Below are 288,358 nucleotides of genomic sequence, written 5' to 3' on the forward strand. Positions count from 1 at the left end.
AAATACCTATCGAGATCTCTGTTCAAAATTTTTATAGAGGTCAATGGGCGACCTCTGGCGATTTTTCTTTGCAAATGTAAGTTTTTCCATAGTAAATCCCATACAAACTTTGAACGGCTGGCGCTAAAGTATAGTTTCTCTGATCGAACTGAAATTTTGTACAGTTGTTATGGGACCTAAATGCAATCCAAAAAGTGGACTGGAGTGAGAATCTAAATTTTTCATATAACCGTGTCCCAGGCTACTGTACATGTCAACAGTTGGTACTCCGTGATTGATCGCATACTTCTTCTTCTTCTTTCTGGCATTACGTCCCAACTGGGACAAAGCCTGCTTCTCAGATTAGTGTTCTTATGAGCACTTCCACAGTTATTAACTGAGAGCTTTCTCTGCCGATTGACCATTTTTGCATGTGTATATCGTGTGGCAGGTACGAAGATACTCTATGCCCTGGGAATCGAGAAAATTTCCTTTACGATCTTCCTCGACCAGCGGGATTCGAACCCACGACCCTCAGCATGGTCATGCTGAACAGCTGCGCGTTTAACGCTACGGCTATCTGGGCCCCTTGGTTCAAAGTTTTGCGCAATATTAAGGAATTTTTTTACAGAACCATACACTGGATTATCGTAGCATCCATGGCTTCAATTTTATAATATTATCTTCAATTTTATAAAATTAATCAGGGTTTTCAAAAAATACTAGATGAGATTCTGACAGAATCTTACGAAAATTTCTAATAGATTTCAGAGAACTATTTTTATAAATTCCTGGACAACGATCTCCCAGAACTGTGCTGAATTTTTAAAGCAGGACATCACATTTCTCACAGAATTATCGAGATTATCACATAAGCAAGTATGTATTAAAGTTTCTCATAGATTCATTGCCAAGTGAAATTTTGTGAAAGCTGTTGTTCGACTACTCGTACACCAAAAATGCAGTAAAATTACTGTATTTTGATGAATAAATTCAATTCAATTAGGTATTCATTTTACATTGACGAAGACGTACCGAGACGTATGAACGCATCGAACGAAATCTGATTACCGATCCGTTACAATTTTCCCGCCCCCTGTGTGACTTGCTTCACCGGTACTTGTTTTCTGTATGGAAGACCTTTGTACATCTTCACTTCATTTCAATCGAGAGCCGTAAAAAAACGAAATTTTAATGAATTCACTAAGCGATAGCATACAATTGAGAACGTAAACAAAGTTTTTCATCGTCCGGACTAAATTAAAAAAAACTTGTGCGCATGTTCATGCGTGGTGTTCTCCATAGAAAACGGTTCCTTTGATTGTGGTGTGAAAGATGGTTTTCGCTTCACTGCGAGTAGCTGTCCAGTTGTTCAGTCAACAGTAGAGTGTCCATCCCGGGATATCCCGGGATAAAATATCCCGGGATTTGACAAATTTCGGGATTTCCCGTTTCCCGGGATTTTATTTCTGATATCCCGGGAATCCCGGGATTCCCGAAATGTACGTAGAATTTGATGAAAACCATCAAATTTCAATGAAAAACAATGTCATTTTTCCTCACTATCAACCTTATTTGATAAGTAAGAAACACATCTTTTTATTTGTCTTGTTATAAATTTTTAATGCTTATCTTTTCAACATTAGCCATTTTTATAAGCCTATGCTGAGATAACAAATTTGAAAGTACACCTAAACTGCCGCAAATCGCAAATCGGTACCATCTGTTAAAAGTAGGCATTGAGAAAATGGACTGAGAAGTTTTCAATCCCGTTTTCCATGCAAATATTCAAAAAATTACAGGAGATTGGAACATGTTTCGATTTCAATGAAACTTTCATAATTTGCTTTTCACCTCGTTACCTTTCCAAGAAAAATATAAAGATGACCAAATAACGATTCATTTTTGTGTGACACGATGCGAAAATCTGCTGTGGAACTGACATGCGTAAACTTTTCATTATGGGACAATTCGACTTGGTGTTCTTTCCTAATTTTACTGAACAAAAAGTGATTTCTCGTTAGTGCAGCTGAAAGATCATTAGAAGATATAATGAAAACTGATATCAACTCAATTTTGACCAAAATGTAGATACCACTGACTTGCGATTCGCGGCTGTAAACTTCGCCCATTGATTTTTAGTAATTAACTTTTAGCATGATCCTTGATCGTTTCTTTTGTTCTTAAGGTTTTTATGGCTTCTCAAATGTTTGAAGCAAATTGCTTTAATATTAGGACTTATGTTTTTATCATACTTCCATTCATAAGTGTTATAGAGAATTTGAAAAAAAAAATCCATACCAAACCCGTAATTAGTCAAACTAGGTTTTGATTTTTGTTAGGTTTCTTCACCAGAATATCTGAAATGTGATTTTTTATAATTAACATATTATTTTACATTATCTGTTTATTTCATTGAAAAAACATTGTGTTTTTAAATTTGAACTTACATTTTCAACCAACCAAACCAAACCATTCAACCAAAATGCTAGTTTTATTGAAAAATTGATAAATCCCGGGATCCCGGGATCCCGGGATTTCCCGGGACAAGCATAGATTTTTGTCCCGAATCCCGGGACGAGCAAAATGGCCGGGAAATGGACACTCTAGTCAACAGGATTTTTTTTATACACGGAGAAATCAAACTTCCTAAATATAAGCTCTTTAAACACAAATTTGAGTAAACTTCATTTTGTTGTTACGCTCAGTTTGGGTGCTTTGCTTCTCGCAACAGCAATGTTATCAAAAATAAAGAGAGATGCACCGACTCAGTACTGAATGTCTGTGAAATAAGCCTAAATTGGGTTCTTTAGAGTTTAAGTAAATTTAAGCTGTTTTATCCCACTACGGAGACTTTGAAAGATAAAGCTGGATAGTTTTTTTTTTGTACTGAGTTGTTTTTTCGCTATTGTCTATTTTAAAAAACACATATATGGGAGGCAAAGTGATAAGGCTTCGGTTAAATAAAATTTACGAATTGAATCTGTTCTTTGAAAATCAATCAGAGCATATGCGTTTTTGGCCCAATTTTACTCCAACCACAGTAATTCATAATAATTATTGACATGACATTTATTTTATGGATTTATTTGGTATTCGATTGGTATTCGTTTATTTTTTTTTTTTTTTTGATAAAAACAAATAATAAACATCTTAAGTTACTTTCCTCAAATCTGTAGTTGTCTAGAAACCTGTAGGGGTCTAGAAGCTGTAAAAGTTTGTAACCGCAACGCATGTAGATCACCTTTTCTAGGTGTGTTACGGGGTAAGATCTATCGTATTGTACTCTTGTTGTAACTGTTCTAGTCAAGAATTATAAGTTACGGTCGGAAGAGTTTAAGAAAGTAACAAGCCAGTAAGACCCACTTATTTGTCCTAGATGATGAGGAGGTCGAAATGATGAAAAATACTTTCAAAATAATAAAAAAAAGTAAAAAAAAAATAGTTATTTGTTTTAAAGTCTATAGCAATTGAAAAGCCTTCAAACATGGTTTATAGGATTATAAACCCTGTCATACACCAATTAAAACTGTTTGATAGTCACTGGAGTAGTGGAATAGGTCGAGGATGCTCGGGAAGAATAGCCCTTGGGCGTTGGGTTCGTCACGGGCACACCTGCACACATTCTACTGGTTGACTGCGGAATGGTGGAACCAATCCGATCGAGCTGTTGTGGGGTTGTAACTATTTGGTACAAGTAGTATTGTTTACGTGTGTTAGGGTTGTGGACTCAAATTATGACTTATAACGAGTTTCTGAAGTATTCACACTGTTCGAGCCTACTTTACAGGATGCTCTTAAAATTATCACATTGGATTTTCCTAATCAAACCCTATTGATTCGAAACGCTCAAAACATATTGGGCTTATAAAAAAGTCCCATAAGTTATACTCGTTTCACTCTGAATCATATTGATTCTCGAATTAATCTCGATTTACCCTTAGTGAGGTGCTTTCAATTCGCTCTGAACGATCTGGAAACTTAACTAATTGTATTCTCTCTATCGATCCATTCTAGATTCACTCGGGATACATGTTTGGTCTATTCTCAACTCATACTCCTGACTCAATCCTTGAAAGCATTATCTAACTTTCGATACACTATCGTGTTACTCTCTACTTATTTTCCACTCACTCGAATTACACAATGCAATACATTAAATTCTTACCACAAGAAACAAAATTCAAACTTTAGTGATTGAAAATCCAAATATGGAAAATAACATTTTCATTCTGAAAACTCAGTACGGTTCTTTTTGTTTATGCCATTTTCAAACAATTTGCTAGATTTATTAAGTTTTTGCTTATCTCTGATTCAGTGAGCTGCTCAATTTTAATCCAAAGTTTTCCTTCTAGGGCTGTGGAAAAATCCCAAGGATTCCATGAAGTAGTGTGGCACAAACAAGGCAACAGTGCGACGCTAAAAATAAAATCTCTCACTGTTGTTCGTAGGCACGCTTAGGAGAGTCGAATTGGGCATCTCAGAGAGCCGAAGGAGATGTAGGGTAGTGAAGGAGAAAATGGGGTCGTGACGGTCTTTGGTTTCAGGTTGACCGATTGCGCTGCAGAATCGTTACCCGTTCTGTGGCGTAGTTGGTTAACGCGCCCAGTCTAGCGTATTGGGAGTCGTGGGATCGAAGCCCACCAGAACGATTCTATTATTTTTCACAATTTTACATCTCAATTTGTCCAAATTGACTTTTGTGTCTACGACCTTCAGGTATTTTCAAAACACCGTCGGCTGGTTAAGCCGTAATAGACATGATAACCCTAGTTGAGTAAACTATGGATGGTTCAAGTGTCGGCATAAACCCTCGTTCTGTTAAAAAAAAATAAAAATATACCTTCCCATTTCCGTCATTACTAAGAATAACCTTAGAATAGTTCAACATTATGTATATCGGCGTACTATAGGGTTACGTTTTTAATAAACTCAAATCTCTTTTTCCGTCATTACTGAAAATAACCTTTGATTAGTTCGGTATTATGAATGTCAACGTACTGCAGGGTTACATTTTCTTAAAGATATCCTGTTGGTTTTGTTTTTCATTAAATTTGCATGACCATTTTACTTATTTACATCGAACTACATTAAATTAAGAAGATTCAGTAGTGTTTGGACCTTTTTTAATATTCTATCATTTCATAAGTATCGGCATAAACCCTTGTTTTTATTTAATATAATTTCATTACACATAGCTGTCTTCTCATTACTAAAAATAAGCTTTGAATAGTTCGACATTTTGAATATCGACGTATTTTCTCAATCTTCAATCTTAAAATTTCTTTTCCCCTCGCGACAAAATGCACAAATAGTTTTAAGTAAAAGTCGTATTCTCCTCCTTATCCATGGATCGCATCACCGACCAAAGGTGACTCCCAGATCTTTTTCCTTCCTCACTAATAAACACCCTACACGTGATGATTGTGGAGATGCAGAGATATTATCGGTCTCTAGAAGCAACAATCATTGCACCCTTACATTCCTTCCTCATCCCAACTGACTGTAAGGACTTGGCCAGCGCCGTTTTTGATCAACAATATGAGATCTGCTAAAATTGCACTTCAAGAATATGTGGAAAGTCCTAACCCTTATTCATATGGATCGAATTGCAATTCTTACCAGTTCAGATCAATCACGGAGCAGCAACCATTGACATGTACAGTCAGTCTATGCTATGCTTTGCTAGAAGCTGTAAAAGTTTGAAAGGAATCCATGAAGTCTAAGCGGTGGTTCAACAAGCTTGAATTTGTATGGCGAAAATTGATCAATTGTATGAGAAAGACTGCTCATGCATATTCGGCCATACGTGGCGCTGTAGTTGATGAAGAAACTACAGTAAGTTCAAAGTTTTGACGTTTAAAAATAAAAAAGTTGTAACTTAAGCTTGAGAGCTTCATTGGTCGCCCGTGGTTGCTACTCCAGTATCGCCTGCACTTACACAAGGAACCAACCAGATGACTGCTTGGGACTAATAGACACCCTCAGTGTATAAGCGCTGATGATATTCTTATTTTTGACGACAATGTAATTTTATGGCAGCCTCTCTACCTGTGCCTCTGTTTGTGGTTATCAGACTGCCTATGTATCAGGAGTAAGGAAAGACGTGCTATAATGATGAAAAAATGGAAGCATAGGGAAACCGTTTCATGTCCATCTCTAGTTCTAGCGTTTGCTATGAACGAATAGTTCGAGTGTGATAGATGAACAGTAGAAGATAGAAGCAAGCAAAAGATACAACTACAAAGTACGAGAGAAGGGACGGGCCTGGGATTAAACTCATGAACTTCTGCTTTTGAAGCAGAAGCGGTAGTTTTTAGATCACCAATGCCGTTTTTAGGAACAAAAAAGTTATAGTTAGCACAACTAAAATCCTGATTGCTCTGGGGTAAAACAGGCAATTACCACGGAAAAAATATCAATTGATTGGAGAATCTTCAATCCGCTAACTATTACATACAAGCAACAGCGTACATAAAGATATCAAGTTCACCCACGAGGAAGAGAGGGATGGAAAACTACCGTTTTTGAATCTGCTTGTCACTAGGGAAGAAAGTTCATCTTACAACTTAGAAATCTATAGGAAGCCTACAAACACCCAGCGAGTCATCCCCTACACATCGAATCTTTCGTTCCAGCGTAAGATGGCAGCATTTCACCACATGATCCACAGGATGCAAACTCTACCCCTCAGCGAAGACGGAAAGACCAAGGAACTGGAATACATCTACGGGACGGCAAGAATAAACGGAAACAAGAAAAGGACGATAAAAGCCATCATTGACAAAAAGGAAAGACAGCAAATTCGGAGTGCTTTGACGACACTAACCCCTATCACCGAACCCATGAAGAGAGTCTTCATCCCATACGACATACACATCAGCAAACAGCTCCGCTCAAAGCTAAGGAATTTTGGAATCGATTTGGTGTTTTCCAGCAGAGACAACCAACTTAAGACTTCGTTAGGTTCTAACAAGGATCTGAGAAACAAGGCTGGTGTTTACAAAATAAGTTGTTCTCACTGCAGCAAGGACTACGTTGGTCAAACAAAGCGGTCTCTCGAGGTTAGATTCAAGGAACACTTAGCGGAAACAGGAAAAGCTCAGAAGACGATAGACAAGGGGATGACATACGATTTCAAATCTAACGTGGCAGAACATGACTTAGCTTAGCTTAGGGAACTCTGACTATACCTAGTTCAAATATATAATGTGTGCTTACGATGGTTTTCTTCAAGTCGAGTCTCGTACACGACACTGAAGACGGTCTTACAGTTGAGGTCGACATACGTGTATTTGTCAAAAGATACAAACTATAGTGGAGTTAAATGGTATAGCACTAAATTTGGTTTTTCATCTACCGTTTTGATTTATATTACGGACAGCTTCAAATTCCGGACACTCTACTATGTATGGGAAACTTTTCACACGAAATGTTTCAATTTTTGCCGTTCAAAGGTTCTCACTTTCAAGGCTCGTTTTAACTAGCATTTTCCATAGATATCTATGAATATTTATAATGCCCAACTTCCTTAAGCGTCTCTCTAGTGGTTTAACGATTTCATTTGATGATTTAATTTTTCTATTTATGATTTGTTTGATCTGTCCGGAATTCGAATCGAAGTGTCCGGAATATGGGGCAAAAGTAAGGAAGCGTCCGGAATAAGAATCATGTAAAGTCCACGCATTTCTATTTATTAAAACTTATTCATGTTTCGGAATCAAAATCTTCACTCATCATTCGAAAGTTAAGGGGTTTGAAGGTTCGATAACGCGGAGGAATCATACGGAGTGATTTATTTTACATGCTTTTTTATTAGTTATACTTCACTGAGGCATTAAATGTCCGTAATATGAATCAAAACGGTACTTAGAAATCTATTGATTACAACGACTAAAAATTTATTATTTAATATATTATCTCGATTTTTCTTACCAACTTCTAGTTCGTTGAGCACCTATTTGACTTCATTGATTCCATTCAAATTTTAACAGATTCTGAATTGTTGTGACTTTTGCGATTTATCATTGGGCATCTTTGAATCTTAAACTTATTTTTTGCAATTTCTCATCGTAATAGGCTGTTTTTCCTCACGCCAATCTGTCATGAAACGGCCTACTTTCCTGCACTGAAGTATGCAGTGCGGGAATAGTCATTACGCAACTGAAACCAGTGCTGTAATGATTCATTACGCAACCCTTTCTCATTACGCAACTATTTTGTGTTGCGTAATGAATCATAACAAAACAATTTTTCAGAAATTGTAAAATAATGGCGAATGGATTCCGATATAATTTCTGATACCCTCAAGTGGTCTTCTACGAAATTGCAAAAAATGTTGTACGTAACTCGTTGCAGAACTCAATTTTTACAGCACTCGTCGTAATTATCCTACTCGGCAAGCCTCGTAGGACAAATTTACGACTCGTGCTGTAAAAATCATCATTCTGCAACTTGTTCCGTAAACTACTATTTACACACTACAACTATAATGAAAAAAAAAATCAACGTGCAGTTTAATTTGACCCAATTAATTACTCACCCTCCTTCACCCATCGCACACTTAGACAAGGCATAACGATGCGCTCATAGTCAACAATACCTACCATCACCGACCAACGCGGTAGGAAACCTTCTCTTTTGAATGGTACAGAAGTGACGCAGACAGAAGTGGCGGCGGTTGAAACTCTTCTTGGCATCATCATTCTCTATTATGCTATTTTCTCGCATTTTTATATTTATTGGCGTTTTTCATTGTGACCCACAAGATGCTCCTAATGCTGTCCATCTCTAAAATCAACAAGCATTCTCTCTAGCAACGGCGATCGTCATTCTTTAAGCCGCGTGCAGAAGATTCATATTAAAGTAGGTATGGTGCGTCGCCGTTTCCGTTGAGGTCTCAAGTTGGCTTCATGTCGATCACTTTCCGCTCATCGCCGTCTTCGTAGCTGTCGTTGGTATCATCGTCGTTATTAATACCACCCATACCTGGTAGCATCAGCATCAGCACATTAACCCTTTGTTTCCCACCGTTTTATTCGACAATTTTACTGTAGAAATGGCTTTTCTACTCGAAGAGCGTTGCTGCAGGCATGATCAACTATTCGAAACAATTTTAAAATTGAAAATCAATAGTTTTTAGACTTCAACACAAATTATGTTACACTCAAAGGGGTGGGAGTAGGAGTCATACGTAATGACTCCAAAAAATATAAATGAAAATATTTGTACAAAAAACTTTACGGACGTGGAGCAGGGAGTGAAAAATTAGCGTTACGTAATAAATGGATGTTGCCTTAGATTGTTTTTCAATAGTTTGACCATTAGGTAAAAAAGTGACTCTCCTTTTTATCCTCTTCTACCTTTTGACCTTATATTCTTCCGACGTTTTGTTTTCGACTTTCTGCCTTTTCGACCTTTTGTCATAGATTCAAATTCATCGTATCACAATTAGATTTAGCTAGCAGTCGTCAAAAATCGGTGGATCATCCATGCCATCATGGGAAAAAGAGGGTTAACTTTAACGCCGCGCAAGCTGAGCATGGACTGAACCTTACTCTCACCTGCAGCATTACCGAAGGTTTTGCTCTCCGACACACGTGAGCCATATTTCGCAATATGCACAGCCCGCTCTCCCTTGTGCTCGTTCGGTGAGAGCTGCCACCGATGGACAACTGCAGTCTGCAGAGCAATTGGAACTGCGTCAAGTCAAACATGAACATGGAAGAAAATTCCTCAAGAAAATAAATTTCCACACGTTGCCCAAGAAACGAGTGGGAACGGATCGAGACTTTTCACGGTTGATGTCAAGTCTTAGGGTGACGTAAGGTGGGTGATAACTTAGTCACCCACTTTTTATGGACACATGGATGACTTTCATATATCACGTGATCATTTTGGGATTATAAAACAAATCCCCCGTTTCTATTTTCCAGACAAACCAGCACTCTCAACAGACAATGGAAACATAATTTGTTCTTCTCAGGGGTTGAAATCTGAGAATATTGAGAGTATCTTTCACTTAACACTCTCTGTAACAATCATGATCCGCGACAAATCCTGATAATCTCTATATCGGAAGGATAACAGTGAATAAAACCCCTCTGAACTAGCTTTCAACCTGGCCCACCACAAATTCTCGTTCTTCGCAACAAGATCTCGATTTCTATCATCAATAAAATTCTATAGAAATCGAGACCTTGTTGCAAAGAACGAGAATTTATTTATTTAGTAATGAAAAGTTAAACTTTGATTTTACAGATGGTTGTGTACCACATCAAATCACAACAGATGTTTTGGAAAATACAATATCATTTATTTTTACAATTGCATGAATTGTGTTATTGGCAGGTAAAACGAAGAGTAATTATTTTAAATAATTGCTGCATAGTAAACAATGTTTCACAGTATTAATAAAATATCCCTCCTGCACTATTGGTCATCAAAATCCCATTTAATTTAGCTTGATCTGTTTGGAGATCACTAAATCCAAACACTGTGAGATCAACGCACCCCTATCTGGAAAATGTTTCATGCCAAGACCCTGACCAAAACATGTTGGAACAGGGCAGCAGCACCTGAGAGATACAAAGCGTACGGGCTTGGAGTCTTAATGAGTCCGCGTGCGCAGCGTGGTCCGTTGAGGTCCATCACGCCTGAGACCCTCGGCGAGCTGAGAAGCATGCAACCAACATCAGTCGGGCTCAGAGTACAGCCTAAACCGATCTCGGTCGGCATGTTTTTCGAGCCCCCTTTCATCATCATCATCGCTCGTCGGTTTAGGAGGCAATACCGCGCGCGGTTGCTCTCACCATTCAACAGCAACCACGAATGACTGACTGCCCCACTCACTCGGGTGATGTTCGTCCATCGGATTATCATCGGAACGGTGGCGCGGTGTGTCTGTGAAATCGTTATCAACTGAAAAATAAATGAACATCAATTTTGCGCTCGCCACCTAAAAGATAAAGCTTCCTCTCCGTGAATATACATTTTGTTATCGAGGTAAATGAAAGTTATAGCGATATAAGGATTTCATGTGTAAAAAAATGGCTCTCTGCAACGTTTACCATTTCAAAACAAATTAAATATCTATCAGGATCACCTTCAATTCAATTGATATCTTAGCACCTTTCTTGTGATTTTGAAGACATTTCGTTGACGTTATCACAAGTTACAGTGGTCGGGGGCTCAGATAGCCATAGTGGTAAACGCGCAGCTGTTACGCAAGACCAAGCTGAGGGCCATGGGTTCGAATCTTACCGATCGAGAAACTTTTCGGGTTAAAAAATCTCCTGACTTCCCAGAGCATAAAGTATCTTCGTACCACCACGTGATATACACATTAGACTGATGCAAGTTTTGAAGTTTTTGCTCCCCTATGCTTAAACGATGTCAATTATGATGAAAATGATCCTCCCAACATTTGAAGTGATTCGGAAGAAATTTTGTTTTGCACACGCTATTTGAAGTTTATATGGAAATTACTATGGAAAAGGCAAACCTTTTGTGTTGAGCCCTTCAACTGCTCGTCACAATAATCTATGGAAAAGTGAACACACTCATCTCATGTGAAAACTTCCCAGCTACAACTTTGCCGATCGATCGTGGGCGACTGATGAACACTTGTTTGGCGTACGATGTGATAATCGAATTATTTCGCGATACCGATTAGGCATGATTATATCATGGATCGCATCACCAATCACTGGTGACTCCCAGATCTTTACCTTATACCACTAGCGGTCTCTAGTAACAACGGTTCTCTAACTTATATTCCTTTCCATCCCCGATGATCGTAAGGACGTGGCCAGCGCCGTTGTTGACTTTTAATATTTGAGCTCTCGATTTGTGCACATTGAAGAATGGTAAGCTAATTCATTAATGCTCTGTGCAACTTCGATTGTTCTGGTCAATTACGGAGTTGCAACTACGAATTGTACGGTCATCTATGCTCATGCTCATGGTCAAATAGAGCTGTGAATCATTGGTACTTAGATAAATAGCTCTTAACCACATAACATAAGTGAAACTCGAGCTCAAAAAGTGGCACCCACTTTAATATTTGCATGCTGGTATAAGGACATCGGAATGTCAAAAGTGTTATACCACCAATACATAAATCGAAATTGCACATTGGGCCAGACCGCAAAATTAGGAGAAAAAAATATTGATTATGAAGATGATTTTTTAGAACAAAACTGTCTTCGGCAAAAATGTTACTTATGATGAGGACTACATTTTGACATTCAGTGACATAAGGGTGGTCCAACAAAACACGGAAATATTTTTTCCAACTTTTATGCTTTTCAAGCTAGCGCTTTTAACTGTTCTATAAAGTTGTTCTCTGTTAAATTTTGAAAAACTTTGCCCAAGACGCCAACCTTGTAAGTCAACTATGGCCCCTTGGAAAAATTGATATTTTTCCCATTACTTATTTACTTCAAATTCTATCAAAATTACGTCTTCTACAAAGTTTTAGAACTAGTTGAAACGCGCATTTTGGTGAAAGAGTTAAGTGATTCTATTTATTATCTGTTTCACGGACAACAAAACGCGCCGCCAACTTTCAAACAGACCGACAAAATCGTCGCCAGCAAACAAATCAAAGGAGGTGGTTTGCCGTTATGTTGGTAAGACTGTTCAAACGTCAAATTTGCAGCGATTGGTAGGCTGGCAACGATTTTGGCGACGGTTTCACCGGCGACGATTATAAATCGTCGCGTCCGATAAGGTGCGAAATTTACAATATTTGTTTATGAAATATGATCAGTTTTATTAAAAAAAAAATCATATTTTTCAAACGTCAATATCGACAACAACGGGGATCCAATTTGCACAGGATCTGAAAGGTATAACATAGAGGTTCAAATGGTATATTGTATTACTGGAGAATATTGGAGGATTTGCCGTATAATTTTGATGAGAAAATGAACATATAATTCGATAAACGCATTGTACGCCGACCAAGTGTTCATCACTCGCCCACGCAAGAGCAAGCGATACGATCAATAGATCAAACACTTTTAACAATCCGCGACGCTTATTCATTTTACTACTCGACCGACGCGCGATATGCTTGATCCTGCCTTCATCGCCCGCCCCCGCAGGGACAAGCGTCAAGATCGAAGGATCAAATAGATCTCGACACTTTTGACCTTTTTTTAAGCGCGACATGTTTGATCCTGTCCCCATCGCCCCCCGCAGGGACAAGCGCCAAGGACGAAGGATCAAACAGAATTCAATTTTGATGAGAAAACGAACAAATTTTACAGAAAGTTCATGATTTTAGCTGAAATATTGTTGAGTGCTGACAAAAACAAGGTCAAAACCGTCGGAAATCTTCTCAATCGAATATATATGTTTATAATTTTCTTTTATAAATACAAACCTTTTGTAATAGATCGAATGCACCTTTGTATTTACGACAATTGTTTAAATGAATCAGTAATAATATGTATGAAATGTATTGAATGGAATAAGCGAAATAATCAGAGTACATATCTATGACATAACGACATACTATGAAATGGCATTTACAAGCATTTACATATGTTGTTCAATGAAGCTGAACGTTTGTTCTCTGCAATGTAAACTGATCCAAGCTCAAGCACATGCTTATTAATTGCAAAGTATTTTTTTATAAAAAACCCAAAAGCATTGCAATTTTACAGTCTATTTTTTTTTTTATTAAATTTGATCACTTTCAACCATACACAGCCTATTCATTGGAAATACACAACGAACCAAAACGTTTTCATTGCTGATTAAAAAAGATGGATTATATTCCGAACACGCGGATTTTGTATGGCGTGGTGGTTGAAATATTTCACTGATATATGTCATCCAATTCCCAGAAAGTGGAAGTCAATTGCAACTCAAATTCATTGTGTTTGAACCTATTTTATACCCTGGGAGTAATAATGACTTTCTAGCTCGATCTCAGATAAACCAGCTCAGATTAATTTGTATGCTAAATTATTTATATGAATAGGATTTATTAGTGCTGTTCGGAATATGCGGCAGAATAATCACAGTGATTGACAATGGAAACAAAATATTATTCAATACTTTTAAGAAACACTTACAATAAAAGGTGATATATTAATATTTTTTATCGCCAATTCAGGCTGATTTTTGCCTATTAGTTGCATTTCAAGTCAGCCTAAGCCGCAAGTGTTCGGAATAGGAATCTAAACATTATATAAATATATATAGTATGCTAAAAATATTCAGTTTAAAAGTTTTCAACCAAATCATGTTTAGAACTTTACAGTAATGTTCAACACGCAGAGAATTGACAGATATTCAAAATAATAAATATTTTTGTTGTTTTCAATAAGTGTTTTCGATTTGTTGTAATAAAAAAAATTGTTGAAACAACAATGAATTTTATCAGAACAATCCAGCTTTTTACGCTAGCTATAAAACAACGGGGGGTGATTTGACTTTGACATTTCTTGGCTATCAATTTTATAGTTTAGTCTTAGTAGGCGATAATTGAAGATTGTTGATTGAAATGTCGATAGTTTTCACTGGATTTGTTTTGCTGCTGCGGTTATTACAATGCCTACTCCATTTCACACAAAACTTTATTGAATAAAAATGGTCATTACTCATAAACGAATGAATATAATCGCTTAATTATTTCACCAAAATACGCGTTTCAACTAGTTCTAAATCTTTGTAGAGAATGTAATTTTGATAGAATTCAAAATAAAAAAGATATGGGCAAAATATCAATTTTTCTAATTGAACTACCCTACCCTGCATCATTGAAAACTCTATAGGAAGCTTTCAGTAGAGAGGCTACAGTAGACTTACAAAATTAGCGTCTTGGGTAAAGTTGTTCAAAATTAAACAAAGATCAACTTTATAGAAGCGTTAAATTGCAAAACATAAAAGTTGCAAAAATATTTCCGATTTTTGTTGGACCACCCTAATGTCACTTAATGTCAAAATGTAGTCCTCATCATATGTAACATTTTTGCCTAAGTGTTCTAAAAAATCACCTTCATAATCAAAATATTTTTTTCATCTAATTTTGCGGTCTGGCCCAATGTGGCATTGTATTGAAATGAACCAAAGATAACATATATCCAGAGTGGCAACGAAGGGAATGAAAATAACTATTTATGGTACAACTTTAGAATGAGATTTACACCACTCGTATTCGAGATAATTTAGTCAATGTATTATATATCTTTGTTGTTATGTTAGAATTATATTCTTTAGGTGAATGAATGGAAGGATTTTCGAAAGCAAAAGCTTTTTCACGTTATGAAACAGGAAGTTTTTTGATAGGAAATAATATTTTCGAAACGATCACATTCTGTGGTTATGAAACATGAATATTAAATAGTATGGCAGAACGTTGTCGACCGTCCCCCGATCTTAATGTCTGTAATCTTCGCAGCAACTGGTCTACTGATCGAATCATATGTTTTTTGTTTACTCTTGGTAATGACAGTTCGATGTCTTCTATACTAGATATACCACTTTCCAGCAGCTGGAAGTGGGTACAACTTTTCAACTCGCTTTCCCTTCGGAGTTCCACATATGTTATGTGTCTTAACGTTCATGTTAAAAATATTTTGCAACGATTTATAGCAAAATGATCGTCAAAATCCACTGATACGACTATAGGGGACTGTCTACTAAGGGAACACCATAATTGTTTAAAGTGGAATATTTGTCAAAGAACGTTATATTTTAAGTTTCGATCGAGATTTTATGTGAAATGTTACAGAAAGTATAAAAAATTTCATGTACCTTTTCGGCATATGTGACATATATCTAGTTACCGTAATTCGAGATGTAGTTGATCAGTGTGGAGAAGTTGATCATTCAAGGGAGCTTAAATTCGATTACAATTATCAACATATCTGTTTTGCTGCATTGTCTAGTAGCTGTACTTTATTTCCCTCAATTGGGATTAACATTGAAAATAATTACACCATTGTAAAACAGGGTTTTAAAGAAAAGTGTTCTTCAAACAACCGATTATTACTAAGGCCTTATAAAGACATCATTTTAATAAACTGTCTCATACATTCCTCATTTCTTTTTTTAACCCAGTTATAAATTCAAGGGAATCTATTGAGGTAGAATATCTTGGAATCCAAAGATGGGCGTCACAATTACGAATTGTGTCCCTACTCTTGATTACCAAGGCACCGATCTTATACTTGATTTTTTAGTTTTCCTTAAATCATTAAGCCAAAAAAAGAGACGAACTGTTGTATGTCGCTTCCTTCGTGAGATAAGTGTTTTTTTTTTATTTTGATACAATATTAAAATTGGATTCCAAACTGTGTTATCTCAAGAGAATAAGGAAACCATCATAACTCCAAATATTTTCAAATACTGAGAAGTTCCATTTGCTCCAATTCATCATACCTTATTTGATAGGCGATTTTTATGATTTGTGTTATTCTTTTTCATCAAATATGTATGTTTCGTCCAAGGTGGAGCCCTACGTTGTGTGGTGGAATGACGGGGACGGCAACGAAGAAACAACACGATGGATTTCAACTTCTAACTAATTGAAACTTTATTGCCACCGAGGGGCAACGTGCCTACACTGAGGAAACGAAACGTATGATGTACATAAGATTTTCTTATGGAATAAAGACATAAGAAGTATTTTGTTTTTCATTCGAGAATCTTATAAAATTCCATTGCAGACTTATGAAACAATACTCACTACATAGACAGATATAATTTCATAAGAAACTCGTTTTGGTTATCATACGCATTGATCATTGGCTTTCATAAGACAATCTAATGGAGTACGATTTTCTTAACAATTTCATACGAAAATCTTATGAATTACGTGGAGCGATGGTAACCCCTTATTACATACAAACTACTGTCGCCTTTTATAGGCCACAGTACGGAGACGAACCAATGTAGCCCGTGCGCACAGCAGTGCACTGGATGGTGCCTATCGTTGCGTTGGGCTGACGATGCGATGAGCAAAAGAACCAAACAATGGGCAAAAATTGAATGGTTCAATTTGCGCTTGGCTTGGGTGCTGCTATGATGATGCCGTTGTCGGTGTGAGATCGAACAATAATAAAAATAATTCAATTCGTTCTTTCGATCCTTATCTGTAATGTTTCGTTTTATAGCCTAAATTTGAAAACATGGTTTTTCGATCTTTATCAGGCGGTTCGTTTCTAATTAAATCACAAATCAATTACACGTTCAATCAAATTTCGGTATCGTGATATTCGTTTATTGCTTAGGGCCTGCGTTGCGGCAAAGTGAAGCTATTCAGAAAAAACAAGCTGAGGTTGGTAGAATTGAACACCGCCAGTTCAAAATTATTTCTGATTGTTAAATTTGCGACCTCCCAGATCTAGAGTACTTACTTAATGGTCAGTTGGAATAGGCTCTCAGCTTAGAATTATAGAAATGCTCCTAGAGCTGCTGAGAAGCAGGCTTTGTTCAAGGTGAGTCGTAACGCCGTCAAGAAGAACTATATATTTGGTCCGTATCAGTTTTGATATGTCTTTTGGAGAAGTGTTTATGAAAGGGATTCGAGAATGTCCATGGTTATCGTGCTGTAGCCTTAGGTGCAGGAGCCTCATTGCTTGCAAGCGCACGGGCGCGCTGTACATTGTGAGACCCTTCTCGGTGCGCCTCATTTTTCTTGAGATGTGTCTCACTGCGGTCTCATGCGCTCCGTCACATGTGCTGTTTAAAAGTCAGCGCAATAATTGAAGTGATTACAAAAGTTTTCAACGAGGATCGAAATTGTAGCTCTTGGATCGCGAGTCTTTGACCATTTCATGTAGGCCATCTAGACACCTGCATATTGAGGCGAAAATAGTTGTAGAGGCTCTTCGTTACTAAGCAGTTGTTTCACAACTTGGATACCGATGGCGAGCCGTGGCGCCGAGCAGCGCATGAGACGAGTCTCCCCGGGAGCACACCGCCTTGCGCGCGCTTTTAGAATTTTCGTGAGCCTCCGGCTAGCGCAGCACACTAGGATTCCGATGAGCTGAGAGACGGTTTGGTTGGAGGCTCGTCAGTACATTTATGTGCTCCTAAGAAATATGTAACTCTAATCGTGACCTAATTTGAGCTAAGCACCATTAAAGGAGAATAAAAATTGTATACAAATATACTGATTAAAGTCGTCGAAAATGGTTTTCCGGATAAATTACATTCCGGGTAATGGTATAGAATCATTATGAGTCAAATCATTACACTGCGAAACACGTTTCTGTCTCAAGCACCAAAATACCGCTATTTACTTAATAAAGGGTTGCTAAATTCATTGCCGGTTTCAAAAATATCATTGCACGTATAGTTTTTGAGATGTTTTGTGTTGAAAATGCAAAAATTGACTATTTCAGTCAACTTGCATGCAAGTTTTTCAGCTTTTATGGCATTTTATTTGTTTAATTTGCCACAGAATATAAGCTTCATGTATATAACAATACTTATCAACAAAGTTCATAATGCTTTCGATGCTCAAAAGCTTTTTTTGATGGTTTCGAAAAGTATTGTATTTTGCCATATAAGAGAACCGAGGAATTTTGTATGGAGAATGCAAGCATGTTGAAAAAATTGATTTTATCTACATTTAATCGTAAATTTCAACCAAATTATGTCTGAAATGAAAGTTAAAGTCATATTTTGCATGCTAGGTGGATTAGATTACAAAAAAGTATGATCAATCATATATAAAATTTCGTGTAAACATCAATTGAAACAGCGATCTATAAAACTTCGGCGATCTCTAGCTAAAAATTGTGACGGGCTAGAACATTTCTGATATCGGCATAAAGCAACTCAAAATCTGCTAGATACACATAATTTGATGCTTGAGACACGCAAAAATGTAATTTTTGTTACGCTGTGTTATTCATAAATATTGGACCAGTATTATTCATATTCTCAAATTTTCATAGTAGCTTCTGGGGGGCAAATGAACAAATTCGGGCGCTTGAAACATTTTAGAAATTGGATCATTAAGGGCCACCCTAGTATGCAGTCTGTTCGAAAATCTCTCCGAATTCATTCATTTTTGGCCTATGTGGTAGTTCTCGAATTGTCGACGAATAAATGAAAATCAACTAATGTTCAAATCGACTACACAGCCTACAACAAGTGATTGAATAATGGTTTAAATATTCTTGAAAAGAGGTCCCAAATTTCAAGGAAATTGGATTGTTTGGTTTCCTGTGATAAATTATTGTCAAATTTTCAAATACCATAATTTTTGAATGCCGAGTGACCATCTCAAATGAGCATTTGTTGGTAGAATTCAGGTTCAGGGGGAGATGCTATGATACCATATCTTCCGGGTGGTGGGTTGCAAAACTGATGACATTTGTTTTTTTCGTTATAATGTTTCCAGACACACCGTGCTGTGGTTCGCTCATTCTCCGTTCGGAGAGAAGCTGAGTAACCGACCCGCACGTTGAGACCCCCGATACAAGGGGAGAGAAATAAAGTATAATTCTGCTTTTCCTTTGCGCTTCCTCCTTCCTTCGTTTCGAAAGATATTTGTATATAAAATTGCTCCGGTAACTTAAGTTTAAATCAACTACTTAAGTCAGTCGTACTTAATATTCGAACAGATACGGTCGGTTTTAATGAAAACAAAATATAAATTAGCATTACGAGACATTCTGGGGTTCGAACTCCGGTAGAAAACAGAACTTCGGCCAAGATTCGCGACTTGACGGTACTGTGCGGTGTGGTGATTGCTTCTTCAGAGTGGGATAGCTCTGTTGTTGGTGCAGCTGATTTTTTTTTGTGTTTCGTGAAGATCGACCTTTTAGAAGAGTGCACACTTCATTTCGGATCGTGTTCGTTGTCGATTGGCACTGTGCGCGCGCGCATAAGTAAAGGTCTGTCCCCGCGAGTAAGGCTCGATTTGCACAGTTTGTCATAGCTTGCACTGTCGTTGAAGTCCCACTGGCCCCATCATAGTCTGCGGTGGGAGCATAAACTCCTAGCTCCAAACTGTGAGCGCTTTGCTCGCGTTCTATTTCGTATGCGCGAACGTGAGAAATTGATACTGCCGGAAATGTAGATTTATATGAATAGCAGAATAAAGAAGATAGTTTCTGCTCGTTTTTCTTGTGGCTAGCCGCTTCAAGCTGTTAAGGTGGATGATACAGTCTTTTGTAGGTTCGGTGCTCGTACGTGTGCGGTGGTAAATGGAAAATCATTTTTCGTTGTGAATGAAATTCTTCGTTTTGTTTCAGTGAGATATTGAATTGAGCAAATAAGTTCACCCCTTGCACTGTGATTGGGAAAGAATTCAAGTGTCAGTTTTGTATGCCCTGTGGCAAATTAAAAGTGTGAAAGTGTGTTCGAGGGAATTCCTCCGAAATTTCCAAACGCGAAACGTTGAAAGAAATTAAAGTGCAACAAGCGTGCAGCGACAATTTGCATCCAATCAGTGGGGCAACAGTTTTTTTTTCATAAACCGAACACAACAATCATAATTCAGAGGACCTTCAGCCAGAGCCCGGCAACATTGTGCAGTAGTGTGAGCCCACGAAAGGGAATTTGGTCCCCATCTGCAGCAAGGAATCAGCACCGGTCTCGGAAAAGAAAGTAAGCCAAACACAACCGACTGAGCGAGTGACAAATGTGATTTTTAAATTTACTGTTACAGTTTGCATTATTAAAAATGTTTCGTACCCTCTCCGGTGTCTGCGCGATTGCACAAACGAAGGCAGTACAGTAGTTTTTCGGTTTTAGCATTCCTCATTTTAGTCTACTGCCCGAAGTAACGTACGGTTTTATCACGATTATTTGAAGTACGAACTCCAATTGATGTCAGACTGTTGAACATTTATTTGATTTGTTCTACTTAAAACTTCCTCTCAGAGTTGCATTTCAAAAAGGGCGAAAAGGGTTCAGTGGAAAACAAAGTCTGGAAACAGTAAAAAAAAGTTTCAACTTGTGGTTTAAAATTTGAATTTTTTTATCCGGTATTACTACTGAACTAATCTCAAAAGAATGTTGATAAATCAAAAGCTGGTGTTGAATCTGGTATTTGACGATTGGCGTAGGGTAGGCGATTAATTATGGATGCAATAAGTCAACAGCATGGATGAACTTCAGATTTAAAACGCGTTTCTAGATAGCAAAAATGTTCAGTGGTCAGCTTGTTTATGCTATATCTTTTTGATTTATCAGTGAAATGTTAATTGGTTTTCTGTGCGTCGTTCAACTTCAATTTCTAATTCTACGAGGTTATGAAAATATAAGATCTACGAAATATTTTTGGTTGAAGAGCTAAATAGGTTTTCCAAAAATTCGTAAGAAAAGCTGATTAACATAATTTTTCGCATAACAAAAAACCTCATTTTATGAACAAATCGTTTGTTGGTATTTTTTATTATTCTACTGAAGATAGAGTTTCAAAATTACTAATAATATTCCACAAATCTCTGACACTAGGTCGCTCGAGTAATTTTTCTATTTATCGCCAAATTTGCTTACTCTCAGCAATAAAAAAAACTAGATAATGGGTTCAAAACTCGTTAAGATTACTAAAAAACTATATTTGTACAATAGATAGCAAAGTCGTGAGTTAAAATCGCATTATCAAGTATACATTTTACTCTTCACGGTGATCGAATTGTCTCATACTTTCAAAAACATGCACGCATGTTTTTTTTCAACATGGTTGAATGTTCCGCTGAAATATGTAATCAAATTACAAAGAAATGACAGTCAATTGCAATTGAATTTTAAGGCTCAAGAATGCATCATTCAGTCATCAGTAATCATCAAAAATGAAAAACCAGTTTTTTCGTTCAAATTTAAAAATATTCTTATGAAAATCTATCACTGCATTACAGATAGCAAGTGCAATGCAGTGATAGATTTTCATTACCATTACTTCGGTTTTGAGCAAAACAAAACTGGTTTTGAAAATTTATAAAATGATGATGGTTATTTTCCTTTTAACGTCTTCCAATTTTTTTTATACCTCTGGAGTAGTAAAGATTCTCTAGCTCAGATTCTAAAACTAGCTCAGATGGCAAATTTATGTGCGAAATTATTCATTTGAACACGATTAATTCGTGCTGTTCGGATTTTGAATCAAGGTGTTCAGAATATGAGCCAGAACAGTGACACAATCAAGAGGGGATTTGGGGTTCAAAATACCCCCTAGAGCAAAAAAAAAAAAGAACTACAAAATGTATTTTTGAAAATCAACACTACGATCTATAAATACCAGAACAGAACGTTGTTTTAACAGTTCTATTTTTCGAAGTTGTGGCTTTCTTATTTTGAAAACTCTGAGAAGTATAATAAATCAGAATTTTTTTTGCTTCTTCTGATAAACATACAGCAGGTTTTGGACAGGAAGTTTGACAAACATACATGCAGGTATGTTTGTATATTAAAACCGTTAAGGTGAAGATAAATCGAAGCCAAAACTCAAAATTTCAAGAGCACGGATCTGGAGAACCGAACACCCGTTTGAGCTGAAAACTTAATCGATTGGTCACCACCAGCTAGTGACCAATCGATTAAGTTTTCAGCTTAAACGGATGTTTGGTTCTCCAGATCCGTGCTCTTGAAATTTTGAGTTTTGGCTTCGATTTATCTTCACCTTAAAACAGTTGATTGATGAAAAATGCGATGCTTCATACATCTTTTAGTTGGCTCAGCATTTTGCCGGAGCAGCATTTTTTTAATTTTTAATGGCTATGCAAAAAAATTCGATCCCAGTTTAGGTAACAGATCAAATATATGAAGCATGACTCAAGAAAAGAAAATACTAGGCTACTAGAAGTTGTATAAAAGTTGTGTAAAAACTTCATACCAAACTCCAAGCTTCTATGCAATTAGGAATTTTATCTAATAGCCTTGCATTACAGTCGGCTCTCAACATCTCGATATCGAAGGGACCATCGAGATAGGGAGAGATCAAGACATAAAACACATTTGTAATGAATACTAGATTGAAAATCACTCCGTTACCAGGAAAATTGAAAACAAACAGACGTCATTTCATCTAAGTAAATTGTTTTGAATCCCTAAAATCTAGTCTAGTACCCTTTGATAATGGACATATCGACATACGGAGAGAAAATTGGGATTGAAAATCACATCGAGATAGAGAGATATATGTATGCAGAATGAAGCAAAGAAATCATCGACATAGGGAGAGATATCGAGATGTAGAACATCGAGATGTGGAGAGTCATTATGATGCCGGTATTTTTTTTTTTTTTTTCATTTTAAAAGTCAAATGGTCAAAATTTAAGCGAAAATGATCATTTTAATCAAGAACTGGGTTTAGTTTTCATGTATTTACTCTATTAAGTTATTATGAAATACAATTTTTAGCGTACTTGTTAAAATTCAGATAGTTGACTATAAGTAGCATTATATGTTGTAAGCTTGGTTGTAAGTTATCCCATATTCTGGGTGGCTTAAAATTTTCTCGTCTTTCATTCCTCCTAGCTCAAGAAAATACAATGTTGGAAAAATATACTCCATATCGTATTCAACACGTGATGATTAGAACACCCAATAGCATTCAATTTATTTGAATCTTTTGAACTGTCGTCTATAGAGCTTTGAAGTTGAAAAGAGTTGCAAGTTACCCTGTTTGACGGTATGTATATAAAAGCTAATTAAGTTTTAATTGAAGTGAAGTGTTAAAATTCAATAAGGATAGAAGCACCGGTTTCGGCCATACGTCAGTTGTCGCCATAGTGGACACCGTTTCTCATAGCCAATCAGCATGATACCTTGCGTGTTCAGTAGATCACATTCACATGATAGAGCTACATTCATTTCCTCGTTCGAAATGATTCAGAACATAAGAAAAACAATTCATTTTCCTTATAATTGTAGCTCATATAGGGTGCAGAGCTACAGTGAGAGGCAAAATAAAGTGCCCACCTTACCAGTTTTCGAATTTCTCTCATTGATTTGGTTCAAATTAAAGTTAACACACCTAAATCTTTTGTGATATTTTATTTTTGATGTTCTTTTAAAGTTGCACTTACGAAATTTTGATAAAAAAAAGAATTTTACTTAAAGAAAAAGAAAATCAATTTGTATTGAAAAAAAAGTAGTGACAAAAATAAGTGCCCACTTCCTTCTTGGCCCCAGAAAAGATGATTTAAGAAAAATAAAAAGCAATTTAATAGTTAATGTGTCCTCCTTTGGCCTTAAGGACTTGCTGGAGGCTCTTCGGCATGCTTTTCACCAGGTTTTGTAGGTGTTGTGGATCTAGTTCTTCCCAGGCGCGCTCCAAGGCTTCAAAATAATTATTTTTGTTGGTAACACCAGTTTTTTCAACCCTGGCATCGAGAATCGCCCACAAATTCTCGATGGGGTTGAGGTCTGGGCTTTGTGGAGGCCATTCCAGCGGTTTAATCCGACAAGACCGGAAAAAAGACTTGGTCTTCTTTCCAGTATGCTTCGGGTCGTTGTTCTAGAGAAATATGAATTTCTCTTCAAGGCCCGTCTGGATCAGCGAAACCTCCAGATTTTCCAGCAAGATGTTAATGTAGGAATCTGCCATCATTATTCCGTCGATTTTCACGAGGTTTTCTACTCCACTCCATGAAAAACACCCCCAGACCATCACATTTCCTCCTCCATGCTTCACCGTTCCTTGGATGTGGTGCTCTGCATCACACACGAGCCCGCCGCTCTCGGTTAGACAGCTCGAGCTTCAGGAGCGCCACATCCAAGGAACGGTGACGCATGGAAGTGTGATGTGATGAAATGTGATGGTCTGGGGGTGTTTTTCATGGAGTGGAGTAGGAAGCGTCGTGAAAATCGACGGAATAATGACGGCAGATTCCTACATTAACATCTTGCTGGAAAATCTGGAGGTTTCGCTGATCCAGACGGGCCTTGAAGAGAAATTCATATTTCTCTAGAACAACGACCCGAAGCATACTGGAAAGAAGACCAAGTCTTTCTTCCGGTCTTGTCGGATTAAACCGCTGGAATGGCCTCCACAAAGCCCAGACCTCAACCCCATCGAGAATTTGTGGGCGATTCTCGATGCTAGGGTTGAAAAAACTGGTGTTACCAACAAAAATAATTATTTTGAAGCCTTGGAGCGCGCCTGGGAAGAACTAGATCCACAACACCTACAAAACCTGGTGAAAAGCATGCCGAAGAGCCTCCAGCAAGTCCTTAAGGCCAAAGGAGGACACATTAACTATTAAATTGCTTTTTATTTTTCTTAAATCATCTTTTCTGGGGCCAAGAAGGAAGTGGGCACTTATTTTTGTCACTACTTTTTTTTCAATACAAATTGATTTTCTTTTTCTTTAAGTAAAATTCTTTTTTTAATCAAAATTTCGTAAGTGCAACTTTAAAAGAACATCAAAAATAAAATATCACAAAAGATTTAGGTGTGTTAACTTTAATTTGAACCAAATCAATGAGAGAAATTCGAAAACTGGTAAGGTGGGCACTTTATTTTGCCTCTCACTGTACTTGGGCACTTTCATGATTCACTCGGCCAAATTGTATGGAACTTTGCAATAAGAAGCACTTCAACACGACGCATATTGTGGCCAAAAATGAGCTCAGTAGCTTTCAAATAACCCCACTGCCGAAGTGAATCAAAAGTGTCAAGAATAGGATCTGGCTCCCTACACCAAATTTGACCAGGGTACTCCTAATTTGACCACTTTCATAAAAAATCAATGTGATCGGCCAACTTAAACCGAAGTTAAATCTCTGACCGAAACTGGTTCTTGTAGTCTATATTGACCAACGTTATTTTCAAAATGAAATAATGGCTCTAGCTCAGTTTCGATATTTTACATACATAATATGGATTAAAAGCTTGCATTTGACATATCTGTAGTACAAATACGGCTTCCCATATAATTTTTATTGACATTTACTCTTAGGCTGGCCGAAACCAGTATTTTATCCTAGTATTTTTTTTATATTCTTAAAATATACAAAGCAGCATGATATAGTGATGCTCTGTTTGTTCCATTGGGGATACCATAAAAATCTTCCAAACATACTGACAAGAGCTTATGTCATGTTTGGAATGATTAGAAGGCTTGGACGTTGGAATGATAAAAAGGAAACGGTTGACAGTTTGTTCCTAAAGGATGTAATAGATGGTAGATATAATTCTAAATATCTAACAGGGCAGATCTCATTATATGAGAGTAGAACAGGTTTGAGATTGTCAAGACCGTTTCAATTTCCAAACCGAGTTCAAAACTATGATAGAAATGAACCTATATATGTCATTGTATTATGCAAACCGTAATTATTTAAATGTTGAAATGTCCAAAGAACAAATCAAATATGTTTAGATTTAACTTTTGTTTGTGTTGACTGAAGAACATTGTAATTAGTTTAAGGGTGGTAGGTCGTTTGGCAGAAAGTCGTTTGGTATAATGGTCGCTTGGCATAATGGTCGTTTGGCATAATGAGTCTGAAACCAAGAATTTCTCAATTTTTCATTTTAACGTTTCTATTGAATCTTTCTGATGACGTCAGGTTTGTTTTGGAGTCAATACAAAATATACAAAATGGCACTTTATTCAACAATCATTCGCTCTTGAATTAAAGCATATTAAGAAAGTTATTGACAATAGTTTTTTTTATTATTTATCCTGAAATAACCCTTCTTTCAAATATTAATTCTAATTTTGAGTTTCGCTATTGGAACAATTTTTTTCACTGAAGATTTTTATATATTAAGCACAAATTTACCCTTCTTCTAATTGTTTTTTTTTTTTATATGATGTAACCATAATTATCGGTATGAAAACTGTTGATGTAAAATTTCAATTAATGTCTCCTTCTTTTATGTATAAGCTGTTCTTTGGAGCTTTATTTTTAAGTATTTTTTTTTGTTTCCAACTGACAAAAGGGCGGCAATCGATAACATTGATCTGCTCAAATGATCAGCGAAAAGAGAAATCGATTACTGCAGTTACTTCGAAGGGTTGTGCTACTTTTCCCCGAACGTAGGTTCCCCGAATGTCATTTCCCCGAACGCCAGTTCCCCGAATGCTAGTTCCCCGAAAATATCGTTTTCCCCGACTAGCCCACTTCCCCAAAAAGTTTTTAGCACTCTTAATTGTCGTAACTTTATACATTTCAGGGTGGTGAACGAACTGACAATCTAAAATGCACCCTTCTTTATTTAATTTGCAGTTCTTAGAGTTTTACCGTCCTCAGCATTTTTGGCAACATATGTATAGCCGAGAATGACAGAATACTTCCTTGTTTTGACTGTTTATCGTTCTTTCTCGTCACCACTTTTCGGGGAAACCAGTCATTCGAGGAAAAGTAGTATAATCACTTCGATGATTCTGAACGCACTTTTTTATGTTTTTTTCGTTTTATTATGCTGCAATAATTTTTGGCGTCCATTCTTCTATTGATCTCATTATAAATTTTGCATTCTTTTTAAAATAAGCTGTTCTTTATATTTATACTGTTTTAAATTAGTAAAGCAAAATGTCAACCATTTTTATATTTTGCTGTTTTATCAATTCTTGCCAGAAGTGTTGTTAGAATGATAATAACTTTAGAACCTGTCAATATTCAAACGCGTGATCTCCTTCCGAGATATGCTGGAAAAAGTATTAATATAATCACAAATTTTCCCTACTCTCGATAATAGACGGTGTTTTTGATGTATACTTCCAAAATTAGGATTTATATTGAACCGTTGAAAAGTTTTGCTGCAATTTTCTTTTATGGTGTGTTGTTCATTTAAGCTATGTTGTGGAAAGATTTTTTACGTTAGAGCCTTAAACATTTGAAACGAAAAATAATCTGCTATATAGGCTATTTTTGCATTTAGTAGCATTGATTGATCTTTGGATAAGAGCTTTTAATGTTTAGCAAAAAAAATCCATTCTTTTATCATGTCATTTTCATCGAGTGTTACGTCCAAACTGGGACAGAGCTTGATCTGCAGCGAAATATTCTATGAGCGTTCCCTTGATGAATAACTGTGAACTTTCTTTGCCAATTTACTGTTTTCAAAGCTCAAAGATACTCTATGTTCTGAGATGTAGAGACCTGTCACGAGTTTTATTTAATAATGCTCTCTAATTTCACAACAAGTTTTGAAATTCTTAGCTTGGAAAATCTCTGAATGAACACCACGCTTGTTTAGAACCTACCAAAAGTTTTGCTATGGGCTCGGTGGTGTTGATCTCGGTAAAAGCTTAAAAATGCCGATATTTATTTTGAGTCAATCATTATGCTAAACGGCCATTATGCCAAAAGACCATTATGCCAAACGGCCATTATGCCAAACGGCTTTATGCCAAACGGGGTACAATCAGTTTAAGACAATGTAGTTCGAGTTCTTGGAATCTTCTCAGCTGACAGTATTTTGCTGGATTTTGGCTAAATCTTTTTCAGAAGTTACTTAGGCGGCATCCATTTATTACGTAACGCTAAAATTGGAAATTTTCGACCCCCCCCCTCCGTAACGCTTTTTGTATGGACATTTTAAAATTTTTGTATGAGTCGTAACGCTTGAGCCTACCCCCTCCCCCCCTTCGAGCGTTACGTAATTAGTGGATGCCGCCCTATCAAATTTTTGGAAAGATATTCTGCCCATACTCGCAATACAGTCCCATTAGGAAAATCGTCATGTCGAGAAAAACGCTTCTAAACATATTTGGAAATGTGTTCGTTCCAAGGCTGCTGATAGCAATAAATCGTGGTAGCATTACTCTACACACTATCATTACAATATCATAAAATCGTCAACAACTGTAACACGGTTAAAATGGTTGTTTTTGAAGTCCAAATCTGGGACACAAGCCAATGGGACTCGATATCCGAGTACTTCACTAGCCAACCGCAAATATACCCGCATACCAGTCCCATTCCTTGGGACTCGCTTACTTTGTTATCACGCACGTTGACACATTAATATTGAAGTTTACAATTGATCACAAGGCATTTTTCTGAAACTTTTAGTACTCGCATGTTTTAATTGCAAATTTACTTCGAAAAATATTTCGGTGGTAGGTACTATACATTATACAATGATAGTGTTGAAAATTTGATTTGTCTTTTTCTGTCGTCCTCTTGGTTGAATCCACCCACAGCACAGGAACGTTGGACTTGAACCGTACTGAGGAATATAATTAATAGAGCATGTTTTGGATCTTTATGACGACAATCGCATCAAACATGCGATTTCCCATGCGTGGATAATACTGTTAGTGCCCAGAACCATCCTTTTTCGGCATTAGATGTTATATATACTCCGTACGACTATGAAAATCCTGTCGATGATACCAATGGCGATGTGCGCGATAAGCCTCTCTTTTCATACCGTTGAAAGTTGAGCCTGTAGGAGATTTCGTTGACAATTATTCAAATAAGTTGCCAATTGACCAAACCTTGTTTCAAAGAGAATCTTTTTTTATTGTTTTTTAGCCTCGCAAGGATATATACTTTTATTTGTGGTTCTACCACTTATCGCAACAGAAGTCATTCTAGAAAACTTTCATGTCAAGCTAGAATAAGTATTTTTCGTGAATAAACATGGTTTTAATCAGTATAGTTTGTATTATTCCTTCTTTTAATGAAATGAAAACCACGATGCAAGATTACAAAAATTATTATCAAAATGGGTTTGTTTCAATTTCGTTATGATCAACTAATGGGACTGTAATGCGGGTATTTTCAATATGGGACGCACATGGTTTGGTATTTTTTCCTAATTTCGTCCATACAAAGATTCAATTTTAAGCATGGTTTTGGAAAGTACACTGAAAATAAACACCATTCACGGAGCTAACTCAAAAATTGATAAAATTAGTATGGGACTGTTATGCGAGTATGGGCAGTATTGGTTGACACCAAATGACTTTAGCAGAGTTCTTTAATTATGTTCGGTGGATCATAGATGTGAAAGTTGGATGTGCCTGCGAAGGATACCTGTTACTCATAAAGGATTCATAAACTTTCATTTCGGAAACATACATTTTTGGTGGTCGCGGGAAGATTGTAGAACTTTAAAGGGGGTCGGAGCCTTAAAAAGGAATCACTGTCATTACAAGGTAATCGGCATTTTAATTGCTCAAAAATAATTTATAAACCGAGATTTGAACTAGGGAAACAAAACAAAACATATGAATTGAATTAACCTGTTTAGGACTGAGTGAATGAAAAATACCAAAACTCTCACCGCTCAGCGAATAGTGAACGGATTTCAATTATTTTTTATCAGTCTCCTCTTATCTACTTTTTAAAGGAGGCCAAAAGATCTCGGGAATGTTTCTGCGGCTGGGTGCCCCTGGAGGTAGGCAAATGTCAAGACACAGATAGTTTTCGGAATCGGTTATGATGTAGCCCATAGCTTCCCAAACTTTTTGGTTGCGCGACCCACCTATCCAACAAGCGTATTCTTTGCGACCCACCAGTGAAAAATTGTACAGAAACAAGTTTTGTACTGAAGCTTCTGAGGTCACTTATTACTATGATGGGAATGAGATTTGATCACAATATCACAATACCACACGTAATTGACATTGACATGCACTATGTTTGATTAAAAAAACAGTGAATAAAATCATTTATTTTACTTTTGTACTTGCAACTGCTCGTTACAAGATTTCTGTCTCAATATAGAAAATTCTTTTAACAACACTAAGGATTGATTGAATGTCTCGACATCAATCAAATTTCCATATAGAACTGATTATATTCTAGCATTTTTTTTTTTTTCAATTAAGTCACACCTCCATGAGTCGATGTTCCATTGCTCAATATTGACTCACGGAACCACACGGAATCAATATTTCGATTATAATCGAAGTTGCATGCACCACCAATAACTATTCGACCTTGAAAGTTTGCTTCACATACTGAAAGTTTGAAAATATTTTGTTGGAGAAAATGGAATACTTTCAAGTTTAAGGATTGTTTTACAAACTCAATCCAAAAAAAGACAATTTCGCAGCTAAAATTGTAGGTATGTGAATGTTTTTTCGACAGAATATTTTTTATCCTTCTAACCACAAAATCTTAGACCGAATGCTGAACGTTTTCGTAGAAATATCGGAGAAGCATGCAGGTTTGATGATAATAGAGATTTTGAAACCGTGAACCATATTGAAAATTAAAAAAAAAACCTGAGTACTATAATGTTCATCACAGTCGATATTTCCATGGGAAAATATTCTCTTCGACTCATGGAAGTTCGAGTATGGCTTATTAAGAAAGAACGATTAAAGAAGGCTGTATTGGCGACGTTCTTCTCAGCCTTAGACCTTAACCTTAGAATAATATAGATAGTGCCAACTGACTGAATTCCTGATCATTTGAAAAAAACTTGTTTTGTCATAAAGTAAGAATTTAAGTTTAAGGAAACATAGAAAAAAACTTTGGAAATAAATTCGTACTTTGTAATTTTTTCGCGACCCACCAAAGACTAGCTCACGACCCCCCTGGGGGTCGCGACCCACAGTTTGGGAAACTATGATGTAGCCACTAATCAAGGAATTTTAAGAAAAATGCATCGATGTGAACATTTTGAGAATCGATTGAACTGTATAACCATGTTTCCAACATTGGATTGATCCTTTCGGATCCCCAGGATGCCTTGCTATAAAGTGGCCAGTGTGTATCTTAACATCTGTGCCATGGAAACGCCTTTTTGTGAACTATTATGTTGTCTACCAGAAAACCACAGTTGAAGATGTTATTACCTATTAAGTTGATTATTTGATTAAAGTTACTCACGATATTTCCAGAGAAATGTAACACATGCAAATGTAATTTACTCATAAATTCAAATTATACTTCAATTGAACATCTAAAAGAGTACTGAAAATTTAGAAAGATTGGTTGAGCTGCATTTTAAAATGACAACACTGATCAAATTCTCTGAAATTTCTTTATTCTTAAATTTACAAATGCGGAAAATAGCAATTTTTGACACCCCAACACACCCTTCTGGAACGGTTTGTGTATGCAGACTTTTTATAATCTGTAACATATCAAGGAGACCCACTAACCACCTGAAGCGTTATACAATTTGTCAATGGAACCTAAATATTTTCCGATCAAAAAGATGTGAAATGCATACACAAATTATGTTATGCCTAACGTCCATTATGCCTAACATCCTTATGCCAAACGTTTTTATACCCAATGTTTACGAGTATATTGACAAAAAAAAAAAAAAATTTAATCCGTTAAGTACTCGCTGAGCGGGGAGGGTTATAGCTTTTTTGCTTTCAATCAGGCCTATACTCGTTAAACTCATTGTCTTCTCATTCTTCATGTAAGGGAATCTTAACATTTCACGAATACTCTCTGATTATAGAAATTAATTGAGATATCTAACGCATGTCACACTAATTATTGTGATAGGAATTGAGAAATTTTGAAAATACACAGCTGAACAAGTCAAAACAAACAAACAAACAAGACAAAATATTGCTTTTTACTTAGTTTGAGGTCACTGAATCCATATGTAAACTTATTAAACTGTATCTTATACAAAAGTCAATTTTAGCATGCTTGGTGGATTGAGTTGTTAATAATCCTTGTTAATTTTTTTAACATTAATAAAACCAGTATTTTATACAACTTTGAAGACCTGTAGCCCAAAATGGTGACGTGGTGGAATCAAAATTAATACATTTAGTTTTCGTTTCACTAAATTAACAGATTCGTTAAATTCAAGACATTTTTTTTTTCGGGGCGTGAAATCGAAACACTACTGTAATCGGTGGTGGTGGCTCGGCGGTTGCCCTAAGGGATTTGTGATTCGTGCTAACTGACCGTTCATACGGTCTCACCGGCGTTGTCGTTGGGGTCTCGGACTCCGGAATCGAGGGTGCGTGTGGGCTCAACTGCTCAAAGATGCCTCTTTTTTATCGGTTTGCTTTGTATGTTTTATGGGAAAGGATATTGATCGCGGAGTGCAATTTGTGGTTCACTAGGGCACTTGGGAATATTCTTTTGCATGTTGCTGGTTTTGATCCAGTGCTGCAGCTGGAGATGAATGGTGCTTTCAGCTGTGGCCCACTTTCCGTGATTATAAGTTGAATGTGTCCTTGTCATGGATTGCCGGAGTTTTCGGTTTATCTTGTTAATTCAAAGAAGCGATAATGCGTCCCAAGGGCCCCTACAATATACCTATATAAAGGTGGAATTAAAACATGTGTAATCAACAATGTATAATGCAGTATATAAAGCTGTTACCTGGGTAGTTTATCTCTCATGTCATGGTTCATCATATATGTGTCATCAGTCTGTTAATGGGTTCGAAATCAAAAATTTTTTTTTACTTAAAAATCTAGAGTTTATATTGGGATTGTTCAACTTTCTCAGATTTCTTGAAAATATCGTGAAATATGTGACGTAAAGTGGGCAAAAGTTTCTTTTTTAGGATTTCTGGATCAATTGAAAACAAATATTTCTGAATGTCATAGTGGTTCGAATGCTATTCAAGTATGGACCTATGCACGTGTTCACTAATTTGACGTTTGAGCGGTGCCGAATTCACTGGTTGCCATGGTCACATAAATAACACGGCACCGCTAAAACGTCAAATAGTGAACCCGTGCAAAGGTCCATTGCTGCGGTAACACGAACTAATCAAAGGACACTTAGCAACCATGATCAATATCACCGCCAACCTAACAAAGAAAATCAATCTTTGACTTCGCCTTCCTTGTGAAAAAATCTTATCGCGTTTGGTGTTCTCGCATTTGATATTTGCGTTTCAAATGCACACAGCAATAATATTACAAAAATGTGTACATTTAAGGGGCATCCAAAATTGTTAGCACTAAAGTGCTTGTCCAAATTCCAAGATTGTGCAATCACTTTTAGAGTTTTCCCCTTCATATACAGAAGTAATGGGAATAAAAATTTAACACAAACATATTAATACATCTAAACTGAATCATGAATAACCTGATTTTCGAACCAATCACAACCTGTTCGTCCGTTCAAACCTAGCCCCAACATGTTCCGCCAGCTCATTTTGGTCACTCTACTAATGCGCTCAGCTCAACCCGGAAAATCGCTATCATACCGCCCGTAATAACCGAGAGCGGCTTCACTTCCGATTTCCATCGCTCGTGCATTAGACAGATGTGTTTACGATTGAAAAGTGTAGTTAAACCATTGGCGATTTCCATTATTTGCACTATCTATCTCGGAAATTCGACCGACCGACCGACGGTGCTTATTTTGCTGTACGTTTTCGGGTCGAAACACAGCGCTTTTTCACAGACAAACGGACGTAACACGATCATTTCAAATTCACTATGTTCCAAACCTTACAACCAGAGGCGCGCACATAATTTTCCTTCGTCTTTGACGTTGCACACTAGTACCATCTGCGGCTCTTATCGCACCAAACAGTATTTCGCGCAACATGCCCACGACATGATGACATTGGAAATTGTGCGAACGATTTTGAAGGAATTTATTCTAATCGTTACGTCAGTTTGTCTGTGATGTTATGTTGAGCTCGATTTGAGATCAGAGATCATCAGAAGTGCCCGTGAGGAGAGCCCGATGGCTTAAATTGCGTCTGCAATTAGAGCCATCATATTGAAATTGCGCACATGTATAAGCGTTTCATAGTTGGCTGTATGGTCGAACTCCAGCTCTCCAATTGTTTCACTTTTAATGAACGATAATGAGTGCCGAAATCTGTTTTATTTGGCTCTGCTGCCACTCTCACTGACGATCGGTTTGTCCATTTTTTCTGTGAATCTCGCGACGAGTGTAGTAGTTTTTCCGCTTATTAAATATTCAGTTTTGTTTCGGGGCAATCCCTCAGTGAAATCGAAAACATTTGTAAGTTCATGTGCTGAATTCAAAACGATGGAAATCATTTAGTTTGACATTTTCAGGCACAAGTGCAGATGTAGACAAATGTCAGACTTAATATTGTCCGATGAAAAAAGAGGCAGGCCTGCAACTGCCAGCGAAGTCGTTAATGGATTTTCTCCTCTCCATTAAGGAAAATTTATTCACGCTATGTTCAGTGTCAGGTTTGGCCCTTGGAGGGCCCAGGTCAAATTGCTTGATGGGAGGTTTTGGTACAAAATGAGCCAAAAACGCTTAGCATAGGAAAAAATATGAAAATAAAATCTCTGACAAACTCCAGCAAATTGTAATGTTGCTAAAATTGGACATTGCATATGATGCTAAAGTTTTTGCAAAGGGCGGAAATCCTACAAAGAAATGAAAATGATAGAATCATACTATTACTTATTATATAAAATAATCTCATTTTATAATATCTCTATTTGAAATCGTATCGGATTTGGATTCGGAATTTAAAATCTAATTAATTTAATTGTGTTAAATATTTTTCAATCTTCGGGGCCCCCTTGATCGGAAGGCCTTGGGAATTTTTTCCTTTGGTACCCCCTTAATCCGGGTCTGACTGAGTTATAAATGGTCAGCGTTAAGTCAGAGTGAACCCAGTGACATTTTTCATATTTCGAGAAATATTAGTTATAAGTTCAGTAGTTCCAATTTTGAACCCGACATTATTCAAGATTGATGTTGAAATTTCAAATAGATGCATCTACACAAAGCAGAAGGCACTTTCCGATTAGGGGAGATTAGAAACTGAATATGTAATTTGTATCTGCGCAATAAGATTTAAAATAACAAAAATTATAACCTTGTTAAGATGGCAGTAAAGCTCAAGAATAATTTATTTTTTAGATGCAATGCCAAACCAATGATGAAAATATAGACAAAAGTAAATAACAAAATAAATTGAATATTGAGATATTGAATACAAAATAATAACTAATGAATTTTTCTAGTGAAGATAGAAAATTAGAATAAATCAAGCTGTTGAAATTCTCATTCTGCAATTTACTTTTGCCTTTTTTTTATAAGTTTTATACGACAAAGTCGAAAAAAGATATGTTTTGGTTTTTATTAATAAGGTTATTATTTTCTGTTACTTCAATCCTTCTTTAAATAATTTAAAAACATTTTTTTCAAATTCCATCATTCATCTTTTGTGGTAAAATTCGTTAATTAATTAGAATTTTGCTTTATCCGGATAATGGTTCATAGTACTTCTAATTATATAGATATAATATCAAAACTAGTTTTGCCTAATTATATTTTATGTTATTTAGCATATTTGCTGAAATAACAAATTTTAAAGTGATATGATATATTTGATAGGGTAAAGAACTACTTCCCAGGCAACCAGCAGCTGCATAATATATTAAAAATTTAGTTTACGTGATAAGTCGTTTTTATACCATTTGATTCACACCCGTACTACCGTTTTGATTCAAAGCCCGGACAGCATCAAATTCCGGACGTTCTACTTTGTATGAGAAAGATTTCACTCGAAATATTTCACAATTTTCCGCTTAAAAGTTTCCAGTTTGAAGAACGATTTGAATAGACATTTTCTATTGAAATCCAAGGAAATTTACAATGCTCAACCAGTTTTGACGTCTTGCTAACGGCTTAGTGCGTTTAATTGATGATTTGACTATTCTAATTGTATTTTTCCAGAGCTGTCCGAATTTCGAATCATGTTGTCTGGAATATGAAGCAAAAGTGTGGTTGTGTGCGGAATAAAAATCATGAAGAGGCCGAACATTTATATTCATTAAAGTGAATTCAAGATGTGGAATCGGAATCATCACCCACCATTCAAAATTTAAGTGTCTGCAAGGCCTGATTAAGTGTCTTAAGTGTCGCATTTCTCGCATTAAACGTTTTTTCATGAGTTCATATGTACATTTCGTTCCGTCACAGGAGATGAATGATTAAAATTCTATTTTTCCAAATAGTTGCTTCACATTTACCTACCATCAACTTGAAACAGTAGGGAAACTTGCAGATTGTGCTAGTTTTCCCCGAAAGCCATTTCACCGGACGCCAGTTCCGCGAATGACCCTTTTCCACGAATGCCATTTCTCCGAATGACCCTTTTCCCCGAAAAGTGACGCAGTTCAAATTGTGCAAGAAATGTGCAAGTGAGAAAGGAATGAACTAGACAGAACGATAAGCAATCAAAAGAAGGAGATATTTGATCATTGCCTAAGATGCTGAAGACGGTAAACGTCGAAAGAACCGTCAATCAAAATAAGAAGTGTGCATATCAGATGACCGGTTCATTCACCACACTGAAACGTGTGATGTTATGACAGTTGTGAGCGTCAAAAACTTTTCGGGGAAATGGGCTCTTCGGGGAAACGAGGTTTTCGGGGAACTGGGGTTCGGGGAAACGACATTCGGGGAACCGAAATTCGGCAAAAAGTAGCATAACCAAACTTGCAACACATAGAAACGAAATCAATCTATGATGTCAGTTCCTAGTACAGATAGGGGTATTGTTTCTTGTTTTGTGCTCTTGCTGGAAGATAAGCACAAGTTTCTCGTTTTATCGTATGGACACAGGCCTACAAAACGTTCTCTGTTCCACCTCAACAGTAAACATATGTAAACATTTTAAGAACTCAAAAAACAAAGATTGAAAAAAATCAAACCATTTTAAACATCCCGTGTGGGGTCATTTGTAATAGCCTTAAATTTTCATTTCCAGCAATCTCAAACTATTTAAAAGTTTAATAATTAAATAGATTGATTTCTAAATTAATTAAAAGCGCAACAAGCGCAGAATTCGTTACTCATTATAAAGCTCTACTAACTCAATAGCCTTTTTCAGTGGTACTCATGTGAGTGATTTACTTAAAAAAAAGAATGGAGTTGTTCTAGAACCCCCAACACTTCCCTTTCTTGGGTTGGATTTCGGAAATGATATTTATCTCTATCTCCAGTAAATCGAACATTTTCGAAATATAAATAAACTTTTGTTAGTCAGTGTGAAAAAAGCTCTGTATTTCTTTTTTCTCATGTTTGCTCTTCACTGAAATGAAATTGTCCAAATATGTTATTCAGGATTCTGTGACAATTTTGCCCAGGTTAAGATTTTTAATATTCTGTCCAGCTGTAATGAAGCAAACAAAATAAATTCTCTCGAAATTCACCTTGCATCATGCGAAAGGCGTGTTCAGGAGTTTCTGTGATAATTAATCCACCGAAGTCTGACGACCCTGTGAAAGATTTTGAGATATTGTAAGAATTCAACCTGTTTTGAACCTGTGTTTGAAACAAAAAAATGTTGCGCAATAACTTTCGTTCGAGCTTAAAAAAATTTATGATGTATTTTCAAAAAGCATTTAAGTTAAATAGAATATTCACTTACTTTTTTCTCAATATTAATCTCCTCTTGAACACCACAAACTGGATTTATATTAACCTCCAATTGAACACCAAAAACTGGGTTTATGCTTAAACCAGTTTTAACTGCTATTGAAAATACAAGGAAGATCACTTAGAAATTTTGCAAGTAAGTATACAAACGCAAATGTTAAATTTTGAAATGTGTGTGAGAATCATTCCACATATCAAAAATAACCTTTGAAAGCGATTGAGGATTGGTTGAAATTCCTAATTATTACGTAAAGATATTTCTTTTGAAATTGTGACTTAAGTGGCGCCCTAACTCAATAAATCGCTTTAAAATTACCAAATGTATTACGCATTTTGGCTTCCCCTAAAGGCTGGCGCTCTTGGCGGGTGCCAAGCTGGCCAACCGCATGCTACGGCACTGATTACGAGTGGCATAAAAACGCATAATTTCTGTCCCTTGCAACTCAAGGAACTGCATTTTGGTTATTCGAAACTTTTATATGAATATAAATATAAATATAAATATAAATATAAAGCTTTTAAGTTGAAAAGTGTTGAAAGTTACCGTACTGCAAATTATTTTCTCATTTTCATAGTATGATTGCATAGCGTAACAAAAATAACATTGTTGCGTGTCTCAAGGACCAAATTATGTGTCTTTAGTAAATTTGGGGTTGCTAAATCAAATGCCGTTTTCAGAAATGTTCCAGCACGTCACAATTTTTAGCTACAGATCACAAAAATTGTATCAAACACTGGTTTTAAATTTAAATTTAATTTCAAATTAATGATATATTAAATTCTGTTGAGATCTAATCCTCCAAGAATGCAAAATAGGACTTTAACTTTCATTCTACATATAATTTGGTTGAATTTGCACGATAAAATTTCGATTAAATCGATTTTTTTAACATGCTTGCAGTCTCCGTACAAAACTCTTCGTTTCTCTTACCATTTTGTCTCAAATTCTGAACGACTCATATTCCGAACACTCGTTTTTTTTATGACGTTTTGGTTGAAATGTTTCGCTGAAATAAGTCATCAAATTACTAGCAAATGGCAGTCAATTGCAATTCAATTTCAGCGTTCTCCAATCTATTTTAAACCACGGGAGCAGTGTCGAAGAAATTCAACTGAATGATACCCGATCAGTGCGAATACGAACAAAAACAAACTCCGCTAGCACGAAGCCAATCTTACTATGAGAGCGAATGCGACGAGAAAGAGAGAATGTGCACACATTCAGTTTCACCCACCTTTAGTGTCATTTCAAAATTGAATTTCACTTAGAGGCACTGAAATTGAAAATTGAATATAAAAAATTACAAATTATTTTTTTATTACTGGTGTGCTTGAGCTTGAGCTTGATTGGCCGCCCGTGGTTGCTACTCCAGTATCGCCAGATCAGCTGCACTTACATAAGGAATCAAGTGTATAAATGCTGGTGATCTTCTATTTTTTTAGGCAACAATGGCGCCTGCCACGTCAGAATGAAGACCAATGAGAAGAATGGGGAGGAATTGATTATGCATTGAACTGGCTCCCACAGTAGACCACCCTTGCATCTTCGCCAGTTCATGCGGGAAGGTGTAGGACTGGTATAATTTATGGCAGAGAGGCTTGCTGTTTGGTTAGCAGACTGCCTATGTATCAGGCGTAGAATGTAAGCGTAGGGAAACGTTTTTTTTTTGTCCGTCTCGGGTTCTAGCAAATGCTATGAACTCTGATAGATCAATAGTGATATATTAAGAGTGGAAGATAGAAGCAAGTGAAAGATTCAACTACAAAGTACGAGGAAAGGGACGGACCTGGGATTGAACCCATGACCTTCTGCTTATGAAGCAGAAGCGGTAGCCATTGGACCACCAACCCCGTCTTACAAATTATTTTTTTATTACTGTTGTAAGAAAACGGCAATGTGATGCCACCAGTTGATGAGTCATGTTTGTCTTACAATAAATAAATACAACTTTGGCAATTTTCAGATATGTTTGTGGGATATTCTGATGGAAATGATTTATTCACAAGCGAAATTAAATTTGCTGCCACCGAATGTCAGTAGGTGGATGAGAATCAGTGTAGATAAAGTAATTGAAAAACTGAATGCACGTTCAACCAGGTTCGTGCATGTATTGTCAAAAAAACATTCACACAAAGAAGAATTTAACGATGACGGATCCAACTGAGGGTCGGTGTTTTTGACTGTATATTGAAATAGGCAGACACTGCACGGAAGTATTGCTGATTTTCTAGTTCGAGTCCAGTAGTACTTGCTCAGATAAATTTATTTGCGAAATTATTCATTTGGATATGATTTATTCGTACTGTTCGGAATTTGAATCAAGGTGTTCGGAATATGAAACAGAATGAACACTGTGTTGGGCATTTGAATTAAAATGTTGTTCCATTCGTTTCCTAAAAAATAATCCTAAAGAAGTTTAAATAAACAATTTTATCAGCATACACAACAGTTAACTGTTAGGCTTTGTGAAAAAATTAACATTTTCACAAATATTAGCTATTTTATGCCTATCAGATGCATTTTAAGTCACGGTTGGCCTTAAGTGTTCGGAATATGAGTCAAAACGGTATATGGCAAAATACAATAGTTTTCTAAACCATCAAAAATTAACTTTTCAGCATCGAAATTATTATGATCATTGCTGATAACTATTGTTATACACATGAAGTTTTAATTATGTGGCAAATTTAGCGAATAAATTGTCATACAATCTGACAAACTTGCATGCAAGTTGGCTGAAAAAATCAACGCAAAAATCGTTTTCGAAGCCAATATCTAAAAAACTAGACATTTTTGAAAACGGCAATGGATTCAGCAACCCTTAATCGAGTAAATAACAGTATTTTGGTGTTTGAGAAAAAAACGTGTTCCGCAGTGTTATTTTTTCAAATTCCAGAATATTTTTTAATTAGTTCAGATAGGTAAAGAGATACGTCGATATCAAACAGGTTTCCAAGCATTCATAATTTCCCAATATGCATGCATATCACAATACCACAATTTTCGATAATTGCTGGTATTGGGTCTTTCCGGGCGCTTGGGAATTTCTCTCTAGAGTAGATTCAAACAAAACACATGAACTCAGCTTCATCGAATATAGAGCTGATTTGTTACGGTGGGTGAAAAATACATGACATGTTTCCTCGATCAAATTACAATCGGTTGCCATTGTGTTTTATAGTTCGTTATTTTGGATTTCAAAACTATCATAACTGTTTTAATTCTCAGAGTAGCTTTGCCAAAGACATGGACCTTGTAGGCAGTGTTAGTAGACTTACACTCAAATCTCTTGCGAGAGTAAACTCATTTGAGATCTGTTTCGCAAAACTCTCGTATAAGATTTTCAATCATAAAACTTGGAAATCTATTAAAACCAAATGTTATTGTTTACATTAGAATACAAACCTTTCTAGCAGAAAACGAGGAATAGGTGCTTTGCGAGAAAAAACGTTGGAAATACAAGCCAATGAATCAAACGGCTTAGCCATTATGTATTGGCTATTACATTGCCTGAGTTACAACTCGAGCATGAAAAATTTCAAGCAAGAGAAATTAGAATTCAAGATTTTCACGGCGTCATCAGAGTATCATAATATTTCACGTAGAGATATCTAGATTTATTTAAATGCACTTAAAATTTCACATCACTGTAAAACGTTGATTAAGGTGAAAAATTGTCTGAATTACTTCTCTGAACACCTTTTAATATCTGAACTGAACGAGTTCACCAGCTGACCGATCAGCTGACAATCCGGTTCACCTACCTGCATAATACAGACGATTTTGCTAAATAATGGAAAGCACAGAATTCCATTCCCCCATAGTGTTGAATCATCGTTCTCCAAAGCACGTCCACAACGAAACTGGCAGCTTCCTCACCAACATCTGAGAATGTCTAGGTAGGACCGACCGGAGCATACATAAACTGTAGACTTGCCCGGCACCTTTGCCGTGTCACATCAGCGCCGGTCGCAATTGTGCTGCGATTTGCGCAAACAAAAAGCAATCACACCACTCACTACTGATGAAGTCACTTTTTCCCACTTTAAAATACGATTTATCGTTGATAGCCGCTGTTTTGCTCTCCTCCACAGTCCTATGCCTATTCGTAGCCCTTGGGCATTGCCAGTTACTGCTGGCTGGCTGCATAGTTGCAGAGATCGTCTCAGGTATTGTCGTTTTCTGCAGGGCTTCCCTCTGCCCAGCAATACCGACCGACCAAGAACTACCCAGAAATCGGCGGGATGTAATGATCCGGCGGAGGGAAACGCGCAGTAAGGTTTGGGGCGGTCCATTAATTACGTAAGACATTTTCGGGGGATTTTCAACCCCCCCTCCCCCCATGGTAAGATTTTTTGTATGAAAACTAAAAATAATTTGTATGGCGCGTAAGAAATCTCAAACCACCCCTCCCCCCATAATCCCTTACGTAATTAATGGATGGCCCCTTTATAGATGCGTGGCCTGCTTCCCGTACCCCGTGCGCAATCCTATATGTAGCTGGAAAGCATCTTCCAGTCGTCGGCTAGCTGCGGGAGGTGTCCACAGTGGAAACAAAAACCACCGCAAAGTTCATTTCTATGCTTTATAGCCCGTTGTAGCCGGATGATTACAGTGGCTCGATTTGTTCTACGAAGCGGTCATGAATCATATTATACATTATTTAATAAAACTGTTATCAAAAATTGCAGGATTGATTAAGTTTTGAAAATCAAAAACACTTTCCAGGTTGTTGTCGTTGATACCACTTTAATAAATCGGATTGATGAGTTTTTCATGTACAAGTAGCAAAGTTTCTTTCCGACTAAAACACTTAATATGACAAATAGTCCTATCTCCGTGTATAAAACGAATTACCGTTTTGATTCATATTACGGACAGTTTCAAATTCCGGACACTCTCGTTTGTATGGGAAACATTTCACACCGAATGTTTCAATTTTCGCCGTCCAAAAGTTCTAATTTTCGAGTCTCGTTTTATTAGGTTTCTTCCATGAATATCATTGCAAATTTATAATGCCCAACTACCTTAGACGTCTCTTAAGTGGTTAAACGATTTCAATTGATGATTTGACTGTTCCATTAATGATTATCATGAGCTGTCCGTAATTCGAATCAAAGCGTCCGGAATATGAGGCAAAAGTGAGGGAGCGTCCGGAATAAGAATCATGAAAAGGCCACACGTTTTGATTTATTTAAACTTATTCAAGTTGCGGACGCGTATTCTTTACCCACCATCCGAAAGTTAAGGGCTTCCGACGCTCGATAACGCTAAAAAACAAACAGAATGATTTATTTTGTATGGTCCAAGCTGGGTTATACTTCACTAAGGCCTTAAGTGTCCGTAATATGAATCAAAACGGTACCTTAGTACAATTAGTAGTACCTCCTCACTGGATCTATACGTTGAAATCAACTTGCAGGATGATTCATTCCTGTACAGGCAATTTTTTCACATATATTCAAAAACAAGAAAATCTATCAGTCATTCACAGCCTGTTTGTTAATATCCAATAAGGACGTGTACTTATAAAATTTATGTTTCAACATTCTTGAGATGACGGTTGATCCATGAAAAGCTAAAGAAATGAAAGCTATGGCAACTCATTTTTTAGATTTTTGACCTATGGACGGTACGACTGTGCGACGAAACGAGGTATGTAGTGGCGGATGACTGCCCTCTGGCAGAACAGTAACCAAGGGGCCACAGCCGTGGACGGGTGCCACCGATTGTTGGCGCTGGGACTGCCGCAAACTCGTCGCTGGTAGACCAGTTGATGCAGATGTATTGTTTCTTTTATTGTTGTTACCTTTCGTTTTGTTTTGCAGAGCTTATTTTACCCTCTTTCTGCAGTTTGTTTGCTTTGTATCTGTTATTTTTATTATGAGATCATTCCGGGGATGGGGAACTTGGCCGTGCGCACATAACAGCACTTGAAATTCAATTATCGAGAAACGGTGTCCTAGTTGTTCGAAATTGCCGCCTGTCGGATCTGGTATTGGTATCGGTGATTTATGATGATTGCTGGCAGAGTGATGAACGCGAAATCGATAGTTGTAGCTCAGCTCAGGTGTGTGCTCTATGGATATAGGGTTCGGTTACATTCACGATTCGTTTAGGTGATACTGGCTGGATTAATGAATATTAGCAGCGATTTCTACCTTAGTTGACTAATCCACCTAGCGATGCACAGTAATTCGAGGCGTTTTCGAATTCTTTATGTGCAGTTTGTAGACGAACACGCATATAGAACGGTATTTGGATGCATCATTCGTGACATTCACACACAACGCTAATAACCAAAACCGTACACGGAAGTTACTTCGAAAATGTAGTATTGGCTATAAGTTATTTAGCATTATGTCATCACTAGGGCGGAGCCTGCTTCTCATCTTAGTGTCCTTATGAGCACTTCCACAGCTATTGACTGAAGGCTTTCTTTGCCAATTTTGAAATTTTCGCATTCGTATATCGTATGACAATTACGAGGATACTACACCCAGAGAAGTCGAGTCAATTTCCATTACGAAAAAATCTTGGATCGATCGGTAATCGAACACAGAAACGTTCAACATGACTTTGCTCTGTTGCCGGGGACTCTAACCACTCAGCTAAGGAAGGCCTTTATCGCGATCAATGACCAGCCCACTGAAGTCTGCTATACAATCACCCCACAGTTATGGATCAACTAAGGGTCATTTTTCAGAACAAAATGTGATTAAAAAACATGGTGACGCTGTACAAAACAAAATTACCTCCCTGGCACTGCAGAATATAGTTGTTTTTGAGAATACACCTCAAATGATGTCTATCCCACAGATGTGGATCAGCGAGAGAGGAGGATCCTTATTATGGATCTAATCGGCTCATATTATGGATCAATCATCAATGGATCACAGTTATGAATCAACGCCTCTGGGAATGCGGTTGACATTTTATTTCCTACGGACGGCAAAAATATGCTTAAGCATATTATAGTTGATTTCGATGCTGTACATATTTATGGTTCACATATAGAAAATGTGTTCTGCATAATTGCAACTCTATTTGATGAGATATTCCCGTTTGAATCCAACTCTGATCCATATCTGTGTGCTATCCATAACTGTGGGGTGACTGTAGTTTACACGCCGAATGGACCAATGCACGAGTTCATGAATTTGACGTTTGAGCGGTGCCGAATTCACTAGTTGCCATGGTCACGTAAATGACACGGCACCGCTCAAATGTCAATTAGTGAACTCGTGCATTGGTCGCTTGACATAACTTGTGATTATGTGTCAGAAACACACTCTATTCTCTAGATTTCCTCCAAGCATTATACACAGCAGGTTAATTTCGACAACACCGAAAGTTTTCCGCTCTGCCTCTGTTAACGTCCACGCTTCGTGACCTTAGTAAGCCACAGAATGTATCAACGTTTCTTATAGGGCGAATTTCGTTTCCGTTTTCAAGTTGCGAGACCTAAGTCGATTTATTTATCCATAAAAGTAGGGACAATGAAAATTCGTGATTTTGCAGAAGCCGTGAAATCCACGAAATTTGGCCATCGACGCGAAATTTCAAAAACTCTGCGAAATGCCGCGATATTTGTTAAATTTGGAGAATTTATATGACAATCGCTGTAAATTTCATATTTACGCCTATGAAAATGGTTTATTCATTTTTCATTCTCTCTTTCCCATGGTAACTTCAGAGCTCCATTGATTTTCGACGATCTGGAGATAAATCGAATCAGATGAATACTTTGCAGTAGTTACTGGATTATTATTCCGTACTCGTCAGATAAATCCAATAGTCAACTAACAGTTTCAGTAGTGAAACTATTGATAATTAATCAATTAAAATTAAAAAACAACCAACATATTTAAACTGATTTAAAAAAAATAGTTCATTTACAACATTGTACTTTATATAAAAACATTTTTTTATTAAGAAATAGTCGATCGAAGTCGTGGGATAGAAAGGGTGAAATTTTAGATTGCTAATAAGATATTAAACTTATCGTCTCAATTTGTAAATTAAAAATTATTTTATGAAATTCCGAGAATTTTGCAAACATGCATTTTAATGTAAAAAATGTTCAAAATTATGGGACCGCAACAAAGCCGCAAAATTTCTGTTTTATCACCTTGGTCGCCCGCGTAATTTCCAAAATTTTGCCACGAATTTCCATTGTCCCTACATAAAAGGTTCCATTCGCAGCCGCAATACGCCTTTTCACTTCAAGGGGACCGTCATTGACACATGTCACAAGTGTTCAAAAAAAAAAACAGACTCTTCAACCTACCTCAGTTTCAATGTCACTAGGTCTACATCTATAGCTACCTATAACAATGTACTTGTTTTAAGTAGAATAGAGTGGCAATCAAAACTGAAATGGAAAAGTAAACGATATCTTTTCGATAAGTTTACTAAGTTTACTTAAGTTTAAATAACGCAATTTGTCTTGTGAAAATTCGCACCAAAGGGAACCTGGTTGATATTTATAGATTTGCCTTATAATAAGAAAACAAAAATTGTTTACGCAGCAACCTAGAGTTGAAAAAAGAACCTTGCGATCGATCGTACACCCCGCGCCTATCAACGCCTGATGCTAAAACAATACATAAAGCATTTGTATTGCACTACAGGTTGGACTCAATTATCCGGAGCATCGATTTTTTTTCTCACTCCGTATAATCGAATCCGCTGGATAATCGAATCACCAGAAGAAAAAATAAAATCAGCGATTAAAACCTAAATATTATCTTTTTTTGCTGTTTTATTTTGTTATACAGTGGCCAGTAGCCAGAAATTAATTCTAGGAGCTGGGAAGAAAAAATAACATTTTGACCAGAATACACAAAAAAAACCTTTTTCAAAGCCCACTTTTCTTACCTACGTCTAAAACTGCTAAACCTTTCATACTGTAAATTGCAATACTGAATTGTCGAATTATGTAAACTAATTTTTTACGAAATCCAATCTTAATAATAAATTGAATTTTTGATTCCGGGGTGAAGTTGATCAATTATTGCGATAGGTTTTCAAAAATAAAGAGGTATGCTTCTCACTAAATTTAGCGTCACTGAATCTTAATCAAGTCTCAAAAGCTTACAACTTGTTGATAAATTGGTCAATTTAAGAATTGAATGTTGTGAATTACAGAATAGACCAAACGCCTAAATGTAGACGATTTTCTTTGAAATTGTCAACCCGCTCAAAACAAAAACAGTTTTTTTTTTTTTCTAAAATGAATGTTTACCCTCAATGCAAACTCAAAACTGTGTTCACAGAACAAATCTGGAATGTACGAAACATTTGACAACAGTGTCTTAAATTATGTGTCTCCAGTAGATTTGAGGTTGCTGAATCTGATGCTGTTCTCAGAAATGTTGTTCGTTACAATCTTTAGCTACACTGCCCATAACTGCATAATTGTAACATTCGACAAAAGTAGGCATTGACTAAATCTAATACAAAAACAGTGGAAGTATGGGAAGAAACTTAAATTTCTAAAAACTACCAAGAATTCAAAAGTGCTGTTAGAGGCTGAAATTTTGTACAACTCTTATCGCATACTGGGTGAATAGTCAAAAATTAATTCTGATACAAATGTCATTGCTACTATATTATGAGGCTTAGGTATAATCTCAATGACAGTCATAAATATTTAGCAATGTGACAAAACAACTAGTATTAATTTCGAATTTTCTAGAACAAACTCACAGATTTGAGAAAGATGATCGAAAGTATTTATTACACTAAGGTTTTTTTTACACGGTCCCCCGTGCCGTGCAAAAAAATTCCGTGCAAAAAAAACCGTGCGTATTCTGGAATTTGTGTTAAAATAAACCGTGGTAATTCTAGAATCCTTGGAAAAAGTACCGTGTTAATTCTGAAATCCGTGTGAATTGGGAAAAATGCCGTGTTAATTCCGAAATCCGTGTAAATAAGTAAAAAAAAACGTGTTATATCCGAATTTTGTGCAAAAAAAGTACCGTGTTAATTCCGAAAGGCGTGTAAAAATAAAGCGTGCAAAAAAAAAAAACGTGTAAAAAAGACTTTAGTGTATATGATAACTCTCCCCGGTATTAACTCGAAATTGTCTAGATTGTCGAATGTGACAAAGATGCAGTTATGGGCAGTACAGGTCGCCAAAGTTGTATAAAATTCTGGTTACAATGATGTTCACATGATATTTAGAATATGATTCATTCATTTATTTTTGGATCTAATGCAAAATAGGACTTTAATTTAATGTTCATATCAGATATGTGGTTTAAAATGCACTATTAAATTTAGATTATTTTTTTTTTCATCATTCTTGCAGTCTTCATAAAACATTCTCGTTTTTCTTCTATGGACATATACAATACTTTTATAAACCATCTTAGAATAACTTTTAGAGTGTCGAAAATATGCTGAACTTTTTGGATAAATATGGTTTAAGACATGAAGTTTGAGTTCTGTGGCAAATTAAGCAAGTAAATTGCTATACAAGTTGCTAAACTTGCAAGCGAGTTGGCTGAAATAGTTAAATTTTGCATTTTCTACAGACAAAATCTCGAAAACAAGACGTGCTATGGTATTTTTCAAAATGGAAATGGATTCATCAACCCTAAATTAAGCAAATAGTGGTATTTTGGCGTTTGAGACAAAAACGTGTTTCGCAATGTTCCAAATTACGGTACTGATTAAGTCAAAATTAGTTCGACGATATCTGGAGTTTTAAGAATAATATAACAGAAAGTTTTTTCATACTGATCAATTTGCCCCATGTTTACTGTATCATCCTTTGTTCATCCCTATCGTTCCAGAAATTAATTGATTTGCAGTTTTTAATCCTTTTATCGGTAACTGTTTTTGAATTCAACGTCAACAACTTAACATTGTCTTGTAGATTGATAAAAGCATTGGAATACACGCAAGGCTAAACTTGGCACACATGATAAAAATGGATTAGCTATTTCTGAACGTACTAGTTCTTCAAAGATTGGCACATGCGTGAATCTTTATTACTGATCGAATCCCCTTGCTTGAAATGCTTTTGTTAATGAAAAGCACAGGGTTTTTCGCAGTCTCCTGTGACAATTCAATTCAACAGCAGGGCGAGGATGGGACTAGGGTTTCGATGCATGGTAAAATTTCAGTACTAATATTTTTTCCTTACATTCATTATTGATCAATTGGCAAAACAAGCTCTCAGTTGACAACTGTGGAAGTGCCCATAAGAAACGCTGAAAAGCAGGATTTGTCTCATTTAGTTTGGGAAGAGACGAACCAGCCAAGGGCTGAAAGTCTCTCTAATAAAGAAAATTCATTCATTCATTTAGTTTGGAACGCCAGAAAGAAGAAGAAGGTTATTTTGTTCCCATAGTATATTAACATTATGATATGAGAGTATTATTAAAATACTCCTATTACCATACTTCTTGTGCATGTGCACTCCAATATTTCGCCATTGTTTTTTGTATCCGAAGAAATATTTCAACATGCTAGAAACTTGAATTCGTATGTTGCACTTAAGCAACATATGGTGAATCAAGATGCATTATCATTTTATAATCAACACGAAGCGGCTTCAGCAAATCAGCCTCTACAGTTGTCTTCGACTAGGTACTAATTTCCACAAATGTATTATCCTAACGAAGCACAGTGGATTATATCGATTAATTCTCCTGCTTCTCCCGCCACATCACCCATAAACTGAAATAGACGTGATTTATGGGCATGTCCGAGTTCCGGACTCCGGGGGAGAGGCGCACGAAAAGCATCGAATGAAACGAAATAATTATGCAACATTTGTCTCTCATGACTTTTACGATTAATTAAGATTAAATAAAGAGATAGGATTAAAGGTGTATTTTCTGCGCTCCTTCTTCTGCATGATTTAGTTCTTTTCGGTTGCCATCCCCGCTGAGTGTGGGCTGGCTGGTTGTATGGCGCATGCTGGCTGGCGAGTTTGTATAGGTTTTCCATGTTTGAGGTCGTTTTTGTTACAGTCTCCATGTGCTGCTTAGTTAGTTTGAACTTTGCGCAGCATGCTGAGTGCCTGATGGTTGTGTTCCTCGTTTCTCGAAGCACCTATCTACTTCCACCACCATCCATTCCATCTGTAGCATCTTCTGAGCATCTGGGGTTTGAATATGGACACACTGCGTACACTCTTTTGCAAAAGTTTGGGGTTACTTCCTAGAATCATACAAAAGTGATGTGTCCATATCTCTTATTATATGTCTATTTGAAATTCCTAAGAACTTAATCGAAAAGCAATGAGTTCATCTTTACTTACATTTATCAGTGTATTTTTTTTTTTTGCAAAATGTTACGATTTGAAATTAAAAATTAGTATGCAAAATTTAAAAAAAATATATTATTGTTAAAAAAACACCGAGATGAACTCAGAACCTTCCGAATGAGCCATAAAAAGTTTCAGTGAGACGCATAGAAATATAGACAAGTAACATCTATATGTTTTCAGGGGGATGACCCCAAACTTTTGCACGAGAGTGTACCTAGCGGGGTCACTGCCAGTGGGAAAGCTGGGCCGTGGATGTAATTGATTGATCATTGGATGAAGAGGATTTGGCTAATTTCCAGGTGTGTAGTGTGGTAATCATAGCCATGAAAATCAAGCTGGCCGCTTTGAGCAGACCGAGCTATCGCCGCTTTTTTAGTGGAGTAGGTTGTTTAACGTTTTCCGCTTCCGAATCGAAGATTGCTGTAGTGGAAGATAAAAAACTCACTTGTACTGAAAAACCTCGCTGCGCCAAGTCTTAAGGAATATAATTTAAAACATGCTTAATTTTGCATATTTCCAATGTTAGTTGACCAGTAATTGGAGAAAATTTAATAATGTAGTAACTTTTTTCTTATCAGAAGGCTGGCTCCAGAGGCACGTGCACCGCTAAATTGGAGATTTGTACCATCACCATATTTGAGTCTATGTCAATATTAATACCGTTTGGAAATGAAAAGGAAGGAGATGGGGAAAAATATGTATGGGGTCTTTTGAAAAGGGAAAATTGCATAAGCGAAATTATAGCATGTAGTTTCATACCACAATAGGTTCAACAGTTTCTTAAAAAGGTGTGGCAAAAAGCATAAGCGTAAAGAGAGCCTGTTGCTCTATGTATCAGCTAGTTCAGGATAATACAATATAGCATATTAAAATTATTGTGAGAGTAATTACTAGATACATTGTCAAAAATTACTAAATTTAGAAAATACTCCACATGAATTAGTAAGGGCATGAAGCCACTCCAAAAGAATATTTCAGAATAGTCCTGCTTTCATTAGGCTATTGCTCATAAATTGTACGAACCTGATGGAAAACGTTTCAAACGAATCGAGAACCGTATTTCAATCAAAACCAACATTATCGTCATCATCACTCTGACAGGAAGCTCCACACACGTATCAACGAGTCTCCACTTGAATCCATAATTCAATCAACAAACTTGTGGCGTCACAGAAAATTTGTTCTCCGTCGGCCAAGGTGCAGCCGATGAATAAATTAGCAGTATGAAGTGAAACCCAGTCTGTCTAGGGCAACTAAACCAACATGCCATTGATGTTCCAGCCGGCGAAGTTGACAAACAGAGCCAGAATCGGCAGAGCAGACCTGTCCATCATTGTGTACCTTCAATTGTCTAATAACATATTCATACTGTCTTTCCACGTGGACAATAATCTATCAATCAAAGATAGACCTATTCCTAATACCGTCCACCCACGATTGTTGGCTTGGCTGACGATAATCTATTCGCTTAGGAGCGACTGTGTACATACTAGGTTCGATTGAGTGCGATCTGTTGACTCAGTTGAAACATGTTTTCATAAAAAAAAGTGAAAGATAGGAAGAATTGAAGATGAAAATATGTTACTGAGCTTAAGAGCGGAATAAAAGCTTACGTTAAAAGTTTCAAAATTATTATTTTTACAACACGATTGATTTTTGTAAGTCGAGATGGACGAGAGATGCTAAACTTGCAAAAATCAAGTACTGTATAGTTTCAAATAGTTTCATTTCCATTGTTTGAATACTATTGCAGTTTGATAATATGCTTTAGATTTATTTTAGGTATCATGAGTGAATGTTCTTCGCACTTACTATTCCAGATTGATTTAACAGAGTACAAACCTGTAGCTTGAAGTTCTCAACATAATTTTCAAACAAAAAAAAATTAAATAAAATTTGTTTTTCGAAGTATTTTCCAGCATTTTTGTGATATCACTTTGAGCAATTTATACGAGTCTGCAATTTATGAAATTTTTACCAATGTGAAGCTAGTGCATTCTTGTGTACTAATGGATCATTGAGGGTCACCGCATCAAAACAGCGGCGCCACCGTAAATGCGGTTGAACATTGTGACAGCATTGCTGTTCTAACAAACATACAAAACTAAAGGGTGTACGGAATGAAATTGTGAGGCACACAAATATTTGGAAAAAAAATCGCACGTTCAACCAATCATCTTCAAACTTCCAGGAAGTGAAATAAAACATGTTATGAATATTTTTCCTCGTTTGATTTTTTTTTTCAATTCCAATTCCATATCCAAATGCATGAACTTTTTTGTTCACACTACTCATAAGGACCTCAATACTTGGATCAACTTTCAATTTGCACGAGGCCAAATCCGGACAGCTAATCGTAGGATCAGCATGTGACCTCAGAAGACGAAGTAGACGCTTTTGGAGGCATTCCTTTAGGTACAGCTGCCCATTGACCGTTCCAATTGTCACGAACGGGGTGCTCCGCTTTCCACACGAGCAAATTTCTTGCCAAATCATTTTTTTTTTTGCAAAATTTGACATTTTCCGCTTTCTAACGTCCTCAGGAACATCAAATTCATGATGAGCAGTGAAAAACTGGAGCCCCGGAAGCTGCCAGAAGTTTGCTTTCTCATAGTCTCATCATCCATAACGAGACAATGTGGTTTTGTCAACATTTGGGTGTAGAGCTTCCGTGCACGTGTTTTACATACCGTATTCTGCCGTTCATCGCGATTAGGCACCTTTTGGACTTTGTATGTATGTAGTCCTTCACGTTTTTTTTTCGAATATTGCACGAAAGTTTTGGATAGATTTAGTTACTTCGCCACATCGCGAACTGAACTTTTGGGAATGCTCTTGAAAGCTGGAACTACCCGTTTGTGTTCCTTAACACTATACGGAGATCCATTTTGCCACTTTTTTCTTTCCGATCGATAATCAATCGTTCGTGGTACCGATTTAAAATACGAGAAACCGTAGAATGTACCAGCTTTCTGCTGATGGCACGATGAGATAGATCCGAATATTTAAAGTACGTGTGCAAAATTTCTTTGTGCCGCTGCAGTTTTTCCGACTCCATCTTCACAACGATTGCACATCTGCTTGAGAAACTTACTCAGTGTAAACAAATACACATTGAACAAATTACACTCAAAGTTTCAATAGAAAATATACAACGGGTAAAAAGTTACAGCCATTTTAAAGTGGTGAAATTTGATCCCGTACACCATTTACGGTGGCGCCATCTATACTTTTCATAGCGACCGTTTTGGTTATTTTAATGATACATTGATATTTCACTAATTCCATTCCAAACCTAGCGGATTGCAGATCATTTTTTTACCTGTCTATGCACTAATTTTGAACTAATAATATTTATCTCTTGCAAATTACCTTTCATGTCTGAAACTCGTAAATTTCCTGTTGCCTTAGCTCAGTAACGTTCATCATCCATCCCTTGTAGCAACCGTAATCTTGAGCTAATTATGTACTACTCAAGAGTTTTCTTTACTGATTGCAGCAATCTCATTTGCATTGACCAATCGGGAGGAAACCCTTCAAGGTGTGGAACTCTGCAAACCACAATCATCGTTCACTTCCTTCGACGACAGTGAACCATTCGGCTTGGGGGCAACTGTGGAGCACATTCACACCGTACACCAGATGTCTGAAGGTGACAATCAATGCCCAAACGGAAACATAATCCATTTTGAAGCGACCCGTTTGTCGAATGAGTCTGGCTACTGCCAGTCTAGCTGAGCGACATGAGATCATTTGTTTTACAGCTCAGCTATCCCGAGCAGAAAAATATGACATACAAACCCCATACCATGGTATTAAAGTTTAATACTAGCATAATAAATATGCTCTTGATAAGGTGGCAATATGACCAATGCAATGAAGCTATATTTATTAGTCTGAGTGCAGAATAATACGTTGAGAACGTTTTCAAAAGCTTAATAAGTTATTGAGTAGGTAATTTATAACAAATTAATAGAAAACCAAAGAATTGAGATCGTGTTCAATAAAAAACAACGTTTTTTGATTTTCAAATGATCTTTACTTCTTAGCATGTTTTATAGCAAAAAAACTTTCCAACAGCTAATTTTGATATAATAGTAAAATACGGTCTCCATTGTCACTATAATAACAAGTCAAAAATAGGTCGAGGTGTTATAGCTCATTCTGATAAGTTGCTGTTATAGGCATGCTATATTCATCTGATTGGGATGTAGTGGCGACACTTGCGTTCTCGTTGTCTATTTGGTACACATACCAGCATGCATGCGCTATAATTTTCCATTTAAAATCGCATTTATCAAGTTCCTTCAACTCCATACCAAGGCGGAAGGGGGAGACACCGAAGCACGCACTAGTGCGAGAATGTAATAATGATATCCAGACGCAACAACGGCGGTGTCTAGCTGTCAGGTCCACTTAATCAAAACTGGAGTGAAGAGCGGACAGTTACATGCCCCATCAGGCTAGTGCGCGGGTCTGTGACTCAATAATGTCAGTTCCAATTTTTCAGAAGGTGTAAATTTGTCTCACGCTGCCGTGCGACTGAATTGTGGGAGAATTTGATTGGATGAATAGCAGGTCCCGATTAAGGCTAGAATGATTTATGGGTGGTTAATTTTTTATTATGGCCAATTCTAACACAAATGAAATAGCTAAATAGTTCTTTGCCAACATGGTACATGTGAAAGTAGGTCAATTCATTGAGGATTCTACTCGAGGTATTTGTGTATATTTTCTACTCGAAAATTTGGAATGAATAATTCATAATAGTAGTAGTAGCGGAGACGAAAGAGCGATACTTTTTCTCATCACAGATCGCAGATCGTATAACGAAATCGCCTTATGCGTATTACGATACTTATATATACAAATCGATGTGGGGTATTAAGAGGTGTGGTCGAACATCCAATTAGTATTTGTGATAACTTGAGTTTAGAAGTGGTTGTTGTGCAATGTCAACTTCGGCAAGCCAAAAATTCACAAAATTGCCGAAGATGACGTCATGTTTGGCAAGCTTCGAACGAAATTTTTGGCAGGCTTGTCGTCACCATTAGCTGATCGATTTGTTTACATCGTTTTCGTGACTAATACTAGTAAACACATACTATAACCGGACCTGTTCTATAGGTCATTGTCTACAAATATTCTTTGAGCTTGAACTTGATTGGTCGCCCGTGGTTGCTACTCCAGTATCGCCAAATCAGCTGCATTTACACAAGGAACCAACCGGATGGATATTGGGATTAACCTGGATTAACAAACACCCTCAGTGTATAAGTGCTGGTGATCTTCTATTTTTAGGCAAGAATGGCACCTGCCATGTCAGATTACTGACCAATGAGGAGAACAGGGAGGAATTGATGATGCATTAGAAATGGCTCCCACAGTAGACTATATATACCACTGCGTCTTCGCCAGTTCATGTGGGAAGGTGTTGGGTGGTCAATTGATGGCAGAGAGGCTTGATGTTTGGTTAGCAGACTCACACTATGTCCAAACCAGCCGATTATGAAAATCAAATGTACCTCGGATTTTTTCCGCTAGGATTCAGTATTTGGGTTATGTTTTCATAATCGGTAGTTTTCAAAATATCCCATCGGTGAAATATTGATTTTTTCCACCTTTTAGCTATTTTTTCATATACAGCCCATGAAAATCACGATTCCCTACGCATTTCAGCCCATACAAAATGTATGGAAAAAAATCCGAGATACATTCGATCTTCATATTCTGATCTTTTAGACATAGCTTGAGACAGCCTATGTATCAGGCGTGAGAAAAGACGTGCTAAAATGATGGAAGAATGGAAGCGTATAGAAACGGTTGTTTTTGTCCGTCTCTGTTTCTAGCAAATGCCATGAACTGTGATAGATTATGAGTGAAACTTAGGAGCAAGTGAAAGATACAACTACGAAGTACGAGGAAAGGGACGGGCCTGGGATTGAACCCATGACCTTCTGCTTATGAAGCAGAAGCGGTATCTATTAGACTATTAACTCCACCAGCATCTAGACCAATGTGTCCCAAACTTTTTTGATTTTCGCCCCCCTGAGATCAAGAAATTTTTGAATCGCCCCCCTGATGTGTGAATCTATATTTTTGTATTATATAACCGCTATTCTGTGTTGAGATTCTGAATATCATAAGTGTACCGAAAATTATATGATGAAAGTGTGCTTATTTTTTTATTTGAAATAAAATTTGGTCGATTTTCAGACAAACTGCTCTACGGAATATTTTGGCGTTGTAAAGATAAGTCAAGGATTATATCAATTTTGATCTTTTTGATGATAATTTCAAATAGATGTGTAAATAGGTAAGGCAAAATACCTGAGGAAATAATGCAAGTTTCTTGTTGTTATGAATGTTTGGAGTACGTTCCCTGAAATCCCTAAGAATCACTTCCTTATTAGTTTGTGAATCAGTTTTCATTAAACTGCGTCTATCGATACAGTATTGATCCACTTATTGTTTTTTTTTTCAATCTTATATAGATTTGTTAATGTTTTGTACTGAACCACGTGTTATTTTGAGATGGTTGAAATAAATTTAAAAAATTTTGGATTAATTTCTGACAATCTCGAAAACATGTTTTCATCGATTTCAAAACTTTAAAGAAATATTTGAAAAACCAGATTTTTTTCTACCATTTTGACTCATATTCCGAACACTTAAGGCCAACAGGGACTACAAATGCAAATGGTGGGCATAAACTAGTTGATAATTATGAAAATTTTAGTTTTTTCGCAATGCCTTTCTGTTAGCTGTTAGGTGTACTGAATTTTTTTTAAAACTTGTTTTGTATTGCTTTTACGTAAAAGTATGGAGCCACATTTTGACTCAAATGCCGAACACGGTGTTCATTTTGTCTCATATTCCGAACACCTTGATGCAAATTCCGAACAGCACGAATAAATCGTATTCAAATGAATAATTTCGCAAATAAATTTATCAGAGCTAGTTTTACTGGTCTCGAACTAGAAAATCATCACAACACCCAAGTTTTAAAATAGATTGGAAGATGATTAAATTGAATTGTAATTGACTGCCATTTCCTAGTCATTTGATGATATATTTCAGCGAAACATTTCAACCTCATCGTTATACAAAAACAGAGTTTTCGGAATATAAATCTGTTCGGAATTTGAGACAAAACGGTACTTCCATTTCACTGCAAAATAATGTAAAAAGGTTATATTTTCTTTAAAATTTAGGAAAGCTCAGATTTTTCCACCCTTTTTTTTTTGAATTTCAAAATGAGTAATATCAATAAAATTGTGCAGGATGAACCCGATACCAACGATAGAAGCATCTGCTGCCAAATTCTTCAATTTTTCCAAAATTATTTATTTACGGTTTCCTAATATTTGTCTTTGATGAAATTCTCAGTTGCTTATTAATATTTAATAATTCATAGAAGGTACAAAAAACTACAGTATCGGACATATAAAATGCACCAAAGCCATTCTCACATACAAAATGGTCAATTTCAGATAGCTATATCTTCGCCGTTTCTCAACCGATTCTTTTCATTTATTCTGTGACGAACTACAAATTTCCTTAATATTTGAAAACTATTGTAAAAGTTGAAAACTATTGATTCAAAAGTTAGAATTGTGACATAAAAATGCTCCAAGACACAAAGTGATGTAGCAGAAAAACTACGCGTTGTAGCATCTTGGTATCCTCTGCTCATTTTTTCATTGCGTGATAAGGACCAAATGCGCTGAAAACACCGAAAGGATACGATGCATAGTTTGTCTGTTACATTACTTTTCGTCTTGGTGCATTTTTAATGTCAAAATTCAACCTATCTGTAACATTGAAACCAACAGTTTTCACACAACTTATTCAATAGTTATCAAAATTTGAGGTAATTTGTAGTTCGTCACAGAAAAAATGAGAAAAATCGGTTTAGAAACGGTGGAGATATAGGTCTCTGAAGTTGACCATTTAGTATGGGAAAACGGCTTTGGTGCATTTTATGTGTCTGATACTGTAAATGCGTTACACAAACATTTTGATTTTGACAATCTACAAGTTTTGACTAACATGATTTGAAAACGAGCATGCTCAGTTGTACCTCTAAGACAGATGTGGAATCAATAATTCTTCAAGAGTACAATCTTTTATTAAAAAGAATGTCTTCTACACATGTTTTAAGATGTTGTTTTCAATTTCTTAAACTTTTTCTGCACCTAGCACTTTCGCCCTCTTCCTGGACTTTTCGCCCACCAAATTCAGTTTTAGAAATTTTCGCCCCCTGAGCTTGAAAATCGCCCCCAGGGGGGCAAAATCGCCCACTTAGGGAATCACTGATCTAGACTACCGTTTTGATTCATATTACGGACAGCTTCATATTCCGGACACTCTACTTTGTATGGGAAACATTTCACACGAAATGCTTCAATTTTTGCCGTTCAAAAGTTCTCAATTTCGAGGCTCTTTTTAGTAAGCTTTTTCCATGAATATCTTCGAAATTTTATAATGCCCAACTACCTTGGATGTCTATTTAGTGGTTTGACGATTTCAATTGATGATTTGACTGTTCCAGTAATGATTATCATGAGCTGTCCGGAATTCGATTCAAAGTGTCCAGAATATGAGGCAAAAGTGAGGAAGCGTCCGGAATAAGAATCATGCAAAGGCCACACATTTTGATTTATTTAAAATTATTCAAGTTGCCGAAGCGTATTTTCTACCCACCATTCGAAAGATTAGGGCTTCCTACGCTCGATAACGCTAAGGTATCATACATAATGATTTATTTTGTATGCTCTATGCTGGGTTATACTTCACTGAGTCCTTAAGTGTCCGTAATATAAATCAACGGTACATGTGCAAATATTCCACATCCAAGTCGTCAAAAGGCCCAATACGTTCAGAAGTGGAGGCGATATATGTGTATTTTTTTTAATGGCATGCAATGCGAGAAAGAGATTTTATTGCAAATTAATTTGTAATCTTATGCGATTAAATTTATGCTAACAAAGTTGATTTGAACGTTGCTTTGGTTTACTTTGTTCGTCTATACGGAACGAAACAAAATGCACTGATGAACTCAGAAAATAGCGTTTAGGAAACTCATCAATCAAACGATTTCATTCACTGTGATATACGGGTGTGGTGTAATTCGTACAGATAAACGATTAATAACGTGAATTCTTATGCGACTTATTTTGTTGCCTGGGTGGCTCCCATCCTTTTGAAGCTGCGACCCCTTTCAAAATTCTGCAAGTATCCAACGGACCCATGTAACAGTATGTCTTCAAAATACATGTTTTTGGAAACGTATGATTTGTCCATATTTTAAACATTACATCAGATTTACCATGGGCTTCGTAGCCGTGCGGTTAGTGTGTGGGTGAGGGTTCGATTCTCGCGACAGACCGAAAAATTTTTCGAGAGGGATGTTTTTGGATTGTACCACTGGGTGTTGCATGTTAGCCAGTTGTCTAGCGTGGTGCTTCCTTCAAAGGATAAAATAGCTCACTGGAAGCATTATCTCTTAAAAAAAAAACTTCGTGATTTTCTACACCCAAAACACCCTCTTGGTTGCGGTGCTGATCGGGATGTGTTTGTAGTTATTGAAGAATTTGTTTATCTAAGAACGGTTGTAACGATTGCAACGATGATGTTTACCAAGTTAATATTATGCTAGCTGAGAATAATGATTTTTTTTCAAATTATGTGGACAGTACAAGCTGAAAAATAATACAATTTGTTTGTGGAATAGACGTATAAACTATGAAATATATCATGTGTGTGCCATTCCTTCCCTTCTCCGATGACCGTATTGGGCGTGTGCGGTGCCGTTATTGACTTTCAAACTTTGAGTTCTCGATTTGTGCACTTTGAGAATGGATAACTAATCCCAAGCCCTCAGTGCAACTTCGATTGTTCTGGTCACTCACAGCAACTAGCGGTCATCAGTGCTTAAGATAAAGACTTCAAATCAATATTTTTAGAAATTTCTTCTATGCATTAATGTTTTGTAATTTTCCCGGAGGTGTAAAATAGCATAAGGAATCGAGCCCAGTACTTAGTTTTGATTTCTTTTTTTATACTAACGGCATCGTGAGATCATAAACTAATATTTATGTGCGGCTTCTCCAATGCGTACCACCAACCGAGAGCCTTTACGGTATCTCAGTACACACTGTAGTAAGCTAGATGAGCCACAGCAGTTCTCTTCAAGAGCTTTTTATTCCCACAATTCAGCGATCTAGATCGCTTGCCGTCATTGAGTAGCCCAGGCCTGCGCCATGGGTGAAAATGAAATCAGAGCTAAATAGGTCAGTTTTTTTTTAGCAATGAGTGGCTTGAGTTCACTGGCCGATTGCCAGCAGCTGCAGCAATCTACGCAGGCACAGAATATTCTACGTTTTCGGCGATTGGTGTCTGTTTGGGAACAAAAATCCCCTCCCGCTGCTGGTGCTGATGGACCCGTTCACCGGAAAAGTTCATTTCTTCCCTCGCTCGCTTGCGCCAACATTTACCGTAAGAATAATCGTTGAAATGTGATTACCCTTGGTATCCATTGTGCTCTTTGGCTTCCCGTATCCAGCAGTTTACGTGGTTGGATTATTACTGTGAGTGTGCCGACCTGAAACTAACAAAGATCCATCAGCCCAGCATCTTTGCCGACTGACTGGATCAGTGGTTTTCAACCGGGGGAGAATTCCTGCTATTGGGAAGTTTGGTAGTCCTAAGGGGGGAATTGCGTTTGCCCGAAAAATTGTCGACACTATATATGTTTTTCATACACAGAAAAAAATATTTAATTTTCAATGTGATGTAAACTGAAGTCTACCGTAAAAATAAATCAAATTCGTGTGTTTTTACAGCATCATGTAAATTTAAATGAATATACATTCAATTTTCAACTAGAAATTGTTGAATATTACATGATCGTGTAAATTTAAAGTGAATTCTATTGAAAAATAATGGATTGGTCGTTGAAATTTAGGTTTATTTTGATGCTCCAAATATGTGCATGAAAATAAACTTAAATTTACAACATATTTTTAGCTGTGTAGTACTCAAAATATATATTTCAGTATTTTTTTAACCTATTGAAAACCTATTGAATACTGTGCCGAAGACATGGAATCAAAAACGGTCGACAACCACTGGACTGGATGGTGTTCGTGTGTATGGAATTGTTTTTTTTCCTCGGTTTGTTCAGTAGGGGATTTCAGTTTTGCAACGGTGGTGCATAAATGCAACCACTTAATGCATTTAAATCCATCACTGACGGGAAGTTGATTTATTTATAGACAACCCAATTGGCGCACCGAAGCTTGGATGACGAGTGTCTACAGACACGGGACGCTCAGGCCAGCCACTACGACGGAAGCCTCTGTGATATAAGGATATGCGATATGCATTTTCTCATCTCGTTATGACACGAAAGGATACAAGGAATTTCTTACACTGATTATAACGAAATGAAGTACAGTCGAAGCTTGTTATAACGACAACACAAGGGACCGCCGTAATAGAGAAAAGTCGTTATAGAGAACAGTTATAACATTAAAATATGTTTCAACGGACCGAAAAAATGTCGTTATAGAGAGCTCTTGTCACTATAAAAGTTGTCGCCATAACGAGCTTCTACTGTATAGACAATTTTCGTTAAGCTCGGTATGATGCCATATGGAACGGAAGGTATTGAAAAGAAACGGAATATAGAATCTATTCCGAGGAACATAATTTCTTCCTTTGAACTGAAGAACAAGTTTTTGTATCAAACACCAAAATACTGCTCAGTATCTACTTAAATACTTACTTTACTTACTTTTAATGGCACTACGTCCTTCAGGATATAACCGGCGAAACAATGTTATGCCAACAAACTCAGTCCATGGCTGCTAGCCTCCAGTTTCTCGATCGCCCCACACTTACAAAATACTGCTCCATTTGGTCAAACCAACTCGTCTTGTACCAGCCGGATTCGAGGTGAACACCATTTTTCCGGGATTGTTGTCGAACATTCTCACAATGTGCCCCGCCCATCGTATCCTTCCAGCTTTGGCGACTTTCTGGATACTGGGGTCACCGTAAAGTTGCGCAAGCTCGTGGTTCATTCTTCTCCTTCATACGCCGTTCTCACATACCTCGCCAAAGATCGTCCTAAGCACACATTGTTCAAAAACTTCTAGCACCTGCAGGTCCTTTTCGAGCATTGTCCACGTCTCATGCCCGTAGAGGACCACCGCTCTTATCAGCGTCTTGTACATGGTACACTTAGTACTTTACTTAAATCTATCTATCTATATAAATAAAAATGGAATGGTGTTTGTATGTCACGAAATGGCTTGAAAACGGGCAATCAGAATTTACAAATTCTTCCAAAGCTATTATCTAAAGTGTTCCGAAGTTTTTGTGTACATAAAAAAAGTACAGAATATAGAACGGGAAAGTCAGAAAAATTGGATGAACGAAATTGTCAGCTTGTACGGGACGTTTCATTGTGTTTTCCAACAGCCTACTTGATGGCAAGACAAAGTTTGACGGGACCACTACTGCCCATACTCGCATAACCGTCCCATTTAAATTTTCACCACTTTTGAGATAACTTCATCAATAGTGTTTATTTTAAGTGTACTTTTCGAAATCATTTTTAAAATTTTACTTTTGTATGGGCCAAATGCGAAAAAAATACCAAACCATGTGCGTCCCATATTGAAAGTACTCGCATAACAGTCCATTAGTTGATAACGAAGAAAATGAGCCAATGTATTCCTTCAATTATTGTTGAAATCTAGCATTATGGTTTTCATTTTAAAAAATATTCAATTATACAAGCTAAGGTGGTACAGTGCATCTATATTTAAAAATATTCTTATACAAAAAAGTTTATTGTTTCTTGATAGGCAATTTTTTCCAGAGAGTGCTTGGAAGAGCCAAAGCAAGACAGTTTGTTTTCAGGACGCCAGGAGTTTGTTTTTGTTTTTAGTTTCGCGCGTTTGCGGGACGCCGGGAGTTTGTGTTTCGTTCTCGTGTGCCATTACTAAAAACATCTTTTGAATGGTTCGACATAACGGATGTTGACGTATTTTTTTAATCTTCTACCAAAAACATCTCGAGACAAAATGCAAAACTAGCTTTAAGTTTAAGTCGTATTTTCCCTCCTTATCCATGGATCGCATCACTGACCAATGGTGACTCCCAGATCTTTTCCTCCCTCACTAATAAACACCCTTCCCGTGGTGATTGTGGATATGCAGAGGTATTCTCGGTCTCTAGAAGCAACAATCATTACATCCCAACATTCCTTTCCCATCCCAACTGACTGTAAGGACTTGGCCGGCGCCGTTATTGATCAATAATATTAGATCTGCTAAAATTGTACTTCGAGAATAAGCGGAAACTCCCATTCCTTATTCATTTGGATCGTAGTGCAATTCTTACCAGGTCCGATCAATCACGGAGTAGCAACCATTGACATGTACAGTCAGTCTATGCTATGCTATGCTATGCTTGATAGGCATTTTTTTCCAGAATGCTTTTATCTCTTCTGCAACCAATGGAAGAATCACACTGACAAGTGAATCCTTGTGAACAGCGTCAATACACACGGGGTTTCCTTGCATTTTCAACGAATTTCCCAAATTGAATCCTTCAGCGTTGATCTGTTTCATTTGGGATTTAGAAATCAACGTACAACTATGTGTTGCTTCTCCGTCGATTACAGACTCACTGTATTTTAACTCGAAACATCCTTTTGCACAATAATCTTCTTAATCTTGTCAATATATGGTCGCATTGTACATTTATTGAGTGTGTACTGACTGACGTTAAATGGCGTTTGGAAGAAATCAGACACTTGCATATCAAATACATCGACCCTCTTTTTTTGCTTTTGTTACAACATCAACGAAATCAGGGTATGTAATCGTCGAATTTTGGCGCATTGCTTTTTCTACAGCAGCGTGGAAAGAATCTGCAGCCATAAACGTATGCCCAGACTCAAAAAAATTGAGAACTATTTCCTTCTGAGTCGATATTATCGCTATGGCTGTTATTGTCATCCGGCGAAACAGCCACGGTAGGTTCATCTTCTAATGGCGGTGAGTTGTTCGCTTGTTGGGCTACCGCAGGATCGCGCCCATTTCCATTGGACTCGACATCTGATGCGGAGAAACGAGGAGGTTTTGAACTCACCATAGCAAATTTCACATTTGGGTGGGCGCCAATAGGATTACCGTCATCACGCTGACCAAACCTGGATCGGTTTCCTAACTGGTTTCAATCCAACATCCACGCGTTACGGGTGGATTCACCAAACTTTTCGTATCGGCTGGCCGGTGCGGACAAATCGAATCCAGCAAAATCTTCATCACTGCTACCTTCACTCTCACTACCACCACCATATAATTTAATGTATTCGAGGGACATTATAACAATTCAAACAACGGTTGGAAATGCAAAAGTGTCTTGGAATCGATTGTAAACTTGGGACAATGTGTCAATGTTCGCGATAACAAAGTAAGCGAGTCCCAACTAATGGGACTGGTATGCGGGTATAAACGCATTTGGCGTGAGAAATACTCGGATAAGAAGTCCCATTTACCAGTATTCTAATTTAAATATGAAAATACAACGATTTCAAATGTATCTTAACTGCCAGCGACTCTTTCATATTGTTATTATAATATGCTGAACAATGCTATCTATATTTATTATAACCAGTAGCGTATTTTTTTGTGGAATTGTAAAGATGCGTTTTTCTCAACATGATGATTTCCCGAATGGGACTGTATTGCGAGTATAGGCAGACTAGTACTTATATAAATTGGAGATCGTTGAATCTGTTGCCGAATAAAAAAAATGGCAATGCAACAGATTTTTGAAATATTGATTGTTGAAAATTATGTATAGTTAACTTGCATGCAAGTTTTTCAGCTTATTTGTCAATTTACTTGCTTAATCAACTCCAACTTTATTACAGACACATAATTTGATCTATGAAACACGCCAAGATTTTGTGATATAATTTTCTACTTTTAGTGTAAAGTTTTAAAATCGTTATCTACAGCTACTACTGAATGGTTTGTCACTGTGAGTGTCGGCATAAACTTGTCTTCATAAATTAATTATGCGTTACATCTTTTACACCTTTATTTCTATTAAAAAATTGTTGTTTCGACAGTACAAGTGTAGATTTGCAAAAGGTTCATTTTATTCAACAAAAAAACAAAAAATGGTTCACCACTGTAAAAGTGGGTATAAGAGTGTTCTATTATGGGCCAGCCAATCGGGATTTTTTTTCTCGGCATATAAGTAAAATATAATATCTAGTTTTTGTCCTGACAGCTGCAGGAATGTTGCAATGACCTATTTGTTCAACAAACTGTGAATTCGTTACTTAAAGTGTCGACATTATTTTCTTCTACATAGACATTGTTCATATCAATTAAAAATATTATATTTACATATAAGCATGTTTATATCTCACAAGTAATTGTATAAATCATGGTTTAATTGCATGTCAAAGTGAATCCTGTGACCCAACGATCCTCCCCATTAACATCCCTCCCAGTAACTTTTGTGGAGATGCAGAGGTAAAAAAAATCTCCATACAGTAAAGGTTACACACTAACATTCCTTCCACCAATCCCACCTGATTGCAAGGACAAGGTCGGCGCCTTTATTGATCCTGTATAAATAGAGGTAATGAATCATGCACACTGAAGAAGATTATGGCCAATCCTAGTCGAACTTTTAGTTGATTATGTGTGCATTTTCACTGACTTCTGTCAATCACCAAGCATTAACCATTGGTATTTGTAGTCAACTTAAGCTATGCTAAGCTGAAACGAAATGAAATTTAATTTGAAAAAATATAATAAAATAGCTTTATGGATTTCGTTTCCACGGAATCATTCGAAATATCGCATACCCTTACTGTAAGGTCTCAGCAGTAGAAGCATTAACCTAAGAATGCTAATGTCGCTGCTGTTCGTGTTACCAACATCTAGTTTGCCACGAACTGACAGCCTGAGTACCGGGCATCAAAGTGTCAAATTAGTTATAAAAACATAAACAACGACAAGGCATTGAACAAACAATGAAAAACCATAATTAAAGGTAAGAATAATTAAAATCAGTTTTGTGACAACAGCGCTACTAGCGTTCTACTACTAATATTTCTATTGTCTCAGCTCAGGTGAGAAGAGCCACTCGACAACGATTGGGTCTCGTCACGATGCAACAATGTTGTGCAATCAGAGTAAGTTTCACGTGAACGAGAAGACCGTTTGATATTTTTGCGCACCGCTGAGATCGGATTTTGTGCTGTTGTCTAACGTTACGTGGTAGCGGTTTTTGATTCTTGTTGCCCACTGAGAGATTTGCGTACTTACGTAAAGTTGAAGTTTGGTTAATATCATATGGTAGCTCAAGGTGCTAAAGTCTTCTTCTTTCTGGCATTACGTCCTCACTGGGACAGAGCCTGCTTCTCAGCTTAGTGTTCATATGAGCACTTCCACAGTTATTAACTGAGAGCTTACTGTGCCGATGACCATTTTTGCATGTGTATATCGTGTGGCAGGTACGAAGATACTCTATGCCCAGGGAAGTCGAGAAAATTTCCAACCCGAAAAGAGCCTCGACCGGTGGGATTCGAACCCACGACCCTCAGCTTGGTATTGCTGAATAGCTACGCGTTTACCGCTACGGCTATCTGGGTCCCTTAGGTGCTAAAGTCTAGTTTAGTAAACAGATCAATACTAGCTAATATAATAAATAGTATTGTGCTAAGCCTTTTTTTTGGGAAATGATTACTTTTTGGAGGTTGTTTAGTTATTAGTGGGAATACGTATTTTTGTCAATTATTTCTTAAAATATCAAAATATGGAATGCTGTTTGACTAAAAATTGCACCTTCAAGAACGATTACGCGATCCAAGTGTTATAGGTAAGAAAAAATTAGCAAAATTTATGAATCACTATGAAGAATGCAAAATTTCAAAAGGGAATTGCCAACCTTTAGGTGCATTCCACGATTTATGGTGTTCCCAAATTTAAAATGATTCAGAAGAAAATGATTTGCTGAATTTTAGATTTCATTAAGCTTGATTGGCCATGATTTTAGATTCTAACCCATTGCTAATGCTAAAACATTCAATGCACCGTAATGCGGGTTAACTTTGATCATTTTTTTTAATATTTATTCAAAATTTTCCACCTATCGCAGTGACGATTTAGGCGATTGAAAGTTTAAAGAAGATTTTAACAAAAGTTAAGAAAGATTTTTTTTATTTAGCTGATAAGGAGTAACACTGTAAATAATAATCGGTAAAATTTAAAATATCGCTACTTACTAAAATCATGATTCTACCCTATTACCCCGATTCCCATTATCCCGAATACCATTAACCAGAAAGCCATCATCTCGAATTCCAAAACCCCGAACGACCCATCCCCCGAATGCCATCACCCCGAATTCCATTACCCCGAATTCCATCACCCCGAATGCTATTCCCCCGAATTTATAATTATCTTGACATGATTATATTCATGACGTTTCCCCATAATATTGTTTCAAATGCATATTTGTCCATTCAAATAAAGTGATTGTCAGTGTTTCAAATGCGTAACATAAGGAGAATATGAGTAAGTTTTTGCAGGCATTATAAATGAGAATTGGTTTAAGAAACCCATACAAAAACACACTATTTTTGCCATAAATTATTCAAATACAACCATAAATGAACAATCTGTTTACTTTTCAGTTTTAATTGCCCTTCTATTGAAGTCGATTCTTGAATCTGAAACATTTTCTCTCTGAGCCTTGTGATGCAACCCACTCCTCTGTTGACAAAAATTTGCGAAAGCGGAGCATCCCATCTTCGTGGCACGACAGAAGGCCATACATCCAAAAAAATATAATATCAATTTTAAAATACTTTTACTCTACCCTCTTTGCGCTTCTTTGTTCTTACATCTTTCGCAAATTGGAGACCTCCGTTGTCTACCTTTGTGATAACCCCTACTTGGCCGGAACGTCACTCTCCAGTGCGCTCCCACCGAAATTTTCATGGGAAACCGTGTCGGCATTGTGAGCGGAGGACAACCCAAGCCATATCCAGCCGCGCTAAAGTTCAAGAACCTCCGGGCCAAGAAAATTTTTGATTTGCGACAAAGTACGGAGTGCATATTTTCCCGTCCATCGCGGTCGTCTTAACGTTTTAGGTTCCACGGATGAGAAACGACGGTGCAAGAACTGCCGTTATACGCATAATTGTCCTATGGTCCAAAATATGCAACCGATGAGAGCGCGTTCAGGGATTTTAACACATTTATGTTTCGTATTGGCTAGGATTGTGATAAATTTGAATAAAATCGTTTTAATAGCACAAATAATAGGGTGTTTATTAAAATCAAGAGTTGATACTATCTGAGAACATGAATTTTGCATGAATGAACACTCGCATTGTATGTGTATGAGAAAATGTGCAAGTTGAGGATCAAAGGCCGGTTCTTCAACTTCAGCATAATAAACGTGCACAGCCCTGGTGATGATAAAGTTGCTATTTACGCGCAGCTCAAATGCGAGTACGACAGCTGCCCGAGCCACGACGTCAAAATCATCATAGGAGATTCAAACGCTCAGATTGGCCTGAACTCCTCACAGTCTGACTATTGGAAAGTTCAGCGTTCAGCGGCTGACGTACGAAAACGGATTACGACTAATTGATTTCGCCGCCTCCAAGAGTATAGCCATTCGTATGTGTGCTATCCATAACTGTGGGGTGACTGTACGTCAGGACCTATCGTAACGCTAACATCGACTCTGACCACTATCTGGTCATGGTTGAACTGCGCCCAAAACTCTTTGTCGTTAAAAACATACGGCACTGACGGCCACCCCGTTATGATCTAGAACGGCTTAAGCAGCCGGATGTCGCAACAGCATACGCACAGCACCTCGAGGCTGCATTACCGGAAGAGGTTGAGCTGAATGAAGCCCCTCTTGAGGAGAACAGTGAAAGCAGCCATCAACGATGCAGCTGAGAGCAACGTCGGGTACGTGGGACGGAGTCAACGGAGCGATTCTTCGAGGAATGTAGGCAGATTTAGATGGAGAAGAATGCAGCGCGGGCGGTCAAGCTGCAGCGGGAAATAGAACATTTTTCTACAGTTGTGTGGGGTTGCTCATAGCAACGAGTGTTATGCTATTTTAAAGGCATTTTGCCTACAGCAGCGATAGGCGTGAGTTTCACTGGCTTTGCTGACTGTGATTTGCTACGCTTGCCTACTCTAATATGAACTTCAGAACTTTTCTCAACTCTGGATGGGAGCATCTCAACGTACGAGCGTGAGGTGATCGAAAGGTGGAAGCAGCACTTCGACGAACACCTGAATGGCGCTGAGAGCATAGCCAAAGAAGGTCGAGACAATGGACCAAATGTCTTCGTCAGTACTGCGAGCGATGGAAACCAACCAGCCCCCACTTTGAGGGAGGTTGGGGATGCCATTCATTAGCTCAAGAACAATAAAGCCACTGGTAAAGATGGTATCGGAGCTGAACTCATGCAGATGGGTCCGGATAGGCTGACCGTTTGCCTACACCGGCTGATAGGTACGATCTGGAAAACAGAACAGCTACCGGAGGAGTGGAGGGAAGGGGTAATATGCCCTATCTACAGGGCGACAAGTTAGATTGTGAGAACTTTTGAGCGATCACCATTCTAAATGTGAACGAATTCGTGGGAAGTTATCAAGCCGCCTTCGTTTACAGCTGATCAATAACGGGCCAGAACGGGCAAATTCTTCAAAAATGTCGTGAACACTAGGTCGCGAACGGGTCATCTATTCATCGATTTCGATGCGGCATACGATAGTATCGACCTCGTAGAGATATGTAAAATCATGGATGAGAACAGATATCCCGGGATGCTCACGAGACTGATAAAAGCAACGATGGAAGGTGCGCAAAATTGTGTGAAGGTTTCAGGTTAACGTTCCAGTTCATTTGAGTCTTGCCGGGGACTACGACAACGGACATAACAGCCGTGGTACGATTTTCACGAGATCCAGTCAATTTGTTTGCTTCGCGGATGATATGGTCATTGTCGGCCATTTGGAGACCTGTACACCCCTTGAAATGCGAAGCAACGAAAGTTGGACTGGTGGTGAGTGCATCCAAGACAAAGTACATGCTAGTTGGTGGGGCCGAGTGCGTCAGGGCTCGCCTAGGTAGCAGTGTTACGATAGACGAGGAAACGTTCGAGGTGATCGACAACCAAAGATGGTGTTCTCGGATCCGGTTGGTACAAAAAGGCGTGGATCTCAGCGAGCTATGTGGGTGGATCAAGTGCGCATCAATTTAGGGGGCGTGAGGAAGAACTGACGATGCAGAAATGTGGCCACGAGCCGAGTATTTTGGCTTGAAATTGTTGATTTAGTGTTATCTGCAGTGATGCATTTTGAACTAAACGCGAGCCAAAACTGAACGAAGCGCGTTCAAATTTTGCACGTGAACTCAGTAGACATTGAACTCTCGAGCCAGAGCCTGTCGCTGCTCTCGAACGGCCCGTTCAGATTGCAATGCATTACAATGGTAATCAAAGCATGAATTAAGGTTTATACCTGGGAAATATTTCTTGAATTGACGATAAGTTCAATTGAACTGTAATGAAATAAAAAAGCATTTCTTGCTTTGAGCACCTTCAAAGCAACTTTGGCACGTTCAGATGTCGTAAAATCTGTCAAAACCATCTGCGTTCAATAGGGTAACGACTGTTCATTTTGATCTTAATCTCTAACAGTTGGCGCCAGTGGCAAAAAGTACAGACAACAACCCTTCGAATATTCAGTTTATCTGTGCTGGCCGCCTAGCGGCGACACTGATGTGTGTATTCCTTTCACTGATCGCGCTACGCTGGATTCTCAAATTTCTCAAATTTCAAACACAAGCGCATGAAAGAATGGTAGTCGGTGAACTGTCAAAATGTATGGAAAATAATGAAAAACGTAAATTACTTGGATCGAAAAAGTAGTGATTAGAAATCATGCGTAATATGAATACATAACTTTTTGTGTTTAATTCATCTTCCATTGTGCTTTCTTTGCTTCAGGATTTCGTTTTACAACCACTGAAAAAGAGTCATCTATTGCCTTTTCAGTTTTGAATATCGCCCTATTTACTGCTCTCTAGCGTTCAAATTTTTGAACTGAACAATGAGCAAGTCTACTTGATCACTCCGTTCTATAAATTGAACTGAATCACGAACTGAGTGCGTTCAAATGCATAACTGGTTATCTGTTTAGATGTTAACTTAATAAATTAATCGTTAAAAGTTGTATCAGAAATAAAATTTTGAAACTGAAAATTTTAACCAAATATGATTTTAGTTATGTAGGTGTAGCCCATATGATACAAATAATTTGAGCAGGTTGTGTTCAAATCTGTTCAAAATAAGATTCGCGCTTACAAATTTAATAATGTGACAGTTATGCATTGAAGTTTAACGTTTGGACAAATTGACTTTACATGGAGTGTTCGAGCAAAGTTAATTTCTTGTAGGTGTTTTCTAAAACTATAGGGTGCCGGTGCCATTAGTGGCCTACCTAAGCTATAAAAAATCATAACAAAATAACGAAAAGCCTTAACAGAGATCTTTTGGCATCAACAGAAGGATTTCAACCTCTACTATATGGGAAAAATATAAAAAGAGAGATAAGACTTATTTTTTGAATAAAATCGCTTGAGCCACTATTGATGCACGTGTTTCAGTAGTTGCGCTAATTTTCCAGTAGTAGACGTTCGGGAATGATACAAAGAATTTTAAACAAAATGGTGAATTTTTACATAGGTTTAACATTTTTCCCTCGGAACAGCAACTAATATCTTTCGAATGAAACATAAAGATCATCTCTGGGACTTTTCTTCATTTTTATAAATCCATTTTAAATACTGCTTCCATCCGTTGATCCACTATTGGAACACGACGGCAACTATTGGTGCAAGGGAGCAAATTTTAGCGTTAGCGTTAGCGTTAGCGTAGTTACGGTATACTTCGTAGATTGGATACTAGCAACATTTATGTTTCTTTTTGATAATCTCATTCGGACTGCTTTCAAGAACAAGGATGGGGAATATTCCTTGATCCAATCCAAACAAGAAGACCAAAACCATAAATATCGCTATTCCTGGCCACGCCCATCTTTACCGTAACTTGGGATAGGGGAAGGAAATGTTGATGCAGCACTTACTTAATGAGAGGCCACCGACTCAGCGACACCCTCATAAGTGCTACGGAGGTGGGGGTTGGGAGAGGAAAAAAAAAATCAGGATTCGCTTTGAAAGCTAGCGATAGACCCATGGCATTTATTGTTTAAACGTTTTGAATTTAATCTTTTGAATACCGGCAATCAAAGAGAAGATGTTTGTCGTATTTAAAATATATGATTAATTAGATTCCGCAGAGTACTTTCCGTTTTAAATGATTATGTTTGCGACGAATCAAGTGTGTGTATCTGCTTATTAATGATTTAAAAGCAGAACCGATCCCTCAAGGGTCATCGGAGAAAAAGACTAGAAGACAAAAAAAACAGAAAACCGCTACGTGTAAGATCTACAAACCTAGTATTGTTTTTAAACTATTCGGAAAATAAACATTAGAAACAAAAAAAAAAACGTATCCAACTTATTTTGAAGAAATGGCGACAACTCTAAAAAAAATAATATGAAGAACGCGTCACTTTATGTTTAAATTAAAAAAGCTCAAAAACGGAGAAAATGTGGAAATAGTGGCAAATACAAAACATATTCCCACCCACACGCGAATCATTCGATTATCCGTGATCCCGAACCGACGATGCATATCACAAAAAAAAACATATCGTTCCCGCGGCACTTACCTATCAAAATTCAACTATTGCGAACAATATTCTGATAATAATTTGAAACAAACTCACCGGATCTCCCAATTGGTAAGATGACCAATCCATTTCCAACAGTGGTTCGTATTACCACGTACGCCAACCGTTAGGCTCAGGTTGCATTATTTCCCTAGCAAGAAACCGAACGTCCCCACGGCACACCACAACACATTGCTTCTCCGGAAACCGATCTACTCGTCCTTCAAAGCTTAAATTGCACCGATAACACCATTCACTACAAATCACACTCATGTAGAGAGCACTGGCCAAATAATTTCTTTTTAAAACTTTTACTACACAAAAAAAATCTATTGGTGCAAGGGAGCAAATTTTTTGCGTAAACTTAATTATTTATATGGCTTTTTGATAAAATAAAAAGCTGAAATTTGGCAAAACGACTAAACTAGAGGCGATCTATCCACCAAAAATAGCACATGTCGTTTTTATCGAAAAATGTACGTTTTATTCCATAGTCCAATCTACTGGTACGTTACAACCATTGGTACCGGCACCCTACGTAAAAATAATCAAAATGAAAAAAAAACTACATGGGACAATTATGCGTACAACAGCAGCAGAACGAGACAAGATTGTTTATTCTTTACCACGATCTTGCTCTCGTAGAAGAAACCAGGAGGCTGCTACAGCCACAAACTTGATTGAAACAGTGGCGACAATAGGGTTGAACTGCCAACCGAAACTGACTCCAAATACAAAAGTGCAGTCCAGCAGTAAATTCAGGTGGGTAACCTACCCCATTACCGTAGCGGAACTTGGAGGATTTTGGGACCTTTTTTTTGGGGCAACGATCAGCATCAAAGAGAAAATGATTCACTGTTGGTAGTTACGATGGAGCTGCTATGCGTCGTTCTTGATGGGATCCCACGAATGACGAACGATCAGCGCAAGCCATGTTGTTCAGCTGCAACAGCATGTTTTGCTCTCTTTGCTTCTGTTTTTTTTTTGCTTTTTCATGGCGTGCTGTTGAAGGAGAATAAAAAATTGGCGACACTCTAATCGTTGCATGAAAAATGTGACATCGGGTTACAGAAAAGCAATCAAATAAATTCTACACTCGCCGGAGAGAAACTTGAACTGAAGGAAAGGTTTCTCTTCATTTAAAAGTATTTCCTAGAAAATTTCTTATAACAAATAAATTGTATACATTGAAAATCGGCTAGAACAGTAAGTGTTCTCAAGTTTTTTTTAATCGTTAATTGTTAGAATTCATCACTTCAAGCCTACTTCACTGTTTTCTATGAATGTCTGTGTACCCTTTCTCCATCTAGAAAAGATCTCAAAATCATTTTAGGACACAATTGAATATGTACTGAATCTACTCAACGGAAACAGATTCTTTCCCATGTCTTAGTGTTGTATGAGCACTTCTACAGTTATAAAATGACAGCTTTCTTTGCCAATTGACCATTTCTGCAATTGTATATTGTGGAGCAGAAACGAAAATAATCTATGCCCAGGAAAGTCGAGAATATTTCTAAAACGAAAAAATCCTCGCCTGGCGAGATTTTAACTCATGACCCTCAACTTAGTTTTGCCAAATAGCAACGCGTTTGCAGCTACGGCTATGTAGAACCCTTTATAAAACAAAATTTAATACATTTGGGAATGATAGATTGAGATTGATTCTAGCTTTGATAACTTTTTTTTTAGGTTTTTTTGAATTATTATAGATAGCCCCTAGAGAGCCTTGGGTGTCATATTTCAGCCACGTTCATAGATAAAAACCAACAATCACCGGGTTGGTCTACTTAAAAACGACAAACCGCATCAAGACAAGGGAAAACCGGACATCAGAGCACTGGACAGACGTGCAGCGAACCGTAACGGATAGCAGCACTGGGGCGTCAAGTGGTATTTAGTTCAAAGTCATGAAAATCCTCGCAGTTCAACGTTCTCGGTTTGAACAAATGTCTGCTCGCTGGCGATTGATTCCCAGCAGTTGACGGAGAGGGGTGATCGGATTTGCGTTTGCCACTGTGTGCGGCTGAAGTATAAAACTGCGTTGGTGATTATCAGTTTGGAAGGCTGTGGAGGAGGAGGGAGAGAACCTTCCGCTAAGTTTCTTACTTCAATCCTGTCAAACCCCTTCAAACCAGCGCGCTTGCGTGCAGACAAACCATCATGTCCGATCAACGCGCAGTTGGGACCTCCGGTTTCAGCAGGTACCCTGAGGAGGGTCAGATCATCTTCTTCAGTTGCGGTTTTGCAGTCAGGGCCCCGTCAGCAGCTCATCGTATTTGCCCACACCTCGTTGCCCTGTTTGCGCCGTTTGTCATGTGTGCATGGATGTTAGGCACACAACCTGTTCCACCCCCTTTCGTTCTCTCAGGCAGTTGCGGCCTTGTCCGTCAGCGCCACCACTGCCCAGGAATCGACATCCCATCAACCTAATGAAGTCTTAATGAGACAATCTCGATCATATTTTTAATGAGCAAAAAGAGGCAATGAATGTAAGTTGCTCTACCTATAGTTTTCTCGAAAAAAAAAGTGTCGGTGTGTGCCATCATCGGCATTGGCGTAAATAAGAGAGGGCAGGGGGCCTAGAGCTAGCCTTCCTAGACAATTTTTCAAAAGAAATGAAGAGATGTGTATACTGGTTGTATATTTTCAAAATTTATGGATTTCTGCAATTTGTCATTTTAAAATTTCCCATACTGCCAAACTCTTCACGCTATTTCAAAACCAGCAGATTATGAAAATCAAATATACCTCGGATTTGTTTCCGCTAGACTTCAGTAATTGCGTTATTTTTTCATAATCGGAAAGTTTCAAAATATTCCATCGGTGAAATTTTGATTTTTTTTTTCCACTTTTTAGCTATTTTTCCATGTACATATGAAAATCACATTTTCCTACACATTTCAGCCGATACAAAATGTATGGGATTTCACCGATAGAATATTTTGTAACCTTCCGATTATGAAATTATAGACCAAATACTGATATATAGTGTGAAAAAATCCGAGGTACATTCGATCTTTATAATCTGCTGGTTTAGAAATAGCGTGTTCTTGTCTGTCTTTAAACATCGAGAACATGTCGATATTCGTTGAAGCACGTTCCAGAAGTTCCAGCATTTGATCCATAACCTCGCTATTCATTAAAAACAAAAGTTTTTAGTTATTTATTTAGTTACTAAGATTTAAGAATAATGAGCCAGATTTTTTTAGTTCGAATCAATGAATTAATCAATCATGGTTGGCACTGAAAAATATTTGTGTGTTATAATCATAGATTAATATTTTTAAATTTAGATAACTCTGGATTCATGTAAAATGTTTTTAATTAGAAGACGTAACGTTACTTGAATTGATAAAAGGTATAGGGGAAGTGGTGGCAAAATGAACAGGGGTGGTAAATTGAACACCGTGCCTTTTATCGAGAAAAATCTAATTTGATTGAATTTTTATAACCTACGGACGATTTAGAGCATAAATCGGAGTGTTCGGGTTGATACGGAGGTCAATTGAAGTGAAAATATCAACAAAAACTAAAATTTTAGAAAACCACGTTTGAAAATTAGAACTGACCTTGTGGGGTTTTCAGTTAGGTGAATATCGTTATGATATGATATAAAATCTGATACCATGACATTCCTTTTTGGATGGGTTACAATCATTAATGGATATAATTTTGGGAATGCAATTAAAATTTTCAATTTTTATTTTGTTTTACCCACGTTTTTTGCATGATGTCCATTTTACCACCAACAGCTGTTCATTTTACCCACATAGTGCAGGCAAAATGAACATTTGCATCGTTTTTTGTAAGCGATAAAAATACAGTCGCCTCTCCACATCTCGATATCTCTCCCTATGTCGATGATTGCTTCAGTCCCTTCATTCTGCATACGATTTCTCTCTCCACATCTCGATATCCTCCTTATATCGATATCTTCATATCTCGATGTGTTCCTATTGATTTTTCGTTCCCAATTTTCTCTCCATATGTCGATATGAAAAAAATGAAAACTGGAAATGAAGTTTGTTTGTTTACTATTTTCCTAGTAACGGAGTGATTTTCAATCTAGTGTTCATTGAATTAATGTTCTTTGTCTCGATCTCTCCCTATCTCGATGGTCCCTTCAATATCGAGATGTGGAGAGGCGGCTGTATGTGAAAATTTAGCTATTTCAATCTGAATTCGTTTCGCTTCTATAGTTAACATATATTTTGATGTTGTGCGATAGAACTATACAAATTTCTCGTTTTTCTATCAGAAACAAGACGATACCCTTAAGGTGTTCATTTAACCACCTCTTCCCCTGCTTCTAATCACTTCAAAACGGTGATATGATATCGGTTTTTTTTTTCTGAAAGTCACAGTATCAGATGTATATACATTAGGGTGGTTCGAAAATTGTTTTTGCTCCACACCGTTCATTCGATTCTAGATCAAAGTCTTGGTGTCCAATAACTAATTACTGAGGTGACCAATTTGAAAACGGTCTGTGGTAAAGTTGTAGCTGAAAAATGTATTTAAAAGTTTCAGAGTTGCTCTAACCTTCAAGATCACGTGGGCAAACACTATGATCGATTAAATGAATTGTATGCTTGTCTCATAAAAAACTTTGAAGGGCTTATGCAGTATCAGTTTTAATCCAAATTAGTTTAAATTTTGGGAGGACATCCATAATTTGATCAAGAATCGAATTAGTGGCGTGAAGTAAAACGATTTTGTGAACCTCCTCAATATGCATGCTTCATAATCATCTTCAATTTTCGGTGGTATCCCAAATGTGGACATATCATCGAAATGGGATATTATTAAATTCATGAACATGGTACCCGCTTTGCTTACTGAAAACAGATGTATAATAAGACAAGATTCTGATAATTCTAAGCAAGATTTTGTGGATTCCTAGCGAACTACTTCAGAGATCTAGCGGGTTTCTGTAGATTATTAACGGACACCTGGAGCTTCTTGACGGGCTGTTGGGTTTCATAACGGGATTTTTCGAATTACTTGTACCTTTTAATTCCGCCCGGACTTAAAAGGTACAAGGTACTCCAATCTAGTTTTTTGTATCTCTATTGAGATTTCGCTCAGAGGATTCGAATACATTAAAAAGAGTTACGAATTCCTGTTAAATTCATTTCCAAGTTCGAGTTCTAAAACACAATTAAAACTCATTTTAAATTAAAGTAATGAGAAGCTTATTTTTGTATTCTCCGAAATTATGGGCGACAGTTATAAGTCGCTAGAACAGTGATGCTCGACATGCGGCCCACAAGCTTGTAATAATTTCTAGAATCTAGAGGAATTTTTCATCCATAATTATATGGTAAACCGTATTGAAGGCTTAGTCAATATTATGTTCCGAAAAATATCATAGTTTTTGTGTACCGCCATTGATTTCAGCTGTTTCTGTGTGCTCTTTAAATGTAGTCAATTATAAGATGCCTTTCTGGTGAAGATGAATCGAAGCCAAAGTTCAAATTTTCAAGAGCACGGATCTGGAGAACCAAATTTCCGTGTAAGCTGAAAACTTAATCGATTGGTCACTAGCTGGTGGTGACCAATCGATTAGGTTTTCAGCTCAAACGGATGTTTGGTTCTCCAGATCCGGGCTCTTGAAAACTTGAACTTTGGCTTAGATTCATCTTCACCTTCTATGCAATAAATATAATTTAAAAGAGTTTATTTTCAAATAACCGAATATTGTCAAATTTGATGCTTGGAATGTTTTCTAAAGTTCATCGAACTATAATCATTTAGTTTTATAACGCTTTAAACTTTTTTGTAAATACGTTTCTAATAAATTTTCTGTTCTTACACTATTTTGAGGAATTGTCCAGTTATTGAATAAAGATCAATGTGATTATTTTTACATGGCCTATGTATACAAAAAGTATACATTAAGCTTATAAAGCATCATTGAAGATATATCAGCATTTAAAAGTGTGTGGAACTCCACAATTGATATGACAAGACTCTAGATTTATAACATATCGTAAAACGGGGTAGCTTTGATAATTCGGGTAACTTTAATGGCGCGGGCCCCACAACATTATAAATGAAATAATATAATTTCAGTAAATCAGTTAAGCAAAGCGAATACAAAAAGGAGACGGGGTTGGTGGTCTGATGGCTACCGCTTCTGCTTCATAAGCAGAAGGTCATGGGTTCAATCCCAGGCCCGTCCCTTTCCTCGTACTTTGTAGTTGTATACTATTCGTTCATAGCAAACGCTAGAACCAGAGACGGACAAGAAACCGTTTCCCCTAACGCTTCCATTCTTCCACGCCCATGCCTTTCCTTACGCCTGATTCATAAGCAGTCTGCTTAACCACAAAAGCAAACCTCTCTGCCATGCCTTTCCTCCAATCCATACACTGCCGCATGAACTGGCGTAGATGAGTCGGATTCCACGGTCTACAGTGGGTCAGTATAAGTGCAACATAATTTCCTCTCCCTTCTGGTCTGCATTCTGACGTGGCAGGCACCATTGTCGCCTAAAAAATAGAAGATCACCAGCACATATACACTGAGGATGCCTGTTAGTCCCAAGCAGTCATTCGGTTGGTTCCTTGTGAAAGTGCAGCTGATCTGGCGATACTGAAGTAGCATCCACGGGCGGCCAATCAAGCTCAAGCTCAAGCTAAGAAAAACGAATACAAAAAGGAAGAGTATTCGTATGAAACTTTATGTCAGAGCTATTTTCGTTGGAATAGAGAAAATTGGGGCTTTTAATCCGAATATTGATGAGATTTTAGCATATCTGCAACGCTTACAAACAATCTGTTCTACGAACGTTATTTGATAAATTTTTAAATAGTAAATCACATATCCTTATCAGCATAGTTATAGCAGAATTTAATTTCGTTCTCAAATTAACGCAAAGTTTTTTTTTACAAATTGGAGCCATTTTTGGAATTAAAGTCAGAAACTCCTATATAATGTTAAACGCCTAGAGGTATGCAACGTCCGATTAACTTCACATAGTTCATTCAATATTGTTCAAAGTAAAATTATCTGAATTTCTATAACCATTAATTTATGTGGAATTCAACGTCGAAACATGAGAATGAATCGATATAAGGTAAAAAGGTGTAATACGCCCCCCCTTAAGGAAAAACTGCTCTATCGCAGTAGCAAATGCATCACTTCTAAAGTTCCCAACTAACAATTCAGAGCCACAAACAAGCATGCATGTTTAATTATTGTTCAATAATGGTAATGGCAGCTGAATAATAAATTTGCTCTATACAGAGCTGAGAAGGTGCTTTTTTAACACAAACTTAGATCAATGTTCAACGTTATGCATTAGAATGAACAAAAGTTGAATCGCCACTTATTAAACGTTTCCAAAGATTCTCATTCGACCAGTCAAGATTGTTCTACAAATGAGCTGAAGAAGACATGTTTCCCCCAATTAAAAAGCCAATATTCCACTAAACAAATGTATATGTATAGAAGGATATTCAGAAGACGAACTAACGTTTTACTTGCGTCGCACTTCAGCTATTCCCACATGTTTAACATAAGCATGAATAAGAGCTGAATAAGTATCTTATAAAATCCTAATTCAGCTTCAGTATATTATAAGAACAGTTGATCCAATAGAGGCCAAAATGACGATTAACAAACACATTGTTCAGCAATAAATAAGCCTTGTAAAAGCGATCACACTATAGCTAAATTTCATAAAATGGACAAAATATCCGAAATTCGTGTTGAGTTCCGAATGCATTTCAAAACTCATAAATTATGCTTTCTTAAAACTTTTGAAATAGCTGTTCCGAAAATAAACATGGTCAGTCTCTAGAAATGCAGAATTATTGTGATAAACAAAAATAAACATTTAAGCTAAGTATTCCGAGTAGGAGCAAAGTACTGACAAACAAAGCGTGATATTGACTTGATTGACATAAGAGATAAAATATCTGAAGACAATATCAAAATTTTGTTCCTGGAACTTCTAAACCTATGAAAAATTTGATGTACGCAGATCTAATGAATAGCTCACAGCTATTGGTAAAATCTTGCAGAATCTAAATTTGACATGCCAATTTTGTTCTAGTAGTTTATTTTAGATATCATTTCCAGATATTTTATATCATATATCTATCAAGTTAATATCACTTTTAGCTATCCATATTATATTTTCTATTGCTAAGCTTTTTTCGCCTGCTCGGGATGTTTTTCCGTACAAGAAAAATGGATATTTCTTTGACAGAATTGATTAAATAAATTTCTATAGCCAGCTACATTTGAAATGACATTTCTTCACAACTGAATAAACACTGCGCTCTAAGAAAAATGATTTACTTGGCCATTTCCGAAAATAAAATTCGCATCAAAATATTCGAATATTTATCTATTCAGGTGGGTTCTGAGGACTAACCCTTTAAATGATTCAAATATATTCATACAGAGAACTTTTACTTCAATGCATACGTAATAGGTTTATGAAAAATACAAATAAAAAATTAATCAAACTATAATTTATAAAATTATTTAAGTTAATATATCAGTTTTGAACAAACTAAAACTTATTATGAAATTAGATTAATCATTTCAGACTGTTTTTACTTTGTGTAAATAAACATTATTTTGACCAACATCGACATAAATTTTCTCACTGTGCGCTAAAAATAGCCGACTGAACTCAGCTTGGGTCAGCACTAAACAGCAGCTGAATAATATGCTTGTTCAGTTGTAGATTAGCGTACCATGTGTTGATTAGACGTTGTCGAATAGAAGCTCGAACATGGTCAATATTCAGCTATGAGAAGTTTATATTTTGCACTGGACGGTATAATCATCAATTCTTGGATGGCGCAGATGGCAAGGCATACCGCTGACGATTGGAAGGTCTCGAGTTCGAATCCAGTATACAGGCGATTTTTAAATAAGATTGTTATACTATCATAATAATAGTGCACACTACATTTATAAAGTGCCTAGAAAAGTATTTTTTTGTTTTTATTAGTCTTTAATTATTTTTAGACCAGCCGTATAAAAGCTGAACTAAATGCTTGTAAAACGTGTTTAATGCTGAAAAATAAAGTTGGTATTCAACGACATGCTTTAAAGTTTCTCCAAATTTGTGTGAACAATGCTTTAACAAAGGTTGGCCATGGAAATTATTAAAATGTTATAAAACATGATGCTGGATAAAACTGCCATAATGGTGTTTGTTAAATGAGTGAATGTTATTTGGGTTTTGTATGTCAATGTGTTGCTTATTAAGTTGGCCATGCTCTGCACGCAAGTTTCTCTTTCCAGATTTCTTCAAAAAAGTGTACAAGATGTTTTTTGTAAACGGTCCCAATGTTTACGTTTCAAAAGCAACCCGTGCAATATGCCCCTCTCATAGAAAAAAGGTCCACAGCGTTGTATAAATGTTTCCAAGGAGAACTCCACCACCTGCCAATCTTAAAAGGGTCCATTAGCAGTCGTCTTCCAGTAAAAGTTTTTTGTGTTAAGTACAATAGTAAAGAATGGGCTTCATTCACCCTGAGGCTTGCTTATCAAAAGCTAAATTTTAAACCAAAAACCTGATTTTCGATATTTTTACAATTTCTATTGATTGTTTATACTTTTCAAAGAACATATATGCGCAACATCATTTTTTCGCGAATATTTAAGATATGTAATCATATTTACGTGTGAAAGAAGCCTCAATCCCGTGAAAATGAAAAGGGGCGTATTGCCCCGTTGGGGCGTATTACACCGAGCTACCCTATGCTCAAATGTATTAGTTTATACAAATTCTTATTGGCTTATAATACTGCTTGTCATGTTTGTTACAACTTAAAACACATGAGCATGTGATTTGTTTTCTTTAAAATCTGTATTCAAATGCACAAAATGGATGATAAGTTCTCTATTAACATTCTCCAATCCAGTTCTAACTGCAGTGATGTCAAACAGTAGTTCGGTTGAGGATTCCCATTTGTTTACATATCCATTATCAAAGTTACTCCAAAACCGAAAATGGACTTTTGATAGTACAAAAAATTCTAATCGTATTAAAAATGAATCGTTATGCAATATTTCAACTGCAATCGACAGCTAAGATACCAGTTCTTGTTTTATACAACAAAACCTTTGAATCAAAATCTAGAAATAATGAGATTTAGCTTCGAAAAACTAGTTAAAAAAGTTACCCCGTTTACGGTAGTCCTATCCTACGGCAATCTACTTCAAAGTGAACCATTAATTTGTTTCCATAATGATGATGGAACAACGTCCAAATGATATTCTTGAAATTTAAAATGTGGGTTCCGATTTTAACATGGTTCCGTTTTTGGCAACTTTTGGATACCACTGTATACCCAAAAAAAAATGTTTTTCGTAAAATGAAGGTGAAACCTAAAATTTTTGTGACTTTTTTCGCACGATATTTTGCTTAATTTGAAGATAATATGTAGATTTGTGGCAATTTACAAATTTCTCCGAGAGATAATATATGGCTCGAGCTTTTACCCCACCAATGACAAAATGATTTCCAAACAATGATGCAAGAACTAAACATCTAAAAGCATCCATATGATAGGTCCAGCAACAGCCTCACATGTTTTTATTTTTTTGTTTCATGCGAATTTCCATTGCACCGAAACGTACAATTTTTATGTTCAACACCAACAAAAAGCCATAGCTTTTCCAAATCCGAGTGCTAGTCTTTGACTTTAACACCGTTCGAATCACCATGACATTTATACTGTTTGTTTTTAATCGAGCAAGAATTCTAGAGAAGAAACTTTTGCCTAACTAGAACTTATGCCTCACTTGACACTCTATATATACACTATGTATATATACATACTTGACACTATGTATATACACATATATATTCATATAAATAGATTACCAATAACATTCAACATCGGAGTTTGTGGGAATGTCCCCCCGTTCGGAATTATTCCTATTTTTCCTCAAACTATATATTCCAAGGTGGCCAATACCCTTGAAATGGTCTCGTTCGAGTAAGACTGAGGTAGTTTTTATTTAATTATGAAAATTAAAACTTAAATTTGCTACATTAGAAGACAAATTATATTGACCTTTTTGGTGCCGGTTCTACGGAGGACCGATAGAGAACCGAAGAACGGAGGATCGATAGAGAACCGAATAAATACCCTAGACCAAATCTAATCCCATGATCTAACTTAGTTTTCACTTGACATCTGTATTCGAAACCAAGAAAAAAATGAATTGGAGTCAGATTTATACCAATTAGTAGGGTATACGTTGTTTTAAATGGAAGATGGAATTATTTTCACCCGATCTGGCCCAATGACCTACCGGAATAACTCCGAGCCAGTGGGCATTTCCAAAAATACCTATGACATTGGATAGTAACATTACATAAGTAACTGAACAATGGTTTATTAAAGTAAAATGAGCTTAAGAGTGATTTATTCAACTCTTATTCAGCGAAATTGCCGAAATGGCATCAATTTGAACATTTTTTTCTTTGCTGATAGGATACGAGCTAATCGATATGTACATTTTTCAGGTTTCTACCTACCTTGCTGTGAAGGTGCGGTAATATAATCGGTAATCAAAAATTTTCGAATCAAGCTTTAGAAAATTATGCAAATTCCTCATGATCTACCACCTCCAATGCAAAAGTGCCGTGCACCTCCTGAGGTCTGATAGCAAGTTACGCCTATGATAATCTGCCTTCATACAGTCACCGGCTGGGGAACACGCCAGCTCACTTTGCTCCACTTTGCACGGAACATATTATCGTAGTCGTCGTCGTCGTTCCGATGATCCAGTAGGCACGTAGGTACGTAGGCAGCAGTACCCACATGGGTCACAGTGGCTTTAGAACTGAAATGTGGTGTGTTACAAGATATTAGCCGCACCCGAGTGTCGGGAGAGAATAAATCTAGATTAGCGGCAGATTACCCAAGCCGAACCTGAGAAGAAAGTCACGATCCTGAAGCCATCCAACAGTTCGGGATTATGGCATTGATGATTGGCTGTACGGCGAACCACTCACCGATCGTCGCAGCCGACATTGAGTCCACCGATTGGCTCGCCGAGGATTGCGAAGAAGCTCTTAATTGAAATAATTGTAATATCATCATCTGTTTCGCCTTTTGCTGGACCGGAGAAGTCAAAGTCGAAGAAAATCACGGTTTGGTTCGGCCACGACTGACTGGCGCTTTTGCTTAATCTCCGTAGCAATTTTAAGTGGCCGACTACCACGATACACTTGCGAGTGATGTGGATATGTGTGGTGAATGTAATTTGTCAGATATTATTAGGAGGGAATTTATTGGGCTGCTTTCACAGTTTTGTTCTATGTTTCTTTATTTAGGAATGCGAGATATTTATTTATGCTCCTGCTTAAACATATAAATCCATCCAGTACTGCACCCTCTTTATTTTGATGCAGTCGAATTCAAAATCGATCAAAAACTTCAATATTGTGCTATCGACACTTCCTTCAAAGATACGAAGTCTCTATTTTTATAAAAACATAGGGACAAGTAAATGCTCCCAGTGAATGATTTTAACTTTGAATGAAGGACCACACTAGACAATGGCCTAGCATGCAACGTCCAGTGCCATAGTAGAAATACGTTCCTGACTAAATGTTTTCCAGTCTAAGGCGGAAATTGAACCTACGCTCTATGCATCGATGTGGCTAAATGCATGGTAACAGTAATCGCATGACCACGAAGCCCACAAAAAGAAGAGGAGGTTTTATGTGTTTTATAGAAGATGTTCAATACTTTTCCTTGCTCCAAATAAAATCATAATAATAAGACTTTTTTCCTGCAAAACCATTTGAAACATAGAATTTGTAAGCGTGTTACCGATTTACGGACTGAACAAGCATTTTCATATAACTGCGATAACTTAAATTATAAAAATCTCTGAAGCGGGTCATAGACCCCATGCACAACTTAGAACATTGCTGATACTTCGGTGTTCTGTTCCTTATCATCAGCACATTCCGATCAGTCATTTGTCAAACACTGACGTAGCTTTACAATTCCTCTCGAACAATTTATTTTATTAATACACAATTTAGGTAGAGTTGAATTACAAACGTTAAAATTATTGAACTTGTAAACCGTCTCATTTTATTAAATAAGGAAAATAATTGTAACGTAATCAGTTGTATGTTAATCCCGATCATACACAATGAATTAAAGATTCTACATCACCAAATAACAAGCAAATGGCGTGCTACAACCAAGAAATCCGGATACGTTTCAACTCAAACAAATGTATTTTTAAGTCGAAAGTGCATCTACGGCGCTCTCCATGCCGTTATTATCAGAAAAAAAAACTACATCAAATTTATGCTTACTATTCAATTGCTATGGCTAAACTTTATGTATGTGTAAAATTTTGAAGAAAATCGTAAGGTCTTTTATAAAGATACATGATACATGCATGCATAAGATACATGCCTTTTGATGGATAAATCCACGAGTTCTGAAGTAAATAGATTTGTTTATATGGGTTTATATTAACATACCATCAAAACTTAATTACAAGTGAGTTCATTATGGTTTTTCTTTGCGCTCAGCGTATTTTTGAAATAATAGTCATTAATGTATTGAGTTATGTCCTTTTTGAGGCAAAAATATCGTTTTGTTCATATTGTAGACACTTGAGGCTCAAGAATCCATCATTCAATAATTAAAAGTCATGGTTTTAAACAGTTTTTTTTTTGTATGAATTCAAAGACATAATTTCACTAAACTTCAGATAGCAAGTGCAATGCCATGAAAGATAATTATGAGCATTTCGTCGATTTTGAGCTAAAGTATAGCCGTTGGTCCTGAGATAAACTTTTCAAGTGCTAAAATTTCCGTAAAAAAGATAGAAAAAAAAATGAAAAACGATTGCAATCATATTTTTCTTGAGGATTCAGAAAAGTACCACTCATCAAAGAGTTTATAAAATTGAATGATTCTGTATGATTACTCAGCTTAATTAAGCTTTGAAAGCAATTAAATTTTGAACGGTGGGTAAAGGTTTCGCTTCCACCACTACTGGTAAAAAATGCTATTGAGTTGGCTATGGTACAGAATGAAAAAAAATGGATGAGCATAATTGTAAATGTAATTAGGATGCAAGATCAATGAATTTAACAAATTTAAACTACGTTTATTTGGCTTTCGCATGAAAAAAAAACAAAACGGTATGTTTTGCTTTGGGCAAACCAAAACATACCGTTTTGATTTTTTCCCCTGACTAAGAAAGCCAAATAATCGTAGTTTAAATCTCAAACATCCCAGTCGAATTTATCTACAAATGAATTTAACAAATATTTTCAAATTTGGTTTCTAAAATTTCAGAATGGACGAACGAAGGCGACACCGATGAGCAACTAAATCTGTGATAATGATACGACCGTGCTACCTTCTAGCAATTAGTGTTTAAGTGTACCTGAATATAGTGTGATAGCAACTAACAGCCGGCCCCAAAAATGGATCTGTAGAGTTTTCTTATGACAGCCAACTAGGCAATCAAAACTCAAACAATAATGGTCAGATCTAACAACATATGGTGGACGGCCCAGGATCTCATGCATAATAAGAAGACGCACACCAGTTGGTATCCGCTGCCAGACCCTGTGCATCGTGTTATGCAGCAAACGAGTCAGCTCCAAGGACCCCCACAACAAGAATGAACCAGGTTCAGAGTGATCTAGTAAAGTCAGCAGTAACCGCAAAAACATTAACCGCAATCAAACAATCCCAGACCGCAACGGCCAACAACCTTCACAGCAATCAATTCAACGCTTCAGCAATCACCACAATCAACAACAATAATATCGACAGCAAGAACAAAAATCCGACCCCTTCGAGTCAGGTGACCAGCAGCCCGATCAGTGTTATTCATATGACAAACGTCAGTGTACCACAGAAGCTTCTGGTCCCGAATGGGAAATCGCAGGCACCGGCAGTGCCCTCTGCACCGGATGCACGGGCAAAGCAGGTCCTAAAGGAGGCGGTCGATGCCGTTGTAAATAGTTTCGCCAAACATACCCAAGGATATGGTAGAGGTGAGTGCCGTTTTTTTTTTCTGTTACTATTTTACGAGCAAACAGTTGCGTGCATACATTATTGCTAAACCTAAACCTAATAATGATGCATGAATAAGTACACTACATTTTAAATTAATCACAAAACAAATTTCTATTGCGATAGAAGTTCCTTACATAGCATAGTAACAAGGGGATTTTGATGCAATACAGCAATCTTCACTGGATCATGTTTGTCCATCTTGGTATTCTAGGTGTAATTTGTGAATCAATTTCCTATATTATTTGTCAAAAATCATTTATAAAAATATATCAATCATTCAAAGGGAATTTCGACAAATATTCTAACCTTAATTTTATCAGATAATAAGACCGAATATTTTCCTGACTTTGCAAAAAAAAAGTACACAAAATGTTTGTCAAATTTTTCTCTTTTTTGCCAAATTACCTCATGGTTTCCTAAGAAAAAAAAGAAGTTATTCCATTCAATATTACTTTACACAACCGATGCTGGTTTTCATTTTCGCCTACGCCTAATTCCGGGGCTCAAGTTTGCAACTGGATCCCCTGTGTGGATTGAGGTTGCAGAAAAAAAAACTAGGAAATCAAATAATTGGAAATATTTATTGGAATTCCGTAAGATTACTTGGATTCTGGAAAAAAATATGTTTCCAGAATATCAAATAATTCCTTTCTGAATCTCAAAGACTAGCTACAGAATACAAAAGTTTCAAAGATTATAGGGATCCCAAACATTTGGAAAAAAACTCACAGAAATCTCACAAAAATCTCTAAATATCCATCAAGACCCTAATGAGTATGATCTGCATTTTTAAGATTTCTAAAGGATTAATAAAAATCATAACCAGAGAACTCGAGGATTCCCACTTAAAATTATCAAAATCCTACATTTTTAACCGAAATTTTAGAAACACATCATAATCGCTAATTTGCACATCGTTCAGATTAAATATAGTTCAAACGTCATTTAGCTCATTGAACAAAGTAAAGTGAAACGGAACGTTGTGGAACGGAACGCAGAACCAAAACAAAAAAGCCCAATTTTCTGCTGCTCGTAGAGTGACTAGAAGTTTAAATTCATGATGGTTTGCATGAGGTACTGTTGAAATTGGGGGTGCACGGTACCAACAATCAGAAGGATTCAGAACTAGAACTAGAATTCAGTTGCAATATGATGAACAATAACATCGGTTAAACGGATAAAATCTACCAGCGACTGCTGAAAATCAGGGTCCATAGAACCAGATTGAGAAGATAACAAAAAATATGCAAAAAAAAACTCAAATCGGGGATTGAACCCTGATTTTGCAAGTGAGAGTTACGCATGATTCCCCTCGTCCATCTCACCACAATGAAGAAGGCGAGTTCATTTTGCTACAAGTTTTGTGTTGCTACTTGAAATGAGATTCTTGGAATTTTCATCGATCGAATCCGATTACGTTTTAGTGCAGTATTGTAGTAAAATGAATGTAATCGAGTTCACTTATGTCCGTTTATTGATACATAGCCTAAAATTACGTCGACCAATATTATTTTGGTTTTTGCTGTGCACCGAAAATATTGTAATAGTTAATGTAATGACAGAATTCTCACAAAAACAACTACTTCCAACGGAAATCCCTATGTTCTCGCTAGAATCATACGGTTTTCTGAATCTAACAATAAATTTCGAAATCTCGATTTCATATCTTAATCCCAGACGGTAGCTAGTAGTTTATAGTAGAGGCTCCTTTTATCAAGGTTTTTTTTTGTCAAAAAGTGTAGTGTAGTGAAGTTATTAAATCATATACCATATCTAGTATTTTCTACCAAGAATGTTGTAAACTCAGCTATAAAGAATAATAATTCTTTTTATCTATACCATCCTATAGAATGCGTTTCAAATCATATATCGATTTGATTTAAATCAATTTAAGCAGTAACTGTCACATAGTTTCAGTATATTCCACTTTCTTTTTGAAATCTTTCAAATAATTTTCACCACTTCCGCTTAGTTTTTTTGTCAAAAAGTTTTAAAAACCAAAACTTTAAAAGTTGGACCAAGAATTTTTCAAGAAATTTTTCTTACAAATTTCTGAAAAAGGTTCGTCAGAAATTTTTTCAAAAAAATCTACTCAAACTATCAGACACCTGATATTCAAGATCCAAAATTCTTTTTGATTTTCCCTTAGAAGTTTGCTCTAGACATGTATAACAAATTTCGACACCAAAGCATAAAAGCATTCACCTAATCAATTTTAAATTGTTGTGCTAGTTTTCCCCGAATGTCGTTTTCCCGAACGCCAGTTCCTCGAATGCCAGTTATAATTTCATACATTTCAGGGCGGTGAACGTACTAGTCATCTGATATGCACTCTTCTTCATTTGATTGGCGGATCTTACGAGTTTTGCCGTCTTCGGAATTTTAGACAACAATTGTATGGTCAAAAATGACCAAATACCTCCTTCTTTTGATTGCTTATCGTTCTTTCTAATTCACCATCCTGTCACTGAAAACGATTATAACATCTGTTTGAACTGCTCCACTTTTTGAAGAAACGGGTCATTCGAGGAACTGGCGTTCGGGGAACCGACATTCTGGGAAAAGTACCCGACTAGCTAAAGCTATCAAAATTATAACTTGATGTGTTATTTAGTTACGATCTTATTTTGTAACCCCTAACGTTGAGGCTGTTGATACACTTGAAGTGAAGCGTGATGGCAGCTCAACTGGCTCTACGTCTTCTCAGCTCGTATGCATGGACTTGGTGTTTTTCAAATTTCTCCTACGTCTGAGCTGAAGAACATGACGTCACAGTTAATAACGTATATAAACGACAAACTTACTCGTTCTAGGTAAATGTTCTTCATACAATAAAACACAATTATTTCATATCCTGATATCATAACAACCTATGATATAATTTTGTTATAATGATGAATGTAGCTAAAATTGTGTTTCAGTTATAACAAGATTGTAATTAGATTTGTTATAACTTTTTGTAACATGATGTGTTGTAAAATGAATTGTTACAAGTTTTCATATCATTCAATATCATAACAGGCCTGTGTTGGTAGCAAAGCTCAAAGCTTTGAGCCAACCCTTTTCCAGTAGAGAAGCTAGGCAAAATACAGGACGCTTCGATGCTTACTGACTTTAAAATGGCTTGCTCAATTTTCACCACCTAATTAAATTTCAATCTTGTCGCTCCCTTGCGACGCCTATGCACCTATTCGTTTCCATCATTTGCTTCTATAGACTCCCTTTACCTTTGAGTCACATGACAGATACAGCCATACAACAAAAATAATTTAAAACAATCACGGTCGAAACCTTCTCCTAGATAATAGTTCTAGCTGGTAAGTCAAACACATATGTTCTTTCAGAGCAAATTGTTTCAAACGATAGACTTTCTGTACGAGTCATTCGTGTCATTTTTCGTGGGTTTCCCAATGTCGGGGGTAATCTCATAGAGGGGGTCTGATGGGCTTGAATGAAAATTTGATCATAGATCATTAGTCGATTACACGTTTGTACTTTTTTGTGAATAATTCGTATGAAATTTTCTTGAACATCATATTGGTGTCTTCCATGTATTTCACTGCAAGCTTTGGCCTGATTCGTATATTTTCTCTAAAATTGTAAAATTTTCATTTTCAACACAACAGTTACTCCAAACTCTCATCTCAAACAAAAATTGAACAAATTGAATCGAAAATTCTAGGCTAACATTTAAAAACAACGTATGTCATAAAAGGGGCTTCAATCTTAACAAAAATCCAAATGTTTTCAAACGTTTCGGTGATAATTCCTTCAAATATGAAAAATGTCATAATTCGTCAGAGATTGGCTTGTTTATTTTGTCTCCCATACAATATTTATAGGTTGCCAAATTTCTAAAAACTTCAAAGCCATTTTTTCCGAAATGGGTTCTTGTTACACCCTTTCGCTTCTTACTATCTCTAGTGTAAACAAAACGCGTTTATCGTGAATATTGAATTTCCTTATTAACAGCTTGTTAAACTAATAGATGGGTTTATTTGCGGTAAAACATGCACTCATTTTTTACGATTTCTGTATAAATTTGAACTTCAATATTCTCTGTTTACATGCACAACAATTTTGTCGAGTTGAATCAACAAAACAGTTTTTTGAATCTTAACATATAGGATAGTTAAATCAACAAAAGAGATTTCATTAAGCTTACAAAGATGTTGATCGATTTAACAAACTGTTTTGTTAATATTATGCATGTCTATTCAGTGTGTAAAAAAAATCAGAGTATAGTGTTTCAACAGCTCAAAATGAGTAAAAGTATTTTTTTGTGAAATAATTTTCATGTCAATTTAAATGCAAGTAAACGTAAATGTAAACCATTGAATAGAAAGGATTCATCAAAGCAAAATAAGGACATAAAAAACTCCAAAGACATACATAGATACATAGGGATAGACAAAATAGTTGAGTTTGGAAAATTTTGCCCAAGAATGCTTACAATTTTTTGAAAAATTGATAAAACTAGATGCATCCAGCAGCATTCGACGGAAAATTTCTTCTAGTTTCAGTAATTTGCTTGGTCATGCGTATTGGTCGCCGGACACCGGAGAGGTTCTGGGTTATATTTTCGGAAGCATTTTTAGAATCACCTGCTGCTATGTCCACTATAAAGTATGTTGCCGATTTCGAACGTGTCCAGAATCATATAATTATGGAAATCAAATTTCAAGATTTTTTGGACGTATTTCGAATTGGGCAAATTCTCCTAGGTACCTAGAATCTACTTTAAAGTATGCATAGCATCCTATGATTCTGAAAATGCTTCCGAAAGCATCATCTTCGAAAAACTTGAATTTGGATACCCATATTGATGACACCTGAACACGTTCGAAATTGGTTACAACCCTCGGGACACCTCTAAACTACTATAGCGTGACCATAAAAGCCAGTAGTTCTGAAAATGCTTCCAAAAAAACATCTTACAAACTCGAATTTTGTTACCCATGATATGGTTCCGGACATATGCGAAATTGGTCACTTCTCTGGGGTATCTTCTATAGAGTGAGCATTGCTGCCAATGGTTCAGAAATGCTTTCGAAAACATAACCTCGAAAAATCTTGAAATTTGATACCCACATTGATATGATTCCGGACATATTCCATATTGGCCACTTTCCGTGTGGCACCTGGAACCTACTATAGAGTGGTCAGTGCATCTAATGGTTCTGAATATTTTCCCGGAAACATCATCTTAAAGTTTGAAGTCCCTTTAGTGTACAGTTCCGTATTAAATATTTATGACTGGAAATACAAACGTGACTTACCATGTTTTCCGGAACCAATTTTACGAGAATGGCCATATTTTCAACGAATTTTGATGCTTCCACCGGCATACAATTCTCAATTAGTTTTAGTTTCATGAAAAAATATAAACATCTATACAACTTCACTCCGAATAAAAATACAAGCGGCAGAGAAAATGTGATTCGAACATGACCTTAGAAAAACCGGAACATCTTCGGTGTCTCGTGACAAATATGCTCAATAGTGTGGGACCAAATTTAGATTCTCGCACCAGTCCACTTTTTGGATTGCACTTAGATCCCATACCAACTGTGCAAAATTTCAGCTCGATCGGAGAAACTATATTTCAGCGCCAGCCGTTTAAAGTTTGTATGGGATTTACTACGGGAAAACTTACTTTTGCAAAAAAAAAAATAATCGCCAGAGGTCGTCCATTGACATCTATAAAAATTCTGAACACAGACCTCGATAGGTATTTTTACAATGAAGAATATTGCCGAAGACCGCGAAACAATCTGACACTTGTGAAAAAAGTTATTCAATGAAAACCTATTGGCAAGGCGACGTTAATTAACACGTAAAGGAATAACAATAATAACAAAATCGGACAAAATTTCCGAATAGACAATGCTTATTACCTTTTTTCACATGCATCGGATTGCTTTGCGGTCTTCGGCAATATTGTTCATCGTAGAAATACCTATCGAGATCTGTGTTCAGATTTTTTATAGATGTCAATGGGCGACTTCTGGTGATTTTCCTTTGCAAAAGTAAGATTTCCCATAGTAAATCCCACACAAACTTTAAACGGCTGGCGCTAAAATATAATTTCTTCGATCGAGCTGAAATTTTGCACAGTTGTTATGGGAGCTAAATGCAATCCAAAAAATGGACTGGAGCGAGAATCTAAATTTTTCATATAACCGTGTCCCATGCTATTGCCCAACCTGGTTACTGAAACTACACCAAATTTGCCATCGAACGCATCCAGATGCCTCCATTTTCATCAATTTTTCAAAAAGTTATAAGTATTTGAATGTGGGAAATTTTTTACCTATATTAATTATTTTGCCTATCCCCTGTATTTGAAGAACTACATAAGGTACATAAGACCTGGATGTTTGATATTTAGGACAAAAAAAATCATGATATGGTGGCTCCACATGGCAGGATCAAAAGAGACTTTTCCCTGACATGACGCGATGCATTGTTCCCAAAAAGTTTTCTCCGAAGAAGCCAATCTCCATCGCGTTGACATGCTGTCGATGTTGGCCGGTCAGTGCCTTCTACCTACCATCTCCAACAAGAAGTGGCACACGTCTTTCCGCGGCTATTTGGCCTGAAGCGCAGGAGATTGCACTCGGCTGGCTGGTTGCAGCTTCCTTCCTTCACTCTTACGACCGTCTTTGGCGTCTCACTTCGCACACTGTTAATAATCGCGCGCGGTCATGTAAGATGATTCAGCTACAATCATTTTTTAGGTTTTTTAGCCAGAAAATGATGTATTGTGTGATTTGAAAAGATTTATTTTCAATGTAATTTCTTTTTTCGGGGGGCCGTGTGTTTGCTTGATGTGGTTGTCGGTCATGGATGCAAGTGACCGATGGATGCAGCAGGAAACCACACAAGAGAGTTGCCTGCCCCGAATCCGAGTGAAAAAAAATGCACATATTTCTCCGGAGCTCCACCATGCATCACTCTCCATCACAACCATCCGAGATAAAAGCAGGTGAAGTGTATTCATTTGTTCCGAGATAATGGATTTTGGAGAAAATTAAATGGAATTGAATCCCGAAGTGCACTGCCCCAAATTTCCATGTCAAAATGAGTGATGATCGACAGAAATGATTCGCCGTTTTCCAAAGATGCGAGCTATGCTCATTGACGAGAAAAAAAAGGGACGAAACTGATGGGCCAATCCCCTCGAATGGGGTTGGTGGTTCTTTATCCTTGTTGGCTGCTGATGTGACGGCACAAAAGCGTTCCCCGGTCGATGGCCGTAATTAACCCAAAAATCAAGATGATTGTGCGAAATATTCCAGGTAGCGTGGAACTGCGCTGGACATGGAGGAACATTTCAAGATTTCACCATTTTAGCTAAATTGGAAAAGTTTTGAAACGCGTAAAAAATGTCATATGTTCAGAATAGTGCCAATTCAGTTATCGCAAAGTCACGTGTTTGAAATATACAGAATCCTTTTGTTTTTACTCTCATGAAAATGTCTATAAGAAATTCATAATTTCTACATAAAGAAGCAGATTACAGTTGAGGACGTAATACGCGTATCTGTCGAAGGATCAAAACTCTAGTGGAATTAATGGTATAATCAAAATATTCAATAATCATACTATTCAATTTCAAGATTTTTTATATGTGAAATATTGACTATAGAGAGAAAAACATGCATAGAAATCCAAAACAGATGCAAGCTATGTCTGAACCAGCAGATTAAAAAAAGTGAATGTACAAAGGATTGTTTCTTGCTAGAGATCAGTATTTGGGCAATATTTTTATATTCGTTTTGGTTTTTAAACATTTTAGCCACGATTTTTCCCATACAAAGAGCCGTAGCGTGCGAATGGCAAGATTGGCCCCGCCATTCCAAAAGAGGTTGAAGGATTCGGCAATCGATTTTTCTTTGAATTCTTAGAATGATCAATAAAATGAATTGGAGTTTTGTTTGAAAATAGGTCTTGATAGCGATGATTTGTAAATCAGTGTTCCCACGGTGATAACAATTTTAAACATAAAGCATTGTCTAAGAAATAGCTAGCAGAGCAGGGAATTTCATAATTGTTGAGAAATGTAATGAAATTGATTATTATCTATAAAAATACAACAATATTTTTATGTTTCTTTAGAAGAATGTTCCACACACAATGTGTCATTTTTTTTTGCATTTACAGTGTGATGAATTCAAAGATTTACAACAATATAATTACCGGACCGTTTTTTTATGAATCTATGACAAAGGTCGAAAGACAAAAGGCCGAAAGGACAGAAGGTCGAAAGACAAAAGGTCGAAAGGACAAAAGGTCGAAGAACAAAAAAGAAGGGACAAAAGGTCGAAAATCTTTTTTCAAAGAAGGAAAAATTTCCCACCAAGCAAATCATTTTCGACCTTTTGTCCTTTCGACGTTTTGTCTTTCGACCTTTTGTCCATAAACCTGCCCCGAATGTCTATTCCCCGAATGTCTATTCCCCGAACGTCAGTACCTCGAATGACCCTTTTCCCCGAATGCCATTTCTCCGAAAAAGCCCGATCTTATTACCCCGAACGCCACTACCCCTAATGGATCACTACTCGAAAACTATTACCCCGAATGGATCATCACCCCGAACGTAACTATCCCGAATGAGCCAGTACTCTGAATAGTACGAGGTGCAATATCTTGTTTTGTGGGCAAAAATATTGACCATACTGTTAGAAACGATTGACCATTCATGTTAACTTGTAAAATTAATGGTGTGTGAAATTCGTCGATAAAATGTTTTTTTTTTTTCCTTTATTATAGTGTTTTTTAACTTACAGCTAGTTCAACACTCTTCAGAAGAAGGGGGTGCCCCTTTCGAGCCCAACCAAGGAGTCTCGCCAAACATAGAGTAAGCTATTTTAGTTGACTCACTAGACAGTCGTCCCGTCGTTTCTATACATGCAACATCACCGGTGACTATTAATGTGAAATATCCTAATTGAAAATTCGCACCGCATAATGCGAAAACTCCCTTTTTGAGAAAATTTGATAACCTAATGGAGTGTAGTCACCGAGATTGGCTGTGGACATCTGCTTAGTTATATTCACATTCGGAAGCTCGATAGAGCTGCAAAAGCAATACGAAGTTGTTCTTGGCTATTGGCTTGAAGTGTTAGATCAGATTTGTTTGTACAGGTTGATAGCTTTTAAAGATCTTATTACAGTTGACACTGTGTCGTTTCCAAGGACGCTGCGGATACTTCCCAAAATTCCGAACGATCTTCGGGCTGATTCATATTGCGGACATGCACATAAAAAGTGTTCGACCGCGTTCTGAATGCCACAAATAGAGCACATCTATACGAGCCGACTGGAATACATATGAAACGTATGTTGACTCTAATCTTGATGTTAACATTTCTTTACAAACTAAACTTGATATTGACAATGCTCTTGAAACTTTAACAAATTCCATTGTTGAAGCCAGAAGCATTGCAATTCCAAAATGTGAAGTAAAATTTGAATCCGTGATTATAGACGATGATCTCAAACTCTTGATCCGTCTTAAAAACGTGAGGAGAAGGCAATTTCAACGCACTCGTGATCCTGCTATGAAAATTATATGGCAGGATTTGCAGAAAGAAATCAAGAAACGTTTTGCAGATTTAAGAAACAAAAATTTTGAAAATAAAATTTCTCAATTGGACCCTGGCTCTAAGCCCTTTTGGAAATTATCTAAAATCTTGAAAAAACCTCAGAAGCCAATACCGGCATTGAAAGAGGAAAACAAATTATTACTAACTAATTGCGGAAAAGCTCAAAAACTTGCTATGCAGTTTAAAAATGCGCACAATTTCAATTTAGGACTTACTAGTCCAATTGAAAATCAAGTTACTCAGGACTACGAAAATATTCTCACTCAAGAGAATGTTTTCGAAAATGCCTGGAAGACTGATTTGGAAGAAGTGAGAACTATTATTAAAAAAATTCAAAAATATGAAAGCTCCTGGCGATGATGGAATTTTCTACATCCTCATCAAGAAACTTCCAGAAAGTAGCTTATCATTTTTAGTTGATATATTCAACAAATGTTTTCAATTAGCATATTTTCCTGGCAAATGGAAAAATGCTAAGGTTGTTCCAATTTTAAAACCAGACAAAAATCCTGCAGAAGCTTCTAGCTATCGTCCAATCAGTTTGCTTTCCTCCATCAGTAAACTTTTTGAAAAGGTTATTTTGAACAGAATGATGGCCCACATCAACGAAAATTCAATTTTTGCCAATGAACAGTTCGGATTCCGCCATGGACATTCGACCACTCATCAACTTTTACGTGTAACAAATTTGATCCGTTCCAACAAATCTGAAGGCTACTCTACTGGTCTTGCTCTTCTAGACATAGAAAAAGCATTCGACAGTGTTTGGCATGAAGGTTTGATCGTAAAATTGAAAAACTTTAATTTTCCAACATACATTGTTAGACTAATTCAAAGTTATTTGTCAAATCGTACACTTCAGGTTAATTATCAGAACTCCAGATCTGAAAGACTTCCTGTAAGAGCTGGTGTTCCTCAAGGCAGCATTTTGGGACCAATATTATACAATATTTTCACATCTGACTTACCTGAGTTACTTCAGGGATGTCAAAAATCTTTGTTTACGGATGACACAGGCCTCTCCGCCAAAGGAAGAAGCCTGCGTGTAATCTGTAGTCGATTGCAAAAAAGTTTGGATATTTTTTCTTCATGCTTGCAAAAATGGAAGATTTCTCCTAATGCTTTCAAAACTCAACTAATAATATTCCCACATAAACCAAAAGCTCTTTATTTGAAACCTTCAAGTAGACATGTTGTCACGATGAGAGGGGTTCCAATAAATTGGTCAGATGAAGTTAAGTATCTAGGGCTCATGCTAGATAAGAATTTAACTTTCAAAAATCACATTGAGGGCATTCAAGCCAAATGTAACAAATATGTAAAATGCTGTACCAATATGGACTAGCTGTTGTAATACCAGGAAGAAAGCTCTGCAGAGAATTCAAAATAAAATTTTGAAAATGATTCTGAGGCTTCCTCCCTGGTATAGTACCAATGAGTTACCTAGAATATCCAATGTTGAAACATTGGAACAAATGTCAAATAAAATAATCAATAATTTCTGGCAAAATTCGTTACAATCTTCTATTGCCACGATTAATGCGTTACATGTTTAGGTTAAGTTAGGTTAAGTATATTAAAAACTTTTTTTTTTCTCTTATAAGCAGGTGAAATCAACTCACCTGTAAAAAAACTGAACTGCTACGGCAAATGAAATGTAATATGTTGTTAACAAAATGTTAATAAAATCTTAGATTTGTTTTACCAAATTAGGATGATAGTGTTGCCTAATAACACAGAACACCTAGATATAAGAAATAATGAATGTAATGTTTGGAATGATACTAATAAAGAAATTAAAAAAAAGAGCACATCCGTCTGAAGGGGCCACGTCCATCCATGTTATGTGAAACCCTCGTATGCTCAGTTCTCAAACGTGGAGAAGAGGGCAGTCGGCCCATTTTTCGGTTGAAATCTTGATTTTCCGTAGATGCAGTGAGTAAGACTGAGCCCATTCTGCACCCCATACGGTTTTCGAGATAAATCTTTTGACGTCATCGAAAGGAACCGTTTCTTCCAAACGAGGAGAAGAGTGACCAGAACCAGCAAGGTTATCGGCAGCTACATTTCCGGGTTTCCCACAATGTCCGGGAATCCGGTTGTATTCGACAAAGCATTTTCCAGTGTCCCTTGAATCCATGGATGCGTGGGCCTTTTAGATTGCAAGGCAGAAACAACGCTTGCTGAATCTGTGAGGATTAATACTGGTCGGTCGGATGATATGGTGGCTGCTGTGAAAATAGCAGCGGCTTCCGCAGAGAAAACGGAGCATATAGGTGGTAGACTGAGGCTTAGTGCAATGACGGGGGCCGAAACTCCCAGAAACTCCCAGACCGACGCTAAGGTTGGAGAGTGACCCATCGGTGTAGCGTTTTTCGTGTCTAGGATACTTGGTATGTAGCCAGTCGAGGACAGTAGCCCTAAGAATTGCCGAATTGTTGCCTGTGCGAAACTGATTTGCAATCGTATTGTCTATGTTTGGTTTCGATCAGTGCCAACAAATGTCTCCGTACCAATGAACCTTGGCTACTGGGGGGAGATCCACGTTGGCGGCCGTCCGGAGGATCCTGCACCCTTCAGAGGGGATTAAAATCCTGTCGTCGCCGGATGTTTTTTCTGTAATAGCGGAGGCTTTTCTGCAGACAGTCGTGTATATGAAAAAACGGAAGGGGAGAAGACCTGCTTCGACGCAACTTGAATCAGCCGGAGTTGATGGGAGCAACCCTGATATTATACGTATGTATCCGTGGTATACGGGAGCCAGAGTGGTAACGAGTCGGTCTAACGCTATGCAAGTGAGTTCTAACCCGTATGTCAGCCTGCTATCAATTATTGCTTGCGCAACCCGGAAGCGCACTGCCGGATTGTTCGTTCGGTGGGGGCGTGACATCGTCCAGATTATATTAGGGCGGGTTTGACAATTCTGCTTCACCGAGTCAAAGTGATGCCGGAAGGAGAGCCCATGGTCAACAGTGACTCCAAGCACCTTGACGGTTTTATTTTTTTGTTAGAAAAAACTGCCCAGTTGACCACTACTGGCACGGGGTCTCGATGGTTAGATGGACACACGTGACATCTAACGCTTTTCGATGCGGATAACTCGAAGCCGACTGCACAAGCCTACTTGTATACCGCGTTGACAGCTGCTTAGGCTTTGATTCTGACCTGAACTGGTGTTTTCCCACAAACGACAAGCGGGATGTCGTCTGCGTATACAAATACATAAATGTCACCGGGAAGGTAGTTAAATACTCCATTCATTAACACCAGAAATAAGGTGACGGCTATCAAGGAAACCTATGGAACGCCGGTCTCTTCTCGATATGAGTCAGATAGGAAGTCGCCAACAAGAACTCGAAAGGAACGCTTTTGTAGAAAATTCTGAATGAAACGCATGAATTTTATATGTCAGCTATTCGTCCGAAATATCTTATTCGTAATTATCTTCTTCTTCTTTCTAGAAAAGTGCCTGCTTCTCAGCTCAGTGAACACTTTCGCAGTTCAAGGGTTAATTCACAAATTTCATAACACTAAAATTGCTATTTTTGACACTTTGTAACACTTCTTTATGGAAATTCTACAAATTTTGTATGAGTTGTTACATCTTTTTGCCATCATCTCTTTTGCCTTCTTCAGCGTTTTGAAATTAGTGAAGCTTTCCTTGTCAAAGAAATTTTTAATGCATTAAGATCTGCCACCGGAGGAATTTAAACTAAAAGTCCTCAATAAAATCTTGCAGAATAGCTGCGTGCTTACCGGTAGTTGGACGATTGTCTATCAGGTTGGTCGTTAAGCGGGTTCCATAGAACAACACTTGCAGCGATAATATCAGGTTGATCTTCCATTTCCATTGTTTACGAAACAAAATATTTTAGGAGATCTAAATGCTAGTGGACCGATATCTAAATCAAATACTAGTGAAGGAAGTGGGTATTAGCGTCCAAAAGAAGACTTTACTACATCCTAAGATTGTACATATTATAGCAACCTATTCATAAAAAAATCACCCTTCTTTTCGAAATAGGCTGTTCTTCAGAGCATTGCAGTGTGGCTATGTGGATGTCACCACTCACTCGTAAGAACCGCCAATCAAATAATCGCCCTGAAATGTATAAGACAATTATGATTCGTGGAAATGGGCTATTAGGGGAAAACGGATTTTCGTGAAACTGGCGTTCGAGGAAACGACATTCGGTCACAACCATGTTAGAGAATCCATACACCTAAGATCCTTCCATTTCATACAGTTGTTATTTAGCGTATGTTTTTTTTTTATTTTAAGATTTTCATGAATAAAACTGCTTTTTTAGTTTTCTCACTATGTTAACAATATTGCTGCGGTTGAACATTATTTTAATTAAATTTAAAGTTATTAGTTATTTTAAAGTTCAAACACATTTAAGTGATCTTATACAATTATAACTTACCATTGCTGTAGTCATACTCAATCATTAGGTTGCCCCAATTATGAAACTAAATATTCAATATTTGAGGAACTGAATATAATAGTACATTATATTGGGTCGATTTAAACTTAGTTGATCAATATTAATAACGCCAACATAAGAATGTATCGATAGTTTATCTCCATATAAAGATAGGTCACCGTGAAAACTATGCTGCATGCTTCAAAATAAAGTAAGACTAACCTCAGGAATATCGATTCATTTAAACAAAAAGTAAAAAGTAGCTATAACTTATCATTTCACACTCTCTTTTATTTCGGTCAATAACTCTCCACCTAAACAACCTGAAATTTCATAAGAATTTACATACAGAATCGTTTACTTGTACCAATCACATCACATCCGCACAATACTGTGAATCAAATCGTTTGATTGACGAGTTTCCTCGTACAAAATACTGTTTTCTGAGTTCATTTTTGTTTGTATGAGGCCTTTTGACGACATCTTATACGGAAAGGTTGTATTATGATTAATACAAGGGGGGGACAGCTTTGCTCTGAGGAGGCTTTGCGCATCAAGCAAACTCTGCATTACTCTTATCTGCTCAGAAATTTACAAATCCCTTTTTTCTGGTACCAGATCTTGCAACTTATTTCAACAATTTTCGGGTGGATGCTTGGGGTTTAATGAATGTCTTTACGATATAAGGGATTCATTGTTAAAATGTTCAAAAATGGAAGATGCAATTCAAATGATGGGAATAGTCCTAGTGATTCCGTCGATATTGTTAGTTTATACATTTCCCGTTGATATTGAGATTTTACAAAGAGTTGGAATATATTAGTAATGAAGGATATTGCTGCCTAATTTCTACCCAAGTTTTGGAACATGTTGCGTTCGTATAAAAAACTAACTACAATGCATGTCAATACTATATTAAACGTAACACTTTCCAATGAATATATTGAAGTTTCCCCCATGCCGACGAATTCACCTTGCACTTCTATGTCATTGTGAACCAAATTCACTGCATGCACTTTTCTACCAGTACCTTTACATCAACGTGCTTTTGCTTCAAGCGCATGTTATATTTGGGAAAAGCTGAAAGAACATATTTTCAATCAACAAAATACCTTTGATGGGGGTTGTCAGTTGCATACGACACGATACGAAAACTTTTCACTTCAAAACAATCAATTAGCACTTACGGTTGCTATGAGCACAAAACGATGAACGAGTCGAGTTACTCTGAGCTTCTCAAAAGCAACTCATGATCTAGCTCGAAATCAGTAGGCTGTCCCGCCCCTTGGATTGATATATAAAATATTTTTTCCTTAGAATTAATAATTTATTATTTTCGAAATTTATTTTAATCGTGGAATTCCTGAGCGCTTGTCGCTGTATTAAAGATTTCAGCTTTCACTGATAGAGTCCAGTCTCGAAAAGTTATAACTTAAAAAGAAGCCACGACGAAGAAGTAAAACAAAAACAATACTCAAATTTAAATTCCTCACGTGGTCTGTAATATATTCACTTCTGACCAAATCTGCGATTAAAACTCGACTACACTGTAAGAAAATACGTCTGATTCTGACTCATTACTAATCCCGTTCGGGATTAATCCAATATACATTTAATAAGAAAAGTGCGATGGCATAAATGGAACGCCATCAAAACTCAAATTCAATCAACTTGGCTTCAATCTTTTGCAATAGGTACCTACCTTTTCAAATGCCAAACATTGAGCGTATCTTTTACAACAGGAGTGTCTCAGAGTACCCTTTTGCATCGTTAATTGAGCAGCATTAGAAATTTCCTAAGCAAATGAGAAAACAATCGTTGAAAGGGATATGCACTTCAAATGTGAAATTTCTTTCTCCATTACCTTCATTGTTTTACCAATGGCAAAATGAGTTCAAACCTTCCGTCCGATATCTGGTGCAAAACGTTGGCAGATGGAAGTGCAGTTTTCTCAGCTTCGTAACTTTGAATGACAGGTTGATGATTGATTGCTAACCTTCTGCGTTTAATGACCTGCCGAACGATGGTACTTTCACAAATTATGTGGGAAATTGTTATTTTCAAGTTCCTTGCATCGATTTGCCACACACATTGACCCTGTGTTCACTATGTGTGCAAATTTGGGAGAAAAATACACAACATTTACTTTTACTCACACAGTTCGAACGAAACGTGCAAATTTCTGAGACATATAATGCACATAATTGGAGCGTGGAATATCATGGATATTTACATGATATGTCATGTAAACTTCAATTATATGTCATGTAATCCAGCAAGATTCTGTGTGGTTACATGACATATAACACATTTTACATGATTTCAGGCATAAATTTACATGACGTCATGTTTACATCGCATAAATGAAGTTTACATGACGTGTAATCTTCATTATTTTTAACTGTGCACGTTTTACTTGAGAGATTTTTTCTAATAATTGATCGATTGTTAGAAGCTGTCTATAAATAACTAAATGATCATTTTTTTAATTTTCAAACACCCCTACCCCACTTCATGATCTTTCATCAATTTTAATATTTGTATAGACCGTGGTCATTGGCTAGATGCACCTCCCTCCACTCCCTTAGGGATCACGTGGCTTATGGACGATTCATGAACTATGTTATTTCTTATCATATATTAGCCTTTAGTTTTATTTTATATTTAGTGATTTTTTTTTTATTTTGTGATATGTTTGCAATTTTATACCAATATTCTCTCAGTTATTTGTTTAATGAGTTCGTTCAGGACTTTCAACTATTACTCCATAAAATCTATCAATTTTTTCGTCGAACTTTCTACCAAGATGGATCTACATTACACATCTACGTACTAAGGTATGTGAAAACATGTAAGTCTGCATTTTTGTTTGTGCAAGTGTTCATGCTATGCTATCCCGTATAACCTCTCTATGATTGCCTTTAGTTATTTCAATAAAGATTATACCAGAGATTTACAATGATATGATTTCTGTGAAATAATTTATGGATAAACAGCTTTCGTTAAAACAATCTGTATTACAATTCTTATTTGTGGTATAATTTTAGAGGTGCAGGTCGTTAGGCCGGATGCCGTTAAGCCGAATGCCGTTAGGCCGAAGGTCATTAGGCCAAATGCCGTTACGCCGAAATAACATATGATCATTTACTACTTTTTCAAACGGCTAACACATTAATTAGTGTTTTTCAAAGGCTGTTCTTTCTAGTTATACATCACAGCGGATGTTGTAGGCTTCTAGGTAATGCTAATAATCCTTTTCTAACAACTGACAATTCATTCGACCTGACCATTCATTCCGCGACTTCTAGGTAATTCAAATTGTACTGACCTATCCCTGTTAGTTACCCAATCGACCTTACGGTTCATTAGAGCTATCAGCCAATTTCGGCCTTATGACCCATTCGGCCTAACGGCATTCGGCCTAATGGCCTTCAGCCTAACGACATTCAGCCTAACGGCATTCGGCCTAACGGGATAGCACCATAATTTTAGCAATTCAAAACTAGGGAGTCATAAGCAAAGGCGTGTATACTAGCAAATTTGAGATTTCTTAGTTCGGTCACACGTAATCTAGTTTGGCCTCTTAGTCTCAATCCCAGTATGATCCAATAAATTTTATTTTATTGGACATGTTACGATTAAGAAAAAAATACCATCGAAAGAAACCAGTGCGGGAAGTTCGTAAATTTTCAAACCTGCCTTCTGCGTAGCCCCAGTTCGCTTTACTGTAGAGGTAGCCATGTCGATCTGCGCAAATTGAATATGCTTGTCGGGGGTCGGGTCCTGCCATGTCTCTCCCCAAACAGTTGACGCTGTTGAAGTGGTAGGTTGATAATTATTTGTAATTGCTGCTGCCGGGCTGTGACCATTGCTGCGGGAGATAGAAAAGTTTGACAAGTCATGCAATGATTATGCAAAATGAGCCACACTTGCTAACAAGTGTGTACCGATCGGTCTGCACCTACTGGTTTTTGGCAGATTGCGGGATGTGGAGGACTGCAATGGGTGGAGTCGGACGTTAGATTATCGCCATTTTAGGAAGGGTGTTGAAATCCAGCCTCGGTTTTACGATTTTCAAGTGTTTAAATGTTTTCCTCTTCGCTGAGGATGACATGAATAGTTGCTCGTTAGGCAATCAGTCTAATCGACAACAAATCGACACTGCTGGATATTTTTATGTTTTAAGAATATTTGGACATACTGGATGACGGTAGAATGGAAGATGAAACAAATATTGGATCAAAGTTAATGCATGAGGTTCGTGATTCGATCAATCTTTTTAGTTCTTTGACCACGAAAGCGGTCAGATTAATAAATGTGGAAACGTGATAATATCAATGTTATGACAGCACAACATATTTGCGCCGAATGTGGTAAAGCGAAAATATGGGACATTGCACTTAGTTGTAAAAAGATTCAGGGATAGGTGAACATATGTAAAGGACCATCCATAAATACGTTATGATAGGGCTTATATTCCTTTGATCTGCAACTTTATTCTTGAAAAGTCAGTCATTGAAATCTTGTCAAATGTGTCTGCGTTCATCCCTCTCCATGGTATGAGGAGTAACATGAAATCAACCGTTTTTATCAATTCAGAAATATCTCACAATCATTCAAAAGTTCAAAGTTTCTCAAATTTTGAAATTATCTTGAATTCACAAAGGAAGTTCTTGTAAGCTAAGACCTACAAAACAAATTAAAATCCCTTTAAATCTCTCTGCTGAACATATTTAAGTTTATAAAATTAAAGCAGGATCTCAGTCTTGTAGATGTGTCCGAAGAAAGCTGATTATTTGAAACATTTGAATATGGATAGCTTTTTGAATGGTTGAGGAGCCATTCGCAGCTTTTCGATTTTCCGTACAAAATGATCAATTTTTGTAGGCTAGATCTTAGTTATTTATAGTCCGATTTGAAAAATAAACTTCTCAGTTTTTCGCACATATCTTAAATTTCAACACATATTTTTAAGTGGTTTTCCCATTAAAAAGTGATAACGATTCCCCAGCGAACCACGTATCGTATAATAATGTGCGGTAAAAATCACATATTCGTACATCTAAAATCAAAATCGCACAATATGTTGACAACAAACCATGTCATAAATAGTATTTACTTATACACTAATCTAAAATCGCACCAAGTTACGTATATCAATCTAGATTACAATGGAATGGAATCGCTGTATCTTAGCCATAACTTGCCATTGAAGCTTGGTATTTTTGACGATAAGTCGAATTCGTTTTTGAACCTAGGTTGGACCTGGCTAAGCCCGTTCTGAATCATAGTTTCAACCTCAACCTGATTCAGATTCGACGGAACTACAATTTGCTTGACGTTGGTTTGTTTATGTGTTGATCACCGACTCAATTCCTAAAAACGAAAACGACATTAGAATGACAAAGCAAGAATCGCTGTATAGGAAACATGCATTCATGATGGCAAATAATCGCTATCATGTATCATTTCATGGTTTAGTGTTAAAGTATTGGATTCTGAATCCGAAGGTCGTGTGCTCGAGACTGGGTGGCGACTTTTTTTATTTTCCCCTAATTTTTGTGGTATCGTTTTGCTGACCTCGGAAAGTCTGAAAAAGTCGTGCCTTTCCATGCATTTTATACGAGTGAATTGATTCTTATAGAATGATGTATTGCAAAAATTATACCAACCAAAATATTGACTGGGAGAGCACTTGCATCAGATCTTACAAGGTGCTACATCCAATAATGGACCGAAATTTCCTGTAAATGTCCTCCGGTAAGATGTGTCTTTTATGTAAAAATATACCTACATCAACCGAATAGTACCGATGTGAATTACATGTACAAAATGATAACTTTATTTTCAGATGTTGTAGGTTTCGATATGATATAAGTGTATCTGTTCATAGTCCACACATGAATGCCTATTCAACAATACGTGGATTGTTAGAATTGCCCGATTGGATATGAAATAATAGATCGTCAAATTTAACCCACATGAAGCAGGTTAAAAAAAATACAATTAGCAGAATATTTCAAATTGTCGGGATATTCCAATCAAAAGATACAATCATTTTAATTTGGGAATCGGTCGAAAAAGACCAAAAAAAGAAGGAAATTTTTCAATAAATCGGATATGCTATGTGCTACATCATGATTATTCTTCGTAATCTACAATATAGACGTGGCGTCAATAAAAGATGTCAAGCCTTTCTATATCTGATTTGCGATTGAATAGCTGTCCCTTTCCAAATTATTTGCCATATGTGATTGATACAAGAGTTTTGGGCAAATAACATGACAAACTCCTGTACGTAATTAACAAAATCACCTTCTTCTACGGATTGCGTGATAACATGAGCTTACCATGTGTAGAACTTCATAACACACAAGCCGTGGCATCTTCGCAGCAAACGTATAATAAGGCTCCAACAGGCGTGCGAACGATTGCGGCAAACTCGAAGATAAGAACCACCACTAACTGACTGCTGCAAGGTCAAAATCGTTTTCGCGTTATTATCTTGTTCCCGGGCAACCTGAACCGTGGAACCTGAACTACCGCGACCGTTGATGGCGTCCAAATTGACTGTAAATTGCCTAATTTATCCTCCTAAACGGCCAATAAGCGCAAACACACCTATCATCCCTTCGCGTGTCATGGCCGGCGGGACTTCTTCGAGCTCTGACTCTGACTGCGGTGGCGGTGTTCAAACAAGCCGAGGAACGCAAATTCCCCGGTGGAGAAAAGCTGCATGCTTGCATTCGTGCAATCCAATTACGCCGCCCTCGGACCTCTGCTCTGGCAAACGTTTGGGTCCTTATGGTTGGACAACGATGCGGGAGGGGGAGTCTTCATCGCGCGATTCATTTCCCAATAAGCTCACGCGCATCGCACGGACCGACCTACAATCACGTTTGCCTTGCAGTTACAGGATCCACCCGGGATCAGCCGTTCGGAAGATTTTTTCGAATGATCGTGCAGGGATGGTAGCGACTTACCATTTTTTACTTCAACGAGTAAATGCTTTTTTTTCTTTTGCAGTTTACAATGTACAATCTATTTATTTTTTTACTTGTTTTGTTTTTCAAATTTGTTATGACAACAATGAAATATCAGAGGTTTTTAAAATTTTGGCTGTTTTTAAAAGCATGGTCTAAGGTAAATTATTAATACAGTCGACTCTACACATCTCGATGTTCTACATCTCGATATCTCGGTCCCTTTATTCTGCATACATTTTCTCTCTTCATATCTCGATATGCTCCTTATCGCGATATCTCCCTATCTCGATGTGATTTTCGTTCCCGATTTTTTCTCGGTATGTCGATATGCTCATTATGAAGGTTACTAGACTAGATTTTAGGGATTCACAACAACTTGCGAAGACGAAATGACGTCTGTTTGTTATTGATATTTCTAGTAGCAGAGTGCTTTTCAATCTAGTATTCATGAAAAATTTGTTCTATTTCTCGATCTCTCCCTATCTCGATGGTCCCTTCGATATCGAGATGTGGAGAGTCGACTGTATAGTATTTTTTAAATACAGTGATTAGTGCAACTGTTCAAATGTGTAAATTTGAAATTCTTATTGGTTGAAATCTGCACTTCATAGGGTCGTAGCGCCAGAAAGAAGAAGACGTGTCCACGAGATGTGTGTTTGAAGAGGGTCACAGATTCAAAAAGGTTTGGAACCACTGCTCTAGTCAACACAAAGACGTGACCATGTTTCGAAAAGGTGACCTGCTACCAGCCCTGATTCGTGGAAAGTAGGAAGAAGGCCTTACACTGGCAGAACGTTGCCACTGACCGCTTGAGCTCTTAGTAAAGCACGTGCGCGGGAGTTAATAGCCGGACGCCCCTCAGAAATGAGCATCGGTAGGAGAAAAAAAGTAAACCACCATGAGCCGCCTTCGCCTTCCCATTTTGAGACCCATGACGGGGCGCGCGTTGGGCCATAAAAACACACGATGGACGGCGCTTCACGCTGCTGGAAGGCATATTGCAAAGTCCAGTCAGTCGTCGTCCTACATGAAGTTCTTCAGTTTGGACGACGCTGAAATTGTTACTTCAGGAGATTTCCGTTTGTTTGCTTTGCACTGCAGCTGGCTGGTGGTGGTGCAAGATAAACGTTTTAATATCTGGCTGATTGGAAGATGAAGATGTAATTAAGGGGCATTCTCCTGTCATTAGGAGGTGGACGTCGGAAATGTATTATTCAATTAGAGCTTTTTACTGAGTAGTCACAGTCGGAAGGTGCAGCATCGTTTGATGAGACCCAAATGAAATGGGGGGTTTCATTGGTGGGTGAAGCTGTTCGTGTTGATTTTAATAATATAAAATAAGCCCATCCTTAACCGGCAATGCTAGTTCTTTGCAAGTTTTCAATAGTCTTGCTGTTTCCCGCTTTCGTCATCTTAGGGCCAGCTCGGCCACCGAATGGAATGCTAGTTATCCGAAAAACATTCACTCGAATTTGAAACAATATAAATAAATATATACACATTTTGAATAATTATATATTATATAAATCATTGTAGTAATCCAATGAAAAATACCGAATTGATTAAGTGGAAAGGATTTTAAATAATCCACTTCCTAATCAAATAGATAATGTAATATTCATCAGAGCTGCTAAAAGAACTTTCAATGCAACAGTTTAATCCACAAACCGGTGGTGTAACCTTTCTCGCACAAGTAGTCACCATAAATACTCATTACCCGTCATATTACTTTCCGTAAATTTCTCAATTTGGACGGAAATTTCCAAGCGATTTGTGTCCATTTCATGTCGTCGGCCCATTCCATTGCTGGAAACTTCTACTCCACCAAAGCGCGTTAGTCGGGTTCCCACATAAACTCAAAGAGTAGCGCAAACTCACGGGAGATATAAAAAAACTGAATCACTTCATGATTGAGCCCCTTTTGCGGCCTATATGGTCATCATGCATGCTATTGAAACATTTACCTACATCGTGTGTTTCGTTTTCATCGCAATTTATATACACTACTGAGACATATGTATACATTTTCAATTACTATATGTAACATAAGGACGTTTCCACATGTATATTTATGGATTTTTATCGTCCTCTTCGTCGACCTGCCTGACTTTTTGCGCTAACGGCTCACTAAGGGACAGAAACCTGTCTTGGTTGACCAAAACGTTTGGCGCTCTGGGGATGCTATCTTGAGGTTTGATGTTTTCGACAAATTATCTTGGGTGGATCAGAGCTTAATTTTAACGGTATTGAATTTGATCTAATAACTAACAACTTATCAAGATCTCCCCTATCTTTTGGAAGAAATAGTCAAGAAATAGCCAAGAATTTTCCTCTGCAAAGCTGGAATGTTTCTGACAAATGATCCAAAGAAAACTAACTCTAAAGTTTTTGTGAATGTCGTTATTTAACATTTAAAAATATATCATAAAAACGATATACATATGCAAAAATGGTCAATCGACAAAGAAAGCTCTCAGTTAATAACTGTGGAAGTGCTCATAAGAACACTTATCTGAGAAGCAGGCTTTGTCCCAGTTGGGACGTACCGGCAGAAAGAAGAAGAAGATCCACTGTACCGCAAATTCGGGTGAAATTGATCATTTCTCTTGGATTTTTTTCTGGTCTGTTTTCTATAATGTTGACAATGTCAAACAAATGAATGTATGAGAACAAGTACGACGGTGAACCTCAATGGCTCATGTATCGAAAGTTTCTAAAAAATGTGATTTCAGTACTTAAAATCAGCTCTAAAAAATCGGGACGTACAATTTTGGGGTAAATCTGATTACTTTTCAATCCAATTATTCTTAGTTTTTGAGACAACTCTACATACTCAATTCGGGTTCCCAGAATCCGACTATGCTCGCTGAATTCTTAACAATACAATATGTACGTAATAATTTAATTTCCAGAACTATGTGGAAAGCGCCTTAAAGAACGCCAACAAAATTCCTATTGTCCAACAGAAATTCAACTATTTCAAACGAATGATCAAACTGGTATGAGTTTTGATGATTGAATCTGGTTCAGGATATATATAAAGCATATCCATAAATTTTCAGGTTGGTGGCATGTTCGAATTAGAGTTTTCAATTTTCCCGGGATTTGACTTCCCGGGAAACGGGAAATAAAATTGTCATTTCCCGGGAATTCCCGGGATCCCGGGAAATCCTTAAAAACCTGTAAATTAAGCTAATTTGATGAAGTTCATAAAAAATTTTCATATTTAATGGATATTATATTTTAGAACAGTTAATTGGCACGATTATTTCTCTTATTTGTGAGTAATTTATAAACCTGTAAATTAAGCTAATTTGATGAAGTTCATAAAAAATTTTCATATTTAATGGATATTATATTTTAGAACAGTTAATTGGCACGATTATTTCTCTTATTTGTGAGTAATTTAATTATGTTTCTACAAAAATATCTGTTGGCTTCAATTCAAGGAAATTTCCATTACCAAAAGATCCTGGAACGACCGGGAATCGAACCCAGACACCTTCAGCATGGCTTTGCTTTGTAGCCGTGGACTCTAACCACTCGGCTAAGGAAGGTCCCCCTAGACAAATCATCTTAAATTCAAATACCATCAGTGCACCAGTTTCCGCTCATGTTCAAGTAGCCCGCTCACACTGAAAAAAGATAAGTTTACACAACGAAAATTTGAAAACTTTAGCCGCTATACAATTCAAATCGACGAATAGAATCATACTGTGGAAATTTTTTTGTGAATTTACTCAAATTACCTTACTTTTTGAACTCGTGAGCGGGCTACTGGAACATGAGCGGATACTGGTACGTTGACGGTAATACTTGTCAACAATTAGGAGTCTATTTTGTAAATCGACCCATTTTATGTGACTCGTCTGCAGTCACTGTCGAACACAGTAGGCATGCATATTTCAGAAGTCACCATTCGACTACCATATCAATCATGTCACATACAGTGGACAACTGTCGAATAATTCGAGTGACAGAGTCGTGTCGAGCGAAATTTTTGGTCGACGGTGACTCCAGTCGAGTCGTTTTTGATCGATCGACTTATAAAATAGATCCCTTAATCAATCATTTCGAACACTATAATAAAAACCATCTAGAGTCTTTCGTTAAAAATTGTGAGTGTTACATTTAATAGAAACCGTAAGCGAGATGGATCAACTAGGTCCGAGCTCGAATAGAAAGCAACAAAAATATAGAAATCATAAAAAGTGGATAAACCTACTCAAATCATGGAATAAATCCTTCGAATGTTCCTTAATATTGTATTGCATATGAACTTTCTTGGAAAAACATATCGTCAAGAATATATGCATTTAGTAATAACTATTCGATTACGAAAAAACACCAATAAACATCAATATATAATAAGTAATCTAGTGAGGACATTTGTTGGTATGTTATGAAAAGTAAATTGTGCGATAGTTCACTTGAATATAGATGCTCAATTCTTCATTGAGACAGATCTTCCCAGGAAATACGGGAATCCCGGGAAACAGAAAATCATTTCCCGGGAAATGGGAATCCCGAGAAATCTCATTTCCCGGGAAATGTTCCCGGGATTGAAAACTCTAGTTCGAATCCTTGTTTAGATCTAGAAGTTTATGGATGTTTGTCAATATACATACACGATTTCATATTATTTTCATACAAAAAAACATTTTTTAATGCTCAAACTTCACAACGAAGAATGGAACATAAGGTAACGACCAAGGTATCTAAAATGGAGGTCATTCAATATGTCAGATTTATCATTCCGCCATGTTGAATACCTACTATAAGAATTTCGGCAGAGTTCATTTAGCAGTCAAATAGATTCACAATTTTGTTCTAATTTGACCAATTCGCTTACTATTAACGTATGTTAGGGTTTTGCAAAATATTAAAAAATCTTTTTTTGAACTCATACGCACTAGTGCAGCGGTTTTCAGATCGAGCTCCGCGGAGCACTTGGTGCTCCGCGACCATTTTGAAAATTTGTTACAATGCTTTGAAATATGCTCTTAATTATATCACCCCAAACCATACAAAGAATTCTGGTTGACATTTTGTAATTGCGTTGACGAATATCTGATCATACATTTTGTATGGGATAGTTTTGAATGCAAAATTGGGTTTTCCTTGATTTAGATCTATTTAATTCTGAAAGAATAATTTGAAACTTTCATGGTGTTTAGGTATTGTTGGGATACTTATCCTCGGCAAAAAAAAAACGGTTGAAGTAACTCCTATGAATCTTGAAATTTTAAACCCGTTCGGAATATCTCACGGGTTTTATCAATATATCCTTAAGAATTGAACTTGTGGTTAACTCATCAATGAAGACTAAAATAAGAGAGAAATTTCGCCACAGAAGCTCGCTCAATTGTTCGAATTTAAAATGGTCGGCATTAAGTCAGAGGGGACCAAGTACAAAATTTGGGAAAATTGGATTATCCTCTCATTAGATGCGAAATTACCTTACCTCCGTTTCACTTTGATCAGATTTGGTGAATGCTGTAAATTGCGAGAGATATGTAACAAATTTAATTTGGATGATCAATAAAAATCGATAATAGTGTGCAGTCAGAGTGGACCAAGTGCTTATTACTAAATACTAATGCACCAAACTGATTGATTATTGCATTTTTTCTTGTCAATTTCAGAGTCCGATAGAAGTTCATGGTAGTTCTATGGTGTATGTATGGAATGTGCTAGAAACCGCTTATTGGACCAGTATATTTTGGTCTGTACTCAACATTTTCACTTAGTCCACTCTGACTGAACACATATTTGAATATTTCTGGCCTTCAATACCCTGATCCTGCAAAACCTTAATTTTCAAGCTATCGTAATACCATTGATTTCGGCATTGACGGTATGGATTTTTGAAGAATTTACGATACTGGTGTCGAAGGGTCTTGATAATCTGCTTATCTTAGAGATATGCACCCAGTTTAACCATGCAAGCATTGAATGATTGTTTTTTCATAGAAATTGTTCAGTCAGAGTGAACCAACTCACTGAATGGTGGTCTTTAGTTCAGTCAGAGAGAACCAAGCACACAAAGTCCATCAGGAAAACGTTCTTACAGAGGTTTAGATTATGATTTTATATGATTATCACTTCACATTATATTGTTTGAAAGTGACACAAAGATGTGTAGAAATATTGAATCATAATTTAAACGAGTCCAAAAATTACAGAGCGTTAGACTTTAAACCCATTTTTCTCAAAGTATGAAAAATTTCACTTGGTCCACTTGGTGACTTAACGCCGACCAAATATAAGTCGGAAAATTTCCTAACCATAGCAGTTCTGCCACAAGCCACAAATTTTGTAATATTTGTCAAAAAGCAAATAGGTATAGTTCCATTGAGGGATAGTACACAACTTTTTTAACCGCTCTCCCCAAGTCACACTTTTTGTATGCGATCTCCACAATTTTTGTAAGCCTTGTAACGTAGTACCTGACTTTCTGGTGACATCATTTATGTACCCCTTGAATGTCTAATTGTCACAACTTAATTTCGAAATTAAAAAAATATTAGGATATTGATATAAAATAAAAATTAATGAAAGATTGACCAATATAAGTCAGTGACAATACCTAGTAACCATTTTTCTCGTACTAAGCGCTTTAGTTTGGGGCTCTGTATCTCAGCTTCTGGTATTTCAAATTGGCTGAAATTTGAATGACAAACTACAAATAAACTGAAATTTTGTCTGCGGTGAAATCATTACAATGCAGTCATTTTTTAATGAGTTTTAAAGAGTTGTTCGAAGACGACATTAATAATCGAGCGATATTTTTTACATTCAATTCAAAAAAGAGTAAGCTGTGAGCGATAGGTTTGCTCAGTGAAGTCATTCACATTTCTCTGAAACTCATCAAGAAATGTAGTCATATAATGAATTAATAAAATTTCAGGTTTTTTTATAGTTCGTCATCCAAATTTCAGTCAATTCGGACTACTAGAAGCTGAGACACAGAGTCCTTAATTTGGGCATTTTGTATAAAAAAAGCATTTGATTACTAAGTTTTGTCACTGAATGTAAATCTCACTTCACGGTCTTAGTAGGAATTACTGGTTCGATTTAAGCGTGTAAAAAATCGGATTTCACACAAACGGAGATGAAGAACAGGTGCTCCACGCGACAAATTTAATTTGAAAAAGTGCTCTGCGAGCCAAAATGGCTGAAAACCCCTGAACTAGTGGATACGAGTAACTGACACTAAAGAAGGCTACAAGTGGTAGTCGAAATACCAGTTTAGCACTATACGATTTAATTCCACTAGAGTTTGTATCATTTGACAGATACGCGTATTTCGACCTCAACTGTAAGGCCGTCTTCAGTGTCGTGTACTAGAGTCTAGTACACGACACTGAAGACGGCCTTACAGTTGAGGTCGAAATACACGTATCTTTCAAAGGATACAAACTTAAGTGGAATTAATGGTCTAGTACTAAATTCGGGTTTTTCACCTACTTATAGGTATTCTACTAAACAGCTCATAGATTTATTATCTTTTGAAATTGTTCATGAAATCTTTTTATTTCAAATCTATTTTTATTTGATGATACTTCGCCTGACAGGTTCCTAAAATTTTCAAATGAATGAGGAATCTCAATTGAAATTGTATTTATTTTCTGAAAAAAAATGATAGTTTAAAATATAAATCTGATTTTTAAAATAACTTGCATCCCAATGAACTAATTAAATGATACGTTCTCATAGATCACCAAATAATGAGCCTCGTACTCTAAATTTGTTCATTAAATGTTTCTAGTAAATGAATTGGTAATACTGGATTCTACATCACCAGGGTAATCGGGAGAAAAACAACACGGCAGTTGTAGCTGAGCTGTCACGTCCTGTCGAGTAATAAAGCATCGACTCATGGAGGTTCGTCTGTAGCGACATTGGCAAAAATATTAAGCGTCTTCGGAACAATTGTCATAATTTCAATGAACAACCGATTTAGATAAGTAAGTATATCGAATTCAATTGCATAAAATTAAAGCTCTAAGTCACCCAAGATAATCAACCGAAGACATCAAACCTTCAGGGAGCATATCCAAAGCGGTAGAAGTTTTGGCCAACCCAAGTAGATTTCTGCCCCACAGTGCGGCGGAGGCTGTGCCACCAAGAGAAGGCTGATGGACCCGGGCATTAAAGCCAACAGCCTTCAACAAACTGCCGGAGCTCGCCTTCAGCCTGGGAAGCCTCGCGTCGTCGTTTTCGTTGTCGTCGTCGCTGGTTCTGGTATTATGTTTTCGCGATGCAGAGATGCAATAAAAATTTGTAGTGACATAAAAGATGATCAAAGGTAAGAAACTGATAATTTATCTGGCGCAGTAGTTTATACCATTACGGTACGCGACGTGTAACCGAGTGCTTCTTAACGGAGTGTAGTCGAGAACTTTTTTTGCATCTGGGCAGGGACAGACCTTGAGCTTTAGGACTGTGCGATATCCTGTGAGGTGTAGACAATGTATCATTTGATTGTTACAATGTTGTGACAAACTAGAAATATTGATAAAAAGATGTTTTATTGCTGTAGAAGTGCTAGGGAGATAGAGTAGACTTGATCATATCCTGTTTTCTCGGAATCTGAAACAGCTTTATTCTAAAGTGATTTTAACTCGTATACTAAAACCCTCACCGCTCAGCAAATACTGAACGAATTCAAATATTGTTTATATTGACATAATTCGTACACATATCTAGTTTCTGAAAGTGGCCAGAGAAACTCGGGAATGTTTCATTTCATTCCACTGGATCAATTCGGGTAAAAAAATCTATTTTTGAGACATTTTATTTTTATTTATTTTCAATGACAACCATTTTAATTTGCATGAATAGATATTCTACATTTAAAATTTTAAACGGCCCAACCGTTTAGAATGCACTGGATGTTGCCACTCGGACTAACTGCCCTGAAGAACCAGATTTGATTGAAACTCAACCGTTTCAATTTTCGAAAAGTAGAGATCCATTATCCAATTTAATCGTTCAGGTTCGCACTGAAGCGTTTTTTTTAATCTTTGCTACCGTGCACCCCCGCTAATTTGAATGTGGGCAGTTCAGATTGAACGTGGTCAAACCAATGGGGGTACTCGGTATAAAGGCAACATTATGACCAATTCCAAAAACTATCTGTGCTCAGCACCCTCTTACCCGATCTGATCCAGTCACCGGAATAACTCCAGCTACAGGAACATTCCCTAAATTCTTCGGCAACTTCTAGAAACTGGATATGTGTGCGAGCACACTGAAAAAAAAATTGGAATCTGTTAAGTATTCGCTGAGCGATGAGAGTTTAAGTACTTTTTCTTTCACTCACTCTTCCTATATGGGCTAAGCAACGTCAATACGAAAAAAATAATTAAATTCATGAGATGGTATAACGAGGTTGAAATAATATGAAGCCAAAGTATACAATCTATTGCAGTGTAATGAGCTGGGAAACATGTATCACAGTTTTCTAGTAATCATTATTTTATCTCCATTATCGAGACTTCCAGCGGGTGGCGAATGCGTTGAAAAAGTCATTTTTTTCCCTCTCGGGTTGCGCGTTATTTTTGCCGGGAAATGCGTTGAGAATGCCGAGCAAGTGTCATTTTTTTCCCTTTCGGGTTGCGCGATCTTTTTGCCAGGCAGTGCGTCGAGAAAACCCGAGCAAGCACATTTTTTCCCTCTCGGGTTGCGCGATCTTTTGCCGTGCAGCGTCGAGAAAATCCGAGCATGCGTCAGTTTATTCCTTCTATAGTAGCGCGATCGTTTTGCCGAGCAGTGCGTCGAGAAAGCCCTAGCAAGTGTCAGTTTTTTCCTCTCGAGTTGCGCGATATTTTTGCCGAGCAATGCGTTAGGAAAACCGAGCAAGTGTCATTTTTTCCCTCTCGGGTTGCGCGTTTATTGTCGGAAAGTTCTTTGATATGGCCTGAGTAAGCCGTGCCTCGTCGTTGTTGTTTTTATTCGCTCTTTCGGCTTGCACGGTTTTTGCTGGGCAGTGCTTTGTGGAAGCCCAAGTGTTCGTGTTTCTGTTTTGTGTCATCAGAGTGATCTTTTGCATGAAAAGCAAAAGTATTATTTTTCTCGCGTCACCCGAGTGATTTCTTTCTCAGTTAGTCTGTACGCGTTAAGTGAAGCTGAAAGTGGATTGTGGCTGCTCGAGGACGAAGAATCATGCTCGTTTCATGCTTTTATTTCAAATCTGCAAAATTTGTATGAATGCTTAAATGTGCATTCCAACGATGGGACACAAATACGACTTTTCAACAAACTATGAATGGTTCGTCACTGAGAGTGTCGGCTTATTCTCTATTAATAATAAATTATTTATGTTTTACATATTTTCATCAAAACACCCTTTTTCTTTTACCTTTATTTATGTTATTAGGATACAATGGTTCTAACCTATGAGTGTAGATTTGCAAAAGGTTCACTTTATTCAACAAACTTTGAATTGTTCGCCACTGTGAGTGCCGGCATAAGAGTGTTCTGTGATGGTCCAGCCAATCGAGTTTTGTTTTCTCTTTTCTTATGAGTAATACATGATAACACATGCCTTCGTCCTGACAGCTATACAAATGTTGCGTTTAGCTATTTGTTCAACAAACCTTGAACGGTTCGTCACTTCAAGTGTCTACATAATTTTCTTCTACATGGAAATTTCTCATATCAATTGAATACATTATATTTATAAGCGTGTTTATATCTCACAAGTAATCGTTTATTATGGTCTAATCGCTTATCAAAGTGAATCCTGTGACCAGGGCTGTTAAGTACCATGGCAGGCGTGCGAGACTGATGAAACGAGTCTTCTCACTGTCGCAAGTCGAAACTATATTTCATGTGCTTACTTCGTCAAGTCGCAATGACAGAGCTCTCACGAGAGCAATTTTAATGTTGTTTTGCTATTAAAATTTGTATATCATTTTGGAGAATGTCGGGAAGTAAATGTGTTTGAAACGTTAAGTGGATATCCTTCCGTAATTCCAACGATATGAGCTACAATTATACCAGATAATTTAAAAAAAAAGGCCGTAGTGACGGAAAAATAAAAGAGAATTCAGAGATAATCTCTGTTATTGTCTCGCCGTCCGATGACAGTGAGGTAAGCAACTATGTAAAAGTCGCGCGGCACCCTGTATTTGCATTGACGCTTTCCAGCCCTGCCTGCGACCCATCGATCCCCCCCACTAACAAACAACCCTCCCAGTAACCTTTGTGGACATGCAGAGGAAAACACGGTCTCCAAATAACAAAGGTTACACACTGTATTCCTTCCCTTAATCCCACCTGACAGCAAGGACGTGGCCGGCGCCGTTATTGACCCTGTACAAATAAATGCACTGAATTATGCATACTAAAGAAGATTATGGCCAATCCCAGTCGAACTTCTATTTGATTCTTTGTGCATCTTCACTGACTTCGGTCAATCACGGAATAGCACCCATTGATATGTGTAGTCAGTCTAAGCTAAGCTATTATCGAAACTATCAGCGGGTGGCTGTTTCGGCTCCATTCTAGTAATGAAGGAAATTTGTTTTGGTAAATGTAACTAAATGCCGACCAAACGCTCCTTCAAGTGGAATAATTATTTCTTGACCTATTAAAACTGGATTACCATTGATCACCGGCGTGTGAATAAAACGTCAAACTCCATCAGTCAGCTTCTAGCGTTTTGCAGATAAAAATGTTAATATAAAATTTATATTTTACGATGGATTGTGGCTTGTCATTAATAAACGCTGAATGAAGATATTATTTCATCTTCTTTTCAGCTCCAATTTCTTGAGTGCTGTCATCACCTCTACCGCCACCAGTCATCAACCTCTCACTAGCACACCGTAGGTGAATTCTTCACTCAAAATCCCAGGCCTTAAAATGCAAGAAGCCGCAACAGGCGAATGACGAGAGGTGGACGATGATGCGTTCTTCTAGTTGCCATGACCATTCCTTCCAAATCGCATGCATTCCAGTTGTTACCGGCTCGGATATCTGCAGGGGGCAGTAGGTTAAAATGTCTCTTTGGTTAGTTTACAAGAGTTTTTATTTAGTCTAGAATGTTCGCAAGACTTGTCCTATTCCTGGCTATTTTTATTGTTTGGCACTGTCTTTCGACCTATAGTGAAAACTTCCTAAAAGCTTCAGCGTTGCATTGTTATAATCAAAAGAGATCCAGAGATGAGAGGATCTCTCATTGTTACATAGGTCTCTTAGTTTAGTTCAGCGAGAATTTTAATGATGTTTTACTGCGCATTGACTCAGGAGAGCATTTTACACCCCGCCCTCCTATTTTGCAGGTCTCCTTCCTGTTTCAACCCGTACCGAGCGAAAATTGTTCGACCGTGTGCCCGGCTGAGCTTACTCTCTTTCATTCCTTGAGAGCCAATTCCATATGGCCATTTCGCATAAAAATGCAAATCCGAACCCGTTGATGATTCAGACATCCGTGTGCAAAGAACATTTCATTTATTAATGATCACATGAACACGCACACAAACCCGGCCAGATCAACTGGGATCAACGGTGCCGTGTGGTGTTGAAGCCTTGCAGCTGGTTTGGGGTTGTCCATAAGCCACGTTAGTGATTCATTAAGAAATTCATAGCCATATCTATATTTTTAGATATCTAAAAATGTCCCAAATATCAATTGTGTGTAATGCAATTTGGTTTTAGTTATTTTCTGAATTATTTTATTTCAGCAATATATAAAACTTTGAAGTTAAAAAAGGCCTTATGACGGTTGTATTATAAACTACAAATGGAAGGTATTTAAGCACATTTGCAGTTATCGTAATCCATTTCTTCCAAACTATCGTAATCGGGTTGAGAATGGGTCACAAACGCATACATTCATGTTGAATGTTGGAAATATTCTTTTCATTGTGGGGATACGTGATGGATTTGCAAAAATGTTAAAAAAAAAATATTCAAAACTCGTTTATATTTCACTGATTTATGAGAGTATGATAATTGAACCATGCTCACACCATCTTGGGGGTGACATTGGGTCACAGAAATCGAGATTGATCCGCATTTGGAGCAAAATATGCCCTATTCAAGTTCGATAGTACTTACCAATAACAATGAATATGATGGACATTAAATTGAAATTTTTAAAGTTTGATTTTTTATGACACCCAAAAATGAGCAATTTAAAATGACGATATTTTCAAGCTTCCTTCGATGATTTATTAGGCATCAAAAACTTTCAACATCTAGAAAAAATACATAATTAAAATTGCACATCAATGTTTCAAATATCTGCAGAGATTAGAGTGTCCATTTCCCGGCCATTTTGCTCGTCCCGGGATTCGGGACAAAAATCTATGCTTGTCCCGGGAAATCCCGGGATCCCGGGATTTATCAAATTTTCAATAAAACAATACATTTTTTTCAATGAAATAAACAGATAACACTGCGGAACACGTTTTAGTCTCAAGCATCAAAATACTGTTATTTACTTAATTAAGGGTTGTTGAATCCATTGCCGTTTTCAAAAATATCACAGCACGTCTAGTTTTTGAGATATTTTCAGTTGAAAATGCACAATTTGACTATTTCAGCCAACTTGCATGCAAGTTTGCCAGCTTGTTAGGAAATTTATTCGCTTAATTTGCCACAGAATTCAAACTTTATGTGTATAACAATACTTATCAGCAAAGTTCATAATACTATCGATGCTCAAAAGTTGTTTTTTGGTGTTTTAGAAGTATTGCATTTTGCCATATAAGAGAAACAAAGAGTTTTGTATGGAGACTGCAAGCATGTTGAAAAAATCGATTTAGACTAAATTTTATCGTGTAATTTCAACCAAATTATATCTAAAATTAATGTTGAAGTCCTATTCTGCATGTTCACTGTATTGGATCACATAAAAGTTTGAGTAATCATACTTTAAATTTCATGTAAACATCACTCAAGCCAGTGTTTTATACTACTTTGGTGACCTGTAGCTAAAAATTGTGACGTGCTGGGACATTTTGAGAACGGCATCAGATTCAGCGGCCCCAAATCTACTAGAGACTCATAATTTGGTTCTTGAGACAAGCAAAAATGTCATTTTTGTTACGCTGTGTAATGTAACTTTTCAAAATAATGTGTTAATTATAGCAAATCGCATTTCAGATAAGACTTTTTTATTCTGATGAAGTAATCTTACAAAAATCAAAAGTTAGCTGGACTAATTACGGGTTTGCTATGGATTTTTTCAAATTCTCTATAACACTTATGAATAATTTTAAAGCAATTTGCTTCAAACATTTGAATAGTCATTAAAACTTTAGAACACAAGAAACTATTAAAGATCATTGAAGGTATTGTAGATCATGTATATCAAAAGTTAATTAATGAAAATTATTGACTAAAATGTCGTGAATCGCAAGTCAGTCCCATCTGCATTTTGGTCAAAGTTGAGTTGATATCAGTTTTTAATATATCTTCTAATGGTCCTTGAGCTGCACTAACGAGAAATCACTTTTTGTTCAGTAAGATAATAGAAAACACCAAGTCGAATTGTCTCATAATGAAAAGTAAACGCATGTCAGTCCCACTGCATATTTTCACATCGTGTCACACAAAAATGAATCGTTATTTGGTCATCTTTATATTTTTCTTGGAAAGGTAACGCAGTGAAAAGCAAATTATTAAAGTTTCATTGAGATTGAAACTTGTTACAAACCAGGGTGGGTGTACGGCTGTCAACTACAATTAAAGCTCGCCTAACAATCATCTCTCACGCGGGCTGAGCCAAATAGCACAGGTCAAACACGCGGGCCATGCCAGGCAGCAAATGCTGATGCTTTTCAACACTCAAACAGCGGGATGTCTAGCAGCGTTGTGAGCCACACGAACACACCCACAAATCATGAACGGTAGGCGCACTTTGTTGTGTATACCCCCCCTGTTCCAAACTTCTGGAATTTTTTGAATATTTGTATGCAAAACGAGATTGAAAATTTCTCATTCAATTTTCTCAATGCCTACTTTTTACAGATAGAACTGACTTGCGATTTGCGGTAGCTTGAATCTATGACAAAAGACGAAAGCGGTAGTTTGAATCTAGGTCGAAAAACGAAAGGTCAAAAGGACAAAAGGTCGAGGACAAAAGGTCGATTTATTTTTGTTTAAAGAAGGAAAAATTTCCCACCAAGTAAATCATTTTCGACCTTTTGTCCGTTCGACCTTTTGTCTTTCGACATTTTGTCCTTTCTACCTTTTGTCTTTCGACCTTTTGTCCATAAACCGCGGCAGTTTAAGTGTACTTTCAAATTAGTTATCTCAGCATAGGCTTATAAAAACAGCTAATGTATAAATGAAAAGCATTAAAACTATGCAACTGGACAAAAAAAATTCGTTTCTTACTTCATGAAAATAATAACTCGTTAATTCTCTTTTCCATTATGCTTTTCTACTTTATCAAATAAGGTTGATAGTGAGGAAAAATGTAATTGAAATTTAGTGGTTTTCATCAAATTCTATGTACATTTCGGGAATCTCGGGATTCCCGGGATGTCAGAAACAAAATCCCGGGAAACGGAAAATCCCGAAATATGTCAAATCCCGGGATTTTTTGTCCCGGGATGTCCCGGGATGGACACTCTAGCAGAGATATTTCAAATTATGATTCGAACCATTTTCACCCCTCTGACCCACTCCCACACAACCAGAAGTTCCATAACAGTTTACGAACAAAGTCGTTTGTTGTGACGCACTACATGTTGGACGAAGTTTTTGGAGTTTCCTCGCATAAAATGCTATTTTGTGAGGTCATATGTACATGTACAACTAAGTTCGCAATTGTACATATAAGCATTGCACAACGTGAAAATTAATTTTGTCATACTTACATTTTGGTTGCCTGGTTTGCAATGATAATGGATTTGTAAACCTGTTTGCTTTATGAAAGTTTTCAATATTGCAGTCAACCAATTTTTGTAACCATTATAAAATTCGTAACTTAGTCCGAGCAGGAGGAAAAAGCTCAGTAATAGCTAATTTTGATATGGACATTTTTTTAAAGACAATTTACACCGTCTTCAGCTCAATCCTGCACAGACTGAACGATCACAAACATTTGGCAACGGACAACACGAGACACCCAGTAGCCCAATGGTGAATTTTTCGATTAACGAAAAGTTTCCACCGACTGGAGAGGGAATCGATCCCACACTTCATGGCACAATAGGCCTAAATGATTGACACCGCTAACCGCACGGCCACGAAGCCTACAAAAAGTTAAAAAGTGACATTAACTTGATAGACATAAAAGATCTGAAATTGTAACCTGGAATACAATTAGCATATCATATTTTGCTTTTGTAAGATCTAATCAATATCAGTGAGCTTTTCTGTAGATATACAAACTCCAATTTTTGTTATGGCTCAGAAGTTCCAGGACTGAAATTTTGATATTAGCCTTAGATCTTTTTGCTCTTATGTCAATCAAAACAATATCTTGATTTGATGGTCAGAACTTCGCTTCTGCTCAGGAATGTCGTACGTTAGTACATAGAATAAGTGTTTAATGAGACAATTTACATCGTCTCCAGCCAAAGGCTGCATCTAGACTGCTCCATCTTTGTCAGCATATTTAGTCAATTCGGTCTTGTAGATGTCAATTGACCTTTATTTTTTAATGTCAAACATTTAGCTATGTATTTCCAATTAGTGCAGTGAGAGGCTCTGGTGATCACCAGAGTAGGTGCGGCATGTAAAGCCAAAGTTCTTGATAATTGATTGAACGATTGTATAAAAATCGCTGATATTTTAAACATTCCAAATATTACAATTGTTATTTTTTCTCTATTTGCTTAATGAATTTGAATTTGAGGAATAATGACGAAGATCCATTCCAAATTAATGTATTTTATTGATCATGTTCGCTGAAATTTATTTCTTAACCACGAATAATTTAAAAACATCCTATTATATAACAAAATTTATGTTTAATATATTATACAATATTTTGAACTCTTACACTGTTAGGCTATTAGGTTTATCAATCCGAACAAAACATTTACCTTTTTTTCTACATTCCCAGCTGTAAATTAGTATTAGGTTTTAACAACAGCAAAAGTACTTAAAATTAAATTTTACCTATATGAACTTGGAATCTAAATTATGTAACTTAAACAGCAAATAAGTTTGTTTAAACAGTTTTCCAAATGATTTTTGAGCGCTACGGTATATCGAACATTTCAGTCAGTAATAAATATCAATTAATGTCTAACTTTGTGTTGAATTTCTGGATTTTAATGTTCCGTTTTAACCCAACCACTGTGGAAAACAACTAAAAATTTAGGGGGAAGGATGTGCTTGATATGCTACGTATTTTCCAATGAGGTGTATCAGCATTTGTGACTAAATGCTACGAGGGGGGGTGTACAAAATCAGTGAAAAAATGCTACGTCATTTATGGACGACCCCCAAGGTATGTTACTCATGTGTTGTTAAACCGACGCCAAAATATTTTGATTTTTTTTTTTTAATTTTTAACTTTTAGTTCCGTTAAAAATCTTTTGCAACTAAAGATACCATCCAAACAGTCTTCTAGAAGCACAGGGCATTTCATGCATTTTTGCAAGATTAAATAAAAAAGAACAAATCTTGTAGTAGGTTGAAACGTAAAATTCCTATATCTGAAATCGTTATCCGTCACCGAAAAATACCAATAAATTGGAAACGAAAAAAAAAACAAAATACATTGAAAACCTCATTGAGTTTCAAAGCAAGTTTAACCTTTCAGTCGTCGCGTGGTTGACCACCGTCAGAACCACCACGCTGCTGTTGTAATCGAAAAGCGAGGTTTTTTCACCAGTGTTGTGCAAAATACAACAGCGCGACAACTTAACACTTCAGTAATGCAATATAACGTGCGAATATGTATTGTGATTTTCATTATGACAAATGTGCATTTATTTCACTTTCCAAAAAAATATTTATGACCATATTGAATCAAACGAATATCTTCAATGGCCACCATGATATGATGAATATTTGTAATTTTCATTGATTTATCATTATATCGACTATCGCTTCTTTATAGACTAGTTTTCATAAAGCTACAAAAAAAAAATTGATCAGTGTTCATATAGACGTATGATAAAACTATACATGATAGATGTATGTTAAACTATTACATAAAACATGGCTTTCGCAACTATAACTATAACTATCGTTTTGTCTCAAATTCCTCGCAGTCTCACTCATCCGAACTCTCGGTTTTTGTATGGTGATTTGATTGAAATGTATCGCTGAAATATATCATCAAATTTCTGGAAATGGAAGTCAATTGTAATTCAATTTCAATGTCTTTTAATTAATATTCTAGTAGTTGTACTAATTCTCTAGTTCAAGAACAGTAAAACTAGCCCAGATAAATTTATTTATGAAATTATTTGTTTGATTACGTTTTATTCGTGCTGTTCAGAATTTGAATCAAGGTATTCGTAATATGAGACAGAACGATGTTGCTTCAGACTTTTACGATGAAACAATACTAAACAGAATTAAATTAACATTATTATAACCATCAGCTAACAGTTAAGTTTTGCAAAAAAAATGTTCATGAGTATCAGCTAATTTATGCTCATCAGATGAATATGAAGTCACTATTACTGCTAGAATGTAAGTACAAACTCATCATTCCGTAGTAAAAACTAATTTTTTAAACCATAATAAAGAAATTTGCTGAAGAGTGCAATTCAATCTGACGGTTAGAGGGAATCATGAGTTTGTTTGTTATTATTTAACTTCATATGGGATTATAGCTCAGCAAACATCTACAAAAAATCCAAAATAAAATTTGCTCAGAAGGGATTTTGCATTTTTCAAAATTTCTCCATAGTAATTTCCATATAAACCTACATTGTCGTTGGGCCACCTTTAACCCCTCTACCGGCAGCTTCATTCTTTACCGCTAAAAAAAATATTCAAATCGCGATAACTTTTGTGTTTCTCGATATTTTTGCACCATTCTTTTATAAGCTCTCGAAAAACGGCTAAAATATTAACGTCCCATAAAAAAATATAAAATTTCTATAAAAAATGCAAAATTTGCTAGTAAAGAAACAAGGGTAAAATCAACAGAAAAGTTAAAAATTTCCATAAAAAAATAAAGAAGTGCATAGAAAAAACAAAATTTTCCATAAATAAAAAAAAAAATGAGCAATAAATAGATTCAAAAGTGCGGTAGAATCGACAATAATCTCACTAAAAAATATCGAATTTTCCATTCAAAAACCTCAAAATGTCCCTATTTTCTTCACAAAAAGCAAGAAATAATTATAAATTTTCCACAAAAAAGCCAGTAGAATCGACAATAATCTCACTAAAAAATATCGAATTTTCCATTTAAAAACCTCAAAATGTCCCTATTTTCTTCACAAAAAGCAAGTAATAATTATAAATTATCCACAAAAAAAGCCAAAATTTGCAATAAATAAATAATAATTCGCCCACAATAAATCAAAAATTTCCATTCAAAAAATCAAAGATAGCAATAGCAGTAAATGCAAAGTTGCAATAAACAAACCCAACTGAGCAATTCAAAATGACAATCAATACATGAAAATGTTGTAGAAAATTCCAATATTTAAGTAAAACTTTCCATAAAAATAACGTAATTTTCCAATAATGAGTAATAATGTGTGTAATGGATTTCATAAATTTTCAGTCAAACTGAAGCATTGTTTTCACAATTGGAGCTAATCGGTCGTCGTATGTAGAAGTAGTTATTGCATTTTAGAGTTCGATAATTAATTACGTAAGAATTTAGGGGAGGGGAGAGTGGGGAGATTGGCCGGGTTTAAAAAAAAAAAATTCTTGCCATATAGAAAAAAATATGTTTCATACAAAAAATCATATATGGAGGGGAGGCGTGGTTTCGAAAAATCACAAAAAAATGTTTTTTAATACACCCCATCGTTAGGCGCTACAATTTTAATTATTTCGGCAAAGTTGAAATGAAACATGAAGTGGGTGATGAGGTACAAAAGTAGCGTTACAGCATGCTTAACCATATTTGTAGTACTGAGACAACCCACTAGATCTAAAAATGAACCTATTGGAAGATACTTTAAAAAGCGTTATGTTCGTATGCAAATAAAAAAAAAATATTTAGGAAAAAACTCATCAATCGAAGTATACATATTTCTGCAACTGCTGTGGGCAGTTACTTTACTGATGCTTAGTTTGTAAACACCAGTTCCCTGGCTGGTGGGGCATGAGACCATAAGCTTCTACCAATGTAGTTGGACATAACCCAAGCAGTGACATAAGTGTTTCTAATATTGGAAAATTTGATATCCCATGTTCCATGTTTCATTTCAACTTTGCCGAAATAAGTAAAATTGTAGCGCCTAACGATGGGGTGTATTAAAAAACATTTTTTTGTGATTTTTCGAAACCTCGCCACCCCTCCATGTATGATTTTTTGTATGATACATTATTTTTTTCTATATGACAAGAAATATTTTTTCAAACCCGGCCAAACTCCCCGCTCTCCCCTCCCCTAAATTCTTACGTAATTAATTATCAAACTCTAAAATGCAATTTCTACATCTACATACAGTATTAGACAAAACATTTGCAACTTTTTCGATTTTCCATACAAAATGACCAACTTTGGTAAGCTAGATCTCAGTTATTTATGGACCGATTAGAATGAAACTTTTACAGAACATCAGATGTAACTTGAATTTTAACATATATTTTTGAATAATTTTTCCAATCACGAGTTTATAAGTAATAACGATTTGACTAAAGTGTAATTTTCGACGAAAAATTCAAAACTTTTTATCTCAAAATCTGATAGCCTTACACAAAAACTGTCTTCAGCAAACTTATTCATCTCGTCAAAATCTACAACTTTGCTGAACATACGATGAAGCTATTCCTTCAATATGTTAAGTTATGTCAATTATGAAAATTCGTCAAAAAATTCACTTTAGTATAACCGTTACTGCTTTTCAACTTGTGATTGGAAAACTCACTCAAAAATATATGTTAAAGTTCAAGTTATGTCTGATATTCTGTGAAAATTTCATTCAAATCGGACCATAAATAACTGAGATATAGTTTATCAAAGTTGGTCATTTTGTATGGAAAATCGAAAAAGTTGCAAATGTTTTGTCCAATACTGTATGTACGACGACTAACTAGCACCAATTTTGAAAACAATGCTTCAGTTTGACTGAAAATTTATGAAATCCATTATACACATTATGACTTATTATTGGAAAATTACGTTATTTTTATGGAAAGTTTTACTTAAATATTGGAATTTTCTACAACATTTTCATGTATTGATTGTCATTTTGAATTGCTCAGTTGGGTTTGTTTATTGCAACTTTGCATTTACTGCTATTGCTATCTTTGATTTTTTGAATGGAAATTTTTGATTTAATGTGGGCGAATTATTATTTATTTATTGCAAAATTTTGGCTTTTTTTGTGGATAATTTATAATTATTACTTGCTTTTTGTGAAGAAAATAGGGACATTTTGAGGTTTTTAAATGGAAAATTCGATATTTTTTAGTGAGATTATTGTCGATTCTACTGCACTTTTGAATCTATTTATTGCTCAAAATTTTTTTATTTATGGAAAATTTTGTTTTTTCTATGCACTTCTTTATTTTTTTATGGAAATTTTAAACTTTTCTGTTGATTTTACCCTTGTTTCTTTACTGGCAAATTTTGCATTTTTTATGGAAATTTTATATTTTTTTATGGAACGATTAATTGTCTGCCCTCGAAAAACTCTTCTAAAAAACATAGGAGATTGAATTCTCAAACATTTTTAAATTTTGCGTCGCTTCAATGCCCTAATGCACTTATAGAGACTTCGATGCGACGGTGCTCAGACATCCAACATCCAACCATCGAGTGAATCCCCACTGTGCAGAAAGGACTGAGGCGGGTCTGAAGCTAGTGTCCGGAGTTTGAAGCTGTCTGGAATTTGAATAACAACGGTATGCCTCCGCTTCTAAGACCTTAAAAATCACGACAAAATTTTGAAGTTCAAACAAACAGCATTAAAAAAAATATAAAATTACTGAGAAGACGTGTAACTTTTTCGCAAATCTTCACATCAATTTGTCCATCTAATTCAATTGCAAATTATATGTAATGTTTAGCTTCTCGGTAGTTGTTAAACTTCCACTCGGCTGGTTAGCCGTAAACCACGATTCATAATTAAAAACAAGTATAAAATTACATGTTAATTCCACTAGAATTTTATTACCTTTGACAGATACGCGTATTTCGAACTAAACTGTTGGGCCGTCTTCAGTGTAATGTACTGAAGACTGCCTTGCAGTTGAGATCTAAATACGCTAATTTGTCGAAGGATACAAATGCTAGTGGGATTAAATGGTATAATACTAAATTTGGTTACAATTTATTCATTTATTAATAGCTTGACGATTTTTTATGTCTACAAGAGATTATCCAGAGATTTTGATGGGACTATAGGTTTTATCATAAATTTATTAATTGATTGTAAAATCCTCCATTAGAGCGTAGTACAACTTAAAATGTCTAAATAAGCTTGTACACTCCTTAAAAGTCGTTCTCTGAGCACTCTCGTATGTTTATACAACATTTTTGAAGTTGGAGACAAGCACAACGAATACTCTGAAGTCAGAGTTCAATATTTTTACAAGCTAAGGTAATGCTTTCCAAACATATCAACAACCAAAATGTGAGTTGAAAAATTAAATTTGCTGTCAACGCAGTATGGTTCAGGCTGCAAGCAAACAAGATCAATGTCCAATAAATCAATACTTCCTTCGTTCCCACTCCAAAATCAACACCATGACAGTCCTAGAAGCAACAAGCCAAATGAATCGTAATTATGAAGGAGCAGACCATGGCGACTAGAGGCGGTTGTGGGTGTAATATCGATACCTACACCTACAGCGGTCAATACACCGCACACCGGCGAGAATCGCCTTCTAGAAGATCTTTAACTGTTGCTCACGTAGATCCAGCAGCTTATGGAATCTACGAGACAGCGAACGAGTGACGTGGTTGTAGAACGGCGAAAGCTGATTATCGAGGCAGTAACAAAGGCAGCTGATTTGTTGTTTTATAACGGGTTTCAGTGGGCGATGGTTGGACGGACTTATTGAAAACAGACCAATACTTCTGATTCTGTATTATTCTTGAACAAAGAGTTTTTATTTTGACAATAAAGTAGCTTCAAATATGGAACTGAGAACGTGTCATACAAAATTTAACTCTGCCTAGCTGGATTTAGGCAAGCGATCAGGTACTCCTCTGGAGGATTTAAGTTTTTTTTTTTTTTTGATTTGACAAATTTGATTCGTTTCGACAAATCTGAAAGCTATTCTACTGGTCTTACTCTTCTAGACATAGAAAAAGCATTTCCCAGTCAACATTTTGGTCGGTATAACTTTTGTTATACATCATTCTATATGAATCAATTCAATCGTATATAATGCACGAAAAGGCTATATATCTACCAAAGTGGAGGCTATATGCGTACTTGGCACGACTTTTTCGGATTTTCTGCGATCAGATATACGATGCCAAAAAAATTTGGATGAAAATAAAAAAAAAAAGTTTCCAGCGAGTCTCGAATACGGGACCTCTGGATCAGGAATCGGGCACCTTACCAGTATACCACCGAGGGTTACTTAAATAATGAGTGATTATTTGCCAATGTTAATACATGTGTCATGTACAGCGACACATACTTTGTTGTTCTTTGAGGCCCATCGTCAGCAGATAGACAAAGTTTGGGTGGCAATTTTTGCTAAGTTATTGCGATATCATACGATGCTTACTGGATAGATATACGATCCGTCAGTTTATATAACATAACGTGATTCTATGTTGCACTATTTACGACATGTTTTATTGTCAACACAGATTCTCGTTTATGAATCGTATTAGGGATTTATATACAACTTGTGTTGACATTGATAACGCTTAATATGGCATCTTGTGCAATTCTGATTTTGGACGCATGAATATGTGATTTTGGATGCACATTCTTATACGATACGTGGTTCACTGGGTTGTCAGCGTTTGGTATGAAGTCTTGATTGTAAAATTAAAAAATAAACTTAAATTTTCCAACATACATTGTTAGAGTAATCCAAAGTAAAGTTATCTGTCAAATCTTACACTGGTTAATTATCATTAGAACTAGATATGTTATCACAATGAGAGGGGAACACCTAGATGTAGGAAATGAATGTAATGCTTGGAACAATAGCTTACTTCTTCAACCTTTAGTAGACAGTTGATCAAGTAAATGGCATAGTTTTATTTCTTAAAATTAAGTACATGTTTTCTGGTGATACTCTCTTGTTGTCAAAAGCGATATATCCGCAAAGATCGATCAACCGGAACTAGTATCCATTCAACAATAAACCGTCAAATATTTTGTGCAACCTTACGGCACCATAAACAATTTTCACTTTCCAGATGCGGCAAAGATTTTTTTTGGCAAGCCACTATCTCTTTTCATTTCTGTCTTGTTGCGTTGTTGGGACCTCATGTGGCCTCAGGGCCATAACGCGACAGATGACAGAAGTGATTTTATTCACTACACGTCGAAATACTTTACGTAATCATATTCATTTATTCTTATTATGCAGATGCGTTACTTTCTTGCTCAATCGGTTTCTTATTATTGCTTGCTACTATCTGGTTTCGGTGGTTTTTTACTCGTACTGATGCGCGCATCTTCCGTCTCTCGTTGTTGCCATTCACTGTGCAATTATTTCATTCCGCAGTGCTGTGCTTGCCCTAGACTGGCTGCGAAAGCAATCCGAAACGGCAAATGCGAGGCCTTTTTGGATGTAACTACGCCACCATGCCAAACTTACAATAGAATGTCATCAATTTCACACACAATTTTACAACTTGGGTTCATATAGATCGCTGAGAACCCGGTAGTTTTCAATACCGGATCTCGGTACATATTTTACTGAGATTTTGGCAATCTAAATTTTTTACCGAGATTTTGGCGAACGTTACTGAGATTTGGTAAATGCTTACCGAGATCTCGATAATTCTTTAATCGAGATTTCTCAAATTATTATCATTGTAAAGATCCAATCTCAGGTAAACATCCAACTTTAATCGTGAGATAATAAAAGGCTCAAACTATTGCAACGCTGATTCGAACATTTTCCCCATTATGAATCAAAAAACGGACACGGAACAGATACGCGAAAACTGATACACTTCAAAACATTACGTTAGGTCTAATCATAATAAGCTTTTACTAAGCTAAAAATAATATTTTACTTTTATTTTGTTCCATGCGATATGATTAATATTATTAATTGCAATTTCCACGTTAAACATCAATACAAAATAAATAATATAAACATTTTGTTCGATTTCTAGAATTATTGGAGTAAAAATCTTTCCATTGAATTCTCAAGAACAAACTTTTATCATATTCGATCATGTACCCCACTTTACCTTGCAGATTTCCGGGGAAAAAACGGATTTCAGTCAAATATTTGTGTAAGTTGTCCAAATGAATAGAATAAAGTTTTACACATGTTCACATTGCCATGCACCAGTCTAACGCGCAGAGGTTTTATCTCTACCGCTCGTCATTTCATTTTTTTTCGTAAGGTAAAGCGCGCGCGAGGCCACTGATCAGGAATTGACTTTCGCATATTCATAAGATCATAAGAGCTTGTAATAAATAATATTTCCCCGTATGTTTATATTATGTGCACGTCGAAATTATTACACTTTTTCAGCTCTTACCCACATTTGGATGACCCAATCTCTCCTCTCCGGCTGCCGCGTAGCGTCTTTTTCGGGTAGAGTGGTCACTCGCTACCAAAAATGTGTCCACTCCAGCTCGTCGCAGTAAATACCCAACAACGCGTTGTAACTGCGACGGATGGCAACGGAGACAACGACGAAAATAAAACATATTCTTACGTACTGAGTTGATAAAACGTTTAGCTGGCTTCGCGAATCGAAGTGATTTTTAGGAAGGTAGAGGAAGAAAAAATAGTGAGTTATCTGTACATGTACCGTTATTCATTCCAATCATGATTTTGCAGAAGCAACGCTGCATTTATATACGTTCCTACATATTTTTATTAGTAGGGCAAGACTAAGGGTAAAAAATTTTATCTTTTAGAATATTATCACCAGAAAGAACTTTTAAGACAACAACAGGACGTAGTCAGTCTCCTATCTTCACGGTTTGAAGAGAAACCTTGATTTTCTCAAAGGAATTCAAGATCTCCTGCATATATCCATCAAATTCAGAAGTACTGATTACAATTGGTGGTATCTTTTGCTTCGTCGATTGAATCGAGAGACCTGTTGAAGAGTTGGTTGGAAAATTATTCTAATGAAGCGAATTAGTTGCTAATTTTGGTAGAATTTTCAATATTATAAATTTACTTTTATTGTGAAGCATGTGAAAGTGTATTTCATTCGTGACTGTCCTTACTTACTTTACTTTTTATGGCGCTACGTCTTTTGACATGACCTGCGCCACAATGTTACGCCACCTACACTCCAAGATCCTGCTGCACTTGGTCAAACCACCTAACTCGTTTCGCTCCTCTTCGTCTTTTACCGGCTGGATTCCGATGAACACCATTTTTGCAGGATTGTTGTCCGGCATTCTCACAACGGGGATTCGTACGCCCATCGTACCCTTATAACTTCGGCGACTTTCTGGATACTGTGTTCACCGTAGAGTTGTGCAAGCACGTGGTTCATTCTTCTCCTCCATACGCCGTTCTAACATACTCCAAAGATTGTCCTAAGCACACGTCGTTCAAACACTTCCGGAAATGATACGTCTTCGAATTTCTCTGCTGCAGTTGTTTTCCGACGTTACCAATGATCCGCGCTAGACAAATTCGTCCACAACCTCGAACTTATCTCCGTCGTTCATCACGCGCCTGCCAATGCTAGCTCTATCACGCTCGGTTCCTCCAGCCACCATATTCCGTTTTCGACGACAGTTTCATAACACCTTCTAGCGCAGTATTGAACAGGAGGCAGAAAAGATTATCGCCTTGTCAAAGTTCTTTACGTATGTGAAACGGGTCCGATAACGCACCCGATATCTTCACACAGCACTGTACACTACCCATTATTGCCTTGATCAGTCTAGTCAGTTTCGCAGGAAAACCATTCTCGTACATAATTTTCCATAGCTCTTCGTGGTCGATGGAATCATAGGCCGCTTTGAAATCAAGGATTGGTGGTGCGTTGGGACTTGATATTCGTTAAATGCGTTAAAAATGGTTATCGCTCGAAAGTTCTCACATTCTAACTTGTCACCGTTTTTGTATATTGGGTATATTATTGCCTCCTCCCACTCTTCTGGTAGCTGTTCTATATCCTGGCTATCAATCGGTGCAGACAAGTAGCCTGTCCGGCCTAAATAATAAATTCCGCTACATTACCATCCTTTTCAGCTGCTTTGTTGTTCTTGAGCTGTTTGATGGCATCCTTAACATCACCTATTGTGGGAGTCTTTCTCATCCGCCGTGCTGATCAAGCCATTTCTTTGCTTCCTTGGTTTTCTTCCTCTGCGCTATTCAGGTGTTCATTGTAGTGCTAATTCCACCTTTCAATCACTTCACGTTCGTCCGTCAAGATACCGTTTTGATTCATATTACGGACACTTAAGGCCTCAGTGAAGTATAACCCAGCTTGGACCATACAAAATAAATCATTCTGTATGATTTTTTAGCGTTATCGAGCGTCGGAAGCCCTTAACTTTCGGATGGTGGGTAAAGAATACACGTCCGCAACTTGAATAATTTTAAATAAATCAAAACGTGTGGCCTTTTCGTGATTCTTATTCCGGACGCTCCCTCACTTTTGCCTCATATTCCGGACGCTTTGATTCGAATTACGGACAGCTCATGATAATCATTAATGGAACAGTCAAATCATCAATTGAAATCGTTCAACCACTTAAGAGACGTCTAAGGTAGTTGGGCATTATAAATTTGGGATGATATTTATGGAAAAAACCTAATGAAACGAGCCTCGAAAATGAGAACTTTTGGACGGCGAAAATTGAAACATTTCGTGTGAAATGCTTCCCATACAAACGAGAGTGTCCGGAATTTGAAGCTGTCCGTAATATGAATCAAAACGGTACCTCCATCCTTATACCGGCACATTTTAGCTTGCGGCATGCATTGAAATTCTTGTAGAACTTACACGTTTTTTGAGAACGATACAAGGGCTTCGGAGAGCTCTCCCTCGTCCAGTAACGCTGCTTCAAGACTTTGCGTGTAATCAGTTATGACTTCGGGTAGCTTGAATCGGTCCACATTGTACCGTGGAGGGCGTCGATACCGAATGTTGTTCACAACGAAAAGGCTTTGGCGAACTTCAACCATCACAAGGTAGTGGTTCGAATCGATGTTTGCGATAATGTTCGAGGAGTATCTTATATCAATCAAAATGTGGTCGATTTGCGATTCAGTCTATAGGGGTGATCTCCAGGTGTACCGACACTGAAAATATATATTGTTTTATATTACGAAATCGTTCGTTTGAATTACGAAATTATTCGTTGTTTTCTGCAACGTAACAGTTTTGTAAAATGTATGCAACCAGCTTCGTAATATGAATCAAGCTCGAAATCAAAATAAACAATGATTGTTATAATGTACTAAACATTTCGTAATCTAAATTCGTTTGTTTCGTATTCAGAACGAACATTTATAGGCGCTTCTTCTTACTTTCTTCGGCTGCGTGTCATGTTGTATTTTACGAAATGTGTCTACGAAACCTTTCGTTGCAGAAAACAACGAATGATTTCGTAGATTAAACCATCAGTTTCGTAATACTAAACAATTCGTAATACGAACAACACGATAACGCACATTTACGAATTGTATATCGTACATCTTACGATTATTTCGTAAAGTCACTTAATGGCGAAATTTTGACAAGTACAAATAATTCGTACAATGAATAAAAAAGCGTTATATGTACGACATTTTGTTTTACGAAATGGATTTTGGATAAAATACGAAGAGATGTTTTCAGTGAATACGGGAGACTGTGCTGGAGGTAGATACTACGTATGGCCATATTCTTGGAGGCGCCCAATCAATCAGTCCAAAGCCGTTTTCGTTCGCAAGCTGGCGAGTGGTGAGCGCTGAACTTCCCTATAATCTGTATGAATTAATCCACCTGGCCACCCTGAGCGTTGAGATCACCGATAACGATTTTCCAGCTCCGAGCTTCCAATCGTCAATCCGTTTTCAATGCCTGGGTCTTTGCCGATTGTTCAGGTGCAAATTTACATTGTATGCTTCCTGTACTGATGGTTTTTACGGCTGGCTTGTAAGGCCTGCGCCAACCCCCTGTCTCGCCGGAGGACCATCGCGCACAGCACTGTTTAGAGTCCCACGCTGGCACTAGGACGATAATCAGCCGCTTCTAACATGAAGAACGCTGTTTTGAGCCGCCCCTAACATCCCTAACTGATGAGTCTGATGAGCTACACCCTTAAAACCCAGACAACCAAAATGTACGTATAGCGAAATCACCTGGAGGCTTTGTATGTGCAAAATTTCACTCATAAGATGTCGCGAAAAGGATTTCTACGTACAAAAGTGGAGGCGATATGCGTGCATATATTATGTGATGAATAATAGCATACAATGCGAGTGTTTAAATATCCTACCGAACTAACCTGTGATATTATGCGATTTATCTTATGAAAACAAATGTTGATTTGACAGCTGCTACGAATTGATTCGACTTACTTTGTACGAGTGTACGGGACGAAACAAAATGTACAAATGAACTCAGAAGAAAAGCGTTTTATGCGAGGAAACTCATCAATCTGACAATTTCATCCACCGTGTTTTGCGGGTTTGATGTAATTTGAATGAATAAACGAGTTATAACGTGAACTTTGATGCGATTTCTGGTTGTCTGGGAAGAGAGGAGCCGCCTTCCCTGTCAGCATACGGCCAAGGTCCCACCGCGTCGAAGCCAAACCCTAAATTTTCAAATCTAGAGAACTAGACAACCGGCGATCATCTGAAAAGCGCAAAGGGCAAGGGAACAGGGGTACAACCCGACAATAACAAGGCAGCTGGAATGGATTGTATCGTTGCGGAATTCATCAAGATAGGCGCGGAGAAGCTAATAGTTAGAGATAATTCTGGCAGACAGAACAGCTACCATAGGAAGCATGCCCTGTAGCAGGCCCGGTTGTCCAACCTTCTTGAACTGCGGGCCAAATTGGTGAGCAAGTATGGAAAGGTGGGCCAAATTTTTCAGTTCGCAAGAAATTTTTACATTTTTGCAATTTAAACCGTTTTTCTTGCAGAATTAAGTTTATTAAGATTAAGTTAATTGCTACCGCTCAAGATTATGTAAAATTCAGTCATGGAATCTGTGTCAATCTTTTCTAAGAATTCATGAGAATCCACGAGAATCATCATCAGCCACGGCAAGCAGATTCAATGAGGTGTTTTATGCTGCAATAAAGCTGGTTTTGAAGCCACAACATTCTGACTTTATATATTGTCTCTAAAAGGTTTTGAAAACAACTAAGAGCTGACTTGGGCTGCAAAATGATGAGTCGACAATCAGGAAGGAGCGACAAATACAGCTCTGGACCTCACAAGTTCCTACCTCGCGCTTCCACGGGTCAAATGATGATAAAGACCGCCAGCTAAGGGTTGCGTACTTAGCTAGTAGTGCAACCTGGGCACTGTTGTCCTTCTGACATCAGCTAGAGTGAGGAGGTACGTTCCGAGCGTCTGTACACCAGGAGGTGCGGCTCAAACAGCGTCTGTTCTGGCATCCAGCGGCTGAGTTTGAAATACTGTATCACGTCAGCTACACCTAATATGGCAGTCTCATCAACGTGATGTAGGTAGCGCGACCCCGGTAAGGTAGCATACCGAATTCATTATCCACCACGAAAAATGGAGAAAGAAGAAGAAACGAACGTTATTTTCGGCAACCGATCTGGCAACGAAATAAGGACTATGATTGGAAACTCGGTACCTGGAACGTCAGGACGTTAAATGAACCTGGACGAGTGAGCCTTTTGGCTCGTGAATTGCGAAAAGTTGGCGTGTGCGTAGCTACTATTCAGGAAGTGCGTTGACTAAGATCTGGAGAACGTGAAGTCAGAGCGGTAGACCCAGTCACTAACACCGCATTCAAATACAATATCTACCACAGCGGTGGCGATAAAGCTTAACACAGAGTCGGCTTCATAGTGATCGGGAAGCAGTCGAAGCGCGTTATTAGGTAAAAGCCGATCAACGAGCGGATCTGCGTATTGAGGATTCGGGGCAAGTTCTTCAACTACAGCCTATGCACCACGTTTATGCACCGACTAACGACAAACCCGATGACGTGAAGGACGCGTTTTATAAATGTCTCGACAAGACCTATGGAAAATCCCCAAAACACGACGTGAAAATTGTCATCGGTGACGCTAATGCGCAGGTCGGAAGAGAGGACTTTTTCCGCCCTATCATTGGTACAGAGAGCCTTCGAGCAAAATTCGAGCGCGATTATCAACCGTTTCGAGATCTAAAAATCGAATATCGTTGCGTTTCAATATCCAAAACAGCGGACTACCATCAAAAGCTCGACGAGCAGATTAACGAAATCAACGAAAGCATCAACCTCAACGATCTGTGGGATTCAGTCCACGGAGCGGTGAGCACAATAGCGCGAAAAGTGGTAGGTACTGCTCAACGAAGGCCAAGGAACGGTTGATTCAACGAGGAGTGCCAGAAAATGACGAACGAGAAGAACTAGGCTAGAAGGATGCTGGTGTCTGGTACCCGTCAGAGCAGAGAGCGGTACAAGGAAGCAAGGGCAGCCGGAAAACGGATCCATCGCAGAAAGAAAAAGGAGCATGAAGAGGCAGCTCTGGCGCAAGAAGCTATGGAACAGAAAGACATGCGACGGTTCTACGATTCCGACAATGGTGTGTGGAGAAAAACAGCGCCGTCTCCCGCCATGTGCAACGACCGCGAAGGAAACATGCTGGCAGATAAAACAATGCATTGCAATGGTGGCCGCCAGGTGGAATGAGTACTTCGAGTCATTGCTGAACGGAGATTACGGAAGTGGATCTGGTAACAGATTCCAAATCGATGACGATGGACAGGCTGTGAAACCTCCATCGCTAGATGAGGTAAAGAAAGCTATCAATGGGCAGAAGAACAACAAGGCTGCTGGAAAGGACGAGCTCCCGGCTGAACTTCTCAAACACGGAAGTGAGCAGCTGCACGAACTCCTTCACCGTATCATTTTGAGGATATGGGAGGAAGAACGAATGCCTACTGATTGGTTGGAAGGTCTCATTTACCCTTTGTACAAGAAAGGGCATCGACTGGAGTGCGCCAATTACCGAGAGATAACATTCGGCGTACAAAATCATGCCTGGAATTCTGTTCAACAGGCTGAGACCGTATGAGAAGTCCTTTGTCGGCGAATACCAAGCTGGTTTTCGAGAGGGCCGATCAACGACGGATCAAATGTTTACCCTGCGTTAAATCCTAGATAAATTCCGGGAGTACAACTTGCAGACTCAGATTGTAGATTTCAAAGCAGCGTACGATTCAGTGAAGAGAAACGAGTTGTGGCCAATTATGTCCGAACATGATTTTCCAGCGAACTGATTAGACTGATTCGTGCAACGCTTGATGGATCGAAATAAAGTGTGCGGGTGGTGAACGAGATTTCGTCATCGTTCGTAACCTTAGATGGTCTGAAACAGGGTGACGCTTTTTGTAACTTACTGTTAAACATAGCGCTCGAAGGTGCTATCAGAAGAGCCGGTGTGCAGAGAAGCGGTACCATTATCACACGTTCTCATATGCTCCATGGCTTTGCAGACGATATCGACATCATCGGGATTGACCGTCGAGCAGTGGAAGAGGCGTTCGTGCCTTTCAAGAGGGAGACAGCGAGGACCAGGCTCACAAAAACGAAGTTCATGATTGCTGGTGGTCAACGTGGGTACGGATGTGTTAGTGGTAGCGAAATAGTGCTAGGTGGTGATAAGTTTGAAATGGTGGAAGAATTTGTGTATCTTGGAACACTAGTGACATGCGATAATGATGTTACCCGCGATGTGAAAAGACGTAGCTATTGCAGCTGCGAGTCGGGCTTTCTGCGGGCTCCGTAACAAGCTGAAGTCCCGTAGCCTGCAAACGCCCTGCAAAGCCAGCAAAACAAAACTCGCGTTATACAAGACACTGATCGTTCCGGCTGTCCTATATGGCCATGAATCATGGATATTGAAGGAAGTCGACCGGAGAACTCTCGGGGTGTTTGAACGCAAAGTGCTGCGAACAGTACTCGGCGGTAAACTAGAAAACTGCATCTGGCGGCGTCGCATGAATCACGAGTTGTAAGAAGTGTATAAATAGGTGGATATTGTCAAGCACATAAAACACGGCAGGCTGCGTTGGGCTGGTCACACTGCTCGTATGCCGGAAGAAAGACAAGCAAAGATAATACTCAACATAAAACCCGGACGAGGCCGCCAACTTCGTGGTAGTCCGCGCACACGTTGGCTTTTTGCAGTTGAGGAGGACTTAAGGGCACTTAACGTTCAGGGCCACTAGAAGCGATTGGCCCAGGACCGAGCCCAGTGGAGAAGACTCATCCATTCGGCACAGATTCATCATAGCGAATTGTAGCCCATCAAGTATCAAGTAAATAAAGGCTGACTTACAAAATATCATCTTTTAGAAACGTTAAATGTCGCCTCTAGCTATTACAGCATTCACGTAACTGTCAGAAAATATCAATAAATCCACACGAATGCCAAATTGCTGTGGAATTGTTACTTGGGTAGTTTGTGGGTGTTGGGAGATACTATCGTATGATATCAAAAACCCGTCTTTTTACAATTTGATCGTTTGCCCTTTAGAATTGTTACGCGAGAAATGGCGCATAAATGCATAGTATAAAATCGATAGAAATATTATATAAATATTATGTTCATACAGGAAAAATCACACCAAGTTCTTGTTTTTGTATTGAGCATTTGTAGCTTCAAAGTCTAAGGCTTCAACCAGATACAATCCATTCAACCGAGTCAGCTGGATTTTTTTCATATCCTCGTTTTTTCTTCAGACCCATAACGAGTTCCTTCACGAATCGAAAATCAAATAGCGAATCACTTTCTTCAAATAATCTTCAAACGTCCAATAAACATCACAAATCGTGTGCTTTTCACGCTTTCGAGAGTCTTTACCGTGATCTACCTAAATTAATATCATCCAATTCTGTTTTCGCCGGCTGGATTGAAAAAATAACACGGAATCAAAAAAATGAACGTAACAAAAAAATAAACAAGGGTATATACGCCCTATCTACAAAATAGATATCAAGCTGGTAGGAAGTGCAGTTGTGTTTAGGATAATAGTAGTAAAAGCCAATTTTCATACAAAATGCTCAACTTTGGCATGCTCCAACTTTGTTTACCTAGCAATCGTTATGAAATAAACAAACGTGCAACAAAAATGCTCAATTTTATTATTAAAAATTAATTTTTGAAAAGAATCGATCAAACAATTGAGAGGTGGTATCGCTGAAAATAATAGTAATCGTATGATTATTTTTTTTTTGTATTTTCAGTTAATATTTTATCCTTACTTATGAGTTATTTTTTTACAAAATTGTTGCTGAGCAAAATTTACAAAAGAATAAGTATTATTGTTTTGAGGAATTTCACCTAGTATTTAACAGTTTTTAACCAGCGATTTGAAAAAACTCTTATTTTGTGTTATTTATTGAAATTGAGTTTTTTTGTCGTTCTCTGACAAAATTTCATGTTAACTGATTATAGGCAAATCAAAAGTTGCCAAAGTTGAGCATTTTGTATAAAATTCGGCTTTCACTACTATTATTTTGAACTTAACTGTAAGAACTATAGAACGACCACTATTCTTAATACCGTCTACAAAGTGTTCTCCTAGATCATTCTATGACGTATGTCATAAATAGAAAATAATTTCGTGGGAAGTTATCAAACCGGCTTTGTGGTTGGCTGGATGGCTTATTAAAGCTGGATTTAACAGCAATGTTACGATAATCACAAGGTGCCGTCAGTTTATTTGCTTCGCTGATGACTAGAATACATGAATCGGAAGAACACTTGAATCCGCTTGAAGCACATAAGCACAAAATTAGAACTAGTGTGGAATGCATCGAAAGCAAAGTATATTCAGCCGGGACCAAAAGCGATAGGACTCGCCTAGGAACCAGAACCACTCTGTAATATACTGGGAAACCTTCGTAGTGGTTGATGATTTCGTATCCCTCAGATCCTTATTGCTGGCGAACAACAACTCTAGCCGAACAATAACTCTATGGGATGCATGAGAACATGCGGTCAAAAAGATTCGCACCAAATTCTCGCACCAAATGTAATATGTACAAAACGGGCATAAGTCCGGTAGTCCTCTACAGACAGAAAAAAAGGGAATACACAAGTAACTATCGAGTTGAAGTTGTATACATAGAATATTTGTATGCACATGCATTACTCTACACCAACCATTGGGGTTGAATTTGAATTGAAAGTGAAGCTACTATAAATGACATGCGAATTTGAATAGCTGGCAAGTTTTAACTACCATTTTATATTCGCATCAAACAAATCAAAATATTTCAACGTAATAGCCCAGCAGCTAAGATGCAACATTCGAAGCGCTATTTGGTTTCAGATGAAAGAAATCTTCAGACTTCAATCCCCCACTCAGTCAGATTTTGACAACATTCCTTCCGAAAAAAAATGTATTTACATTCATCCTGTAGGGTCTTCCCTGGGCGGCAGCTCAAAAATGTTAGACACGATCTCACGCCGGTGAGCAAACAGAAACGGCTCCACCATCTTAACGCGGTTTCTCCACTCTGTACGGACCTCTTTTCTAGGAGAGAAACTAAACCTACTGGAGACGGTGCATAATTCACAATCTGTTTATAATTAACCCAACAAATTTGAACCAACCTGTTTCATGGAAACTCCGAAGGCTTTTGAATCTACACCCAAATCGAAATCGAACGGACCCAGATGAACAAACAAAAAGCGGCCGAGTTGTTCAAACAATGCAGCAAATCAATTTACATGAGATGCTCGGGTGCGGCGCAGGTTCGCCGGGCAGTGCCAGAACACACAGATTGTCGCACTATCACCCTAGGTGTTTCGGATTCCGAGAAATCGGACCACACGATTTGTTTGCTCCTCTTGGTTTCCCCGCTTTCCATGCCGTAGATGTCTTAGAAATTTTAAACATGTGAAGAAAAATCATATTTGAAGAGATTTCTTACAGACTGAAATAGATGCAGCTTTTCAAAGATGTTTAAACAGATAAACCTAGTGTATTTCTAAGAGCACTTCCACAGTTATTAACTAAGAGCTTTCTTTTGTGAATGTTACCATTTTTGCATTCGCATATTGTGTGGCAGGCACGCTTATGCTCTATGCCCAGGGAAGTCAAGGAGATTCTCATTACGAAAACATCCTGAACCGACCGAGGAAATCGAACCCAGATACATACCTTCAGCATGGCTTTGCTTTGTAGCCGCGAACTTTACTACTAGGCTAAGAAAGAGTGTTTGAATTCGATTACATCCACTTGCTTAGGAATAGAGTATCAAAGTATATGCCACACGATAATCAATTAATAATAATTTCGAACTTCCTGTTAGGACAGAGCCTCAAAGTGGACTTCCCAGTAGGACATAATGCCAACAACTTTCTTCAGACATAAGTAGTAATGCAAGAAATCGATAATTATATGAATTGTATTGATTGACCACGTTGTCAGGCCAAATATATTCGGTCAGTCGTAATAAGCAAATCATCAAACTCTGTGCGTTCACATTTATTACGCTTAAGCGGCATACAATCAGTCAATGAAATGCCATATAATGAATTTTCCCCCAGGGTCAGAGTCGAATCTTGTTGGCTTGTTCGATTTTTGTTTTGATTACCGATTCCAATGGCAAGCGAGACACTTCAGTTGTATTCGAAAACAAACCAACCGAACAACCGGGAGTCCTTCCCTTTTTACGCCAACGAATGCTCCGACGTATGTCCTTGTGACGTAAAATTCCGCAGTTTAAAGTGGGTATTCCCGCCAGACAGTCTGGATTTTAATGAGTGCGTTGACCCATAAAATTGTGGAGAGTAATGAATTCCTACGCTATTGTAAATAATTTTACTACGTGTTTTGGTTATATCGGTCATGCGACTCATAAATAAAGGGTGTATGTACAAAAGTTAAAGCAAATAGGGTAGAATCACCGGCTTCGGCCATATCACCAGTCGTAGACATAATGGATTATATACCGTTTTACATAGCTGATTTGCTTTTGATTTGATTTTAAAACATTTGTTCATCTTTTTGGCATTATACTCACTGGGTCCTCACTGGGACAGAGCCTGCTTCTCAGCTTAGTGTTCTAATGAGCACTTCCCCGCATTCGTATATCGTGTGGCTGGAACGATGATACCCAGGGAAGTCAAGGAAATTTACATTAAAACATTCAATACTTGCGAAAAATAAAACTCAAACATTTGCTCTGCAAATTAAAGCGCGCAAAGTTTCAATTTAGGACTCACTATTCCAATTAAAAATCAAGTAGTGGGATTTCGATAGCATACAAGGAGATTATTGAGCGAAGCCACATCTTAATTTTTCAAGAGCACAAGACTTGAGAATCAAACAGCGCTCCGCGTTGAAAATTTATCCCCTTGGTCACCACCAGCAAGCAAGTGATTTGATTGATTTTCAACGCGAACTGTTGTCAGGTTCTTCAGTCTTGTGCACTTGAAAATTCAAAGTTTGACTTCGGTAACCAATGGCTTTTAGGACGAGATCTCAAGTTATGCGAGAATCATTGAAAAAAAATATGAAAGCTAATAGCGATGGTGGAGTTTTTACATTGGGCGGTATGAATGAAAAGCGTTGAAGTTTACTACGTGTAGCATCTACTCAAAAACAAAATCCACAAAGTTTACTACACTTTTGATATGAATAAAAAACCTTTCGAACATGTAGTACCTACTACTTTCGAACATGAGCAGTGACAGCTGCTGCACATTAAGAAGATTCCATTCAGAGTGCAGAGTGATGCTGCACGTTAAAAAAAAAATCCATTCAGAGTGACACATAAAATCAATAAAATCATGCATATATGCAAAATTTGTCGCTTATTCACATGACAATGTGGAAATATGAATATAACTACATTCCCGCTATGCATCGCGTAATCGATCATGAACACAAATTCATGTAGGTTATATAACTTTACACGATTTGAAGTGTAAATTTGCGAGCACCATTCCCTTTATGTGCATGTGAGTTTTATAATGATTTGACAACAAGGATTTTTCTGAGAATTTCGAAATTTTAGCTAGAAATCTGTATCCCATGAAGGAATCTAGAGATTACAGCAATTGTGAAATTATAAAGTTCCTAACATTTTCAAGATCCCAGTACTGAGAATTTGATGAAATAGCGGTAGAATTTTGAGCTTCCTCTGTGAATTTAATAAAAAAAAAACGCTTGTTGAACTTCGATGGTGGATATGGGTTTCTTAGTATTTCTGTGGAATTGTCGTTATTCCGGTAGGTTTCCTGGTAGTATCCCTGGAATTATTCGAAATAAAAATAAATTCTCACTATAGTGGTTAAACTAAGGATTTTCTTTTACATTTTTACATTCAGATATTCAAAGGTTTATACTATAATTGAAGATTTTCTCTGAAATCTGAAATCCAACGAAACTGGAAATCAAAGGGATCTAAAGTTTACAAGATTCGGACCAGAGTTTGCGGGAATCTCACAAATTTCAGAGATTCTTACAGAAATACCGTCTTGAAGATACCCAAATAATTACAAGGCCAGATCAAATACTGGTCTTACAATATTCCCAAAAGAATCCCAGAATGGCTTCCAGAATCCCAGAATTGTTATAACAGTTCTAGAATGCCTAACGGAAACCCATAATTACTATAGGGATTCCAGAATTCCAAAGAAAATCAGGGAATCTGGGATGTCAGAATTCTTACATAAAATTATGAATTACTTTATAATAAGCTAATGAGTAATGAGTATATTCGTACCTGCCACACGATATTCATATGCAAATGGTCAATTGACATTGAAAGCTCTCAGTTAATAACTGTGTACTCATAACAACACTAAGCTGAGAATTTGGCTCTGTCCCAGTTGGGACGTAACGCCAGAAAGACAACAGATCTCTCAAATAAATTCAAAAATCATTATAGGAATCTCAAAATTCTTTTTGGAATATCAAAATATCTACGGAAATCTCAAAATACCTTTCGAAATATCAAAGCTGACAACGTTTCCCCATGATATTGACTCAAATTTGAATTATTCCATTCATTTCAACAATCTCAAAGCATGAGTAGCAACCTCTGAAGCTAACTACCAGTAGCTTAGTAGTAAATGCTACCTTTATTCATAGCAACGCGTTGTTTGTAGTAAGTTCGAAAGGTGTAGAAAGAGAAATGACACAACCATGTTCCACATAAATCGTTTACTAACCATAATGTAGTAAACTCAACTTTACTACACTTTATTCATTCCGCCCATTATCATCGAGACACTTCCAGAGCGTAGCTTGGTTGAAATATTTAAAAAATGTTTCCAGTTGGCATATTTTCGTGTCAAATGGAAAAAATGCCAAAATTGTACCAATTTTGAAACCATACAAAAAAATCTTGCCAAAACTTCTAGCAATCGTCCAATAAGCTCGCTTTTCTTTATCAGTAAACTTCTTTATATGTAATTTTCAACAGAATGATGGTTCACATCATCCAAAAATTCAATTTTTGCCAATGAACAGTTCGGATTCCGCCATTCGACATTCGACTTCTCATTAGATCTTACATGTAACGAAATTGATTCGTTCCAACAAATCTAAAGGCTATTCTACTGATCCTGCTCTTCTAGACAAAGAAAAGGTATTTGACAGTGTTTGGCATGAAGGCTTGATTGTAAAATAAAAAAAAAACTTTAATTCTCCAATACTTATATTGTTACAATAGTCCAAAGTTACCTGTCAAATCGTACACTTCCGGTTAATTATCAGAACTTCTAATTTAAAATCTTCCTGTTAGACATGGTTCACATCTGACTTACCAGAGTTAACACAAAGATGTCAAAAATCTCACAACTATGGCATCTGAAGCCTGAATTTTTACAAACCTTTTCGTTTTAGATTTTTATAAATGAAAAACATCTTCATGAAATGTTCGGTTAATAAGAGGCTGTTTACTAAGAAAATGTTGAATGATTTGAAATAATTTGCTTATTTTGCGTAATCAAACATTTTCAAACATTTTGACAATGCTATCGTTTTCGACGAATCCACTTTGAATTGAAATAATAATTTTCTTGCTTATTTCATTTTTTCGGACTTATGTGAGTCATGTATTTTTAGCAAACTTCATCATATTCATGCAAATTATTGTTTGAAAAAGTTGTTTTTGTTTTCGTACAAACCTTTGTGTGACTTGATATACATGCATTTTATTATTTTCAACGAAACATAAACGGTTTTGATTAGTTTTGAGTTTTGAACGATTATTAAACAACATTAAAAGTTTAATCAAAGCTAGATGACAATAAAATCAGTATTATGTTAGACTTATACTGTAAAATGGAATACTTTGTTAATTTTTTGGACGAAAATCTGATTATTTCTGCATCTTGGTTTTGGAATTTTTTATTTTATATTTTAGAAACAAATACTGATATCTGAGTTGTCGATTGCAGTTAAAAGAATGCATTACGATTTATCTTGAATGCACCTATTATTTCTAATATAATTGAAAGTCGATTTTCGATATATACTCAGTTGATTCATTTTTAATTTCTTATTGATCTCACGACGGAAGAATAATTGACAGCTGTTCAGATTGATCATGCGATGGTTTTCATTGTGTCCAAGACGTTTAATAAGGTGCCTGAAATAGTCGGCATAGCATCTAACGGCGAAATTCGTTCTCTTTTGCTCTTCAACAAAACTTGAATACAATGGTCAACTTTGAATAGAACAATAGAAGGAGCGAATGAAATAGGGAGAGAAAAATAACTCAAAAATAAGTTAAAAAAATACTCAAATATAGGTTTTTTCATTTTCTCCGTTTAAGGAAGAAGCAAAATATGCTTTGGCATTAGACATTTCACGGCAAAATTATCTCTCTTTCGCTCTTCGACAAAACTTGAAAACAATGTCAAATGACAGGTACTGGCACCGTTGTTTTCATATTTCCCGAAGGAGGAAAAGAGAGCGATTTTCTGATGACATCACCGTGCAATGGGCAATTCAAGTGTGCGGTTTGTCTCTCTATCTATCATCTGCCTGTATGCAAGTGGGTAGGGCAAATTTGTCTGTCTATATGCTGAGAGCGGTGAGAGCAGCAGAAAATAGGGCTTGCATGTGTGGCGTGGCGCGCAATGCAAACCACGTGACAAGCATTATATTATAGTCGAGAAACGAGCGAAGGGGAAGGAATCGGTCCTTTTTTTTTTGGGCACTGCTTATCTGATCCGTGCAGACCGAATGAAGCCACGGATCATTTGTTCTTTTGAGTGATCCGGATCTTTTGAAGAACTCTGATTCTTTTTGCCTACTTCTAGTGAAAACGTTCTATAGAATGGACCACTTCAAACATATCAATTTTATGTGTAGTTTTATCGGTATACACTATATGAATGCGTTACAGCTAAGATATTTCGAACATTTTGAAGAACGAAACCGATATAGAAGCCAGAAACCTGTATCTGTGCTTGATTGATTATGAAAAAACGAGAACGAAAATGCGCAGGGTATATCGATATGTACCAAGGTCTGAACTTTTAAAATTCATATATTAGAACAAACAGTTTGAGACTTTGTTCTACCTCAATTTGCCGAAAATTAAAAAATACGCGAAATTTCCTATTCTGTTACACGTTTATCATCAGAACTTAGGAATAATACTCATTTTACGTCATCAAACTTAAAGAATATCGGTGAAGTTATAAACAATATACAACGAGAATATTTTGAGTGCTTTATGTTGAAGTAAGGGTATGTGAACTAGTATTCCCATCATAAAAAAAGATAATATAAAAAAACAATCAATAGACCGCTGATTATCACTTGTAGTACGTTAAACAAAAGCTTCCAATCTAGTCTATAAGAATTGATCACAAACTTTTTTTTGTACTGAAAACTGAAGTGGCAAATACTGGATCACCTGCACCATTATTCGCCATGTTTTTAATGTTTGTTCCTTAATTCGCCACCTACATTTCCCAATCAATGTGGTGGCGAATCAAAGGTGGCGAATTTAGAAACATTGTGTCGAAATAAGGTTCAAAAGGGCAAAACTATAATGATTTTTATCCTATTATTAATGCAGCAAATTTTTGAGTTTTCTGGGAATATTACCACATTATTTCAATATGATTTAATAAACACTGAACGATTCATAGATATTGCTGTTTGCATTTGAGATGCAAATCTTAACTAAACGTCCTCCAAATGCGGTAACACAAAACAATCAAAGGACCCCTAGCAACGATTGTGCAAATCACCGCCGCCCTAGCAAGAAAAATCTATCTTTGACATCGCATTTCTTGTGAAAAATCTTACCGCGTTTGGGGTTCCCGCATTTGATATTTGCATTTCAAACGCACACAGCAATACGTGTGTAGTAAAGTGTCGTAAAACAGTATAAAATAAAGTATATAATGACGAATATCGGTGCATCCACCTTTTGATATATTACCTGAATTCATCCATACCCCATAGTTTTCGGTTTGTATATATCAGACAACTACTGTTGATTGTTTTTAAATTCGCCTCACATTAAACTTACATATACTTCCTATAGCTGAAGTACTGAATAGATCCTCATGACAAACCTGGTGGCTTCTTAGACCTATTCCCAAGCTTGGAAGCTATTTTGAACCCGTTCCAACGCAAGGAGTAATAACCCAGTCGTTGGGGCAAGAGTGTGGTGATGCAGGAAGATCCGTGGCCAGATTGAGCGACTGGATGCCGGGGCTCTCACGATTCGGTTGCCGATAGCTGCTCTGCTCGGAAGGCTATTGAGCTGCCGTATGAAGCACAAGAGCAGGCTCCACTACCCTTACACGGGTTGCATCTACATGTTGTGGCGCAGAACGAGGCGACGGGAGGATGAAGAGTGCACTTAATTTCAGGTCTTCTTGCACTTGCTGACACTGTGCGTCAGTTTATTATCTCCCGTATAAGTATGCATGTTATCATTATTATATATGAGTATCGGTAACAAGCGATTTTTATACATTTTCCCGCAGTCTTCATTCCCGTAATAATTTTATAAAATAATATTCTGGCTCCTTCTCGCTTACTGGTTGGACGAAGACCCGGCCCAAGTCAAGTGCAAGAGGAAAATTGTTTCTGAGGTGATTGAGGAGGAAAAATATAACCTGAAATGATCATAATAATTGCGCTGTTGTCTCCTTTTCGTTTTTTGGCAATTTTCAAGAACGATCGACAATGGACTACGATGGATGGATGAATATGGATGTATCGATGAAGGTGGCATACGAGGACCGGGATCGGGGTCTGGGAATTGTAACGTAACGGTGCGAGGAACCGAACAACAACAACAACAATAACCATCAGGTTGCACCCAGCAGGTATTAAGAAGGCCCGGAAGGCTGCTATATTGTTGGACTTTGCCGTGCAAGTTTCCCTGCTCGCTTTACAAGCATACCTACTAGGTTGAGCAAGCAGGCATGTAAAGTTTTTAATACACGTGTGTTGCAGCAATCAAGTCAAGTGACGAAAAGCTGACGATCTGGATCGCAAGTGGAACTCGGTGAGGCAAACAGGAGTTGATTTGTGATAAAATAGTGATAAAATAGTTTTTCAACAAATAGATATAACTAGAATATCAACATCAGAGATAGAATATATTATATATTGCTATTCTGAACTTCAAAAGTGAATGCATGAAATATTATTAATTAAAAAAAAATAAAAGCAAAAAGAGTTCAAGAATCCAGACGTTAACCATGGATTTCGAGACCACACTACCCACTACACTATCAACTCTTCTGGAAGGACATATGGCAAATGCATGATAAAATAAGCTCTAGTTACTAGTTATTTCATTACACCTTTTTAGTCATAAGCAAGAGATGTGCAAAAAATAGGGCGTCACCCAAAAGAACAAAAGTTTTTGAAGCACATTTAAACTCAATCGAAACAGCTTCTGTTTTGGAGCGTCTTGCTGGGTAGTGCTTCGTGAAGCCCAAGCAGGACCGTTTTTACATTCAGAAATGGAATAGTGAAAAGTGAAAAATGAAAAAGTGATTTGTTTGATTTGTGTCCTCAGTACTGTTGGTTTTTGGCCGCCCGAAGTTCACCGAACCATCCGGAAGTGACATGCAGCACATAAATTTAGAGAATCAATCCGGTGAGTTTGTTCCAGTATGATACTTTTTCTTTTGTGAGCCTTCCGGATCGTTTTTGTTCGCGTCGTGGAACTTCTGATCGTTTCTTGAACGGAAAATGTTATTTTCGGAGTTTGATAATTATGTTCAGATTGCGCATTCTGTCCGGGCGGGTGTAACGCAACTAACAATCGGTTGTGGATGCTTTTTAACTGTTCGATGACCCTGGAGGGATCGATCCTGCTTTTCGTATAATTTTGAGCAGAAAAACCGACTGTGTCCTAGGGTGTTTAGTTCGAACGCGCTTCCTTTCGTTTTTCGATTATCTAAAAATACAGTATCACCCAGTACAGTTTTTCAATGAGCACAGTACAGTTTTTCAATAGGCGTGATTTTTTTTTTTCCGCGTATCGTTACACAATCCGATGATCCTGGAGGGATCGGTTTTGCTTTTTACTGGTTGTTGAGCAAAAATATTACTGCACAATCGACAAGCATTTCGCGAAATACTATTTATACTATAAATAAGCTATTGTTTTCTCTTTTGATTGCCGGCATTCAAAAGATTAATTTGAAAACGCTTAAACAACAAATATTTATGGTCTATCGCCAGCTTTCTAGGCGAATCCTGACAATATACCTTCCCCAACCTCCAACTCCGTAGCACTTATGAGGGTGTCGCTGAGTCGGTGGCCTCTCATTAAGTAAGTGCTACATCAACATTTCCTTCCCCTATCCCAAGTTACGGTAAAGATGGGCGTGGCCGGGAATAGCGATATTCATGCTTTTAGTATTCTTGTTTATGATTTGAACAAGGTATACTCCCCTGCCTTGTTCTTGAAAGTAGTCAGGATGAGATTATTAAAAAGAAACATGAATGTTGCTAGTATCCAATCTACGAAGTATACCGTAACTACGCTAACGCTAACGCTAACGCTAACATTTAAACTCAATCGAAACAGACAAACCCAAACTGAACATAGCACTCATGTTACATGCAACATTGAACCGATGCAAATTTTAAAGTTTTGGCTTCTCTATTCTTAAGCGGTGTCAATTATGGTAAATATCATCCTTAAAAAGATTGAAGTGATTTGAAAGAAATGTGGCGCCATTTAAAGTTTATATGTAAATTACTATGGAAAAGACCAACCTTTTGTGGCATTTCTATTCATAATTAAAAAGTGGTTTTGCATTCACTATGCTTCAACAATTGCTCGGCAAGTAGGGAAATTTGGCCATTATTGCGGTATAAGAATTAAACCCTCAGTATTATTCGAAAACTATATTTTCTATGATTATTATTGATGATACTTAAAGCTTATAGTATTCTCAAGTTGTACCAGATGGAAGAATAATTTTTGATGATGTATCAAGAAAAGCCTATATTTTTAATCAGTCCCTCTATCTACGGAACCCTTTTCATAAACGCAAATTTTAACGTTTAGAACCAAAACAATTATATGCAGCGGTTATATCAGTTCAGGGTGGATGTAGTTACATGGTAGATATTGAATTTTGAATAAAAATTCTATATTTTTGAGAAAAAGCATGTACCACAATAAAAGGACAACGAAAAAAGCTTTTTGCCTATTGTTGCAGTATATGTAAATCACATTCAAAAATCCAAAATTTCAACAGTCATTTTAAATGTAATTGCTATAAATCTTTATTATATTATTGAGATACTTTTTTGTGGCATTATTTTGTGTCATTTATACCATGACCCCACAGTTATGGATCAAATAGTGTGGAATCAAACCAATAAAATTCGATAAAACGACATGGAAAACGTAAAATTGTAATTTAAAAGCACGAATTGAATCTTTTCAGATTGGAACTTCGGTTAGTAAACTGTTTTGAGTGTAATATTTACATAGGATTGCATAAAAATTAAAATTTGTGTCGGTTTCTGAAAACCATATTATGGATCAAATTGTAACATACATATTACGGATCAGTGCGCAAAATCAAGTGATTTTTAACTGAATGCATCTGTATTACATGATTTGGCGAAAGTTAACAATGTGTCACATATTACTGCAAAAAAAAAAACACTGTCATGGCTGGAACCAAAGGTTAAAATGCCCTTTTTTGTGATACTGCATTGTAGTAACTGAGACATGAAATGTTTTCGCTCCACACCAAGTTTTCCACTCATTTTTATCTGCTAAAAATAAAATTTACAAACCTTGATGTTTTATTAGTTTTATCCTTAGTGCTATTGTTTGAAAATGTCGAATCCAATGCTTAAAACGGCAGAAATCCACATTATTTGGAAGTGATCCAAACCGTGGTACAATCATTTCCTGGTCCATATTATGGATCACTAGTTAGAAGTGCTAATATTCGGTATTTAGAATCAACAATCAAGAAAAATGTTTTCCAACGATGAATTCATACTAAATCGAAGCAAATAAGCATGTTTTATGCTATAACTTTTGAATTTTACCACCTGTGGGAGCTTATGAATGCTGACGGCACTTCTTACAGAAAACGACCATATAATGATAGCTGTACCAACTAAACATTTGTCAAACACACCGTTATTTAGCGGTTGAATGTTGTGCTTAACATTACAAATGGTAGAAGATAAATAGTATAACATGGGAAAAATACGTTCTACGTCAACGTTCATGTTTTGAGCGAGTTATCCGATGTTGAACGCCAAAGTGATCCGTCACTGTGGGTGATCCGTAAATGTGTTGGCATGGTACATTAAATTATTCAAACAAAAGATTTCTTTTTATTTTTACCCAAGTTCAAAGCAAGTACACTATTATTTTCGAGTATATTACAAATAAACACAATGTTTTACCAAAAAATCACGAAAACTGATTGAAAATCGGTACACATACTTAAAATGCGTTGAAAAACAAAGATACAAGATGATCGATTTAAAAGACACCGAATTTGTAAGGTCTACTTAAGTCAACAATTTAATTTCTTATTTAACGATAAGTGGTCTCAAATGGAAGAACCTTGTCTATTTACATTAACATTGTTCAACTACTATGGAAGAGGAGACTAAACCGGTAGAAAATCTTTCAATTCTGTTGATTTGTTTCTGAATCGTAACATAAAGTAATGAATTTATTTTCTTTATAAATATGTCCAAAGTCACACTTCTGCTACAGCTCAGATTGAATCGGGGGGATAACAGTGCATGATAAAACCCATCAAAAGAAGCTCCAAACCTGGGCGACAGCATTACCATCGTATGTTAGAGGATTGTATTGCATTTCAGTAAAATAAAACGCCACTCTTAGAGGTAAACAAGCGAGAGAAATGAGTTGTATCGTCGCTCTCTTTTTGGTGCTCTCGTTCGCTGCTGTTGTTTATCAAGCTTGTTACAACTTGCGAAAAGTTTGCGATACACATGTGATGCTTGGGGCCCAGATAGCCATAGCGGTAAAGGCGCAGCTATTCAGCATGACCATGCTGAGGGTCGTGGGTTCGAATCCCGCCGGTCGAGGATCTTTTCGTAAAGGAAATTTTCTCGATTCCCAGGGCATAGAGTATCTTCGAACTTGCCACACGATATAAGTATGCAAAAATTGTCAATCGGCAAAGAAAGCTCTCAGTTAATAACTGTGGAAGTGCTCATAAGAACACTAAGCTGAGTAGCAGGCTTTGTCTCAGTTGGGATGTAACGCCAAAAAGTAGTAGTAGAAGAAGAAGAAGAAGATGTGATGCTCTTCTTCGCTTGCTTTGATCGTGCTTCAAAATAAAATGAGAGCGAATTCGGCAATGCCTGGCCCTTTTCACTAAATTCTACAGCACGTCTGGTTTCTGAAATATCGATACAATCGACACCCATATATTAATGTTTACATCTCGATATCTCTTCCTATGTCGATGATTTCTTCAGTCCCTTCATTCTGCATACAATTTCACTCTCCGTATCTCAATATCCTCCTTATCTCGATATCTCCACATCACCATGTTTCGATGTGTCACATGTCGATATGCCCATTATCAAAGAATACTAGATCAGATTTTCATGATTCTGAATAATATAGGAACACGAAATGACGTCAGATTGTGTATTATTTTTCTATTTTCCTGACAACAAACAGTTGTACAGTTTTAAAAAACCATGGCAAAAATTGTGCATTGTCAATACATATTTCACTATTTTTAGCCATTACAAGTGTTTCTGAACATGAATCATTCAACCCTGAAACCAAAGCCTAACCTCAAATTTTCAAGAGCACAAATCTGGAGAACCGAACATTAAACTTTAAACTTATTCTTGGTCTCTAGAAGCAACAATTATTACACCCTAACATCCTTCTCCATCCCAACTGACTGTAAGGACTTGGCCGGCGCCATTATTGATCAATAATATTAGATCTGTTAAAATTTCACTTCGAGAGTAAGCGGAAATTCATTTGGACCGTAGGGCACTTCTTACCAGTTCCGATCAATCACGGAGTAGCAACCATTGACATGTACAGTCAGTCTATGCTATGCTATGCTATGCTATACACTACCAGTATCGGTGATATATTGATATCACAACTTTAATGGGTCAACCCAAAAAGTTGTTGGCACCGCTATCGTATTAGATTAAAAATTTAATAATTTATTTCAACAGCTTTCAACATATAAACAATATTTTTCGAACGTCTGAAAAAAATTCTCGTAAATCCTCCTGTCAACGCATCGTGGCTATGCAATTTATGCATGCGCTGCCAGCATTATCAGGTGGAGAAAATACAACCGGTACTTCTAGTGTTGGTCGCATATCGGCCATCGACTGCTGTCCCTCCCTCCGTCCTGTTACTTTTTGATTCAAAATTTGTAATCGAATATGGCCACCGGGCTACATCTTGCCGGGCTACCTCGTTGCCAAACAAATTATTCCTCCATCGTTTCCCCCCTCACCGACAAGATAAAAAAAAATATACTCGACAAGCTCCACGCCGCCAAAGGAGACCGTTGACCTATGGGAGCGTAGTTTACGATACCAAATTAGAACACATTTCCATATTAGCACCCGCCACGGTAGGCGGTCTCCTACCGTGTGTGTCACATGCTTAGTCACACACGGTTCCAAATCTCCGACCCTAGCTTATCTAGAAACAACTTGACTTATGCATTTATGGTGTGGCAATAAAATCTAAAAATTCGCGAATGCAAAATAACCACTAAGCACCGCTAGAGCGCACAGGGAAAACCAGTCAACGACAGTGCACGCTTAAAAACAATAACGCAGTATGGAGTACGACTTACTTGTGAACCAACACATAATTTAAGCAATTTTCCCACATCATGTTAAAACGCTCCAATGATAATTGCTTGTTATTTTCTTACATTTTATAGCACACAGAGATGATTGACAATATAGAGCAACCTTTTGTGCCATATAACTTTAGAAAAAGAAGAAGAATTTTACTTCTTCTTCTTTCTGGTATTACATCCCAACTGGGTCACGGCCAGCTTAGTGTTCTTATGAACACTTCCACAGTTATTAACTGAGTGCTTTCTATGTCAATTGACCATTTTTACATACGTATATCGTGTGGCAAGTACGAAGATACTATATGCCCAGGGAAGTCTATAAAATTTCCTTAACGTAAAAATCCTCGACCGGCGGGATTTGAACCCTCGACACTCATCTTGGTCTTGCTGAATAGATGCACGTTTTCTGCTACGGTTATCTAAGAATTCTGCACAGTTACAATATTAAGGGACGGTTAAAACTTACCCAAATCATGTACTTGTCTAGAATTGCCCGATTGCGTGTGAGTCGTTCTAAATTCTGTGTTATTTTTTAACCGTGTGGTGATGTACGAATTGGCAAAGGCAAGCCCCCGTGAAACGATTCGCTCAGAAAGTCGCAGGTAAACGTAAAACAGCGAGAACCAACCGTCCACTGGACGGAACAAAAAGAAACTCTTTTTTTTTGCTTCAAATCTTAAAGAGAATGAGAGGAAAATCTCTTCTTCATCTGTGTGCCTCTTCCTATCACTCAGCGGCTGGACCCCGCTCACATCCGCTGTGTTTTACGGGTTCCCGATCGAGCAGTGGGTCTTTGAAAGAAACGGACACTCAGTGTACCAACACAGGAATGGCGATCACTGGCACAATGATCTTTGAGAAGATCATTGCCGTCGTTGTGGTCGCTGTTGTCTTGAGGTGGATGCTACGGGCGATTTGCTGCACGCTTTTTCCCTTGCAATCGAATGAAAAACAAATATACTAGGAACATTAGCTAAGCATTAGGATCACTTGCTCCATATTTGCTGTAATGCTATTTACCGACATGGTTGGAGGGCATTTCAGAACATTTCATAAAAATTCAGTAAAATATATCAATTTTTGGCTACTACAATAGGAGCCTTCTTTATCCTAGAGATAAGGTCCGCAACAACAAAGCAAAGCCATGCTGAAAATGTCTGGGTTCGACTCCTGGTCGGTTCAGGATCTTTTCGTGACATAAATTAAATTTCCTTGACTTCCCTGGGCATAAAGTATGATTGTGCCTGCCACACGATATAAGAACGTGAAAATGGGAACTTTGATAAAGAAAGCTTTCAGACAGTTAATAAATGTGGAAGTACTCTTTGAACACAGCTGAGAGGCAGGCTCTGTCCCAGTAAAGACGTAATGCCAAGAATAATATGAAAACCCTGAAATAATTGAATTTGAACTAAGATTTTCTATTAAGTTAGCTCCTGAAGTTGTTACCTATTAATAAAATTGTCTCGCGGATCGACATATTTTATTCTCATTTCCTTTTCTGTTTCACATATAGTCAATCATGAGCCTATCAAAATTTGTCGACAGCTAACTTTTTTGCACCAAAATCAAAATCAATAAATGTTGAATGACGATCAATGACGGGTTGGTGGTCTAGTTACTACCGCTTCTGCTTCAATCCCAGGCCCGTCCCTTTCCTCGTAGTTTGTAGTTGTTCTTCCACTTGCTTCTATCTACAACTCTAATATACTATCACAGTTGATCTATCATAGTTCATAGCATTTGTTAGAACCCAAGACGGACAGAAATAAACCGTTTCCCTACGCTTCCATTCTTTCATCATTATGGCACGCCTTTCCTTACGCCTGATACAGTCTGCTAACCAAACCAGCAAGCTTCTCTGCCATAAAAATAAACCCCACCTCTTCACCCTTACCGCATGAACTGGCGTAGACACAGTGGTATATACGGTCTATCGTAGGAGCCAGTTGATTGCATCATCAACTCCTTCCCCTTCCCCTCATTGGTCAACATTCTGACGTGGCAGGCACCATTATTGCCTAAAAATAGAATATCACCAGCACTTATACACTGAGGATGTCTGTTAATCCCAAGCGGTCATCTGGTTGGTTCCTTGTGTAAGTGCAGCTGATCTGGCGATACTGGATTAGCAACCACGAGCGGCCAATCAAAAAAAAAAAAGATCAAAATCAATAAATGTTGAACGTGAATCGGAGAGATAACAGCTTTAATGCTTGCTTCAATATATTATATACATTGTTATGTTATGAACGTTATTTATACCAAGCTATTATTTTTCATTTCAGGTAAGCGTTGTTTCATTAATGATACAAACTCGGTGTTCAAAGGTAAGCACAAAACATGCAAGTACATATATAAGCATTTGTCAAGTGCCTAAAGGTGTTGTTAAATTTGCTTCTCAAATATTTGAGAATTCAAACCATGCTAAATTAAAATTAAAAAGGGCTTCAAAAACCTTGTAAACGTATGTGTTTCTTAGCTACTACAAATATAAGTCGTGAATTTTTACAAACTTACCCATAAACAGGTGAAGGGGTGCCCTACCTGTTAATGATAAGAATTTCCAGAAATTTGTTGAAATACCGTCGATGGGGGTGACAATGGGTCTAGGGGGTGAGATTGGGTCAAAACGGAAAAATATGTTTCATGAAATATTTCAGCTAATAATGCTGATATCACTAAAATTAAATATTTATATGTTAAAGAACATATTATTACACAAAACTAATCACAACATAAATTTTTAGAAATAGTAGTTTTTGTTTAATATATCAACAAACTTGTATGTTGATACTGGAGAAAATTTACAATATTTAATTTCTCCTCTGCAAAGTATCACGCATGTACTTTAACCTCTATTGTTGTAATAGTAGAACTTTGCAAATGTTTTCAATACACTTCACTCGTATTATCTGGAATCTTTTCGATTTTTCCACTAAAATTTCATTTTTTTCGGTACAGTGTCTAAAACATTAAAAATGGGGGTGAGATTGAGTCATGCAAGATCGATTGTGAATGGAATCAAAACTCAACATTTTTATCGTTTGACGGTGCCATGTGCACTCATTCATCATTAGGATGTGTGTATTATTTCTTAATACAGCATCGCTGAAGTCTATTTGAGGATTCCGTGCATTGAATAACAATGCAACGCATTTTGACATCTTCTGAAACCAGCAAATGTTTTTCAAGCGCAGCAACATCGTAAAATTTTATCATTTTTTTTTATATTTTATTATTTATTAGTATTTTAATATTAACATCTCACGAAAGTACACATGAGTTGGATCGCTGAAATACCGGGATTATGACGTTAACAACTGCCTGAAATCTTTTGATCCAACATTCCAGCACCGAAATTTAACTATTTGCGAAGGTTTAAAATAATCACTGTTTCAGTACACTCTTAGCGAAACTGGAAAGGCTTCATGACAATGGGGATGAGACTTTGAAAACAATTTGAAGGAAAAAAAAACAAGAAAATGTATGTAAACTTGACGATAAAAGCTGGGTTTACATATTTTTTCCTCATAGTTCTTTAATTTATTGGTATAATCGTACTTTTAAGTGGGTTTATCATACTTTTGAAACATCTTAGATGTCTTTTTGTCTTGTTTGCATCATATTTCATCAATATTTTTCAGCTGTGAATGGTTTTGCAATCATATTCTCAAAAACAAGTTTTTTCAATTACAGTGACCCAATCTATGGGGTGAGATTGGGTCATTTTTCATTCACTTGTAGCGGCGTAGTGAATAAATATGTTTCTTTATTTTTTTTGGACAGTTGTTAATGTACCATCATAGTACATACACACCAAATTTGAAGTTAATTGGAGTTAAATTGCGATAGTTATTCAATAAATAATTCGTACATATCCTTTTTTGACCCATTGTCACCCCCAACGACGGTACACTTGTAGTGGACGGGACAAGCTTCAGGTTGCAATGTTGATTCGCCTTTTGAACATGTAATTCTAACAATAACTACATACAGCTATACACTTTGAATCACTGTTGAAATCATATAACATGATGTAGCAGTTTTTTTTTCTACCATTAGTCTGAAGGCTATATACTACATTAGAGTGGTTCAAAAAATCGTTTTTGCTCCACACCGCTCATTCGATTCTAGATCAAATTCTGGGTGTCCTCCCAAAATTTGAGCTCATTCGGACGAAAACTGAGACTGCACAAGCCCTTCAAAGTTTATATGGGAATCACTATGGGAAAAGCAAGAAATTCATTCAATCGGTCATAGTGTTTGCCCATGTGCTTTTGGGGATTAGAGTTACGTTGATACTGTGAGATACATTCATCAGCAACAACTTTTCCGAAGACCGTTTTCAAATCGGACGCCTCAGTAATTAGTTATTGATTTATATCCAGTCACAAATTCTTCAGCAGTGCTCATTTAACTTCTTAACAGGCAACATTGCTGCACCTGGCGCGAAAGATAGCACGCACAAATCATGGCTACTATGTTTTACTGCATATATACAGTGATGCCTGCAGAACAGCCCAATAATTGCAGCCAAAGTTTTACAACTCATTCAATTTAAAAACGGTCTTCGGCAAAGTTGTAGCTGATGAATGTATCTCACAGTATCAACGTAGTTCTCATCTCCAAGAGCACATGGACAAACACTATGACCGATTGAATGAATTGCTTGGTTTTCCCATAGTTATTCCCATATAAACTATAAACGGCTTGTGCAGTCTCAGTTTTCATCCGAATGAGCTCAAATTTTGGGAGGACACTCAGAATTTAATCTAGAATCGAATGAGCGGTGTTTAGCAAAAACGATTTTTTGAACCACTCTAATACTACATGTTAGCTTAGATCAACATCCTACCACTTGGAGGCGCTAGTGAGCTACAAATATATCAAACTTACATATCTCACATTGTAGAATAGCTAGAAAGTCGGTGTTTTCAGCAAAGTTGTTCGTTAGGTTTAGGACTGTGTGTTGCATGCTTGTTTAGTAAAGTATTCTATAACTAGGAGGCGCTAGTGATCTTTTAAATTACAAAAATAAATATTGGCCAATATAGCTTTGATAGAAGGTTGTGTGTTGAGTAAAGTTGTACATAAGATAAACGACTATAAATTGAATGTATAACATGATAAAGATTCCACCGCTAGGAGGCGCTAGCGAGTATAAAATATTTTCAAATCATATCTCACGTTGCAAAACTAATAGCCGTTTGCAAACCATTGAATTTTGTGTTTTAAGAAACCTGTGATATTTATTCACTACACCATATTTTCGTTATGGCAGATTATAGAGAAACCTCATATGAACTCGATTTGATTCGATAATGGCGAACGGAAGCACAACTTTTCCGAAAGCACCAGTCTTCAAGATTGAGTCAAGAATCTTGAGGCATATGGGTTTGACATATTTGATGCTCATACGTGTCACCTAGTGACACCATTCCTTATTAATCAGGTATGCTAATCATTGCTCTTAGCTTAACTAGCAACTTAACTGCAAACACCAGCCTGTTATTTGATTTGTATTATGAAGCATATAAGTTTTTAATTCCAGTGCTCACTAGCTTCTCCTACTGGCACAATATGGAACCAACTAAACAAGCTATTTGTAGCCTTTTAACAAATGAACAGCTTTGCCAAAGTCACTAGTCTTCTAACATAACTCAAACATTAGATTAAGTTTGAAATATTTGATGCTTACCAGTGCCTTCAAGTGTCAGTTTGCTGAATTAAATAGACATGCAGCGTAAATCCTCAGTATCCCTGAGATATTGCCCGTCAGAACTAATATATGGGATCCATATAGTATTATTTTCTAAGATAACGCCATCATACGGTGAAATTCTCAACTAACCAATATGTAATATAGTAACTTTTTATATAACTGTTTCTGAGATATAAGCGTTATAAGTTATAATTATAAGTATAAGTTTCAAAAAATCGCTGTTTTTTAGCCTTTTTCACCATAATTCCTCCCGCGATAAACCAGTCCCCTTTTGAATTTTCTTATAGTTTTTAGTGAATATTCAATTAAATTTGCTTCCCAGAATTGCAGAAAAATCGAAAATCAGTTTAAATTTCGCGAAGTTATCACGACAACGTACTATTTCATGAAAATTACTCTAGAAAACTATTTTTTCAAGAGAATTGAAAAAAAAATTCGGACACGCACCAACGTGTGTAAAAAATCACATTTTAGCTCAATAACAAAACAGTAACAACCCTTTAAAAGTGATCTGGGGTCATATTGACCCCAAACACAGACACAGGGTTAATGAACGTATGTACACAATATTTTACTAGAGCTGCAAATATCGAAGCAACATGATAACTTGTATAAAAAATTACAAACAATCATTCGCATATTACTTATTCTTGTTTGAATGTTTTAGGATCACTATTTTTATTCGTATTTGACACAAATGTTGCCAATCTGTGACTGAAAGCTAATAACTTCAAAAAATTCTTTTAAAAATTGGAAAGGGCTGAAAAGGATCGTGGATTCAGTCCAGCACTTCAGGAAGTATTTTAAAATCACTTATAGAAACAAATAACATAAAGCCAGAAACATCTTTATTGAAATACAAAAAAAATATAATCCGCAAAAATTGAAAATCTTCACAAACCTTTGCTGACCTTCGCAATCCTTCACGGACGTTGCAGACCCTACCAGACTTTAGAAAGCCTTCGACCTTCAAAGGCAATGCGATGTATAAGAGGTGAGGAGGAAGTCGGTGTTTAATTGTGTTGGTGTAGAACAAAATCAAAACAAACATTGCAATGCATGGGGTGACGTCATAAGGGTTCATGTTTCGTATGGACTTGAAACGCTCTCCTATTGCAGAACTAAATTAGAGCAATAAGAGAGACTCCTACGGCAGCAATCTAGAGGTGACAGATGTATAACAAGTTCGGAACCATTGTCTTGTTTATCCACTCTTCAAAGGCCCTTAAACGTATTTCAATCATGAATTATTTTTTCCATTTTATCACTACGATAATAAACTGTTGTAAATCTTGAACAATTAATCGAAAATATGCTAGAACAACAATCCAAATCACGGACATTTTGAATGAACCTTAGATCTCTAATTTAGTTCAATCATCTCACATACCTCTCGGATCTTTGCGGGGCTTATCTTCGCGGATTTTCAATGTAATATTTCGTTTACCATTTCTAATTATAACAAAACTACTTTTTTGGAGGAAATTGTTCTATGTGTTACGTCTGTTTGTCTGTGGTTTTCGTATCATAACAATACTATCGAGAAAGAAACAATCTATTGCGCCTGTGTATTTTATCCTACCTTCCTCTAATCTACAACTTAGGCACAAACACTCACCCAACACTAAACATTGCGTCCATCCACTGAATGGACGCTTCGATCGGATCCACCCAGTGCTTGTGTGTTGGTTGAGGTACCTCAGTTGAGAGACCCCCGTTTCTGGTTCAGCATGTGCTGCAGCGTTCGGCCTCGGTCGGAGAGCGCGAGTGGCTGGCCCCCTAAAATAACACCGTCGAACCTTTCGTCGCTGTTCGCAGTACTACCCATAAAAGCATTATAGTCGCATATGGATTTTTGAATCAAACATGTTTTCATCCCATTTATACACACAAATTTCTTTTTACCGGGCTCGATTATCCCCATCATTGTTCCTGACCCACAGGCAAACATAACATGGAAACTTTGGATTACCCCTTTTCAATCCCATGAGAATATTGATCAGCTTAAAATCTGCAATAAGTAGAGTCTAGTACACGACACTGAAGACGGCCTTACAGTTGAGGTTGAAATACGCGTATCTGTCAAAGGATACGTACTCTAGTGGAATTATATGGTTTTTCATCTACTTAATTATTTTTCATTTAAAATCAGGGTAATTAATCAAATACAACCACGATAGTTCTGGAGAAATAGCTGGTGGATTGTAGTATCACTAAACTCGCTTATTTCAACCATTTATATCAAATATTCCATCATTTTGTAATTCAGAACGACTTTTTGTCGATTGTATTATTTGTACAGCTACCTTAAAGGACTGGAGGAGTAATTTCTGCATGAAATGCAGGAAACATTATTAGAGTAACATCTAGAGTAACTTCACGAGGAATTGCTGGTTATAACTTATTAGGGACATCCTGAACAAATGTTAATAGATTTAAAATCCACAAAATTATTGAGTGTCGAAACAGTGTCAAAAGAAGCCCCATCTGCTCATGATCATGGAAGACAGAAATGTATCAGAAAATTATGAACTTTTGTTTGAGAAGACAAGCGGCAATCCATATGGGCCAGTTATGCTTTTATGGACAGAGCACCAGGCGCAGAATCCTAACGAACGGGTTGTTTGGTTGGTTCATCCAACCGCGGACGGCGCTCTCTGGGCACTTTTGGACCTGAATGACTGTGTGTGCGCCTAGGGAACATGTTGTTTTAGTCTCTCCTGTTGGGTTCTTTAGTCTTTTAAATGTATCGCTGGGGTATTGACGTGTAAGGCCATTTCGTGTTTTTGTGCAGACGGTTTTAGTTTTTTTATGTGCCTTTCCGCACACCGTGTAGAAGAGGAGGGGGGCTCTTGTCGGTGGCTATCGAAATTAGTGAATCAATAATAAGAAAAAGTGATTTTATTGATCGTGGTCCTAAGGTGACCACGCTGATTTATGTGCAAATTAACATCAACTGATATCGTTCATTCCGTGCGTTCGGTTTTGTGCATGCGTTAAGCTGCTCCCCGTCCAAGAAGCGAAGAAGACAAAACGGCGAGCCGAAGAAAACAGCGAGCAATCCGCGATAGACTTTCTTTTTTCCCTTTGCGCCCCGAGAACAAGTTCTTTTGCATTGCTTATTTCTCGTTTCGTTGTTTCCTGTATTTGTGTTGTGTTTTTTTTTTTTTCGCCAACTTAGAAAGTAAAATAATTGGTTGCATCGTTTTCGATTTCGGTCCCCGCAAAGACGCGACGACGAAACATAGTTCCGGAGAAGTCGAAAGTAGTCCATTGCGACGGAATGAGTGAAACAAAGACGACACCAGCAGCAACATCCAGAGAGGAGGAAACTAAATTAATTAGTGAAGAGTGGCAGAGAACACACATCATCGGTTTGCGGTCATCTCTCAATATCCAATCATACGAACACCCTCTCTCGCGCCTCTACAGCCTCTACGTGTGGGGTCCTTGAAAACAAAGGAACTTTCCAGCATTCGTATTACATAGTATGCACAGTATGATGCTATTCTGAATGCAAATTCACCTTTTTGGATCGGGAAAATAGCTCATTTAGATCTATGGGGGAATTATTGAGATACTATTGCAAATAACACTCTATGACGTATTGGTTTTTTTTTCTTGGTGCGCCACAGTCCTTCACTTCCTTTGGCTCGAAGAGGGCCTTCAACTTATTCTCACACATTTTGCATAGGGAAGAACTGTACTGAATGAACCTCCAATAATTTTGCATAGTCTACAATTGCTTGCCAAAAATGGATTTATTAGATTTGTCTGTGATGTTTGCAAGAACATTTGGTAAAATGTAAAACCAATCATGAGCTTTTAATATAATTGAGAAATACAAGTATTGTATAATATCGTGAAATATAAAGAAATCGAAAGATTTTAATACAGAGTCTGTGAGATTTTAATGCCAATATTGCATGAGCCAATCATTCAATATTTGGCATGTAATTATATACTATTTAGTTTGGAAACTTGCAGCCGCTGATTGCGTAAACACGTGTACAAATTTGGGCTGATAAGCCTCATCAAAAAATTCGATCAGCAAGCGACCCCTTCATTTCTAATGAAATCCACGGAGACGCATGGTTTTTCAGGTGCATTTTCCTGGAGTACATTGCTTTGTTCCATTATTCATTAAATTGTGCGAAGATACAAAGTAAGCACCGTTTCCAAAAGGCCAAGGGCAACACACTTATATTCCATCCCTGATTCTCATCTATCTGCAAACATAGGAGTTTGTGGTCATGCTAGGTTGAGCTAGGCTTTTTATTAATCTTAAAAATGTACAAAAAAGAAGCGATTCCCGTAGTACACTAATCGCTTGTTTTCTAAAGTGTAAATATGAGAGCACAGTCGACCACTTATGCCTTTCGTTCACCAAAAAAATGTTTTTAACGTACTTACGAAGTTCACATATGTTCAATACAACTACAACAACCATAAAATTTGATAACATATTTCACCATTCTATTTGGTAAATTATTACTCAAGTAGGACGAGATTTGTCGGAAAAGCTAAATCTGGCGCATTCTGTTTCATTGTCCTCTACTTCACAACTCATTTGAGCCTTCATGTACATACTAAAACACTGGCGTAGCAAGGAATTTTCGATGGAATCGTTTTTTTAGTTTCACATAACATTAACCTATAAATATTCTAATTTTCCTAGCATTCCATGATATTGTTTAGATATTCACGTTGTTCTTTGGAATGCCATTTATTCATGTAAGGCTTTAAATTGTGGCTTCGTAATCGCTCAGTTACGCTCTCCTTTAAACGACCATACTGGAACAAGAAAGGGACTGGAAATCGGAAGTTTTTATCGCTTCATTTTTTAGCACGTGGTATTTTTATTTATTTATTTATTTATTTATTTTTTTCAAGGGGTAAATCTGCAATCAGACCCCTGAAAAGGTAACTCAGGGAGTGTGAGGATGCCGCACCATAGACGACCTGCTAAAATCAGCCCATGCATTATAGGTGAGCAATTCTCGCTGAGCTCTTCGTCGCCATGCCATAGGAACTGCAATTCTAGCATAATGTGGGTGACAGCCGTAGTTACTGAATTCCAGCTCTCGGCATCCTCATACATTCTCTGGATTAAGGGAACATGGTCCAATACGCACTGATGGGGTAGAATGGCTCACCTCATCAAATCATTCCTAGAACGTTTCAATTTGCATTCTTTGCCAAACCTAAACCTTTGGCATCCTAAGAGTTGCCGCTACAACCCTTGGATATAAACTCATAGATTTTTCATTAACTTCTCTGTAAAATTAAACATTTTTCACTTTTTTCCTGATTATTGAGGCTTTCCGATAATTTTATTAACGAATAAGCGTTTCCATGCTACAGAGCAAACTCATGGAGAAACTTGGTTGCTGACTCTTGGTTCTCCATACTAAATGGCATTTTACCCCATCCATCCAACGACCCCCATTTTCAACCAACTTTTCTACACGATTTAAAACCGTAAAAATCTCAAATTTGGGAAATGTTTTCATGATGGTAGCTAGAAAATATTGTTAAGACTTCGAATGGCGTTAAAATGAGGATCTAATTAAGAGAAAACGACACAAATCCTTTAAGTGGCATTTTGGACCATTTTACCCTAGAAGGTCCGGCGACGTGTCCTCTTCGCATTCGATCTCTCGCAACAATGAAACGCGGGCAATCGAACTTGTTATTCTCCGTTGTTTCCTCCACACCAGTTCAATTGGGGCATGTAAGAGATTCTGAGTGCCCGAACCTACGCATGTAGGCAGTATAGCAACCATGTTCTTACAGAAACTGCGTCAGGTGGATGTTCACTTCTCCATGGTCTCTTTTATACCAATCTGACACATTTGATATAGCCGATGGGTCCATCTACCTTTAGTGAAGTTATCCCATTCCTGCTGCCAATCTCTAAGCATTTCCTCTTAACATGCGTTGTGGACTCCTCTGATACCTCTTTGGATGAGGCATTGAACATCTTCCTTGATGATGAGCCCATCAACATCATCCCGCTATGATACACACGGCCTCTTTAGAAACCGTTCGCTTGCTACTCTTGAGCATATGATCCATGCGTGCTATCCAACCACTGTAGGTTTCTGCTCGTTCTAAGCGTAGATTGGTCCTTCATACCTCAATATAAATAGCGCCACACCTGCCAGGAGCTTACGTTTGCTGGCAATTACAGCAGAGCTGTTAGACATCATCCTCGAATGTGCCACCATAGCCGTAGATGCCCTTTCACAGCCCTATTCAACGTGGCTACCGAAGCGGGGCTTCATCGATCATTACTCCAAGATGCCTAAGGGATCGCTAGGACTCTATGGTGCAATCACCTACCGAGGTAAGCACCCGTTGCTCGGACTTACGGTTGTTGACCACCACCACCTCAGTCTTTTGACGGGTCAGTCCTAGTTTCCTAGACTTCATCCATTTCTCAGCAATGGAGATAGAGTGCGCTGCTGTCTACTCTACTTCCTCCATCGATTCGCCCTAGACCACTAGGGTGATGTAGTCGGTGAAGCCAACAACATCGTACATCGCATTCCAAAACTATGGGCCATGAACCGTGAGGTACTGTTAGTCAGCAGTTTCAGGCAAAATATTTGGCCTAAGTTGCATAAATACAGAAATTTGAGCAGTTTTGTAATTGAAACCACGCAAGAGGGTCCATAATAGGCATTTCCAGGTGGGTCCATAATAGGCACGTCGGCAGCGAGCCGGATTACATGGGAATCAAATGAACGGTCCATAATAGGAAACGTTAAATTTGTAAACTTTCCTATTATGGACCCAGGGAGTTTTCCAAATGAGTATTTCACGGGCTATATCGAATGTTTTGTGTGTTTGAAAAGCGCATTATGAAGTAAAGACATGGAATTTGTTGAAAGGCTGCACAAAACGTATATCCATTTAAGATATCATTGCAAAAAAACGTCGAAATGAATCTCAGCTACTAAGAGGTCCATTACTAGTACTGACACCCTACATCGCTGATATACAGCCTAAATTCAAAAATTCTCGAAATTCTAGAAACATTCACTATTCTTATTAATATTCGAATCCTATGAGTAGAATCTCAATAGATATGGATAAGAGTAACTGACACTGAAGAAGACTGCAAGTGGTATTCGAAATACGCGTATCTGTCAAAGATAAGCATTTAGAAGCGGAATTAAAAGGTACACGGTACTCCATCTACTTTTAAGATTTGCAATTGATTCGCACCACTAGTACACCGGCCTGTTTTCTCTGGGAGGGGCTTTCATCGGCATCGAAGCATCACACGCTAGTGAAAACACATCATCTAGCACTTCATCGTTTAAGTCCAGAGTGTTCGTTTTGTGCCCCAGGGCTTCGCCGACGAAGCACGCTGTTTTCCAACCTCGGACTTGGGTCGAGTTACATCGCACTAGCTCACCACTATGTGGGAAAACTCCTCAATCGACCACTTTGGGGGGCGTAACAGCTGCAGTAAAACATGCCGTTAATTTTTGCTATCGCAAAACCGTCATTTGAGATAACGACTACTTCTTCAATTGGGTATCATCTTGTCGTAACTTTAGCTGCTAGCTGTTGTGACCTATCCGCCATTCAGTTCCCGTTGTTGGCTGGTAAGCAGGTCCAATAGTAACACCACGTCGGTCTTCGTTTCCGAGACTGACTGCTAAAGCAGCTGCTGCGTGCTCCGTTACTTTTGTTGCCTTGAACTTCAGGACGGTGTAAAAACCTGCCACCGTAACACATGTTCATCCGTTTATATCCGTATCATAAGCGAAGCAAACTAATTGACCGGACCTCGTGAAAATTGTACCTCTGTTATAAAACCTACTCTCCACATAACACCCTCTAGCACAATGTTGAACAACATGCATGAAAGTCTATTACCTTGTTTTGAATTCCAGCGGGATTTAAACGAACTAGAGTGTTCGCTAGGCCGTCTCTTATTCTTCGAAAATGCGAAATGTTATAAGTTCGTCATTGTAAAGTGCTCGTTTTGGAAAGAAAAAAATCAAGTAAAAAATTGAAATCCGTACGTGGACGCTAAGTGGTCCCCCAACGGCCCTGAAGGTATTAGGCGTAGATGACCCCAAGCGCAAAATCGAGCTCGTTGCTCTAGTGCACGCAGCATGAGTACGAAAAGCCACCAGTAACAAATTGCCCTGCGCGCGTTGATAATCAGCATAGAAGTTTGTTTTCTTTGGGATGATTCAAATATTACGTAACACAAAATTTGCCAATTTTATACCCCCTCCCTCCCCCACGTAACAGCTTTTGTATGAATAATTTAAAATTTTTATATGTACCGTAATACTACGGAAAACCCCCTCCCTCCCCCCGTTGCGTTACGTAATATTTGAACGATCCCTTTATAGTTATGATTCTAATATTAGCGTGCAGTGTAATGAAGATATCCTCAGCATAACATATAATTAAGCTTAAAATTATATGCTGATTCAGTTCGTGTTGAGCAACCGAAGTGTACGGTCGTTCTTCAATAAATCGGAGCTAAGACCCCTGTTGGTTCGTACCTCGTTAATATCTCGGAGCGCTAGCGCTACGCCTTCCGACGAAAGGATTTCGTGAGTTTAGTGTTATTGGTCAACCTAACCGCGAAGTTTTGCCACCTCTAACCGCGATTTTATTCGCGAGCGGGGTTACCTGTCGTACCAGGCGATCATACGCGTGAAAAGTGTCGGGGTATTGTAAACCACCTGTTTGGGCGACAAAGCGTCCCCACCTTGTGCATGCCGTGTATGTGAACTACGAAGGACCAAGCTACTCCTTAATGCTATAGTGGTTGTGAAGTGCAAGAAGTAGAGTGCAAGAAGACATCTGTAGGCGATAAGCGACGAACTTGATCGCTACTGAGTCACCAGAAGAGGATCGTTATAAAAGGTAGGGTCAGATTTTCCAATTCCTAATTTCCAATTCCCTCCGCGCTGGGGTAGGTAGTGGGTGACCACTATCACTTTATGCGGTATTTGATCTCGCTGAAGCTGTTGGTATCAAGTTAAGTGTTGAATGGCCTCCACCAGTGGGGGCGACCCAGGAGGGTCAAATAGAAGAACTCTGCCGTTGTATATGGACCCCCACAACGAGTTCGGTGCTGTGACAACCTTGCTAATGACCGGTAAAGATGGGACAAATCTCCCAATTGAACCGTTCATCATTGGGAAAAGCCTTGAAGACTGGGCAGGACCGATAGAAGACTCCAGAAGTGTAAGCAGATGTACTAAGTATGTTATACGGACCCGGAAGCCTGCGCAAGTTGAAAAACTCTTGAAGATGACGCATCTCTGTGACGGAACTGAAGTCTCAGTAGTGTTGCATCCAACGCTCAACATTAGCCGCTGTGTGATTTCCTATGACGTGATAGAAAAGGACGAACAAGAGATTGTGGAGAACCTAAGCAGCCAAGGAGTGATCAAAGCCCGTCGGATATTGAAAAGCAACAAAGATAGAACTGCAGCCATTATCTTGACGTTCAACAAGAGCGTATATCCCGCGAACGTTAAAATTGGAGTACTCAACTTCAAAACACGCCCATATTACCCAAACCCGATGTTATGTTTCAGCTGCTTTGAATACGGACATCCTCGTTTGAGCTGTACGAATTCCAAACGCTGCTACAACTGCTCGCAGGATCACGAAGAAAGAGAAAAATGCGAAGACGCCCCTTTTTGTAGAAACTGCGAAAAAGATCACCGACCCACCAGTCGACAATGCCCAATATACAAAAAAGAGATGGAGGTCATCAAAACAAAAATCGACTGCAACCTGACAGAGGCTGATGCGAGAAAGCGTGTTGAGGCGGGAAATGGCAGTTATGCTCGGATTGCTGCACAGCCGCGATTGGATCAGATAAAACTAAGTAATTTATCGACCCAACTTGCGGAGAAACAGAAAAAAATTGAAGAACTTGAAAGTAGTCTGGCTCATGTCACTCAAGTATTGGAAGCCAAATTTAACGATATCGCTACCAAGAACGCTGAGAAAGATACTCAAATAAAGGAGTTGCTCGCTGACTTGAAACAACGAGACGAAAGGATCGCCAAGTTAGAGGCGGGAAACCAAGGCATGAAAAAGTACATAGAGGATATAAAAATGAGAGCTAGAACTAACTCGCAGAGCAGTGAACCGAGTCACTCAAAGAGCAACAACAAAAAGCATAAAACGAAACGAACAACTTTCTCGAATGAAAATGACAATGAGCGTACCTCCAGGTCAAATATGTCCCCACCACCGAAAAAACAACCAAACACAGTGAGAAGTCCCATCTTGACCAGAAACACCATCAATAAATCCAGAAACGAAGCGGTAGACCCATCCGAAACAGACGATCCAATGCATTGTGACTCTTCCAACTCCACCGATTATGGACCAAGTAGAACCCAATAATTTAGCGTTACGATCAACCATCGAATGCACCGCAAACAATCAGCAGCATACAGTAAACCCCAATCAATTTCTGTTAGGTCATCAACACAGCCGGTTTGAGGAGTGCGAATGTGCAGTACCACACTCACTTCTAAAAGAAGCGCAACAGGAAGGAAAATCCATCCGGGACGCCATACCCCAACCCGTAGATGGAGGACCCTACTGTTCGGCCGGCTCCAGTTCTTCAAGAACCAATGACATTCTTTCAACAAACACGATACAGCTTTTAGATCATCCTTCCCTCAATAATCCCAAAAACCCTACACCAAACTCCTCTCATACATACAATCCAAATTCTGACCAAATTAGCCAAAACAGTAAAATAATAAACAGAAACGAATCAAGTGCGAAACTATCGACCGTTGCCAGACAGAAGTCAATACCAATCAAGGGTAGCTATCGAACAAATAGGATAAACAATTCAAGTGACAACCAACAAATATCACCAATCAATGGTGGTCAAGACATTAGAATAACCAATTCAAGTTCAGAAGGCTTCGGAGTGGGGTCCGTAAACCCCCGGCAAGTCCCTGCACTGGCCCTGACCACAGATGTTCCCAGTTCATGGATTGAGCCTGTGGCGGCAGCTGGTGCGGGGAGCTTGTCTGTATCTCAGGCAAGTAACATCATATCTTCTTCTCTAAGCTCAAATGATGCCGCAGAATTCTCCACAGCAACCTCTCGACAATCAACATCTCGCTTTTCATCAACCGATGCCAATCCCGTCAACCAAGATATTAGGATAATCGATTCAAGTTCAGGAGGCGTCGGAGTGGGGTCCGTAAACCCCCGGCAAGTCCCTGCACTGGCCCTGACCACAGATGTTCCCAGTTCATGGATTGAGCCTGTGGCGGCAGCTGGTGCGGGGAGCTTGTCTGTGTCTCAGGCAAGTAACATCATATCTTCTTCTCTAAGCTCAAATGATGCCGCAGCATTCTCCACAGAAACCTCTCGACAATCGACATCTCGCTCTTCACCAAACGATGCTAATTTAGCTCCCATCAACCAACATATCCATTCCGTAGCAGAATCGGAATCACCAAACCCATCTGGAGGAAACAATCAAACTTTTGTGCTACAGTGGAACATAAGAAGTGTATGGCGGAACTATGCTGAGCTCCGCAAAATCGTCGATGACAGCAATCCAGCGATAATTTGTCTTCAAGAAATGATGACAACCAGAACAAATAACCTACTCAGCAACAACTACGCATGGTCGATCCGCAATCGACCGGAAAGCATGGGCAGCGGTATCAGCGGGCTTGGCGTTCGTCGTGATATTCCTCACGAATTCATCAACTTTGCATCTGATCTTCTCGTATGTATCGCAAGAATAGGTAAACCGTGGAACCTCACAATAGTGTCAATTTACGTCCCAAAATCCGTAAGTAGTGACGCTCTCACAAGTAAGTTGACTGATATTGTACAATCCCTTGAGCCGCCATTTCTCTTGTGTGGCGACTTCAATGCTTCTCACGAAGTGTGGGGTAGTTCACGTTCTAACAATCGCGGGCGATCTCTCTTGGAATGGGCAGTTGATAACAATCTCATATCACTCAACAACGGTTCACCAACGCACTATCATGCTTCTTCGGGGACGTTTTCTGCAATCGACGTCTCGTTTTTCTCTAATTGTCTCGCATCCAAGTTTTCTTGGATCTGCGACGACGACTTACATGGAAGTGATCATTTCCCAATTTCAATTCAATTGAACAATCCGCTCCCGACCATCCAATATACGAAAAGATGGATTTACAAGGATGCTGACTGGGGAAAATTTGAAACAATAGTGGCTAATAAAATCCCTCCAAACACCGTCACCTCTATAGAAGAAATTACACAGGCCATTCACGAAGCAGCATTGGAGTCCATTCCCAGAACTAAAGGTATGCCCGGGAAGAAACGACAAATTTGGTGGAACGATGAAGTTAAGCAAGTTGTGAAAAACCGAAGAAAAGCCCTGCGAAAACTGCGAAAGCTGAAAGACGACAGTCCTGATAAAGAAGCAGCCAAACAACAGTTCAACGAGGCTAAGCGGGAAGCGAGAAGAATGATCGAGGAAGCCAAAACGAATTCCTGGACAAGTTTTCAGGAAATATTCACAACTAAGTCTAGTACTTCACAGCTATGGCAAAGCTTTAACAAACTCAGTGGTAAGAGGCGCACTAATAAACTAGGAATGATAATCAACGGAGAACACAATAGCAACCCTACTGCTATAGCCGACTTTCTTGTAGAATTTTTCGCTTCTACGTCGGCTAATGAAGGATACTCCGAGGAGTTCTTGCGGAAGAAACTGTTAAGAGAAGGTACCCCACTTAATCTCATTTCAAACAACGTCTCTCCTATGGACCAAAAGTTCTCCATTCAAGAACTTTTTCAAGCTCTTGAAAGCGCAAATGGAACTTCAACGGGCGTGGACAACATAGGTTATCCCATGATAAAACATCTGCCTTTTCACTGTAAACTAACCCTCCTCGAAGCCTTCAACCATATCTGGATGACTGGGGATATCCCATTGACATGGAAGGAGAGCATTATTATTCCAATTCCAAAACCAGGAGAATCTGCAAATGGTGCTAATGGTTTTCGCCCCATTTCACTGACTAGTTGCATGGCCAAGACAATGGAAAGGATGGTAAACCGCCGCTTGATGGATTTCTTTGAGTTCAACAAAAGACTCCACCCGCGTCAGTTCGCGTTCCGCAAAGGAAAAGGCACTACTTGCTATTTCGCCGAACTAGATGAATTCATCACGGAAGCGGCGAAGAAAGGAGAACACTGCGAAGTCGTCACCCTTGACATTAAGAAGGCTTACGATAAAGTTTGGCACAGAAACATCTTAGATACTATCATCGAGAACAATCTTGGAACAAACATGAACAAATTCCTCAACAATTTTCTTCAGCACCGATCAGCCAGGGTTAGTTTTGCAGGCGCCCTATCAAAGTCTAAACACCTGGAAAATGGAGTTCCTCAAGGGTCTGTATTATCAGTTTCCCTGTTCTTATTGGCTATGAACTCGGTGTTTTCTATCGTTCCAAAGAATGTGCAAGTCTTTCTGTACGCAGACGATATAATCCTAGTGGCTGCAGGAAAACGCGTCAGTTACCTGAGAAAACGACTCCAAAAAGCGGTTAATCTAGTAGACAAATGGGCTACAGATATCGGGTTCGACTTATCTTCTTCTAAATCATCCACAATGCACTGCTGCAAACTAAAGCGTCACCGTAGATGGCATCTTGAGGGCGCCAAAATCATTCTAAACGACAATGAGCTAGATAAACCGAAGGTAACAAGAATCCTTGGAGTGCTATTTGACCGGAAATGCACCTTCAATGCATATACGAAGCACGTAAAAGAAGAATGCGGAAGTCGACTAAACCTACTCAAAGCTATATCGAAAGGTGCGGATCGGAAAACATTGCTGTATATTGGAAACTCGATTGTAATTTCGAAACTTTTTTACGGAATGGAACTATTAGGAAATGTAAATATAGAAAAACTTTCTCCCGTATACAATCAAGTTGTCAGAACAGCATCTGGTGCTCTAAAAACATCTCCAATACTTTCTCTGATGGTGGAAAGTGGATGCCTCCCATTTCAGCACGCAGCAACACTGACAATCATCAAAAAAGCGTGTGCAACTCTTGAAAAATCTGCAAGCGGAACTAGCAATCTATGGGTCAAAGCCGATACTTTATTCCAGACGCTAACAGGAAAACCATTGCCAAAATTAAGTAAGCTGCATACAATGTTCCACAGAGCGTGGAACAAGAAAAAACCTTTTATAGACTGGACTGTAAAATCAAAAATCAGAGCTGGACAAACACCTCATCTGGCACAGGATATTTTCCGCCGACTAGTTTCGGAAAATTATGAAAACTTTGACCATTGGTACACAGATGGATCACTTGCAGAAGGAAAAGTGGGGTATGGAGTTATTGGACCTGGCATTAGAATTGAACAAAGTCTTCCTGAACAATGTTCAGTGTTCACGGCGGAAGCTGCAGCTTTGGCCCATGCAGCTCATCGTGCTAAAACCAGGTCTGTAATTTTCAGTGACTCAGCCAGCTCCCTTCAAGCGTTGGAGTCAGGGAAATCAAGAAATTCGTACATACAAAAAATCGAAAAAGTTATTGAAGACAAAGACTTGAGGTTCTGCTGGATTCCGGGTCACTCTAGGATTCCAGGAAATGAAGAAGCGGACAGTGCAGCAAACTGCGGCAGACACAAACCAGTTGGAGAAGAAGATGTACCAGCGCAAGACATAAAAGTATGGGTTACACGAGAAATCTGACGTGCACATCAATCAGCCTGGGACCAAGCGCCTCGGAATAATTTGAAGATAGTTAAACCGAATGTTGGAAGATGGATTGACCGATCAAACCGCAAGGAGCAAATAGTCTTGACTAGACTTCGTATTGGTCACGCCTGGTTCACGAAACGCTACCTCTTTGAGAAAAATCCTCGTGAAAAATGCACTCTCTGTGACCGCTACCTGTCCGTTCATCATGTATTGGCATCATGCCAGTCGTACAACGCGGCGCGTCGAGAACTAGGAATTAGTAACGAGCTACAAAGAATTCTTCAGAACGAAAAAACGACCGAAACCAAACTCATTAGCTTTACGAAAAAGATAGGAATTTTCAAGTGCATATAATATGTAACAGTTACTAATGTTTATTTTTCAAATAAAGTATTCAATAGAGACGAATGCCCCTTCTGGGTAAAGTCTCTCTAAACCAAAAAAAAAAAAAAAAATTATATGCTGATTATCAATTTGTACTAGTGGCTTTTCGTACTCATGTTACGTACACAAGAGCAGCGAGCTCGATTTGGCGCATGGGGGTCATCTACACCTAATACCTTTAGGGTCGTTGGGGGACCACTTAGCGTCCACGTACGACTTCAAATTTTTACCTGATTTTTTTTCTTACCAAAACGAGCACTTTACAATGACGAATTTATAACATTTCGCATTTTCGAAAAATAAGGGACGGCTTAGTGTTCGCCCATGATTTTACGCAGTTTTGCACATGGTCCACCGTTGTTCTAATCAATCTTGTGATACCGGAAAAGCTATTCTCGTCCATGATGTTCCATAGCTCCATGTGGTCGATACTATCTTATACCGCTTCAAAATCAATGAACAGATGATGAGCTGTAAAGATCAGGTCTGTCGTTGAACGGCCGTCCACGAAGCAAGCTTGATAACTTCTCACGAACTTGTTTGCTTTTGGTAACAAACGACGGAGATGATCCGAGTCCAGCTTAACCCCTCTACCGGCAGCATCATTTTTTACCGCAAACACAAAATTCAAATCGCATTTACTCTTTTGTTTCTCGATATTTTTGCACCGTTTTCTCACGAGTTCTCAAAAAACTCTTCTAATTTCAGAATATGTTTTTTTTTTTTTTTTTTTTTTAAATCTTTATTTGAGTGTATTTTAACGCACGAGGGCTAGTTCTACACTTCTTCAGAATATGTGTTGATATTGATCATTGGTCATCTGGATCCGAAGATACCACCGGAACTCATTTAAATTTCTCAGGCTGCAGATTGTTTATTGTATCTTTGAAATGATACATTAATGAGAAAATGTTGTGAAAAAATGAAGCAATTTGGTGCAGCCATCTTTGAGTAATGAGCATTTTGGTGTCTGGTACCAAGCTGGCCAAATAAAGATTATGAAAACTTCATAAAACATCATATCGTAATTTTTAGATAACTCCAAGAGTACTCAACCGATTTGTATGAATTTTTTCAGAGTAACTTTTATATTATCTATCGTTGTATAGTCCACATTTGTTTTTTGTTTTTGATAAATAAAAAACACAATGGCTGCTTAATATATTTTGTATGTAAAATGTCGGTCCCCCAAGGAACATCGGAATATCTTCAAAACCAGATCACAAATTAATAATATTGACATGGATTCTTAAACTAGAAGAGTTGTTTAAGAACTCGTGAAAAAATGGTGCAAAAATATTGAGAAACAAAAATTTTATCGCGTTATTTTTTTTTTTTTTTTTTGCCGTAAACAATGAAGCTGCCGGTAGAGGGATTAATAAGTTCTGCTCCGATACCACCCTTCTCAGATGCAGCTGAATGGTTGCTATTGTCCAACATTCCGCCATTTCTCCCGCTGCCATGAACCTCCGTGCCTGTGCCCTCGGTGTCATTCAGATGTTCGTCGAAGTGCTGCGTCTACCTTTTGCTCATCTTGCATTTGTCCGACAAAATGCTCCCATCTTTATTCTTGCACATTTTGGCTCTTGGCAGGCAGCCTCTGCAGAATGTATTTAGTTTTTGATGGTAACTTCCGCGTTTCTTGGATGCGGTACACCGGCTTCATTTCTTCACATTCCACTACCCCCAAGTGGCGCTTTTTCTCCTGGAACCGACAGGTCTGCTGCTTCCGTTTTAAACCAAGCATTCCGTCTACTCCTATCAACGTACCAAACACGCTGATGGCTGCTTTGATTGTACTCTAGTAGTCCTCAAGAAGGGCTTCGGCAAGCGAATCCTCTTTCGGAACCATTTACTCAAGATGTTGGGCGAATTAAGTCGCTCATGGTCATCCAGAGGCGAGCGTCTGTACCGTACGTTGCTGGTAATTATACTCTCAACAGAGCATCATAGTATCGTTACTCAATGTTTAAAGATTAATAACCCAAAAGTAGGCAGGGAAGAAGAAGGTAAAAAATTTACTATTCTGACCATTTAATTATGTACTATGATTTTCCTGTACTGGATTTCGATTACAAAATGGTATATCTTGTGTAAGGCACGATGAGTCTCATCGCCAGACGAGTCAATCGAACCTGAAAACCCTTTTCTAGCTGCGCCACCGTACATGTGCAAAAAAAAACAGCGCAACCTTAGCTGCGCCTGCATACACTTATACACATCAGAAACGATGAACCCATAGCCGACCACGACCGATCTCGCAGGCTGCCCGTCTCTGGGTTCGTCGCTTATGCGATCTTTGGAATAGTGTGATGTAGAGTGAAAAGCACATAACTTATGCCTTGGATGCTGTAAATCTCACTCGGTCTGTTGCGATTGCTGCTGATGTTGTTGCTGCCACTGCTGAATCTACTGTTGTTGCTGTTTTTGCTGTTATTACCGGCTGGGGGTCTCACCGAAGAATCAGCCAGAGCGCCTGCCAGGAGAACAAAGAGAGCCCGCGAGAGAGTGGCGCGAGTCAGTGGTTGAGAAGTACCTTCGGTGAAAACTTTCCTGATGTCAATACTTGCAAATAAATAAAAAAAACAGCCTCAGCAGTAACGACAGGGCCAGAGTGGCGGCAGGGGAAAAGTATCAATAAAAATGAAGTGACCATCTGCACCAGCGCAGGAGAAACAAAATTAAACTCACACACTCGTCCCGTCCCGCGATCTTGGTGGAGTGGAACGGCGAGTGCTCGCTGAATGTGTGCCAATAAATGGAAGATTTTTCGCGATCACGCTCTCAGCTTACATTTTATGCATACGGCAGGGAGATTGAACCGTTTTGCAACTGTAAGAACCTGAGTATTTGCTAGGTTCATAGGAATTTGGCAAAATTCCTATTCAAGTCAAAATTAAACTATCTTAAAAACTACAAATGACATAATTATCAATAACTATAGTATACTCAGCTTATGAGTGCGATACAAAACTATTGTGACTGATTTATCACAAGATTTACATATAAACTAGAGAAGAAATACATGTTTTTAATTATGAATCGTGGTTTACGGCCAACCAGCCGAGTGGAAGTTTAACAACTACCGAAAAGCTAAACATTACATATAATTTGCAATTGGATTAGATGGACAAATTGATGTGAAGATTTGCGAAAAAGTTACACGTCTTCTCAGTGAGAATCGAACCCACGACTCCCCGATCTCTAGTTGGGGCGCGTTACCACTACGCCATGAGAGGACTCATGAACGCAGAAGTTAACCTGAATTCGATTTCAGCTCAATAATCACGTGGTCCTTTTTCGCAAAGTGCACCTCTTTCGGAAGAATTAGATGCCCATCCAAACACAACGCTTTTTTTATGTATATCCAATGCCTCCAATCTTCACATCAATTTGTCCATCTAATCCAATTGCAAATTATATGTAATGTTTAGCTTTTCGGTAGTTGTTAAACTTCCACTCGGCTAGTTAGCCGTAAACCACGATTCATAATTAAAAACAAGTATTTATCGAGCAACGGACTCATGTTCCGTAACCGGTCGTTTGAGAACGTCGCGACCCATTGGAAGCCCACACAATAGAAACCTCAGCCAGCGCAGTTGCTGGCTAGTGTAGTGTGCTATTCCTATACCTAAAAAACAATGCGCTCTCGGGCTAGGCATTGGATATATATAGAAAGCGTTGTGTTTGAATGGGCATCTAATTCTTCCGAAAGAGGTGCACTTTGCGAAAAAGGACCACGTGCTTATTGAGCTGAAAACGAATTCAGGTTAACTTCTGCGTTCATGAGTCCTCTCATGGCGTAGTGGTAACGCGCCCCAACTAGAGATCGGGGAGTCGTGGGTTCGATTCTCACTGAGAAGACGTGTAACTTTTTCGCAAATCTTCACATCAATTTGTCCATCTAATCCAATTGCAAATTATATGTAATGTTTAGTTTTTCGGTAGTTGTTAGAGAAGAAATGTTTTATCTAGCAGTAAATACATTGTAAGGACTGTATCAAAGTAATTTGCAACATGTTTTTTTTTCATGCTTATATTTTAAACCAAAACTTCTGGCAAATCTCCAAGGTTATAAATACCATATTAAATTTCTTATAAAACTGTATCAAAAACGATTGTACCCCGTTTGGCATAAAGTCGTTTGGCATAAGGTCGTTTGTCATAAAGCCGTTTGGCATAGTCATTTGGCATAATGGCCGTTTGGCATAATGGCCGTTTGGCATAATGGCCGTTTGGCATAATAGTCATTTGGCATAATGGCCGTTTGGCATAATCATTGACTTAGAGTGAATATCGGCATTTTTGAATCTTTTACCGAGATCAACACCACCGAGCCCATAGCAAACATTTTTGGTAGGTTCTCAACAAGCGTGGTAATCGTTCAGAGATTTTCCAAGCTATGAATGTCAAAAATCGTTGTGACATTGGATATGGCATTACTAAAGAAAACTCGTGACGGGTCTGGTGGAAGACCTTTGCGGAATATTATGTTTTTCTACATCCTAGAACACAGAGTATCTTTGAGCTTGTTGCGATATACATATATGAATATAGTTAATTGGCAAAGAAAGTTCGCAGTAATCAATAAATGGAACGCTCATAGAATATTTCGCTGCAGATCAAGCTCTGTCCCAGTTTGAACGTAACACTTGATGAAAATTACTTGACAAAAGAAGGGAGAATTTATTTTCAAAATATAAAAAGCTCTTATCCAAAGATCTATTACTGCAGCATTATGAAAAAAATAGCAGATTATTTTTGGTTTATAATGTTCAAGGCTCTAACGCAAAAAAATCTTCTCACAGCATAACTCCGATGAACAACACATTTTTAAAAGCAATCTTTTGTGGCAAAACTTTTCAACGATTCAATATAAATTTTAATTTTTGAAGTGTACATCAAAAACACCGTCTATTATCAAAAGAAGGGAAAATTTGTGATTGAGATAATATTTTTTCCAGCATATTTCGAAAGGAGATAATGCGTTTGCAAAAAAAAAAGTTGAATATTGGCGGGTTGTTAAGTAATTATCATTACAACAGCACGTCTTGCAAAAATTGATTGACCAGCAAAATATAACAATGGTTAACATTTTGCTTTACTAAATAATAAAATTTAAAACAGTATAAATATGAAGAACAAACTTTTTTAAAAGAAGGCAAAATTTATGATTGAACCAATAGAAGATTGGACGCCAAAAATTATTGCGGCATTATAAAACGAAGTGTTTGTGCTACTTTTCCCCGAATGTGGTTTCTCCAAATGTCGGCTGCCGAAATGCCTGTTCATCGAATGACCCTGTTTTTCTGAATGCCATTTCCCCCGAATGACCGGTTTCCCTGAAAAGTGGTGCAGTTTAAATAGGTGCTATAATAGTCTTCAGTGGCTGGATAGTGAACGAGAAAGAACGATAAGCAATCAAAAGAGGAGGTATTCTGTCATTCTCGGTTATACACATGTTGGCAAAAATGCTGAGGACGGTGAAACTAGAAAGAACCGCCAATTAAATAAAGAAGGGTGTATATTAGATGGCCAGTTCATTCACTACCCTGAAATGTATAAAGTTAAGATAATTATGAGTGCTAAAAACTTTTCGGGGAAATGTGCTAATCGGGGAACTGGCGTTCGGGAAAACGACATTCGGGAAACCGACATTCGGGGAAAAGTAGCACAAACCATCGAAGTAACTGCAGTAAACGATGTCTCCATTTGCTGGTAACTTGAGCACATCACTGTTATCGAATGTCGCCCTTTTGTCACTTGGAAACAATAAAATATTTAAAACATATAGCTCCAAAGAACAGCCTATGTACAAAAGAAAGTGAAATTTATTTAAATTTTAAATCAACGGTTTTTATACTTATAATTATAGTTACATCATATTTAGAAAAAAAACGTTTAAAAGAAGGGTAAATTTGTGCTTTCAAAATCTTAGGAGCAAAAATTTATTCCAATAGCGAAACTTAAAAGAAGAATTAATATTTGAAAGAAGGGTAATTTCTGCGTAAATAATAAAATATTATTGACAATAACTTTCCTAATATGCATTAGTTTAATCAAGAGCATATTGTTGAATAAAGTATCATTTTGTATCAATTGACTCCAAAAACAAGCGTGATATCATCAGAAAGATTCAATAGAAACTTAAAAATTAATGTCATCTTAAGAAATTCTTGATTTCAGATTCATTATGCCAAACGTCTATTATGCCAAATGACCATTATGCCAAACGACTTTATGCCAAATGACCATTATGCCAAACGACTTTATGCCAAACGGCTTTATGCCAAACGATTTTATGCCATATGACCTACCACCATCAAAAACGGCTTGAGATTTGCTCACCCTTTGCTGTTGCCTTCCTTTATAGGGTAACTGGGTGTAAAACGCGCCCTTTAAGGAAGGAAGCGTTTTTAGCTATGAAGAACATTATTATAAGCCTTTTTTTTATTCATTATCTCATAGACAAATATGTTTTCTTTCAAATAGTAGAAAAATCCATCCATTCTCTTTTTTCTGGAGTTAATAAATCAATTTTTATAAAATGCTTGCTTATCTGCATTTTTATTTTTTGCGGGGTAAAACGCGCCACCTGATCTCGGCGTTAGTCGTTCGCGCGCACGCATGCGCATTCATGCTTGCTACGTACGTTGCATACATAAGGGCGTTTGATCAGATGTTATTGTTCGATTATAGTATACATGCTGATACGAAAAATATGCATTTGTAAATTTCAAATTGGCACGTAACTACAGCTTGGCATTTCGTTTGCTGGAATTTGAATTCAAACGGCTGTTTTGGTGTTATGAAATAGTAGTGGCCGTTTTGCCCCACGAGTTGATTAAAGTTTAAGTCCTTCAATACGCTTTTTAAGGACAAATTCAACACTTTTTTTCGCATGGAATACAAACTATGGGAGTGTACAAGTCGATTCTCGGTAATAGTTTCAAAAGTTTTGTTGTTTATCGGTCTGAAAAAAGGCTTAGAAAATAACACAAAATTACAACGAAAACAGCGAAAAACGTTTTTTCGAGTTTTTTACGATTTTTGCCAGAAAAACACTTAAAAATATATATGGAGAAGCATTTTAATACATTCTCCATTATCTCGGGTGAAAAACAGCGTCGCAAAGCACGTCATTCGTTCAAAACAAGGGTGGCGCGTTTTGCCCCAACGGCGCATTTTACACCCAGTTCCCCTACCTTGATGGCTACTGCATAACGTCACATCATTGCTGGGCTTATTGTAGAGCTCAATACACTTCTGGAAAATTCCTTGCAAAAAAAAATAAATAGGGAAGAGCGGAGTATAAATAGGACACATTTACGTTGTAAATATCAGTTGGAAATAAATCGTGAACTCAAAAACATCTCTCCGTGTAATTATTCCCTACCGGTTCGTATCCGCGGGAACAAGGCCCCTAGTCACTCGTCTAAATGTCGCTAGGTATGCTTGAGGATATTCACGGTCATAATCATTACAAACATCCATATTTCAATATACAGTCAGTAATGACCCTCAGTAGGATCTGTCATCGTTGATGTCTTTTTGGTGTGAATGTAGCTTTGAAAATACATACATGAATCCAGAGAGCGTGCATTCAGTTATCCAATTTCTTTTTCTACACTGATTCTCATCCACCTACTGACATTCGGTGGCAACAAATTCAATTTTGCCTGTGAAAAAATCATTCTCATCAAAATACCCCACGAAAATTGCAAAAGTTGTACTTTTTTATTGAAGTACAATCGTGATTCATCAACTAGAGGCATCACATTGCCGTTTTCTTATTGCAGGTTGCCCTGAAATTTGGATTTCGATGCACTTCGTTGATCACACTATTTTCTTGCTCGAAGGTGGTTGCCGATAATCATTTAACAAATTCATTTGAAAACAAACTTTTTCAGTTAAAACAATGAAACAGATTGCATAACTGGCAACCTTGCTCTCCCTTCGGTGGTGGTGGAAGACCAAAAACCAAAACAAAACAATGAAAGACAAAGGCAAAATTGGTAGCACGTGGCTTTTCATGACATTTCTCTTTGTCAAAATGCTCTCAGATCGTAAGGTTGCACTTTGCCGTCACACTTCTAAGTGTCACACTTTCAAAGTGTGCTGTTTGATTTGGTGTGATTAGCGCAATCTATATAAATAAAAATGGAATGGTGTTTGTATGTCACGAAATGGCTCAAGAACGGGCTATCGGATTTTGAAAATTCTCTCATAGTTAAGATCCTGAAGTACTCCGACGTGTTTGCGTGCATAAAAATCTCAGGATGTTCACCAGAAAAGTTGTAAAAACAAGATTCAACGAAACTATAATTTTGTATGTGTCGTTTCATGGCATTTTTCAATAGCCTACTTGATGGCAAGACGAAGTTTGCCGGAACCACTAGTACATCAATAAAATTAATTTTTTTTTCAATTCACAATGTCAGTGCTACTAGGTAAAACTGAATATTGAGAAGACACCAGCTGTCAACTTAATGGTGCGTGTGTCGCAACTACTCTCTTTCTCGTTGCATTCGCTCTCAAAGTCAGATTGGCTTCGTGCTGTCGGAATTTGTTTTTTGTTCGTTTTCACACTGATCACAAATCTGTTCATAAAACAATTTCAATTTATCATGTTTTTGTTTCTCCAAACCGTGGTTTGAAAGGCGATCTTACAAAACATGTATCTCCAAATATTTTACCAATACATCAAGCGTTTTGGCGCCCCCTGGTGGCTGGTACTTTGGCAATGGGTAATGTGGCCAATTACACACTACGGCACTTACTGTTCGTGCCTGGTAACAATTGGTTGACGTTCAATTTTCCTCTGAAATAAACACAGTGTTCATTTTACTATCCCATTTCCACCGCTCATAAACTCTATTATTGCATCATTAGTTCAACTGGTCGATGTTAAGTCAGTGTGGACCAAGTACAAAACTTGGAAAAATGTGATTATTCTTCCATTAGATGCGAAATTTCCTTTGTCATTTGTCAGATTTTTCACATCGAATGATTCATCTTCTCATCCATCAAGTGAAATTCATCAATATTATTTAAATCGTTGCTTTTGATTTTGATTTTCAACCATTTACCATGATGGGTGGTCAGAAATTGCAACAATGTCTGTGCAGACAGAGACAACCAACTGTCAAAAAGCAACAAACTGATTAATTATTGCCTTTTTTGAGTCGACTTCAGTGTCCGATAGAAGTTTTTTGTAGTTATATGGTGTCTATATATCCCTTTCGGGACGAACCAGCACAATTGTGCTGTTCGGCACCCTTGACATCGAATGACTATTTCAGCCAATAAATCATTGTTTTACTAAACTTTTTCGATTTCGATTATTGAATTATCATTGATACTTGTAATCAAGCACAACAGCTTTTGTTTACATCGTGTTTAGAAAACACCAGCTCAGGGTAAACAAAAAGTAAACAAACACCGTAAGAATTGAAAAAGATTTATCTGTCGCAACTTTTCAACTATTCGTTATTTCTAGGTATGCACAGATACGAATCGAGAGTGAAAGAGTCATTCTTTGAAATGGTGAAGACCAAATGAGAATTGATTCACACAGCAAATATTTCTGGAGGGACAAAGTGGGACCAGCACAATTGTGCTGGTGCCGGCACTTACCCGGTCGATGTTCGTTGTAGACTACCAATTTTCATTTTCAGTATTTTGATCGAATTAAGTGGCTGAATCTTGTTCTAATGTCCACAATAGTGCATAATATTGCATTAAAACATGAATGAGTGATTACATACGAATCATAAGGATGATGTACCGTTCGAAAACTATGTAACAGAAACTCATAGCTTTGGTTTAAAAACTTTTATTTTGTATACGTCCATATTTGAAATAGATTGGGAATCACATTTAATGTTTTAAATCTCCTCTAGCAAAGTTGTCTTAAGCAAAAGTTTAGGGGAAAGTTAAAAAATTACGTAATTCATTCAAGGGAGTAGAGGTGTATGAAAGTGCGACAGTGCATGTGGGCAAAAGCGTGATAGTGGACATGGGGAGGATTTAGATTGACTTAGAAACAATGGACGTAATTTTTGAATTTCCCCTTGCTTTGATAACACAGCGTAACAAAAATGACATTTTTGCGTGTCTCAAGGATCAAATTATGTGTCTCTAGTAGATTTGGGGTTGCTGAATCTGGTGCCATTCTCAGAAATGTTCCAGCACGTCACAATTTTTAACTACAGGTCGCCAAATTTGTATAAAACACTGGTTTTATTAATGTTTACATGAAATTTAAAGTACAATTTATCAAACTTTTTTGTAATCTAATCCACCAAACATGCCAAATAGAACTTGAACTTTCATTTCAGACATAATTTGATTGAAATTGCACAATTAAATTTCGATTAAATCGATTTTTTCAACATGCTTGCAGTCTCCATACAAAATTCTTCATTTCTTCTATATGGCAAAATACAACAATTCTCTAAACCATCAAAAAATAACTTTTCCGTATCGAAAGTATTACAAACTTTAATGATAAGTATTGTTATACACATAAAGTTTGAATTCTGTGGTAAATTAAGCCAATATATTACCGTACAAGCTGGCTAACTTGCATGCAAGTTGGCTGAAACAGTCATTTTTTGCATTTTCAACGGTCGATATCTCAAAACCTAGACGTGCTATGATATTTCTGAAAACGGCAATGGATTCAGCAACCCTTAATTAAGTGAATAGCGGTATTTTGGTGCTGGAGACAAAAACGTGTTCCGCAGTGTAATCGATCAATACTATGTTGACGCGATAATCCATTTTGGTGTTCTACAATGTAGGGGCAATGGGAGCAATATGAACAAACGGGGCAATATGAGCCACCCCGTTTTTGACCTCAAAAACAGTGTTTTAATGTCTAGTGTCATTATGATCTGCTAAAGGATGCCTCAAAGAGCCACCACAATAAAAACCGTAAGAATATTCGTTTGAACACTCAAGATATTTACAAAAATGTACAAATTTGTCCTTCGTCATGAAAAGCTTATAATTTTGGCAGTTTTTAATTAAGCCTATAAGACAATTATATTTATAATTCTGGTAAATCTTACCAATCCATTGAAACTTCTGATCATAATGAACAGTTCGTGAGCGAAATTAGATTTGTTCGTAAACAAAATTATAGAAAAACAATATATTATTTTCAGGATGAAGGGGCGGGGCAAAATGAGCCACCTAGATTTAAGCAAAACAAACGATGTTTTGAACATAAAAATGCATTGCCTGCATTGCCTGGATTATTTTTTTACTGCATAGTCATCTTTATGCACCATTACAAGTGGAACACTTTGCTAGAAAATACGTTGAACCAAGTATCGCAATTTAGTACTAGTATAACATGGTCTGTTTACTATGTATTATGTATCTTTAAAAAATAAGCCACTAGAATCAATAATTTCAAGCAAAGCTAATACAATTTCCTTTCCAATAATGTACTCTTCACCACTAACTCTTCTCGATACTGTTTTAAATAAAAATCATTCGATTGAATGAGGTGGCTCATACTGCCCCGTAGGGTGGCTCATAATGCCCCATATGGTTGGTGACCACGTAGAAAAACATGGTTTTCCAAAAAGTTCCTGGAATAATTGGCAAGTTGATGCAAGACCGTAGTTGATGATTAATTATCGACGTAACATGGAAGAAAACATTTTATAGTACAAGTCACTTGCATTTAAACCATAATTTTTGCTGTTTTTCTATGCATTCCATGACGTTTTCCTTAGGCGGCCCATATTGCCCCGATCACCCCTATGTCGGTTCAATTTCTGCCATAATATTTATGAAATTTGACAACTGAAGCTGAAAACCTTTACTTACTATTTGCTTCCGAACCATAGAGTCCTTTAAATGGCATACTATTGATGTATGCAGCCCATGCTAGTTTTCTTCTTCTTCTTCTTGGCATTACATCCTCACTGGGACAGAGCCTGCTTCTCAGCTTAGTGTTCAATGAGCACTTCCATAGTTATTACCTGATAGCTTCCATTGCCAAAGTTGTCATTTTTACATTCGTATATTATGTGGCAAGTACGATGAAACTCTATGCCCAGGGAAGTCAAAGAAATTTCCATTACGAAAAGATCCTGGACTGCCCGGGAATCGAACCCAGACACCTTCAGCTTTGCTTTTTAGTCGTGGACTCTAACCACTCGGCTAAGGAAGGCCCCTGCTGGTATTACTCGCAAATATGTTGTTTATGATGTATGAAATGCGTTTGAAATAGTCTACTTAACTATTAAACAATGTATGAAGGTATGGAATCTAGATTATCCGCTCATATAAAAAATATCGTTTCATTCCTTTTACGTTTAAAAATATATTGTCTAAATCTGGAATTTTGAGACTTAGATAAGCTTATATATTAAAAATAAAAATCTGTACTTTATTGCCGTGCGTATAGTGTTGCAAAGTAACTAGCAGTATCGATCAAAGAAGTTTAGGTTCAATTGGGTCCTAAAATTTTTAATGAAATCTTGTTTTTATTTAATAACACGAAAAAGCATGTTACTGTAACTACTTTAGCAATTTTTCCCGCTCAAATAATGGCTATATCATGTTTAAACTTTAATTTAAAAATTTGGTCCATAAATGAACCTTGACACTTTTGATCATGTTTGACGTTCGCTTAGTCGACAAAAACACCACAGGGGTTTTAGTTCGACCACTGGGGTTGTTCCTATCTGACATTTCGTAAGGGACACGGAAAACAAAATACACCCAAAATTTGAGTTTAAGCCAAAGGATGTGACAAAATCTAAAAAAAAGTTTTTTGGGCTTAAACCAACGGAAAACATTAGAAAATTGAGTAAACATGTGTTTTTGGCCTAAACTTAAGCGTTTGGCACTAATATTGGGATAGGGCTTTAGGACCCTATTCCCGCTGCAGTATTTTTTTCGTCAGATACGTATTACGATTGTGCCATTTGGCGTTGCATGCTAGTCCGTTGAATCGTGTGATGCTTCCTTTAAAGGCCATAATCGTACATAATGCTTTCCAGGAAACTTTCCACGGTAGGATTGACAGCTAAAAATGTACATGCAACCGAAACCAAAGGGAAAACAAAACTTACGAGTATGGTTGAGCTTTACATTTTCTTTAGTTATCTAACGGTCACACCGATTGCGAAACTTTAAAAGCTCATGGAAAATCAAAAAGTCTATTGTTTGCAGCTGTCTTCTGTATTGGCTTATTAGAATCATTGTCAGTGTCTTTATTTTCAAATCTGAAAGTTTTCAAATATTTAAATACATTAAAAAAAATGATTGTTCTATGCACCGTAAGGCGGGGTGACATTGGTCCATATGGGTGACTTTGGGCCAATATTTTTACAGCAAGCTAATATTAGCCAATTATTAGCTAATTAGCTAATATTAATGCCAGAACAATGAAAACAATGCGTCCAGCTTAAAGAATACGTGATAAATAACCAATAGATGGTCAAACATTAGTTTTTTGACGTTCCTACTAGCCATGAGATACATCGAAAGAGGCGGTCAATGCCACCCCCTAGGCCCAATGTCACCCCGCACGGCGGTAATTTTTAAATTAGCTGGAATATATGTATGTAACAATTTCAAAAATCAAATTCATTCTTTAATATGGTTATTGACCTGATTTGTCAATCCTTTTTAAATGGGTTTTTGAATTCCCTGTTATATGTAAGTTATCCGTCATAGTTCTTTCAATCCTACACACTACTAAAAACTAATACAGTACTGACCCGATTTTGTCAGCTTTTTGACCCGATTTTGTCAGCCTATCTTGAATATATCCAAAAATTGTCTTCGTCATGTAGTACCCGTTTACATAATACTGATGACGATGTTCGATGTCATGCACGCATGGGCGTAGCCAGAGGGGGCAACGACAATCCTCCTTCCCTCTGTACAAAAGAACAATTTTACTATGAGAATTAATCTTGTGTTCGAATTCTGCTAAGATTATCTCCAGCACTCGTATGTATGCAGTAGTTACGTCATGGTAGATTATAAAACTTAAAAAGTCTACCAAACATCAGACTTTTTGAAAACATCTTGCCAGACATCGTTCGAAGGTTTTATCAACAGTCCGCACAGCTGAGTAGTCGACAAACGAATTACATACATTCTCGAGTATCAGTAAATCGTGCTTCGTTACTTGGCAACCTGGCAATTATTTAATAAAAATGAAAAACCGAAAAACACAGCCGAGTTCACGAAAAAAAATTTGGTATGTAGGTTCATTCATGAATTCCTCTAAAAATTTCTCTAAAGGTTAAGATGCATCGAAGCCAAACCTCGAATTTTCAAGAGCACATATCTAGGTAACCGTTTGTACTGGAAATTTAACTCATTGGTCACATTTTGTTACATTCTTTCAGGGTTTTTTTTTAAGTAATATCTCGAAGATTTCCTTTAAAATTTGCTCCTAATGTTTTATTGGTTTTTTGCCTTGAATAACTCTATAAGCTCTTGAAAGTATCCCTTCAAAACTACATTTTGATGAAATTTGCTCACAGTATTCTTAATGTAGTTTAGCCTAGGACTCATCAATAGTTTCAAAAACTCCTCTTAAAACTGTCTTAGAGATTCCTTCAGAAATTCCTCTAATTTCACTTCTATTTTTTTTTTTTTGCAAAATTGCTGAGATTATGAAGGATTCTTATTGGAATCATCTCACGAGATTTTTCATTAATTCGACCAGGAATTTTACGAAGATCTTTTTCAATCAATTAATCATCCCGTAGGTATGGAAATAATTTAAGATATTTATTCACGACTTTATCGAATGTCATTTATGAATACCTCTAAGAACACAAAAAAATCGCAAACTAAAGAAAGTTTCTGAAAATTTTATTTTATAATTTTCATACTGGAAACAATTTTTTTACAACAATTCCATGTCAAATTTTTGATAAAACTTTTAAAACAATTCTATAAAAATCTTAAAAAGAATTCTGGATGAATTTAAAAATGTTTTAAAATTTACATAGAAATCTCCAGTTGAAATATTCTATGAATTATACTTAAAGGAATTGCAAGAAGAGCTTCTAGGCAATTGCTGATGCCATTTTAAAAGAAATTCTGGAAAAAAAACCTAAAGAAATTTTCGATTGATTTTTCTTAGGAATTGCGGTGTCCTAAGAAAAATGCTTAGATAATTCAACGGTTAGGTAGAACTAAGATTCAGATTGATGCCGGTTGTCTTACAGGCCAGAGCAAAATTGCCGATCAAAGGGATCCTTTGGCGTGAAATTTGAGAATGAAATTGTGAGGGCCGCTTTTCTCTCCCCGATAAAAAAAAAAAAAACTGACTACGCCCATGTCCCTCGCCCTCTTTGAAAGCTATGTATGTAGCATATATTGTCGTACCTGTCACACGATATACACATGCAACATTGGTCGATTGACAAAGAGAGCTGTTAGTTAATATCTGTGGAAGTGCTCATGAGAAGTTGAGAAGCAGGCTTCTTTAGCGTCAGAAAAAAGAAGAAGAAATTTTATGGTAATTATTTGCACTTAAAAACGTCCAAGCTTTCGGGCACATATGACGTAAATTTACATGAATTTTTAGGAAAGCTGCTTACGCAGACTGAATATTTTGACGTTTACATTTTAGCTCTAGGAATAAAATGAATGATTCCAGTTATTTAAAATAAATTAGTTCCATGTTACCAACCTTAACAAAAACATCGTTCAAGCATCATTTGAAGGAGGGCTATGTGATTTCAAAAGTGATAGTGTATATGTTAGGTAAAGTGAGTGAAAGAGGTTGGAGGGAGTCTCTAAAAAAATAATTTAATTTTCGAGTCTAGTACACGACTCTGACAACGGCCTTATAGTGGAGGTCGAATTATGCGTAACTGTCAAAGGATACAAACTGTAGTGGAATAAAATGATATAGTTTTCAATTCGGTTTTCATTTATTTATAGGTATTCCACTAAACAATTCTAAGGTTTATTATTAATTTTAATTTTAATTTTTATTGCATAATTATTTTTGAGGAAACAATCCCACATAATTTAGGAGGATATAAACAAACATAGCAAAACAAAGACGATTTGATTGAGCCAATTAGTTTTCAAGTTATTCACACATGTATGTTTACCCATTTTTATATGACGTATCTGAATCTGAATAATCTCGATAAACGTCATCGTCACGTGATGCTTTGAATCTTAGAGAGAATATGGAGTATTTTTATCTCTCGTACATTGTTCTCGTTCCATTTATAAAAAAATCATATAAATTAAAGTACATTATTTTTTTAAATTTCAATGTGCATTAAAAAAAAACATAATTATTTCTGAATTTTTGGGTCACCCTATCTCACGAAAGAGCACCCTAATGACGAAATAAAAAAATACGGGTCCAAAATTTTTTAAAAAGGCATGACTTGAACAACTTTCTAAAAAAATAAAATTTTTTTTTTTTTTTTCGAACATCGACCGCCTTGGGGACGGACCAGCACAATTGTGCTGGTCTGAATTTGACCCTAAAAAGTTCATGGAGTGATAGAATAGCCAAAATAAAGAATGTTTTGTTCTACGAGATGATGAGTTTATAAGGTAAATTTTGAAATAATCACTCAAATATGGTCCGTCCCGAAAGGGATATGGAATATCCTTGAATTCGCTCATAGGACCAGTATATTTTGGCCGGAACTCAAGATTTTCATTTGGTCCACTCTGACTGAATGCATATTTGAAGATTTCTGATTTTCAAGCTATTGTAATGCCACTGATTTTGAGATTGAAGATATAGATTATAGATTATTGAATTCACTATACTGATGTCAGAACATGTTGATAATCTGTTTATCTAAGAGATATGCACCAAGTTTGACCATGTAAGCATTGAATGATCGATATTTTTCTCGAAATTGTTTAGTCATAGTGAACCAAATCACCAAACGGTGGTCTGTAGTTCAGTCGGATTGGATCAAGTGCACAGTCAATCAAGTCCATAAAAAAACGTTCTATTAGAGGCTTGGATTATGTTTTTTCGTCATTATCACTTCAGATTATATTGTTTGAAAGTAACACAAAGATGTGTAGAGATATTGTATCAATATTTTTAACGAGGTAAAAAATTACAAATTGTTGGACTTTAAGCCCATTTTTCTCAAAATATTCAAAATGTCACTTGGGTCATTGTGACTTAACGCCGACCAACTATGCTTGATGCGATCAAGCATTAAATAAGCACTATATTGGCCTATATGCACAAATAAGGCATCTTTCAGTGTTTTGAAGATATACCACCTAATGAGTGTTAGCATGTAATGGTAAGAAGGAGCGAAACATGTAAATTCGCTGTACTAGAATATTTTATACAAAATATGGTTTATATTGGTCACTTTTATTCACAACAAAGATTCATTATGACGAGTGTTATAAATTGAGGTCGAATATTTTCATACTAAGCGACACAGATTTTTAAAATAGCGGAGATTTTGATAACTTATGTAAAAATGGTGAAAAAAAAATCGAAATACAAAAATGTCACCGTGATTAAAATATATATTGTGATGAAAAAATATGCGGCCGGTAGAGGGATTAATAACATAACATAATTAGCTCTTTAACAAAGCCCATATTGAACCTAACCAGGATGCTTTCCACTTATTTTAAGATTTTCTAGGCCAATTCCTTTGAAGTTTTTGTGCAGATTGCCTGACGCATTGAAATTCTTTCTATCTTCCAAATCTTTTCAAAATTTCTTTGAATAAAATATACGACAATATCAGCAATAATAACAGATTCGTAAATTAAAAATACATCGTTCGATGCATATTTTACCCATGAATACACAGTTCCAAGACCATTCCAGTGATTCGATACCGTACCACAATGTGTGAAATCTTTCCTCCATTTCTTTTTCGAATAATTTATGCAAACCACCCGCTGATACATATAATTCAATTAGCTCTCATAGGGCATAGCGCCGTCCATTTTTCCCCCGCCTACCGCCACCCCAACATCTATGCCTAGAGGCAATTCTCTTGGACGTAAAAGATCCTCTCAATCACGCCGAGCACAACAAAAAACAGCCATAACATTATGAAGTCGCTTCTCAGCCGGACTAGTTCTTCGAGCAAAACTGAATATCCTACGCTCGCACACAATCGTTCATTTCTCATCTAGCCTAGTCTATTTTCGAACCAATCAGAGGGTAAAAGTTTCTTTTTCTGCAGTAAATTTAAGATTTATAGCCTTACATGCTGTCAATAAATACGAAGATTATACCGAACGGTGCGCTGCGCCACACGCTCGTTCACTCACTCACCACTCACTTGCTCGCTCACTCACCGACTAGCTCACACGGTTTGCGGTCTGTTCCAATAACTACAGACGCAACGCACCAATGGTGAAGCGGTGTCAGTTGTCCCATCATCGCCAAAGCATATACCTACATAGGGTAACATGGCCCAATTCGCACTCAGGTAAAATGGCTCGACTCATTGAATCATTCCTAGAACGATTCAACTTGGCTTCTTTGCCAAACGATGTTACCCAATAGTTGCCACTACAACTTCTTCTTCTTGGCATGACGTCCTCACTGGGACAGAGCCTGCTTCTCAGCGTAGTGTTCTTATGAGCACTTCCACAGTTATTAACTGAGAGCTTTCTTTGCCAATTTTGCCATTTTCGCATTCGTATATCGTGTGGCAGGTACGATGATACTCTATGCCCAGGGAAGTCAAGGAAATTTCCATTACGAAAAGATCCTGGACCGACCGGGAATCGAACCCAGACGCCTTCAGCATAACTATGCTTTGTAGCCGCGGACTATAATCACTCGGATAAGGAAGGCCCAACAAGTGCCGCTACAAGTGTTCCTTATATTGAAATTCAATAATTCATCACTTTTTTGCCTAAGTCATAAGCTTTTCCGATTATTTAATTAACGAGTTAACCTTTCCATGCAACAAAGCAAGCTCATGGGGAAGCTTGGTTGCTGACTCATTGTTTGCCATATCAAATGCTATTTTACAACATCCATTAGCTCATTTTGTACTACCGTCGATGGGGGTGACAATGGGTCTAGGGGGTGAGATTGGGTCAAAATGGAAAAATATGTTTCATGAAATATTTCAGCTAATAATGCTGATATCACTGAAATTAAAAATTCATATGTTAAAGAACATATTATTACACATTTAGAAATAGTAGTTTTTGTTTAATATATCAACAAACTTGTATGTTGATACTGGGGAAAATTTACAACATTAAATTTCTTCTCTGCTAAGTATCACGCATGTACTTTAACCTCTATTGTTGTAATAGTAGAATGTTGCAAGTCTTTTCAATACACTTCACTCGTATTATCAGGAATCTTTTTGATTTTTCCACAAAAATTTCATTTTTTTCGGTACAGTGTCTAAAACATTAAAAATGGGGGTGAGATTGTTTATTATTTATTAGTATTTCAATATTAACATCTCACGAAAGTACACATGAGTTGGATCGCTGAAATACCGGGATTATGACGTTAACAACTGCCTGAAATCTTTTGATCGTGGAATATCGCACCGAAATTTAACTATTTGCGAAGGTTTAAAATAATCACTGTTTCAGTACACTTTTGGTGAAACTGAAAAGGCTTCATGGCAATGGGGACGAGACTTTGAAAACAGTTTGAATGAAAAAACAAGAAAATGTATGTAAACTTGACGATAAAAGCTGAGTTTACATATTTTTTCCTCATAGTTCTTTAATTTATTGGTATAATCGTACTTTTAAGTGGGTTTATCATACTTGTGAAACATCTTAGATGTCTTTTCGACGTATTTGCATCATATTTCATCAATATTTTTCAGCTGTGAATGGTTTTGCAATCATATTCTCAAAAACAAGTTATTTCAATTACAGTGACCCAATGTCACCCCCTCTATGGGGTGAGATTGGGTCATTTTTCATTCACTTGTAGCGGCGTAGTGAATAAATATGTTTCTTTAATTTTTTGGACAGTTGTTAATGTACCATCAAAGTACATACACACCAAATTTGAAGTTAATTGGAGTTAAATTGCGATAGTTATTCAATAAATAATTCGTACATATCCTTTTTTGACCCATTGTCACCCCCAACGACGGTACCTTCATTTATGAACCGACTTTTTGACAAGATTTGAATTGAAGAACAACTCAAATTTGGGAAATGTTTGTATGGTAATATCTAGCAAATATTATATACTTACTGAGAGCACTTCAAATGGCCTTAAAATGTGGATAATTTTTCGGAAAACGAAATAAGTTGCATTTTGGACCGCTTTACCCTGCATTGGCACCGCCAGAGCGAGCTACATTTGCCATAAAATCTAATCTCAATTCAGCTTACTTTCATCGGGCAAACATCTTTCCGCCATCTCACTGGTCTACCTGACCTACCCCGCTAAGGTTGTTTGCTAAACACAAGCTGCCGCTAGCAACTGTAGGTTTCCATCGAATTTTACTGCAGATTTGAAACTGTGCAAATGCCATACATTTATACTGTGGTGTGGTATAGGGTAAAATGGTACAAACTCTAAAATAATCTCATTAATGTGTTATTCTCACACAGTTATTACATTCGAATGATGCTGGTTTTACAAATAAACTACAGCAAAAGGATATATATGTGCCTATGTTGATATTACCTTGAAGGACGAAACCGGATCGCTTACATCTGCAATCATTAGCTTAACTAATAATGCGACCTTTTTGGTACTTTAAGAGCATAGCGTTGATCGCATGTTGTACTACAATGCATGAGAAGAACCTCTTCCCTAGCTATTTAGCCATGCAAGCACATGTGACGAGCCTCACGAGAAGTTTCATGAGACTCGCGCACTAAGATATATTTTGTACGTATCTGCATCTCGTGTCTTACATATTCTGTGAGCTGCGATATGTAATATCGCATGGCACACTAGCTCATTTAGGTATATATGAGAAATACGACACTCTGCATGAAAAGACATTTTGTTCTGCCATAGATGCTATGTCCACACATCCGGGGAAATGTATATTGAATAAACATTCTCAAACTTCTTCATCAGAAAAAGTTAAAACACCATTAAGTAAGTGTATTTCATTCACTTGGAGACCTTTAGATTTTGTTCATCCAACAGACTTTACTCAAACTGTAAACATTTGTACAAAGATTTTTCCAGCCAGATTGTTCAGTATAATGAAGAGCTCTTGTAAGCCTTGCGAGCTGACTTGAACGACTCTAATCCAGTTGAAAGGCGTCTTTTTCAACTCCTTCTATATTCTACTCCTTCTATTAGTTTACGCAGAGGACATACTTCTCCAAAAGCTTCCATAATGTAGGCTATTGTAGTATCAACGGCATAATCCCAATCACTTAGATTTTCAATGGGCGGAGAGTATCCATAGAATTTGATCACAACCAATTCAATTTAGTTGACCGGGGATTTCTAAAACGCAAAGTCTGCGAAGTTACATTGGACTGTTATTTATAAAAGATGATGAAAGCGAATAAGATTTTTATGAGCATGACAGAGACTATTTGTTTACCTTTGGTTTAGGTACAAACATTTAAACGACAAAAACTCCGTTTCGACACATGAATATTACAAATTTGTTTTATCGCCAGCTTGTGAGTATTTTATGTTGGCGGTGACTGTCCATAACGGGGTAAATATGGAGCAGGAATCAACTTCCTGAATAATTCGACTATGAAAAATTGATTCCTTAAAGGTAAAATAAACTTCATTAGCTTTAGCAGTACCACTGTTTTATATAAAGCCTGATTTATAGATGGCAATTAAAACATATTCAAAACTCGTTAGTATCGGGATCGTGCAATCTGGATGCTGATTAAAATGTTGCAAACATAAACTCTAGCGACAAACAAACCTCTCTACATTCCACGGTGACTAGCATAGAGTCGATTTCACACCACTTGTGGCTCCATAAAATCTCAAAATCCAGTTATTTATCCCCGTTGGTGTACCAAAGGCCAGTAATCGAAATTTTCATATCAGCACCACCGTGAAAAATCTTTATGAGTTTGTTCATTTAACTTGCTTCGCAAAAAACAGCCTCTCCAGGCACGCCTTCAGAGTTCCTCGATGAAAAAAAAACGCTGGTCCATCGATGACGAACTGCAGTGACAGCGGCATCACGTCAGTCAACGAACGGCGACAACCGTCGTCAATGGCGGCGGTTAGAAATTTGATGGAACGACAAATTTCCAGAGGCTGCGTGATTAAAATCTTGTCATTTTTAGTACTTTGCTACAGTTTGTTGTGTGCCGGGGCCTGCTGGCTCGTTGCACATATCAAGAAATCGAAAACCCATACAGATATAATGGCCAACACGCATCCAGAGCCAAACCCAGTCCAACCACGGCTTGGACCTGGAGAGATGGTCGTCGTCACGTTTTGCGAGGTTGAAAATTATCCAAAAGCGAAAAAAGGCAAAGCCCACCGCGCTCTCATCTCACACACGGCGCACAGTGGCGCGTGGCTGGGTAAAGCCTCAAAAATTTGAGATCACAAATCAGTGCGCATCGTACTTTCATGCTGTGCGTACACGAATTCTCTCTGCTCTTAGAAGTTTTCAAAACTACCTAAAGCAATAAAACAGTACTACTCAATGCTACAAAAGAAGTATTTATCAGTGCTAAAAACCGGTAGTTTTCAGTGCTAAAAAACGATACATTTCAGTGCTACGCGATCAGTACTCTTCAGTATTATTTTTTCTACTATTCATTCCTTTTCGATCCTTGTTTGGATCCGTGTCTTCGATTTGTCGTTGGATCAGTAGCGAAAGCTAGCGGTGGTAATCCTTCTTGAACACCGGCATTTGGAAAAAAAACTCTTAGGAGGTCACGTCTTCTTTCGTTTATTCACTAAGCATGGTTGCAACTACAAACAACAGTAAAGATGAATCTCTGAATTCACAACTTCCTTCCAAAAAATTGAGATTTAAAACTGTCACTTAACGTGGCAAGAATGGAAGAAAGGACGTTTCTCCGGAATGCGAACTTTCTTCCAGGAGTGAAATGGATAATGTTGATAATTGCATCGAAATGAGCAATCAGTTCGATGCTATAGAAAAATTTTCCGAAAAAAAAGTGCAAAGAGTGCCGCCTATCGTGGTCAGTTGTTCCGAATTTGGGGGATTTAGGCAGGAGATCTTGAACTCCATTAGGGGAATCAGGGTCTCCTTCCAAAACGCAAAGAAAGGAGACTGTCGCGTTTTGCGGAAACTCTTAAAGATCGCGAACTTCTTCTCAAACATCTTGAAGAGAAGAAGCACATTTTTTTACATTTTTGTTCAGTGTCGTCTTGAAAGGTCTCTCAAGTGACTATAAGTCACCTGAAGAGATCAAAAATGGAATAAATGATTTACTTGGATTTTCCCCAGTCCAAGTAATCATTATGAAAAAGAGAACCCAATCTGGCATTGTTCGAAAAACAAACAACACAACAAAAAAAATCTAAATAATATTAAAGCTTTAAAAAAAGCAAGACATATGTTCGATGTCTGTGTGACATGGGAACGTTTCCAGAAACCAGGAGGAAATTTCCAGAATCCCACTCAGTGCCGTCGGTGCCAAAAGTGGGGTCATGGTACAAAACATTGCCGCATGGATGCTAAATGCATGATTTGCGGAGATTTTTCTCACGCTAAGAACGTCTGTCCAGTGAAGGAAGATACCGATAAGTTCATATGCGCAAATTGCGGGGGCAATCATAATTTTTGGGCTTGCCCTTCGCGTAGGCGAGTCGTCGAGGCTTGTGCCAGGCAGATGAACAGAAATGTCCGTTACGATAACGGTCGTTTCCGGAATTTCCCTGGTAGAGTATCGAAAAATGTTTATTTTTCAGTTAACGATCGCTTGATTAATAATCATACTCACAATGACGATTATAATCATGCTCATTCACCAACTAATTTAAATCCGTCGGGTAGCCGTTCAAATCTCTTAATTTTGAATGTATCTACTCAAGGAAAATCCTTTGCCGATATCGTAGCAGGTGATTTGAACTCCTCCTCTTTTCATACTACAAGTATCCGATCTAATTGTTTCAAATCAAATGGAAAAAACCCTGCCGCCACAGGAAATTTCTACTCCGCCTCTTCATCTATCGAAAATTCTAAAATCTAAAATCATCAGGTAAGGTTCCCACTTCAAGTGCTATGTCTACCTCTGATTTTAATTTTCTTACTGAACAATTGAATCTAATGATTGATGCAATGTTCAAAGCCACCACTATGACTGAAGCAGTCCAAGTTGGTGTAAAATTTACTAATCAAATTGTTATTGGATAGAGTTTTTCTAATAGATACAATAAATAATAATTTAAATATTTCAAATTGGAATGCTCGTTCTTTGAATGGTAAAGAGGACGAGCTGTTTAATTTTCTTATAGCTAATAATATGCATATAGCAGTTAACCTGGATCCAAACTCAAAAGAGATCCAAACTTTTTTGTTTATCGTAATGATCGACTTGCTGGGGCATGTGGGGGAGTCTCAATCATTATTCATAAGCGTATAAAGCATCAACTGTTTTCGTCATTTGAAACTAAAGTTTTTGAAACTTTAGGTGTTTCAGTTGAAACACAGTTTGGTAAATATACTTTCATAGCTGCATATTTGCCTTTTTAATGCTCTGGACAGCAAGTTAATTTGCTCCAAACTGACTTGCAAAAATTGACTCGCAATAAGTCAATTTTTTTGTCATTGGTAACTTTTATGCCAAACATCGGTTATAGAATAATTCTCAAAGTAAATCCAACGGCAGAATTTTATCTGATGAGTGCTCTTCAGGATATTTCTCTTTTCAGTACCCTAATAGCCCTACTTGTTTTTCCACTTCTAGAAACCCATCTACGACTGATTTGGTCTTAACCAACTCTAGTCATCTTTGTAGCCAATTAGTTACTAATGCTGATTTTGATTCTGATCATGTCCCTGTTACATTTCAAATATCCCATGAAGCGATTCTCAATCCTATCAGCTCAACTTTCAATTATTTTTGAGCCGAATGTAATATATATGAAACATATATTGACTCTAATCTTGATGTAAATACTTCTTTACAAACAAAACTCGATATTGATAATGCCCTGGAAACTTTAACAAATTCCATTGTTGAAGCCAGGAGCATTGCAATTCCAAAATGTGAAGTAAAATTTGAATCCATGATTATAGACGATGATCTTAAACTCTTGATCCGTCTTAAAACGTGAGGAGAAGGCAATTTCAACGCACTCGCGATCCTACTATGAAAATTATATGGCAGGATTTGCAGAAATAAATCAAAAAACGTTTTTCACAATTAAGAAACAAAAATTTTGAAAATAAAATTTCTCAATTGGACCCTGGCTCTAAGCCCTTTTGGAAATTATCTAAAATCTTGAAAAAACCTCAGAAGCCAATACCGGCATTGAAAGAGGAAAACAAATTATTACTAACTAATTGCGAAAAAGCTCAAAAACTTGCTATGCAGTTTGAAAGTGCGCACAATTTTAATTTAGGACTTAATAGTCCAATTGAAAATGAAGTTACTCAGGAGTTCGAAAATATTCTCAATCAAGAAAACGTTCTCGAAAATACCTGGGAGACTGATTTGGAAGAAATGAGAAATATTATTAAAGAAATCAAAAATATGAAAGCTCCTAGCGATGATGGAATTTTCTACATCCTCATCAAGAAACTTCCAGAAAGTAGCTTATCATTCTTAGTTGATATATTTAAAAAATGTTTTCAAATGGCATACTTTCCTGACAAATGTAAAAAGCTATCGTCTAATCAGTTTGCTTTCCTACAACAGTAAACTTTTTGAAAAGGTCATTTTGAACAGAATGATGGTCCACATCAACGAAAATTCAATTTTTGCCAATAAACAGTTCGGATTCTGCCATGGACATTCGACCACTCAAGAACTTTTACGTGTAACAAATTTGATCCGTTCCAACAAATCTATCCTACTGGTCTTGCTCTTCTAGACATAGAAAAAGCATTCGACAGTGTTTGGCATGAAGGTTTGATTGTAAAATTAAAAAACTTTAATTTTCCAACATACATTGTTAGAATAATTCAAAGTTATCTGTCAAATCGTACACTTCAGGTTAATTATCAGAACTCCAGGTCTGAAAGGCATCATTTTGGGATCAATATCAATATTTTCACATCTGACTTACCTGAGGGATGTCAAAAGTCTTTGTTTGCGGATGACACAGTTCCCTCCGCCAAAGGACGAAGCCTGCGTGCCATCTATAGTAGATTGCAGTTTATTGCTGATTTATATAGATGCAACTTTGGCTATCAGGTAAAGTTTTTGAATCATTATTTTCAAACGTTTTGGCATACTTTTCAGGTTTCGCCCGACCTTTGCATGTAAGCGCGCCACTGTGCGGTGAGCGAGCGATGCGAAGAAGCAAAGCGCATGATAATAAATTCAGCCTTTCATTATATTGGCTAAATTTTCATCAGATCATCGCGCGGCCAATGTCGCGTTTTTCTGGCAACCGACGACAGCAACCTGTTCCGCGATCAATCGCGCTCGGTTCGACTCACAGTCAATGCACAGGATACGGGCACTCAGTGGACTGTCTGCATATGTTGCAGTGCGTGGTACACTTTTGCGGAATTTCAGCACAAGGGATTCGTTTGCCTGCTTACGACACTTTGAAGGTCTACAAACGTCGAGTCTAAACTGGACCGGGATAGACTAAAATTTGCGAAAATTCCTAGAGAGGTTGGGCATTGTTATCATGGATGTAGAAGCAAACATTTGAAATAATGCTAGGCTGACAATAGTTTTATTGAACACATAAATGTATAGCATTCTGAACCAGTCTAAGGCAATCGAATTCCGTTTGACGACTCTTTGATGTATCGTCAACTGAGAAATGTACGGACTACCAGCAAACCCATCCGTGCTCACGTAGTCGCTTCTCGATACTCTCGGGGAACTTTGTTTGACCATGAGCAAGGCACACATGTGTATATGTCACCGAAACAGTTTTTGATTAAATAATAATAATTACGTTTAATGTTTTTATTTTATTTCCCGTTTGGCAGTGCGAACCCTGGGGGATGGCAACGATGGAGACGGTCGTTTTCGAAGCAGGGAATTCAATTTCGACTACAGTTTCACTTTACGATTGGATATAAATTCTTTGACATATCGCCAATGGTTTGGGTCTCGAAATGTATGGAGGGGAAATGAAACAATGTATACATGGGGGTGAAGCCTGTCGTAACCGGAAAAGTCTTAATCTGTTGTTCAAACTGTGCTGTAGAATAGGTTGAAGGTCAATTTTTAATGACCCAAAGCCGTTGTTTTATTTACTTTTTATTCCTTTCTCAAATGAGCATCATTTCAAACATTAAATTTGATTTCTTATATCAAGGTGTTCTGTGTTGGGCAACACTATCATGCTAATTAGGTGAAGCCGAATTGACTTGTTATTAACATTTTGTTAATAAACAAATCACATTTCATTTGACGTAGCAGTTCAGTTTCAACAGTTCAATTAGGCAGCATACATTTATTACGTAACGCTGAAATTGGAATTTTTTTAAAGACCCCCCCCCCCTACGTTACGCTTTTTGTATGACAATTTTTAATATTTTGTATGAGCCGTAACGCTCGAGCTTACCCTCCTCCCTTCGAGCGTTATGTAATTTGTGGACGCCGCCTTACCAGATAATAAAAATACTATTTGATAAACTTCACCTAATTGAACCTGAACATAGACAGCACTTATGATGGCAATGGTACATTGCGATCGTTGTCTAAAATTAATGTTTTTTATATTCGATATTTTCTAAAACGTTTCAACATTGGAAACACGGTATAAGAAATAAGTACTATAGGGGATCCCCCAGTACCGGACAGCACCCAATACCGTCGATCGTGGTATCGAACATGCAATAAAATCATGGTATAAAACATGCAATAAACATAAGAAGAATAAAAATTCAAAACAACATCGTAAAATGTGTTATTTTTCATCATATATGGAAGAGGTTTTCGATGAACATCTTGCAAGCTATGAAATACTCATATTGTTCTTGTAAATGTTGCAAATGTATTAAATTGACTATGAAATACTATTTCTGAAGTAAAAACATTCGATGATGCACAAATTTACAGAAATCGAGCCATTTCCTGGTTGTGTCCGGTATTGGGTGCCACCTTTTAAGATTGGCCAATTTGGTACTTGAATACATGATCTACAATATTGATTTTACAATATTGGTCCAAAAATATTATCTTGTGGAATAGTGTGCAGTTTCACAGATAACTTTGAAATATTCTAACACTGTATGTTGAGAAATTACAGTTTTTTCAATTAAACAATCAAAATTTCATATGAAAAACTATCGAATGCTTCTATGTCTACTTGAACAAAACTAGTTGATTCTAGATTTTTTATAACTAATCAAATTCGTTGTACATTAAAGTTGATGAATTGTCAAAATAACTTTTTGTTAAGAGTTTTTTGATAGACGAAAGCAAACGGCCAAACGTACTTATGCGAAACGTCCTCATCCGAAACTTCATTATGCGAAACATCCCACCCCCGATACGTTAAAGTCTGGGAAGTCGACAAAATTTCCTTTTCGAAAAGATCCTCAACAGGTGGGATTTAAACCCACGGCCTTCAGATTGATCTTGCTGAATAGCTGCGCGTTAACCGCAATGGCTAATGAGTCCAAATTAATAGCAAATTTTGTATATGTACACAAGAAAATGTTTACGTCAAGCTAACTATCGATGTATGTTTAAGGTCATTCCATACAAAGTTTTCACAAAAAGTACACACGTATAATCGACAGAATTTTAGTCAAATGTTTATTCACTTGAAACATGCAAAAAAAAAATCTATTTTTATGCATGTTAGACTAACTGTCCCACCGGATCACCTCCAAGATTGCGCATTTGACAAAGACAAAACCCATTATTTTGCTTACCTTCTAAACTATTAAACATAGGGAAAACAAAGTTAATCAGTTGTGAATGAAATCGTTTGAGGATTCCAGAAAAAAATGGCTGCTACAGTGTTTACATACGTATTTAATGTTTAAAAGTTTTCGATTCCATTGTGTTTTTTGAACATTTTCCTGTCGAAAAAAGTTAACTAATAGTTTTGAAGATATAAATATAACAAGGTAGGCAAAATTATGTTTTTTTGTCAAATTTTCAATCACCGGGGGGATGGGAATCAAGGGGTGGTCAGATAAGCCTAAAATTGGGATTTTTGCATGTTTCAAGTGAATGAGCACTTGACCGAAATTTGGTTGGAATATATTACAGGGGCGGTCTATTAATTACGTAAGACAATTTTGGCGGTTTATCGACCCTTCTTCTCCCCATGGTAAGATTTTTTGTTTGAAAATAAAAAATAATTTGTATGGCGTGTTAGAAATCTCAAACCCCCCTCCCCCATAACCCCTTCTGTTATGAATGGATAGCCCCATAGTCGATTATACCCCAAGCAGCACAGTTGGTTTGAACACAAGAATACAAATATATCTTGCAACTAAACACAGTTGTCCATTGAAAATATAATTTTTAATTGCACTGAAAAGCAACGCAGGTCTGTGGAGTCTGTTTGCAAAATATTTAGGAGATTAAAATGGAAACAAAAACATAAACGAGAATCGAACGTCTGACCTCAAGATCGTAAGTTTTCTCTTCTTCTAATTGCACGCCTTATGTAAACTAAAGTTTTTGCAGAAACTTAAGCGCAACATATGAGAAACATCATTGAAACAAACTATTGCTGGAACATGTTTTCGTTGTTACATGGTACGTAAGGTACAACTCAATTTAATTGTAACAAACAAACGTGAAGCTGTCAAACACGAAGTTTAGCGCAACTTTTGCGCAATTAGGATGAATCTCCATGAGTTGTGGGCATTGAAACTCATGAAATGAAGTTATGTTGCGAATGCTTTAAATGAAAGTAATTTGCAACATCACATTAAAATTTGCAGTGGTGCTCTAGACACTTGGTGAAATGATAGTTATTTTTTTGGCTTTATTGACAAGATTTTTTACATATTTAACTAGTTCTTCACTTGGACCCAAAAGTATTCAAATTGCATTATAGGCTTCTTATTCAATGATGACTTAACTGCGACCATCCTAACAATATTGAAATGTATATTCCGCTTTTTGGATTTGCTTGGTTCGATCACTGTTTCTTTATATTTCTTATAATGTTCGAATAAATTTCAGGACATATCAATAATAGGGCGAAAGCACCGGGTTTGGCCATATCGCCAGTCGTAGCATAGTTGATTATATACCGTTTTACGTTGAAAACCAGTATGAAACACTTCGTGTTTAGTAGATCACATTTACGTGATAGAGCTACATTGATTTACTCGTACAAATGATTAAAAAATAAAAGAAATAAATAATTTTCATGTAATATAAACTGTTATGCGCCTCATCTGGTCAGGATATTCCCAATTTGTCAACTCTCATGAGAAGTCAATGTGATTAGCCAATTTGAGTACCGAAGTGGCGCGAAAAAAATAGCTCCAATATTTTTTCATACATAATTATGGATTGAAAGCCTTCATTTGATATATTTTCAGTACATACAGAGCTTCTCATGCATATTTTGAAAGATACTCTCTCTCAAACTGGCCGACACCAGTGCTGCTACCCTAGTGATTAAACAACTTTGGAAACAAATTACTTAATTCGATGCATTTGATTTTGATTTTTGACCATTTACCATATTTGGATGGGTGGTCAGAAATTGCAACGATTTCTGTGCAGACAGAGCGGACCAAGTGTTGAAAAGCAATAAACTGATTGGTTATTGCATTTTTTGAGTCAATTTCAGAGCCCGATAGAAGTTAATGGTAGTTCTATGGTGTATGTATGGAATACACGCTTATTGGACCAGTATATTTTGGTCGGTACTCAAGATTTTCACTTGGTCCACTCTGACTGAACACATATTTGAATATTTCTGGCCTTCAATACTCTGAGACCCTGCAAAACCTTAATTTTCAAGCTATCGTAATGCCACTGATTTCGGTATTGCCGATATAGATTATTGAAGAATTTACGATACTGGTGTCGAAGGGGCTTGATAATCTGTTTTTCTTAGAGATATGCACCCAGTTTGACCATGCAAGCATTGAATGATTGTTATTTTCCTAGAAATTGTTCAGTCAGAGTGAACCAACTCACTGAACGGTGGAAGTTAGTTCAGTCAGAGTGGACCAAGTACACATAGTCCATCCATATTGTTTGACAGTCCATCACATCATATTATATTGTTTGACAGTAACACAAAGATGTGTAGAAATATTGAACCAAATTTTAAACGATTTCAAAAGTTACAGATCGTCAGACTCTAAACCCATTTTTCTTAAAATATGAAAAATGTCACATGGTTCACTCTGACTTAACGCCGACCAATTCTATCTCTATTGACTGTCAGCTGTATGGAATACTTTGTTAGGAATGTTCAATGCAATAGGTATTCAAATTTAAAGTACGAAACTATTCTCAACACCGGGTGTTGACTGATTTTAACCATAATAAAAATGCTTCTTAATAGTTAAGTTATTTTCCTTCTGAAATATTACCCACAAATTTCAAATAATGCTTTGGGTTATGGGCGAATTGTACTACAACGAGAGGATCAAACATAATTTTCGATGAAAGATGGCTTAATTATGAACGATGCATGTTGTGCAGTCTACGGATGTGTTAAAAAGGCTGCCACCATAAACCGAACAAAGCTAAACCACTCTATCCTCCTGGCTGGGGTCTCGCTTACACTAGTAGAGTAAACAGATCAATTAAACCGTAAAAACGCCTGAACACGTTAGGATCCGACTCTAAGCTGCTGGAAAGTTACGCGCGCGCCGATCGTTTCAAATCTTCAGCAATCTATCCGTCGATCATAGGTGCATATTGATGGACGAGAACGAGAAACGGCGAAAAATACACTTCTCATGCAACCAATTATTTTATTTTTCAATTTAGTTTCTTCATCAAATGCGTGTATCTGTAAATGTATTGTAGGTCTTTCTCAGTGAGTGAGTACCGTGTGAAGCCCACAGAATAAACAAGAAAACAGAAGAAAAAAAAACCATCTTCAAGAACCTAAGAGGGAAGAAAAATTACCATAAAGGAAGCCCGACCGGACAAACGAACGGCCAAACGAAACCAGCTTCCAGTAGTGTTCGGATTCGGGTGCGGTGCGCGTGTAAGGTCTCTCGAAGGGGGGATCATCGTCATCGATTGCGTTCGTCGGTGAGGAGACTTGTTGCGGCGCAAGAAACGAACCCGCTGCCAGTGAGCACCGCCTTGCTCTTGAGCTCCAACGACCCTCTTTTTCACATGCGTGGTGAGGGGAAACCGTTTCGCATCCCGTGTGATGATTTATCCGGAAAGCGTTAATCTTCTGAATGAACCATTGAAGGAGACGCAGAAGAAAAAGCGAAGGCGGAAAAGGGATTACAAATACCGGTGCTACCGCTCTTGTGGTCGCTGCTAGAGTTCACCACTACTACACCTATTGTTGCTACAACTCCTACTGACTGACCAGCCCCATCTATTCCGAAATACGAACGGTGGCATACAAACCGTAAGGCAAAAATCTTTTAGGTGAAATTTGAGAGCCTATCTCCGTGCGAACTCTTTGCTTTGGGCCGTCGGTTGGACTCTCCTTTTCTCTTCGCGTGGTTCAACATGATCTGACCGGTCATCCGGCGCTGAGTGCTAGTATTATCAAAACAAAAAATAAAACGGCATACGAACAGTTAAAACACAGAAAGAGTAATCGAAGAGAAAAGATCAGGAATATACGACACAGACGAAACAAAAAATCAACAAACAAAGGCACTCGGGCAAAACTTAAAACTGAAGTGAATTAGTGGTTCGCGCCGCGTGTTTGTGTGAGTGTGAGTGGCTAGTTGATCTTCGAGTCGAGATCGATGCTGCTGGACCAGGAACGGAGGGTCAAGCTCTGCTAGATCGCGTGGATTGAACTATTATCGAAAGTGTTGGAGTACTTCCACTGAGCCGTCGGTCCACATCAAAAGGGTGCCAAAATGATGGTCTACTCAGAAGAACCCATCTGGCCTATGCCTCATATTCCGGCCCTCTACGACGATGGAGACTATGGCGGTAAGAAAGACAGACAGACAGACAAAGATATGATGAGAACAATTTTCTGGGAACGTTTCTCTGCCTCCCGGTCCCCACCGGTTTATTTCAACATCATGAATGACTACCGAATTTAGCATAGCATTTGAATAAGTATGAATGAATGTACCGAATTGGGGTGTGAAGCAAATGGGAAGAAAAATATAACTGATCAAGTATGAATGATACGATACCCTTCTTAGGCCTCGGGGTCGCGCCGTGTACACCGAGCCCAGAGAACTTTGGAAACCCGATAATTTCACGGACAATCAACAAATATTTACCTTTGGAAGGGAGCTTTGTAGCATAAACGCTCCGAATGACATTGTGTGAAGTTTTTGGAATCCACTGTGCACCGAAGGTGCTTCTTTGATGGTTGCATTAATTTCCATTTCGTTGTTCTGATCGGAGATTTTCTCACGAAGTGGCAACTGAAGGAGGATCGTTTAGTGAGTGGTTTAACAGCATAATTATGATACTGCGTGCTCCTCAACGATTGATGAATGCTCCGTCTTTCAGTTTCCAACCAAGTAAATGGTAAACGGATGGTCTGTAACTTACGTTCCTGCAAAACCTAAGCTTATTTTTTTTTGGCACTGATTACAAGCATCAATCGGTACACCCAATAACAGCATATGTTATGTAACGAGATATTTCCCATCCAGCATTTCATTGCTAAGAGTACCATCATTAACAGGAATTTCTAAAACTATTAATTGCATCCAGTTTTTACCAAAATGTCTTCAATCCACGCTTGCTAATGAACCATATACGATTGCTTTGGATATAATTTTATCATTTTTATCTTAAAGACGATATTAGATAGAATCTATTACCACTGCTTAAAAGCAACAGCATGTTATTTGTTTAAATTACGTAACTCAATAGGCCGTAACGGCGAAAGCGTCTTCTGTCCTGTCGATGTTTTGTCTTTCAAAAAAATATTTAATTTTCAATGTGGTGTAAACTGAAGTCTACTGTAAAATATATCAAATTCGTGTGTTGTTACAGCATAATTTAAATGAATATACATTCAATTTTCAACCAAAAATGGTTGAATATTACATGTTCGTGTAAATCTAGAGTGAATTCGATTGAAAAATAATGTATTAGTCGTTAAAATTTAGGTTTATTTTGATGCTCCAAATATGTGCATGAAAATAAACTTAAATTTACAACATGTTTTTAGTTTTGCATTCGACCTTTTGTCATAGATTTCTTCAGAATGGCTTTTATAAAATTTAAACATATGAGCATTCTATACAATGCCAAAAGTTTTGTTTCAATAAAGAGGTCGAATACTCCCAATTTAATCCAATCAGTTTTCGTAGAGTTGAGTATTTCCATTCCGAATAGTGATGTAGTAAATCATTACATAATAAATAATTTCACGATCTAATTTTGTTTTGATAGTTAACATTGGTTTTGATAGCTAACTTTGGGTAGCACTGTATTTTGTATGTTACTCCACTCCTTCTGAATTCAAATCATATAGGAAGAGAAACTTTGAGCAGAAAGAGAAAGTTTGAGCAAAAAATTAACATTTAGAGGTGGCGCAAGCGACTCGAATGCGAATTTTCAAGTTATAAAAAATAACCTTCAGTGAAGTGGTTTGACATGATTTTTCAACCAATTTCAAAACTTCAAAATTCAAAATTTCATTCTCGTCAAAATTAAATCTGTGATAAAATTGTAGAACACTAAAGATGTCTGAAACCAAAACAAGTCTTGGTTAAAAATACCTAGTTTACTTTACAAAAAAAATTTGCCCGTTTTACTAAAATATCATATTTGATTGACCATATATTCATCAATATTCAACCGTTTCCATATTGTTTACATGCCTTAGAAACTTATTTAGTTGTGTGTAATGCAACATATTGAAATAAAAAAATGGTTTTGACCAAGTTATGTAACAAAAACATCCCAAAAACGTGATTTTTTAATGCAAAACACAAAATTTTCAAATTTTTGTCGGTGAACCATATTTTTGAATAATAAATCTTTGAGCTGTTTAGTAGAATACCCATAAGTAGATGAAAAAACCGAATTTAGTACTATACCATTTAATTCCACTAAAGTTTGTATCCTTTGACAGATACGCGTATTTCGACCTCAACTGTAAGGCCGTCTTCAGTGTCGTGTACTAGAAGTCGAGTCTAGTACACGACGCTGAAGACGGCCTTACAGTTGAGGTCGAAATACGTGTATCTGTCAAAGGATACAAACTCTAGTGGAATTAAATTGTTTAGTACTAAATTCGGTTTTTTCATCTACTCATATTTCTGAAGCTAGAACTGATTTTTCTCATTTGTTAAACCTTTGAAAAGGTCTTTGCAACATCTTTTTTTTAATAATTATGTAACAAAAATAGTTTTGTATTTATTCAAAAAATATATGCACTGTTCAACTCGTATTTATAATAAGATGCTTTCTAAAATTAAGTTTAATTGTTAAAATGCAATTTCCGTAAAAGAACTTAAATAAAAAAATAAATATTTTTTCATATAAAAATCATGTTTTTTAGTCAAATGCATTGTAAACACAGTTTGAGAACAACTGAAGCAATGTCAAAACAAATATAAATAAAAGCATGTCGAACAAATATGATTTTTTTTTTCAGAAAACTAAGCAACAATTTAAATAATAATAAAATTTTACTAAGATTATTTTTAATGTCAGATAAATTTGATGTTTTGCAAAATTTTTAATTATTTAATTAATTATTTGAAGAGGATTGTGTTAAAAGTTTCAAAGTTGGTTAGGAAATGATGAAGGGATGGTGTCTTTACTGAAGGTCATTTCTATAACTTGCAAATTTACCTTCAAGACGCTTGCGCCACATATAAATCTTAATATTTTTAGCTCAAACTTTAAGGTTTCTTTTTTTTTGTGTTTGAATTTAGAACAGCACAAGAATTTTTGGTTTTGAAAACATTCGAAAAATGTTGATTCAGTGTTATCTGTTTAGATGTTAACTAAATAAATAAAAGGAAGTTTCAACAAATAAGCTGCACCTTACTCCACTTCTAAAAATATCAAAAATTACTGTGGACGTATTTCTCGTTATGACAACATCAGTGCAGCACTGACAATGTTTCGCATTAAGTTTAATCCCTTAGATTTGCACAGATTTTTCAATCCATCTGCTAATATTGAGCCCTTCAATCTTGCCATCGAGAAGAGAATGTTTGGTTAAAGGCAAAAAGAGTGAGCAAATTATCTTTTTCATGAATAACATTAGTGTTTTTGTTGATAGATCTCATGGATTCAAAATAGGCACTAATGGCACCGTGATAAATGTTTATTCAACACTTTATCTTAAAACAATGTTAAATACACAAATTAATTTGATGTATTTTGTAATTCTCTCAATGCAATGTCTTCAACCTTGATGCTTATTTTGTATGTTTATAAAAGTGAATGATATACCGTATAAGAATTTCTTCAAACATTAAAACCCAAGTAACCATAAGCACTAATAATGAGCCCTAAATTAGCATCATAAATGCATACAGGCATTGTAATAGTACTACATGTGCTTACACGCCTAATAACAGCACTTGCTTCGCATGGGAACCCTATTACTGTATCATTAATGCTTCTAAGCCTGATGCCCACAGTCATTAATAAGCACTGTATTGGCTCAATATTCTCAATCTTCAATGTTTCAATGATATCTAATCAATGTTTCAATGTTTCAATGATAATCTTATTTTTAACAGATAAACCACGAGATTAGAGTTTCCATGTATTGATAAGTGGGATTCTTTATACTACCACAATATTAGATTTTATGACCAGAAAAAATGATGGTTTAAATTGGCATATTTTCTCGACAACATGGTCTAATATCGGAACTGGTGGTGCAGAGAAACACGGTCGAATCTTTGCATTATAATGGCACGCTATTTCGCATTTTCTGGCATTATAATAGAATTATGAGCATATATAAAATTTTAAGGCATATGATGATGTAAAAATGCTGCATTATCTTACTTTTTGATTACTTGGGAACATTCTGGATTCTCAAATTACAATAACATTCATTTCTTTAGATGTAATATTTTCAAATTCACGGGAGGGGGGTCCTATGATATCGATGGTCATTTTTTCGTTAATAACGGTTTTAGACACACCGTCGTTGTCCTAGCTCGACTAGTTGTAATATGCGCCCTTTAAGGAAAATCTAAATTTTAGCTGTGAATTTCAACGAAAACGTTGTTCTAATTGGGTTTATAGGGAAGTCGCATGAATAAGCTTCACACCATTTTTTCACCTAAGGGCGCAAGATTGCATCGCTGCCAAGCGACATTAAATGGAAAATTCATAACAAACTTGCATCTTGTCACCATTATTCACAAAAGTTCTCTTTCGATGAAAAGAAATCGATCATGTCACTTAATTCTAGGTCACGCTTGACGAAAATTAAGGTTACATCCTAGACAACCATAATTTACATTTACATATAATGAAATCAGCTTTTGCGTCATGTGATGCTTACATGTGCAAAGTTTCAGTTTGTTTGTTTGTCTCGCAGGAAACCATTTTAAAGATGCACATTTAAAAAACTTCACACAAAGCTTCTACAGTTTGATGCAGGCAATAAGTTCAATAAATCAGCTGAATCAGATAGCTTCTGACCGTATGTTAGTTAAAAATATATTGTACAAATGTTCTGAGAAACTTACGCATCAATAAGATCAAGTAAAAGTTTTTTCAACATCTGATAGTTTTTGTGTCATATAGAATACATAGAAGTTTTTAGCGTGACGATGTAATGCCCGCACACTCCTAGGCATACTCGGATCATTTTGATAAAAATTGTAGCTTGACAGCAGCCTGGCTGCTTGTTGGTATCTAGTTTGCACCTCCTAGGTCGCAAGTAACTGAATAAAACGGCTTATCATTTTGTCATATTTTTTGTGAGAAATAAAAGGATCTCCCTAGCTTTTGAACGCAAGATCATTGTATGCAAAATTTAAGCAATATACACGGCAAAAAAATATCAAAAAGGTGATTCATTTTAAAACAGTTTTAGAAGACAAGTTGTGATTCATCTGAATTATTTTTCTCAAAACCGTATGGAAGTTACTTACGTCGATTTGAAAAAGTAATCGAGATTTGTTTTTTCTTAGTGTGTACGTGCAATGGCCAAAACATTCATTGGATTAAGGAAATCATATAAAAAAGTAAAAAAATGTAAGAAATGTAGATGTCAATCATTTTTAAAACAGCGGCGTATAACGCGCCGAGCCACTCAGTTCCAAACGTATTTTATGCAGCTATTTTCCAATTTCTAATGAATGCATAAAAGAATGTACTCAAGTAATCAAATAGCACTTTATTTCGCCCACCGTGCTTATTATAGAGTTAAGCCCCATATTAGCCGGACAACAGTACTATATAAGGTGTCCCAGAGAGTATGGGCACAAATTCACCATACTGCCATTACAAAACTAGTAAAGATAAAAATCTGATTTTTACATATTTGATTACTGTACCCAACAAGAGTAGATTGCGATTTTTTAATTAATAATTTAATTATTAATGTGTTGATTACGTAACATTTCTTTGAAGTATCTCTTATCAGTCTTGCACAAATCGCATTATTTTTGAGCGAAATTGTTTTACAAAATTTGTTCTATGTAAGAAAGTGCGTATAATAAAAAAAAAACAATTTATTAGCGACAATATGACGTATTCAAATTTAAATTTTAAACTTAAACATGTAAATTTGTATTGGAACTAAAATTCAGATTCCATCCGTGATCGATTTGACAATGGTCAAAAAACAAATCCTTATATATACGTGAAAACATGAGTAAATCAAAAATTAAAGTTGTCTATCCAAGAGAATAGGGATAGACCTTTCGTAAACCTGAAATGTATTATTTTTATTACTATTTAAAATACCTGACGTGTTATAACTTCGTGATGTTATCTTATATGGAGAGAAAAGTTCGAGATTGTTCGAATTTTACCATTTTTTCAAATGCTCTTTAACAAAGCCAAAAAAATCAAAAATAAACATAAATTTATGTGAAACATCCTTGGTACAATGTACTTAAACTCACCACGACGAAAGATTTTGATAAAAACATTTTTTACTACCTAGTTAGTAAAAGTTTGTGCTGACCAGATAAGAATTGATTTTCTTAAATCAAAATTTTTAATGTAAACGATTATTAAATCAAACAAATTTATCACAGAAGCTAGTTAAAAAAGCCTATAGAACAATACAAATATATAAAAATATTTGATTGTTTGGAAAAGTACTATGGTTTTCATTATCAAAGTCGTGCCCATACTTTCTGGGCCACGCTATAAGCTCAAGAAGGCAAATTAGCGGGTTAGTGCTTACTTGGGTAGTTCTGTGTCTCGTTTGGGGGGTTTTTGTGGCATAATTTGAATTCTATAAATGGTGCTGAAGAGACCAAGTTGAGTCGATGCATAGTTTTTTTTTATTATAATAATTATAATAACAGCAAAAAAATCTTAAATTTGCATGGCACGTAAACTTCGATGATAATCATGTTAAACGAGTTACAACTGTATGTTCAACGATAAATAATGTAAACTGTCTCATAGCATTCGAAAATGCTTGCAATCTTGAGTGAAACTGAAACATTTCCTAATCTTACATCCAACATTGCATGCTTTCTTGCATCTTGAAAGTGAAATTGAAAACAAGATTGCTTAGTTTACATGATTCCACGCTGAATATTCTGCCAAAAATAATGCACATGGATGGATCGACGGCTTGTCATTCCATGTGCATTATTTATGATTGAATTTTCAGTGGGCAAATCATGTAAACTGAGCCGTTTTGTAAGCAACATTCTTCAAGAGAAGACGTTTCGCGTTCAATATTAAGGAATTTGGTAACAATGTTGGATACAACAGATCTATTTATAGGTTTTATCATTGAAGAATACATGAGAGATGGCTTTGCATGATTGAAACTAAAATAACGTTACGTGTAAATCTAAGATTTTTTGGTGTGAGGTTCCAAGTACCCTGGGGGCGGTTTCCATACAGACTGGCGGACAAAAATATTTTTTTCCATCTCATGTCGTATTCATGAGTTTTGTGATACAAATGTGATGTTTTGTTTTCAAAAACAAGTTTTCGAGACTAACTTTTGAATATGGCCCATAGCGGAATAATAAGTTTTGTTACTAACGATGTATATAAGCCATTTATGCGATTAACGTAGTGCAAGTTATTAAAAATATTATAACTTGCAAAGATAAATATGATATGAATGATTTAGCGATATTTAGTCATCCTCTGAATTATTTTTTAGCTGTTTTAATAGAAAATGGTTAAAAACATTAGAAAAATTCAATAAGCCCTAAATCAAAAAAGTTCAAATTTGTGCAGCTAAGTTCTTCACGATCGTTTAATTTACATCTCAAAGTACCCTTGGAAATTAATTTTAGCCTGGGACAACATGGGACAAAAAAGTATGGGATGTATGAAGTTTCGATAAAAAATCAAATATAGTTTTTTCAATGCACTCCCCGCATTTTTCCGACCTAAGGTACAAATTTTTATTTCGTTATACTTTTCTAAGATAGCTTTTTGAATAAGCTTTCGGACATAATATATAAAGATCTGAGTAAAATATTACGATTATGCAGTATATTTTATTTAATGTGTACCTTGTGTTTTCACTGAATTTTTGCTTTTTATTAAAAACTCTAACTTTGACATACTGTATCAAAAAACTATTAAAGATCATGCCCTTATATTCCAGGAATATCTTAATAGAAGTGTATATTATGGAATGATGTACAAGAAAAAACTATCAGAACAAGTCATTTTTTCGATTATTGGCCACCTAATCGCCCATAGTGGGAAGGGGCCAATTAGGAACATGTCTGGAACCATATCAATATGGGTATCAAACTAATATACAGTGATCATGGCAGCCGGTGGTTCTGGAAGTGCTTTCGGAAGCATCACCATCTAAAATCGTGATATTCGATACCCATATTGATGTAATTCCGCGCATGTTTTGTATTAGTCACATCCCCCGGGGCACCTGGACCCTACTATAGAGTTGTTATGGCAGTCGGTTCCAGAAAAATTCTCTCCGATGAAAATCTTGAAGTTTGATGCCCATATAGATAAGGTTCCGAATGTGTTCCTATTTGGCCACTTCCTCCAAGGCACCTGGAACCTATTATAGAGTGGTCAGTACGTCTAATGATTCTGAATATGCTACCAGAAGCATCATCTTGAAATTTGATGCTCATATGGATATAGCTCCGGATGATATTTACATGATTGGAAATACAAACATGGCCTACCATATTTTCCGGAACCTGTTTTTTACGGAAGTGGTCATATTTCTGAAGATTTTCAATGAATCTTAATGCGTCCGATGGCATTAAACTTCCTATTAGTTCCAGTTTCTAGGAAATATGTAAACATCTATACAGCTTCACACCGCACAAAAATACAAGCAACAGAATTAATGCTATTTGAACATGACCTCGGTAAATCCGGAACATCTTCGGTGTCCGGTGGCCAATATACATGGCTGAGCAAGTTCCTGAAAATAGACCAAATTTGCCGTCGACTGCTTCCAGATGCATACAATTTCTAAATACTAAAACCAATTTTGTTTCTTACTTTAATCTCACCCACAGTTAACGTCGTTGAAGCGCTGCAGGAGTTCTGGCAAATGAAGGCAGCGCGGGGGGCGGAACTCAAAAATGGCGCTCTTGTGATATACGAATCCATCCCATCTACTAGCCAACCGTACGTGTGCTACGTGACCCTACCCGGTGGCAGTTGTTTCGGAAGCTTTCAGGTAAGTTATGCACACATCCCGTCGAGCACGAAAAATTGTATTGATTGGAATGATTGATCCTTCCAGAATTGCCCCACCAAAGCCGAAGCCCGGAGAAGTTCCGCCAAGATAGCTTTAATGAATTCCGTTTTTAACGAGCACCCGTCCCGGCGGATCAGCGATGACTTCATCGAAAAGGCTGTCCAGGAAGCACGAGCATCGTTCAAGGGAGAAAACCAAGAGGACGATGGACCCGACACCGGAATCGGAGCCTTCAGGTAATACTTTTGTCCTCAGACACCTAAATGATGTAGAGCTACAATAGCAACCTTTACACTATCTTGCAGATTCATGCTGGAAACCAACAAAGGTCGAACGATGCTCGAGTTCCAGGAGTTGATGACGGTGTTTCAGCTGCTACATTGGAACGGTTCGCTAAAAGCAATGCGCGAAAGGCAGTGTTCCCGACAGGAGGTGGTTGCTCACTACTCGAACCGTTCGCTAGATGACGAAATGCGACAACAGATGGCGCTCGATTGGATCGAACGGGAACACGAAAATCCCGGTCTCCTCAGCAGAGAGCTGGCGATTGCCGAAAGAGAACTAGAGACTGCTCGGTTGGCTGGACGCGAGCTGCGATTCCCCAAGGAGAAAAAGGATATCCTCCAGATGGCTCACAATCAACTCAACGGCGGCAGCAATATTAATAGTTGAACGTCGACCAGTACGATGGACGTTAGTTTTTAAGAATCTGTAGCATCAAGACAAAACAACAAATTCATATTCCGAGAAGTACATCTCTTGTTATGAATGCTTCACAAGTGCAGCATTGAAATTGGTCTCGTTCTTGCTTTTCTGGAATCCATAAAGTGTGAAAATTCCTTATTAATTTAATGGATTTGTTTTTATGCATTAATGATTACGTTTTTTGTTTGATATATAGTTTTATATTAGAGACGAACAAATCAAGCAGCAAGGTTTTATTTGCAAATTAACTTATAATCGATAACGGACAAAACCAGAACATAAGCTCAAGTAAATGTGATTTTTATTCCCATTCTTATCATAGCACTAACGAGTGACAAATCCATAGCCGGTATTCTGAGAACAGTGTGTTTTTTTCTTAATTTGGTGGTGGTGATTTTTGTTTACTAGTTAACTACTTTTACATTCTAATCTTTGACCTTTCACAACTGATTACGATAATACCCACGAATTCATAAAATATTTCCACAATTCTTACCGATAAATCAAAAACAATAGTGTAGACTAGCATGTAGCACAGCATTAATACAATAGATCCAACTGTCTTCAGTTATATTGTACATAAAAAAAACGACAAAACCGTTCAAACATCCGCTCATTTTCGATTATTGCTATTGTCTGTTTCGTCTTCCAATCTATCCGGTGTTTCAAGTTGTATCGTCTAAAAAAATCAAATCAAAAATTATCTCAACAAATCCCACAGCCAAGCTGACCGAACACAAGCAAAGAACTAAAATCTAAAACCTGGAGGCAAATAAATATTTTTCGATGCGTGAAAAATCTATTTATTCAAACAAAAATGTGATTTTAATTGAAAAGCAAAAATTTAGTTAGAAAAATTTAAGATTTTGAAAAATCGAAAATTTTAATTTATTTTTATATAAAAAAGAAGAAGAAGCAGAGCGGAAGCAGCAAATATTTACACCTAAAATTTAACTAATCTAGACAATGTTTTTAACTGTAACCACAGAAAAGAACCCCTTTCGGCCAAATTTAATCTTAAAATTTAGACGAAAATTGTGATGTATGCGTAACACTTAAACTAAAAAGTAATATTTTTTATTTAGCGGAAGACCAAGTGAAATTTTTAATAATTTTAACAGTTTAGCGATAAAATAACTAAAGGCAAATCATATTGATAGAGAGGAACGCAAATAATAAACGAGAATCGATGCCGGCGGGTTGAAGAGCGTACACAAGAACCAGGGATGCACATTGGATTACCAAGTACCAATTGTCGCTTGTCCCGCTGGCAAAGTGAATCAGTAAAGTGTAAAGATGCAGTTCTAGCGAAAGGAAGCGTGAATAAATAGTTTCGTTTTAAATAACTGTGCTTGTTGTTTTTGTTTTATTTAATAGTATGTTTATCACACGCCATAACAGTAGAATCGTTCGGAGTCGTTTGAATAAGCTCGCAATTATCAATCCATTGGATTGAGGCAATTATATCTAATAAATTTAGTTTAAAACAAATGAAATCAAAGTTAACGATTTTCAAAGCAGCGGGGTGTAACGCACCATCCCAGTTTCAGTCGATTTTTTTGTGGCAAATCCTGCTATTTTTAAAATTCTTATATATGCATCAGATACTATACAGTTGTATGTGTCATTTGAGTTTGGCTTTTTACGGGATAATTTGATTTTGGCGCTTTTTGCTCCACATCATTTATTCATTTTTTACATATTTTTTTTAATTAAAAAATAGTTTTTGAATCTTTTAACTTTTTTTTCATTTATTTTTAATGTGGAAATTGGACAATGTTTTTTTTTTCGTGAGAAACGTTAAATTTGATAGAGAATCGTATGAAATGATCGGATTAAACTAAAATTCTTCTTATCTTGAAGATATTGCAGTGGTGCGTTTTACCTCAGCGGCACATTTGAAACCTAATACCCCTACTAAATTTATGTCAAATGAACTGTCGTGAATGGCAAGTCAGTCTCATTTGGAAAAAGTAGGCGTTGAGAAATCGGACTGAAAAGTGTGCAAATTCGTTTTCCATACGAGTATTCAAAAAAATCCAGAAGATTAAAACACATTTGAATTTCAAAGAAACTTTTACAAACTTTTCTTCACTCTGATACCTTTTAGAAAAAAATATAAAGATGTCCAACATATGATTAATTTTTGAGTAACATGGCGTGGCAATATGTAGTGGGACTGATATGCGACTACTTTCTGTTATGGGACAATCAGAATTGGTGTTTTTTTTCTAATTTTACCGAACAAAATGTGTTGTCGCGTTAGTTCAACTGAAAGGTCCTAGGAAGAAATGTTGGATGCTGATATCAACTCAATTTTGACGAAAATGCAGATGGGACTGATTTGCGATTTACGTCAGTGAAGCCGAATAAATATGAAGGCCAAATTCATACAAGTAATTTACTTTATAGGTTATTTCAAAATAGAAAACAGCATGAATCACGTGATGCACTTATTGGGTCCATTGCATTAGGTATTTTCGGAATTAACCATGGGACTTTTAGAAATCTTGGCAACAAAACGTTTCATCGATTTCCTTTTAAATAAAATGCCATTCATGCGACGAAAGTGTTTTACCGAAAAATGTTTTTTCGCACCTTTTACAAAGAGAGTCATGCCGATCAATGTTACCCCGTTGGCCCCTGTTCTACGGGTTTGTGCTACTTTTCCCCGAATGATCCCATTCCCCAAATGTTATTATCCCGAATAACCCGTTCCTCGAAAAGTGAAGCAGTTAATGTGCAAGAATCATTCTCAACCAAACACATATTGTCTACCGAAAACGGTGAAACTCTAAAAAAAACCGCCAATCAAATAAAGAAAGGTACTTATCATATGACCAGCTTATTCACCAACCTGAAATGTATATAGTTATGACTATTATCAGTGTCAAAAACCTTTCCCGGAAAAGGAATATTTGGAACGGGTTATTCGACGAACTGACATTCGAGGAACTGGTATTCGGGGAAATGTTGCATACCCGTTCTACGGTACAAATGGTGTTGAAACTTACAGTTACAGTTATTGTGGAAGCGATGTGAATGCGATGTAAACATTCGACACTGCGCGAGTTAGCAACGAAGCTACCCGGGTGGTGGTAGGAAAAGCTGACGCCCTCATTGCAACGAGTTAGCAACGGGCCGCCAGAACGAGGGCAGTGCAGAACGCTGACGAGCGACTTGGCAGTTTCGGCGTACGGCAACGACGGGAAGTGCAAGCATTAGATGTATAATTAATTTCGATATTGAATAAACCAGGTAGTTCGATTTCGGCTCGAGAGTAGACAACTAGTTCTTTTTTAAAAAGAAATCCCCGTCTATAAAAATTAAACTCGCGACGTTCGTTTCATTGCCATGGTCAGCAGTCATTTTATTTTCTGCATTCATTCGTTACCGTCACCTCTCGCACACATCGAGAAACACAAAAAAAAATATCAATTGAATGTCGTCTGACACAATGACATATTGGATCATAAACAACATGCGCATGTTAGTCATGAATAGTTTGATTTTGTTTGTTATGTCAAATGTGACACACATACATCGTGGTCAGAGGCATTCAATTGACATTCTTCTTTCAGACATTCGTTTAATCGCTCATGTTGTGGATGTTTGAGAGAAGCGCTGCCGAATACCAGCGAAAACTGTGCGCGTGTGTATACATGAGATGGGTCGATATGAGTTATGAAAGAGATCTGCGTGAGCTGTTGGGATTTGAATTTGAAACTTGTAACCTTCTGAGTTATTGGCTTGGTAGCTTAGTTGGTATAGCACTTATATAGCATACAAGAATCGTGGGCTCACCTGAGCTTGTGGATATTTTCCATAATTTCCATCTTTACCACGCGTAATGGGTTAACCCTCTTGTACCCAACCCCGCCTTTAGACAGAGAACACTTTGGAATTTTATATTTTTTTCGTAGCTCAGAAATCAAAATGATTTTATTTTGGGCTTAAACCTTGGATCAAAACACTCATATAATGAAAAATGATTAATTAATTTAATAACCATGCGGATTGAATTACCGAACAGCTCAATATAAGCGTCAATTCATATAATGAAAGTTTTTTATGACCTTTGAAACTTTTTTGTATTTTTAAAGGATGTTTGAAAAATTTGATTTTTATAACTTACAAAAACTTTGATCAGATTTGAAGAATTAAATTTACTTTGGATGATCAATAAAAATCCATAAAAGTATGCAGTCAGAGTGGACCAAGTGCTTATTACCATAACAGCGAAAATGATCAGCGCGCTGATGAATGTGAGGAAATGAAAGACATTTCAAGTGACTTGTCAGATTTTTTTACATCGAATGATTCATCTTCTCATCCATTAAAAGAAATTCATCAATATTGCTTAATTCGATGCATTTTATTTTGATTTTTGACCAATTACCACATTTGGATGGGTGGTCAGAAACTGCACCACTTTTTGTCCAGACAGGGCGGACCAAGTGTCAAAAAGCAATAAACTGATTGATTACCTATAGCGTTTTCTTGAGTCGATTTCAGAGTCCGATAAAAGCTTTTGGTAGTGCATTTTTCTAAATTATCGGACAGGTTTGGGCAGGAGGTTCTCCGATTTAGATGAAATTTTCACAAGAGGGAGCTCTACCTCTAGATGCATGCCCAAAAGTGAAATTCAAAAAAATTATAGTGGCCTATTTTCCAGGGAAACTCTAGATGAATTTTCACGATTTCCCTATATACCTCAATCTTTAAAAATTCATATCTCCTGAACTATGCATCGTAGAACAAAAGAATTTTGATGAAATCGAAAGGAAATTTCCTCAGCAACCAATTAAAAATGTAAAAAAAAAACATTTCCCAGAAAATTTTTCACCATGGAGAAAATTGTCGGAAAATAGCGGAAAAACTATCGTCTGTATCATGAAAAATTTTCAAAAGAATATTTTTTGTTTCATCAATCCATACTTAAAATTTCGTCCATAGACGCCAAAGTGGTATCTTTTACCGTTTAGGCGACAGAACTGAAAAACCAATGACCACCCGCACGCTTCCCATAGGAAAATGTGTTCTATTGTGGGCCTCATAACCGTGCGCTAACGGCGGCAGTAATTTACACGCATTGTAAGTGTAACGCATAAAACCATCCTTCCCTTTCCAGTCAGAAGAAGGTTTTCGTCAATCGGAGCACTCTCCATTAATTTGTTGGGTGTTTTGGAAGATATGGATTATTAAAGAATTCCCGATACTGATGCCTAAGGATTGATAAACTATTAATTTAAGAGATATTCACCCAGTTTGACCATGCAAGCATTAAATGATTGTTATTTTCTTAGAAATTGTTCAGTCAGAGTGAACCAAATCACTGAACAGTGGTCTTTAGTTCAGTCAGAATGGACCAAGTGTACATAGTCCATCAACAAATCATTTAATTAGAGGTTTAGATTATGATTTTTCAAGATTATTACTTCACATTATATTGTTTTAAAGTAACACAAAGGTGTGTAAAAATATTGAACTGAAATTTTAACGAGTTAAAAAAATTACAAAGTGTTAGACTTTAAGCCCATTTTTCTCAAAATATTGAAAATGTCACATGGTCCACTCTGACTTAACGCCGACCATATACACAGTAGAAAATAAATTATTAACGGCCGACGTAATTTTTAGCTAAGTATCAGGAACCTGACATTTGTGAATTCGATCACATCCATTTGACAACAATATTCTGCTCACAACGTAATCTGATTCGATCGACGAAATTGTCAAGAAACTCATATCGAGCGAATTAAAAGTTTCTACCTCAGTGTGGTGGGATGACGTTGAAGTATCGGATGCGTCTTTCACTCGCTAAACCAGAGTTCAAAACCCGGTCAATGTTTCACATGTTTTTTGTTAACTTCTCAAACCGGTTCTATCGATTGCTAGGCCCCGATTTTCAGCAGGTGACGTCTGGTTTTATATGTTTAAGAGATGTAACTATACAACATATTTGCGGCGGGACTGATAAGGAGCTAAAATGATTTGATTTTCCAATTATTGTTTTACTGTTTAAAGATACTGGCAATGTCAAAAATAAGATCAAAATAATGGTCACAGTAGCTCTTCTAAACGGAAAAAGTATGGTTATCGTCCAAAATGAGAAGTGTCTGTTATGCCTGATGAATGTTAGCCATAATAACAATATGAAAATCCATACACACAAATAAATTGAAACATCACGTCATTTCAGCTGCACGTCACTAATATCGTAATTGCTAATTTTAAATGTACAAAGGGGGGCACAGATAGCCGTAACGGAAAACGCGCAGCTATTCAGCATGACCAAGCTGAGGGTCGTGGGTTCGAATCCCACCGGTCGAGGATCTTTTCGGGTTGGAAATTTTCTCGACTTCCCAGGGCATAGAGTATCTTCGTACCTGCCACACGATATACACATGCAAAAATGGTCATTGGCTCTCAGTTAATAACTGTGGAAGTCCTCATAAGAACACTAAGCTGAGAAGCAGGCTCTGTTCTGTGGGTCAACAATAACGTGAGACCAATCAATTAGGTTTTTAGATTGAACAACTTTCTTGTTCTCCAGATTTGTGCTTTTCAAGGTTTGAGGTGTGGTTTCGATTCATATTCACCTCAATGATTCGTGGCAATGACATATACTGAGACCTATTAGCTTAACACTCTAATCTTTATAACACGAACACGCACAATTCGATGCATTACTGTTGCCCATCGATTGTCTGAATATGATATGATAAGCGTTTACCAAATCTGAAGCACGTACCTTCTTCGAGCCACTGTATCAAAAGAGTAAAATCTTCAAAACTACATTTCTTTATATAAATTGAGGTTTGGAAACATTCTTCCTCAGTATTCAGTGGTTAGCTTCCACAATAGTCACGTTCAAAATGGCTCCAGATGACGCGAATAAAAAACGAAATTCTACCGAATCGATCGTGCGATACACGGAGATTTTGTTCAATACCATCAATCATATGTTAATCGCATATGTAACAATCTATTTGTCGTACGTGTCTTACATGAATGGCTTCAAAAATCTTTTCTCGTGGCATATATTTCTACCGGCAGTTGGCGTAAGTACAGGGTGTCCGTAAATTATCCGAACAGCAAAATATGCGAAAGATGATCTCTTTTCAAAAACAATAGAAAAATCAATGTCCGTGTACCTTTTTCAATACATCTTTATGTTAAAACAAATTATAATTCAGAATAATTTCGAAATAATTGCTTCTTGTTGAGATAGGCAAATTTAAACATTTCGGAGACGTTTTTCCTGAGGGCCGCTAGTCATATTTGCGATAGTTTTTCCCTACGAATAAAAATAGATGAATCCAAATGTCCTATTATTATTTGAAGTAACCTACAGGTCATTGGCTTCATGTTAGGCTGGAAAAATAAAATTATATGGTTCAAATCCAGTGAATTCTATGGATATTTCTCTCCCGCCATAAAGCTCGAAAAATTGCTCTTTCTAAGACCACTCAACTCATTTGGCTTGGTTTTACAAATATTTGAAATCGGAAATGTGTCAAGAATATGCTGCTCAAGAATATAAAAGGTCAATGTATTAAACTATGCAATAATACTGAATTTATTCCACTTGATTGCATAGAACCATGCCTTCAAAGTTTGTACGGATAATTTGCGGACACCCTGTATTATCCAGGAGTTAAGAAACCACCCAATTAATTGATTATAATTGAAAAAAAAAACGACAGTACCACTTCTTCATGGCGGAGTCCTTCTTAACATTGTATTCGGCGAACTCATGGACCATGGAGAACACACCGGAAATGAAGCGCCGTCTCCATTGGATCCTACAGGCGATTGGATGCTGTGCGATCTTCGTTGGAACTGGTTTGGAAATTTACGACAAAGAGGAAAGGAAGCGGACACATTTTAAATCCCCCCACGCGATAACCGGTGAGTGGCGGTTTCAGTGAAGCGTTGCACAGATTACAACGGCTAGGCTTATCTCGACGTGACTAATTACGATTCAATTGCAGGCTTGGTTTCGATCATTTTTATCGTCTTGTCGATACTGAATGGATGGGCGGCAATGTACGCGATGAAAATCAGGCACATCATTAAACCCATCTATATCAAGTTGAGCCATTATATTTGTGGGATAGTGGCGTTTGTCATTGGTATGTATGAAGATTGATACTACAGTGACATCGACAACACTGAATTTCTTCCTCAACGTTTCTAGGTATGACATCTCTGGCGCTAGAATACAGTCCACGGCGCATGCTTTCGAAGGAAAATGTGAACATGCTGATATTGTTCACTTCGGTTGTGTCCGCATTTACCGTAATTGGTGCTGGAAAGACAATGTTTGCTCAATTCAGAGGAATGTGTCGATAGGATGAGAAAACTTAATGTAATTTATTCGACTTATTTATAATAAATGTAATAGGATCTATATACAATAATAATAAAGCATGTTGCATTACTTTCCAAGAGATAACAAAAAAAATCACACGAATTCCGAATTTTCCATGCAAAATTTTGTTTTGTTTCTCGGAAATCTAGATGTTATTCAGAAACGTGCCCCAATAGGGCGGTTCAAAATTTAAAAAAGTTTTAAAATCCAATTTCCCATCTTCTTTACTATCCTAACCAAAAAATAATGTTTTGTGAACATTTTAGCTTTCTATGTGATGGTTTAAGGTAAAGATAAATCGAAGCCAAACTTCAAATTTTCAAGAGCACAAATCTGGAGAACCAAATATCCGTTTAAGCTGAAAACTTAATCGATTGGTCACTAGCTGATGGTGACCAATCGATTAAGTTTTCAGCTCAAACGGGTGTTCGGTTCTCCAGATTTGTGCTCTTGAAAATTTGAGGTTTGGCTTCGATTTATCTTCACCTTAAAGGTGGCGTAAAAACGATGTAGAGTTACATGGAAATTAATATTGAGAAATTTTGGGAAATGTTCCAAACACGGTAGTATTGGAATGTCAATACAAACTTATCATCCCATAGTAAAAACTCATTCTTCAAAACATAATAAAGAAATTTGCCGATTATCCGGCCGACAGGAGAAGAGATATTCATGAGTTTGTTTGCTATTATTTAGCTTAATATGAGATTATAGCCCTTCAAACATCTACAAGAATCCCAAACAAAATTATCCATGGTTTCTTCAACAACATCCTTCGTTAAGGTTGGAATAATAAGTTTTCACTAAGGGATGATGCGTTTGTACACTAAAGTCTTTTTTTACACGGTTTTTTTTTTGCACGCTTTATTTTTACACGGCTTTTTTTACACGCCTTTCGGAATTAACACGGTACTTTTTTGCACAAAATTCGGAAATAACACGTTATTTTTACTTATTTACACGGATTTCGGAATTAACACGGCTATTTTTCCTATTCACACAAATTCCAGAATTAGCACGGTTTTTTTTGCACGGATTTTTTTTGCACGGCACGGGGGACCGTGTAAAAAAAAAAACTTAGTGTACTTACATTATAGTACTAGCGTGATTTGAACATTTTTCCAATTTTCTCCATAGTAATTTCCATATAAACCAACGACAAAAGGTCGAAAGACAAAATTCGACAAAGCCGATTGATTCGAGCTCCGAACCGCTCATGGAAACCAATAATAGATAAGTCAAGTCAATTGACATCGCCAAACCACTAACGAGACGCCTAAGTCAGTTGAGTATTATAAATTTCCATAGTCACAGTGCGCATCGTACCTTCGTGCTGTGCGTACACGAATTCTCTCTGCTCTTGGAAGTTTTCTTAAAAACTACCTAAAGCAATAAAACAGTACTTTTCAGTGCTACAAAAACAGTACTTTTCAGTGCTAAAATTAAAAACGGTACTTTTCAGTGCTACTTAAACAGTACTTTTCAGTACTATTTGTTTGGACCCGTGCCTTCGATTTTTCGTTGGACCCGTTGGCGAAAGCTAGCGGTGGTAATCCTTCTTGGACACCGTCTTAGGAAAAAACCTTTCGAAGGTCACGTCTTCTTTCGTTTATTAATGAAACATGGTATCAACAACAAACAAAAGGAAGGGTGAATCTCTGAATTCACTACTTCCTTCCAAAAAAGTGGGTTTTAAAACTGTCACTACACGTGGCAAGAATGGAAGAAAGGACGCTTCCCCATAATGCGAACTTTCTTCCAAGGGTGAAATGAATAATTGTATCGAAATGAGCAATCAGTTCGATGCTCTAGACAAATTTTCCGAACACCAAATCGAAGCAGCCTATAGCCCAGGCTCTTTGATTCAAGTGAGGAAGCAAAGAGTGTTGCCTATAGTGGTCAGTTGTTCCGAATTTGGGGGATTTAGGCAGGAGATCTTGAACTCCATTAGGGGAATCAAGGTTTCCTTCCAAATCGCAAAGAAAGGAGACTGTCGCGTTTTGCCGGAAACTCTTAAAGATCGTGAGCTTCTTCTCAAACATCTTGAAGAGAAGAAGCACAAATTTTTTACTTATGACGACAAAACTGAACGTTTGTTCAAAGTTGTCTTGAAAGGTCTTTCAAGTGACTATAAATCACCTGAAGAGATCAAAAATGGAATAAATGATTTACTTGGATTTTTCCCAGTCCAAGTAATCATTATGAAAAAGAGAACCAAATCTGGCATTGTTCGGAAAGGGCTTTCTCAAAAATTTTATTTAGTTCACTTTAACAAAAAAGATCTAAATAATATTAAAGCTTTAGAAAAAGCAAAACTTTTGTTTGATGTCCGTGTGACATGGGAACATTTCCAGAAACCTGGAGGAAATTACCAGAACCGCACTCAGTGCCGTCGGTGCCAAAAGTGGGGTCATGGTACAAAAAATTGTCGCATGGATGCTAAATGCATGATTTGCGGAGGTTCTTCTCACGCCAAAGACGTCTGTCCAGTGAAGGAAGATACCACCAAATTCATATGTTGTAATTGCGGGGCTAACCATAAGTCCAATTTTTGGAATTGTCCTTCACGCAAAAAGGTCATTGAGGCTCGTGCCAGGCAGATGAAAGATAATATCCGTTACGATAACGGTCGTTTCCGGAATTTGCCTGGTAGAGTATCGAACAATGCTCATTTTTCAGTTAACGATCGCTTGATCATGAATCATACCCATCAGGAAGATCATAATCATGCTCATTCACAAACTAATTTTAATCCGTCGGGTAGCCGTTCGAATCTTTCTATTTCGAATGTATCTACCCACGGTAAATCCTTTGCCGATATCGTAGCAGGAAATTCGAACTCCTGCCCTGTTCGATCCATGGGTACCCATTCTACTTGTTTCAAATCAAATGGAAAAAACCCTACCGTCACAGGTAACTCCGCTTCTTCGTCTACCGGAAATTCCAATGGGAAATCACATGACATGTCTGCTTCTGATTTTAATTTTCTAACTGAACAATTGAATCTAATGATTGATGCAATGTTCAAAGCCACCACTATGACTGAAGCAGTCCAAGTAGGTGTAAAATTTACAAATCAAATTGTTATTGGATTACGTTTTTCTAATGGATCCAAATAATAATTTAAATATTTTAAATTGGAATGCTCGTTCTCTGAATGGTAAAGAGGACGAGCTGTTTAATTTTCTTACGGTTAATAACGTGCATATAGCAGTTATTACCGAAACGTATTTAAAACCTGGATCTAAACTCAAAAGAGATCCTAACTTTTTTGTTTATCGTAATGATCGACTTGATGGGGCATGTGAGGGAGTTGCAATCATCATTCATAGGCGTATAAAACATCAACTGTTTTCATCATTTGAAACTAAAGTTTTTGAAACTTTAGGTGTTTCTGTTGAAACACAGTTTGGTAAATATACTTTCATAGCTGCCTATTTGCCTTTTCAATGCTCTGGGCAGCAAGTTAATTTGCTTCAAACTGACTTGCGTAAATTGACTCGCAATAAGTCAAAATTTTTTGTCATTGGTGACTTTAATGCCAAACATCGGTCATGGAATAATTCTCAAAGTAATTCCAACGGCAGAATTTTATTTGATGAGTGCTCTTCAGGATATTTCTCAATTCAATACCCTGATAGCCCCACATGTTTTTCCTCTTCTAGAAATCCATCTACGATTGATTTGGTCTTAACCGACTCTAGTCATCTTTGTAGCCAACTGATTACTCATGCTGATTTTGATTCTGATCATGTCCCTGTTACATTTCAAATATCCCAAGAAGCGATTCTCAATCCTGTCAGCTCCACTTTCAATTATTTACGAGCCGACTGGAATATATATAAAACGTATGTTGATTCCAATCTTGATGTTAACATTTCTTTAGAAACTAAACTTGATATTGACAATGCTCTTGAAACTTTAACAAATTCCATTGTTGAAGCCCGTAGCATTGCAATTCCAAAATGTGAAGTAAAATTTGAATCCGTGATTATAGACGATGATCTTAAACTCTTGATCCGTCTTAAAAACGTGAGGAGAAGGCAATTTCAACGCACTCGCGATCCTGCTATGAAAATTATATGGCAGGATTTGCAGAAAGAAATCAAGAAACGTTTTGCTCAATTAAGAAACAAAAATTTTGAAAATAAAATTTCTCAACTGGACCCTGGCTCTAAGCCCTTTTGGAAATTATCGAAAATTTTGAAAAAACCTCAGAAGCCAATACCGGCATTGAAAGAGGAAAACAAATTATTACTAACTAATTGCGAAAAAGCTCAAAAACTTGCTATGCAGTTTGAAAGTGCGCACAATTTTAATTTAGGACTTACTAGTCCAATTGAAAATTAAGTTACTCAGGAGTTCGAAAATATTCTCAATCAAGAGAACGTTTTCGAAAATGCCTGGGAGACTGATTTGGAAGAAGTGAGAACTATTATTAAAAAAATCAAAAACATGAAAGCTCCTGGCGATGATGGAATTTTTTACATCCTCATCAAGAAACTTCCAGAAAGTAGCTTATCATTTTTAGTTGATATATTTAACAAATGTTTTCAATTAGCATATTTTCCTGACAAATGGAGAAATGCTAAGGTTGTTCCAATTTTAAAACCAGACAAAAATCCTGCAGAAGCTTCTAGCTATCGTCCAATCAGTTTGCTTTCCTCCATCAGTAAACTTTTTGAAAAGGTTATTTTGAACAGAATGATGGCCCACATCAACGAAAATTCAATTTTTGCCAATGAACAGTTCGGATTCCGCCATGGACATTCGACCACTCATCAACTTTTACGTGTAACAAATTTGATCCGTTCCAACAAATCTGAAGGCTATTCTACTGGTCTTGCTCTTCTAGACATAGAAAAAGCATTCTACAGTGTTTGGCATGAAGGTTTGATTGTAAAATTAAAAAACTTTAATTTTCCAACATACATTGTTAGAATAATTCAAAGTTATCTGTCAAATCGTACACTTCAGGTTAATTATCAGAACTCCAGATCTGAAAGACTTCCTGTAAGAGCTGGTGTTCCTCAAGGCAGCATTTTGGGACCAATATTATACAATATTTTCACATCTGACTTACCTGAGCTACCTCAGGGATGTCAAAAATCTTTGTTTGCGGATGACACAGGCCTCTCCGCCAAAGGTCGAAGCCTGCGTGTCATCTGTAGTCGATTGCAAAAAAGTTTGGATATTTTTTCTTCATACTTGCAAAAATGGAAGATTTCACCTAATGCTTCCAAAACTCAACTAATAATATTCCCACATAAACCAAAAGCTCTTTATTTGAAACCTTCAAGTAGACATGTTGTCACGATGAGAGGGGTTCCAATAAATTGGTCAGATGAAGTTAAGTATCTAGGGCTCATGCTAGATAAGAATTTAACTTTTAAAAATCACATTGAGGGCATTCAAGCCAAATGTAATATATATGTAAAATGTCTCTATCCCCTTATTAATAGAAAATCAAAACTTTGTCTTAAGAACAAGCTGTTGATATTCAAACAAATTTTCAGGCCAGCCATGTTGTATGCTGTACCAATATGGACTAGCTGTTGTGATACCAGGAAGAAAGCTCTGCAGAGAATTCAAAATAAAATTTTGAAAATGGTTCTGAGGCTTCCTCCCTGGTATAGTACCAATGAGTTACATAGAATATCTAATGTTGAAACATTGGAACAAATGTCAAATACAATCATTAATAATTTCAGGCAAAAATCGTTACAATCTTCTATTGCAACGATTAATGCGTTATATGTTTAGGTTAAGTTAGGTTAAGTATATTAAAAACGTTTTTTTTCTCTTATAAGCAGGTGAAATCAACTCACCTGTAAAAAAACTGAACTGCTACGGCAAATGAAATGTAATATGTTGTTAACAAAATGTTAATTAAATCTTAAATTTGTTTTACCAAATTAGGATGATAGTGTTGTCAAATAACACAGAACACCTAGATATAAGAAATGAATGTAATGTTTGGAATGATACTAATAAAGAAATTAAAAAAAAAAAAAAATCCATAGATATCTGTGACAAATTTTTATTATAACGAGGCTTGATAGTGAGAGCTTTTGAACGGCAAAAATTTAAACATCTCGTGTATTTTTTTTTTCCATACATAGGAGAAGGTATCGACAGTGATTGTTGGATATGGAGTGTATATTATATTTGTTATGGCTATAGCGGTCATGCAACTCAAAGGTAAAGGGAGTCTTTAGAAGATTTTTGCAAATGATGTAAAATGAATAGATGGATATAGGGGAGCGACAAGATTTAAATTTAATTGGGTGCTGAAAATTGAGCAAGCCTTTTAGAGTCAGTAAGCTTCCAAGCGTCCTGTATTCTGTCAAAATTTATTGAGGAATCTATGCAAAGGTTTCCTTTGATTTCCTTAAAAAATACTTGGTGAATCTCTGATTGAATTTTTGAAATAAACCTAGTGTAATAATTCAGTGAAAACCACGGTATAATTCTCCGAAGAAATCTCCGAACAAATTTATTTGATTTTTTATAATATTTTCGCGGAAAAGTGTTTGTCAAAATAGCTAAAAGTATTCCACTTAGAATTTTATTCAAATTTTCCTCATAAAAAAAATGATTTTTTGAAGCGGTTCCAAATTTTGTTGTTTTGTTTTTTGTGACGGTTTTGGAGGAATGCGAGAGGAATCTTAAAATGTAGGAATGCTAGAGGAATCTTAAAAAATCCACAAAATTTCATGTGGAAAATAATATGTTTTGTTTTTATCAGACATACTGCATTTTCATGGTGTTCACAACTACCAGTTTGAAAAGTTTTGTATCATAGTGTTTACATAAAATGACATTCGAATCAGCATGCAATATTGATGTTAACCGGATGAACTTTCAGTGAACGAATGCGCAGCGAAATCGCTCATTATTCTATAAACACGCAAAAACGGTTTTCTTCCATCTGGAAGTTGCAGCGTGACGCCATCGTAAATAAATTAATTTTAGCTCGTTTGTACCGTTTTGTCTCAAATTCCAAACATGACTCATATTCCAAAGGTATCCAGTAATTAGGCCGAATAGATCATTAGACATTAACTTTGAAACATTAACAGAAACCAGACATTTTTCCTGCTTTTATTGTAGGTTAATTTTTCTTAGTTTTTATCTCATTCGGTCTTATAATTATTATTCTATTACTTCTATTTCTTCTAAAGTACTTTGGACCAATGACCCAGCACCTATTCCGTACAGTCGACTTTCTTTAACTATTTTTCACGAAAACAATTCACATTTCTTCATAGGATGATTAATTTTTCAAAGACATCATTTTTTACATTTAAAATCGCCATTGCTCGGAATACGTGTCGTGTTTGGAATTTGAGACAAAACGATACAGCACAACCAACGTTTAGGAGTCACATGAGGCTTTTACCCACCCTAGAATACACTTCTGTCATAATTATTAAGGAAAATGAGAAGGTGAAGGGGCCCAGATAGCCGTAGTGGTAAACGCGCAGCTAATCAGCAAGACCAATCTGAGGATCGTGGGTTCGAATTCCACCGGTCGAGGATCTTTTCGGGTTGGAAATTTTCTCGACTTCCCAGGGCATAAAGTATCTTCGTACCTGCCACACGATATACGCATGCAAAAATGGTCATTGGCACAGTAAGCTCTCAGTTAATAACTGTGGAAGTGCTCTTAAGAACACTAAGCTGAGAAGCAGGCTCTGTTCCAGTGGAGACGTAATGCCAGAAAGAAGAAGAAGAAGAAGAGAAGGTGAAGATTTTGGAGCAGAGAGAAAAGTATTTACGTCATCATTACACGATCGGTAAGAAATTAGAAGGTTCTAGTTTTAGTGCTACTGCAAGCAATAAGGTGAACGATCACCAAGTATTTATCCAAGAGCAGTCCTGTATATACGTGAATACTTAACTATTAATATGAATGTAGAATTGTGAAACTATTCGTTACGTAGAAAAAAATGTAGTTTGTGCTGTAAATAAATAGTGTTTAACGCGAATATAGTGTTTAAATGTTATCGAGTTACCAAACGAACGCTTTGAGGAAAGCAATGGCTAAATCCCTATAGACTTAGTCCCAGGTACGGAGAAGGCGTTGAAAATCCCCATCTACTCACGGATTGTTCTTTCGGAGGCCTTATTCTCTACGATGTTGCGGGCCGGTGGATCTAAGCCCCAACAACGTACATCATCATTACACCAGACTGCAAATTACACCAGCGCAATGAGACATGTTAGACAACATCACACATATCTTTGGATTTAAAAAAACGTACACCTCTGATTTTTACATATTTTCCATGTAACAGTAGCTCAGCTTCCATGTGATACAAAACGGTGATTTCGAACAGCATGAAAATTAAGTTTATTTGATAAAATTTAATATGGACGTCATTTTTTGTAAATAAAGCTCCTATGTTTCTTCTTTACAAAAACATGTTATTGCGAAGGGGTTATCTAAGAAATTTCTGAGTTATGACCAAGCCAAGAATTGTTAAAAATAGAGGGGTCCTCAACAACCATTGGAATTATATCGGGGGGTTCACCAATTTGGCCATCCGAATGCAGTTTCTTTACTAACTCTACAAGGTATTACGAAAGAGTATAGTTTTAAACAATTTGAAAGACTAAGGGGCCTTCCTTAGCCGAGTGGTTAGAATCCGCGGCTACAAAGCAAAGCCATGCTGGAGGGGTCTGGATTCGATTCCCGGTCGGTCCAGGATCTTTTCGTAATGGAAGTTTTCTTGACTTCCCTGGGCATAGCTTATCATTGTACCTGCCACACGATATACGAATGCGAAAATGGCAACTTTGGCAAAGAAAGCTCTTAGTTAATAACTGTGGAAGTGCTCATAAGAACACTAAGCTGAGAAGCAGGCTCTGTCCTAGTGAGGACGTTAATGCCAAGAAGAAGAAAAATAAGAAGAAGAAGAAGTTAAAACAGTGGGCTGGTCTCAGCAAGAATAACTTATTACAAATCAGTACACGGAGAAAAAAAACATAGTAATAACAATCAGATTTTAGTTTATTTCAAACTAAATTCCAGGTTTAAATATACCCAAGCAAATTTTTAGTTCGATTCAAGCTAGCGCAAAAGTTGAAACTAACTGAATAATTAATTTGAATCTAACAAAGATTTTCTGTTAAATTTAACAAACGATTCTTTAAAACAACTAAAAAATAATTGTTCGTATTGACAGTTGTTGTTATAAACAATAATATAGGTTGTATTAAACTAAGAATAATCGTCTATTTGAACCAAAGTTCCATAAAAAATAAACAAACTAATTGGTTGAATCAAGCAGAGTTTCGTTTATTAATTTGATGTTTTGTTGTTCCTTTTGTATTTAATTTTATTTTTATTTAATTAAAACCACGTTTGTAACATTCAAATTCTACATTTTATGTAACGAAGTTATGAATAAAACTACATTTTCAGAATAATAGATCCATCTGAAATCAATTATAACTTCCAACGATATGGCCCGGCCAACCTCTATGAATCTGGATCAACCCAAATGCCGGTAAAATTGAAGGGCGGAGTTAATACAAGTTGTTAGGAAATTAAAAAACAATTTAAATAAGGTTTTCATTTTCCCACTCAATTAATCGTCCACTTTTTGTTCATATTCAAACCAACTCATTACACTGTTCGACAAAAAAAGTCAATCTGAATGCACAGAGACCGGACAACCCGGGCTTGACAGTATAAAAATAAACAAAAATAATGGCGTTTTCAGAATGTTCGTGTCTGCCCCAGGTCATTTTTAAAATATACTTGAACTTTTTGCATTTTTTATTTAAAAATCTAATCTGATCAATAAACCGACACAGTGTTTTATATTCAGGACAGCGGAATTCATGTACCATATGGTCGGCGTTAAGTCAGAGGGGACCAAGTACAAAACTTGGGAATATTGGATTATTCTCTCATTAGATGCGAAATTAACTTACTTCCGTTTCACTTCGATCACATTTTAAGAATGCTGTAAACTGCGCGAGATATGTAACAAATTTACTTTGGATGATCAATAAAACTCGATAAAAGTGTGCAGTCAGAGTGGACCAAGTGCTTATTACCATATCAGCGAAAATGATCAGCGCGCTGAGGAATGCGAGGAAATTGAAAACATTTCTAGAAATTTGTCAGATTTCTCGACTTCGAATGATTCTTCTACTTATCCAACAAAAGAAATTTATAAATATTATTTAATTCGATGCATTTGATTTTGATTTTTAACCATTTATCATATATCGATGGGTGGTCAGAAAATGCAACAATTTCTATGCAGACAGAGTGGACCATGTGTTGAAAAGCAATACACTGATTGATTATTGCATTTTTTGAGTCAATTTCAGAGTTCGTTAGAAGTTTATGGTAGTTCTATGGCGTATGTATGGAATGTGCTAGAACCCGCTTATTGGACAAGTATATTTTGGTCAGTACTCAAGATTTTCACTTGGTCCACTCTGATTGAACACATTTTTGAATATTTCTGGCCATCAATACTCTGACCCTGCAAAACCTTAATTTTCAAGCTATCGTAATGCCACTGATTTCAGTATTGACGATGTGGATTCTTAAAGAATTTACAATACTGGTGTCGAAGGGTCTTGATAATCTGTTTTTCTTAGAGATATGCACCCAGTTTGACCATGAATGATTGTTTTTTTCCTAGAAATTGTTCAGTCAGAGTGAACCAACTCACTGAACGGTGGTTTTCAGTTCAGTCAGAGTGGACCAAGTGCACATAGTCCATCAGAAAATCGTTCTATCATAGGTTTGGATTATGATTTTTTATGATTATCGCTTCACATCATATAGTTTGAAAGTAACACAAAGATGTGTGGAAATATTGAACCAAATTTTATACGAGTTCAAAAATTACAGAGCGTTCGACTTTAAACCCATTTTTCTCAAAATATGAAAAATGTCACTTGGTCCACTCTGACTTAACGCCGACCATATAATGTTTTAAACGTTAAGTCCAATATGAAGAGTTGTAATAAGATTTGCAGGAAGCCCTCCCCCCTTTTTTTGCACCCTCCCCATTTTTAAAGTATCGCAAATGATGGAATATTTGATATACAGGGGGTTGTCAAAATAACTGGGACAGGCAAAAATTGGGCCAACTTTGGAATGCTGTAACTTTGGCAAAAATTGACCGATTTCAATTCTTTAAGAAGTAATGGACGGGTCAACTAATCTAGTTTTGAGGTGCATCCACGGAGATGAACTATGACCACCGGATACCGGCGATAATCCGTATTTCCGGAAGCATGTCTTATGCAGTAAAATTATGACATGTTTTTAGCAAAGGTCTCGGCTAAAAATTCAAAATTTGATTACACATGAAGATAGAAGATCAAATTCTGAAGCGATTGGTGCGCCAAGTATTAAGATCGATCCAGAAACAACCAAGATATGGCCATTTCCCCGGATTCGGTGCCGGTAGTGGATCCGAATTGGGATCAAACAATTTATTCACTCAAAATATGTCGCGCAATATTGTTTTCTCCCTAGCTTATCATAAAATACCCTATTATAAATTGAGAAAGAGTCTTGTACAGATTTGGCCACTCATGGCGCCGCCAAGTTCCCCGGGGGAACCTTGCATAGGGGACATTTCGATTTCGACACCAAAGCATATCATGCGACGGCTCATTCTTCATGTTTGTCGTAAATAGGGCAACTGTAGACTCAAAACGGATAGTTGACTACAGTGACTACTTCCGGGACCACCGGATGTCCCCGAGGGAACCTGTAATTAGGGACAATTGAAATTGAACTCCAATACATATCGTGCGACGCTTCATTTTTCATGTCTCGTGCTAAATAGGGCTAATGTAGACCTAAAATGGATAATTGACTACAGTGGCCACTTATTTTTATCATTTTTTTTTTCAAATACGAACGACTTTGCTTCACTTCCTAAACAAGCACCCACCCACTTCATCGGTTATGCGTTCATGAAAGTTCTCAAAAACATTGAAGTTTCAAGAAACTTCCATTTCGATAAAAATGACAAGCTTTAGATTTAGAAGTTCTATATTTGAACAAAAATATTGGTCATGATACACGGTTGTTACGAACATACGTACACGGTCACAAACCGATTTTTTTTAGTCTACATTTATATTTTATTATATGTTTATGTGTTTAATGTCTATTTTTTCACTTTTTATGCTAGTTTATCCCATAATAATATTACCTTTTTTTTTGCACTAACCTTATTGATCACCACCAAACCAGTTGTCTTCGTGGTATCTCAAACGCTCTCAATCACCAAAATAAAAAAAAATCTCAAAAGGTTCAATGACAGTGCCGAGTACAAAGCACGTTTCAATTTCGGAAGCAGTCATCAAAGTTCAAAGCAAATACCTCGAATGTCGTAAGAATCAATTAATTGGACACTTTATCAAATAAAAACCACAATCTGAGGAAACCGACAAGGTATCTTCTGCTAAACGTTGTTTGATTTTATTGTTGTATGTTGTTCCTTGTGTCCGACGACAGTCGTGATGATGCATTTCGCTAATTAAGTGCAATGACTTCTGCACACCACCATCGTAGCCTCATCAAACGGCAACGATACGAGCTTCTCCAGTCCAGTTTGTTGGGATAAAGAAAACATAAAATAAATAATTCTGATCATGTTATAAAACGAATCATCATTGGGCGGTGTGTGTGAACTGTTTTTTTTTTTTTTTTTTTTTGCTAATAAAGAGCGTGGCAAAATGAATGACTAACTTTGGCAACAAGCTGCGCATATAATACTTGCAAAACTATTATACAATATATCAAAGGAAAAACTAAGCCATTTCTTGAATATTTGATGTTATGTTATTTTTAATTTACAGTTAACTCTCCCTTACTCGATATTGAGTTAAAGAGTCATAGTAGAAGTTGGATTTCGTGGCTGCCTCGATGGTTCATGGATCGCATTTTCACTGGTTTTGTGTTCTAGAACTCGATAGTAGGGCGGTTCAAAATTTTAAAAAGTTCGAAAATCCAATCTCCCATATCTCTTTTTTTCATCATGACCATAAAAACATTGTTCTGTGAAATTTTCAACTTTCTAAGTGGTGATTTAAAGTGGCCCAAAGACGATGTAAGTTTATATGGAAATAACTATGGAGAAATTTTGAAAAATGTTCTAAACACGTTAGTACTGGAATGTAAGTAAAAACTTATAGTCCCAAAACAAAAAAAAACCCATTCTTCGAACACTAATAAAGAAATTTTCTGAAAAGAGAAATTCCATCCGATGGATAGGAGAAGAGATATTCATGAGTTTTTTGCTATTATTTAGCCTCATATGGGATTATAGCCCTGCAAACATCCACAAAATCTTAAACTAAACTACCTAGTTTGAAAAGGATTTGTTCCTTCAGCACCATCATTCACTAAGATTTGATGAATGAGTTTTCACTGTGAGATAAAAAGTTAGAACTTAAATTACAGCACTAGCGGTTTGAAACATTTCCCAAAATTTCTCCATAGTAATTTCTATATAAACCTACATTGCCTTTGGGCCACCTTTAACTCACCACCGAGAAATCTGAAAATTTCACAGAACACTATTTTTATGGTAAAGATGGTTAGGAATATATGGGAGATTGGAATTTCGTACATTTCTAAATTTTGAATCGCCCTACTGGATAGCTCCCCAACTCGATGGCCCTTTCAATAATAAGTTATGGAGAGTGGACTGTATCTAGTTCTTTGGAGCTAATACTGCAGATGTTTGTATGGTCGACGGAACCATACCAGCACAAATGCGTTTGTGTGTTTTCGACTACATTCTTCCATCTGTTAACAATTTCAGTCAATTAATCTGTACATTTGATTAAGAATGTAGTTTCAAAGTTGAGACTTGTTGAGAATTAGCATAAATGGCTCTACCGCAAATATAAGAACACCCACAACTAATGGATCAGTCACATTACAACAATTTGAGTCCCACGACTTTTCTTTGGCAATAACTATGAAAAATACATTTTCATATTGCTCTTTTTATAACACGAATTATTACAACTTTTTCACCCAACGCATTGAAACTTGCTCTGACAGGCAGTACAGTTCCTTCTTTGGTTTGCTTCTCGAGTACAGCTTCATGCTGCTCTGCCAACGATATCCTTCCAGTGGGAACTTGAGGAAGAAGGTTAAATCGATGATCGACTTTTTGAATTGGTAAAATCCGGGTTTTATCGGGCACTGTATGTTAGGTTCTATGCTTCTGAAAAATGGCGCCAGAATTCCCGATTCGTCGTTGATGTACCGGCAGATGTTCGTTAGGGTTAGTTTGTTGAACAATTCGCAGGATTTCATGTCCATCGTGCATCGATTCGGAATGATTAGTAACTGTAACAAATGTATTAATAACTGAATTCACATGGACACTGCTACATATGTTTGGTCAATGCACCTCCAATGGCTCCTGAATTGTCTCCGTGACGGTGAAGTTTCCGTGGAATTGTACTATGTTACTTCCCATGGTGCAATTGAGAGGACCCGGAAATTGTATCACAAATTGATGTGCATTGGGAGAACTACAAGTTGCTGCTTTTTCACAAACAAATTCTTTCACTCGCTAAAAATAGGAATATGATACGCAACGATTAGTTTTTTTTCCGGATAGATAACAGCCATGACACATTATGACCCATGCCAATGTATTATTAACTTACAGCACAAATGCCTTCATGAATAGCTAAAATAATTAAAACACTCAGTAATAGTTCTCGAACTGTCCGGTACATTTTGACATCGCAAATCAAAGCAAAGTAGAACATTTTGAACACATCGGAAGCTTATATAAACGTACGCAAAAGACTGGAACGTGGTAATTCACGCATAAATTATTTTGGGCGTTTTATCACCTTGATTAGGATTAATTAAACTGTTTTTTCACCTTGGTTGTTTATTCGACTTGCTATCTATAAGCAACCGCCAAACAATATCATTTCCAGCTGACGATTGCCCAGTTTTCGACGTAAAAAGTCCTACACTTCATAGAGGTTTATGATTGGAAATAGTAAAATGCATTTAAAGTTTTCGCTAGCAAAAATTATATTAATGAAAAATGTACATAATTTTAGTTAATTCTTATGTTTATAGCATCAGCGAAATCTTAAAAAAAAGTATTGGATGAACCACTTTGTGCATGTATCGAGTTGCTGCATAACTAAAAGGAGCCATCCGTTACTTTCAGGATAATTAAAACAACCGATGACCTGTTAGATGTAGTCCAGCATGTTGCCATATTAAACAGCAGTAAAATGAGAGGCATGTAAGAGACAAATGTGCTTTGTCTTCAGCTCCCCGATGACCAAAATGTCCAAAATATTAATGATTACTTTTCCCACAGATCATTCACCGAGGATCCGTGCAACAATGCTGCGTCCATTGCCCTCGAGTTGCGCTTAATTTCCTACAGTTTCGAAAGGAATCCTGACCATTCCACGTTGCTTTCCCGCTTCCAGTCTTCCCTGTCGTCTTCATTATCTGCTGCTGCTGTTGCTGCAACTGGTTAATTTTCCTAAAAAAGCCCTAAAAGCCGTACCTTGCCTTCTGCGCGCCGGAATATCACACACAATTGGACAATTGCTCTCGTTTTGTCTTCTATATCGCAGAAGATAGCATTTTTTCCCTTCTGCTGACCTTTTATTTCATCAGCACGTCAACCGTTTGATGTATTGCTCTCGGGAAATAAAAGGACTCCCGAAATGTTTTGACGAAGGCAGGGCCGAATTTGGCAAGCCGTGTTTGAAGTCGTGAAAATATGTATGTATTAGTCTGTAAGCAAAATTGGAGTCTCGGTTACTTTTTGAAGCAACATACTATGGTTTAAATATCATATAAGACTTCCAAACTATCAGTACGCTTTGCCAAATGTGAAAATATTTCGCCAGGCATAAATCTACAGACTAACATCGGTTTTAACACTGACAAAATCTTTGCAATTTCAATAAAAACCTGCCTGATAGCTTTAGTTTGATTCCATCCATTTTATTAAAAGAATACAAATATCTGTTTTGTTACTTGTATATGGTCGACGTTAATTCAAAGCTGCTGTTTGCAATTTCACTTTCAAGATGCAAGAAAGCATGCAATATTGCCGAATGTTGGATGTAAGATAATGAAATGTTTCAGTTTCACTCAAGATTGCAAGCATTCTCGACTGCTATGAGACAGTTTACATTATATAAAAAAAATCTCAAATTCACATGGCACGTAATTTTTTATGATAATCATGTAAAACGAGTTGCAACTGAGCATTCAACGATAATTAATGTAAACTGTCTCATTGCATTCGAAAATGCTTGCAATCTTGAGTGAAACTGAAACATTTCATGATCTTACATCCAACATTCGCCAATATTGCATGCTTTCTTGTATCTTGAAAGTGAAATTGCAAACAAGATTGCTCAGTTTACACGATTTACGCTGAATATTCTGTCAAAAATAATGCACATGGATGGACCGACGGCTTGTCATTCCATGTGCATTATTTATGATTGAATTTTCTGCGTGAAAATCATGTAAACCGAGCCGTTTTGCATGCAACATTCTTCGAGAGAAGACGTGTCGCGTTCAATATTAAGGATTTTGGTAACAATGTTGTACATAATATATGTGTTTATAGGTTTTATCATTGAATAATACATGAGAAATGGCTTTGTATGATTGAGGCTAAAATTACGTTACGTGTAAATCTAAAATTTTTTTAGTGTGTAGATTTTGATCGGTACTCAAGATTTTCACTTGGTCCACTCTGACTGAACGAATGACTGAATGGTGTGAAAATAAATAAAAACAAAAAAAGTTATGACGGTATGTGATAAAAGTATGCCTGAAGCAGGGTCCATAAGTTTAATGACAGATTTTTTTGTTTTCAACATTGTTAAAATAACCGAAATTTTATGGATGAAAAGCACACATGTAGGATTTTTTTTATTGAAAAGGATAGGTTTTATCACCATATTGTACTCTTGTTGTATCTGTTCTTGTGAATACTTATAAGTTAGGGTCGGAAGAGCATAAGAGAGTAACAAGGCACTAAGACCCACCTATTTGTCCTAGATAATGAGGAGGTCGAAGTGAAAAAAATGGCTCAATCAGCATCTGAGGTTGGTTTCAACTCATGAGACAATTTCTTTCCGAGTTCAAGAGTTTATCTTTCGATATCTAGGAGGGAAACGATTCCGAATCAGTGGAGTAGCAGACCTCTTAACTTCAAAAATAAGCTTTTTGGTTCAAGGAATCTAACTGTTTGATGGGATGAAACCTGTTCACAGTTTCAAAAAACGACTTTGAACCTTATAAGTAGAAGCAATAATTTGATACGCTTGAGTACCGATGCATGGTCAAAATCAGTATCATTCAACCAGCTTAGTGGCCGAACCTGATTAAGGGGCGCGCTTTTGAGAGTTTAATGGTGACAAACTGTTTTCTCCAAAAGGTATAAATAGCGGTATCTTTTTCTAAAGAGGCTCTATGCAAAATGGTAAAGAATGATATTTGTATAAAAAACGACTACTTCATTATTTCTCAATAGTAATGGAGTAGAACGACATGCACTAAACAAAGGACACGGGTATACCACAAAAAATCAAAGAAAACTGGTCGCAGTGGTTCATCCCGAACAGGACGCAAAAAAAAAATTGAAAAGGACTTTGGAACCTTTTTTTAAATAGAGCGTGTGCATACCTTTGTTTCAAATGTACATCTACATGGGTATAGCAAGGATTTCCATCAGGGGATGACAAGCTTTCACAGTGAGCCAATTTGAGTCCTGCTCTAATTTATTGACCATTCAACGTCTTAGAAAATTCCAGACTGAAAAAGTAAGGAAATTTGAATGGCAGATTTTCTATTGACCGTAAATTTCAATCTATTGTTGAATTATTGAATTTGAATTTCAGAATTTCAGGGTTCCATTTAGTTTCTCCAAGAATTCCCTCAGATTGACTCCACTAGCATTTCTTTCAGGAAAATCTTCTGAATTTCTCCAGGCATCTAGCAATTATTCCTAAAAAGAACTCAATGAAAAGAAATCCTACAGTATAATGTTTAGGGATTCCCTGAGAGATTTTTCCAGGATTTGTTTTTATTTTATCCTCTGGAAAATTTGCTTTGCCTCTACAGATGTTATGAAGTTTTTCCTTTTGAATTCCTCCAGGAATAAAGCTCGGAATTTCTTTAAAGCTTGATTCAAGAATAAATTTCCGAAAACATTTTTTTTTTTCAAGGAATTCTTGCATATTTCATCTAACTTTTTTCTTGACATATTTCTTTAGACATTACTCCATGTAATTTTTCTATGACTTCGCCATAAACTTTCCATTTAGAGTTGTTCCATAGATTTCTTTCCTGAAGAATTTCTCTAAATGATATTCATACAAGAGTTTCATCGAAATTTATTTCGCATCTTGGAATATGTCTCAAGAAAAGCACTAGGATTCTTATAAAATTAACGCCAACAGCTACACATCAAATCAAATCAAGATTTTTTAATATCAGCAACCTTCCTATAAATATTCTTCTTGAAATCTCTTAAGGTATTGTTTGAAAAGTTGCTAAACATAGTAAAACTGAAATGAACATTATGTCCTGAAAAATCTCTGAAATTATTCCTAATGAATGTTTGGAAGAAGTCCTTTTTCAGTGTTTGAAGGTGTCCTGAGAAAAATGAGAGATGTAATTCCCATCTAAAATCAAATTATATCACTTGATCTATTTCTGTTTGAATTCTGGTCATATTTTTTCCGGAAGAACTCCTGGAAGTTTCCGTAATGTTTCTGTAATGTTTTCAGGAGAAGAGAAAATTCCTCAAGAAATGGGGGGAGAAATCCTGGAGAGATTTAGTAGTAAATTCTTGGAAAAAAAATCTCTGAAGGATTCTCAAAGAAATGTCTATATGATACTTGTATGTAATAGTATTTACAATATAGAGCCATTCAGGAAAAAATTCTGAACAAAATAACTAAATAAATTTATGAAATATCTAAACAAATAACAATTATCGGAGATATTCTACAAACTCTTTTGAGAAACTCGAAAAGTATATATGGGCAAGTTTTAGGATAGTATCAAACACATATTTTAGACAAATTACGTTTAAAAATCTTGGAGCCAATTTCTTAGCAAAACCCTTTCTCAGACAATACTTGGAGATTTTTAAAGTGAAACTCCTAATTGAATGCTTGAAAAAAATCTCAGAATTGTTTCTGTATGAATTCTTTGATAATCTTTGTAGTTTCTGGTTCGTAAAAATCAATATTTTTTTCATGGTTTATAGTTTTATTGCAGCTTTAGTATTTATTCATTTCCGAACAAAAATTAGTCAAATAGTCTTGGAAAAAGAAGAATTTTTAAATATATATCAGGATATGGAGAGAAATTTACCTCACACGTGATATCGACCAGTAGAGACATTGTGCTCTGCAAGAAAAATCCACAAACCGCGATTATCTGGAAAAAAAAATCGATATACCGTCGCAGTGATAATAAAAATAAACAAATTTTTCATATTTAGCAAATTAGGGAAATTCACGTCTTCGAGGAACGAAAAAATCCAAGCCTACTTGAATTATGTCGATGCGTCTGGATTGCGCGCATATTATCTGCAAGCTACCGCCGCCGCTAGATATGGATTTAAATAAAACAGCGCAACAAAAATAATATATTTGCGTGTCTCAAGGATCAAATTATGTGTCTTCAGTAGATTTGGGGTTGCTGAATCTAATGCCGTTCTCAGAAATGTTCCAGCACGTCAGGATTTTTAGCTACAGGTCGCCAAAGTTGTTTAAAACACTGGTTATATTGATGTTTACATGAAATGTAAAGTATGATTTATCCAAATTTATCGTGATCTAATCCATCAAACATGCAAAATAGGCCTTTAACTTTCATTTAAGATAATATTTGATTGAAATCGCACGGTTAAATTTCGATTAAATCGATTTTTTCAACATACAAACAGTCTCCATACAAAACTCTTCGTTTCTTTTATATGGCAAAATACAATACTTTTATAAATCATCAAAAAATGACTTTTGAGATTTAAAAATATTATTAAATTTGTTGATAAGTATTGTTATACACATGAAGTGTGAGTTCTGAGGCAAATTAAGCAAATAAATTACCTTACAAGCTGGCAAACTTGCATGCAAGTTGGCTGAAATAGTCAAATTTAGTATTTTTAACATCCATTATCTCAAAATCTAGACGTGCTATGATATTTCTGAAAACAGCAATGTTTTCAGCAACCCTTAATCAAGTAAATAGCGGTATTTCGGTGCTTGAGACAAAAACGTGTACCACAGTGTAATAATATCGACTTATGAAGAGCCTGATGTATGGAAATTTGAAGGGACCGAGAGATCGAGTTATAGAATATCGGATCGGATCGGTTGTGGAGAGTAGACTCCAACTATTTCTGCATTTATTTATCGTGTGGGATGCATGATTATACTCTATGCCCAAGTAAATTGATTTCTTCTTCTTCGATAAAATTTCCTTTGTGAAAAGCCGGTGAAATTCATAGCATCACTTCTTCTTCTTGGCATTACGTTCGCACTTGGACAGAATCTGCTTCTCAGCTAAGTGTTCAATAAGCACTTCAACAATATTATTTTCGGTTAAGCATATGGTGTGGCAACCACGATGATACTCTATGCGCAGGGAAGTCAATGAAATTACCATAATGAAAAGATCCCTGATCGACTGGGAAACGACACCTTTAGCATGACTTTGCTTTATAGCCGCGGAATTTACCAGAATATTGTTGTGAAATGAATGAGATTGAATTCAGTTATGTCCGATTCTTGATATCACAAATAACGTCAAAGATGTTGTTTAACATTAAAAGTTGGGATAATTAAATAATATTAAAAGCAACAGGGTGGCCTAATGTTATAAAGACAATTTACACCGTCTTCAGCACATAGGCTGCACAGACTGAACGATCACTAACATTAGGCAACGGACAACACGAAACACCCAGTAGCCCAACGATTAATTTTTCGTTTGACGAAAAGTTTCCACGAACCGGAGCAGGAATCGAACCCACACCCCGTGGCACAATAAACCAACGACTGACGCCGCTAGCCGCAAGGCCACGAAGCCCACAAAACTTATTAGGGTAACCTTATATTGAAGTGTCCAATCATCAGGGTATCCAACTAAATACTAAAATTTTCCCTTTTCGTTCCACCCTCTCAAAATTTTCTAATTAAATTCATCTGATGGTTTCCAAAAAACTTCCTAATCAATCCTATCAGTTAAAAAATCAAATGAATTGATATTTTTTCATTATACCGCCACATATTCAATCTGTGAACCACTTCTGTTATATATTGCGATCTGAAATAACCTTCGCATGAGCAGTAACGACAAAGGATAAAAAAAACGTCGCTAACGACAAACGTAGTTGCAACTCCGCGATTGACCAGAATAATCTAAGTTGTACGAGGATTCAAAAGATATAGCTTGGGAGTAGCTTTCCATCTTCAATGTACACTTTCGAGAACTCCAAACATTAAAAAATCAATAACGGCGCCGGCCACGCCCTTACGGCCATCGGGGCAAAAAAGGAGTGTTAGTGTGACATCCATTGCTACTAGAGATCGAGATCACCTCTGCATTTCCATGGTTGTCATGGGAAGGAGTTTTGTTAGTGGGGAGGGATCATAGCTGCATGATTCAACTTGGTAAGTGATGCGATTAATGCAACCTCAGTTCAAAAATTCACCTATCAGTACTCTAAAGATAACGTGAACAAACAGTAATTCGCCACTTTCAGCGTCGAACCATTTGAAAGTTATTTTTAATAATGATAAAAATCAGGTGAAAGGAAAGGTAAGAGGTTTTCAATGTTAATGTACAAGAGTGTATGTCGACACTCTGTGACAACATTTTTTTTTAAATCAATTCATTCAAGTAATATTCCTACCGTTGTCATGATAAAAATCCATTTTATAATGTATTCTTCTTCTTCTTCTTTCTGGCGTTACGTCCCCACTGGGACAGAGCCTGCTTCTCAGCTTAGTGTTCTTATGAGCACTTCCACAGTTATTAACTGAGAGCTTACTATGCCAATGACCATTTTTGCATGTGTATATCGTGTGGCAGGTACGAAGATACTCTATGCCCTGGGAAGTCGAGAAAATTTCCAACCCGAAAAGATCCTCGACCGGTGGGATTCGAACCCACGACCCTCAGCTTGGTCTTGCTGAATAGCTGCGCGTTTACCGCTACGGCTATCTGGGCCCCAATGTAATGTATTGTACTTTTAAAATAAAAGCATAAAACGAGCTCACCACAATTGATCATCCATCCTTGATTGAGCAGCTGAAAAAAATATCACCTCAGCGACGCGAAAACCTAAACTCGATTGCACTCAGCACGCGTGCAGACTAATACGAAAAAAAAACTCCGGCAACGAGACGACGCAAAAGTAAGCCATTTTTCTGGTGAAGATGAAGCGAAGTCAAAACTCAAACCCTCAAGAGTACAAATCTGAGAACCAGACAGCGGTTCGAGCTGAAAACTTGATCGATTGGTCACCACCAGCAAGTGACCATTCGTTCAAGCCATCAGCTTTAACAAAGCACTGCCCAGCAATACGCGTGCAGAATACTCCGTTTCAATTCCGCTATATACACTTGTTTCAAAAACTGCACCAGCCGAATCTAATAATTTGCGGAGACGTTGAAAACGTGACAGATCAATTTTCAACACACCTGTTTACGCGCGCTGCCTACTGCGATCTCTCATTTCATGAAGCTACTGCATATTCTTAAATGATTATGCTACTTTATTTTGAAATTGTTTATCGGCATATCGGTCTATTTTGCTCGAAGTAAGAGGGAGCATGGAGAAGAAAGCAATCCTATCCATCTAGTATTCATTGCTTTCTTCTCCATGCTCCCTCTTACTTCGAGCAAAATAGACCGATATGCCGATAAACAATTTCAAAATAAAATCATCACGGTCGATACCTTTGTATGTATGCTACTTTAGGCTGTGAACCGTTTCACCATTTCGTTTAACTATAAGTTTAAATTTGACATTTCGATAGTTATTTTCCCCTCAAATGGTTAAATCGAACATAGCGGTCGACCCATTTGAGCTTTGACAGTCGTGTAGTTATTTCAGAACAAAGTTGACAGATGTTTAGTTATTCTCAAATTCACGGGAGCAGAAAATAACTTTCGAACTGTCAAGTTTAACCATGCTCCAGATCAGGGTTATTTCTAACCGGAGGGGATATAACTATCGAGCTGTTTTCGAATTAAATTAAAAAGTCTCTCGGTTACTTACTTTTGTCTTTGAACAACCCTCTGAAGCTCTGTGTAAAATGACTGCAATGTAATAATTCCCTTACAGGCAAAATTTCAAGTAATTTGTAGTTAGTCATCCAAATTTTAGCCAATTCGGACCACCAGAAGCTGAGATACAGCACCCCAAACTTGGGCATTTTGTATGGAAAAACAGCATTTGGTTACTGACTGTATATTGGCTCGAAACTGCTGGAATCTCACTACTTCCTGGTGGTATTTTATTACTCACTAGTGGTCCCGGCAAACTTCGTCTTGCCATCAAGTAGGCTGTTGAAAAATGCTATGGATCGTCCCATACGTCCATTCTCGTTTTTCCGACTTTTCCGGAGAATATCCGGTGATTTTTATACACACAAACACGTCGGAACCCTTCACGAACAAAACGGAGAATAAATCATTCAAATCCCTTGACCCGTTCGTAAGTCATTTCGTGGCATACGAACACCATTCCATTTTTATTTAAATATAGAAGAAGATTATATAATGTATCACTTTACTCATTAAAGCATGTTTTGTAAAACGTGTCTATTCAAGATCGAAATCAAAACTTGCATTGCTCAACCTTTTGCTCGATTTTCCTCCTCTTCTTGGCTGCAAGTGACGATCCGGTCCTGGTCGCAAATATTGTGGACATTGCTGATGAGCAGTACGTTTTGGGGACGGTTGGAAAATTTCCCCCTCTCACACTCTCAGGTTTTTCAGCAAAGGAATCGTAATTAAACGCATTTATTTATTTCGGTAAAACCGGAGCCTGGAATGCTGCCAAAAGATGGGCCGGGAAGCTGCTCGGTGAAATTTGGCCTCTTTTTCAATTATTGTATGTTTTTTTTGGACCCCGCACTCTATGCGTACCAGAATGGGAAGCCAAAATGTAGAGAATAAAAATTAAAATTTTAAATTGCGAGAAAACGTTTTTCTTCCAAATCATTATTTTCCCTTTAGTCCCTTTCCTGTTGCTACTCTCCTACTGTGTGCGTGGTGTGGACTAATGCGCAATGGGGCGTATGAATCAGAAAACTTACAACACATGTTCGACCGTAAGGGCAAAGCAAGTTGCCGAAATGAGCTCGTAATTTCGCCAGAAATTCATCCTGTTCGCCTGGTGCATCGCACGGCACAAAAAGTTGCGTTTCTGGATAAATTAAATAGAGTTCAACGCATGAAAAATTTAGGAAAACAGAAGCCGGAGGGACTATTGCGGTTTCGGTGTGATCAGTTTTTTTCTTGTTTTGCTTGTTTCCGATTTGTCATTGTACGTTCCATGACGAACAGCAGATGAGACCGATTGGCCGGCTTGGTCTGACCAGTTCAGGATGACCTGACCTCAATATACACATTTGGCTATCTGTTTATCATTTGTTATTTACAGTACTGGATAGAATAAAGAACGCTTTGGCTGTTTTTCATACAAAATGGTCAAGTTTGGAAAGCTGAATTTCAGCTTTCAATGGTCCGATTGACCTGATGTTTTCCCGCCGCTCAGAAATGACATGAACTTATATTCAAAAAACAATCTTTTGTGTTGTTAAAAATCTCCTAAAAATTTTCGAAAAAAGGCAATTATAGTGAAAGCAATTAGTTTCACTGTAAATTCTTATTCTACAAACTTGTGAGTCTTATCAAATTGAACAATCTTACAGAAGAGCATTTTGCTCGATGTTTTACCATTTAATAAATATTCCTAATTCAATTTTTTATCAATTTTGTCAAAAGAGAAGATAACTCAAAAGCATGCCCACGAAAAACTCGGAATTCCTCGCTTACTAATTGGAAATTACTTTCTCGCTTCGGTGTCAATTGGAGTACTAGAAGCCGAGATTCAAACCTCCAAACTTGACCATTTTGTATGAAAAAACAGACAATGCGTACTTTGCTGCCCAGTATTGTGACGTAATCATTAGGGTTAATGATAGGGGCTACTCCATACAGTAAAATATCGTGTTTGCTCCTCACCGCTCATCCAATTCTAAATCAAAATATGTGTTTGTTCCCAAAACTTTGGGCACAAAAAAAACAACTAATTACTGAGATTTGTAAACGATTTCTACTAAGTTGTACGTGTTTTTTTTATTGAAATGGGAGAGCAAAGTTTTAAAAGCTTGGCCTGTAGTCAGTAAGCATGATGTGAGAATCACGAGAAGGGTGCTTAACTACTTAAAAATATGCCCTTTTTTTCCTATGCCTCGATTTCCCCGGAGCTGCATCAATCAACTACATTCGGAGAGAGCTGTGCTCACGCTTTTCGTTAATCTCAGTTACTAGCGCTAGTGGTACTGCTAGTTCGCTTTTGAGCTTAATTCCATCAAAAACTGCTCAATCCGACATTTCTACGGTAGCTCTGCGACAACTCATTCTACCCATTGACAATTGAATCTTCGTGGAGTATTGCATAGCTTTTGATGCAACAACACGTTCTGCGTTTGGGGCCACTGTCACGCTGGAGCCCTGAACAATTTCTACTGGTCGTTTCAGCACTTACTTACTAAGCTACGATGCTCTGCTACAACTTGTTACCCATTCACTGCTTTCCGAGCTCTCTTGGTTGACTAATTGGATGCCGAGGGCTGGTCCAGCTATTCGTCCAAACACTTACGGTGGAGCTAATCTACTGCGGCGGAGAGCTCCTCGACAAAGAAATATCTCCAGAACTGTTGTTTTCGCTACGTGCACTCCGATTACTCAAACAGGTGATACGCTACGTACTACTACGTAGCCCCGGTTATGGACCCATCCTACTCCGGCTACGGAAGATCTCCCGACCCGATGCTATCCTGGGAGGGCAGCTTCCGGTTCATAAGCGCCCCAAAGTCCCGAAGACCTTTTGTCCGTGTTACTTTGCGATCTACTCCATCAGGTGGGCCTAGCGTACTCCGACTCAATACTCCAACAGGTTTCGAGGTAGGTCTTTCAATTCCTAGGAGCCTCTTTGTCTTGGATATCCCTCTGATCATCAAACTCGCTGCCGCAGGTATAAACGACGTGGTTGTTGAACTTCAACCTGTCGTCCATTATTATGCCGAGGTGTTTCGGTGAACGCTTCTATAAGATTGTGTGTAACCTTGTACCGCTGATTCCGCTGTCACGAACTGTCACTGTGAGCCCAGATCTCAAACATTGGACTAATATGGAAAAAGCGCGTAACTGATTAAAACACATTTTCGTGACAAAAATTGAATGAAAATCAATTCATGCACGTAATGCAAGTAATGTCACGTGAGCACCTTTCAACTGATTGAATATAAAGCATTGAAAAACGCATCGTTTTACTTTTTCCAATGAAAATTAATATTCGGTGCATAGACAACTGTGGCCCTTTTTCCATGTTTGTCAGGAAAGATCAAAAGTACACAATAAAAGAAAACTAGCGGTTTTCCCCAAGCCTGCCTTGATTGTTGTTGGCAAGCTGGAGTTATATCAAAGACAAATTAAAGACCTCCATGTCCCTTGCAGTTACCCAAAATTTTATGGTTCATAAGGTAATCTAGAATGCCGTGAAATGTGTACTGCGATCTGTCAAACTTGGGTACCTTTTGCACTACCGAGGGACCAAATGCAGTACTAGAAGTGGTACCTAATCTGAGCCCGAGTGTGACGGATCTGGTTATATTGCAGTTCAAACAAACATTGTTCTATATTTCGTGTGTAGTATCGGTGCCTCCCTCCCAGGGGGTGACCTACACAGATACTACACACGAAATATTGAACAACACTTTACCAAATTGCAAGATAACTTCCGCTCACCAACGACAATCAAAGCAGGCTTGGGAAAAAACGCTAGTTTTCTTTTGATGTGTACCTGCGATGTTTCTGGACAAACTTGAAAAAAGGACCATAGTCTTATGTGCATTTAATTTTAATTTTGATTGAAAAAGAGTAAAAAGATGCGTGTTTCAGTACTTTATATTTCATCAAATTAAAAGGTGCTATCGTGGCATTGCTTTTGGGTGTGCAGGAATTGATTTTCAACCGATTGTTGTCAACTTTGTTGAAATGCAAAAATATGTTTTGATCAATTACGCGATTTGTTCGTGTTTGTCCATTCTTTAAGATCTGGGCTCACAGTGACAGTTCGTGACAGCAGAATCTCGGCTCACTATGACGTACATAAAGTTTGTATCGGTTTCTCCCTCCCAGGTCACCCCAATCAAAAAATCCAAAAATACGTGTATCCTTATTTCGGATAAGGAACAAAATAGCAATTCTACATGGAATTCGATGACCCACTAGATCGGTTTTTCATGGAATGGCTGTATGACTTTAATATGTTCTCATACATGATTTGGCAGAATAAGCATGTCCGTGTAGGAAATGATTTTTTCAATTTGTTTATATTTATCTGGAGGCTGCATTCCAAAATAGGTACTTTCGTTCGACCACCTTAATAAGCCGAGATGATTGTGCCGAGTGTTATTGTATTTAACGTGTTTATTTAGTTACAATTCAAAGTTTACCTTAAAGTATTCTGACTTAAGGGACTCAGACGAAACTCTTCCAAAATATACCAAATATTGCATGTTTATAAAATGTGGGATGAATCCTAGTGAAGTTCACGTTTTCCCTCTTGCTGGTTAGATTTAGTTTTAATATTTACCCAAGATCTTCCGTCTTATGCTTTTTTGTTTTTCAAAAGCAGAGGGAAATGGTTGGATTGTTATCATGAATCTTGATAGCATGATGTAATCTTACCACGCGTGTATTACCACTGTTCATATATCTCGCAAAGTAATTGTTGGGGAGCGTCCATAAAAATCCGAAACACTGCTATAAAAAGGGAATCTTAGGAAATATGACTATGAATCGTCATATTTTCTAAGATTCCCTTTTTATAGCAGTGTTTCGGATTTTTATGGACGCTCCCCAACAATTACTTTGCGAGATATATGAACAGTGGTAATGAACGCGTTTTAAGATTACATCATGCTATCAAGATTCATGATAAAAATTAAACCATTTCGACTCAATCAACTCGTCACATGAAGTGCGGCTTTCAGCTCTTTGTTCGCATCTTCCGATCTTCGGTTCGGCTAGGAGTGTTCAAACTGCACGTTCAAATCTCATTCCATACACGCATAACCTATTCTAACATATAATCTAACAGTCAGGCTGTAACCACAACACACACCACATGCTATTCATGACTACTACGATTGAAATGCACGCATTAGCATAGCACAGGGCTGTTATTATTTAATAGAAATTGCATTCCATACATTCTTCAAACGTGTTAAAAGTGGCCTATCGCAAGTTTTTGCATAATAAATTGTACCCAACTTGAAAGCTCTTGTTTCAAGCTCTTTGAACTTATTCTCATCGCGGGCATTAGCGGGCTACTAAAGTCTTAGGGTATCTTTTAAAAATTAAAATGCTTTTTAAACAATTTTTAGCTTATTTCACTTTGTTTGAATTTAATGAAATTTTTTATTCAACTCAGGTGTACTTTATGTATATACAAACAACTTCTCTAAAGATACCATTGCGGTTTGAGCAGGTCCGTCCCACTCGGGCTCAGATTGGGTACCACTTCTAGTACTGCATTTGGTCCCTCGACAGATCGCAGTACACTTTTCACGGCATTCTAGATTACCTTATGAGCCATAAAATGTTGGGCAACTGCAAGGAACATGGAGGTCTTTAATTTGCCTTTGGTTTGAGGTCTCTTGAAATTCTCAAATAGCAGGTATGTTATGGATCGCAATAAAACCATTTTCTTGAAAAATCATGTCCGCAGTCCACTCAAGCAGCTGTATAAAGTTGAAAATCCAATGAATCTGCTTCACACTTTGGATTTGAACCACAGAAGTGCTAAGAAAGTCGGAAAACTACTTCGATTTTTGACGTTTTGGCTGCCCTCGGACCATTATGCACTCTGTCATGTTGGCTTCTGATCACGCTAACGCTTTTGTTAACTCGTCTGTATGTATGCCTCAATGGTGTCTTGGAGTGCTTTAATGGTGGAAGTCCTTCGTCTTCACGTTCATTCTGCAACCCATCCCGAAGAGGAATAAAAAAAACTCGCAATAATAATAATAATGCATAGCACATTCCATAATTAGGTATTATTCAGTTATAAATACACCAATTTGGTATTATAATGGTATTGAAAAAAAAATGTTTAAAACAAGTAAAAATACCTCAATGGTGTATTTGACATTTATTGAGGACTGCTAGGGGTATTGAGCTACTACTGAAAAAATGCAATTCTATATGAAAATAATCATGTATTATTAAGGTATTAAAATACTTGATCTAGTTATCAGTATTTGTAGAATATGCTTGAGATATTTTACCTCTTATGCAGGGCTCTTTCATACCTCATTCAGGTTGTAAATATTGGGTTATGGAATACCTTAGTTTGGTATTCAGTAGCAATTTCCTTCTGCTTGGGATACTCTACACAGCTTCTCTGACCAATGCACTAGTGGATCGCTACATGGTCGCTATAGATGTATTCGTTGCTAACTCTCCAGTTCATGTTGTTCATTAACGACGGGCTGCAGAAAGTTACGTCAATGATGAATTCCCGGATGTCCTTGCGAAATGTGCTTGCGAGACCTTACATTGAAGCAGTGCCAAAACATTCAGCAGGAGCTGACTGTACTTTGTAGCATTAGTTAGTCTGCTATCCCACGCACGGTCTAAGCATTGAAGTCTCCTCTGAGGGTTACCGGCGTTCGACTGATTAGCTTGCGCTTATAATAATCCAATATAATAGAACTGGTGTACTGCTCAACTGTCCACCTTGGATTAGCGTGATTTTAACGACCACGAAAACTTCTTGGATGAGGTATCGTCTCATTACTTGGATTGCCGTCATCCCTGATTCCATTTGCCGGGATCGGAAAGACTCAAATACGGTATACCTGATAAGTTCACTCAACTGTATCTGCCCAACACTAACCTTTAAAATATACGCACATTGGTTAAATCTATGAGCTAATATTTTGGGAGAACACTCAGAACCTGACATGATGTCGATGGGGGTGTATAGCGAAACGATTTTTTGAACCACCTTAGCATACTATTACTGAGGCAAAATATGATCAAATAGGTTTTATGATTGATCTTATGAGCGAAACAAACAATAAAAACCCACCACCAGTTCGACAATCCCGTGGTTGATTGACATTCAAACAAACTGTCAAGTGTTGAAATGTTCGCCTTTATAAATTCTTTAGTTTTCCGATAAATAAGGGATGCACTGAAATGTAACAATTTAAATGTCGAAAAGTGCAAAATGCAAAAAAATATCACAAAGATAAAAATTAAATTCAATGAGTAAAGTGAGGCACGTGCGATGTGCAATTATTACAAGATTATCGATGAAGAGTAATCTTTCATTTAAAAAAACGAATTCCATCCAAAATGAAATAAAAAATAATTTAATTGTGGCTATTAAGCTTTTGTACATCGTCATGGCATTTGACTTTATTGATGATTATATAAAATGATAACGGTAGGAAACTTATACATTTTGTGAATTTCAGTTCAGAATGCACCATATCCTCCAAACAAACGTGTTGATAATTTCGGTGCTTCTTTTCGCCAGTGGTGTAAATTGTGCTGTAAGTCGATTATAATAATTGACTTCGGCAACTACAGATTCTATTTTCGGTGAAGACAAACCAAAATATTAATATGACTTATGTTCGGAATTTGAGACAAAACGATAAAACAAATAATTTTAAACAGTGTTTGAAATTTAGAATGTAAATACAGCGAAACCATCAATAGAATCACTTGCTGCCGAAACCGTAAAATTCTCATGACATCGGTATATTCTAAACTTTTTATTTATCAAAGCGCGTGAAAGAATATGTTCAGGAGAAAGCAGCAACATGTCCCGTACCTAACGCAGACAAATTTGCAGTTCAGTTTCCGGGACCGATGAACTTCACATCCGGAAGTAATGTTGTGAAGTTTTACGGAAATTTTACCGTGACGGAGACCATTCAAGAACCACTCGAGGTATTGGCTCTCAAATGTTTTACAAAGATTCAAAGTTTTTTTGTCCTTTTTCCATAGATAATCATAGCGACGAATCGATGCACACTCGACATGAAAACCTGTGAGCTGTTCAATAAGCTGACCCTGTCGGACCTCTGCCGTTACATCAACGACCAGAAAGGCGTTTGGGCATCGTTCTTCAAAAGCATGGAACCCGACTTTCGCTGCCCAATCAAACCGGGACTGTACAAGTTCGTAAACTCCGTCGTTGATCTTTCCTTCTCGACTAATTTTCCACTGGAAGGATACCGCTGGCAAACCAGCTTGAAGCTGTACTCTACTGTGAAACCAAAGAGGGAATTGTTCTGCATCTCGTCGCAAAGTTTTATGCGCTGGATCAAAAAGCCGTAGGTTAAAGGATTTGGAAACAGTTTCCACTAAAAAAAATACAATATATACGGCTTTAGAGTGGTCATTCAGAGGACTAATAAAATCTTCAATCCAATCGCAATAAAAATAACAGAACAATTCATCAATTTCCCAAAACAATTGCTTTCAAACTATTTTTTTTAGTTTGAGCGACTCACCTAGTCGTCAGACGTATGATTTCCAGATACTTCCCTTACCACAATAACCCAATATCCTTTCCATGACTTCTGTGGAGATTCAGAGGTATATCCGTTCGCTAGTAACAATGAATTAGTTACACATACGTTTCCTTGTGTTCCCCAATGACCAAAAGGACGTGGCTGGTGCAGTTGTAGAATTCTACATTTTGAGCTCTCGATTTGTAAACAATGAGAATGGTTAGCAAATCCCAAACCGTATTCATTGAAGAGGTATCTGTGCCACTTGCAATGGTATTGTCAATCACGGAGCAGCAACTCAAAATGGACAGCAGCTATGAGGCCGCCCGTCTAGCACGATGTAGGTAGCGCAACCATGGTTAGGTGGGCTTACCACCCTTCAGCTAACTCTTCACTAACCAAGAAAGGCAAAAGTAGAGTAAACAGATTGATTTTACGGCAACAGACTTGGCAACGAATGAAGAACAGCGATTGGAAAGTCGGATTTTGGAACGTGAGAACTTTGAACGAACCCGTGTTGGGCTCCTGACTCATGAACTTCAAAATGTCGGCGTGCACGTGGTAGCTATCCAGAAAATACGCTTGCCGAAAACCGGAGAACGTGAATTCCATCACCAACACTTCACCCAAGTACCACATTTACTATAGCGGCGGCGACAGAGCAGAATGTGGACTTGGCTTCATAGTGTTTGGGAAGCAGATGAAGCGAATTATTCGGTGGAAATTGGTGAGTGACCGAATCTGTGAGTCAAGAATGAAGGGCAAGTTCTTGAACTACAGCCTGATCAGTATATATGCGCCAACGAACGATAAGCCCGATGACATGAAGGATGAGTTCTATGAGAGCCTGGATAAGGCCTACGGAGACTGCCCAAATCAAGATGTCAAGATAGTCATCGGCGATGCAAATGCGCAGATCGGAAGAGAAAATTTCTTCCGACCCGTCATTGGAACGGCTAGTAACCTTCGTTGCTGCTAGAGGGATGTCAATCAGTAGTACCTACTTCGCACGAAAGAATATCTTCAAACACACTTGGTGATACCCGAGTGGCGATGCCTGCTCCCAAATAGACCACGTCCTGGTTGATGGGGGACATTTCCCAAATGTCATGGATACCAGGCCCTATTGTCGACTCAGATCATTATCTCGTTGTAGCTAAAATTCAAGCGAGGTTATCCAGCGTCACGAGTTCTAGAACTAACAGAACGCTGCGCTTTATATCCAACGCTGGGGTAGCGGCACAGTACCGCTAGCAGCAAATCGAGAAGTTGGAATGAATCAACGTTTTTGGAGATGTCGACAGCCTGTGGGACTCTATCTACGAAGCTGTGACGACAAGACAACAGCGCGAGAAGTGGTTGGCACTAGCCAGCGAAGACGAGACGACTGGTTCCATGAAGACTGCCAGTGAGAAGGTCGCCAGAAGCAGTGTGGCCGGTACCAGTAGAAGCATTAACCTAAGAATGCTAATGTCGCTACTGTTCGTGTTACCAACATCTAGTTTGCCACGCGCTGACAGCTTGAGTACCGGTCCTCAAAGTGTCAAATAAGTTTTGAAATCATCCACTACAACATGGCATCGAACAAACAATGAAAAAATACAGTTGAAGGTGATTATAAACTAATTCAGTTTTGTGAGAACAGCGCCATTAGCGTTCTACTACAAATATTTCTATTCCGGTACCCGACAGAACAGAGAGCGGTACATGGCAGCGAGAGCCGAACAAAAGTGAATCCACCGCCGAAAGAGAAGGCAGCACGAAGAAAGTGTGGTAGCTGATGCTCAAGATAGCATGAACCGGAACGATATGCCGCTCGACAATGGACCAGATGTTAACCTTGCGAATGATCCCAGATAAATTTCGGGAGTATGAGTTGCAGACTCACCATCTGTTTTTTTTTTAGGGGCTGTCCATTTATTACGAAAGACATTTTTCGGGGTTTTTCAACCCCCCCCCCCTCTCCCCATGGTAAGATTATTTGAATGAAAATTAAAAATAATTTGTATGGCACGTACGAAATCTACCGGATCGCAGATGAGATGTCAACTTCGTTCGTGACGTTAGACGGATTGAAGCAGGGGGACTTACTTTCGAATTTATTGTTCAACATTGCACGGTGCTGTTAAAAGACCTGCCGTGCAGATAAACGGCAGTATCATCACAAGGACCATATGGAATCGATCTCAGGTCAGTGGAGGAGGCCTTCGTGCCTCTGAAGAGGGAGACAGCGAGATACAATAGGCCTGACCATTTATTCTACCAAACCAGATGATGATGGTATAAGCTGGGCGATGGATTTTAATAAAATTTGTACTGAGTATTACGCCTGTTTATCATGGAAAACTTGAAAAGATGCGTTTTCACTGTTAAACATAACTGGATGGACCAAAGGAACAAATTTCTTTTTCAAAAAGTTTATATAAATCAACGTACGTGTTTGTGTTTTATGACTTTAAAAAAAATCTGGATACTTTAGACGCAATTGCGTCCAAAACCATTACTCTAGCAAAATATTTTATAGTGACCAAGAAACACAAGTTTATCACTAGAGTATGCGACAATCAAAGACTTTTTCTGACTTCTAGAGAACAAACCAGAAATTACATCCATTTACGAAAAGAAAAAAATAACGCCAGTTAGTGCTAAATTGACGTTCGTGAAATTTTCGTTTTGTTATGAGCCATACTGAACAACTGTAAAAATGCGTCAATAATGAAAATATCCATATTGCACTATGCTGTGTTCCAGTTAGTAATGTCATAAAGCATAAGAAGACAGATATAAAAAAGTAATATTTTTTAAAGTGTGCTTAGTTACGATATTTTTTGCGCAAAGTTTAGATAGAAAAATCTTTTACGCGTAATTACGTTATTCAAGTAAAAGAATCTCTTTGATAGTTTATCATAAGCCAAACTAATCCCCCTCTTATGATAAACACACGTTGCAACTATACTACTTTTTATGATTTCCAATTTCCATCAAAAGTTTATTCAAGTAAAAGCAAAAAATGTTCCTATCATTATTAAATGAACCATTGTTTAATGGGGTAATCATTTGATTTCCGTACAATTAAGATTCAAAGGCATAATTTAATTAAGCATCGTTACGGTCTGCTGCTTCACAATGATGATCATATAAACTGACCACAAATTGTAGGAAATTTCTCTTAGCGAGATGTATTCCGAAAATCAGTCAGCGATGATACTGTACAGTATTGTCCTATATCTTCTGTTAGTACATGGTGTTGAATGTGTTGTAAGTTTAATTTATTTTCCATTCAGTTCCTCAGAAAAATATAACATTCAAATTGTCTTTCTATTTCATGCTCACAAAAGCGCCTTAAAGAATACGTTCAAGAAAAAGCTGAAATATGTTCCAACTCCAATTCAGATAAATTCGTGATCAAATTGCCTGAACCTCTTAATTACGCCTCCGGTAACAGTTCTGTCAGATTGTATGGAAATTTCACCGTCACCGATGTCATCCAAGAGCCGTTGGAGGTATTGCCTGCTTGATTGTATTGCACAAATTGTCTAATTTTGTTACAAATTTCCACCAGTTGATCATATTAATCAATCGATGTACACTAGATATGAGTACCTGTGAGGAGTTCAATAGTCTTGCCCTAACTAACCTTTGCCGATATATCAACGACGAGAAAGGTATGGCCGCGAGTTTTTTCAGAAGCATAGATCCAGTTTTGCACTGCCCAATCAAACCAGGCATTTACAAGTTCAAAAAGTCAATCGTTGATCTATCCTTCACCCTTCCTATGCCCATGGAGGGTTATCGCTGGAAGGCCGACTTGAAGCTGTACTCTAGGATCCGACCGAAGAAGGAATTACTTTGCGTTGCTTCGCAAAGTATGTTGCGCTGGACGAACAAACCGTGAAAGTCTCAACATGTACCGACATCTGTGTTTGAATAAAAAGGATCATTCTTTGATGTTTTACTTCAGAATCATTCTTTCTCATGACATTGATCGAATATAATCATTTAAAAAAAACAAGAAGAAACAATATTTCTACTTTTAAAACAGTTTGAAAAGACATCGTAGAACGAATCTATGACATTTGGTCGAATGACGTTTCGCATAATCTGGGATAACGCCCTAAAAGCCATTGGTAACCACGTGTGTATCTCGTTGCTTCTGAGCAAATGCATGAATAAGCAGCCTAACCAACACCCCATGGTAGGTAGAGAATGATCTTTTCCTCACCATATAGTTGTTAAATAGCGTGTAAATCTATTCAAATGCTCAGAAACAACGAGCTACACACAAGGTTACCAATGGCTTTTAGGGCGAGATCATAAGTTATGCGAGATTTGGTTGAATGGACTTTTGTCGAATGGGACATTTGGTTGAAAAGAATTAAATTGCTTATTTGGCCATTGAAAAAGAAGGAAAGCATGTATGTTAGGTGCTATTACTGTAGGTTGCTTATAATAGAGTACAAGAAATCTTCATTGGTGTACTGATATTTTCTAAGCATGAGCATGAGCAGGAACATAGATGACCTACAATTCGTAGTGGCTACTCCGTGATTAACCAGAAAAAAATTACACAAGGAATTAACAGACGGAGCTTGGAAGTAGCTTACCATCTTCAATGTACAATTTCGAGAATTCAAACCATTATAAAGTCAATAACGGCATCGGCCACGTCCTTACGGTCATCGGGGTAGGGAAGAAATTTTAGTGTGACATACATTGTTACTAAAGACCGAGTATACCTCTGGATCTTCATAGTTGTAAGGGGAAGGAGTTCTTGTTAGAGGGGAGGATTCAAAAGCTACACAATATGGATTCACCTTGGTAAGTGATGCGATTCATGTAACCTCAATTAAAAGTCACCTACTGACATATGGTCGGGATTCTGCTAAACCGCACCAAGTACCAAAACCATCATTTTGAGATATTTAACATTGAAGTCCACTCACATGCAATTAGATCGCGAATAACTCTTTTCAAAATTTTATCGCTCCTGAATGACCCACAGGGTACAATAAATAAGTCAAGGAAGAATATTCAAGAAAATCATCATATATTTTCCATGTAATTAGATTTGATTTCAAATTAAAAGGCACTTAGTTCACTCTGGCTGAACAAAAATTGAAGAAAATGGTTTTCAGTTCGGTTTGGCTGAATATGTATTTCATGATTTCTAGCAATACAAGAAAAAAAGAAGAAGAAGAATGGTTCGTATCATCGCCATGCATGTTGAATGCATGTTACAAATATTTATGTTACTATGATTGGGAAAAAATTGTAATTTCCCATAGAACTGGCCCACGATATAATGTGGGGAACCTATGTGCACAATAAATTGGTACAAGGCATCCAAAACGTATTCGATCTGTCTTTCTCTAGAGGTGGATTATTTATTTTAATAGAAATTATGTTGAATTAAGGTCCTCACGCGCTCAAAGATTCGAAAAAGACAATAATGATGTAGTTAAAATATGTAATAATTGAAGAAAATCATGAATTTGTTCTGCCAGAGCGCACCAAGTTACTCGCATTTAGCACACTTTGACTGAACAAGTTCATGATTCTTTATGTAAAGTGGATACCAGGAATGACACGAAATTCATCATTCCCGCTGTGCATGTAACTGCTTGTGCTCTATTGTTTAAAAATAGACACATAAGCTGAAAGTTGATTAATTTTTATGACTGTCTGTTAGGGACAACGTAAAAAAATATTAATCGGGATTCGAACTCGTGTCCTTCGATTGGTGATTTAGCTTGCTACCTCTAGGTCATTTCGAACTGTTGAATTGAGAGCGAAAAACTAGAAACAACTTATGCGCACTCTGATCAAATAGGTTTGATGGCGAAAACGTCATTTTCTGAACAGCTAAAGCGCACCAAGTGCTACCAAATAATTCGAACAATATCAAATTTATATGTCTTGTTATTTAATTACGGCTCCGGCATGGATCTATCAACATATTATATAAAAAGCAAAGGCGAGCGTTTAATACGTGTTGATACCTTTTGTTCATACAAAAACACGATTTTTATATTAATGGTACTTGGTGCGGTATGGCTGAACAAAATTTCAATGAAAACACATCAGCACCACAAAAACAATAATTTATATTACATGGCCGTTCGCTTACATTACATGCTCAAATCCTTTGGTGTTAATCCTGTTTGTTGTCCGGAATGATCACTTTGCAGTGTTTGAGGAAGAATTTGAAAAAAAAATGCCGTTTTGATTCGGAATACTCAATTACCTCCAATGAGATACTTAGGTTTATGGTTCGCTCTGGTTGGATACAATTTCAGTTTTACATATCCCGCCAGAGAAAAATTATGAATTTACACAACGAGGGACGGTTTAAATTATACGATATTTATAATGTAGAAATGTTATGATAATCTGAATCCTCTTGTGTGAATAACTCATTTTTGGAAAAATTGGCTCTTGGTGCGGTTTGGCAGAACCCCGACCATATATGAAGACTGGATTTAGAATATGTCAATACCACTGGTGACGAACGGTTCAAAGAATTTGTAAATATAAAATAGGACATATTTGTTGCACAGACAAACAGACGTCACACTCTCATCATTTTGCATCGACCACCTTTTTAACGGTCGCTTCAAAAATATGGTAGGTGGCCAATCCGCCACCTGCAGCGCTCGCATCGTTTTTGTTCGCGTTTGACGTTTATACACTACCGCCATCTGTTGGCCTGTCGGCCAAACACACTAATTTTAGCATTGGGCGTACATGTCCTCGTGACTATGATTTTAATCGAGATTTGTTCTAAGTGTTACGTCTGTTTGTCTGTGTTTGTTGTGTTCTCATGTTGCGGCATGTGGTACGGTCTTTAAACAATGCCATCCACTATTATTGGAGATAAAAATATACCTCTGCATCTCCACGATTAACACAGGGAAAGCCTTTGTTAGTGTGAAGGATTTAAGAGTTATAACATATGAATTCAATAGGTAAACTAATTTGATTCATGGAACCTGAATCCAATAAAATCTTTATTAGTGTGTGGAGAAAACGTCAACACTTATTGTACCAAACCATTCAAAGTTTTTTTTTTAGAAATTACGAAAATAGAGGAAAAGGTATATGTCTTTTAATATGTACAGTTAACTCTCCCTTACTCGATATTCCGTATCTCGGTGTCGCGTTAGTTATCATGGCTAACTCGATGGTCCTTTGGAACGCAGTTGCACTGCTTTTATGTTCTGTAACTCGATACCTTCATAACTCGATGGTCCCTTCAATGTCGAGTAAGGGAGAGATGACTGTATTATGTAAATAATGAATTAGAGTATGCCGACACTAGAAGTGACGAACCAACCATTGTTTTTTTTTTTGTACCGTAACATTCATACCACTATCATGTATTATTATACTATCACGAAATAGAAGCATGAAACGAGCTCACTGCTACAGAACAATTTCAAGTTCATACCAACACACCTAACGCACATGCAGAGCGACCGACGCGACGAAAAATGACTTACTCGCTCTTTTTCTTCTTGAGCCACTGAGAGCGACAGAAAAGCAAACTTTTCCCACGCGATAAGGGCTTATTCACAAGTTTAATAACGCTAAAGGGGGTGGATGGGTGTCCTTAAGATGTAACAGCTCATACAAAATGTGTGAAGTGTTAATACAAAAATCGTTACGAGGGGGTGGGTGGGTGTCAAAAATAGCCATTTTCGGCGTTATGAAATTTGCGAATAAACCCTAATCGAACCGAACTGCAGAGCGACCGACGTGACAAAAACTGACTTGCTCGCTTCTTTCTTCTCGAGCCACTCAAGCTTCATTGGCGTACTGATATCTTCTGAACAAATTCAAGCCTTCAACATGAGACAAGCGATATTTCTCCTATAAAATCAATTGACCCCTTGAGCTGTTGTCTTTACTCGATATCTGTTTTCTCATTCTGCGACGAGCTGATCTCATATGGAAGAAAGTTTTGTAACCTGAGTCGACTTGTCTCACTTTACGCATTAAGGCTGCCCCAGATCTAAGCGACTTTTCACGGCGATAGCGACAACAAATCGTCGCGATTTCGCTGATGTTTCGCTGCATGCACTATTTGATGAGCGCATCAAAACCACAGCGACGCGATTTCGCAGCGATTCGCGTCGTGTCAGTAAGATGGTGTCATAGAAGAGTGCTTGCGAAATCGCGACGATTTTTTATCGCTATCGCCGTGAAAAGTCGCTTAGATCTGGGGGAGCCTTTACACAGGATATACCCAATTCTCTTGTGTTTTTTCTTAACCTCGGGAATGTTCCTGACGCTGGAGTTATTGCGATGGATCACTGGGTCAGGTCGGGTGAAAAGGGATCTGTGCCTCTGTGCCCCTGGAGGTAGGCAAATTTCAAGTCACAGATGATTTCCAGAACCGGCTATAATGTGGCCACTATATCAAGGAGTGTAAAGAAAATCGCATCAGTGTAAACCTTCTGATAATCAATTGAATTGAAGTGCACATCTATGTCAAGTTTATGGGAACGAATTTTAGCGAACTATTATGCTCGATCTATACTTTTAGAGAATTGAAACAGTTTAGTATCTAACAAATCTAGAGCCGGTTCTTCAGAATATTAGTCCGAATGGCCGCATCTGGTACACTCTAAGTGGTGCAAAACTGTTCATTTATAATATTGAATATCAGATCTTAATGATCTATGCAAACTAAAATGATTGCCATAGAAAAAAAAAATAAAGATAACTTGGCAGGTCCCAAAAAAACGCCTTTTTCTACCCGACTTGACCCAGTGCACAGTGGTCCAGGAATCAGTTTTAGGCGGAAAGATGCATTTTGAGCTTTAGAATGAAACATTAGACAAAAACGCCTACTTTGATTGTGAATATCTCTGATTGGGGCAAACATAAAAAATATCTTTTGACGGCATTGAAAAGGCAAAATAAAATTGTATATTATATCAAAAAAATACAGATGTGTTATTTTTGTAACTCTAATAAAATGCCCTGAAAAACGAAGGATTTTAAACAGAAAAACTTTAATAACTTTTGAACTAAAATAGATATCATCAATATTTTTGCATGAAAATTTGCGTTTTGTTAAGTTCTTAAAGTCGTTCATAGACCGCTTTGACGAGAAATCTGAAATAAGAAAGATAGGGCTCTAAAACTATTATGAAGATTTTCATGGTATGTATTTCTTCATTATTTTGCATTTTGAGCATGAAAATAAAATTTTAGACAAAAATGATCTTCTACAAAATTGTTTCTTAAAATGTTAGCTTTCATACTGTGTCATTTAAAACTAGGGTGGCCCACAATATCACACAAATCATATATTCAACTTTTTTATTTGCAAAAATACTGGTATATACTCTTAGGCAAAGCGGTAGAACTTGAAATTTTGACCAACTTTGCCAAAAAAAGTTTTTCTGTAGCTCGAAATTTGACCAATCTAGAGCATTTTTTCCTAATCATCGCAGGGTGGTCCAACAAAAATAAGTTTTTCAACTCTAGTTATTTTAATATTAGTTTATCGTCCAAGTCGTCTATGAACGACTTTTTAAACTTAACAAAACGCAAATTTTCATGCAAAAATATTGATGATATCTATTTTAGTTCAAAAGTTATTAAAGTTTTTGTGATAAAAAATATTTGTTTTTAAAGACATTTTATAAGAGTTACAAAAATAACACATCTGTAATTTTTTGATATAATATACAATTTTATTTTGTCTTTTGAATGCTGTCAAAAAATATTTTTTATGTTTGCCCCAATCAGAGATATTCACAATCAAAGTAGGCATGTTTTTGAGAGAAAAACAACAATAACTCCCAAACGGAAGGAGATAGCGAGTTTCTTCACTCACCAAATTACGCATTTTTTAGAGCTCTAAAAGTGTTTCATAGACTACTTTGATGAGGAATTTGAATTGAAAACTCTAGAGCCAGAAAACCAGTTTTGTTCGGACCACCCTATGTCACCTTTAGGAAAATAGCTCTAAATCGGTCAATTTAAGAGATACAAAAAAACTTTTTTTGGCAAAGTTGCTTGAAATTGAATGGTTTACAACTCTGCTGAAGCATGTATAATATAATTTCTACAAATAAGAAAGTTAGTTACACAATTTCTATGAAAATGTGGTCCACCCTAATTTTTAATAACACCGAACAAAGGACCTTACTAATACAAACAACTTTGTAGACGACCGTTTTTGTCTAATGTTTCATTCTAAAGCTCAAAATGCATCTTTCCGCGTAAAACTGATTCCTGGACCATAGTGCAGTGAACCACCGCAATAACTCCAACTACAGAAGTATTCCCGAGTTCCTCCGGCCACTTCCAGAAACTAGATATGTGGGCCAGTAAACTGACAAAAAAATATTTGAATCCGTTAAGTATTTGCTGAGCAATAAAAGTTTTAGTATTTTTGCATTCGAAATATATCTTTTCGCATTATTTGCTGAAATAATAGAACATTTCTATGTGAAAACACATCTACATCAAAATAGCATAAGATAATTCAGAATAGAAGGAGTTCTTAAGGTGTCTTTATCACGCCAAAATATCATCTAGTCCGGTCTGTCTGAACACCGTCCATATGTGCTACGTGCATCTATTTTTCTATTTTTATCGCATGTGCTGATTGATCCACCCAGGGCCGTATTTACGGGGGGTCCAAGGAGGCCATGGCCCCCGGGCCCCCACAGTTTAGGGGCCCCCACAAAGTACGACTAAAATAATAATTATTGACCATTTAAGAACTATTCAAAACCGATGAAACGGTGCCAACTTTTTAAATTACATCGAAATATTTGAAAATTTAAGATTTAAGTGTAGTGAGCCCTATTGTTTTGGATCTGAGAGTTTCAGTTTTTTTTTTTGTTTTTAAGAGTTTTGTTCGCTTCTCTTTTACATAAGTCTAAAAAAAATTAAATTGAAGAAATAATGTTGGATCGCGGTGAACATATTTCTTGAATTTTTAAGAACGAATACGTCAAAAAATAAATAAATCTAACGTTACTTCGATATATTTTAAATAAGTTACATTGATTTACAATTATGGGGCCCAAAGTAAGTGAAAGTGACAATATTAGTCGATTTTGATTTAAGTGTACAGGAATATTATACCGTGTTCAAGCTTTCCAACCGTATTTTAAGGAGCTCCGTGGAAAAAAATACCTTAATTTGTAGAAGATTCGCTTGTTTTTTTGCTCAAGATTATCCATGTGTGTTTGTTATGTTTTCGGTTGCCATTATTCCAGGTGTGCTGGTAGATGACTGCCATCCGAGAAACACAAAGTTAGCCGCTGTCCGATCGCCGTGATGGACGGATGCTCCCTGCCACTGCAACGTTTCACGTGTGTAACCTCTCATAATCCCTACAACGTGGTGCACGTCTTCCAGCGACTTAACGAAAAGTGACTGGTGGGGGAACTGGGGATCATACCCATGACCTTCCGCTTATGAAACAAAATTGTAGCCAACTACGCCACGTCGCCCCCTATCAATCGAAGTTATTGACTCCGTAATCAAAACCACATATACGCCCAAAGAATGTAATTCAACTGAAAGTCACAATCACAACTATACTTCATCTTGAGCAGGAAAATGTATCCTACAGCTGGAAGTTTTGAAGAACTTCTTCAAAATCGTTTCCTATAGGCCATGGCCATAAAAATTGCTCCCATTAATCTATTATATGCATTGTATGCAGACAACTTAAGATGACCAAGTTGTTCTTACTCACGATCGTACGCCGTAAAACTTGATACGTAATTAACTCTCAAACCCCCAACGTCTGACTTTTCATTAAAAATGGACTTTAAAAAATCATAACTTGGCCAATTATTTATCGATTTTGGATCTTTTGGTCTCAAACAAACCGCATACTCCTCAAGATTTATTGTGTTACGGAAGAAATGGGATTGGCCACTTGGTTCCGGAGTTATTCCGGATACAAATGGGGTATATTCGTTCCGGAAGTGATAGTTCCCTTAGATTTTTCAAGATTAGCGGTAAGAAAATTATTCATTGTGTACTTTATATAAGTAAAAAGCTGCCAGAAGGTCGAATGACATTGGTTCTCATTGATTCTGGCCATTTCGGATACCCGGTCACCTGGCACCGGTTCCTGAATGTACCCAGAGAGGACATTTTCTGAAACTCAAAGAATACTACCGTGCGACGGCTCAAAATTCCTGATTTTTTATCCGAAACATCATAGATGTAATGGCAAAGATCAATATGAGGTTCTGGCCACATCCGGATACCCCGGAATCGGTTCCGGTGGGGCCTCAGTGGGACACTTTTGTAATCTTACTCACTCATATCGTGCGACGGCTCAAAATTCATGATTTTTTATCCGAAACATCATAGATATTATGCCAAAGACCAATATGAGGTTCTGGCCACATCCGGATACCCCGGAATCGGTTATGGTGGGGCCTCAGTGGGACACTTTTGTAATTTTACTCACTCATATCGTGCGACGGCTTAAAATTCATGATTTTGTATCCGGAACATCATAGATATAATGCCAAAGATCAATATGAGATTCTGGTTACAGCTGGATACCCCGGAATCGGTTCCGACAGGACCTCAGTGGCACACTTTTGTAAATCTTCTCCTTCATATCGTGCGACGGCTCAAAATTCATGATTTTTATGCTGCACATCATAGCTATTATGCCATGGATCAATATAATATTCTGGTAACATGCGATTACTCCAGAATTGTTCTGATAAGACTCATATGCACTCTGTGTAATCTTCGTTGAATCCATTGAAACAGCTTTGGATCCATATCGATAAGTCCATGAGACATTTCTGGCTAAACGTTTTTGTCAACATAAAAAACACGATAAAAAACCGTGTTTTTATTTTATTTCTTTTATCGCGGATTTAAATGTTGTTTTAGCGATTCGATTATCGATTCCGACCTGTATTTGAATCTACAGACATATTAAGATTAGTTTGTTTTTCATTACACATTGCAACTAAGTTATCTATTGGTACTACAGATCGGATTCGAGTATCGATTGTTTTTCACTCCGGATAATCGATTCACTAAAAAAAAGTTGAAATCTGCGAATAAAGAACTCAAATATTTTTCATTCGTTATTATATTTATATGATTCAGTGGCGTAGCAAGATATTATTTCTAGGAACATTTGGGGGTCTTGAGAAGAAAAAACATTTTTTGACCAACGTACACTAAAATAACTTTTTCAAACCCCCTTTTCTTATCTACGTCCAAAACTGCTAAACCATTCATATTGTATAGTGCAGTACTAAATAATCTCAAATTTATGCACAAATACTGAAAAACAAGAATATCAAATATCGTACTCCGGATAATCGAGTCTAAAATTCCGGATAATCGAATCCCGGATAATCGAGTCCGACTTGTACTGAAATTCATATACAAAAAAAAAAATACATAGTCCCCGATCTTGGTTATCTTAATGTTTCTTTGTGTTTTTTCGTCAAAATAGTTAAATTTAATCCGTGTTTATAAATTCAAAAGTATGATTAAAAACAACTGTTTGATTTTGACACGGTTCGATATTGGCAACATGATTTTTTTTTTTGGAATTCTGCCAAAATCAAACGGCACTATACCTTATAAAAATTTATAGAGTCCCTTTCATAAATGTTGTTTAAAAAATGAAATATTTAGAGAAAATTCTAAGACATGTTCGCTACAAATTCTTTTGAGTATTTCATCCTATATATCCTTTATCACAACATGTCGTATTTGGAATTCGTTCGCAATGCTAAATACATTTGATGGGCACTGGACGGGTGGTTAATTGACTTTGATGTTTTGGGGGCCACAGCGAGGACGGGAACGGGTTCTTACGGGGTGTGATGCGGCCGTTTGCTCGATACAGATTCACATCAACCTCAGCGACAATGGGTCGCGGAAAGGCAAACGGTTGGGAGAATATCGCTTCAATCTAGCAGATCGACGTATTTTGGCACTATCACATAAACCGACAACGAGAATTCCATTCGGCCGTGGTAATCTTCTGGATGGGAGAATTGCTGGCAAAAATGACGATTTTCGGATAAACCACGGAGACTTTGCACATGTGATCAGTACTCTGTTCTAAACTAAACTGTATTTCAATGGCATAAGTGAATAATAGAAAGAGGTGCGAGGCTGAAATGTTTCAGTCTGGGTAAGATTTCAGATACAGTGGTAGTTCAATTTAATATCTAACATAATACCGGCCACCTTTGCAAACTATTTGCGAAATTAAACTAAACGTAACTCAAACATATTGTCCATGAAAATATAATGTACATCTCACTCTTCCATAGCACATTCCATTGGGCAAATTTTGCAAACGGCTCTCTTAAGAACTCCGGACGGCGTACGAAGACTCACAACCCGTGTCACTCCATCGGGTCCTGGATGAAGTTCAATGATGCGGGCCAACGGCCAGCGGGCAGGGGGATAGCATTCATCTTTCACGATAACGAGGTCTCCGACGTTTAACTGGTAGCCTTTCGGGTTGGTCCTGTACAGTGAGTTCAGCTGCTTCAAATATTCGTTTCGCCACCGATGCCAAAAAAGTTGGGAAAACTTCTGAAGAGCCTGATATTGACCGAGACGGTTGAATGGCACATCTCGAACGTCGACTTCGGGGAGAGGGCGGATCATATTCTTCACCAAGAAGTGCGCTGGGGTAAGAGCACCTAGATCATTCGGGTCACTCGATAGCGGCAACAGCGGTCGAGAGTTCATGCATCCTTCAATTTTGATGAGCACCGTACACAGTTCTTCAAAAGACAGCAGAGCAGAGCCAAGCTGACGCACGAGGTGAGTCTTGGCAACCTTGACTGCCGCTTCCCAGAGGCCACCAAAATTAGGAGCGCGAGGAGGTATCATGTGCCATTGGATGTTGTCTTCGGCGAGATGCTTGGCGATCTTATCGTTGTCGGGACCGGATTGAAGCATAGTGTGAAGTGCGTGCAGTTCATTTTTCGCCCCAACAAAATTCGTACCGTTGTCTGAGTACAAATGCTGAGGCTTGTTCCGCCGCCAAACGAAACGGTCAAGTGCCATTAGGAATGCAGCCGTACTTAGGTCACTTACCAACTCCAAATGGACCGCTTTTGTACTCAAACAAACGAAGACGCAAATGTAAGATTTGCGAGCAGCGGCCTTGCGGTGAACTGGCTTGAGGAAAATGGGACCGCAGTAATCAACACCGGTGCACGCAAAGGCTTCGTTGGCGGTGACACGGGCAACGGGTAGCTGGCCAATCGGTTGCTGGATGGGTTGGGGATTCGATCTGCTGCACCTGTAGCATTTTCGGATGGCACTCCGAACTGCTCTCCGGCCATTTAGCGGCCAGAACTCGTCACGAACGACCGACAAAGTCATCGTAACTCCTCCATGAATGAGCTTGCAATGGTGGTGGTTCAAAAGTAGTTGCGTGAAGGGGTGGAATCTAGGAATGACAATCTGATGTTTCACATTGAAAGATTCGTTGGACAGCCTCAATCGGCCACCGACGCGAATCAATCCATCGGCGTCAATGAAAGGGTTCAGCAGGCGAAGGCAGGATTTGTTTGAAACCATTTGTCCCTTTTCTAACCGTTGTAGATCCTCGGAGAAAACCTCACGTTGAACTAGCTTTGAAAGCGCTAGTTTGGCATTCTGCAACTCGATGACGGAGAGGACCTTGCTGGAACACTTCTTAGTTTTATTACGAGCATGGTTGCAGAATCGGAAGCAGTATCCGACAACACCAAGAAGAGTTTGGTAAGACGAAAATCTTTCAAATAGCGGATTTGGCTGCAGTATTTGGGTGGTCAAGATGCGATTCTTTTTCATCTCCAATTCTTCAACAGTGAAACGCTTTTCCTGAATATCTGGAACGGGCCACTGCGACCGTTCTTCGCGTAGCCACTTGGGCCCACATTTCCACAGTTCACTGTTCACCAGATCATCGGCGGACATTCCTCGTGATATTATATCCGCAGGGTTTTCGTTTCCAGAAATATGGTTCCAATGTGAACCGTGAGAAAGAGCCTGAATTTCGGCGACACGATTAGCCACAAACGTCTGCCACGTCCGCGGGGGGGCTTTCAACCACTGAATAACGATTGTTGAGTCCGACCAGAAGAAGCTCCTAGAGAACTTCATATCTAACGCAGAGATGACCTTTTCATATGAGCGGGCAGCGAGCAGAGCGGCACACAGTTCCAAACGAGGGATGCTCAACGGTTTTAGAGGGGCTACCTTCGATTTGGAAGCGAGCAAGCTCACATGTACACGTCCTTCATGGTGTAACGTTTTACGTTTTTTCTTAAAAAAATATAGTGAAAAGTTTGTGAACTTTTGACGTTTTTATTTTTTTAAGCAAAATCACTTGAATTTGAATTTGATTGAGTTCAGTGTTACGTAAAGTATCGATAAGGTTTGTGTCTTGGCTAAATGTACTAAATTGACGTCACCCAGTATGGGATACGTGTAGTGATGTGAAAACCTTTGTAATGTTTTTATTCGTTTAGCTTGTTCGTTTACCGAAGGCGCGAACTCTCGCCATTTCAAATTTAATTTGGGCGCAAAAAGATTAAAGAATAGGCTCTTTATGTAAGTAGGTTTCTTGTATGTTGTATAACTGAGACTCGGTCATTTCGCTTCCAAATCGGCTGGTATTCAGAAGTTTCGCGAGTTCAGGTCAAAGTTTCAATTTTATAATTTCTATTAGTAGTGACCTTTGTTAAAAACGTTTTTCTGTAGAGAGATTCGTTTGTAGTCGGTGAGTCCGATATTCGCGACTTTTGATTTTATTAGTGCAAGTTTACACTCAAAAAGCGCTTAGCGCTTTTTGGGTAGGGCTGGAGTTCGTGAGTCGACCGGAGTCGACGAAGAGTATTTTGTGGAGTTTACTGAGTCCGTGCAACCGTCAAGGCCCGCCCTTAGGGGTAGCTAAACGGAGTGTGGTGTTTCGCCAGAAAGAGGAGCGAAGAACGACCGTCGATCGCCAATCAATCGACGGAGGTCCCCTTTACGTCAGTTCTAGGACCACCATATTGGAGAGCGCGGATCGTGCGTTGCGTCGCCAATTGCGCACCACGATTCCGGACCTGAACCGACGGTGAGGGTACATTTCATCGCGGGCGGTCAGAGCGCCATACGCGAGGCCGCACGAAGGTACGTTGGCCCTTGTCCGGAGGAAGACGGTCAATTCCCGGGCCGCACGACAACAGTCGTCGCGAATCGCTCTCCGGAAGAAATCGGAGGCCAGCCGCCACCCACTTCGCAACTTTAATTTCGGTCATACCAGCACGGACTCACTTCGCTGCAAGCTAATCAGGCAGCAACGGCGAATTGCTCCCCTTCGCCGCCATTTCAACGGAGGTTCTCGTCGCCATCGCCGAGGTTCCTGGCAACGAGCAACAAGTCGACGAAGAAAAATCCTGCGCAGGTATGTGTTAGAGTTAGACATGGCCATGATCTAGTAAATTGATATCCCTTCCAAACCCAACCTAAAGTCCAACCCGAAGTCAATAAATTAATGAATTATTTGTGATGTTTTATGAAAATCGAGTAGTTTCCGTTGTTATTCATTCCGTTTCCGTTTAGGTGCAATAGAGGAAGTCATTCCGATTGCTCTAAGTTCCGTTCCGTTAATATTCGATTTTCATCCTCATTTTTAGTTTTTTCTGTTGAGACCAGAGGGTTGAACGAGTTTCAGTGGGTTTGTAGTCCGGAGGGGGAAAAGCCAGTCTTTTTTAGTTTTGCGCTTTGAATTTGAGTTTGAGCCAGCGACCGTTCGAGGACCCCTGAGGTTAAAGGTCATCAGTAGTCGGGCAAATAAAAATCGGCCGGTGGTCTCTCGGATTCGAGAGTGGCGCTAAAGCCACCGGTTGTCACAACACCTCGAGCATTTCCGCCGAACGGTTACAGTGGCGCCCAACGTCAAAAGTTTACGTTTCATTCAGTTGGATCATAAAATAGAACGCTACCGTCACTTGTATTAAAAATTTGAATTCGAAATTTTAATTGATATTTTTGATTTTATTTTCTTTGATTTTTTTTTAGAATTACGTTATTTGAATTGAATTTGATTTAGCTTTAGTTGTTTTGCATTATCTTATTGAATTTCTATTGCTTTTCATTTTGAATTCCATTAGGTTTAGTATATATGAATTGAATTTGATCTAGTTTTAATTGATTTGAATTTGATTTTTTGTTTATATTTTGAATTTGAATATTTAGGATTAGGAATTTTGCTTTTTCATATTTTTTCTTTTGTTTATATCTTGGATTTGAAATTTTAGAATAAGAAAATTTGCTTTTAGATATTGTTTGCAGTAAATTAACTTAAAATTTAGTTTGTTTGAATTTGAATTTACTAATTGGTATTGAATTAAAGAAGGAGTTTTTGTTGAAAGTTTAAGTCTTTATTTACAGTTCTAGATTTTGCAATGGTATTTCCGAAAATGAAACCGCACTACTCTTTGCCAACGGCTGATCATCTCTTAGAAGATGAAGTCGATTATGAATTGAGATTACGAAATATGCGACCAGATAAAAGAGAAAGTTTGGAGGACAAGCGACGATTGTTGAGAAGGTTGGTAAATGAAGATAGAAAGCTTAAGCCATCTTATGCTCCAATTGTTAATATCATGGAGGACAATTTACGAATTGAAAAGAAAATTTTGGAATTGGAGGATATGTTGAGTAAGAAGATAGAACTGGCGACAGTTTCAAGGCTACGGCATTATTTGACCAGGGCCGCGAGAGCTGCCACAGCAGATGAAGTAGAAGTTAAGATTCAAGAAGACCTTTGCATTCGAATACTAGAAATGTTTAAAAGGTATAAGATAGAAATCAAAAATCCAGATAGTGAATCAGAAGAAGATCCAGAAAAGTTAAGAGAAGAGAAGGAGCAAGGTTATATTGGAAAGGAGAAAAAAGAGCAGAGTAAGAAAGAACAGGAACTGAAGATTAGGGAGAAAAAAGAAAGCGAGAAGAAAGAACGAGAGCAGAAAGAGAAGAAGAAGATAGAGCGCGAAAGAAAAGAACAGGAATACAGACAAAAAGAGGCTGAAAGGGATGAGAAAGGAAGGAAAGACAGTAAGGGAAAGGAGCCAGAATTTAGAGAGAGTGGAAAGGAACAGGGAGTACGATCCGAATACGAGCATGAAGAGCAAAATTTTGACGAAAGTGAAGATGGAAGGTTTATACGGCCTGTTGAAACTGATGAGGATCAGTATCACAGAGTTAAGAAACCTGTAAGCAATGCAGTTAATTCGGCAGCGAGGAAAGAATTTGAAAGATACGGTGAAAATAGGAGAGGTGATAAATGTCGGTATGGAGATAGGCAGAAATTCGATAAAGAAATCGAAAGGCAATGTAATTATCTGGAGCAAGAAAGGTACGGAAGACGCAGAGTAAATGACAGGTTTGGAAACAGTAAGGAAGAAGTGAGGCAGTATAGGTATGCAAGAGATGATAGAAGTTGTAGTTCTGAAGATAATCGTCATCATCATCAGAACAGAGATCGTTTAGAAAGATATTCGGATAACAGAAATGGTAATAGGAGGAGAAGTACGAGTCGTAGAAGGTCATATAGAATGTCGAGCCGTAGAAGTTCCAGCAGTCTTGAAGATCGGTCGAGAAGAAACAGAATGAATAACGATAGTAGCAGAAACAGGTTCCATTCGGGTAGCGAAAGCGAAAGAGATACACACAGGAATAGACGACAAGGTCATCGAAGACATTCGTCGTCTAGTAGAAGCCCTAGTTTAGACAGAAGTAGATATCGGCGGTCGAGAGTTCAGAACTGGGAATTGAACTTCTCGGGAGATAGTCGCTCGATTCAAGTAGAGGATTTCTTGACACGGGTAAAGAAATTAGCTCGCCATGAAGGCGTATCAGAAAAGGAGCTATTGATGAACATTCACCATCGCTTAAAAAGTGAAGCGTATGATTGGTGGTTCACGAAGGAGGAGCGGTTTACTTCTTGGAGAAAGTTTGAAGCGGAAATCCGGTTTAGGTACGGTAACCCAAATAGAGATAGAGGCATCAGAGGACAGATTAGGGAACTGAAACAAAGACGAGGGGAATCCTTTATTGCTTACGTCACCGAGGTCGAAAAACTAAACCAGTGTTTGGAAAGACCTTATTCATCAAGGACGTTGTTCGAACTAATATGGGAGAACATGCGGCCCCATTATCGTTCGAAACTGTCGGTAATCAACATTGAGGATTTAGACCATTTGATCGAAATCAATCATAAAATTGATGCTAACGATCAAACGCTCTATCGGACCGGTCAGGGTTCAAGGCTAGAAATTCATCATCTGGGAGCAGAAAATGATTCGGATAATTATTCTGAAGAGAACGATCCACCGATATGCACCGTCCAGAACAGGCAACAGCAACCAGGAAGGACACCTCAGCAACAAGCGGGAAATAATTTGAAGCAGCAACGAACGTTAGGAAACAATCCACAACAAAATAGTTCGAATGTTCGACAACAATCTCGTTTACAAACTCCAAGATACAGATGTTGGAATTGTCTTAAAGACGGGCATATTTGGAGAGACTGTAGAGAGCCCAAACGGGTATTCTGTTATGCTTGTGGAAACATGGGTCGCACTACAAGAAACTGCGAGAATAACCATCGAGTTATAGACTTACAGACTCGAAATAGTTCAACAAACTAGATGCGAGATGTCCGCAGGGGAATCTAAACATCTCGCTGAAGAAAACGATTCCCAAACCGGAGGGGAAGGGAAGACCCAATTTGCCCATTTTACATGTTAGGGTAAATCCAAGTGCTTGCCCTCATATCAAAGTAAATATATTAGGAACGGATATCTTGGCTTTGCTGGATTCAGGAGCTGGAATCAGCGTTATTAGCGAGCTGAACCTGATAGAAGCTCACGGTTTCAAAGTTTTAAAATCCAATGTAAAAGTTTGTACGGCGGATGACACCGTTCATACTTGTCTCGGATATGTAAATATACCGTTTACACTTGGGGATGAAACGAGGGTCATCGCTACGCTGGTAGTGCCAAACATCAAAAAGCCATTAATTTTAGGAATGGACTTTTGGAAAGCGTTTCAAATCAAACCCATGTTAGCTAGCCAAAACCAACTGAAGGAATTGGATTTAACATGGTCGTCCAAGTTGACTGGTGAAACTGTAATAAACCATTTGGAAATTGTGAAAAATATTGTTACAGTAGGAAGAGAACCGATTTCACTTTCGATCCACTTTCTTGACAATACAGAAGAACCTGAAGAAGTGTTGATCAAATCGCGTCCTGAAGAGGATGACTCGTTAGACGTTCCGACCTTGGACTTACCCAAAGATCCAAAGGAACTAATAGAGAACGTTGAAACTGAACACGAACTCTCAGAAACTGATCGAGAGAGGTTAAAAGCGGTGTTGAAAGAGTTCGCATGTACGAGTGAAAAGCAGCTAGGAAGGACATCGCTGCTTGAGCACCACATAGAGTTAATGGAAGGGACTAATCTAAAGGACCTTCCAATGTACCGTTACGCACCAAAGATATGGGACAAAATAGAAGCCGAGTTGGAGAGATGGAAGGAATTAGATGTGATTGAGGAGTGTGTTGCTGAATACGCCAATCCACTGGTTCCTGTGAGGAAAGCCAACGGCAAAATCAGGGTTTGCCTAGATTCCCGACGAATCAACACAATCACCAAAAAAGACGCTTATCCAATGAGGAATATGTCAGAGATTTTTCACCGTTTGAAAAAAGCCAAGTACTTCAGCGTTATAGATCTTAAGGACGCTTATTTTCAAATTCCACTCAACGAAAAGTCGAGGGACTTTACAGCTTTCCGAACCCCGAAAGGGTTGTTTCGGTTTAAAGTGGTACCATTTGGGTTGAAAAATGCCCCTTTTACGATGAACCGACTCATGAATCGTGCATTTGGGTTCGATTTAGAGCCCAAAGTGTTCACATATCTAGATGATATCATTATAGCCACTGAAACTCTCGAAGAACATTTCAGGTTACTGGAGGAAGTGGCCAAGAGATTGAAAAATGCTGGGTTAACAATCTCAGTAGAAAAAAGTAGGTTTTGCAGAAAGCAAGTTAAATATCTTGGTTATTTGTTGACCGAGAATGGACTAAGTATTGACAGTGCAAAACTCGAACCAATTTTAAATTACCCCGCACCAAAAACAGTTCGGGAAGTCAGAAGACTGTTAGGTTTGATGGGCTTTTATCAAAAGTTTATCCCTCACTATAGTCATTTAACAACACCCATAACAGATTTATTAAAAAAGGGTAGAAAATTCAAGTGGTCAGAGGAGGCACAAGAAGCACTAACTCAGCTGAAAGCAGTGCTAACGTCTGCCCCGGTCTTGTCAAATCCGGATTACACTAGGCCGTTTATCATTGAAACGGATGCGTCTCAACTAGCGGTTGGAGCCGCATTACTACAAGAATTCGAGGAAGGGAAACGCATAATCGGATATTATAGTAAAAAGTTATCCAGCACACAGAGGAAATACTCTGCAACTGAGAAGGAATGCCTTGGAGTACTGTTAGCCGTAGAAAATTTCAGGCATTATGTGGAAGGAACCACTTTCAAGGTAATAACAGATGCCAAAAGCATAACTTGGCTCTTCTCGATTTCTGCAGCTAACGCAAATTCACGCTTACTGCGGTGGGCGCTGAAACTACAGTCTTACGACTTCGTTTTGCAGTACAGAAAAGGCAAGGATAACATCTTAGCTGATTGCCTGTCGAGAATTGAAGCTATTGATGCAAGTGATGCAGCATACTTAGATTTAAAGGAATTAATCAGAAAGTCTCCGGAAAACTATAAAGATTTCATGATAGCAGGAGAAAAAATCTACAAATACACTGAAAATCCGGGGAAAATCAGTGATAGGAGATTTAATTGGAAGTATTATCCACCAGAAACCGACCGTCCGGAAATAATTCGTCTAATTCATGACCCAGCCCACTTAGGATACGATAAAACTCTCAATACGCTTAAGGAAAAACACTTCTGGCCCGGAATGGCAGCTGACGCGAAAGCTTACTGTAAATCGTGTGTTCAGTGTAAGATGGCTAAGGCAGTCAATGTAAATAGTACACCCCCAATGGGTTCGCAGAAGAAATTTTGTGATCACCCATGGCAGCTTATCACACTTGATTATGTTGGACCGTTTCCGGCTTCAGGAAAAGGTAGAAATACTTGTATGCTGGTTGTAATAGACGTATTCACGAAATTCGTGTTAATCCAACCATTCCGACAAGCGACAGCAACAACATTAGTTCAATTTTTAGAACAAGCTGTATTTTTACTGTTTGGTGTACCAGAAATGGTACTAACCGATAACGGCACGCAATTTACATCTAAAGAATTCGCGAAATTACTGAACGCATATGGAGTAAAGCATTGGCTGACACCTGCCTATCACCCACAGGTGAATAATACTGAACGCGTAAATAGGGTTATTACGACTGCAATTAGGGCTACTTTAAAAGGAAGTCATAAAAACTGGACTGACAATATTCAAGAAATAGCTAATGCAATAAGAACGTCAGTACATGAATCGACTAAATATTCACCATACTTTTTGACGTTCGGCAGGAATCAAATTTCAAACGGTACAGAGTACGAAACCATGAGAAATAATAATGCAAATAATTTCATTTTGACGAACCAAGAAAGGGAAAAACTATATAATGAAATAAGAGAAAATTTGACTAACGCTTATCAGAAGCAATCAAAGTATTATAATCTGAGATCGAATAAAAATGCTCCCACATATAGTATAGGTGAAAAGGTTTTAAAGAAAAACACCGTACTATCTGATAAATCGAAGGATTATTGTGCAAAACTAGGACCAAAATACGTGAAAGCTTACGTTAAACGAGTTTTAGGAGATAGCTATGAGTTAACTGATAAAAATGACAATATTTTAGGAATATTTCACGCAACTTTCTTGAAAAAGTTTTAAAAGTTCGAAGATCAAGCTATGACATTTACCCTAAAAAGGAAAATGTACAATAATTGACAAAAAAAAGTCAAATAAAATATGCGCCGCATAAGTATTTAGTTAGCGAAAAGGCTTAAAGGTCTAAATTAGTACGTTCTTCATGTCTAACCTACGTTAGTACTAAAACTATATTAGTTAAATAAATTGGAACTGACTCACCCGATTTTAATCCAGCAGGTCCATCCATCAAGGATTCGTGGCCGTAGGTACACTCCTACGCCGTTTTTGCTGGCCGTCGGTTCCATCGCGGAAGCGAATCCGTGGCGGTAGTTGAGGCAATCGTGCGCGATTACTTGCCTGTTTCCTATTGATAACCTAAAAAGAAAGCAATCGCATTATAATTACCGTCAAAACACGTACGCCGGTGATAATTGGATCCGGAATATCGTACATTTCGTTATCTCGATTCCGGGTAGTCCTCTCGAAGAATTTTTCCACTCCAATCGCGTTTTCAATCGGCTGCTTCGGATCCTCTGACGTCGGCGTTGGGGTTCCTTGGAGATCTTCTATTGGTTTCCGCATTCGATCGGGTTTATTCCTGGTCGCAGCCGTAGATGATGAGGCACTCGGGTTAGTATTCCGCGGAGATCATCCGGAGATTGTTAAAATCAACCGGGCACGTTCCGGGAGACAATTTCGAAAAAATTCGCGGTAAGTCCTAGACCCATCTTCGTTAGCGATGGGAGAGTTGGCTCCGGTGCAGCTCTCCACATGCAAAGTAGGCTCGTGGTTTTTTTTTTCCAGTTGAAGTTTTCCCGACGGAGGTCGGTAGAAGATAAATCCCACGATGAAAAGCCTGAAAAGAAATAAGAGATGATTAGTAACTATACCTAAAAGTAATTTATACCTTGTACTCCCCAGGTTTAGCCAGTAGAGGTGGAAATCTCGATTACTTTTTCAAATCGACGTAAGTAACTTCCATACAGTTTTGAGAAAATTAATTCAGAAGAATCACAACCTGTCTTCTAAAACTGTTTTAAAATGAATCACCTTTTCACCTTTTTTCGCCGTGTACATTGCTTAAATTTTGCATACAATAAGCTCGCATTCAAAAACTAGGGAGTTCCTGTTATTTCCCACAAAAAAATTATTACAATATGATAAGCCGATTTATTCAGTTACTTTCGACGTTTTTGTACCAGTGTAAAATCGGCTCAAGTAGTGTTTTGTTTTGATTCGTGGTTAAGTCACTTTGTCTCTGCATACAGCGGAGCGGCGAAAGTAGTGGTTAGGTAGCGAAAGTTGAAAATCTTACTTTCGTCGTTTTGTAATTCCGGAAAGTGAACGTTCTAAAAGTGAAAAATCGAGTTGGTTTAGAGCAAAATGTGTAGAATTTCGTCTGCGAAGCATGTAGAATCGATAAAGTAAGTTTGTATACTTTTTTGACTTG

At 37.3% G+C, this 288,358-nt stretch overlaps 5 protein-coding genes and 1 long non-coding RNA gene across 9 annotated transcripts; 4 read left to right on the top strand and 2 right to left on the bottom strand.

Annotated features, from left to right (window-relative positions):
* Positions 1–19,537: 19,537 nt before the first annotated feature.
* LOC5572422 (protein limb expression 1 homolog) lies at positions 19,538–224,063 on the top strand. Of its 4 annotated transcripts, XM_021846723.1 has the most exons (6): positions 19,538–19,681; positions 20,208–20,562; positions 87,673–88,382; positions 221,827–221,990; positions 222,057–222,247; positions 222,317–224,063. In XM_021846723.1, exons 3-6 carry the CDS (start codon positions 88,004–88,006, stop codon positions 222,681–222,683), a joined length of 1,101 nt encoding a protein of 366 aa, XP_021702415.1. In that variant the 5' UTR covers positions 19,538–19,681; positions 20,208–20,562; positions 87,673–88,003; the 3' UTR covers positions 222,684–224,063. The 4 variants fall into 4 exon arrangements, with proteins under 4 accessions (XP_021702415.1, XP_021702414.1, XP_021702416.1 ...); XM_021846722.1 differs by having other exon boundaries at positions 19,538–20,562; XM_021846724.1 differs by lacking the exons at positions 19,538–19,681; positions 20,208–20,562; positions 87,673–88,382 and adding exons at positions 167,594–167,783; positions 212,042–213,148.
* Positions 30,943–42,460, bottom strand: LOC110676913. Its single transcript, XR_002500824.1, has 3 exons — positions 41,956–42,460; positions 33,172–33,221; positions 30,943–33,105 (listed from the first exon to the last, which is right to left on the bottom strand). It is a non-coding gene; the product is annotated as an uncharacterized LOC110676913 (long non-coding RNA).
* Positions 224,064–229,535: 5,472 nt separating the features above from the next.
* Positions 229,536–231,170, top strand: LOC5572424. The gene is made up of 4 exons (XM_001660320.2): positions 229,536–229,780; positions 230,426–230,630; positions 230,714–230,854; positions 230,920–231,170. The coding sequence occupies exons 1-4, from the start codon at positions 229,595–229,597 to the stop codon at positions 231,072–231,074; spliced, it is 687 nt and encodes a 228-aa protein (XP_001660370.1). The 5' UTR covers positions 229,536–229,594; the 3' UTR covers positions 231,075–231,170.
* A 13,799-nt stretch (positions 231,171–244,969) lies between these two features.
* LOC110675940 lies at positions 244,970–246,004 on the bottom strand. Its single transcript, XM_021842019.1, has 3 exons — positions 245,776–246,004; positions 245,514–245,678; positions 244,970–245,449 (listed from the first exon to the last, which is right to left on the bottom strand). The coding sequence occupies exons 1-3, from the start codon at positions 245,878–245,880 to the stop codon at positions 245,117–245,119; spliced, it is 603 nt and encodes a 200-aa protein (XP_021697711.1). The 5' UTR covers positions 245,881–246,004; the 3' UTR covers positions 244,970–245,116.
* A 15,912-nt stretch (positions 246,005–261,916) lies between these two features.
* LOC110675941 lies at positions 261,917–262,897 on the top strand. The gene is made up of 3 exons (XM_021842020.1): positions 261,917–261,995; positions 262,234–262,398; positions 262,456–262,897. Exons 1-3 carry the CDS (start codon positions 261,924–261,926, stop codon positions 262,786–262,788), a joined length of 570 nt encoding a protein of 189 aa, XP_021697712.1. The 5' UTR covers positions 261,917–261,923; the 3' UTR covers positions 262,789–262,897.
* Positions 262,898–266,149: 3,252 nt separating this feature from the next.
* LOC110675942 lies at positions 266,150–266,915 on the top strand. The gene is made up of 3 exons (XM_021842021.1): positions 266,150–266,222; positions 266,303–266,467; positions 266,527–266,915. The coding sequence occupies exons 1-3, from the start codon at positions 266,166–266,168 to the stop codon at positions 266,857–266,859; spliced, it is 555 nt and encodes a 184-aa protein (XP_021697713.1). The 5' UTR covers positions 266,150–266,165; the 3' UTR covers positions 266,860–266,915.
* The last annotated feature ends 21,443 nt before the right edge of the window (positions 266,916–288,358 follow it).

The sequence above is a fragment of the Aedes aegypti genome, chromosome 2 (assembly GCF_002204515.2).
Source record: "Aedes aegypti strain LVP_AGWG chromosome 2, AaegL5.0 Primary Assembly, whole genome shotgun sequence".
NCBI classification, from domain to species: domain Eukaryota; kingdom Metazoa; phylum Arthropoda; class Insecta; order Diptera; family Culicidae; genus Aedes; species Aedes aegypti.

What these genes read in the sequence shown, in the direction of transcription:
- LOC5572424 (XM_001660320.2), top strand. Translation starts at nt 229,595, where the DNA reads ATGGCTCCAGATGACGCGAATAAAAAACGAAATTCTACCGAATCGATC. An exon ending in TATTTCTACCGGCAGTTGGC is followed by an intron (nt 229,781 to 230,425) that starts GTAAGTACAGGG and finishes AAAAAACGACAG; the next exon opens with TACCACTTCTTCATGGCGGA. An exon ending in GATAGTGGCGTTTGTCATTG is followed by an intron (nt 230,855 to 230,919) that starts GTATGTATGAAG and finishes CAACGTTTCTAG; the next exon opens with GTATGACATCTCTGGCGCTA.
- LOC5572422 (XM_021846722.1), top strand. Translation starts at nt 88,004, where the DNA reads ATGAACCAGGTTCAGAGTGATCTAGTAAAGTCAGCAGTAACCGCAAAA. An exon ending in TACCCAAGGATATGGTAGAG is followed by an intron (nt 88,383 to 221,826) that starts GTGAGTGCCGTT and finishes TCTCACCCACAG; the next exon opens with TTAACGTCGTTGAAGCGCTG. An exon ending in GTTGTTTCGGAAGCTTTCAG is followed by an intron (nt 221,991 to 222,056) that starts GTAAGTTATGCA and finishes TGATCCTTCCAG; the next exon opens with AATTGCCCCACCAAAGCCGA.
- LOC110675940 (XM_021842019.1), bottom strand. Translation starts at nt 245,880, where the DNA reads ATGTTCTACTTTGCTTTGATTTGCGATGTCAAAATGTACCGGACAGTT. An exon ending in TTCATGAAGGCATTTGTGCT is followed by an intron (nt 245,679 to 245,775) that starts GTAAGTTAATAA and finishes TCCTATTTTTAG; the next exon opens with CGAGTGAAAGAATTTGTTTG. An exon ending in CAATTCAGGAGCCATTGGAG is followed by an intron (nt 245,450 to 245,513) that starts GTGCATTGACCA and finishes CATTTGTTACAG; the next exon opens with TTACTAATCATTCCGAATCG.
- LOC110675942 (XM_021842021.1), top strand. Translation starts at nt 266,166, where the DNA reads ATGATACTGTACAGTATTGTCCTATATCTTCTGTTAGTACATGGTGTT. An exon ending in TACATGGTGTTGAATGTGTT is followed by an intron (nt 266,223 to 266,302) that starts GTAAGTTTAATT and finishes TGCTCACAAAAG; the next exon opens with CGCCTTAAAGAATACGTTCA. An exon ending in TCATCCAAGAGCCGTTGGAG is followed by an intron (nt 266,468 to 266,526) that starts GTATTGCCTGCT and finishes AATTTCCACCAG; the next exon opens with TTGATCATATTAATCAATCG.
- LOC110675941 (XM_021842020.1), top strand. Translation starts at nt 261,924, where the DNA reads ATGCACCATATCCTCCAAACAAACGTGTTGATAATTTCGGTGCTTCTT. An exon ending in CCAGTGGTGTAAATTGTGCT is followed by an intron (nt 261,996 to 262,233) that starts GTAAGTCGATTA and finishes TATTTATCAAAG; the next exon opens with CGCGTGAAAGAATATGTTCA. An exon ending in CCATTCAAGAACCACTCGAG is followed by an intron (nt 262,399 to 262,455) that starts GTATTGGCTCTC and finishes CTTTTTCCATAG; the next exon opens with ATAATCATAGCGACGAATCG.